The sequence below is a fragment of the Episyrphus balteatus genome, chromosome 3, assembly GCF_945859705.1.
Source record: "Episyrphus balteatus chromosome 3, idEpiBalt1.1, whole genome shotgun sequence".
In the NCBI taxonomy this organism is placed as follows: Eukaryota; Metazoa; Arthropoda; class Insecta; order Diptera; family Syrphidae; genus Episyrphus; species Episyrphus balteatus.
The window spans coordinates 70,174,866-70,425,060 of record NC_079136.1 but is presented as its reverse complement, the minus strand read 5'-3'; the positions used below and the strand labels follow the sequence as shown (position 1 = coordinate 70,425,060).

General features: G+C 31.0%; 10 protein-coding genes across 11 annotated transcripts; 5 read left to right on the top strand and 5 right to left on the bottom strand.

Moving 5' to 3' along the window:
• Positions 1–10,286: 10,286 nt before the first annotated feature.
• LOC129915271 (mitochondrial coenzyme A transporter SLC25A42) lies at positions 10,287–24,300 on the top strand. Its single transcript, XM_055994757.1, has 8 exons — positions 10,287–10,726; positions 18,077–18,260; positions 18,326–18,437; positions 18,534–18,722; positions 18,783–18,902; positions 21,643–21,788; positions 21,851–22,037; positions 24,021–24,300. The coding sequence occupies exons 2-8, from the start codon at positions 18,083–18,085 to the stop codon at positions 24,181–24,183; spliced, it is 1,095 nt and encodes a 364-aa protein (XP_055850732.1). The 5' UTR covers positions 10,287–10,726; positions 18,077–18,082; the 3' UTR covers positions 24,184–24,300.
• A 17,612-nt stretch (positions 24,301–41,912) lies between these two features.
• Positions 41,913–42,838, top strand: LOC129917207 (uncharacterized). The gene is made up of 3 exons (XM_055997604.1): positions 41,913–42,422; positions 42,500–42,661; positions 42,730–42,838. The coding sequence occupies exons 1-3, from the start codon at positions 41,975–41,977 to the stop codon at positions 42,786–42,788; spliced, it is 669 nt and encodes a 222-aa protein (XP_055853579.1). The 5' UTR covers positions 41,913–41,974; the 3' UTR covers positions 42,789–42,838.
• A 5,391-nt stretch (positions 42,839–48,229) lies between these two features.
• On the bottom strand, positions 48,230–69,492 carry LOC129915325 (cadherin-23). The gene is made up of 18 exons (XM_055994815.1): positions 69,475–69,492; positions 68,854–69,382; positions 68,636–68,787; positions 67,855–68,562; positions 67,405–67,772; positions 65,036–65,236; positions 64,188–64,962; positions 63,815–64,126; positions 63,653–63,749; positions 58,921–59,085; positions 58,349–58,838; positions 57,881–58,286; positions 57,634–57,822; positions 57,421–57,553; positions 53,061–53,910; positions 48,909–49,303; positions 48,698–48,845; positions 48,230–48,618 (listed from the first exon to the last, which is right to left on the bottom strand). The coding sequence occupies exons 2-18, from the start codon at positions 69,089–69,091 to the stop codon at positions 48,429–48,431; spliced, it is 5,817 nt and encodes a 1,938-aa protein (XP_055850790.1). The 5' UTR covers positions 69,092–69,382; positions 69,475–69,492; the 3' UTR covers positions 48,230–48,428.
• Positions 69,493–78,270: 8,778 nt separating this feature from the next.
• On the bottom strand, positions 78,271–81,887 carry LOC129915439 (gustatory receptor for bitter taste 93a-like). The gene is made up of 2 exons (XM_055994981.1): positions 80,539–81,887; positions 78,271–80,482 (listed from the first exon to the last, which is right to left on the bottom strand). The coding sequence occupies exons 1-2, from the start codon at positions 81,568–81,570 to the stop codon at positions 80,321–80,323; spliced, it is 1,194 nt and encodes a 397-aa protein (XP_055850956.1). The 5' UTR covers positions 81,571–81,887; the 3' UTR covers positions 78,271–80,320.
• Positions 81,888–99,168: 17,281 nt separating this feature from the next.
• Positions 99,169–122,167, bottom strand: LOC129914110 (uncharacterized). Its single transcript, XM_055993176.1, has 6 exons — positions 121,718–122,167; positions 108,994–109,134; positions 107,281–108,935; positions 103,536–104,278; positions 103,373–103,474; positions 99,169–99,756 (listed from the first exon to the last, which is right to left on the bottom strand). The coding sequence occupies exons 2-6, from the start codon at positions 109,081–109,083 to the stop codon at positions 99,464–99,466; spliced, it is 2,883 nt and encodes a 960-aa protein (XP_055849151.1). The 5' UTR covers positions 109,084–109,134; positions 121,718–122,167; the 3' UTR covers positions 99,169–99,463.
• A 6,882-nt stretch (positions 122,168–129,049) lies between these two features.
• On the top strand, positions 129,050–135,259 carry LOC129914676 (protein HEXIM1). Of its 2 annotated transcripts, XM_055994011.1 has the most exons (3): positions 129,051–129,846; positions 129,913–130,152; positions 134,656–135,259. In XM_055994011.1, the coding sequence occupies exons 1-3, from the start codon at positions 129,291–129,293 to the stop codon at positions 135,012–135,014; spliced, it is 1,155 nt and encodes a 384-aa protein (XP_055849986.1). In that variant the 5' UTR covers positions 129,051–129,290; the 3' UTR covers positions 135,015–135,259. The 2 variants fall into 2 exon arrangements, with proteins under 2 accessions (XP_055849985.1, XP_055849986.1); XM_055994010.1 differs by having other exon boundaries at positions 129,050–130,152.
• A 5,725-nt stretch (positions 135,260–140,984) lies between these two features.
• On the bottom strand, positions 140,985–142,598 carry LOC129914638 (uncharacterized). The gene is made up of 2 exons (XM_055993977.1): positions 142,464–142,598; positions 140,985–142,384 (listed from the first exon to the last, which is right to left on the bottom strand). The coding sequence occupies exon 2, from the start codon at positions 142,349–142,351 to the stop codon at positions 141,044–141,046; it is 1,308 nt and encodes a 435-aa protein (XP_055849952.1). The 5' UTR covers positions 142,352–142,384; positions 142,464–142,598; the 3' UTR covers positions 140,985–141,043.
• Positions 142,599–144,900: 2,302 nt separating this feature from the next.
• LOC129914639 (single-strand selective monofunctional uracil DNA glycosylase) lies at positions 144,901–150,037 on the top strand. Its single transcript, XM_055993978.1, has 3 exons — positions 144,901–145,306; positions 145,416–145,679; positions 149,754–150,037. Exons 1-3 carry the CDS (start codon positions 145,007–145,009, stop codon positions 150,027–150,029), a joined length of 840 nt encoding a protein of 279 aa, XP_055849953.1. The 5' UTR covers positions 144,901–145,006; the 3' UTR covers positions 150,030–150,037.
• LOC129914640 (tRNA-specific adenosine deaminase 2) lies at positions 150,031–150,795 on the top strand. The gene has a single exon (XM_055993979.1). It carries the CDS (start codon positions 150,202–150,204, stop codon positions 150,679–150,681), a length of 480 nt encoding a protein of 159 aa, XP_055849954.1. The 5' UTR covers positions 150,031–150,201; the 3' UTR covers positions 150,682–150,795.
• Positions 150,796–153,118: 2,323 nt separating this feature from the next.
• Positions 153,119–247,190, bottom strand: LOC129917215 (serine-rich adhesin for platelets). Its single transcript, XM_055997611.1, has 8 exons — positions 247,076–247,190; positions 246,706–246,912; positions 213,046–213,063; positions 186,754–186,912; positions 162,132–166,007; positions 159,176–161,833; positions 158,587–159,107; positions 153,119–154,370 (listed from the first exon to the last, which is right to left on the bottom strand). The coding sequence occupies exons 4-8, from the start codon at positions 186,851–186,853 to the stop codon at positions 154,083–154,085; spliced, it is 7,443 nt and encodes a 2,480-aa protein (XP_055853586.1). The 5' UTR covers positions 186,854–186,912; positions 213,046–213,063; positions 246,706–246,912; positions 247,076–247,190; the 3' UTR covers positions 153,119–154,082.
• Between the last annotated feature and the right edge of the window lie 3,005 nt (positions 247,191–250,195).

Sequence of the window (250,195 nt, the reverse complement as noted above, 5' to 3'; positions counted from 1 at the left end):
CAATTATTGTTTTTGTACACAAAAATTGACGCACCAGTATCATTTTTTTGTACTTCGGATTATACCTACTTCAGCATCCCCAAAATGCTTATAAAAAATCTTGTAGACCAGTTTAACAGGATAATGAAAGAAAAACAACATTTTTTTCACATTAAATTAACAATTCTGTTTAGAACTCTTTTTTTTTATTCATTTTTATTCTTTTTGAACTGCACACTTATATAATTACATTTATGTTATATATATTTATAATATAGGGAGAAATAATAGATCAATGTTTATACTTAATTAATAAAATTACATTTTAAAATTGTAATATTTCAATTATTATTATTATTATTTATAGTTAATACTGAATACCTTACTAGTTACGATGCTAAATTAGTCGTTATATGCAATTGATCGAGTTGACCATTAAATAATACATCACTGATCAGTTTTTCAGCAATGATTCGCTGTGTGGGATTCATTACACGCAATTTACTTGCAACATTTATGCCAATTGCATCGAATTCATCATTTTGTCGTGGGTTCTCGTAGGTTGCTGTCGAATTAAATAAAGTTGGTAGATGCTCGCGGGATATTTGTATAGTAGGGACTTGCTGATGATGAATTTGTGTAACTTGAGCTTGCTGAGCTTGAGCATTTTGCATCTGTTGTTGCATTTGTTGTTGATGTTGTTCCAATGAATTAACGGCCTTAAATTAAATAAAGAATATAAACGAATTATGTACATATTAGAGAGTTGAACTTTTAATACTTATTAAATACAAATCTCATTTTTTATTTACTGTTAACCTCTACAAAATTGAAATGGTTTTACTTTAAGATATCTAATGGCTTTTGTTTTGCTGAAAGTTATATAGATGGATATATGCAATAATTAAGTAGTTTGAGTCTACGTTTTGGAAAAAATTTCAAAACAATCTGCGGTTTTTCAATTTCTCGACTGTAGTTTGATCGTGATCTAACATTGTTAAAAATTTATTTTTAATCCCGATTATTTCTGTTCGAAAAAAAAAACATTTGCTCTAAAAGCTCAAATCGATGTTAGGGCTCAGTTAGGGCTCAGTTATAGCTATCAGTAAAATCCATCAGTAAAAATTTAGTTTTGCTATTTTGAATACTTTAATCTTATATTTTGTGGAAAATTTTGATGAAATAAATTGAAAACATATTTCCACTAATTTTTTCAAAAAGAATCAATGCATTTTGTGTTAAATTTCATACACAAATTCATTTTATAAATTTTACTGATGAAATTTCATTTTACTGAACAGCTGACTGCCAAATGCCAAAAAAAATTCCATTTCGTTTTACTGATGGCGTTTCATTTTTTTACTGTTCCGGTGTCATCATTAAAAAAATTACTGATGAAATCAACAGTAAAAAAATTTCTTGAGGCGCGAATGTCAAATAAACATTTAATTTAATGACGTAAATTTACTGATTGCTATAAACGCTCATCAGTAAAAGATTTCAGATTCCTGATGTTTCAATTTTTACTCATGGATTTTACTGATAGCTATAACTGAGGCCTTATAGCTATCAGTAAAATCCATCAGTAAAAATTTTGTTTTGTTATTTTGAATACTTTAATCTTATATTTTGTGGAAAATTTTGATGAAATAAATTGAAAACATATTTCCACAAATTTTTTTCAAAAAGAATCAATGCATTTTGTGTTAAATTTTATACACAAATTCATTTTATTAATTTTACTGATGAAATTTCATTTTACTGAACAGCTGACTGCCAAAAAAAATCCATTTCGTTCCACTTTTTTAGTGTTCCGGTGCCATCATTAAAAAAATTACTGATGAAATCAACAGTAAAAAAATTGCTTGAGGCGCGAATGTCAAATAAACATTTAATTTAATGACGTATATTTACTGATTGCTATAAACGCTCATCAGTAAAAGATTTCAGATTCCTGCTGTTTCAATTTTTACTGATGGATTTTACTGATAGCTATAACTGAGGCCTTAAGAAAAATTCAAACAATTCCATTCGTTCCATCAAATTGGAACAGAAAGCATACAATACATCCAGCAGGATATTATGTAGGCAATAAAGATGGTTCAAACTATGAATAATACAGTAAAATAAGGAGAAAAAAGGGGTAAATCTCGGAATGAATGTTAGTAGAAATTTTTTTTGCTCAATATCTTCCTTTTGCCATTCTATAACATATCTCAAAAGTCTAGAAAAATCTCATGTCCGCTTGTCGCGGTTTCAAGGTCAAATCGCGAAATGGAGATTTTCAAAATTAGCAAAAATAGGCTATGGTATTATATACACATATGATACATGATTTCAAAGTATTTTTTAATGCTGATTCCAAAAAATCTAAAATCAAGACAATCTGACGTCTCTGGAAAAAGTTATACCTGTTTTTCATCTGTGAACTCATATTATTATAACAGTTTCAAACTTACTGCCGAAAAACCTTTAAAAGTTATGGTAGATAAACCAAATTTTGCATTAAGGTTTTAAGATACATTATCATTCAGAATCAAAACAATGCAATGCAAAAAACATTCATATCTATGACAAAATGGTATTTTTTTAGAAAAGGGGAAATTTTGGGATGTGCACTAAAAAACATCCAGGTACAATCTTGGAATTAGTGCTAATAGGCTAATTTTTTGGTTTCTATGTTTGTTTGGATATTCTATAATTTATGTCAAAAATCTAAAAAAATCTCATGTCCGCAAGTTCTAATTTTCCAGGTTAAACTAAGTTAGGTGCAGATTTAAAAAAAATAATAACAAAACTTTAGATTCTTATATGTATACCAACATATCCCATATCATTTCAAGGTATTTTTCAACGCTCATTCCAACAAAACCCACAAACAAATCAATATGACCATCCCTGAAAAGTAATGTACCTTATTCATGTTGATCTGACACAAATATCTAAAGAGTAGGTTTTCAATTTTTTCAAATTTGCACCTTATCTTCAAACCAAGAAAATTAGGACTTGCGGACATGAGATTTTTTTAGATTTTTGAGGGTAGTTAAAGAATATCCAAACAAAGAGTAAAATGAAAAAATTAGCCTATTAGCACTTATTCCTAAGATGAACAAGAATCTTCATTAGTGCATATCCTAAAATTTGCCCCTCCATCAAAAAATACCATTATTTCGTAGGTATATATATTTTTTGTAATGAATTGTTTTGATTTTTAATAATGATGGATTCTTAAATCTTCATGCAAAATTTGGTTCATCTACCATAACTTTTAAGGGTTTTTCGGCAGTAAGTTTGCAACTGTTATAATAATATGAGTTCACAGATGAAAAACAGGTATAACTTTTTCCAGAGACGTCAGATTGTCTTGATTTTAGATTTTTTGGAATCAGCATTAAAAAATACTTTGAAATCATGTATCATATGTGTATATAATACCATAGCCTATTTTTGCTTATTTTGAAAATCTCCATTTCGCGATTTGACCTTGAAATCGCGACAAGCGGACATGAGATTTTTCTAGACTTTTGAGATATGTTATAGAATGGCAAAAGGAAGATATTGAGCAAAAAAAATTTCTACTAACATTCATTCCGAGGTTAAACCCTTATTTGACTGGATTAGAAATCGAAAACTAAGAAAACCATGACCCTTACTTAATATTTAGTAATCATATGTATAATTACAAAAGAAATAATTGATCAAATTGTTTTTCAAACCAATCTTTTAGGTGAGCAATCGGGCAAACGATTTTCCTTTACAAATAAGTCTGAAAGAAAAGCTTTTATTGGATTCAAGCCACAAAGAAAAGTTTTGCCAGTTTGAACTTGCACTGGAAACGATCTTCAAGATTCAATAAGCTATACAAAGTTCAATCATTTTCGGTTTTTTTTTAAATCTATTTTTAATCCTGGCCAAATTCTTGCTGTTGATGATTCAATTTTAAAATTCAAAGGCATGGTACAGTGTTCAAGTAAATGAGCGATATGTTCTAACTTTTTTGATAACTTTCACTTCATGTACCCTGCTGCAAATAAGAATAATAAGAACTATCAAAGCCAACTACTATAAGTTTTACCAACAATTAAGCAATTGAAGAGGAGGGGGAAATATTGGCAGTGGATGGATATAAGGGCTGTAACTGTTCCATTTTACTAATGATCCGATATCATGCGTCAAAGTTCAAAAGTGGAAATTCCGAGAATGTCAGACTATAATATGCACATAAGGGTGCTTCAAAAACAATTTTTTTCTTTCTTTTTCAACTTCAAATTTGAACAAATAGCTTAAAATAAAACCTGCTCAAAATGTTCCTAATTTTAATGTACATAATTTCAGTTTGAATAAAAATACGAAAATTCCTATGTTACAAGCATAGGAAACTAAAAATAAAATACCGACCTACAGTGCCTAGTTTTCAGGTGAGCTCTTTTCATGACAATCATTAACATTTTGGAGGTAGGTAAGAGTTAAAAAAAAACACCTTAATGCGCATGAATAGTGTCGACAAACTTGACAATTTGAAAAAGTATTCTGAGGTCGATCAGAAAAAGAAGAAAAGATGGAACAGAATTTTTTTTTCATTTTCTGGAAGTTGTCATTTTCGACACATGATGAACGAATACTAAGGGATTAAATTGAGGATTTCGTCAGTTCGTTTGATAAACTTAATAAACAGTTTTTGGGAAATATTAATGATTTTGTTGACCGTGTGATTGATTCATTGATATTTGCGGTGTAAGAATCATTGCGACCTATAAGATCTATTACCTGTTTCCATTCAGGAAATTGAGTATTTGGGGTTTTTCCACCTGGTAGCAACCCATGTGTTTGAAACTTTGGTTTGGTGTATTAGTGCATTGCAACTACTCAGAATGTGATCCGGTGTTTCTTCTTTTTCGTTACAGAATCTATATGTTGCACTATTTATTAGGCCCAAAATGTTAAGGTGGCTCCTTAATTTAGTGGGCCGTGAGGAGCCCAGTAATTAATCTGACATTGTTCCTACTTAAACTGATACATGATTTAAAACGCTCTTGGTTGTAGTTCCCGAGAAGCATTTTCGCTTGTTTAAGTTTGGATAGTTCTGCCCTGCCCAGGTTTTTGCTCTCCTGGGCCCTATTGCACCATCCACATTTGACTTTGCATTTTGCACTTTAACTTTGCAAATTCTGTTGCACCAATTTCCAATTTGCAAATAGGAAATTATTTTTTTTTTTGAAAAGTAAAACAAAAATTCCTTCATTGCAAATTTTGTTGCATCAACCACAAATTTGGAAAGCACAAAGTACTTTTCTGAAAAGCGCAGTTGTGCCAATTTGCAAAGAATTCTTTGATTTCATTGGATCAAACAATAAAGCTTTGAACTTTCCATTTCAAGCTCTGAAAAAAATTTCATTTGCGAATGGCCATTCCTCCTGTAAAGTTCGGGTATATTAAATGATAATTTAAAATGAATCGAAGGACTTTTTTAAGATGAAGAGTATAGTAATAGATACGTGAGTGATGTAAAACTAAGAAAAAAATTTTGAAATTAGGAATAACTAACTATTGGGAAGAAGATTTCAAACTTTCAAAAGAAGGTGAAACTATTTACTGCTTTACTTTGCAAAATTTTCAAATTCCGCAAAGTTCCATTTTCAGTTGGTGCAACGCCCGCACTTTTTACTTTGCAAAAAAACTGCAAAAAGCAAAGTGGGGAACTTTTAATTTTCGGTGAAACACTTTGCACTTTTACTTTGCAAAGTTGCAAAATGCAAAGCGCAAAGTGGTTGGTGCAATAGGGCCCTGGTCTCCTCGTCTAGTTTTATTTTATTTTTGATAACATTTTCTACTATTCTGCAATACGGTTCGGTTTTTGCTAAAGAGTCCGCCTCCTCGTTCACCTAAACACCAACCAACGTGCCCAGGTACTCAGTGGAGAGTGAATTTGTTTATTTTGCCAAGTTCGTATATACTCCAATACAAGCTCGGAGTTGATTTGGTAGCATTTAAGTGCTTTTACGGCAGCTTGACTATCAGACTTAATGGCAATGTTTTTGTTTCGGTGATTTAATTCGAGGTTTGTTTGTGCACATTTTACAATGGCATTTACCTCAGCTTGAATGATACTATACTAAGACCGAAAACTTTTCGCTTTGCACGCATACGGGAGTTAACAAAAGTCTCGATTTGGGAAACGTCTATCAATTCCACCCTAAAACTCTTACTCCAGTAATGAGTATGTATAATAACCTACTTAAAAAAGAGTACAGGGATTTTCTCAATTAATCTTTGGATACCTACATGAATGAATGAAGGATATTTTTACATCAAGTTTTTTTCCTTATCAAACTAACCTGCTGTATTTCTCGTTGTGAATTGGAATCAAGAGTTGTTATCTCGAGCACTTTAACTGCAGTAGGTTGCTGTTGGGTTTGCTGATGTTGATGAACCTGCTGCTGTTGTTGTTGCTGTTGATGTTGTTGCTGCTGCTGCTGTTGTTGTTGTTGTTGCTGTTGATGCTGATGTACCGTCTGAATTGGTATCGCATTACTAATATTTGTTTCTGTTTTAATTTGACTTCCCGTAACAACCTCTTGAATCAAATCACTACTATCTAGAATTTGTTGTTCATTCTTGCCAACATCTTCTTCCTGTTCAAATTCCATACTATCATCTTCAAAGTTAATCTTCAACTCTCTCTTCGGAGCTCCTCCGCTATACAATCGTTTCGGATTTTGATCAGCAATAAAAATCAATTTATCAAAATACCACAAACGTGTCTCATAATTATCCTTGGACAAAGTTTTGCGAAATTCCCGCCTGAAGGCCGATCGCAACGAATTGATTTTACGCACAACCATGGCTCGGTCGGGATTCGGTTCGACCTCTTTTAGCTTTTCAACAAGCTTATCGTAGGCATTATTTCGAACAGCATAATTGCTGTAGTCGGGATGTTTGGCCTGCCACAAACATTCTTCCTTGCGATAAATTTCAATGAATTCAGTTAGCCAGTGACGGGAATAGCTTCGCAAGTCGTTTAACACACTTATGCTCATTTTATTTTCAATTTTGTCAGTTTTTTGTTTGGTTTCTTTGATTGAAAGTGGTGGTTATATTTTGGTTAAATTATAACCAATATATTTGCAAGATAATAGAAATTTTCCTTTTTTAGGGTTTGTTATTGTAATTATATTTTGGTATTATTTTGATCGAAGGAAAAACTTCTTTTTTATACGAACTCGACAAATATGTTAGGTCTCGGCATCAACTCGAACGTCGTCAGACTCGACCGACCATTTTGTGGTTCCAACTCTTCTTGTTGTACAGATTTTTTTCCTTGACTAATCTATTACATTTTACTTAGCAAAGTTAAAAAACAAAAATGCCATGAGATTTTTAGCTTGTAGGGTGAAGTTGTTGTAGTTTGTCAATTAAAAAAAAAAGAAATTTAAAACTGAAAATGGATTTATAAAAATTTAAGTTTTTTAAGAAAATGCAAAAAATATTTTTTTTAAATATATCTCAATTTTAAAATTTGGGTTAGTTTATTGTAATAAATTTTCATTTTCATAAAAAAAAACTTCCAACTAACGTTTTTTTTGTATTATCGATCAAAACGCTTTTAGATAAGAAATGAGAAGTTTTACAATGACAGTTTTTCACGAGTTGATTTTTGCCGTTAACGAATCTTTTCGGTGTTAGTGGAATCGAGTGAATGCAATCAGGGAACGGATTTTCCTAACTTTGCCTTTTTTTGCATTAACTTAAGAAAGTATAGAGTTTATACAAACATGATTCATGTCCCCCTGATTCCAAATATATTTTTAATTTTTCTTTTTTACCCGTTAGTGTCTTGTTTTTGCATTTTTTACTCATCAGTGCCTTTTTTGTTAATTTAGTTTGTATGCTTTTTTAAAACTAAAAAAATCTTGAATCAAACTTTTTATAAACCCTAGCTTGAAATTTCGTTTACTTCAGTTGAGATTATTTTGCTTAAAAATATGGCCAAACCATAATTTTAAGAAAACAAATTCGTTGTACTGAACACATTAAAAAAAGATAGTAGGAAAGATTAAGTAGGCGCTTTTCATTTATACATTATATTTCTTATTTTTTTTTCTCTATTTTTTGACACTACTGTTTTCAAATTCAATCAGGGACTTAGTATTATTGATCAAATAAATTCTGTAACTAATGGCAACATATCCACTTCAAACTTCCCAAAAAAAATTTAAGTGAATAACTTCGACAGTTTTAAATCGGATCTACTCGTTTCTGCTCAAGTGGAGAGGTCTTTCAGCTCATTTAAGACGCTTCTTAGAGACAATCGCAGGAGGTTGTATCCTGAAAACTTTAGAAAGCTGTTGGTAGTTCAATACTTTCATAATTAAATATCAAGCTTTTTTTCTTTTTATTTAATAAATGCCTTTTTTTTGCATTTTATTTAATTTTTATTTGCCTTTTTTGAATTTTTTAGGTCATACAAATCCTTTCCCTGATTATGAGCAAGTAAAAGGTTTTACTACATTGCGCCATATTCATTATTCATAGACACTGTCAAAACTTCTTCTAAGAAAACTGATGGAGTTTATCCTATTCAAATAACATTGGATAAACCCCAGTCTGAAATAAACGGGTCTAAAAGCGACTATGAATATACCCGTTGGCTTAAAAATTGAAGCAGCTTAGACAGGTGGCTCTGTTATGCAAAAATAAAGCTTAGCCCAACTAACATTTCAGCTTCGGTTAAGGTATTACAAAAGCTACATTTCAGCTTCTTTTAAACTTTAGTAAGGTTGTTGGGCATGGAAAAAGGAGAACGTTATACAAATTTGACCCTCTAAAAGGATCTTAAACGAAGCTTGAAGCTCTACCGAAACTTTGAGATTTGACAGATAGCTTCGGAAGAACTTGTATAGCTCTTTAATACATGTCTTATCGAAATTAAAAAAAAAAACTACAAAAACAAAAAAGAATTCTTTTTTAACTGGTTTTAAATCATGAATTTTATCTTTTGATCTGATATTATATATAATATTCCATTAGTTTTTAGTATATCTATTAATAATAATTATAAAAGTATATAATTTTATTTACCACACCCAGGAATCGAACTTCGTATCTGCTTGGTGGTAGTCCACCACTCTACCCACTCGGCCATTCTAGTATATTCATTAATGAAATCAAAAACTTAATCAGTTCAAATAGCAAAAAAATGTCCGAGCTTAATTATTCATTGTCAAAACCAAAAAGTTTCCGAGCTATATTATTTAATATCAAAACCAAAAATCAAAACAATACTTGGTAATTTCTGTAAAGCTTCTATAAATTCATTAAACAGGCTAATAAGAAAAACAAGCTTTCTTCGTTTAAGTTTCTTTAATAGTATTTAAACAACTTATTAGAAGTTGTTAAACAAGTCCGAACTTCTATAAGCAGTTAAATTCTGAAGCAAGCTCAATACAAGCTGTATAAAAAGTAGAACCTGTGAGATTTCAATTTATAGAAGCTGTTGTGCTAGTTGGGTAGAGTCTATATAGACTCCATCTCACTTTTTTAGTACATTTTCTAGAGATCTATCTCAAGAAAATGAGATAAATCTCAAGAAAATGTACTGAAAAGTGAGATAAGAGCTAGCTCTTTTTTATTCCATACGACCCATGTGTCTATGAATATGGCCCGATTAGTTCTTCCATTTTAAGAAAATCAAAACAAATGTTATTTGAATTATTGAATGATAACTCTGCCAACTGCTAATATCAGTAATATATTGGCAAATATCAATTATTTTGTATTTTGGTTGTTTCTTGTGGCTATAATGAAACTTGGCATGGAATTTAGAAATAGAGACATGATGCAGCTATGCGCTGCATGCAGATTTCTCTCCCATTGGCGATTGGAGCACATACTACTAGCGCCGTAGTTTCAACTTTTGAACTAATTTAAACAGGACGGATGTTTACGTTTTTTATTTCTAAAAATAGCGTGCATGTCAAAAGTAAAATGTCGGATGCTAGCTCCTTCCGTCCTGTTAATTTTAGTTTTGGTTTTAACCACCGGTAGCGCATTTCAACTTTACCAATCGCCAATAAGAGCCCGTGTTATTTTATTTTGCTACAGGGAAAAAAACTGCATTTCAGTTTTGACCATTATTGCGTACTGTAAAAAAAAACCTCGAAAAATCTCATGCTACATTCACTTACCTGTTCGAATAATTTTAAACTCTGCTGTAATGATAGATTTCTATCTGATAGAATTCTAGTACAATTCTCATAATAAATCTACTACTCTTATATCTGTCACTTTGGTCTGACAGGACAACCACAAGTTGTTCTTGGTTGATCGTTCCTCTTCCATAGTTCTAGTGCGGATTTTAAATGGTTGCTCTCGGTTCTGGCTGGGATTCTTTTGTTTTTCATTTCCCAGTTGTAGTTGAAGTTCATCATCGCTGAAGCAAAAATTTCTATCCGCTCGTCGTTGAATCGTCTCAAACTAAATTTTCAACTTCTCCAGAGTTTACCGAGTTCCGACGAACTCGGTGTCAATTATTATCTTGCCTCTATTCGTCATAGTTCGTTAGAATATTTAATATTCCTTTGGTCTTTTGCGATTTATAAAAAATAAAAAAGATTATACAATTATTGTGTCTGTGTTGTGTCTAAACAATTAAGACTTATTTTAAGCAACAAGGAAGACCATCATCATACCAACAGTCGACAAGTCGAAACCAGGCGGGTTTCAACTTGTGCCATTGCCCTTTTATAATGTAAGTCTATTTACGACTTTTGTATTTGTCCGAATCATATCCTAATCACCTTCGTGGGTTATTCTTATTTAATAATGAAATAAGCATATTAAGCAAATGAATTTCCAATAAATAAGAAATGACCTGTCATCGGCTAGAATCTAGACATGAACGACGTCATTATTGTTTCCGCAACACCAAACCAGATTCAGATTTAGATTTTTTTTTAGAATCGTAACATTTTAGCAGAAATCAAATGTGTTCGTCCGTATTTGTTATATAATTCAGGAAAATTACTAAGGTATTAATCTCTATAAAATACGTCCGGTTATAAAAAGAAAAACAATATAATTATTCTTAATTCTCTTATCAGTTGCGTAATCAGTAATAAGTAATTGGAGACTTTTAAGCTTTAAATAAACATAAAATAATGTGGATGAAGATAGCACCTTTTCTAAGCTTTAAGTTATGTTGACACTCTCACAGTCTCTCTAATTTATTTATTACTTATTTATATTTGTGTACGCAAAATTATTTTTGTTGTTTTTGTTTTTTTTTTTTTGTTGTTGCTTGCTTCATTCGACCCTGCCCCGAACTGGGAGATTTGCTTAAAATAAACCCAAGAACAAACAACTAACAACGTCGCACAGTGGGTCAGATTTTTATTTTTCATTGCAAAATATATAACTTTCGAAAGGGTTGAGATATTAAAATTTTTTTGTTTTTTTTTAATAAGCCTGCTGAAGCGAAACGAATATTTTCATACAAAACCTGCACAAGGAAATCGTAAACGAAAATGTTATTATGCTTTTCATTTCACTTTTCGCAGCTTGACAAACGAAATTCGATGAGAGCAAAAGTGTTATTAAATAAATGCATGACTGGTGCACTGTAGCTCTTATCTTAAAGGTTTTTATGAAAAAAAAAAAAAAAAAAAAAAATAGGAGCAAATTATAATTTCCTTTTAATAAAGCATATTTTTACTGAATTACATATGTAAACAAAATACATAAAATCTGTTTTTATAATTGAATCGGTCATTACAAAAACCACTTAAGTTCAACAATTTGAATTGTTCAGGAACAAATAAAAACTGTTTCATGCTCAAGCAAACGAATCTCTAAAGACTTTTTTTAAGTTTAATTTAGTATTTGAGTTGTAAGAAACTGATGTGTAAAATAACAGTCATATTTTATTAGAAATAATAACGAAAAAACCCTGAAAAACTGTTTTGGACTTAAGTTGTTTTAGCAAGGAATAGCATAGTATATAATTTAACCAATATACCTAATCTCTTTTACGAATTTTGTAATGGCTTTTTATTGAAAATTATTCTTAAACAAATATTTATTTACATAATATTATATTATCCAAATTGAAGACAACATATTGTTGAAACGATCAGGACGATGCAAATTTTAAACTCAGTCAGATATAACTACACCCGCCGTCAAACAGTGCATGCATGGAATAACCGTTTTATTTTGAATTATTATCTTATCTGATTTTTACCCAGCATACGCATTTACCTTTGAGGAACGATTTTCAGCAAAAAAAAAAAAAAACAATTTAAAAAAAAATTGAATTACATAATGTACATAAGTGGTTTTTGCAATGACCGATTCAATTAATAAAACAAGGTTCTTTATGGTTTTAATCACAAAACGAAGTATGCCATCTGGCTTATTTTATGAAAAGGAATTAAACAAAATTGAATAGGGTCATTTCCCCTATAATCGAACACCTAGTAGCTTACAAAAAAGTAATCCTCAACTGTGAGGAAATCGTTCAACTTAAATTCGTTATATTAAGTTAATTAATTGCTGGAACTCAAATTGTTTTTATTAAATTTAAGTTTCTTTTATTTACTTTTATTGTTTTTTTATAAAAAAAATAAAAAATGAAAAAAAGCCAAATTTCCCAGTAGTCGAACACTTGTTTCCTGAAGTCGAACATAGAGTTTCCTAATTTCGAACGTAAGATTTCGGGCACAGGTTAAACATAAAAAAATGTTAAAACTAATTTTTGGAATTTTTATTTCAGTTTTAACGAACAAATTCATAGTATTATGTAGTTTTTATTCAATTTAATTGAAATAGGTACGAAATAATCAATCTTTAACTCAAATGGGCAAGAAATGGCAGCTGATTTTTGTATGTCGTTTTCGATTGGTTTCACTCAAGGATTCACTCATTCTGAAATCACATAAAACACTTTGAATCGCTTCAATTCAATTCTGAAATTTTATATCTGTATTGGTGAATAATCAAATACAATTTTTTTTGATTTTCGACTAGGAAATTTGGTTTGAAGTTTGATTATTTAAATATTAGTGATTCTGAGTGAATTCTGTTTTGAAATCAAGAAGAGAATTTTTATTTTCAGAAGCGTTCTGTCTGTCATATTAGTGCGAATAAAACACTTTCAGAAGGCTTCTGAATGATTCCGGACTCTTCCGGAGAGCCAATCGAAAACGACATAAAACAGAATTCACTCAAAATCACTAATATTTAAATAATCAAACGTCAAACCAAATTTCCTAGTCAAAAAGCAAAAAAAAATTGTATTTGATTATTCACCAATACAGATATTTCATAATTGAGTGGAAGCGATTTAAACTGTTTTATTGGATTTCAGAATGAGTGAATCCTTGAGTTATTCCAATCGAAAACGACATTAAAATCAAGAAGAGAATTTCTTTTCTGAGAAGCGTTCTGCCTGTCATATTCGTGCGAGTAAAACTCTTTCAGAAGGCTTCTGAATGATTCCGGACGCTTCGGGACTGCCAATCGTAAACGACATTTAACTAACCGATTTTAAAATTTCTTTCGGTTTCTTATGCTTACAATTATTCCCTATAACAGTTAATAAATAAGTTTTGTATTTTAAGCACACTTTTAAATAGTTGTCCCACAGTGCGTCGGTCGACAGCGACAAGAATGATAACGTAACTATGCGAGAGACGGAAAAACGAAAGACGACAATTTACACACACGTTTTTGCTATTCTTGTTGTTTTGCTCATTAGACCCCCTTTTGTTGTTGTTATTGTTGATGATATTGTCTAATAAACTCGTGGTGTTTGTTTTTCTGTTTTTTTTTTTTTTTTTATTTGTTGTTTTAACGAATAAAAAGGGGCACGTCATATTTTTAAATCACAATCAAATTCCATTTATGTGGTCACTTACCTTGATGCCGGTTGCACTTTGACTAGATTATTATTTTTATACCTACTGGCCTTATCTTCTTTTTTGAAATACATTATTATTTCATAAGAAAAAAAAACAAATCAATTAAATTCTTTAGCTCTCGATAAAAAAAAAGATCAAAAACAAAGTTAAGTTAGTTCTAGTTTAAGGAAATGAAAAACAAAAAGCTAGTTTATTGTTGTTATTCGTTACTTATTTTATGTTGAATGACCTTGAACTTGTTAAACGAGAATTCAAATTTAATCTTGACATAGTGTTTAGTAAACATTTGAGAAGAAAAAGTTTGTCGAAAGTAAAAATTTAGGTATATCAAACAGCGGGGTTTTGATTGACGATTGGTTTTTAGAGTTCTTGGCAATCCTTTGATAGTAGATGATCACAGAAATAAATTGTATTGAAGTTGAAAGAGTTATTAATAATTGCTTTTTTTATTCGAAGGATTAAAAATAACACAGTCACACAAAAAACTAAAAAAGTTCAGAACTGGGGTGTGACTATTTTAATCAATAATGTTTTTTGGGTCGCTGAAACCAGATTTTGCACTGGGGTGTGACTATTTTAATTAATAATGTTTTTTGGGTCGCTGAAACCAGATTTTGCACTGTCATATAAGGTTTTCGAGATAATTACAAAAGAGATGTTCGTTTTTAAAAGTGTTTGTGAACACTCTTTGAGTTTATCTAGAAAACCTGACGTGATCGAATGAAACGGACTGCAGATACGGTTTCAATTACCAGAAAAACATACCAACAATTAACATAGTTGCATCCCCAAATTACCTATAAAAATTACATATAAACTTTTTTCAAACTAAATAAAAACAAAAGTTAAAAAAACAAAAGAATGTAAAATACAACAAAAAAAACAACATGAAAGTTTTAAAATTAAACCAAATTGTATAAAATAATAAACAAACTAATTTTTTTCATAATGTTAAATTGAAGATCAATAAAAAACCCCTGAAGAAGTTGCGAATAGCTACGAAACGTTGGGTAAAAGATGAAATAAAGTTTGTTTTTCCATGCGTCTCGTCTGTGTGTCTGTGCGTCCATCTGTATACATTTCCACAGCCTAAACGGGTGGACGGATTTTCTTCAAATTTGGTACCGATGATTTTTATACCTCGTCTGGATATTCAATCACTAATTCCAGCTTAATATTTGAGATATTTTTCTTAAAAATGACAAAAAAAATATTTTTCTTCAACTCTGTACTATTTGAAGATTATACCTGTTGCCCATTGTTATATCAATGTCGACTTGAATGTATCTAAATTTTCTATAGACACTAATTGCAATTGAATTGAGAGAAAAATGTTTCCAACTGTTTCGTCATTCTAAATAACCACATGCACATTTAATCTCTCTTCTGTGGATTATTTTCTGCAACATGCGATTCATGACGCCACTTAAAATTTTGCTCTAGTTGTTACCTTTCCTAAGTATTTTGTTTTGAAAAAAAAAAAAAAAAAATTAAAAAAAATGCGCAATTTCTCTCAATCAACTCATTTGTTTCATCAATTTATACAAATTGAACTTTACCCATTTACCTACATACAAATATTATTGCATTGACGTTGAGTGTGAGTAATTTTTTTTATCAATGTTTTTCATTCGCTTTTTTTGTTAGCTAATCGTAATTTTTATTATTTTTAGAACAAAAACAACAAAATTAATATTAAAAAATTAGCATGCGCCACATGTGGTTTAGTATCTATGTGTATAATTAGAATACATTTAAGATAGTGGGTGTACTTTGATGAGCTAAGTTGTTATAGGCTGTTTGTCTCTTGTGTTTATTCATGAAAAATGTGATTTATCTTTAAACTTCCTAGTACGTAGGGCTTATTTTTGAGAACTACATTATTTTCTCTTGCCTTGAGGTAACATTGAATTTTCTGATATCTGAAGGTAGAAGTACCAATTTCTTTAAGTATTTTAGAAGTAACAATTGAAAAAAGTATTGATTTTACAATCCAAAGAGTAATGTTAACAAAATCTTTTGGTGTCTTTTTTCCATCTCCAATTTTGTATTATGATTTTTCCATTGTTGCGTCAAAGCTGGGTACAAACTGACTAAATAAATGGTTTAAAATATTGAAATGCATATTTGAAAAAATATTTTAATAACTAGAACAGAATGTATTTATTCAAGGTCGACTTTTTTGAGGGAAATGCAATGGCAAGCGTTGCGTGAAACGAATCTTTAAATAAGTGTGTAGAAAAGTATGTGGTTGTATGTAAATAACAATTGATATATTAATTGGCAAGGAAATATATTTTATTGTCTTTATGAGGTTAATAGTTTTCAAAAGGTTAAAATCGGTAAATCCTCTTAAGCAAAGCATTTAAAAAATCACGTTAAGCCCTTCAGAGTCTAAAATTGTCACGAAGATAGGAATAATTAATAAATTGGATCGAATTTGTGCCATTACCAATAAGATAAGAAGGTCTGGGTCGGGGTGCTTTCATAATTGCATGGTTGCTTTGTTTACATGCGGTCATTTGTGACTAATAATGTTATTTTGTTTTTGATTGGTCGTCCGGAATGCTTTTGGATGCTTCTGAAAGTGTTTTATTTGAAAAAATTGTAAGAAGTTCGACAAGCATTAAAAACAAAATATTTAATACACACATTTTGCATTGATTTTTTTTTCAATGCAGAAAATTTTTCATTTGTAATAAAATTTTTGTTTTGTTGCAATACAAATTTTATTTTCGATGCAAATATTTTTCAGTTGCAGCTTGCAGTACCTAAGCATTTTTTGAATGCAAAATATTTTTATCTGTAGTACATATTTTTTTAAATGCAAATACCTATTTTTCAGTTGTAATAAAAAATTATTTTTTAATGCAATTTTTTTTCAGTCGTAATAAATATTTTTTTTCTGATGCAATGTTTTTATAAACATTTTTTTTAAATCTATAATGAAAAATAAATGATTTTTTACAACCCTGATCCTGCTGCTTTCAATAGATATGATGTATATTGCTCTAAAATAAAAATAAATTATGGATGCTTAAAAAAGGATACTTTGCGTCCCCCTTTTACATGCTCAGTTATGGGGGACAAATTAGTTCTTGAGATGTTAATGGGGCATAGTCCCCCCAAAAGGGAGACGAATAGTAATCCTAGTTGCAGTAATTTTTTTATTAAGGGAAATTGTGAAAAAACACACATATACAAAGACATGAAACTTCCAACTGAAAAGAACTATGTTTGACTGTTTTTTTTGGGGTTCAGGATCGGAGAGAATACTAATTAAAAACGACATTAGAGAAACTATTTGTGCATGTTTTTTTTTTCTTTGGATTTACGAACACGTTTTCTGATTTCCATCATCTGTCAAAATTTTGAACTTTGGATTGCGATTCATTTTCTCAAAAATGGATTTAACATGGTTACGGAAACGGAAATTGTCCTACAAAGTTTTCTTGTATCATGCAACGTTTAGAAATTTTATCAATGCAAACTCGCATTATGTTTTTCTTGATATTTTTACATTTGTTATTTTAATTAAATTACATGGCATGGGATTGTTTGAAATGCTGTAATGTCTAAATGATAAGTGATACAAAAAAAAACTTTATATGACAATTATTTGTAAAATAACTGCAGCTACAATTTTGTAAAACATAATTCTTGTCTAAAACCTACTGTATTTAAAATAAAAAAATGCTGTGACCTTTGACCCCTTATAAGATTGGAAACCACCCAACACCAAGCTGTATACCAAAAATCAGCCTGTTACAAATTTTTTCCTTTCTTTCACAATTTTTCGGTTATTCTTACTGGGCTAATATCCCAAAACGTATTTTTTTACAAACAATGTAGGGTGAACTTTGAAAGTGAATGTCCATCATTTGTATAATATAATATTAGGAGGTAATAATGGCGATAATACAATTTCTTGTGTAATACAAAATTTTCCATTATGCAGAATACGAATTACACTTCTGGTTTATTGCTTCATATTATTGACTAACCAGACTGATATCGACTATGACTGTAATTAAATGTAATTGAACTTGAAATCATCAGCTACTGTGTAATCACGCATAGAAAATAATGTATTTTCCAATAAAAAAGAATCCATAGAAACTAAATCATTTCGCGTTATAAACTATTTATAGAAACTTTCTGATTTTTTGTTTATATTTCAGATTGCAATGAGCCATTTAATAGAGAAGGGAAATCTTGCAATGTCCATCAAACCTAATAACACACAAAATTCATCAGCGACCGCAAGCACAGACGCTTCTCTTCAACAGTCCGCATCTGTGCAACAGACCTCACACAATTTACAGACTGAACCAACGCCAACCAATAAAACACAACCAGTAAAAGGTATACATTTAACTTTTTTTTTTTTTCTTGATTTTGTACTAAATTTTGTATTTTCTTTCTCGAAGTTAACAAATTTGATGCAGTACTAACGAGCTTAATAGCTGGAGCTGCAGCGGGAGCAATAGCAAAAACTACAATAGCTCCTTTAGATAGAGCGAAAATAAATTTTCAAATTCGGTTAGTATAAGCAAGCTTATTTGATATATGATTTGGTGTAAAACCCTTTTTGAAGATACTCTTTTTCAATAATGAATTCTTTTTTATTTTCTGAAGCAAAGATACCCCATACTCATTTCGAGCTGCTGTGCTATTTTTAAAAAACACCTACGCCACTGAAGGAACACTTGCATTATGGCGTGGAAATTCTGCAACAATGGCTCGGATTGTACCATATGCAGCAATACAATTTACCGCTCACGAACAATGGCGAAAGATTTTGCGAGTTGATGAGAATGGTACAAAGTAAGTGTGTCCTTTTAAAAATTCAAAAATTAATCTAAAAATTTTATTCCATTATCACAGTACAAAGTTGAAGAGATTTATGGCTGGTTCATTGGCTGGCATCACATCACAATCATTGACGTATCCATTGGACTTAGCAAGAGCACGAATGGCTGTGACGGACAAATATTCAGGTTACAAGTAAGTTAACTCAGAAAATATAATATTTATGTATTTTTTGATATGATATTTAAAATCAAGTTTTATCAGATATTTTCAAAACGAAAAGAAGAAAGTCTTTAATAAATTCAAGACCAAAGACAAATATGTATACTTATAAAAACAAAATAAGAGCCACCGCTAATATTCAAATTATTTTGTGTTTTACGAGAAAAAAACGTGTGTGTACTAAAGATTAATAAAACAATAATACACCAGGGTATTTAGATTTTGACTCGGCCAAAATTGTATGCTCACATACTCAAAGTCCCAACGAATTCCATTTGGGGTTTGGCCACCATTATTAAAAATACTGCATCAATAACGCAGTTTTAGGCAAAGCTATATCTGTTAAACTAATTGTTCTTGAGATGTAATTTAAATGCCAAAACAAGCTTGTTAAATGACAAAATTGAAACCACGTTCATACGACACTCCAAAAGTTTTTTTTTAATGTAGTTGCTATTTTCAGTGCGACAGGTACATATACGGGGATAAAATTCGGCATGAACGTTTCATTTGCAATGAGAACCAAGAACCAATAAAGTGCATCGACATATTTATGGGAGAAAGAATTCTGTGCAACAAGTACCAAAACACCCTGTTAAAATAATAGAAGCTTTAAAAAAAAAAATGCTTAAGATACTTCGATGGTCATTGGCATCAAGAATACAAAAAGACCATGCATATCATTGGTGAAAGGGTCTTTTTTTCTATTAAACTGTATTTTTTTAATCTCCAGTCTCCTGATTCCGATTCCAAAGGTTTTTGATAGCGCGTCGTGAATATTCTTTAATGTTAAACCTACTCGTTAAACTTTTAAAAACAACCGAATCAATCTGTAAATTTATATTAGGTAATGCATGCTATTTTGGTTAAAAACATGTAAGTTTTAAAAATAAAGAACTAAACAAATTTTATAATATATTAAACAAAACATTTTTTTTAAGATCAATAAAAACTCCGGAAGAAGTTATGAATACCATCAATGGACCAAAAAAGCCTGTATTATCTAATATAAATCTACAAATAATATTCGTTAAAAAATTGGTGACATAAAACATACATACATATAACCGTATCAAGGTACGGGAAAGGCAAATAACACCTAAAACTTAAATTTAACCGTTAACTTAAACTTATTACTTAATGAGAGTACAAATCTCTTCTTTAGATCTTACTATAAACTTCCAGAAAGTACATTTGAGTCATATTGATTCATATTTACGGTTTCCATACCTGTTTTAAAGACAAAAATTTTGGGCAGTAAAACATTAAGTTTTCTCAATTGCAATGATTTTGACACAAATTTTTGCCTCGAGCGCGTCATAGTCTAATGCTTTCTGGTGAAATATTAAAATCTGGGTAATGGCCGATTAGTATTACCTTTTTTGACAACAAACGTCTATGCTTTAATTTAAATACATTGCTCGATTTCCATGGATGGCGCATCTTGGATGGCAAACATTTTAGAAGAATGAGTGTTATTAACCTCGCAGAGTAAGGGTTTTTCAAAACAAGAACTTTGAATCCCTAACAATTTGAAGCTATTAATTTTGAAATTCTTTAGTTAAGCCAAATCAAAAAGGTATGATTTTACAATTCTAATAAAATCTTAAAACTAAATATTGTGATATTTAAGGATAATCGATTATCTTTCAATTACCTACCTTGAGAGGATTTTTGCTACCATTAACGGTCTCCATTTACTGTGTCCACAATTGAGAAATTCGGCCAACCTTGTTAGCATGTGAAATAAGGAGAAATAATAATAAGGAAAATATATTGCGTACAAAAATCTCTATTTTTTTTTTATTTATTTATTTATTTACGTCTATAAGTATTACAACTCTCTTAGACTATTTACAAAGATATTACTTAATAATAATTAAAAATAATTAATACAAAATTAAAGCAATTAGATTATCATTAACATAATAAGTGATTTGAAATTATTTCTGCTTTGATTAAAATCGAATACATTTGCATATTGGTTGAATTTAACGCAAGCATTTGTTATCGGCTCATTTTGGCCATAATTTGTAGCATGTCGTGAAATATATAAGAAAAAGTTACTTCTACGTCTTAAGGCTCTAGAAGGTGCATTTATACCGAACAAGGCTAAAAGAGGAGGACATTCAATATGGTTCGTTAAAACGTCTCTCGCGAATATTACCGAATACTAGTATGTTATTCTACTAGATAAAGGCTTTAAACCAATTAGTAGGCATCTACTGTCATAAGATGGCATGGAGCAAGACCAATTCAACTTTCGAAGAGCAAATTTAGTAAATCGTTTTTGAATTTTTTCAATGCGATTATAATCTTTTTTGAAAAGTGGGGACCAAACTACACAACAATATTCCAAAATAGGACGAACTAGAGCTACAAAAAGAGTTTTCAATGTATAGGGATCCCGAAATTCATGAGAATTTCTAAACAAAAATCCAGACATAGCATTAGCCCTTGATATAATGTAATCAATATGTACACTAAAAGAGAGAGTTAAATAAAAAATACATGTTTTTTGTTGATTGGGCTACATAGCTCGTTTTGAAGAAGATGAACATTCAAGTAGGATTCTTTAAAATTAAATATATTGATTTTAATGAATTTTTGTTTTTATGTGAATACAAGTATAAAAAAAAAAAAAAACAAGTATTTGTTACCTACTTATTAAAATTATTATTATTATTAATGACTTAAAAAAAATTCTTTGCAGTACACTCCGCCAAGTGTTTGTTAAAATATGGGTTGAAGAAGGACCACGCACCTTATTTAGAGGTTATTGGGCAACTATATTGGGAGTAATTCCATATGCAGGAACATCATTTTTCACCTACGAAACATTAAAGAAAGAATATAATGGTGAGTGGTGATTTATAAATATAATTTCCAAGTATAATTTGTTATTTCCTTTTTTATTGTAGAAGTCACAGGTAACAAGACACCTAATACATTGGTTACACTAGCATTTGGTGCTGCTGCTGGTGCAGCTGGTCAAACGGCTAGTTATCCACTAGACATAGTGAGAAGACGAATGCAAACAATTGGAATAAATCAGAAAAATCTAGGCGAATACACAACAATTTATTCAACACTTAAGAAAATTTATAGGTAAGTCATGGGTTAATAAAATGATAATTTAATTTGGCAATTGGTTTAAAATTTACAAGAATTTTTAAGCAATTTAAATTATTATTGCATAAACAAATTTTTCAATTTTTTCTAACGTGAAATACAGTTATCAAGAACAATTTTGATGTCGTTCTTAGGTCACTTTTTATATGTTTTCAAGAAAATGTAGAATTAATTCTTAGTTGATGAACTTTCTTGTCTACTGGAATTTGGACACAAATATAAGCTTTTATACTTGTCTTATAGGTACTTAAGAGCAAGTTTAGAATAAAAAAAAAAAAAAATTGAAATCGCGAAATCGAGATAACAATCACACATGATATTAGAAAATGCGAAAGAAGTTGGTCCCGCAATTCTGTCTGTCTGTCATTATGAACCTATCTTGAATTACATCCTAAACTACTGATGCGATTTTCATCAAACTTGTTAGTTATAAGTTTTTAAACCAAAATGAACGCTACCTGCAATACATATACAAAAAAAAAATAACTTTTCTCAAAAACGTCTTTACGTGAACTTTAACATATGAGGTAAAAAAAAACATGTTTTGGAAATTTATTCATTCAAAAATAAGTACAATTTTTAAAAAGATTCATATTTTTGAATTTAAATTTTTAAAAAAGGGTTCATGATATTTTTTGAAACTTAATTTTATTACATATGTATGTCTTTTAATTTTTATTTGGAGTGGCATACACATTTTTTGTGGAAAAATGTTTAAACATTTTAATGCACAAAAAAATTTTTTTTTAACATGGTCTAACGTTTTTGAAAATTCGTTTGCTAAAAATTCTTTGTTACACAAAAAATCAAATGGCATAAGTTGTTTATTGGTCAAAACCTTTTAATGTGATGTTTTCGCAATATAAAAAGCAAATAGTCTGTTTTTTCAAGTTTTTTTTTCAAGATGAAATTGAAAATATTAATTTTTGAAAGGTCTTTAGATTCAAAGCAACTGCTACTATAAGAGCAAGTCGTGCATTTTTTTTACCGACTTCCAAAAAGGAGGAGGTATTCAATCGCCTATATTTTTTTTTGTTTGTTTATGTTTGTTTAACTTTGGACTGAGTGAACCAATTTTTATAATTTTTTTTTTTATTGGAAAGCTGGTGCCTGCAGTGTAGTCCCATTTCAATTTCATCCAGTTTGGCTATAGAAACTATGAGAAAAACCATAAAATCCAGTTTTAATCCATGAAAGTCGGTTTTGTTTTTTTGGATAAAAATGAATTATTAATTGGCCCTGATGTGGCTTATGAAATAGCGGTCGTTTTTCCTCACCTGTTTTGTTGAATTTGTGAAGTTTGCGAAAAATCTTGTCATAACTTTCAACACTACACTCTGTTGAAATAATCACATTCCTTTAATCATTTCAAAGGTTTATGGAAGTTTGCGTCTGCTATGGGGAAGCCAAAAAGAGCAAAAATGAGAATAATCATTGTAAAAAAACTAATCCTCCCGATTTTTTTTTTGGGTGCAGAATTTATAGTAGCTGCGATTTTGTTCATGAAAGAAAATTTAATGTTGCATATATAATAGTTTGCATGGTATGTATATGGATTGAGAAAATATGACCAAGTCTCTAACTATGTACGCGAAATTAAGAAATAGTGAATCATTTGAAAAGCTGCTTCAGTTTAGAACATTAATCTTTACAATGATATGCAAAAGCACCAACCGATGTACCTTTATAACAAAATTTGTATGCCGGGCTCTTTTCGATCAGATAATTTGATACCAATTCGGTGCACATAATTTGGTACCTAATTGGCAATTAATGGTTTTTTCTGTTCGCTTGTGGAATTCTCTTCCCCTCTTGCTTCGAATAATAGGTTGTACTAGGCTGTTTAACATCAGGTTGCTATTTTATATAATATTGGAATCTAAAAGCTATTGTCTTGATAAATAAATAATTTGAATTGGAAACCTTTCACTTATACAATATTTTTGTTTGTTATTTCAGAGAGGAGGGTGTTAAAAATGGCTTCTTTAAAGGACTCAGTATGAATTGGATTAAAGGACCTATTGCTGTTGGCATTAGTTTTTCAACATATGATCTTATCAAAGAATTACTTAGAGAACTAGCACATATTAAACGTGGCAGGTCCACACTAAATGAGCAATAAAATTATTTTTTTTTTTAATTTACAATTAGAATAAGAATGCATGGTAGTTAAAAAAAAAAATAAATAAATGTCACTCAGATTTGTTTAGTTAGATAAAATATACTTATGTAAAATGTGCTTATACCGTGTTCTTAATGTCGCTTCTTTTGTTGGTTTTTCATTTTATTTTTTTCAACAATCAATAGGTATCCGTTTTGATGATTTTAAATAGTACTGAGTTATCGGGTTTTATTAAAATATACAAACAACGCTAACATGTTGATAATTCTATAATGAATTTTTAAAATAAAGTTGATTTGCTATATTTTTGTACGAAATATTTAAAACAGCTTACACCCGATTGCATTTAACAACATAAATGTCCTTTAAATTCAAATTACTTAAGTTTAAATGTTAACTGCACAACGAGACAATAATTCGATTTGTAAACTATACTATACATAATATATATACATATTTATATAAAAAATCTTCTACTTTTACTAACTTGTCCTAATTAATATCTTTTATAAAAAAGAAAACTAAAAAATAACAACTAAATATTGAAGTTATTTGCTTTATTTTATTGAAAGAAAAACAAAACAAAAAAAAACGACTCATTTACTTTAAAAATCAATTTAGGAAAATAAAACATAAGAAACCTTGTTGGAAATATTAGAACAAAACAAATTATTGTATATAATAAGATAATAACTAATATAAATACTAGGATTTTGATTAATATTGTTGTTCTGTTATTGAAGCATTGTGATAGATATTAAATTTGTTAATGTAAATATCTTAAATAAGTTTTAATGCTCTTTTAGAGATCAATTAATATTATTATTATCTTCTTTTTGTAATAATAAAATCTTTTTTGCAAAGAAAGAATAAAATAATACATAAAGTGTTTCATTATTTGTCTAGAAGTGCGTCCGGCGAATTCGTCATTTCAAATATGAAAATATTTAATCTAAGAATGTGATTTTTTTTTGCTGAAAAATTTATGGCAGAATTTTGGAAGGTGGAAGACGCTACTGTCCGGCAAGATGCAAATATACAGAATATAATGGTAGGTATTGCGATAGCCAGTAATTGGCGGCTAGGAACTTATGGTTCAGTTGATTCAACTGACATTGTACCGCAATGATTATGAATTTCCAGCGATGCTGTTGCATACTGTTGTTTTTATATTAATCATAGTTAGTAGCGAAATATTATGAATTTGATTATTTATCATAATCTATAGATATTTGTATTAATTTGTTGTGAAACCGTCCAAGTTATGAATACTTAAGATAAACGCGACAAGGATACACCCGTCGAAGAGATGAAGAAACGAAGTACCTATTATAACTCAATCCAACTTTTTTAAAGAATACTCAATATATATTTATTTAATTATGAAAATGATATTTATTATTTGTCTCTGTGTTACCTCGACTACGATATCTTTTACACTACTCTCTGATCGGGATGCAAAACGATACATCCATGTTTTTTTTTAGTCGCACTCCATCTCTTTCTCGCTACAGATTCGACCATCCTGACCATTTTCGTCGCCCTCGTCGAAGTCTAATTCCAGCTCGATCCACGGCTTCATCCGATCTGCTGACCAAATCGCAGAGTAGGGTTTCTGGGTTCTACTAGCATACGGCATATCAGCTACTTGGTATCGATCATGTGGAAGAACTGCAGTTACTTGGTAGGGTCCTCTATATCTCGGTTCGAGTTTTCGTGAAGTTCCTGTAGCCGCAACTCCGTCGTTTACCGACATCACTAGGTCACCTTCTTTGTAAGTTTTTGCTTTACGGTGTTTTTGATCGTGTTTATGTTTCTGTAATTGCTGTTTTTTTTCGGTGGATTCCATTGCTTCCTTCCGAAGATTTTCAATGCTGGGGAGTGTTTGGTTAAGTTCTACAGTTTTAGCTAATGCATCTTTCATTGGATCTCGTGGGATGTACCCCATCAACAACTGATGAGCAGTTTTCCCTGTGGTTTCATTATAGGTATTGTTGACTCCCCACTGGACGAGTTTTATTTTCTGGTCCCATCTGTTTTCTTCTTCCACGGTTGCCAAAAGCGCATTTAAGATGGTTCGGTTGTATCTCTCAACTTGACCGTTTGCCCTAGGTGTTTTGGTGGCATTAAGTACATGTTGAATTGAATGTCCCTTCATGAACTCTTCAAATGCATGTGAGGTAAATGCAGTTCCCCTATCAGATATCATTCGGCGTGGTGTTCCAAAAGTAAAGAACAAATCCGTAAGAAAGTTCAGAACTGGTTTTGTCTGGGTGTTGGGAACTGCTTTTAAGTTTATGAACTTTGTGAATGCGTCTACAACTACTAAAAGATATAAGTTCCCTTTTGTAGACTTCTGGAACGGACCCAGGTGATCTATGTGTAGAGTGTCGTACGGCACATTGCCCTTATGGATTGGAAACAATTCCCCTCTAGGTTGTATTTCCTTCTTGTTGTAAGCGCATTCCACGCATGCTTTAAGATATTTTTTAACGAATTGGGTCATCCTCGGGAACCAGTACCGGGCTTTTAAGTGTATAAGGGTCTTTTTCTCTGCAAAATGACCCATCAAATCATGACTGTAGTGCAAAACTCTATTCCTCACCCCTTTTGGTATAAAGAGTCTAATCTCACCTTCAACTTTTCGATAGAGTCGTCCTGACTGAATGGTGTAATCATGGTGTATTTGTTTACCAGTTTCGTTGGTCGGAGGACTTTTTAGAATTTTGACAATGTCGGACACCTCTTTATCTTGTAGCTGGAGTGAATATATCCAGTCTGGTTCTTCGATGGTCACTTTCAATACGTTCATATCGGCAACTTCAGGGGATTGGGAAGGTTCATATGGATTTCTGGACAGTGAATCTACGTGGAGCATTTGCTTACCCGACCTATGAATTACATCACAGTAATATTCTTGCATTCGCAACCACCAACGGGCTATTCTGGATACCATCTCTTTTTTTTTCATCGTCGTCTTTAAAGCTTGGCAATCAGTAACGATTACAAAATATTTTCCAAGCAAATACTGCCGGAACCGATCTGTTGCTTCCACCACCGCAAGTGTCTCTAACTCATAACTATGGTATATGGTTTCTTCCTTAGTGGTTTTTCTGCTATAATAAGCAACTGGATGGAGGTTTTCACTCTCTTTTTGCAAGAGAACACCAGCGAGGCCCTTGCAGCTAGCATCAGTATGTAGTTCGTGCTCGGCATTTGGGTTGTAAAGTACGAGAACTGGTTGGCTTACTAATAACTCTTTCAATCGATCAAAGGCTGCCTGTTCTTTATCTCCCCACACAAATTGTTGGTTTTTCTTGGTCAAGTTCGTAAGAGGTGAAGCGATTAACGCATATTCTTTGATGAATTTTCTGAAAAAGCTTGTTAATCCTATAAATTGTCTCACCTGGTGCTCATTGGTAGGTTTTTCGAACTCCTCTACAGCGAGAGTTTTGGCTTTCCCAGGTCGCAATTGCCCTTCTTTGACAATGTGGCCTAGAAACTCTATCTCTTTTTTAAAGAATTCGCATTTCTTTAAGTTCAACGTCAAATTTGCTTCGTCCAAAATACTCAGAAATTTTTCTAACTTTCTCATTCCGTCATCAAGGGAATTAACAGGTATGACGAAATCGTCCATGTAGCTTACAATACGATCAGGTAACATTTTTTGTTTGATTACTTTCATTAATTTCTTGAAGTACGCTGGAGCGTTCACGAGTCCGAATGGCATTACTTTAAATTCGAACAGACCATCCGGTGTAATGAATGCAGTGTAGGGTATGTCTTCTTTTCGAATGGGTATTTGATAGTACCCTGATGCCAGATCGAGAACGATGAAATAATCGAACCCTACCAGATTGTTGAGTTCTTCATCAATTAATGGTGCTGGAAAGTTTACCTTTTTTGTGACCTTATTCAGGCGTCGGTAGTCCACGCACATCCTATCATCGCCATTTTTTTTCTTGACGAGGACTACAGGTGCAGCAAAATCGGATTTAGATTCTTGTATGATATCGCTGCTTAACAAAGTATTCACCATCGATGAAAGTACCTCACGTTTAGCATAGGGTACTTTATACGGATGTTGTGAGATAGGATCGCCCTTAGTTAACTCTATATCCATTTCTATTAAACTTGTTCGTCCTAATTCTTTCTGTTCCTTTGCAACGCATTTGCGAAACTTATTGAATAATTTAACCAAATCATCGGAATCGAAATCTTCGTTTACGTGGAGATCAGCTGCAACGATTGCTGGATACTTATTATTGATGTTTCTTTTAATTGTCAAAATATCTCTTTCTTTGAATACAACACATGTAGGATCGCTTAGAACGTCTTTTCCGATCAAAATTGGTGTGGGTATAATTTGATCCGGAACCACAACAGCTTTTATCGGAAAATGCGCATCATCTATACCCAAGGTGCACGAGATACGACCCAATCCTTGACATTTACCACCACCGAATCCATGTAATGTTATACAATACGGTTCAATTCGCATTCCAGTGTCATTTGCCATCGTTTGTGAAACTATAGTTTGCTCGCTGCCTGAATCAAGTACCGCTGAATATTCTCTACCCGCTACTGTAACTACTTTATCATAGCAGTCATTTTTTGCTTGATATTGGATGACGTTTATACGAATATTCTTTTCGTTTTGTTTTTCAATTTTATTTGGAATTTTGTTGCTGCTTTCCTTGCTTGTTGGCCACGATCGTTTCCTACTTTGAGAACAATTTCGAGAAATATGTCCGGCCTGGTTGCAGTTGTAACATATTAGTTGGTTTCTTTGGGGCAAAGCAACTCGGCTGTGCAACCCTGGTCGTTCGTTTTTGGTTGGCGCATGATGCCAATTTGCCAGCCCGCTAGTTGGTGGCCTGTTGATGTTTCCGAATCTTGATGGTCCACTGCCCGAAGATGCGTTGCCTCGCACATTGTCCCGAATATTCTCGCACCATTTTATCTTCGCAATGAGTTCCGCTATGTTATTGAAATCACTTCCTGCCAAAATGGAGCTCAGTTGCGGATTATTTAAACCGGTGAGTATATACTGGATAATCATGTTATCGCTGAGTTGTATTCTTTTCCCCAGCATATTCATTTCGAAGCAGAAACTTTCAATTGACTCGTTCGACCGTCTTGTTTTCTTCGCCATCTGTTGGTGGACTTGGATCTCACTCATTTCCTCAGGGAAGTTCTTCTTGAGTCCCACCGACAATTGTGCCCATGACACAGATATTTCCTGGGTGGTATCCCACCAATACCGTGCGGGTCCTTGCATCTTTGACGATGCTGCCATTAAAAGCGCCCGCTCATCCCAGTCATAGATCTTCCACAGCGTCTCTACACGATTCACCCAGTTAGCAGCTGACACTGACGATATATCTCCTGGTGAAAACATAGGAAGCGCATCAGCAATATCTTTAATGCTGCAGTTGATCTTCGGTCTGACTACCCTTGCAATTGATGGTATTGTTGTTGATGGTGTCTGTCTTTCTAGTCGGTTCAAGCTTTCAGCAATCTCTCGTTCTTTTCTCAACAGTTTTCTCTCGTTTTCCAACAGATTTTTCTCTCGCCTTATGATGTCCCATTCCCTTTCTCTTAAAAGTCGATCATCCACTATGCTCGATTCCGACAGTGAAACGGCTTCGGATTCGTCCACATCGGTACGCCTAACTTCAGATGGGATCTCATTTACTTCGCTCGACTGATTGGATGTTTCTTGATCCCCTTTTTCTCTATCATGTGTCAAGATTCGATTGATTAGGATTCTTTTTGTCCCCTTCAGTGACAACCCCCTATTTGCCAACTCGCTGTGGAGTTGTTTTAGATTGAGTTTTTCCATCTAAATCTGTAAGGAATATTAATAATTCGTTTAACTAAGTGAATTCTTTTATTTATCTTGTTCGTAAATATTGAAAGCAACTTAGCTACATATCAAACAACATAAATATCATAATTTAATGTATACCTCAACAATATTTGTCGAAACAATACTTTAATTTAACAACGTTTAAGTCTAAGACGCCACCTTTAAAAAACAATAACTACGCGGATGCTGTGTTGCTACCAAACTTCCCTTTTTGTTTTTTTTTTTTTTTTTTTTTTTTTCACTCTCAATCTTTATGTACGCATCTCTTTCTATCTTCTTTAGTCAACTCAGGTTACTTTTTCGTGTACCGAAAACGTAACAACTAAATTTCTTCATCCCACTTCTGATCTATAACTCAATCCAACTTTTTTAAAGAATACTCAATATATATTTATTTAATTATGAAAATGATATTTATTATTTGTCTCTGTGTTACCTCGACTACGATATCTTTTACACTACTCTCTGATCGGGATGCAAAACGATACATCCATGTTTTTTTTTAGTCGCACTCCATCTCTTTCTCGCTACACTATGTATTATAAAACAAAGTTATAAAGATTGCGGACACTATATTTTCGTTTGACTTTTGGGCTGGCAACAATAGGCTTTACACCTATTTAGATATTGGCGCCTGCCTGACTTTACAAACCCTAAGGACGGGACAGACGAAAGAGGAGTTAAAATTCTGAGAACCGAAGCTAAGCGGGCCAGGTAAGGTATTTTTTAGTTTAAAAGCTGTTATCTAACTAAATAAGGCCGTGTGTGAATTGCGTTAAATAGTTAACACCGTGTAAAATTTTTGACACTATTGAGGCGAATACAAAATTTTCAGCTGTTAAAAATTTATTGGGCTCTGGGATCTGGTTAAATTTTTTTTTGCAGATGGTTTTGTTTTGTTTTTTTTTTTTATTAAAAAGGAGTATCATGGCAGAAAAAAGGCAGAAAAAATTTAAACAACAATCCATGTACAGCTGAAATTCAATGGTGTCAAAAATTTTACATGGTGTTAAATATTTAACGCAATTCACACACGGCCTAAGAGAAATGGGGGTAGCCCAGTCGGTATATACAAAAAATTAAGCTGAAATGGAAAAAATTAGATCGTGCAATTTTTTTTCATAGGACGGTAGAGGGGATCACTGAGAGCTTAAAACCAGTTTTTCGGGAAAATCGACCTTGAGCCAAAGCCGCCATCTTGGATTAAAGGTAAAATACGTTTTAGTGAATAGCTCAGCCATTTTTGATCCATATTTTTCGAGTTAATTTGAAAAAAAACTATACCCCAGCTCAGCTTAAACTTTATACCCTCTTTGAGTATAGATTTTAAGATCAACGCAATATGGGAGTGTTTTTATATGTTTTTGGGGATGATAAATCTAGCTGCAATTAGTTTTTACAAATTCCTGAAATTTTATAAACAAAAGGAACTATCTCAAAATTGGTAAGAGTCATTTTAAACAAAATGAGTTAATATTATAATTGATGTCTAGCAAGACAATTAAATCTTTGAATTTTTCAAATCGGTTCATTTGCCTGAGATATGACCAATTGTTTATAACTCACTCTCTCTTTTAATCTTTTATTATCAATGGCTTCAAGAGAGTTTGTCCTCGTCAAGTCTAGGGGTTCCTATAGTTCCTAATTCCTAAAAAAATTTAATGAATTTATACTTTTAACTTCGATTTTCACAGTTTTTTTTTATCTATATACTTACTTTTGTAATATCAATTTTGTACTTCTTTTAGTTTTTTTTGGTTAGCGCAATAAATTCACATTTAAATTCTTTTCGAAAATCTGTTAGATTTCTTTTCAAACCGTCTTGGTGAAGCTTAATTAGGGGTGTATACTTACTTTTGTGACTGAGTGTAAGTGCTCCTTCTCCTACGTACAAAATGTAATTTAAATTATATGCTTTGGACAATTTTAATGTTATAAATAATTCTAACGGTTTTTTATTGGACATCATTGAAGATTCAAAAATCGAATCTTATTTTTTTTATAGTAAATCAAAACTAAAATATTCTGTAAGATCAGCTTTGGTGGCAATAGAAACAAAACTTTGACCACTTGTTGAACAACAATAGCCGTGTTTTTTTCTAAAACTTAGTGTTTTTGATTCATTTTAAACGAAAAAGAAGAAAAAGTAATACAATAGTTTTGTTTTTTGTTTTGGGAATATATACTGAGTTTTGAGTTGTACAAGAAAAACAAAATCACTTATATCATTACTGTTTGCTTTTAACAAATTTAGCAATTTTAATATAAAACTCCCGAACTTAATTCAAGTAAAATTGTTGCACCAGATTTAAATTGCATCAACAGTAATTTTTAAAATCATTTTTTAGCATTCCTCAAATAAAGAGATTAAATGGTCAAAAAATGAGGTGTTATTTTGTGAGAAAATGTTTCTGGCTCTGTTTCGCAAATGTATAGCCTATTTTCAGTACAGCCTTTAGTTTTAATTTGGAACAAAAATATAATTTATGATATTTACTGAAAAAAACAAATTAAATACACGACTGCGTCGCACGTACTTGCTCTTATAGTCAAGTCAAAGTTATTTAAATTTTATATAATTTTTATGCAAATAATGTAAAGGACCCCGCACATTTTGTATGGGAAGTGGCCCTCGGTGGAATTGTCTGAAATTTTAGTATGTTGTTCTCTTGAAGCTCTTGATCAAAAGTCAATATGGGCAGAAATTAAAAAAATGGACAGTTTTTAAGATAACGGGTTTTTTTCGATAACTATCTCAAACCTTTAACTAGGGATAGTAACTCTATATATTGTGTTTTGCGTCATTTTTTAGTGGAATTCATAGGTTTTTATTGTCACTGAATCCAAATCCGAAGTCCATTTTGCCTCATCAGGTCAGGTTTTAAAGATAACATCAAAAAATGTCACAGCCTCAAAAAAATTTTTTCTTTGATCTGGGAGTTCGACTATGTTTAACACATGTTTTTTGGGTCGCTGAAACCAGATTCGAAGTCTATTTTATCCTATCACTTCGAGTTTTTGAGTTAACCTCAAAAAAGTAACGAACACCTTTTAAGAGGTTATCTCGAAAACCTGACGTGATAGGACGAAATAGACTTCAAATCTGGTTTCACCTACCCAAAAAACATATATTTAATATAGTCGCACTCGTAGATCAAAACAAAAAAAATTTTTGAGGCTGTGACGTTTTTTGAGGTTATCTTGAAAACCTGACGTGATGAGGCAAAATGGACTTTGGATTTGGATTCAGCGACCCTAAAAACCTATGTATTCCACTAAAAAATGACTCAAAACACAATATATAGAGTTACTACCCCTTATTAAAAATTTGAGATAGTCATCGAAAAAAACCCGTTATCTTAAAAACTGTCCATTTTTTTACTTTCTGCCCATATCGACTTTTGAACAAGAGCTTCAAGAGAACAACATACTAATAGCCCAGTCGGGATGTACAAAAAATTAAGCTGATATGGAAATAATTAGATCGTGCAATTTTTTTTCATAGGACGGTAGAGGGGATCACTGAGAGCTTAAAACCAGTTTTTCGGGAAAATCGACCTTGTGCTTAAGCCGCCATCTTGGATTAAAGGTAAAACACGTTTTAGTGAATAACTCGGCCATTTTTGATTTTTGACAAAAATTATATATGTAAAACTTGTAGAAAATTTTATTTTCTATAACTTTTGTCTTAATAAATTAAACTATACCCTTACTCAGCTTAAACTTTATACCCGCTTTGATTATAGATTTTAAGATCAACGCAATATGGGAGTGTTTTTATATGTTTTTGGGGATGATAAATCTAGCTGCAATGTTAGTTTTTGCAAATTTATGAAATTTTATAAACAAAAGGAACTATCTCAAAATCGGTAAGTGTCGTTTTAAACAAAATTAGTAAATATTATAATTGATGTCTAGCAAGACAAGCAAGTCTTTGAATTTTTCAAATCGCTTCATTAATGCCTGAGATATGACCAATTGTTTATAACTCACTCTCTCTTTTAAGCTTTTATTATAAACAATTGGTCATACCTCAGGCATTAATGAACCGATTTGAAAAATTTAAAAATTTGTTTGTCTTGCTAGACATCAATTATAATATTTACTAATTTTGTTTAAAACGACACTTACCGATTTTGAGATAGTTCCTTTTGTTTATAAAATTTCATAAATTTGCAAAAACTAACATTGCAGCTAGATTTATCATCCCCAAAAACATATAAAAACACTCCCATATTGCGTTGATCTTAAAATCTATAATCAAAGCGGGTATAAAGTTTAAGCTGAGTAAGGGTATAGTTTTTTCAAATTAACTCGAAAAACATGGGTCATATAGAAAAATTTATTAAGACAAAAGTTATAGAAAATAAAATTTTCTACAAGTTTTACATATATAATTTTTGTCAAAAATCAAAATGGCCGAGTTATTCCATAAAACGTGTTTTACCTTTAATCCAAGATGGCGGCTTAAGCACAAGGTCGATTTTCCCGAAAAACTGGTTTTAAGCTCTCAGTGATCCCCTCTATCGTCCTATGAAAAAAAATTGCACGATCTAATTTTTTCCATTTGAAATGTTTAATTCTCCTGGGCTATAAAATTTCAGACAATTTCACCGAGGGCCACTTCCCATACAAAATGTGCGGGGTCCTTTGTATAAGAATTATAGAAAAAAACCAAAACACGTTTCTACACGGAGAAAAAAAGGGCACCTTAAAATAAGATGATGCGCACATTAAATTTCACGACCTTAAAATAAGGTGAATATCACCAAAGGTGATATCCGCTTAAAATAAGGTGATTTCACTTAAACTCAGTTAAATTCAATGTGAACTTCATCTTATTTTAATGTGAATGCTCATCTTAAACAAAACGACTAAAAATAAAAATTTCAAAGTTATAGTCGCACTTTAGCTTAAGTTGCAGTTTATCATGCTTATTTCCAACAGTGAGATAGCACGGTGGTAAGGCACCGCCTAGTGGCCCAACAGTTGCAGGTTCGATACGCAGTGGCTGCCATTTTTTTTTTTTATTTGCGCATTCAAGAAATTAATGTGATTTGTCACCTTAATTTAAGGTGGACGTCATCTGAGCAAAAAACGATGCAGAAATCCGCTCAATTTAAGGTGGGATCCGTTTAATTTTATGTGGTCTGTTTTCTCCGTGTAAAATGACTAAAACAACTTCTTAAATGGTTTTGAGCTCCCAACAAAGAGAAGACAGGACATTTGTGCTTATGTGTGCCTGCCTGTTAGTATCTTTCTTTCATCTAGTAAGGGTCACCAGTGCTGCCATTTCGAAATTTAAAAAAACATGATAAAAAACATGATTTCAGCTCAAAAAACATGATTTATAAAAACATGATTTAAAAAAAAGCAAAATTTGAAAGAAAATGAACAACCACATCGTGACTAGGGGGGAATAAAACAAATTATTTCGAATGCATTTTAGAAAATAGTATAAAGTATCAGAGGTATAACTACACAGGGTACTTTTTGCAATAATTCTTAAAGTGAAAATTATCAAACTCATTTTATGATGGAGAATTCTTAGATCTTGGCTTCAAAACGTTTATAGTTTTTTTTCGGGAAAAATTGCCCTTTGAAGGAAAAAATAATTATTTGCTTTTGTAATCTACCCACTTTTTTTTTCAAAAGGTGGCCATTGTAATTATAACTTAAATTACAAAAATGGCGGGAATAAAACTTGAAAACATAAATCAAGTTATAATTTGTACTCATTTAAGGTTGATTTCATATATACATACTTCATGTAGGTATTGAATGACTTATTGGGCCCTATAGTGAATCTCGAGGGGAATTTTGTTTCCCTCGGAATATTTTTTTCCCTCGGAATTTTTTGTGCGATCCTGAATCTCCCTCGGAATTTATTTCCAGGCAGGGCTACCTACGAAGATTTTCAAAAAGAGGCCCCAACAAAAATATGTGAAAATAGATAAGTTAAGTACGACAGTCACACGTAATACCTCATTTGCGAGCCGCAACACAAACCTTTTAACAAAATTTCTTAAAATTAAAATTGTATGAACATAATAAGAATAATATAAAAACATTACCTGTGCATAATTTCTTCAAGACACAACACAAAATTAATCAAAAATAACCTTATTAAATCAAATCAGCGCTAAACAACAGTAACGTATATTTTTTTTTACAATTGAAAGTGGTATAATTGAAAGTGGTATAAGTCACATTTTCCTTCATTTTCAAAAATTGCCCATTTTTTTAATCAAACGTACATAATTTAAAAAAAGAGGAAAAAGAGGAACTAAAATATCAAAAAGAGGGATTTTTTGATAGTTTTAAAAAAGTGGAGGAAAAGTGGATTGGGCGAAAAAAAAGAGGAAAAAAGCCTCTTTAGAGGCGCAAAGGTAGCCCTGTTTCCAGGGAGCAAAAAATCGTAAGAAATGATGTCTAAATTCCCCTGGAAAATTGATTGCCGACACCAATAAATTCCGAGGGAATCTTTTTATGATCATTTTCGCTCCCATATTTAAAACATGGGAAACATTTCGAGGGAAATTTTTATTCATGAATAACAGTTTATTAAAAATAACAGTTCATCTAGTGAAAAAGATTGTTGGTTTACAAAAAGATTATAAAGATTTTTCTTTTGGATTAAAAAAAAAACATGATTTTGGGCACGAAACATTAAAACATGATTTTAGATAAAAAAAACATGAAAATCATGCTAAATCATGATTTCTGGCAGCCCTGAGGGTCACTGTGGTGTATGCGTAACATTTTTGAAGTTATACTTCTTATGGGAGGGTGGGTATGAAAATTTACTTTTTGACAAGAATGTCAAAGGGATTATGACGCGATCACCCTGGGTAGCAGGGTTGTCGTTTCACCTTTAGAGTAGGCAGTACTTTAGTATTTAAAAATGCAGTACGCCGCAGTACGGCAAACATAAAACACACAACACGTTGCAAGTTACATGTTTCATGTGGCAAGTTGTTTGTGGCAAGTTGTATGTGGCAAGTTGCGTGTGGCAAGTTGCATGTGGCAAGTTGCGTGTGGCAAGTTGCATGTGGCAAGTTGCGTGTGGCAAGTTGCATGTGGCAAGTTGCATGTGATAATTTCCATGTGGCAAGTTGCCAGAGTTGCAAAAAGCTCACATTTGAGCTCAGCTCACAGCTCAGCTCAAATTTGAGCTCATTTGAGCTGAGCTGGAAGTGAGCTGAGCTGAAAGTGAGCGCCCCAACTTCCAACGCCTATATCTCGAAATTTTGAGGAAAATGAAAAAAATTTTTTTGATGCCAAAAGGTAGCGGGGACTCTAACCTACATTTGGGTACAACTCTCATCCCTGTAGGTCCACGCGTTCTCAAACCGGGAGAACTTAAAAGTAAAAAAAAAAAATAGGCACGATTCTGAAAAAATAGGCATGATGTGGCGGTTTAACATGGAAGGTGATTTTTTAAAAATTTGACAATGTGCAAGGCGTAGGCCCATGACACAAGCTACCATTTGGCATCACTCCCGAAAATTGCTCTCAAGCGGTTTAGCTTCCAGGAGCGTTCAAAGATTCGGGGATTTTTCGAAAAAAAATTTTACCCCAACTTTCAAACGCGATTTTCTCGGAATTTTGAAAAAAATCGAAAAACCGGAATATACCACTATCGGGTAGCTGAGAATATAAGCTTTCATATGGCACCACTCCCCTGTCTCTAGATCAAAGCGTTCGAACGCCTATATCGCGGAATTTTGAAGAAAATGAAAACAATTTTTTTGATGCCAAAAGGTAGCGGGGACTCTAACCTACATTTGGGTACAACTCCCATTCCTGTAGGTCCACGCGTTCTCAAACCGGGATAACTTAAAAGTAAAAAAAAATAGGCACGGTTCTGAAAAAATAGGCATGATGTGGCGGTTTAACATGGAAGGCGATTTTTTAAAAATCTGACAATGTGCAAAGCGTAGGCCCATGACACAAGCTATCATTTGGCATCACTCCCAAAAATTTTTCTCAAGCGGTTTAGCTTCCAGGAGCGTTCAAAGATTCGGGGATTTTTCGAACAAAAATTTTACCCAAACTTTCAAACGCGATTTTCTCGGAATTTTGAAAAAAAAATATAAGCTTTCATATGGCACCACTCCCCTGCCTCTAGATCAAAGCGTTCAGCTCCCAGAACTTCCAACGCCTATATTGCGGAATTTTGAAGAAAATAAAAATAAAATTTTTGATGCCAAAAGGTAGCGGGGACTCTAACCTACATTTGGGTACAACTCCCATTCCTGTAGGTCCACGCGTTCTCAAACCGGGAGAACTTAAAAGTAAAAAAAAATAGGCACGGTTCTGAAAAAAAAGGCATGATGTGGCTGTTTAACATTTAAGGCGATTTTTTTAAAATCTGATAATTTGCAAAGCGTAGGCCCATGACCAGGGGCGTACACTCCCTTGGGGCAAGTGGGGCGGCGCCCCGGGGCCCCCAACCGACCCCAGGGCCCCCTTTGGAGAAAATGCAGAGAAGGAAACTGTTAGCAGAAATTGAGTTACGAAGTAAATTATAATGTATTTGAATCACTTCGGATACAAGGGAGACAAATTATGTCATTCAGTATCATTGGTAGCCACTCAATATATATTGATTTAATAAAAAGGTTACCCCAGGGGCCCCAAAAAAATAAGCTGCTTTTTTAAAAGAAAAATTATAATTTTATCTCAGGGCCCCAAAAAATATTACTTGAAAAATCTTTGCAACCACAAATAATACATTAGGTTCCCCAAAAAAGCAAAAAACTATTTCAGGCCAGGGGCCCCAAAAGCCTTTACTTCAGGGCGTCAAACAAAATTAAATTTAAAAAAAATTGTTTTCTTAAAATAAATTACATTTGTTGATGGATTACTAAATATTACTTTAGGAGCCCCAAAAAATATGGATTCGGGGCTCCAAAAATATTATCTGAAGGGTCCCAAATAATAATTTTTCAGGAACCCCGTTAGTTGAGAGGCAATCAAATATTAATTTGTGGGCCCCAAAATCTATAAGTAAGGAGCCCAAAATTATTCATCAAATTTTCTGATGGCATGACAAATATTATTTGAGGATCCTCTAAAGCTATTACTTCAGTGGTTCAAAAAAATCAAATGGAAAATTAAATATCAATTCAGGGGCCCCAACATAAATACATCAGGGCCCAAAATAAAAACATTACGTTATTGGTGGCATTCCGAATATTACTTCAGAACATAGGCCCCAATACCTATTAACTCTTGGCTCCAAAAAAAACTAAATTTTATTTTAGGGGCCTTAGAGGCACTTAATTTTGAGGCCCCAAAAATAATTTTTCAGGGGCCCCAAAAGAAATAAACTATGTTTGATGTTGGAAAATCAATTGTGTACATGTACATATTACTTCAGAACAGAGGGCCCAAGAACTATCAATTCTAAGCTAAACAAATTTTTATTTTAGTGGTCTCTAAATATTTAATTTTGGGGGCCCCTAGTACAAGTATTTACTACTTTTATGATAGAAATTTTAAGTAAGTATAGCAAAGTGCATTACGAACATATTAAAACATTAAAATAAACCTAAAAATAAATAAGTTATACAAAAAAAAAATGTATGGTTTATACGTACTTTTTTTTGTATCTAAGGGGCACCCAAGTATCAAAGGGGTCCCAAAATTTAGTCTTGCCCCGGGGCCCCGGTGACTCAACGTACGCCACTGCCCATGACACAAGCTATCATTTGGCATCACTCCCAAAAATTGCTCTCAAGCGGTTTAGCTACCAGGAGCGTTCAAAGATTCAGGGATTTTTCGAAATTAAAAATTTACCCCAACTTTCAAACGCGATTTTCTCGGAATTTTGAAAAAAGTCGAAAAACCGGATTGTACCGGAATTTTTTTTATGATAAAAAAAGAAATATTTTACTAAAAAAATAGAAATATATTTACTATTGAAAAAACCAAGAGAAAAGATCACGAAAAATTATCTGTTTTATTTATAAAAATATCCATGTGTTAAAATAATTCCATTAATAACTAGAACCAAACATCTTAAGCTATGGTGTTTTATAAAAGTTTAAAATATCTTCAAATTTCATTATACTTTCCAAATAAAAATCAATGTATCCTCTCACCCATCACAGCTCAGCTCACTTTACCTTAGCTCACCCAACAGCTCAGCTCAGCTCACCGATAGCTCAGCTCACCCAACAGCTCAGCTCAACCATCAGCTCAGCTCACTTTCAGCTCAGCTCAAATGAGCTGGAGCTATGGTACATAGCTCAAAAGTGAGCTAGCTCAAAATTTGAGCTGAGCTGTGAGCTGAGCTCAGCTCACTTTTGAGCTTTGTAGCAACCCTGCAAGTTCCATATTGCTACTACTAGTGCTGAAGAAGCGCACACAATTCTCATAAAATTACCATATCGCACATTTTATGCGCAATTCATTTACTTTCGTTAAGCATATACTGTACGTTCTGAACCACACAACATGAGTAAATTTCACAGAATAAATTGAAAACTACATGGACGCAAGGAGGATGAAAGAATTAATTTATTGTTCACTTGATAAAAATGTAAAAAAACTAAGTGTGGATTAATTACTTCATAATAGAAATTAAAAATATCAAATGAAATTCATTTACATATACTGAATGAGAAGTATAACTTCAGTCGCGTGCACATGTGTACACACACTCTTTTTTTTTCTATAGAAAAACTTGAACATTTAATTTTAAAATTTTTATCACCAACCAATTAATTTAACGAATTTATAGGTATTATTTCTTAAAGGTTCAAAGATGCTCATAAACCGTAAGTTCAATTTTTAAATGGTTCTTCTAGTTGATTCACTATGCAACGGACGGTATAACAAAAGATAAATATTTTACTTTTCCATCATTGTTTTGTTCGTTTTAATTAAAACATCGATTTTTTTTACCCGAAACCAATGATTGCCACTTAGAAGAAGTAAAAGTGAATTTTTTTTGTCAGTAATACCTGCCAAATAAATATGGTATTAAGGTTATAAGTTACTGCCTTAGTCTAAAAGACTTCTTCTAAGAACCGTGAGTATAGATTTCTTGTGCGATAGGTAACCGATTTAATATGAATATTATAAAGAGGTCCAAAAAATGCAATTGAAATGTGAAAAATCAGGAGAATTTGTGTTGAATTTGTAGAGATGGAAGATAAAACTTTATTGGAATTATTATAAAATACCAAGCGACCGTCTATCTCCTCAGTTCCTTTGAAAGATAAGTTTATACAAAAATTTTCAAAGTAACGTAGTTTGGCAAAAATAGATTCTTAATTCTTGGAAACTATTGGGTTTTTCATGAGTTCTTTGAAACTAAAATGTATTTATTTCCTTATTTGATGTTTGAAAGAATGATTTTTCAAAATTGTGGTTTTAACACGTTTGCTTTTGAAAGTAAAAAAAAGAAAACAATAAAAAGATCTCAGGAGTTATTATTTTGATAAATAAATACAAATATTTGCCAAACGTGAATTTAAACATTGAACAATAGTTAGTTTCTTTCTACCAAAAGTTTGCCTTGTAACCAAGTGAATAGGCCACAAGCCTACTAAATAAACTTATTATTCAGACATTAAATAAGGAACAAACTAAGAAGCCTTCAAGTATTGGGGAAAAAGGCAAATATGTACCTTAACTTTATGTGCCTTCACTTGAACTAACATTAAACCCTTTTGTTTAATATCATGCATGCGGAAAGTTTTGGCCAAACTAACCTATTTACAAACAAACGTGTGCTAAACACTTGTGCCTACCAGCGTAAACATTCATTCATCACAGTTGTTTTAATATTTATTTTAGAATACAGGTTTGAACAGTATCCATGTTCCAAAACCTTTCCAAATTTCTTTAAAAAGCTAACAGAATGTTTGATTCTTTCAGTACTGTCGTTGCCATTCTACTTTCAACATGAAGTTCTCTGCTTTAGTTCTCACAGTTTTTGTATTAGTAACCGTTTTTGGTATTTCCGAATCGGCAACTACTTTAAAACCAACCACAAAAAAACCTACACCAAAACCTACACCAAAACCTACACCAAAACCAATAATTAAACCTGTTGTACCTGCAGTAACCGTAAAGCCAATTGCTTTACCTACAAAACCAAGTGTTCCCGTTGTTCCAATCACAGTTCCAATCACAGTTTCAAGCACAGCTTCTCCAATCACAGCTCCAATCACAACTCCAATCCCAACCCAAGATCCAGCCCTAAACTTAGGGTTATGTAAATACATTAAAGAATGCAACTCCGATTCCGTTGCAATGGTTTGGGGCTCTGATGGAAAAATTTGTGAATATTTCAATAACGATTGCGAGTTGATGCTTGAAAACTGTAATCGCAAGGACAGAAATGAACCCCGTAAGTTTTAAATAATAAGAAATATTTATTTAAGAATACATATATGTATTATTTAATAAATGTTTTCTTTTTTACAGTCCTAAAGCAAGTTACACATGAAGTTTGTAAACCATTGTGTTTCAATGGTATATTTTGCCCAACCGCTATCGAAAATTATGTTTGCGGAACCATAGATGATTTCTGGATGATTTTCCCCAGCCAGTGCCAAATGCAGTCTTATGTGTGTCAAACTGGAATAAGTAAGTTTATTTTACATAATATTTAAAAAGAAGCAAAAATTGATTAAATATTATTTATAATTTAATAGATTGGCAGTTAAATGATAGCGAGATTTGTGGAATAAGAATGGGCAACTACATAAACTGAAAATAAAAAATAACTTTTTTTTATTCTTTTTTTTTTTTTAATATTTAAATATATGAATGTTTATAGAAAATGTTATTTTATTTTATATTTTGGCTTAAAAATATCAAAAATTTTGATGGACTGAAAATAAAATATAAGATATTTTATAAATTACCAAGAGATTATTTAATTACAAATTTTAATAAAAGAAGAAACTACTAAAACTAGAAACACAAGTTTTATAATTTTTTGTCAATAACACCAGGTTTTTCAATAAGTGTCAGTAAGTCTTCTATTTCTCTGGGAATATGGTACGACACTGTACAAATCTATATTGTCCTTCAACTTCTTTTAAGATCACGTAAGACATTTAGAGCGGAATTCAGAGTCTTTACTCAAGTAAAATTTTTTTTCAAGCACAAGACTGAGATGAATTTTCTCAGTGTTTGCTCAAGCGTTTACTTCTAAATTTCCTCAGTTGGAATTCATAATAAGCTAAAAGTAAAGAAACCCTTAGGTTTTCCTAACGTAACGAGTAGCTGAAGTGGGCCAACGCAAGAGCAAACAAATGTTCACTTGAATAAAATTTTTACTTGAGTGACGACTCTGAATTACGCTCTTAAAGATTCAAACCAAACTTATTTATGGTGGATTGTAAGAAATCAAAGCTCTTTAAGAGATCAAATTAGGCATATCGTTTAAAAAATCGAAGTAAGGCCAATTTAGTTCAATTAAATTTTTCAATTTTCTTATTTCACAAAAAATTTCATAGTTTTATTTTGGCAGTTTTGAAAAATTTTGAAAAAATACTTCAGTTTTTATGTTTTTCAATAATACATAATTTTATTTTTTAAGATAGTATTCCTTTTCTGCCTCAGAGTAGAACAGTGCGGGATAAGGTTTCTGTTCATGAAACACATAAACTTGTACTTTTCGGATCTTTTCTGTTCTTTTCTGTGCGGATTCATTAAACAGACATTTTAATTGTTGGAAAATGGGGGGATACATAAATGTGCACTTAATTATGAAAGTGGACTAAGTCACTCCTAAAAATGGCATCAAATCTAACCTAAATATAATTATTATTTAAAGGGTAAAGTTTATTTGAAAGCTAAATTGCAGTAAATCAACTTCTTTATTGCTCCTCTAGTGATTTCATAAAAGAAATATAATTAAATCGTTATAAGAAAATTATTATGTAAGTTTTTCTTCAAACAATGCAAAAAGTGACTTAGTCCACTTTCATAATCATGGGCACAAATAAGCTTGATGTTTTTGACCTCAAAATAAAGATTTCAGTAGTTTATTTATATATGATAGCAGGTAACGTCTTATAAATCAATTGAACCCCTCATATTAAAGGCCAAGTTACACTTAACTTAAGACTTAAGACAAAATCGACTAAAGCTGATTTAAAAAGTTATATCCTGAAAGTAAACAATAAGAAAGGGTTTCTAAAAATTCAACCACCTAATAGGGTAAATAGGGGTAAAAGGGCATGGTGGAATTTTTAATCGATGGATAAATTTGTTGGAAAAACGGTAGGGAAAAAAAGTTACAGGACTTATAGATGAGATTCACATTTTGTACGAGTGCAAAAACTTGGATTTTCAAAATACTATTTAACCAACTAAATGGAAAAACTGTTGATTTTAGTCCGCAGTATCTACTCTACTTGTGCAAAATTTTATTTATTTTCATAGTCACATTGAAGTTATTTTTTAACTCCTTGTAGCCCCATGTGACATATCTGTTTCAAACCAACAAAGATCCCACAAAAGCTGTACAAACTATATTTTTCTCTTTTTTTGAAGCATATAACATAATTTTTAAATATTGCTTTATCAAAATATGGATAAAAAGGTCACGAAGATAGAAATAAATAATTATGTATTCAAAAATAAATTATCTAAGCTTATTTTTTTACTCCGTAAATTTCGAGATAACTAAGTAAATAATGAAGATATTGAATTTTAAAAATACATGTTTTATTATACACTCCTGCTCAAATTTAACGCATATCCTATTTATTTTAAAGTAAAGTCCTGCTATTACTTTATGCCACAGCATCATGGTTATTTTCTCAAATGAGACAATAGTGATCTTAAATTAAAGGTATGGAATAATATGTTTGTCGGGAAGATTTGGGGAGAGATTTGCTGAAGTCTGTCTGTTAACCCGCGAGCCTTTTAAAGAAGAGTCATAAAATTTCATGGAGTTAAATCTGCTTTACAACACCTACGGAGTTAGCGAGCCTTTCTAGACCTAAGTTAAGTACCCAAAAATACTTGACTGATGCCCTCGAACAGCATCTGGTTCCAATCACCCCTAGATTTGGTCCACAGTTTAGTCTGATGCACGATAATGCATGCTAGAGTAGTTTGAGAATATCTTCAAGATTTTAATATTCCAGCTTCGGATTAACCACACAGAAATCTGGATTTGAATTCAATAGAACAGGTGTAGGAAATATTGAAAAGATGCATTCGCGACCGAAATCCACCTCCAAGCAGTCTTGATCAACTGAAAACTTCAGTGAAAGAAGTGTTAAAACAAAACCTTCAAAAGTTAATTAGTGGAATAGACAAACGACTCCAGGTTGTCATATCGCTAGAGGAGACTATACCAAGTATTGCATACAATTATGGGAAAGAACCGTCACCCGCTTCCATTTTTTTTAAATTTTTCTTCTTAAAAATAAAAATTATTTTATAATCAGTTTTCAGACCTTGAATTGTTAAATTTGGTTTATCTTTTTTTTTGGTTGATAATACTGTTGCAGTTTAGCATTTTTTCGACTTGCTAAACAATAACAAAACACAAAAAAATGCACCAAAGAATTTTAAAGCCTTTTAAAATAAGATGCAGGGGTATAACTTCAGACGAAAAATGTGTGCGTTAATTTTGAGCAGGAGTTTAGTTAAAGGCAAGTCGATTGATATTATTATTTTTAAAATTTTCGATCTTGGGTTACTACAAGGGGTTAATTACGGTTAATTATATGCTTTCTTATAGAAATTGTCATTGTAATTGATAAAAAGATTTAGGCAAAAGTCTTAAAAAAAATGGTTCAAAATTTATTTTGTTTCATTTTAAAAGTACGAACAAGTATTATCCCGCGGCGCAATGGTTATATATAGTGCGATGGGCTATCATAGCCCGGCTATGAAGCCAGAAGAGTGGAGTGAGTTCATATACCAGCCTCCCTAAATACATTTTTTGCACAGGTACCTACTGCCTCTTTCGAGCAATGGACAAAGCCTCCATGAGTATAATTATAATGAAAAATGCATGTCTACTAAGCCAATGTCCGATTGGCAGTAAAATGCCAATAAATTGCACGCACACAAGAATGGTTGAGAGTTGTTAGTCACTTGCAATTTGCTCCTTCATGGAGTGTCGCGTTCTAATTTTGTTTTTAACATTAATCAACTTACTAACAATTTTGCTTCTATAATGCTTTACAACAATTGCATCTGTAAAGCTTTATAGAACCAAAATTGTTTGTCGGGTAGATCTTTGAGCTAAACTATAGAATGTTTCAAACCAAATTAAGACGTAATACCTACGTGAGATTTGAGACACCTTCTGTTTTGTATTTGGTTAAAAATACATAACCTATGTATTTTTGAACGTCAACAACACCTATATTAATAAGTCAATTTAGAATTGTATTAAATATGAATATCAAGCTTTTCTCCAATACTTGCAAAAATATCATTTTTTCACAAATGCAAAATTCTATAATGCTTAAACAATAAACAAGTATCATTTTTTAGATACTTATCATTTGTTCAGTATGACGTATGTTTACTTCTAAAATAAAACTTCTTTGTTTTAGGTCTCACCGTTTTATTAATTGTCTTTTTTTTTCGTAAACATAAAAACAAACAGCAAATAAAGAAAAGCTGTTTAAAAAAAGGTTATTTACCGTTACCTACCTCATTTTGCTGGCACATGTCTTCACATCTTTTATCCTAAATGATTCGACCTAATAAATAATATCTGTTCAATGCTGTATAACTTTGCTGCCGAGAAGCTATTTGCCTTATTTTGCAAATGATTAAATATTTATTATGTGAATAAAAACGTAAAAAAAGAACATAATAAAGGCCAAAATTGTATTTAAATAGAGAATGGTTTTGGGGCTATAATTATAATTGGTATCTAATGAAAGAACTAAAATTTAAAAATAATCAAAATTATTGCATTGTGAAATAAACTAATTTAAGTGGTATTTTTATTTTTGATTAGGTAATTATGCTGAAGACTTTGATTTTGAATACTTTGCTAGTTAAACTTAATATATAAGCTTTTTAAACCATACATTACTAGCCATTTTTCAGTTTTTTGTTAATTTGAATCACTTGAAATTATTGAGGTCCGTTAAGATAGCACCCACACCCCCAAATTTCCAAAATCTGAGTATGGACTAATTTGTTGCTAATTAGTTTCTCTAATCTCGAATTTGTTGCTCCAAGATTTGACCTTGAAATGCACTTCAACAATTTTCTCAAAAAAGCTAAATTGCCCAAAATAAATTGCAACAAAAATGGTAGGTATCAAATTAAAGGGCCTCTCAACACCTTTTCAAAGAGGTCTCATTCAACTTTTAAATCCTTTTCCTACATGTCCAAAATGCATTGTGGAACTTGTGGCACATATCAAAACGTCAAGATAGCACCCACACCAAGAAAACTTAAAAATTAAAAGAAATAATTATGCAATAATTTGTTGCTAATTTCTTGCTAATTAGTTGCTCTAATCTTAAATTTGTTGCTCCACCCCTTCCCCCTTAAAATTGATAGAATTTTGAGTTGGAAGGGGTGGAGCAAGAAATTCGAGATAAGAGAAACTAATTAGCAACAAATTAGCAACAAATTAGTGCATCTTATTAGGGGAATGGCAGCATCTAACTGTTGAGCCCACTGTCATACCAGGACGAAAAGCAGTTGAGGCCATTTGAACTCCGCTTAAAAATAAAAAAAATTTCATTATTTATTTTTTTCCCCCAAAGTGATTTTACAAAGTTAAGAAAGAAAAATCTGATGTGGATCTCTCAAGATTGGTCCTGATAAAGAGGTGGTTTTAGTGGTTAAGAGTCCTACACTACTTGGTGTCGAATACTGCCAAGTGTCTTTTGAAGATTTCCTCCCGTCAAATTATTTTTTTCCTTTGTATACTTAACTACCTATATTTCTTTTTACCATTTTGTCAGGTTTAGGATTATATGTATTCAGGTAACACATAACTACATTAAAATGTGTCATTATAGTTTTTTTTTACCTCAAAATTATTAAAACAAATTTCGTATTGAACGAGCTGTCAAATTGAAATAACCGTTAACAAAGAATAAAGACTTGCAAGCAGTGCTGCAAAATATAATAAATTTATTTACATAGACAAAAATTGGTTTTATTTTTTTTTAAACAATTGTTGTCTTTATTACTTATACTTTATATACTTAAACACTAATCTTATTGTACTCATAACTAAATATTATAAAATATCTTATAATCAAATTCGATGAAATAAATATTTATCTACATTATTCATGGTAATCATTATAAAGAAATAAGTTATATAAACTTAATTATTAAAACTTAAATTACATTTTTTAACCTTATGACTATTTCTTTGTATATCTTTGTATAGATTTCACTACAACTCTGTTGTTTCCAATTTTTTAACTAATATATGAGCATTATTTGTTAACTTATCAATTTGTTGATAAACATTAAAATGTCGATTTAAATCATTAGTCTGTTCAAATATTTTACAATGTTGATTAAAAGAATTTTGTCTTTCGATTGACAAAAAATTATCATCCAGTGAATCATCTCCTCCTTGACTGAAATTAATTTCGAAAAAAAAACAAAAATCTTTATAGAATCTTTATAGGTATATGTATAATTTAGATTTTAACTTACCTTTGATTATCATCATTTTTAAACCATTCATTTTCATACCCTTTAAGCCATATTGGATTTGAACCTTCTACACTATGTTTATTGGTATTTGGAACTGTTGTTGATGGTGGTTCTGGACCATCAGGAATATTTAACAATGATGATCGGTCTTGAAAATAAAACAATATATTTTTTTTACAATTCAAATATTAATCTTGAAGTCATGACTTACGAAAAATGTTAACTTTTGCTGCCCGCAGCTGTCTTTTGTATCCATTTCTCTGGGATGCACACAAAGCCAATGTTACCACCAATAAAGTAGCAAGGAACAAATTAGAGAACACAAACCAGACAAACATTGGAGCTCTAGCTTGTCCGGCAATTAGCAATTGAGCTTCAGCTGGTTGTGTATCGAGAACATTGAATTCTTTGAATAGTCCATCGAGACTCTCAACATGTTGATCGATTAAACGAAGAACTTCAGTAACTTCAAGTATTGAATTGTCATCTCTGTCAACTAAATGCATGTAAAGATCTGTTTTGGTCTTATCAACAGAACCATCCTTATTTTCATGGACTTTGTATTCGTCAATGTTAACAATTGCCTTGGTGACATTACTTATTGTTCTGCGGAAAAAAAAAACGTTTAGGATTTAACAATTATATGAACAGTTTCTGAAAAAAAAAATCTTAAACTCTAATACACAGTGATCCTGAACAAGTTTAAGGTTGACCTGAAATGATGTCAAAAACTAAAAATGAGGCTTTGTTGCTGAAGGTCTCAGCAATAATAAATCCGTTTTTATTAAAATCGCATTAATTTTTTTTTCGAGAAAGACCCCTCCCATAGCCTTGTGTTGATAAGAATTTTTCACGTAAAAAAACACATGTACGGGGATTTTTCGAAAAAAAAAATCTAATGCGATTTTGGTAAAAACGGATTATTATTGCTGAGACCTTAAGGAACGAAGCCTCACTTTTAGTTTTTGTCGTTATTTTAGGTCAACCTTAAACTTCTTTACGATCACTGTGAACATTGATTTTTTAAATTATTATATTTTTAACAATTTTTTTTTTTCGAAATTTTACTTTCATTTTTTAATCAATTTTTAATCAAGTAGGTACTGAAAATGAAGTTTGAAATTTCATATTCTCAGTCAAAAGGGGGTATTTTTTTTCTATGTTAATTTATTTATAAAAACAGATTTTCTTTTTACTTTAATATTCGAAAATTGGAGGTGAACCCAACCCTCCTTAGAACTTTTTTTCTAATATCGAAAAAATTGTTTTATTACTGGTAAAATCTACATTTTTTATTTTTTTTTTTATAAAGCTTGGGAGCGATTTTCTTTAAATATGAAATTATGTATGTTGTTTCTATGAATTTTTCACTTTCGAATTTTGGGGGATCTGGGGATTTTGTTTTGGTAATTTTTGGGTCTTTGAAACAGATAGCTAGATAAGATTTTAATACGTTGTAGAGAAACAGAGGTTAAACCTTTTTTTATTTTCAATTAGGTATCAAAAGGGGGTAAAAATGGAAATAAGAGTTTACTTAAATCGTTTTTTTAGTTCAAATCTTTAGTTTTTTCTTTGTTTTTGGCTTAAGAGATTTACACTTAAAATACGTTTCGAAAGCAATATCTTAAAAAAAAAAAAAAAAAAATTTTACGACCTCAATTTTTTTTAAACAAGGGTAAGAAGTTAGAACACTTTGTAAAAGTTTAAAAGAGTATAAAACCTTAGATGTCTAACAAGGCTCCAAATTGTTATCATATCTATTGAAACCTGGAACCATTTTGAAAAAATCCAATTTTCGAAAAAGGGGGCCTGATTTCAAAAACTTTTTTCATTTTTATCTAATTCAAGAGATTGTTTCTGTTCAAGAGACGCAAAATAAGCAGCTTTTTTTCAAGCAATGCGAGAAAACGCAACTAGATTAACGGTTTTTGTTTTGGGTTTTTGTTTTAGGTTCCTCAACTTTGAAAATGCAAAACTAGAAATCTGCTTACCAAAGTGTCAAATGCATTTTTCTTTAACAAAATTGGTTTTCCTATTCAAGCAGTGTGTGCATGTGTTTTTCTATCTAAAATACAAAAATTCAGGAAAAAAAAATTGTCAACCAAATTTTAGTAAAATAAATGTCCTATTATTTGTGGAATGACACATTTTTCGATATAAGATTTAACAAATAGTGAGGCGGCTTAGCATTAAAAAAGAGTTCAATCGTGCACTTTGTGATAAAAGCATGAAATTAACATCGTTGGTAGTACTCAATATAAGAGTTATTTTGAGATATTGGGCCACCTTGTATTCCATCCGGAAGGGTAGATACAAGACTTTTTCTGTGTTGCACTCGATTTGTTGCATATCATAGTATAGGCAATGAAACCTTTTTTATTAATATGATACATGATTTCGAGGTAATTTTTAACGGCCGATCGAATAAAGTCAATACTAAAATGTCTCGACCATCATGTAAAAAGTTATTGGACTCTTTATGAATTCTCTTTTACTCAAAGAGCAAGAGTCAGAATATTACCAAGTACTCCTTGAAAAAAAGTTGTAGGTTGATAAAATTTTGTGTGGACGTTTCATATACCATAGAAAAAAATAATTAAATATGTTCATAAAAAAATTTCAGGTCAAAGGGTGTTTTTTTTAGCGAGAAACAACACTTTTGAAATGGTACCATTGCACCGCATGGAAAATTTTTGCATTTTTTTTTAACCGCATATATATTTTATACATCGTATGAGAATCAAAAATAATCAAAAAATGAATTACATTTGCCATGGAATATTGAATTTTCATGCAAAACTTAAATTGCTTGCTTTTATTTTTTATTAAATTTTCACACAAATAAATTTTTTGAAGGAGTGAGGTGCAAAAGTTAAAGTATGAAAAATAATTGTGCAGTTTGTGATAAAAGGATCAAATTAATAGGATTGTTAGTACAATATGTAACCCTCATTTTAAGATATTGGGCCACCTAATATTTTACCTATAAGGGTGTTTATAACGATGCACAGAAAGCTATTTACATGCAATTTTGTGAAATTTGGGGTTATTAGATGGCTCATGTACATCCTCATAGATGAAATATTAAGTGGCCCAATATCTTAAAATGAGGGTTACATATTGTACTAACAATCCTATTAATTTGATCCTTTTATCACAAACTGCACAATTATTTTTCATACTTTTACTTTTGCACCTCACTCCTTCAAAACATTTATTTGTGTGAAAATTTAATAAAAAATAAAAGCAAGCAATTTAAGTTTTGCATGAAAATTCAATATTCCATGGTAAATGTAATTCATTTTTTGATTATTTTTGATTCTCATACGATGTATAAAATATATATGCGGTTAAAAAAAATGCAAAAATTTTCCATGCGGTGCAATGGTACCATTTCAAAAGTGTTCTTTCTCGCTAAAAAAAACACCCTTTGACCTGAGTTTTTTGATGGACATATTTTATTATTTTTTTCTATGGTATATGAAACGTCCACACGAAATTTTATCAACCTACAACTTTTTTTCAAGGAGTACTTGGTAATAATCTGACTCTTGATCTTTGAGTAAAAGAGAATTCATAAAGAGTCCAATAACTTTTTACATGATGGTCGAGACATTTTGGTATTGATTTTATTCGATCGGGCGTTAGAAAATACCTCAAAATCATGTATCATATTAACAAAAAGGTTTCATTCCCTATACTATGATATGCAACAAATCGAGTGCAACACAGAAAAAGTCTTGTATCTACCCTTCCGGATGGAATACAAGGTGGCCCAATATCTCAAAATAACTCTTATATTGAGTACTACCAACGATGTTACTTTCATGCTTTTATCACAAAGTGCACGATTTTTTTGCTAAGCCGCCTCACTAAAAGTTAAAAATTATTATTGGTTCAAATACTTTTAAATATTTAGGGTATTTGTTATCAGAATATTAAAAAGTTAGTGCATAGTAAACGTTTGTTAAACTCCAAAACTTTCTCATACAATTTTTTTCCTATCGCAATAAATGCAAAAATTAGGAATATTTTGTTATAAAAATAACACCGTTTTTTTTTAATGACAAAAATCAAATAAAAATAGAACTTGCGTCATTTAAAGGTTTTATGTTTGCCTGTCAGCATTTTTAACTGAGTTTATTTGCTAAGCTTTATTTGTGCTGAAAAAAATATTTAGCTTTAATTTTAAAAGTTTGTATATAAACAGCAGGTGGTACAAACTGCTCGGTTGGATTATAAATGCACTTCACTAACCAAAAATATGTATTTTTTAGGAACTTAACAAATGGTTATTCGAGTAGTTAGAAATGCGTGTAAACTGTATTCATAGTTTTTAATTAATAGTATGATATTTACTTACTCTTTAAACTTATGAATTTTTTCCCTCAGCTCTGATGGCTGCAACCTAAAAACAAATCGAACTTTTTGATCTTCTCTCAGCAGATAAATATAAACACGTGCAGTATCTTGCAAGCCTTCAGTATCATTTGCTACTACCATAAAATCAAAATAACCCTTCATGCCTTTTTGTGGATCAAAATTCAATTGAATGTCTCCAGTTTCACGATCAACTACAAACGGAAATCTCTCAACATTCTCCAATCCCTCTGACAGAGTTTGTTTGACCTCTCCAACTTGATAATACGATATCACAGCATTCTTGCCATCATCAGGATCGTAAGCTTCGATTTTCATAAATTTTGTACCAAAATCAGCTGAAGTTGTAAATCCGCCAGTGAATATTTTCGATCTGAATCGTGGTGGATTGTCATTGATATCCAAGACACGAACCAGTACTCGGACTACAGTGCTGTCAGACATAATATCGTCATCCCCAAGATACAAATCATTTTCATTCGATGTATATTCTGAACTTTGATAGTTTGTGTGTTTACGATTGACCATTGGCATAATGTGTGTGTTATCCATTCGGCGGTTTGAAAACAGTCTGGCATTATTTCTGTTTGAAGATATTTCTGAGCAATGTTCAGTTGCTCGTATGTATAAAGTGTGATTTGCTCTGAGTTCTCGATCTAATTCTTTGTGTACCATGAGAATATGAGACTCAGGATGTAAGGCAAAGTAACCTTCCTCGTTGCCTTGAATAATGAAATAACAAACTGAGCTGGGTGGATCGTCTAAATCATCTACTTCGTCCTTGTCAATTGTATCTGGTAATTTAATTCGTTGACTACCAGGATCCATGTGCTCTGTGAAATATAGATAGACATTTTTTTGTATTTATAGAGTCTTACTCCACAAGCTTCTTAGTAGGGTAGGAGATAAAAGTAGAGCTATAAAAGTTTGGAATTGCACTTTAGCAGTTGTTTGAAAATCAGTAAATGCAATAAAATTCGAATAGCAAATTATAGTTAAGTATTTAACATATTCCTTAGCCTCGACTGAACTTTCAGATGGTTTAAAATGTGTGGTAGATTGTTATTTAAAAACATTCACAATATACTGTGTGAACAAAAAAAAGGTAAATAAAAAAAAAATTTTCATACCTATTATTTTTGGATACTATTCCTTATTTTGAAAGTTTTCGAATTTTCTAGGTTTATCTAATATAAAAACCATAAGAATTTGATTTTGCTCATTAAAAAGTGATTAAAAGTAAGTCATTTAAGGCTCAAAAATGTGGTGTTCTATTTTATCTCAAAAGTTCAATCCTTCAAAACAGAAAAATCACAAACAAAAAATCGTAGGAGTTTGAAACAAAAAAAAAATTTGATAAAATAGCCTTTCTAAAAATATTAATCATTTTATCAGAAAAAGAATTTTACTTTCTTAAGAGAAAAATATAAACAAAACAAAATTTGAAAATTTTGGTTTTTGGATAGTTCCAATGATTTTGCTATTTCACCATTTCAAAAAAAAAAAAAATATTAAATAAAATCCTAAAACTAAAAGAATGTATGTTTCACATTCTTTTTGTTTAGTCATGATACGATCATCGAAAATCACTAAAAAAAAATCACGAATTTTGTTTGTTCCTTTAATTTTTGGACTAGTGTATGATTGCCTTCAAAAAATTATTCTTTTGTTCCACAAAAATTACAGGTATAACAAACGTCTTTATCTTTAGCTTAAAAACCATACTATGAGATGATATTAAAAATGTTAACAAAAAAATTTGAATTTTCAATTACCTCCTTTGAATATAATGATAATTCAGTAATAATAGTTCAATTCAATTCATAAAAGTATGGACGTATCACTTAACACTATAATCATTTTTATCAAAAAAAAAAACAAAACCGACTTCTATATTTTTTCTAATTGTTCCTATGGCCAAAACTGAAAGAAATTAAAATGGGACCACATTGCAGGTCACTGTGGTGTATGCGTAACTTTTTTTTTTATTTGAGACGAGTATTGGAAATTTTTCTAATTTATTCGTTAAAATTTAAAAAAAAAATTGAATATTGTGCTAAAATTCTTTGTTTTGCATGTCAACCGCAAAAACATGGGCATCTGAATTTAAAAGTGGTCTGATGTCCCTGAAACATGGCGCACGTCAAGGGAGGCTGAAAACAGCAGCAAGTAATTGTTCGAAACATCTTGCACATGGAATAACCCATGAAAAAGCTGTACGCAAGGTGGGTTCCGCATATGCTGAAAAACAAGAAAAACTTTGGGAGGAGTGTTTGGACTGTCTAAAGAAGCATCCAATGGATTTTGTGCGGTAATTTGTTGATGGCAACCAATGGTTCCACTCCAAAGTGAGCAAAGCCGATCGACTCTGCCGAAAGTTTTATGGTTACATGTTTTATGGTTAAGTTTTATGCTGTTCGATTAACTTGGGAAGGGTGGAACAATAACAGGACTGTATTATTTCAACATTCTTGATCAGTTTCAGTTGGACGCCAAAATTCATGAGATGCCTGGTTTCAAGAAGAAAAATAAACACTGCACCTGTTCCCAAAAGTTCTTTAGAACAAAGCATAATTATCATACAATACGTATTTGACACACAGTCTGATATATCTTTGTTGCCGGGTATAAAATGGTTTAGTCAGAAAAGTTTATTTTGTGGAAAATGAAGTTTAAGTTTTAATTTTTGTTTGTAAATCTGAATATTATTATTTCGAAAAAGTAATGATGCAGAAACATCATGAAAACATGTAATTTATTACCAAATGTGAGAATTCCTTTTTAGCTATTTTAATACTGTAGAACAATGGCTATTCTTTTTCTTTTAATGAAAATACAAAGATGTTATGTCAACTTTCGCCCTTTGAACCACAAGATTTCTAAAATTTTTGACTTAAACCCTTTATACCAAATCATTTCTAATGGAAGGGGATACGCTAGAGCTATGGCAATAGGACCAAACTATAAAGAAATAAATTGCACGACTGGGGTCGCACGTACTTGCTCTTAGAGTTCAAGTTGCTTAAATTTTAAAGACTTTTTATATAGAAATTTGGAAAATCTAAATACATATATGGGAAAGAAAAAAAAAAGGAAATTCGTTTTTTAAAAAAATAATATAAAATCTGAAATCAAATTGCCCCCCAAAACAAGTATGCAGTTTTGACTGATATACTAACATGCATTTTTAGAAAAAAAAATTTCAAAATCGTTAGAGCCGTTTTTTAAAAAACTAATTTTTTATAAATAATTTCTTGGAAAAAAAGTTTTAAAATAAAATTGGTATGCCATTTTGTAGAAATCACTGATCAACATCTAAACACAAAATTTCAAAAAAATTTAATGTCCCGTTTTCGAAAATTGGATTTTTCAAAAAAAAAAATTTCAAAATTTTTTTAAAAATCCAAAAAGTATTTTTTTCAAAATTTTGCTTTTGGCTTATATTTAAATTATATAAATTCTTCATCACAAAAAGTTTCGTTGAAATAGAATAAGCACTTTCGGAGATAATCGGATTTTAAAAAAACGGTTCTATGGCAGGTACCGTTAATAATGATTTTCAAAAAAAAAATTTTCATTAGAAGATAGACCTTGTCTTAAAACTTACATTTGAATTTTTTAAACAAAATCGTTGGAGCCGTTTTTGAGCAATTTCAACTTTACTAAAATCGGTATATGACAAGTACCTACCGTTATTTTTGGTCCAAAAAAATTAATTCCAAAAACCCCTCTGGAGAGTCGCCAAATAACGCTACACACCAAGTTTGACATTAATCGGTCCATCCGTTTAGGCTGTAGCTCCTTATACAGACAGACAGACAGACTGACAGACTGACAGACTGACAGACTGACAGACTGACAGACTGACAGACTGACAGACTGACAGACTGACAGACTGACAGACTGACAGACTGACAGACTGACAGAGTGACAGACTGACAGACTGACAGACTGACAGACTGACAGACTGACAGACTGACAGACTGACAGACTGACAGACTGACAGACTGACAGACTGACAGACTGACAGACTGACAGACTGACAGACGGACTTCCGGGACCCACTTTTTTGGCATTCTCTACCATCGTAATGTTATGGAAAAATGTTATCTCAACTTTTTTTTTTTGTACGAATACATAACTTGATATATAGTACCTATATCGCAAGTAAAAAAAAGAAACTGACTGAAGTCAAATAAAAATCCGAGAATAAATTTTTTTGACTAAACCCCTTTGTACCCGGCAGCAAGGATATAAGGTAACTGCTCTTTCAATAAAGATAGGCAAACTGGAATTTTCGATACAAAAAGTAGTAAAACAATATTTTCAAAATATCTACTTACCAGTAAAATTCACTACAATTTGATCTACTAAAAATTGTGGTTCATAATCATTGACATTACGAACATAAATGGTTAAATCCAAGTCAGTTGTCAACGAAGTTGGAATACCTTGATCAAAAGCTTCAATTCTAATCTGAAAATTTATATAAAATCAAAATGTATCAAAAAAAACTTAAAAACACTTAAAAAATTAAATCATAATCCCCGACAAACCTCATAAAGTTTTTGTTTTTCCCTATCAAGAGTGTTTCTTAAATAAATCATTCCACTATCGGCGTTAATTTCAAATGTCTTATAACTCCCCATTGGATCGGGTTTCAAACGATATCGAACTAAAGCATTGAAGCCGATATCATCATCGACAGCATGAACTTGTAAAATCATAGTACCAACTGTTGTGTTCTAAAAAAAAAAAAAAAATAATGAGTAAGAATCTTGCACAGCTTGAAAAAAATTGTACCTCTGGAATCCTTAAAGTAGTATTATGCATTGGAGATACAAATATTGGTGCATGATCATTAAAATCCGATATACAAACATCAATAAATTTTTTAACAACATTTGGAGGTACTCCCAAATCTCGAACTTGAATGCCCAAAGTATAGTTTCCATATTGATTTTTAAGAGAAGATTTCGCAAGCAGATGCGACGTCCATGCATCGACTTGACGAAGTTCAAAAAGTCCGTCAGAATTTCCATTTGATATTTTCATTTCCAAACGTCCATTTGGCAAATTGTGATCATCTGCATCCATTGCTCGAATTGTAGTTATAACTTCATTTAGATCATGATACTCAGTGATTGGAACGCATCCTATTGGTACAATTACTTCAGGGGTAGAATCGTTTTCGTCTAAAATATTTATTCTGGAAATTATGTAATGAAGACAATCAGGAGAGTCTTAAAAAATCAAAAACAATAAACCTACGTAATTTGCTTAAAAGCATTTCGACTCTCCCCCGCCAAAAATCCAAACTGATAGTTATCCCAGACTTCAATGACAAGCATATAAATGTCCTTTGTCTCGCGATCTAGTTTATCTACAACTGTCAGAACTCCAGTATCAGCATCAATTGAAAATTTGCCCTGTGAACTTATTCGATCCATTAAAAATGTAACTTTGCCAAAATCTCCAGAATCTGCATCTGTTGCTTGAATAGTTCCTATTCTAGTACCAATCGAAGCATTTTCACTAATCGAATAGTTCTTATTGCCAGGCTTAAAATAAGGATTATTATCATTTTCGTCCAATACATTTACAAAGACATCGATTAGGGAAGATCTGGGAGGAACTCCAGAGTCTGTAGCACGAACCGTAAAATTAAGCCATTGATATAATTCATGATCAATTTTACTAGATACAACAATTTCACCAGTTTGAGCATCTAAATGTACTAAACTTGTAAAAACTGGATTACCTATTGAAGTAAAATTATATTGTAAAAAGTGTTAATTGTTACAAAGTTAAAATGGAAAATAAATCTTATTTAGTATTTATACCTTCCATTGAGTACGTTATTGTTTTATTCTTGTCCACATCATAAGCTAAAATATTCGCAATTAGAACACCATTCATACTATTTTCGGTAATTGTTTTCTTGTAAAATGGTTGTTTGAATTTTGGATTGTTGTCATTTTCATCTTCAATTTGAATATTTAGATAAGCTGTAAATTATTAATCATACTTTTACTTAGAGCTAATATTATACTTTCATATTCATTAAACAATTATTATAACGTAAATATTTTCAAGAGATTTAGAGTGAATTATAATTTCAGCACAAACATAACTCTTAAAAAATGATCGAAGATGTTCTATCTTGAAATTATGACAAAAAGGACAATTTTTACACTGAAAAAAATTGTCATAATTTTTGAACTGAGTGAAAGTGAAAGAAATCACCTCACAAACCATGTTAAGGTGAATAAATAAAACAAATCAATTTAAGCTTCATAAAAAGATTGTTATATGGACTACATTCAATCAAGTAAGAATTCTAAGTCAAATAAATAACATTTGAGGCGCAGTGCTCATACCAGTGGATTTACATTTTCTTAATTATAAAATAAAAAAGGTCTCTGTGGTTTATGCGTACTATTTTTTTTTTTTTTGATGAATAAAAAATAATGCTTCTATAACTTTCAAACTAATGAAAATAAAAGTTAGGCTATCCTGGGCTAACCTTGGGCAAACAAACAAGTAACGATTTTTTCACAGGAAAACAAAATTATAATTTTTTCGGTTTCAAATTATCATTTGGGGGTGTTAACTTTACATGGCCGATGCATGACTGCAGGGTTAACAATGAGTGAACTCATATTTGTAAAACAAAACTTTTTTCGAGTCTTTGGTCAAAAGATATCGGCTTCGGAATGTAAGAAAAAGAAAAAAAAAGCGTTTGGTTGGAAATATCTCAGTGACCAGACCTCCAAGAAAGTTTTAGTTTTCAGTTATGAATAGAGTTTAGAGAAACCTTTCTTTTGATGTTCACTTGAGGCATTCTGAGGAAATTTAAAAAAATGGAATTTTTTTTGTATAGGGGTTAACCTTGATTTTTTCTCAAAAATCTGAAAAAAATAAATTTGTAATTTTCTAATCAGAATGCATAGGCATGTTCACTGTGAGCTCATTTCTGCAAACCAAAACTTGTTTCGAGACTTTGGTCAAAAGATATCGGCTTCGGAATATTAGGAAGAAAAAAAAAAATTGGTTGGAAATATCTCAGGAACCAGACCTCAAAGTTTTCAGTTATGAATAGAGTTTAAAGAGACCATTCTTTTGATGTTTCACTCGACGCATTCCGAGGAAATTTTAAAAAATGGAAATTTTTTTGTCAAGGGGTTAACCTTGATTTTTTCTCAAAAATCTGAAAAAAAATAAATTTTGTAATTTTCTTATCGGAATGCATAGGCATGTTCACTGTGAACTTATGAGTATAATACTTGGTAACAGTATGGTTTTGTTACTGTCGGACAATGGCTCGTATGCAATAAAAATGAGCTAAGGCTCATATCTTACTTTTCAGTACATTTTCTTGAGATCTATCTCATTTTCTTGAGATCTATCTCAAGAAAATGTACTGAAAAGTGAGATAGAGCTTAAGCTCATTCTTTTTGCATATGAGCCAATGTGTTTTCAGAATGATGACATTTTGAATATTTGTGAGTCAGCATAGAATAGAATATATCGTGGGCACAACGCCAAAACCACGAATCTGCAAAATTGTAGTTTTGAGAAAAATGGCTTCAAAGTTTTATAAACACATGGAATCTTATGGAAACTCGAGTAACGAAAATTGATATTTTAGGCTTCTAGGCAACAGATGGAGGATAGGGGTCGACGCAGTGAATAGAGGGACCGATAACAAGGTAAATGACGCTTTAAAGTGAAAATGTCAAAAAATGCAGATTCGCGGTTTTGGCTTTGTACCGACGATATATAGTATTATAAACGTTTACCTACACGTCACCCCTTTTAAAATGTACATTGAAATATCACAGAGGAAAAATTTTACTGTCTAACACTGCTTTAAGGTTTTAAAGAACCATTTTAGAGGTTAAGACAACAAAAATATAAAGAGTAGTGTATAGGTATTTCGTTATCGATCAATAAAATCTTTCCAGGTTCTCGTGACCACATTTGATTTGCGAAGAGCCTAGCTCGATGGTGAATATCTCTCATAAAACTGATGATTTTAAACTCTGACCTCCCTTTTTGAAATTATCGATGTTATGAAGTACCTGGGTTTCAAAAGTCAATAAGATTATACTTTTTTTCAATACACTTGGCTTTTCGCTACAAATACACTTTTATTAAATTCGATACAGTTTTTCCCTTCTCTGCTCTTATATCAATTTAACAGGTATTCTGTATCAATTTTTCTCTTTCGATTTTTCTAAAATTTTGTTAAAACTGCAATATAAGTCAACCATACTTTTGAATTCAAGAACGGATTTAAAGTTTTTATTTAATTTTCTTCGAAGAAACAAAATTGACTTTAAGGACATCCCATACAATTTTTTTTCTCCACCCAATTTACACGCCAGGGGCGTACACACCATTGGGGCAAACGGGGCGGTGCCCCGGGGCCCCCAACCGCCGCCAGGACCCCGACTGGAGACAATACAGAGAAGGAAACTTATTATAAAATAAATAACGAAGTAAAAAGATACAATATTTGATATGAATCACTTCGGACACAAGACAGAAATTATATTCTTCAGTGTAATGCAAAATGCATTGGTAGCCAGTTACATAATATACATGATTACATATATTCATCTAAAAAAAAATATAACCTCAGGGCCCTGAGACACGTTTTTCCCTGCAGGGGCCCCAAAAAAATAAATGACTTTTTTGAAAGAAAAATCAAACATTACCTTAGGGCCCCAAAAAATTAAACTTGCACAATCTTAGCGAACATCAAATAATACATAAAAAGCCTAAAAAAAAACGTATGGCGTATACATGCTTTTTTGTTTTTTTTTTTTTTATAAGTAGGTATATAATGGGGCCCCGACAACTCAACGTACGCCTCTGCTGCACGCTTTAGGTTTTTGGCACATTCCTCGTGAATCACCCCGTTTTTAAAGGTTTTAACATTTTTCAAAAAAAAAAGTGCTATGCTATTCTTAAGGAAATATAAATTAATATATAAAAATGAATGAAATTTGAATTTTTTTTATAATCCAAAAATGTGTTTCTGGTTAATTTTGTAAAATATGTATGTATCTGTATTTCTGTATAAAAAATAACTATAAATTCAGAAATTAAAAAAAATTTCTATGGCATGTACCGTTAATAACGGTCCAAAAAATACTTTTTTCGTTTCAAAAATCGGAACAGGAGGACTACACACAAAAATTTTAATCAAAATCGCTTCTTGCTTCTTTAAAATGAACCAAAACATTTCCGAAAGTGATTTCTCATTATAATATAATAATGATGATATTGTGTATTATCTCTTTTATTTTTTTGTTTCACAAATTATGTGAAGGGAAATCTTATTGCCGATCAAATTTTGTCAGTACTTCATACATTTTACTTCCAAAAAACACAAAGCGCCTTCAAAATAGTGAAAATTCAGAATTTTAATTTTATAAAGGTTACCAAATGCATTTTCTAAACCAAAATAGTTTTATATAGGTACTTTTTCAGGTAGCGATAACCCTAAATCCAGACACAATAAAATGCACGACTGGGGTCGCACGTACTTGCTCTTATGATAAAAGTTACTTCAATGTTAAAGCGTTTAAGTGAAGGAAATTTTGATATTTTTAAGGAATCATAAGTAGTGAAAAAAAAAAAATAAAATCTGTTTTTATAATTGACTAAACACCGTTTTAAATGATCTTTTACACAAAACCGAGTTTGTTATTTGCTTTCTTGTATAAAAAAGAAATTTTATAAAAAAAATTACAAAAATCGTTAAAGCCGTTTTTAAAAAAATAATTTTTTGTAGATAAAAATTTTCTATCATTTTTCAAAAAAAAGTTGGTGTGACATTTTCAAGAAGTAATTAATTTACATATTAAAACGAAATTTTAAAATTTTTCACTAATCCCTTTAAAAAAAAAAGATTTTTCAAAAAAAAATTTGAAATATTTTTTAAAAGTCCAAAAATGTGTTTTTTTTTTGGAAATTTTATATTACCTTTACCTAAAAGCTTTTGCATACAAATTTTCGTTGAAATCTGGTTAATTTTGTACGATATATTCAGAATCAAAAAAAAAAACAAACGTTTTATGGCAGGTACTGTTAATAACGGTACAAAAAATATTTTATTTATTTCAAAAGTCGGCTTTTATGTGTAATACCACACATGAAAATTTTAATAAAAAAAAATAATAACTTTTTTCTTTCCGTTATATGGCAGGAGGTACCGTTTTGGTCATAAAAAAATTTAAATTTCCCCTCTATTGAATCACCCAAAACTCCTAACTACTAAGTTTGAAGAAAATCACTCTACTCGTTTAGGCTGTAGCTCGAGGTTTCCATCATCTTAATCCCGACTAGCAATTTTGCTTCTAAACAGCTTTACAGATGTAACTGTTGCTTCTGTAAAGCTTTATACCACCAACATTGTTAGCTGGGATGTCATGTAAAATTTTTTGTATTTGAAATTAATGAAATTTGTTTTTTAACTGTGTGATCAAATCGCAATATTAAAAACTTATTATTTTTGTATTGAAAAAGGCCTAATTTATTTGAAGCAAGTTTTGTTCTTCTTACCTTCAACGATTTGTGGACCCTTTGCAGCTCCCAAATCTTCTGCAATAATAGACAACTTGATAAACTCTACCTTTTCACGATCGATTAGCTTAGCCACCTGCAAATATTTGTTTCGAATTTTTTTTAACATTGTTAAAACACTATAGTTTTGTATCAATGTACCTTAATTGTGCCTTCAATTGAGTTTAAATCAAAAGCTGATATAAAATCATATTCATTTAATTTAACAAAAGCTCCATCTTCATTTCTAGCTTGTGAATTGATCTTATTGATTTGATATCTTAAAATCGGAGATTCATCTAAATCACTTGCAAAAACCCTATAAATTTCGGTACCAACTGGAGTATTTTCCATTATTTTCAAAGTACGGAGATCATTCAGTACAGGAAATTTGTTGTTAACATCCTTTATTGTTATATTCACTGTTGCCGTATTCATCATTTGAGATGATCCAATACCACCATCTAAAGCCAACTGAAAAAATGTGAAATGTTACAAAATTATTTTTCACTCAAAAACTCTCAAAATATCTTACAACAGTTAAAGTGTAAACGGTTTTCTTGGAATTCGTCAAGTCTGGATCTAAAGAAGCTCCATTCGCCACATATATAACACCTGTATCTGCATTCACAATGAACTTATCTTCAGCTCCAGATTGAATTCTATAAACTACATTATTATTTGGCGAAGATCCATCAAGATCTTGAGCCTTTACTTCTAAAACAAGACTTCCACTTGCAAGATCCTCAGGAATAGTTTTGGCATAAAAAGATTTCTGAAAGATCGGTGGATTATCGTTAACATCTTGAATATAAACAACAACTGGAACAACAGTCGATAACATTGGTATTCCCGAATCACGAGCTCTAACAAGTAATTCAATATTTCGAATATTTGAGTTGCCAACAGCTGGAAGATTTTCAAAATCAAACGGTCGATTTGGTCTCAATATTCCCGACTCTTTGTCAATTGTGAAATTCCTTTGAAACATTCCTTCAACAATTTCATAAGTAATTTGACTGTTTTCTGTTCCATTGAGATCTATATCTCTAGCTTCCAAGATTAAAGGAGTTTCAAAATCTATTTTATTTTCAAGTAAATTTGCTTCGTAGTATCTTTGCAGGAATAAAGGTGAATTATCATTGACATCTTCTATATTTATAATGATTTGTGCAGTATTACGATTTCCAGAACCAATATTATCTTGAGCTTCGACAGTTAAATAGTGTCGAGATATTACTTCGCGATCGAAAGCTTCACCACCGGGAACTTCAATAGATAGAATGCCAGAAATTGGATCAAGATTTAAACTGTTTAAAATTAATCGAAACATGAGCTTTTTTAATGATTAGTTTTATTTAAAAAAAAAAAAGTGGGGCTTACAGATTTGCTATTCCTCCTCGAAGATTCTTGTATCTTATACCCATTGTACCAAAGTCACCAGAGTCTTTGTCATGAGCAGATATTTGTGCAATTATGGTGCCAAGTTCACTATTCTCAAGGACTGTTACATTGTAAATGGCTTGAGTAAACTCGGGAAAATTGTCGTTTTGATCCCGAATGAATATTTGTAGATGTGCTGAACTAAAAGAAAAAACAAAAATTAACCATTAACTCCAAGTCTTTGATTAAATAAAATAATTCTCAATATTCGATTGAAGTTTCAATTTGTTTTCCTGTATTCCAAGTTTCCCATACACGGTTTTCTACTTGCCTGAATTTGAAAGAAGCATTTGAAGGAGCAGTATCAAAATGGTTTGCAATAAGTCATAATGAATTTCATAGCATGCTCTCATGTCCTTTTCTTAATCAGGGTGATGCTTCAAAGATTTTCTATTGGATTACATTCCAGTTAAAGTGTGAGATACTCTAAAAAACTTATATTTTTCGGATTGAAACTATTCCAAGTACTCCAAATACTCCAAGAGCTACTGCCTCATGGCCTGCGTTGTACAGTGTTCACATAGGCCTCACTTCGCCGACTCATTATGACATTTCCTTAAAAGCATGACTACTGTATGTGTCGTAGATAACAAATAATAACCCTATCGGGAGTTTCGCGTGAACAAGATTTCACCATGAAAAATTTGATTTCACTATTCCCCTATTGTGAGTTCCGGGCGAAAAGTTGTTCGAGTTTGGTCCTGAACAAAAATACTAGTTTAGAGAAAAATGTAAATTCCCTTCGGGTGAAACTCACGACACCTCTTGAAAAATTCTGATTATCGTCTTTGAAGACAGTAAGTCTTGAAGCTTGATAAAATTATTAGTGGAGTAACTGAAGCTCAAACAATGGCGCAATATTAAGTAACCCGGCCTAACAGCTCCGGTTTTGATGATCTTTTATTCAAACGTCCGTAAATAAAAATACTTTAACCTCTTTAGGTTAAAAATTGCCGATGTTGTCGTATTGTTTTTAACGAAATGGTAACGGAGTTACGAATAACAGAGTTACGCGCGACAGAGTTACGACCGTCAAAGTTACGCGAAACCGAAGTTACGAAAAACTAGAGTTACGATATCTAAAGTTATGTTAAGCTATGACATGTGATTTTTGGGTTGGCAACAATTGCGAGGAACTATATGGAATTATGGAAACATAAATAAGAGAATATCGATACGTAGGTGCAATATTAGTTGGACAAATAAGAAGTTAATTTCAATGTCCCCCAAACTTACATAAGTATACTTATGTTTTTTTTTCTATTTCAACGTTTTTGCGATCTTCTCACAAAAACAAAACCATATATGTATATCTATACCTATCCAATCAAAATTTTACAAGATTAAATAACACCGATTTTCGCTTTACTCATTTAGTTCTGACCAATGAGAAAAATGTTAATCTCTTGTTTGTATTTCCATAATTCCATATCGTTCCTCGCAATTGTTGCCAACCCAAAAATCACATGTAATAGCTTATCATAACTTTAAAATTCGTAACTCTAGTTTTTTGTAAATTCGGTTTCGCGTAACTTTGACGCTCGTTACTCTGTCGCCCGTAACTCTGGTATTCGTAACTTCGTCGGTTTCCCGTTTTTAACAAATAAAATTAAGTTTTTTTTTTTAACAAAAACAATTTTTTTTTGTCAATATTATTTAAACTCAACAGATATGAATGAACTTCAAGCTTTTTAAAAAGATGCATTTAAATATTGTAGGCTGTCAAAATATTTTGTTCGTGTCTGTAGTTAATGAAACAACTTTAAAAATAGGGAATTCAAATTAAAAATTGTCAGGTTAAACAATCCACAAATTAATTTGCTATCTTCTGTAACTCTTCTGCCGGGTAAAAAAAAAAAAATCCTGCAAACCCCGTCAAAAAGACACACACAGTTCGGATTTTAAAAAATTCAAAATTTTACTCGTACATATGTCGAAATTTCGAGGAAAGGCTAATTACCGTTTGAATGGCTTATAAAGCTGGTAAAAATATTCAATGTAAAAATATTTGGATCCCGATTGATTTACGTAAGAGCCTCATGTCATGATTAAAGTTATAACAGAGGAAAATCGAATGAAATTTTAATCAAATCATTTATTTTTATAATTTTCAAGTTCTAACAACCTTACAAATCATCACTCTCACTAGCAAAAACTCCTTACCTTATACATGCATATGTATACAAAATAAAGAACAAAACCCCTTATTATTCATAATGATGCACATATAAAAGAAGCGAGCCTCCCCTGCTTTAAAGTGCATTTCCGGTATCTATTCAATTCACATCACACACTTGCATTCCATTTACCTCCATTTATCCGGATCCTCCACTTCTCTAGCAAACAGTGTAAAATTCATCTCCCTATTCCTTTCATAATCAACCATTTTTGGATCTTTTATTCGTATCAAAAATGTCGCCTCATTAACTGCCAACTCAGGTACAATCTCAAATATATCATTTGGTGGATCCATAAAAAGTCGAAATGTTCCATTATTCCCTACGTCATGGTCGAATACAAAATTCCGCACATCGTCAATGAAATTCAATGGAGTATTAACTTGAGAATTTTCGTTGATCTCACAGCGGTAAATTGATTCGCTAAATGTTGGTATTTCGTCATCAACATCCGTGACGATAATTGTAACTTCCGTTTTAACAGACGGTGGAGGGTGTTCCTGAAAAAGAAATTATAAAAAAAAAAAATGAAAGGAAATATCAAAGGCATATTAATGGCATTCTATCACGACATTTTCTTACTTGTTGTTCTGATAGTTCAGTAGCAGTTATTTTTAAAATATAAGCTCCATTAACTTGATTACTTGTATCTTCTCTATCCAAAGTTCGAGCTGTATAAACATAACCCGTACTACTATCAATTCCAAATTGTTCATTTGCTTCAACTGTGTACTTGATAGGATTATTAATTCCACGATCTCCATCGATCGCTTTGACCCGAAGAACCCTCGTGCCAACTGGAGCATCTTCCGGTATCCGGGCTACAGCCTGAACCTGTACAAACTCTGGAGGCTGATCCTCAATATCTTTGATTTTGACTAGAATTGCAGCAGTTCCAGTATTCACTGGACCCTGATTAGCTCGATCAATGGCCAACACCCTAAGCTGGTATAAGCTCTTTGTCTCATAGTCAAGCTTCCCCGAAAGCCGAAGAATACCTTTACCCTGATAAGTTGATATCGAAAAGACATCATTATCTCCATCAAGTTCTTGCAGATAGTACACAACTTGACCGTAAGCACCCTCATCGTTGTCAATGGCTTCCAATGTTGTAACAATTCCCGGTCTACTATTTTCGGGAACTTCTATGGCTGATTGATACGGTTTGAACACAGGTTCATTGTCATTTATATCTTCGACCAAAAGCAGAAAGCTCTGTGTTACGTAATTGTATTCACCGAAATGGTGATTATCAGTCAATGTCAGCACAATTGAGTATTCATCCTTTGTCTAAAAATAAAGTCATTTGCATTTAAATTGACGACTTTTGTGTGACAACACAAAAAGCTGTTTAAAAACTAACCTCTCTGTCAAGCTCTTTGGCTAGATAGACATAAGCCTCGTTGGAGCCGGTATTTTCAATTCTAATTACATCACTATCAGGTGAGGGTCGTGTAGCAAAAGTTAGAGGGTCGTTATCAGGGTCATAGCCCTTAAGACGATAAATTAGGGTACCTATAATTTGTTTGGTAATCCAGTGACTTATTGTTTAAAAACCTTGTTTTTAAAAACTTTACTTACCTACAGCAGTTTCCGGACTTTCTTTCAATCTTAAAACTATCTCGGATTGACCTTCGATGACAAAACGTGGCGGTCTATTACATATTACACCATTGATGAGGCAGGCAAAAATCGTTGTAACAATTATTATTAATGAATAAGTTGAACAAAATTGTTTTAAACGCACTTTTTTGTTAAATTTATTTCTTTGGCTGCAAAATAATTGTGGTTCTATCATCCATATGCTTTCGTTGGACATTTTTTTTGTTTGGTTTTTAAAGTGCAGAGTGTGCAGTTTTTTTTTTGAAATATTGTGTGACCTTATGTTGGATCTAGAATTAATCGAGCCATGAAATGGAATTGGTTCATTGAGGTTGTATTTGGTATATTGTTCGATGGGTATGCAAAAAATAGTGAGTTATAGCAGTGTGAGACTGCTATTTCTTTTGTAATTTAAATTCGAGAAATATGTAGTTGAGAATTTTGTTTGCAATTCGATGGAATTTGAGCTGATTCATATATCATGTTGACCAATTTAATGGATTTAGATCTGAAATTTAATGAAAAAGAGTGAATTAGGAACATTTCCGGTTACAAAATAAAAATTTTATTGCAAATAAAATAAAAAATAAAGAAACATACAAAATAGAACGGTGCATTGTGGCTAAATTGGTAACTAATAGAAGAATGTATGACTTTTTTTTTAAACAAAATTATGCAGAAACAATTGCTTCCTAGTAATTTTATCAAATTTGCTGATTTGAATTTAGAACGAGACCTGGAGTAGTTTAAAATAAAAGACGGATATTATGTAATATGCTTAAATTTTTCATAAAACCGCAATGTATAAAATAGTATATTTATTGATTTCGTCTGTAGATATCTTCAAATCGACTTGCAGGAAACAAGAAATTATAACAGCATGGATGATACATTGTTACAAATGTTAGCCCAACAATGATTTTGAACTCTTAAATTTACCACCAGGACTCTGCCTCACCTCACTCATAGAAACACCATGGTTTCTTTTCTTTTCATTCTTTTCAATGAACTTGAAGTTTGTTTATGTAAAAACCAGTATTCGAAGCAAGAGAAGTTAATTGGTGGCCTCATGGCCACCATGGCTCAGGATAGTGTTATAGGAATTTCTTGACAATTCCTTAAAAAGTCATATTTTTAATTTAATTCAAAATAATAGGGGGCGCTTTAAATTGTTAAACTAATTAATTAACTTTAAAAAATAATAAATAATTGTTTCCTTTGAACAAATTGTCATCTATCTTTCTTTTAGCTATAGAAAATATACACAGGCAATTCAGATGTTACAGAAAAAATATAAATATATTGATTTCAAACAAAATCGTCTCAGAAAAGACCATTAGCTAAAACAAATAGGTTAAACATCAGCTTTACCTATGATCTCATCAAGTATAAAAAAAACCAATGCTTCACTTTAAGTGAACTATGAATGAAGCTACAAGTTACAAATCTTGTTTTTTGTTAGATATATACACGGAGAAAACAGACTACATAAAAGTAAGCGGATCCAACCCTAAATTTAGCGGATTTCTGCATGGTTTTTTGCTAAGATGACTTCCACCTTAAATTATGGTATCAAATCACATTAATTTCTTGAATGCGCAAATTAAAAAAAAAAAAAAAAACTGGCAGCCACTGGGGATCGAACCTTCAACTGTTGGGTCACTAGACGAGTGCCTTAATCGTGCTATTTCACTGTTGGAAATAAGCATTATAAACTACAACTAAAACTAAAGTGTGGCTATAATTTAAAAATTTTTATTTTTGGTCGGGTTTTTAAAGATGAACATTCACATTAAAATAAGATGAATTTCACATTAAATTAAACTGAGTTTTAGTGGATTAACCTTATTTTAAGCGGATATCACCTTATTTTAAGGTGCTGAAATTTAATGTGCGCATCATCCTATTTTAAGGTGCCCTTTTTTTTCCGTGTAAGTAATGAAATAACTTAAATTAAAGCAATATTCGTTAAATTATTATTTTTTTTTTATATTTGACTTTGATACATTCATCTATGATTTCTTTATTTATTTAAGTACTAAACTAAAACACTTTTTTTTCTGGTTCTTGTTTTGTGTTGTTTTTGTTGTATTAAGACCGGACCCTAAGGCCCACATTAATGTTGTTTTATGGGAAACAAAAAAAAAACAAAAAAAAACTATTTAACTACATGTACAAAAGTGTTTTATACATTCCAAACCTTTCGAATAGGATGTTAAATGCCCTATAAGGAATAAAGATAGAGTTCGTTTAGCATTCAAATCAGCAAATACATTAAGAACTTCTTTGTTTTCAAATTTAAAAGGTGAATTCTCCAAAAACGAAAAATCAGACATTGTATATAAAATAAAATGCTTAGGTGATGGAACAAACCACTGTCCTTCAGTTTATGTAGGTACCTACTTCAATGCAGAAACTTAAGAATAGAATTGCCGGACATAGATCAGATATACATAGTGGAAGTTCTCAAAAAACAGCTTTAGCTTTACATTGTATAGATGAAGGACATAGGCCAGATTTTAATAACGTAGACATTTTACAAACAGAGAAACACTATAGTAAAAGAATGTTGCTAGAAATGTTACATATTTTAGATACAGATAATACGGTTAATAGGAGATCAGATTGTGAGGGACTTAGCAATATTTATAGTCAGTTTGTCCAAAGAAATATGTTAGATTAGATTTTATCAACATTTTGAACTTGAATTTTTAGATAGAATTTGTTTTTGTTTTCTTATCAAATTTTTGAATTTCTTATCAAATAGAAATTTTTAATTTGATTGTTTTGAAATTTCAATAATGTGAAACGTCTTTTTCAAGATATTCTATTATTGAATTTTAAAATATCATTGAGATACAAAAAGCTAAACAGTTTTTGACAAACCATTTTGTTAAACCTTAAGAGGTTAAAAAGTTTTTAATATTGTAAGTATAGATATTTTAGTTTGGTTTTATATATTTAAGACTTTTTATTTATGTATATTAATTAAATAGAGTCCTGAAGAAGGGTATATCCATACCCGAAACGTCGATTGATTGAAATAAGAACCAACTCAAGAAAAGACCTTTAGCCCACAAATCCTAGTATAATTAATTTTACTAAAAAGGTCACGTAAGAAGGAATATTTTTTATTTTTAGCTGTTCAAAAAATAGTTCAAAAATCAGTTGGGCCTTTATATGGCCTAGCTTATCTGGCATCTTTAATTTGTGACATAAAATGGAGATGATAAAAACGAAAGCTTTCCAATAAATGTAAATAAGCAATTTAATTCGCATAAATAATTAAAATTACATTCAAAAACAAAATTTAATTAAATAATTCTAAAACATTGCTTGTGCATTTTAATTTTTCAATTGGAGTAGACGTATGGTCATTTTAAAATCAGATAGGTGGTGTGTTTCTTGTGCTTTTTGTTTTGTGGGTCAAAAAGTCAAATAACAAAAGATATACAATTTAAGACTTTTAACAGTAACCTAATTCCTTTCTTCAAACGACCAAACACCTACAAAATATGTATGTCATAAAAATTCCATATTCAAACGTCTTTGTCTTTCCACGAAAAAAAACAAAAATACACCCACAAAATTGTATCCACTTCAAACAAATTAAACCAAGAGAAACGAGTGTGAGATATGGTCGACAAATTTCCGAAAAAGTCTACTAAAGGTGCATAGCGGTTGTTTTTGTTTATATGTGGTAGGTACCTTACCTTAATATGTAGGATGTAGGTACATATTTCTACACATGTTTATTTTAATGTGAATTTTTAGAGATAGATTTCATCCCAGTTCAGAAGACAAATAATATGGCGAATAGTATAAACTTCTTCAATGTTGAAGAAGTTGAACTCCATTAATTTTTTCAGAGATATGAAACGCTTTTGCTGTTAAATACCGTCGAGGTGTGACGGTACAATACTCAAACTCAAATAGAATAAGAAGAAGTCACTACAAACAAATTAATATGAAAGGGAATCACAAGTCCGAAACGACGGCGGCGGTGGCGGCAATGACGATGAAGAGAGAAGGTGACGTTGAACTTGACTTGATTGAATTAGATAGCCGGATATGGATGGATGAACGAATCCAAATGAATGAATCTAGACGATACTACAATCTACAAATACTGCAAATGGGGGTTAGATTAATGAAGGGCACCATTTAAGAACAATCATTTAGGGAAGCATATTTCCAATACTACAGGTTATTGAAACGTCTGATTTTTTTAAATCTCTTCCTCATTCAATCCTGTAAACATACATTTTTGTGATGTTTCACATTTTTTTCGTTTCTATTTGGTAAATCAAATCATCGATTTGGGAATCACTGTGGCGTATACGTACTTTTTTTCCTTAAAAAAAAAAACCGGTGATATAAAATTTCACATTCTAACGTCTAACCGGTCTTGGGAATTCTTTTTATTTTAATTATTGTCTTAAAGTCATTTTATTTTATTATTAAATTTTTTGGTGTTTCAACAACAGCAACAAAATTTATTTCGAATAAAATTCGATCAGATAGTCAAAAAAAATTTGGTTCCTCAAAAAAAACGAAACTTTTTTAATAACATTAAACTATTCATATAAAGAAAACTTTCAGGCTCATATTTTACTAACAAAATCGCTGAATAGAGTAATAGAGAGGACAATGTAAAAAGTACATCAAACCCAGATTGTAAGTGTTAGCTTTAGCTCCATTATTTCACAGACTCACAAAGAAATTGCAATGCAAAATTGCATGACTTGAACTAATAAGCATATACAAAATGTAGTTCTGCATCGGATGTTATCACATTGCAGAAAAGATACAAGTCGGATGTTCAGAACCATTTAAGTTAAAAGAAAAGAAAAATCTAAAATTTTTTTTGCGTGTCTTATGATTTTGTTGAGGCCATCTTGTCCAGCCCAATAAGCTTTGTGATCTGGAAACTTTGCAAAAAAATGCAGCTTGCAGATGTTTTTAGTATAGGTTAGGTACTCTTCTCTGCTATAAACATGCTATGTATTTAATTAATTTTCACCTTCACCGCTTTCCCTTTTTTTGATTAATAATTATTATTAAAGACTCTCAAGACGGATCGTTGTTTTGATTTTGTTTTTTTTTTTTTTTATTCACTTAAGGTGTGTAGTGAAGTCAGTAAATCACATCAACCAGAGATTGGTGAGCGCAATTTTTTGTTTGTCTTCGAAGTTAAATAATTCGAGTGAATTGTTTTATATTTCCTTTAGTGTCTCATAACAGCAATCGCATCAGGTGGAGTCAGTTACACTACCTTAGATAAGACAAACCAGGTGCGGATCCGTGATGGATTTATGCGGGTGATAGTTTGTAATGGTGACCCATTTTTGTTGAGTCATTCTAAACTTGACTTTTTTCTTGATTGCAAGTAGTAATGAAATTTAACATGCGCATATTTCTCAAGATTATTGAGGTAGGTGTGCTATTAAAAAGTGTTAAAAAAAATTTGGTCCGTTTTCAAGAAAATGTTTATTATTTTAAGAAAATCCAAAAAAAATTGTTTTAATTTTCTTAATTTTAAGATTTAAAAAAATAATTTAACCACTCAAACTTTTTGCACAAATTATTCTCTTGAAATCCGTTAAGTCATTCACGAAAACCCAGAAATCAAGAGAACGGTTTTTTGGAAGTTGCCGTTTATCGCCTAAGACAAAAACGTAAATAAAATTTGGTATTTTAAAAAGTTCAATTTGGTAGATTTTTTTTTTCAATTTTTAATGTTTGTATAATATTTTCAAAGTCATTCATGGAAAAGTCGTAATATTTGAGGTTGAAGTTGCTGAAAAAAAATATTGGGCTATTGCAAAAGACAAATCCTTCAACAGTTGTAGGATGTAGGTACACTTCGGACTGCTAGCTCTATATACTTAAGTTGGACCTGGCTTCATATGCAATTCGAAAAAAGATAAAATTCCATACATCAAGCGGATGTATTCACTTGTAATCTTAAAAACGTACATACATTAAAAAAATACTGTCTTTAAATTTCACATTGATCCGGCAAGGAAAAATTACCGTACCTATTTATAAAGTCGTCTTATTTTATTTTAAATTGTTCCCAAAACTTAAAACGCGTTGTTGTTTAAAGCCGTTTCTGTTTTCAAAGTCGATTAGACAAGATTTCTCAAACCCCCAAATTTTCACACCCAATTTTCTGACCCAAATTTGCACACGATCTTCTTAGATACTTTTTTCAGGTAATGATCCAATCCAAGGAATACAATAATTTTTTTTGAAAAAAAAAACTATTTGTTTCTGAGGGAATCGAACCCTACCGTCGAGTAGTTTCGATAAATCACCACCATTTTGGTTAGTACAACTTTTAGTGCTTGTAAAATTGAAAAATACACTTGTAAATGATAGCTGTGCCGCTGATTTGAGCAGAGAACAAATTTGTATCAGGAAACAAAGTTGATTTTTACATAATTCAAGCATAGAAATTTTCCATTTCCATTACTTTTACCCTTACACTGAGGGAAAAGCCACCCTTAAACAACATAAAATAAATGAAAACCACATTGATTTAACTATTATTCGGAGTGATTTTGCGTTGAAGATGAACATTTTAAAATCAACGTGGAAAAAAGGTTATTTTTTGATGGTTTCGTATCTTAAAGTCACATAAATCAAACTAGTTCAACGTTGAAACAAAGACGTTTCAACTTCAATTTATTTTTTCCCTCAGTGTAGGTATATACCGCAGTACTCGCATTATAAAAAAATATTTCCTAAAATTCTTATCATTAAAATTTGTTAATTTCCCCTCTAGACATTTTTTTAGTTAGCTACTAACTTTGAAACAAATCACTTCAGTCAATTGGACTCTATTTAGTACTTTTTTTAAAAGAGAGCAATTTGCTCTCATTGTCCCCCATCTAGGTCCGTGGTTGGTTTAGAGTAGATGCTCATTCGTGTCTGTCTATACAAAAAAAAATTAATTACAATTTTCTTCGTATTGCTCAAAAGAAGTTATATAATATTTGTGGTATTATTAATACTAACAATCACACATCCCACAATAATACACACTCTTCAGTATTAGATTACTCATAAGAAAAATCTTATGGATGGGTACGTTTTTTTTCAACTGTTCAAGGTGAACTTTTAGTTGTACCTTTGAATTACTGTATTAATTAAACATCATAAAATGTTGAGTGTGGATGAAAGGGTGCATTTGCCTTTTATGAATTTATTATAAAAAGTGAAACTTTGATTTATTGTACATAATTTTTTATTTCAAACATTTTAATCTAACAACAATTACAACAACAAATAGGGAATATTATTTGTAATGAATGTGTGTATTTATTCGTTTGTATGTATGTATGTATGTATGTATGTATATGTATATAAATAAAATCCCAATTTCGGAAGCAATAAGTAGATTCTTTTTACATTATACTAAGTGACTTTAAGTCCTTAAAGTCTACAATTCCAAAAATGTACTGCTTCTAATTTAGGAGGTTTTTGTGTTCGCGTTAAACGATAAAAAAGCGTAGAGTGACGCAGTGTGGTCACATGGTCACGAAATCGCAACGCATATGGCGCGTCGAAATAAATACAAATATTACAAATACACCATAGTGACCCTTGATTCAAGATGTTAAGGACTATTTATTGATTGATACACTAATGGAAGAGACTTTGTAGAGGTCTTAATTTTTTTATAATAATTGTTTTCTTCATGAGAATACAGTTTATAGACTTCAAAGTAAAAAATTTTCTTGGGCAAGAATAATCGAACAGCCTTGAAAAATGAATATCTGAGCAACTAAAGAAAATGTCAAAATTATTCAAAGGATAATATTTCTCCTAAGAACTAAGACCTTACTAGAATTTCTATTATTGTACCAACAAGAGAAATTGTCGAAGAAGGGGTTTTCTTAAATCATTCAAATCAGCCAAAGATACTATTGATGATTCTACAAAAAATGCATCGAAATTTTAGACAAATATTAAAATGAAATTTTTTTAATTTTATTTCACAGTTAGTTCTTGAACGGATCTTTTATGGATCTTCTGAGATAAATTTTTGATCGAATTTGATTTTACTGAAAAATTTAATTCGTTCGTGAACAGAAATTTTATTTCAAAGTTCGGAGAAATAAAATTTTTAGATCGCGAACGAATTAGATTTTATCATTATTAACACTATGAATCTTTTTATTAAACAAATAATGTGTTTTGTTTCTTCTGTTCGTTTTCAATATATCTGTAGAATATACATATATTCAAACAAAGCTAAGTAAATACAATATTGTTTATTTTACTTTCAGTCGTTTGCATATCAAAGGCTTTTTTTTTTAAAGTAAATCACTTTTATCTTCATTAATTACCTAACCTTTTTTTGTTCGAATATATCAAGATTCTAAAAACGAAAATAAAATCCGAAAATGTCTAAGAAATTTTAATTAATTACCAAATTCACTGGACTGCATAGTCCATGAATAAAATTTTATACAAACATAGATATAATTCTTTATGTAAAGCTTATTTTTCGCAATTGCTTGTGGTCAGTTAAATTTACGTCAAGGTGTTAAGGTAAAATGCACAGTAGGTACATTAATTTTCTGTGTGTAATACTTTAACTGAAGTTATTACGAAAATAAACTGTAATGTTGAAAGAATTTGCATAGGTGGTTGTTTTTAAACAAAATTCAAATGAAGTAATACCTACTGTGGGTTGAATGCTTCAACTTTATAGTTTTGCAAGACTTTCTTTAAAATCAAACTAAAAAGAAAGCAAAATTTATTTGGAAGATTTAATTTTCATTTGAGTTTCGAAAACAAACTTTTTATTGATTAAACAAAAAAGCTGAGGTGCGAACCTTAAACATTTACATAATTTTAAAACTATGTATACCCCTATGAAACTTGGCAAAATGTTCAGTATCGCATTTATCCATAAAACACCGAATTTTTAATAAGAAGATTGTTGACAAGTATGAACTCAAGTAGCACACTGGGAGCCTATTACATAATACGAAACGAACGGCAAAACAACGATAGCCACGACAAACGATAGTCGCGATAAAGAGCGACTATATAAAACGATAACGCATAAAAGAAATTGTACTAAATGAAACAGGAAAAAAAATCCTTTTTCAAACGCAACTAACTTCACTCCTATTTGTGACTGTCAAAATTGGCTCAATAAACAAACAAAAAAAAGTAAATTAAATTTCTAATCTTTGCCAAAAATGTGTTTTCAGAGTGTATTTGTAGATTTTCCACAAGTGGACATCAATAAGAAAATACCTAATATAATTTTACTTGTGTTTAAAAGAACATACGCGTTTTTCAAGCCATCCACTTTCATTGAGAGTGTCTGCGAAAATGTTCCAAGGTATTTTGGATTTAGCCTTGGCTTGGGCTTGGGCTTGGGTTTTTGGTAAGGTCGGGATTGTTTTCCATACATTTGATAAGAAAATCCATTTATTGGCGGCCTATTTAATGTATAAAATATTTGATTATTTTCATTCTTCATTTCCAAATATAATGTATTCACATTTTTTTGCCGAACAGGAATATCACTGGCAGACACGAAATATTGGGGCGACTTTCCATTAAGGTCGCACGCCTAGAGTTGTGATTTTATTTTTTACAGTGAGCTTAGGGTCTCAATAGAATACCTTTAAAATATTAAGGTTAGGAAACACCCCTAAGTATGATTAAAAAATAAATATTTCAATTTTTCATACAAAATGTATGCAAATGACGACCAAGAAGAATTTGAAGTTTGAAGCGTATAAAAGTGAGATGCGTATGGGGGGGCATGCTGCCCCCCTGCAATCCCCCTGCTTGGGCTCACTATAGGATTTGAAGTGGGGACAAGTTTGAGTATATAAAAAGAACTTCAAAAAATTTTTTTTTCTTCGCTGTCGTCATTTCCACGCATTTTGTATGAAAAAATGAACTTTAAAAAATTAATTAAAAATATAAATACACGTTTACTTATTTTTTATTTTTATTGCTTTTAGTCATTAATCTTTCAAATAAAATTATTCGCGTAATAAAATTCGTGCGACCCTAAAGGAAAGTTGAGCCGAAATATTTTTTAAACGACGAATAAAAAATGTATTTATTTACATCTTCTCTTCCAATTATTAGTTTTTTATTTTAATTATTTCAAGACGAATATCACTAGTATACCTACACAAAATATTTTCCACAACAAAACCAAAACGAAAGCCAAACGACAGCAAAATGTCAGTCGTATTGAAAAACGAGTATCGTTCAGCCTTAAACGATTATCGTTTTACGCAGTCGCGTGTCATCGTTTTTATACGATAATCGTTTTACGGAGTCGCTTTTCAACGATAACGAGCCGATTTAAACAATAATCGTTTTACGTAATAGGCCCCCTGGTTTATTAATTGGTGTAAATTCATTAATTTTGGTGTAAAATTGAGGAAATTGAAAAAATACGGTGTATTTCTCAAAATTATTGGTATAAAAATTATACCACTGTCTTTTCTGTAAAAAATTTCAACATTTTCTTAAGATTCCGTGCAAAAAATACACCGATATTTAGTTGTTTTGATAATATACCATTAATGGTATATAAGATTATTCGATTCTGAAATCAACCAAAACGGTATATTTTGTACACTCTCTTTGGTGTAGGAAGTACACCCTGTGGACATAAAATTTACCAGAATGCATTAGTGGGAGACGACATATTTTTCAATGGCCGCCATTTAAAAAAAGAAGACAGCGATTAATTATTTTACTATAATAGTATAGGTATTTATCGACCTAATTATCCCGCATTCTTTGTTTTTTCGATTGGTATATTATATTATAAATGAACTCTTCTAAAAAATTGTAAAAACAACAAAAAAAATAATAATTTTTGAAAAACTGATTTTTAAAGTCGAAAAAAAAATCATTAATCCACTGTTATTTTGGAGGCGTTCGATTTTTAGAGGTTGTAGTATCTAAAATTAGTAGACAGAATGTGTTTCGTTTTTAAATTTGGAAAACAAATTCATATTTAACCATTAGTTTCTTATGGCAGTATTATGAAAGTGAATAAAAATTCATTTTCATTTATTCCATAAGAAATGGTGCGAATTAGAATTCATCAAACTGTTTGAGGTAAAAAATAAACTTTGGTTCAAATTTTAAATCAGAATAATTAAAATGGTGTATTTTATCTATAGATTTATTGTGTATTTTCCAATTTCAAAGGGATAATTTTCACCAAAAACCAGATCATTTAATATACCACTAGCGCCATTTATACACCAAAAATCGGTTTATTTTTTTAACCACCGGAGTTTATTATATACGAGAAAATGGTGTATTTTTTATATTCAAAATGCATATCACGAAAGTGCAAAAAATACACCAAATATTTTGGTGTATTTTAGACTTTTGTGCTACTTGAGAAAGTATTTTATTTTATGTTTCATTTTGTATTTTATTCCTTAAAATAACCCATCATATTGAATTGTATAAGTATTGTCAAATATCCAAAAACAATTGAAAATATACTCAAACAAAGTTCATTATTAAGTTCAAACATTCCATAAACTTCCAATTTCAAATTCTCCAGTTTAAGTTTACTGAGAAATTGTTCCACCTGTTAATAGAAAACAAAATTAATATTAATCTAATACATTTATTTCATTAACATACACTTCGATCCCATCGCACTTCAATATTCGAAAACAAAGTTTCCCATTCGAAATTAAGAGCCATTCGAGATCTTTTTGCTGTCAAATCGGTCAAGAGTAAAAGACATGTAATTTCTACAATTTCTACGAAAACCATCATAGCGAATCCCCAAGTAATATGTCCAAAAGTTAAATAATACATAAAATTGTGATGAATACCGCTAATTATTGTAAAAACATTTCCATATAAAACAAATAAAAGTAAAATTTGAAACATTTCATGAAATTCTCGAGTTATTTTAGAAATTTGGGAATAAATCGCAGAACACTTTTCAAGTTCTTCTGAAAAATCACAAAGAACTTGCATCTGACGATATGTGGTCATCGAATTGAAATCAGTATTTCGAATGCTCTTTACTAAATATCCAATGTGATTGCCAATATTTCTATACATTCCACTACACATCATGTATCCAATGTTCAAGGCATCAATTATAATAAACCAAATAAACGCCATAGCATATCCAAGATAAATTTGAATAATAATTGAAAAATTAAACCGCTTTTTGAACTTAAAAAATCTCGGCATTTCTATAACAAGCAAACATCCGTTAAAAAAAAGCCTACCGAAGCTCACTAGGTAGAATTCTGGACCAAATAACTTTGAATTCTTTGTCAATTTTGTAAGCTTCTTACAAGTTTGAAAGTATTTTTGTATAAGCTTGAAAGTATCCTTGGAGTGTTTAAGTTGAAAAATTAACAAATTTAAACTGAATAACGTTGTATAAACTATTTGAAAGATTAATAACGTCGAACTATATTTATGCACTGCCGTTATTAACAATGGCATGTTATTGAAGGAGCTGTATGCGAATCCCAAGGATGTTACTACTCTGTACACTATTGAAGAAATTTGCCATTTCATTGAATATTCAATTGTCCCATTTGGAGTTACAGAAAAGAATACCATACCGAATAGTTTTGAATAAAAATAAATTATTTTAAAATATAATTTTAGCCAGAAATTAGTTTTTGTTAACCTGTAGCACAACATTGTCGCCGAAGTACTAAAAAACAAACTTGGCTTAATATTATTATTTGTAAAAAATTAAGTTTCAGTTAGGTAAACATTTCACAAAAAAAAAAAGAGGTGGAGATTTTGTCAAGTGTGTTAAGGGATGGATTTAATCAATCGATTTCAATTTTATCGTAAATTTAATTATGAAATGGATGATAAGTAAAATTATCGTAATTGGTATTATAGTTTCTATAAGAATAAAAAAGTTCGACGTTCGAATTAAAGATCAAAGATTATTTTAAAAGTTCAACTCAGGATTTAATTAACTTTACATTTTAAAGTTCATTTATAGAAAGCTAGCTAACCCTGTAGACGTAGTCCTGCTCCACGTGATATGGATAGCGAAATGCTGGGTTAGCTAGTTTTCTAGTCTAAGACCGACCGACGACGCACAGTGGGGCAGCCCCATATAGTGTTATGATATAAAGGTTATTTTTTAAACTAAAGCTATGGGAAAAAAGATCACGTGTTCTGAACTTAACAGTAAAATTGATAAGATGAGCATATATTTACTTTGTTCAAAGTCTTTGATTTATGTTTAGTCATGCGGTTGAAGTTGTGAGTTTAAGAGCAAAAATTCAATTTTTAATAAGTATCTAATAAAAAAGGTGTTCTTTTGTTTTTTTGTTTAAACTCAAAATTATTTGGGAAAAAAAAATAAAATAAAAATGTCTCGCATAGACGAAAGTATGTATGTAAATTAAAATTCTTCTTAAAAAAATGTATTTAAAAATTAAATGAGAAAATATTGAATTCTTTGAAACGCATCTTAAAGTCTTTTCTCAAAATCTTCTGTTTAGGCAAATATTTAGCAAGTCGAAAAATGGAGTAAGCATGATAAGTAATTACTTTATAAGCCCATTAAAACACTTTTGCTAAATATTTGCCCAAAAAAAAAAACGATTTTTTTTTAAAGTGCTTTTTTGTTTTTATTAAAATGAATTACAAAATCATTCTTTTTTGACAATCATGCACTGATTACGTATAAACAATGTTTTTTTTTCCTTTTAAAAGTTTTTTTTTTTTTATTTTATTATAAGAAATTTCGTGAAACAGGGCGATTTGTTTTATAAAGTTAGTGTTCTTTTTTTACTTCTTTTTTTTATTAAAATATTTTTTTTTAATTTAATTTGTTATTAATTTTTTTCCAATTAAAATTGATGCGGCTATAAGGTTTTTCAAAAAAGTCCCACCTTACAAAGCAAATTTGAAAAAAAAAAATAACTTGAAAAAAATTTGAGAATTTTTTTTTTCAAGTTTTGACTTTGAAATTTAATTTCACAAAAAGTATTCCCGAAAACTACTTAAATCGAAAAACATTTGAAAGAATGCAAAATAAGTTTTCAAAAAAGCTATTGCACAGTATTCTAGGTAATTTTCTTGATTTTATGTATTTTTTTTTATTTAAGGTTTAGTTTTCAGAAAATTGCCCCTCTCACCGGAACAAGGGGTGATACAGCCCCCTTCCTATGCAATTTTTTTCTTAGGTTAAACTAAAGAACTATTTCTTAAAATAAAGTTCACTTTTTAAACAAAAACAAAAAACATAATACAAAATTATAGGTTTTTTCAAATGTATTAATATTTTATTTATGGAGAAAATTAAAAATTTTAATGGAAAAAAGTTTATAAAATTCAAGAAGACTGTTTGACTTTAGTTACAAAACCAAATTAAGTGACAAAAAATGTCTTATTGTTAGTAGAAGTAATTAATATAACAAATCGACCTATTCTGCCCCACTGTGCGACGCGACGGTCTTAGACCATGGACTGAGATTTAGTTCCCGTCTGGCTGTCTGAGAAGAATTAAATATCCGTATTGGATATCTGAGATTCTGGAAAACTAACTCGAAAATTGACAGATTAGGAAAAAAATTTTGACAGATGAACTCAAATTTCAATATTTTTTTAAATATCGCGAATCCCCTTAGTGCGGTAAAAAAATGATCAGAGCCAAGATTGTGCTGACCTTTGAACTTTGGTAAGTTTGCTTATCACTTTTTCCACTGCGGCAATATCCAAATCTTCCGCATAGGCAATAACCTTGAGAGCTTCTCCCTCTAGTTGGAGTAGAGGTTCATTGACTAACAATTTCCAAAGGAGAGGTGATAAGACCCCTCCCTGATGAGTCCCTCTGTTGGCAGCTCTACTTGTTTTGAAGTTTTCCAACTCTGAATGCCGCTGCCGAAAGAAGATAGTTGTTACTTATAGCGTTACGATTTGACTTCGTCTGGCTAATATGAGCTGAAAAAATTGTCGACTCAAACGCTTGCGTAGGCTTTTCAACTAACACAGAGCAAGTGGCCAGTGTGTCTTGCTTTTCCCTGTTTAATTTGTTCATTGAAGGCCCCACGAGATCTTTGTATATAAAATCTATAGTACTATCATGAAAAAAAAAACAGCGCCACCAAAATAGTAAGGTAGCGAACGAACTAAAAAATATGTCAAATTTCAAACAGAAATGTATATCTCATCTCCTTACTCCCATTACACCGGCACACAAAAAAAAAAAAGTGTCATGTACCAGGAACCAGACCTATCTTTTCATATGTTTTTGGACCCGCTGAATCCGAATTTCAAGTCCGTTTGGCCCTGTCACCCTCCAGTTTTGAGTAATATGCAAAAAACTCAAAAAAAGGTAGTTTTTGGGGTCTTTTTTACACTTTTCTCAAAACTGGAGGGTGACCGGGCAAAACGGACTTGAAATTCGGATTCAGCGGTCCCAAAAACATATAGAAAGATAGGTCTGGTTTCTGGTTCATACAACTTTTTTTTTTGTGTGCTAGCACTGTCGCGACATGTCGCTGTCATACCCGGCACACAAAAAAAAAAGTTTCATGTACCAGGAAGCAGACCTATCTTTCTATATGTTTTTGGGACCGCTGAATCCGATTTTCAAGTCCGTTTTGCCCGATCACCCTTCAGTTTTGAGAAAAATGCAAAAAACTCCAAAAAAGTCATAAAAATTCAAACAAAATGCACTCACAGCTCAAAACTGGAGGGTGATGGGGCCAAACGGACTTCAAATTCGGATTCAGCATGCCCAAAAACATATAGAAAGATAGGTCTGGTTCCTGGTACATGACACTTTTTTTTTTTTGTGTGCCGGTGTTATTAATTCGATCTAAGCGCCCTCGTGACCACTCAGGTAACGAACAAACTAAAAAATTTCACTTCATGGTAGTACTATAGATTTTATATACAAAGCACGAGATGAAATGGAAGAAAAGATCAGCCGCTGCAAAGCCGTGTACGGCGTAAGGCTTGCCAGTCTTGCAATCTTCGGCACGATTTAAAAAAAAGCAAATACCTCTACTAACATTCAGAATTCCGGATCTGCACGCAAAAAAATAATGGACCTACTGAGAGGTTTTTTCGGTGGGTTAAAAACTATGTAGTCGCCTCGGTTCAGTTAAATTGTTTAAAATTACCATTTTAGAAGGTAAGAAGGAATATTTGGTTATTTTAACCGATCAACTTGTTTATATTGATCAAGAAACTCGGCTAAAAGTGGGTAAGATTAAACAATTTTGAATAAGCGAGTCGACTAGTGAATTTTAACCTGGTTAGTTTGCAGACAATGCATCAAATTGTTGATAATGAACAATTAGAGGTGCATAAAAGCTTTGGGGTTCGCGCGAACCCCAAGTTTGGTTATTGCATTATTTTGCGTGCCGTAAACTAGGGTTAACTTCGGAAAGGGTCCTGGTCTAAAATAGACATTATTTTATTAAATCGTTAAACGAACGCTTTTTAAACTACGTTATCACATTTTGTTTATTTCTCAAATTGAGTTCGTAAATTTGCAATAATCATTAAGCCTTAGTTCTTATAAAAGCGCATTTAAGGCAACTGACAAGCTTTAAAAGAAGTTAAACTAAACAGCTATCCAATTTCATGAAGTTAATTGAATTGCGAATTTGAAGATATTTTCCAGAAGACTTTAGTTAAATCAATCTTAAATAAAATATGAAGGATTTGAAAAAAAAATGTAACGTCTGCAAAATTTGGATGCAGCTTTTAAGAGGGGTTAATTCTAAGTAAAAACCTAAAACTTCCGTCATTTTGAAATAAAGCTTAGTCTCAATATCTTTTCTATGCAAAAAGTGGCACTCGAGATATTAAAGGTATTTCAAAATGGCGAAAGCCTCACAAAACAAATCATGACCCAAACTAAGATTTATGCCAAAATTGAAACCCTTTTCAAAACTGCATCTAACTAGAACTACTGACACAAACACAGGAAAGCGTATTTACACAAGAAATTAAATTAAAGTTTCACTCATTTTAATCGATATCATAAGTTTTTATTATCTTTAGTTATTCTTTAAAGTATCCCATCATATTAAATTGAATCAGTATTGTCAAATATCCAAGGACTATTGAAAAAATTTTCAAACAAAGATTATTGTTCAGCACAAACATTCCATAAACTTCCAATTTCAAATCTTCAAGTCTTAACTTATTAAGAAACTGTTCAACCTGAAATTATAAAAAAATTTAAAATTTTAATTTTTTCTTATTTGATTTTTACTAACACTACGATCCCAACGGCTTTCAATATCCGAAAATAAAGTTTCCCATGATAAATGTACACTTTTTCGAGATCTCCGAACAGTCAAATCAGCCAGTGTTAAAAGAAAAACGATATCAATAGTTCGAGCACATAACATTATGACCAATCCCCAAGTCATGCTTCCAGTTGTCAAGTATTCGAAGAAACTATAATGTACACCACATATTATTGTGAAAAGATTTCCACACATCACCGAAATTAATAGAATCTGAAACATGCTGTGGAATTCTCGAGTTACATTAAAAATTTCCGAATAAATTGCTGAACACTTGTCAAGTTCTTCGGCAAATCCACAAAGAACTTGCATTTGATGGTATTTTGACATTGATTGAAAATTTGTACTTCGAATTCGTTTTTCAAAAGATCCAATATAATTGCCAAGATTTCGATACATTCCACCGGATATCATGTAGCCTAAGTTCAAGACATCAAGAACAATCAACCATCCAAAGACTAGAATATATCCTGCTGCGAATTCCAAAAACAAGTTAATATCGAAATGCGATTTTAGATGAAGTAGCCTTGGAATGTCACTCGTAATTGAAGAAGTATTCATTATAAATCTAATAACGCCCATTACGTAGAATTCTGGCCCAAACAAAGTTGCATTGTTGGTGAATTTTTTTATTTTTCTAAACAGTTCGATGGTTGTTTGAATTAACGTGACAATATTTTTGTTTTGCTTTAATTGAAATAACAATATCATTATACAAAAATAAACATTGTATAATATAGTAAAACCAACTAAAACAAATGTAGTACTATGAATTATATTATGAATATAAAATACGACATTATTTGAATACATTGACGTTATTATTGTGCCGTAGGTGTATGTGGCCAAAAAGAGAATCTTCAAGACAATCGACAAAACGTTTAATTTAAATGAGTATTTTATGTTGCCATCAGAGTTTAATGAAAAAAACACCATACCAAATAATTTGGCATAATGATAAATTATTTTGAAATATGTTTGAATTTTAATTTTAACAATCAACATGGTCGCACCAGTTGTCGCTTTATTGGTCGAAAACTAACTGATACGATATTATATTTTGATATAATATCCTTTCATTGAGGAAAATAAAGAAAAAATATTAACCTCCCTCATCAGGTTTGATTCAATCGCATTTTAATCACCAAAAGGACGTTAATAAATAAAAGTGAAAGTAATACATAAATTACTTAAATTAATTAACGAATCAATAAAAAAAAACATTACAATAACATTATTTGAACAGTTTACGTACATAAAAGTCTAGGAACTAGGATGATAGAGAGAACTTTGACACCAACAGAAAGAATAACATTATTTTATTTTAATCAAATTTGTATTAGCGGGTGTACACTGTACGTTATAGGCACCGCAGCCACTGCAGAAAAGTTTTACTCATCTAGTTAAAAGAATTTTTTTAATTTGAAAAAAGACTATTATTACCTACAGTTACGAAAACCACAGGTCTTCCTAACTTTTCTTAAGGTTTTTCGTTGAATCCGAAGTCTGAAAATATCTGAAAAATCACATCATGTTTTTGAAATATTACTGTTAGAAAATCAAAAATTCCGTTTTTTGAAACTTTTTGAGGCTATGTTGTAGTAAGTTAAGCTTGTTCCAGAAGAATATTTAAATAAAATAAATAATTCGATGTGAACAGTTTGAATAATTTTAAAGAAGTAAGGAAAAAATATTTTTCAATAAACAAGTTTGTTTGATAAGCTACTTAGATATTAAATTGATTATATGAGTACACAGCATAGCCGTATTTAGGGGGGGGGGGGGGGGGGTTTTGGGTGTTTAACCCCCCCCCCGAAATTTTTTTTCAGAAAATCAAAAGATACCTATATAATAAACATATACAAGTCTAATATGTGCAGCACTAAATGATTTGTTTTTGTATTTTAGTGATTTGATTACCTATATGAAAATCTCCCTTAAAATCACTACCAATTTTGCATCGTTGCAGAAGCTGTCGATGAAGTTTGTATAAAGGAAAACAAAAATTGTTTGGTCCATTACAAAGAGTTTTTATCTCTTTGACCATTTCCTTAAGCACTATGTTAACACCTTAAAATTCTCTTTTAAGAACCCTTTAAATACCACAAGTACTTATGTAGGATTTATGGTGCCGAGACTAAAGGGTTTCGGTGGCCGAACTCGAATCCAAAGACGGACTTATTCGATCACATCCCGTTTTTGAAATATTACCCTTAAATCTATTTAAATCTTTCAGACATCTTTTATACTGTCCGAGATATCTTCAGTTGCTTATTACCCACTTTTGTTCTATGTTAACCTTAAATCCAGTATGTAAGCGAAAATAAATGTATCGATTTATTCAGAGACTGTAGTTCTTCTCAATATTCTTGTTTTTTGATCCCCTTTAATAAAAAATAGTAGGGTGTCGCTGCAATACTCGGTTTTATATAAATAGCATTTTTATATGGTGCGATTATACTTTTGCAAAGCACTGTATTTACAACATTTCGTTATTCTTTTGTTTCAAATTATAAAATTAAACAATTTCAGTTTATTGTTAAATTTCAAAGTGAAGTATAACACTGGTCAACAAAATTAAACTTCTTTTTTGTTACAGAAACCAGGGTATACTCTTCTATAGGTGTGCTGAGCTCGAAACCGAAGTCAGAAAAATTCGATCACATCACGTTTTTGAGATATTCCCGTTAGAAAATCGAAAATGCCGCTTTTTACCAGTTTTCAGGGTTATTTTTTAGCGTTTACTTATGTTTCGCTTCTACACAGTTCAAATGACTATTTGATTTAGCGGGATTTAGAATCGACTGCATATAGTTACATATAGTTGATACAAAGTATTGTTATTTCTAAAAAAAAATTTTGTTTGGTTTGAGCTAACCCCCCCCCCCCCCCCCCCCCCCCGAAATGAAATCCTAGCTACGGCTATGGTACACAGTACAGTATTTCAACATATGTTCTCCCGAGTGATAATTTTTTTAAATAAACCTATTGGTTTCTAAAATTACCAGTTGAAATCTGGAATTTTTTTAGCAAATGTTAATCAATATCTAAAAAAAATAAATATCCCATTTTCAAAAATTTCATAGTTCAAAAATTATTTATATTTTTTTTAAAGTAAATGCCTTTATAATAAAAACTTCATTGAAATTGAATTAGTGGCTTGTAGACCAGTGAAAGTAATTTTGAAAAAAAATATTAGCAGCATATGGATGGTTGGAAAATTCGATATCTCAAAAGCTTGGCACGTTAGAGGTATTCTAGTACTGTATTCAAATGTCAAAGGCCATTAAGTATACCTAATTTCGTTTCTGTGGAAAAATTGTACTCGCCAATATTACTGTCATTTATGGAAAAATCGATCTCAAAAATCGTAATTTTGTCTCTTTTAATTATTATTTTTCTGAATATTTTCTGAAATAAAAGTGTAATTTTTCCACATAGCCTAAAAAAATGTTTTAATCTTAATAACCGAGTTCCAAACATTTCAAAAATCTAAAATTTTTCGGTAACTTTTTTGATTGAAAAATAATATTTTGGTAAAACAATAGGTAAAAAACATAAAGTAATTTTAAGCCGCATTTTGTTAAGGAAGTAAGACGTTCACTGGTTTTTATTGCAGGAATCGTTCAATCAATTATAAAAGAAGAAATTTCCTATCAGAATAATGTTTTTAAAAATTGAAAAAAAAAATTCCCTACCAGAACATGCAGTCGAAACAAACAAAAAAAAATCAAAAAAGGCAATTTTTTTTGATTGTATCTTTTCTTTGGGCTGAGATAGCCATAAGCATTGCTCTATAAAAAAAGAATATTAAATTTTCTTCAAAATGCTGGGTTTAAAAACTGAAAAACAACTTTTCAATAGGACTCATCGTTTAGGATGACACATTTTAAAATCACGATATCTTCTCAACGATATCCAACAAAACCTACGAGTCATCCATATACTTTTTTTTGTAGCTTCCTCCGTTTCAAAGTTATTTATGAAAAACCTACTTTTTCGACATTAAAACTTGAATAACTTTTTATGCACACATGGGACTTTTGGGGACTTTTGACATTTTACTTTAATCGACATTATAATGCTCTGTACCAATTTTCAGCTCTATGCGAATTATTTCTGGGTTATAAATTGAAAAGTAACCGAAGTATGGCCATTTGCACCTATCTTTTTTTCGCATTTTAGGTTTTACTTAAGTAATTGAAGCTTTAGCGATATTTTTTGGTAATCTAGGTAGGTATATTCTAAGAAAAAAATTGGCTGGAAATTTGAGATCACTTGTTATTGTAATTAGCGATTTTTTTAGACTCATTTACCTTGACTCATGTTCTTTATGATACAAAATCAAGGAAGACGCATCAAATATTTGTTGTAATGTGTTTTAAATGAAAATTAAATTTAACAACAAAAATATATTTTTTATTCTTAGCCTTTTAAAACTCAATCAAAAAACACACTTTTTAAAGATTTTTCTGATGCATGTTTTAAAAATCAATAGCAACCAAAATAGATATCAAAATTTTTTAGGTACAAAAAAAAGAATAACAATTCTTCTAAAAATAAAGATTTCTATCAATTTTCTCACATTGTTATTAACAGAGAAATTAATATTTACATGAGTAAAGGTATACCAAAGTAAGGGGGTTCTAAAACCATCGCTTGGTGAAATCAACTCTACAGAGCGTTACAGTAGATGATTTTTTTTAGAATAAATCCAAAAATCACCCCTTAAATTTTCCTTATCTTATTTCAAATTGAAAAATAATCCGCTGCTGAAACATATTGGTGTAATTTCTTCGTCAAATAGGACACATTTAGTGGTTACTATAAACATATCACACACATTTTTGTACCCTTTTTTGTGCGAAAGGTACTATAATTGTAAATTTTTATTAATCCTGGGTGTTAACAATTTCATGTACAAGAAGTATAGGGTTCTATAATATTGACCCAATTTTTTAATAAAAACACACTTACCTTCGATGCAAACTAACTCCATAATTTCAGCAATTCCAAGCTTCCATAAAACTATTATTTTGCAGATACTTTCTTCCGGCAAAGACTTTTCAATAACTAACTACTAACAAGAGCAACTTAAGAAAGTAAGTAACAAATTGTAATTATCACACTGAACCACAATTTTTTTGCACACTTGAGTTGTTTACTCATACGAAAGACAGTTTATATTGAAATTCAAAATATTCACAAATTGGCCAGACCAATAAAAAATACCAAGAGGGTCTATAATACCATACGTTCAGATCGGAACAACCTAATTAATTCCACGTTTATCGTGCGAAGATAAAAACATATAAAACGAAATGCGTGAACCGTGACTGCAGTCCACTTTCGTTGTTGATCACTTTATCTTCTTAAAACAAAAAACGTTTTTAGAACTTTGACCGAAAGAACAACATTCAAAAAGACATAAACTTTAACAGTCGTCTTGTTAAGAAAATAACAATTCTAAAATTTAAAATTCGAACGGAAATGCGTTTTGTAGACAAATGCGCCACACTTGATTTCATTAACTTCCTGCGATGGGCACGTAGTCAATTCAGTTGCAGTAATGCAAGACGGTTTTGGGTTTCATTTTTTTTTGTATTTTTATCACTTTACCCCCTTCGAAGTTAAACTGGGAAAACAACACAACTTGCTACTTTGTCCGCGACATGTATTTCCGATTCGGCACTCGAATTATGAATGAGCGACGACGAAGAACACTGTAATGAACATCGCGAGACAGGTAAAGTAAGGTACATTACTCGAGTTTGAATTAGCCATGCATAACTAAAGTGGGGCTGGAACTGTTGGTAAGGTATATCTGCGGGCATAATGAGTATATCACCGTCGCACCATAAAGTAGAGCGGAATCCATCAATGGTTTTGAGAACACAAGTAGTGTAAATACAGTGCAGGTGCGTGTTTTTGGACAACTTTTAATTCTTCTTCACCTTTAATGTACAAGTACAGAATAAAAATAAATTTTTAATAAACATTATTTGTCTAAAATGTTTAAAAATTTTCTGGAGCATATAAAAATATGGAAAAAGTTTGACTTTCTCGAAAACGGCTCCAACAATTTTGTTTAAACAAGTTCAAATGTTTTTAGAAAAGGTCTAGGTATCTTTTAATGAGAAATTTTTTTTCGAAAATCATTATAAACGGTACCTGCCATCTGATTTTCTGCCAAACTGCTAATTCAATTTCAACGATTTGAATCATTTATATAATTTCAATATTAAATAAAAATAAAATTTTGAAAAAAATAAAGATAAAAAATGATAAAAATGAATTTTTTTGAAATTTTGGTTTTAGATGTTGAAAAGTGATTGATGTATTTATAAAAAATAAGTTTTTTTTTTTAAAACCGCGATTTTGAAAATTATCTTTCTAAAAAGGCATCGTACTAAAACAAATCAAATTGCATACTTGTTTTGGAGCTCAATTCGATCTTAGATGCTGTTTTATTCCTATTAAAAACGAATTTTATGTTGTTTTTAATTTTTTTATATATGTAGGTACCTACTTAACAAATTTCTGTATAAAAAGTGTTAAACATTTTAGCAACTTGAACTCTTAGAGCAAGTTCGTGCGACCCAGTCGTTTTGCTTTAATAGAGGGTTCTCGATTGGCAAAAAATCAATTTAGATTTAAGTTTTTAAACTGCCAAAAAATTGATTTTTATTCATTATTAAGATCAAAAAATAAATTGATTTCTTAACCAATCCAAAACCTCATAAATATGAAGATTTATTTGATTCATTAACAAATTGTAGAGTCGTTTGTGTTAAGTTTGTGCATTGCTATTTTCTCAAAAATAGTGATCAAATTCTAGTTTCTGTGAATTCACAATAACATAGATAGATATTTGATGTTCGTTCATAAAGCTAGAACTACATCGCATTGTATATATATTCTTATAGTACTCTCATGAAGTAGAATTTTCTATTTTCCGTCGCCACCGCTGGGATCGCTAGTTTATTTTATGTTTGAACCTTATGCAGAAAATTGAAGTGCAGATCTACCAAAAGATGTCGCTAAAGTATTTTCATGGATTGATAGTACTATAGAAATATATATACAATGTACATCGAATCACAAAGGTAAAAAAAGTATAAAAAGTTAACAAAAGTACAAAACAACAAAAACAAAATTTATTGATGTGACAGTTAAAAATATATGTAAATTGTTTGAAAAGTTAGAAACTTTTTTGTACTTTTTTTACTTTGTGTTTCTATGTAGTTCAGGATTCAAAAAAAAATTGTGAAAGGGTGTTTTTTCGAAGAGACAGTTAAATCTGTATTTGTTGCGACCAATTAGAGGTTATCTGTCTCTTCCAAAAAACACCTTCATTAAGGTGACCCATCAATTTTTTTTTTCCAAAAAAATCAAAAAATACCCTTTTAACCATGATATTCTTATAGACATTATAAATTCTTGCTTTCAATCTCAAATGTAAAACTTGAATTTCAGTACGGTACCAATCTATTATTACTTAGTTTTTCAATAGACCCACATTTTCACTGCACCTCAAAAAAAACACCCTTTCGCATGAAAAAATTTAAAATTCTCTTCAAAAAAATCCTACTTAAATCAATATTATTCATAAAATTTACCGGTAATCAAAAATGATGGGATTAAAATTTATAAAAATGCAAAAATATTTAGCAAACGAATTTGCAAAATTGTAGTTTTGAGGCTTTGGCTTTGTGCCGACGATATAACAAATTATTATCGAGATATACACCAATATTTATTAACAAATGATATATAAATTTTAACTTTTCCGTAGAACCTTACGGACGACTTAAGTTATACCTCTGAAATCGACACCGAATATAAAGTTTGTTTTCTTTGCTTTGCTATTTTCTTTTTTGTTTGCATATTAAATTATAATGTTTTAATATTGTAAGTTCTTTTTTTCATAACTTAAAACAAGAGAAACAAATAATAATAAAAAGAGAATCCTAAGAACAAAGTTCGCTGCTCAACTCTTTTATTTAAATGAAAATGAACTTCCTTGCTAAAACTTTTCCATTTATTTGGTTTTCATGTTTAATTCATAAATTAAGTTGTAAATAATGACTTTAACACAAGATATTAGAAATCCCGATTTTCCCATACATTCGTCCCACGTGCGCGACAGTGGCCGAAGCCCTTAATAGTGAAGAAATATATTTGAAGTCAGCTAAGTCAAATCAGTAATAATAAAAAATATATCTCATAAAACAAAATTCATCTACAAAATCTCATAAGACGAAGTTTGATTTTGTTGACCAGTGTTACCATTTAACTTAAAAAATGTTTAAATCATTCAGACGCTACTGTTAAAACTTTGAGTGTTTTGAACTCAATTTATTTTCCTGTGATCACTATCAATAGAATGAATGAAAAGGTCTCTAAAGTGACTTCAACTCTTAAAGAGACATGAATTTGATTATACTTCTTTGAAACAAAAAATAAACGTTTCGAATGGCAAAGCTCAAACCTCACACTCAATTGAATGTTCCTATAGATTTTGTGTTTCTTTAATTTTTCTCAAATATTATTCAAAATAACTGCAAACCCATCACATCAATGTATGTATGTTTGTATGTTTAATTGTGGTTTCATATTTAACTATTCTTTGTGTAATTAAAATATTCAGAACCCGTTGTCGTTATACTTAGCAGTTTTTTTATTTTTATTTTTATTTTTATTTTTTTCTTGCTACTTCCAGAAATGTGATATGATACCTGATATGTTAAGGTACCTTGCCTTATGACTTCATGGTAAATCACAACGGTGAGTTAATTTTGTGTATAGAACAGCAATATTTCTCACTTAATAAAAATTAAACACATTCAGAACGGGAAAGGTCATTGATGTTGGCAGTTGAATAAGATGTTTGCTGCTAGACTTGACCCTGTTGACGTGACAACAAACTTATGACGGTTGGGATCACAATGATAATACAAATTACTGAGTCTCGCAATTCAAGAATGTTAGTTGTAATATCCATTGCCCATTTTAGGTGTAGTACTCCAAAAAAATGGAACCTGTTCGTTTATGGTTTTTCTTCACTGTCATTAGATTACCCATGGTGATTAATTTGCCTTTATCATTAGGTACTCATATGAGGAGAATCCACATAATTCTTGTTAATCTAGTTGGCAGACTTTTATATTGTAGATGTGGATACATAAATTTACAGTCTTGTATTCGAGGCTTCTATTGCTATTAACGTTTGGTCTATATTAAACAAAAATAAATACATTTGTACTCGTATTGTGAATTTAAAAAGCACATACCTACATATTAAGAAACTTGTTGGACATTGTGGTTCCAAACAATTAAAGTCAAAATAGTTCGTTACACGATAGGTAATTGGTTTAAGAAATCTAATTATCTCCAGGACCGGTATTGGTATTTGTCTTCATCTTCCTTTGTTTGGTGCTATTATAATATATGATCTTGATGTTGATCATAATTCATAAGACTCCTACGTATCTGCATTTAGACTAGTGATCCGTCTGCTGGGGCCTATTTCAGAGCTTACTAAATTGTTTACATCAGCTACATTAATGAATTTGAACATTAATTGCGGTTGGACTTCCCGAAGCATTTTTTGAACATTTGCACTATTTAAGCCATAACAAATATTTCCCGAATTTTAATCGGACTCAACTATAATTATTGGCTTTTGAGGTTGCTGATGTAGTAAATGTAGCTGATGAAGTTGATGTAGTAGCTCTGAAACACGGCCCTGGTGTTTTTGCATTTGTTAATTGCTGAAATTTTAAGTCCTACCTTTCTTCTTAATTCGCTATCATAATAAAACGTTGTATGACATACCTTTTTGACATGGCAATACCAACTGCGTCGGCCGTGCTCTATTTTTTAAGAGATGGTATTAATAACCAACAAGTAAATCGTCAGCAAAACTGAATTATTAACTACTGTTATTATTTACTCTGTGGTTTGATTTTTTTTACCCGGGTCACGGTGGCGTATGTGTAATATTTTTATTGATGATTTGATTATTCATATCGAACGAAATGCAACACATGGGCGTTAAAACCTCATTATGAGAAGCGAAACGAACTATAAATAAACCGATAATTCAGTGTTATAAAAGCTAGGAATTAGCTAAGACCTTAATCTAGTTTAAGGAAAGGAATTAAAAAAAAAAAAAAATGTTTCAACCGCGTTTATTTAAATGCTTCCATTTTGATAATTTTTCTTTTTGCCATTAAATAAAATGAGATCGTCCAGCTCAGAACAAAAAATAACAAAAACAAAAGCCCTTAAATCCAATCTTAGGTCCAATTATTTATTCTTCATATTTATTTTTGCAATTTTGACATATTCGTGATTTTCCTTTGAATTGACCATTTTTGATTTATTTTCAGCGAAAACAGTTTAAGGTTGACCTTTTCCATTTATTTTTTTTGGAAAAATCTTAACCATTGAGAGATATTTTAAAAAATAAAAAACAAATCTCAACCGATAACCTTTATTTTTGATTTTTTTAAATAAATCTCAAACCTTAACCGAAACCTATTTAAAGTAATGTGGTAACTCCCAGAGAGAAACCAATTAAAAATAAAGGTTGACTGTTATTTCTGGTCTCTGGTCTAATCACATACAAATTTTAAAATTTCCCGTTTTTAATGGAGACTTTAAATTTAATGGAGTGTTAATGAATTGGGCGTTATGTTCATTAAAATTTTTATGGCACAAAATAAAAAAAATTAAAATAAATCTTCGTTTTGTACCATGCAAATTTGTATGCATATAAGATAGGATTTTTTCAGTGGAAATTCACTTTAATTATCAACATCAAATGGATTAAATGCTTAATATTCTTTTGTATATAATGCACTTTTTCTCAGTACATCTTTTCAATAATCGCTTCATTTTTCCATAATTAAATCCGATTTCTAAAGCAATTAATTTGGGTTTGTTTAAAGGCTTGACCACACCGAAAGGGTATGGGGTAGCGGTACGGGTAATTGCATGAAAAAAATTTCCAACTAAAACATAAATATTTAGGTGCGGATCGTTACCGCATACCTTTCGGTGTGGTCAAGACTTTATGCGGTCAATGCGGTAATTGATGCAAATTATAACCATTGTATTCTCATTATTTAAGAACGTAATCAGCCCTATTATTTTTTTTCGCCTGGGGTGGAATCGGCTAAGGTGATAGTTAATTGTCACCTTTTTATTTGTCACTTTTGACCATCACCTATTCTTTTGCTCTGAGTAAAGTGATCACCAAAACCCTACAAGTGCAGAGATTTTGATGAGTATTCGACTCACACGCTGGGGACCGAGGTTCGATCCCTACGCTGATATTTCTTAATAAATAATTAAATATTCTATATTTTTTCTTCACAAGAAACCATATTTTACTCAACGAACTAAAATGTTCGTATTAGTTTTTAGTTCGCCGTTGAGGATTTCAATAAAAATAGAATGTGAAAGCTGTCACCCAAAAGCATTATTAAAAAGGTGATCGTCACTTTGATAATCACATAACGTGGAGCAAAAATATTTATTGTGATGATCTACAATCAACAATCATATAAGCCGATTCCAACCCTGGATTATTTAAAGCTATTCGAATTCTATCCGAAGGGAATTTAAATTTCCTGCTACACAGCCAGGATGCAGAAATCCAAAAATTGGTTGCCTATAACTCAAATAATCGTTCCTAGCGAGTTATTTGTCGAAGAGGAAATTTGTCCGGGGAGTTTTTACCTGTCGGATTCACACCTCGAAGCATAATTCGTATGAAACCGGAGAATTTTCCGCTTCGACGGAGATATCGCTACGGCCGAATATAACTCGGTTGTTATAAATTGTATTATCCTTAGTATTTCATTTTATCATGCAAGCACTTTATCACTACACAAATTATCTTACACCAACCCTATTATTTTGAAATTCAAATTATCTGACTGTGAGTACTTCTGAATTTGATTCTGATATTAAATCAAAAAGTGGATTTTATTTCAGACCAAGAAAAATGAAACACATTCAGAAGCGTCCTACATCTTCATGACAAGTAACAGAAATATGATGAAAAACTTACATATCTTTAAAGAGTAGATAGATACAGTGGTAGAAGTACTGTTGCTTTTTTTTCGAAAGAGTGAACTAAATGCAAGGTTTTCCATAAACACAAACAACTATAAACAAGGGTGTTTCGAAAAGTTTGAAATAGAGGAAACATGCGTTTTTAAAGAAGATCAAGAGGATGAAACTGAAAATCGAAGAAGAAAGAAAATAAATCTCTGAATATATATACATATATATTTTTGTTTTTTTTGTAATCTTAATATTATTGTATTCTGTTATTTCTGTTTTTTAAATATTTAAAAAAATAAATCACAAATGCACATATAATTGAAATTTTTCCAACATAAAAAAGAACTTTCATTTTATAAAATATTTTAATTAACTGCTATTTCTTTTAATTTTTTTTTCTTTACAAAAATACGCATTATTTTAATTAAAAAATTATATAATATAATAAAATAAAAAAAAAAGAAAAAAAGAAACAAAAAAAAATACCTTAAAAACTAAAACCTTAACAAAAATAAGTATAAAATAAAGTTAATTAAAGTTCGTACAGTAATAATAATAATATTTTAATATAAAAGCTACAGGAAATCAAATCTGATAATAATGTAATTTTTTTTAAGATTATATAGGTACATTACTTAAAAAGAATATAATACGATTCGTGGTTGCTATCCCTTGTACACTTAAGCGCAAGGCAAAATAATAAAAAATATTTTGCCAAAACTAACAACTAAATAACGTTTAAAACTTTTCATCTCTTTACCACTGTTTTTTTTATGTTTATGAGACACACGCTCTCCTCCACAAATTATTACGGTTAATTATTTCAACATATAAAAATTCACCTGCTTCGTTGATTCACACAACAAAAATTATTATTTATTTTAATTATTTAATTTATATATATTTTTTTTTTGTATTGTTTTTTTTTTTGTTTCATTTTTTTTAAATTACGCTATGTTAATTTTTGCTTATTTGGTTTTACTATACACAAAATAATACACTGAACTTGAACAATATTATGTAATAATTATGTATGATAAAAATTTTGTTTTTTTTTCTGTTTTTTTGTTTTATAATGAAGAACGATTTTAATGGGCTTTTTTGGGAGAAAAATCGATACATGTTTTTTATATAATTATATGAGAATACCAATTTGAATGTATTAATTTTTTTCTTTTTTGTATCGGCTAGGATTCTACTAATTATTTATTCTTCTTCATTTAGGTTTGTACCAGTCCTCGAATGTCTGTTGGAGTTGGACCAGTACAACTACCAGCCGTACTATTACTTCCTCCATCGACAAATAGTGTTGTTGTGTCGATGCCACTTGTATCGGGTGAATGTGAAGAAACTATTTCTGTACAGATGTCTGTATCGTCTAAGATTTGATCACTGCCATCTAGAAGATCTCTCAAAAAGTCCGTATCATTGCCAGTCATTTGTTGTAGAGATTTGATTTGTTTGTCAGCAAGTTCTAGAGCTCTTTCAACTTCTTCTCGTTCGTCTTGACGCACTGAAAGTAGAAAAATAATAACAGTGACTACTTTGTAATACTAATTATTGTCAAAGTTAAGAATATAATTAAAGTTGTGCTTTTATTTTCGAGACCATTCATGTAGGTAAAAAAAACAAAATATTTGACCCATTGTATTTATGTTCCACACTATGTAAATTTCAGGTAATTGCAATAAAACGCGCGATTGGGTGTAATGCAAATTATGAATCTAAAGTTCAATGAAACTCTCATAAAATATAGAGGCCCTAGAAAAATTTTGTAACGTCAGCAAAATTTGGATGCAGTATTGAAGAGGGATTTATTGTGTTTTAAGCTTTTAAAATATTTTTAAAAAAATTGTTTTGTAAGAACTGTTTTTTTTAATTTTTGCTTTATAAAAGATGTCCAAAAAGTAATGAAAAAACCCTATAGTCTTAGAGCCCAAAGCAAAGGGAGTGAAAGTATAGCCAAAATGTGAGTATACAAAATTCAAAAGCTCGGCAGCTTTAATTTACGGCAGTTTTCTAGTTAATGTGAGTGGGCTAAATTCACACTATTTTACATTCTAAATATACTCGTAACAACTGATGCTCTGTCAGTTTCCTTAAGCCTGGAAACCTTAGTTTTAATGATGCCAATAATAGAACTAAAATTCAGCTTCCTCTGCCCATAACAGGTTTTGTGTTTTCTTTTTTTTACAGTTCTTATAACTTCTAACTTTAATTTTAAGGCAGCGTCCTAAAAAAATTATATTGTTTGATACTAGTTCATTATTAAAAAAAAAACTTGCCCTTTTTGTTGAAGTTTTCAAAAAGGTATACAAAATTTTCAAAGCTTAACTTAGAACGAAATATATAACATACTAGCTTATCTATAGTCGCATGAGTAATCTGCGGTGTCACTTCTATTTGAAATTATTCAATGCTAGTAGGTACCGCTTTGTGCTTTTAGGTCGGGTGATATCAATGTGAAGAAATGTTCAGGTTTTAACTTTTCGTTAGGACCGAGTACTAGTGCTAATACCTATTCTAGCTAAACCGAATAGTAGGACTTGTGCAAAAAAATTGGTCGTAAATCTCATTTTACTATTTTGCATGCAAACACTCTGAAATTATATGCACGACTGGGGTCGCACGTACTTGCTCTTATGGTAAAAGAAACTCTAATACTAAAGCTTTTTACTGAACAATATTAGTTTTTATAATAAATTATAAATGAACTTTTGCACAAAAACAAGTATGACATTTGATTTCTTGTATAAAAGAGTTTTTAGAAAAAAAATCGAAAATCGTTAGAGCCGTTTTTTTTTAAATAATTTTTTATACAGGGTGTCCCAAAAGTAATGGTTCAAACGAAATATGCTGATAGGCCAACCTTAGGGCTCTCAGAATTTGGTAACTTGTTCATCCCAAATCCTTACGGTTTTCGAATTAATGCAGTTTTTGTGAAATTTCGAAAAATCCCTACTTTGCAACAGTATCTTGCTTCCCCCGCTCATAATTAATTTTTGTTTTTTACAATTCTTTCACTAAAACATTGCCAAATAATAAGAAATAATTTTTTAATCAAAATATTTTTTATTTCATACGCCATTTTGCTACAAATTAATTAACAGTTCCATGTTTTATAAAAACTCAAATTGATTGAAATATTTTTTAAAAAACCAAAAATGCGTTTTTTGAAAATTTTCTAAAATTTTAATATTATCTTTACTTACACACTTTTGTATAAAAATTTTCATTTAAATCGGGTTAATTTTGTACGAGATATTCAGAAACGAAAAAAACCGTTCTATGACAAGTACCGTTAATAACGGTACAAAAAATATTTTTTTTATTTAAAAAGTTGGCCCTTATGTGTAGTATTACACACAAAAATTTTAATCAAAATCGTTAGAGCCGTTTTTGAAAAAAATTAACTTTTCTATTTCCGTTATATGGCAGGTACCGTTAGTTTTGGTCATAAAAAAAAAATTTCAATTTCCCCTCTAGGGAATCACCAAAAACTGCTAACTACCAAGTTTGAAGAAAATCACTTCACTCGTTTAGGCTGCAGCTCCAGATAGAGACAGACGGACAGACGGACAGACAGACAGACAGACAGACAGACAGACAGGCAGACAGACAGAATTGCCGGACCCGCTTCTTTGGCATTCTCCATCATCGTAATGTCATGTAAAATTGTTATCTCGAGTTCGATTTTTTTTACGAATCCTAAACTTGCCCTATAGTACCTATATCGCAAGTAAAAAAAACCTTCTAATGGCAGGTAGGTACCGTTAATAACGGTACAAAAAATATTTTTTTTATTCCAAAAGAAGGCTCTTGTGTAGCACTTAACAGAAAAAAATTAATTAAAATCGCAAGAGCCTTTTTTGAAATAAATTAACTTTTCTATTTCCGTTATATGACAGGTGCAGTAAGTTTTGGTCCTAAAAAAAAAAATTTCAATTTTTCCTCTAGGGAGTAGTTTAGGCTGTAGCTCGAGATACTTACAGAAAGACAGACAGACAGAACTGCCGGACCCACTTTTTTGGCATTCTCAGCCATCGTAATGTCATGTAAAATTTTTATCTCGAGTTCGATTTTTTTTACGAATCCTAAACTTGCCCTTGTACCTACATATCGTCCCGTTTCTGCCTGAACCACGTATCTACACAGCAAATTTTGTTCAGTTCTTAAAATAAATATACATGTTATGTTAAGGAATATTGATTGAGATGTTTCTACACTTAAACCTTTGTATTTATTCTATCTGTTAGTTTTAGAGCAATGTTTAACAGACAAAAAAATCTTTTAAAAAAATGTACTTACGAGGTTCAAGTAGAAACAGGACGATATATCGCAATTAAAAAGGGCATTATTTTGGTTCATTTGAATAGAGCTTCTCTTATTTATCAGTTTTTGTGTGCAAGTCGTCAAAGCAGTAGTAATGCAGAATTCTCGGCAGTGTGACCTGTCTGCTAACCAAATATGTAAAAAAAAAAACGCAACGAAGCTGAAGAGTTATACTAGCGGTTCTACTGCTCACGTCAAAGTCATGACTCTGCCGCCAAAATAAAAGAAAAAAGTTGTGTAAAAGCAACTTTGTCTACTAGCTTAAGAAAAAGTACACTGTAACAAATTGATGGTCCTCTTTGTGAGGACCGTTGAGACGCCGCGATTCTTTCAACAGAAATTCCTATGTGCCTGTCATTTGCAAACAAGGATATCTGTGAAATTCTATCCTTAATAGTCTCTCTGCCTTGTGTTTTTGGTTTTTAAGTTTGGTTGGAAAAAATAATAAATATTTGATTCGATTCGATAATAAAAATTTAGTTCGAGATGGTACTAAGATCTCCCAGAAGCGTAATACTAAAGCTTATCCTTAAAACTCGACTAGAAAAAACAGAAGAGTTAGTGCACTACGATTTGTTCTTCCTTTTTAGATTTGTAACTTTGGCAGTGGACGTTATGTCATGAACAAAAAGATTTGTTCAAGCGGGTATTTCATTGCGATCGAGGCTTAACCCTGCCTAACGTGTTTATCGACGTATCCTTTGTCGTGAATATTACCCACACTAAGTTTATATTAATGCTAATGCGTTCATCGACTCTCTTTTTCAAATACATATATGTATTTGACCTCGACTTACCTACTGTAAACAGTTCATTAAAAGCATCTACTGGTAAGTTATTCAAAACATTGGTCAAATCATGCTCTTCCAATAGACGAGTATCGGCCAAAGGTATTTCTTCTAAAATAATAAAATGTATTTATTAGCATATACAAATATTTTTAAAAAAATAACAACTTACCAGCATCTTGTGTTCCCACCATCAACTCGCTCTCACTCAAACCACCTACCCCAGTGTCTTCCGAACTAGCATACACCGAACTATTCTCACAAATACTCAGCATATCCTGTGTCAGCAAATCTTGCTGATGCGAATTTTTCATTATGTTCATAATTTCCAGTCCCGGCGAAAGAGTATTCATCGCTGGAAGCATATTCGACTGGGACACAGGTTGTGATGAAATCTCATTCAATTTGATGGTATATCCACCACCAATTGTTGCGCCAGAAGAATTTCCATCATAAACAATCGTCGCACCAATACGATTCGACGATGTAATATTCGGTGGAGCCAATGCTATAGCTGAAGAACGATTGGGCGTCGAAATAAATGTTGTAGTATTACTACTTCCAATTGATTCCAACGACGATGTACTTCCTTTTCGTTTATTCTTGCTGCGTTTAGGTGGTCGGCCACACATACCATTTGATTTTGTACGCTTTTGTATAACTTTTATTTTTGGCCTTTGCTCCTGAACTATTCGATTGTAGTTGTCACGTTTCCAACCATGCTCACGACACAACGGAAGCTCATGTGATATATCAAACACTGGAATGCGGCATTGGGTATTGTCGGCGAATTTCGCCGTACAAGGTAGGAACAAATGTTGGTCTACATTGCCCGTTATGTGTATGTAACATTGGGCGGTTAATGCGAGAGCTCGATTTGAACAAGATGGAACACAGCATTTCTTCTCAAGTTCACTACAAAGAAAAAAAATTAAAATATTTATAATCTTTTCAAGGAAATAGTAGAGTAACGAAAGCAAACTATTACGGAACCCGGCAAAACAGCTCCGATTTTGATGATCTTTTTTTTCAAACGTCGGTAAATAAAAATACTTTAACTTCTAGAGGTTGAAAATTGCGGCTGTTGTCGTATTGTTTTTTTTTTTTAACTAAAATTAAGATTTTTGTGAGCAAAAACAATTTTTTTTATTAATTTTATGATACCAAAAGACTGTCTAGATGATTAAAAAAAAAAATATATGGGAGTGAGGGACAATCTTCCATAATTTAGGAGATAGATGCAATTTTCTCACAAACTGACTTCAAACTTAAAGAAAATATTTTGAACTCAACGGCAACACCTGCAATATTTTATTATGTATACATTTTTAAAAAGCTAGAAATTCATTCTTAAATTAAATCAAATAAATCTAATGAAGAGTTTTGGTCCCCAAACTCAGAATTTTGAAAAAAAAAAAATTATTACAAATATTTTGAAGGACTATTTTTTCAAACTTTTTCGTAATAAAATATAAATTAATCTTTAAAAGTTTATGGTTATATGTAAATGTTGTTAGTTCAATTCAGAAGAGGGATAGTTTTGAAAAAAATACTATTAAAAATTACTTCAATTTCATTGATTTTCTCTGAGACTTTGACAAACAAGACCTTCAAACTTTCTCTATTTAACTACTTCTTAGTTTTTTCCGTTTTTGAAATATTACCGTTATCTTAATTTGAAGAAATTTTTTAAATACACTCCTGTTCAAAACTAACGCACACTTTTCTCTTCTTTAGTTTTACCCCTGTATCTTATTTTAAATGGCTTTGAAATTCGTTGGTGTATTTTTTTTGTGTTTGCTTATTGTTTAGGAAGTCGAAAAAATGCTTAACTGCACCAGCATTATCAAGGGAGCGGTACGATTGATCGCAAACTAAAATCTCTTATAACGAAATCTCGCATTTTTTAAAGTTTCACGCAAAACAAAATTTCGCATTTTTAAAATCTTACATAAGAAAATCTCGCATTTTCAAAATCCCGCAAACCAAAATTTCGCATTTTTAGAAAAAATCTCGCTTCTGCATAAAATTCTCGCTATAACAAAATCTCGCACCACAAAAATCTCGCATTGTAAAAGTCGACAAATTCGATTGAATTAAGTCCTTTTAATCCTTAATCCAGTTGATCTTGACGCTATGAACAACTGAAATTGAAATCTAATATGCATTTAACAAACTTTTACCTTTTCTTTCTTTTTCTCATAAATAAACAACAAAAAATAACAAAAACAAAACACAATAAATTCCCAGGAAAGTCATTGAATTGAAAAATAAATTACTTCAATAGTTAACAAACAAAAAGTAAAGAAAATACACATAATTCCATACAAAAACAATAATTTTAAGATAGCGAGAGGTTTTGAGCTACACTTCGCTTGTAATCAATTTTTGACAGTTGAAGTCGTTTTTTATATATATTTTTTAAAGATGTATTGCGAATAACGGTTTTATTCCTTCGTTCAGCATTTCTATTACATCTCGATTGCTGCATCTTAAATTTTCCCATAACAATTTCCCTAGAAAGATGGCCGACCAAACTGTAGACACCAATATGCCTTTTATTTACGATGGCATTTAAGCTCATATGCCAGGATTCCACATTATTTTGGGTTCGTTGAAAGTTTGTTGCAAACGTGTCAACAATATTCCAGAAACTTGGATAGTAAAGAAGTAGGTTATGCATAGGTAATATCAGACAGACTTATAACCTCGCATTGAAATAAAATATTTATTAATTCGCGCGCGCGAATTAATAAATATTTTATTTCAATGCGAGATTTTAAATTGCGAGATTTTAGTTAGCGAGATTTTAATGTTGCGAGCTTTCGCTAAGCGAGATTTTGTAATTGCGAGATTTCGATATAAGAGATTTCATAATGCGAGATTTTAAGATGCGAGATTTTAAAAACGAGATTTTAAAATGCGGTCAATCGTACCCAACCCCATTATCAACCAAAAAAAAAGATCGACCAAATTTAACAATTCAAGGTCTGAAAACTGGTATTAAATAATTTTAATGGAAGCAAGTGACACTTCTTTCCAATAATTTTATTCAATACTTGGTATTGTCTCTAATAGCGCACATGACAACCTGGAGTCGTCTGTTCTAACACTTCTTGCACTGCAGTTTTTAGTTGGTCAAGACTGCTCGAGGTCGCGAATGCATCTTTTCAATATTTCCTGGACATGTTCTATTGAATTCAAATCCGGATTTTTGTGTTTTCAATCCAAAATCGGTTTAGTGAAATCATGTTTTTAATTGGCAGTTAATGTTGAAAGTTCGGTTTTTTTTTTAAAACAAGCAAATTTGGGTAAAAACTACGAAATTCACAAAAAATATTTTTCCTGCATAAACTAAAGGTGATTTATTTTTTTATAAAATAAATATTACATAGTTTTTTGTTTGAATTTTTGCATTTATAAACAAAAATAAATTATTCAAACTTATTTTTTTGCTCCGTAAATTTCGAAATAACTGAGTAAATAATGAAGATATTGAATTGTAAACAAATACGTGTTTTATTATACTTAAAGGCAAGTCGATTGACATTATCAATTTCAAAATTTGCAATCTTGGGTTACATGGGTTTAAAGAAACGGTTATAATTTATATTGAAAAAAAGTGTCTTCATATAAAAGCTAACCTCAAAAGTAGTAGTTTTTTCTTGCATTCTAACCATAATATTTCAAAAACGGGAGCTGATGTGATTTCCTGACTCAGATTCAAGTTCAGCACATCAAAAACCTATATAAAAGTATATCTTAATCTCGGCACAAAAAAAAACCTTGTAGACTTAATTTATCGACGTGTGAAAAAAAATATCATCAAAAACGGAACTGTTTGACCGGGTTCCTAATATTGCCATTTTTTGAGCTTTAGTTACTATACTGAAAGAAAACCAAAATTCAAAACTTACACATCTTCCTGGTTTTTAAGTTTTTGCAAGAATTTCGAAACAAAAACCAGTCGACTTCTAGCCGCTGTTGGTTTCAAAAACGCATGCGATGAAATCAACTGCACAGCTTGTCGACGCAACAATGCCTTATGCCGTTCAATACGCTCTTCTCTGCCAATATTCGGGGCCCTCGCTGATATGTTATCGCTATCCGGATCTTTCAAATCATAAACGCCCAACCAATGTTTTTGCACGCAAGAAGCTTTGGCTGACGTTATTGTTATATCACATTTCTCTGCTGTACGTTGCCGACGTTCAATATGTGAAGTTAGCGGCGATACACTATCAAAAATATACGTATCAGGGGCATGCCATTCGCCACTGTTTCGACGATTTTTTTGTCTTCGTCGTATTGATGAAGACGAAGTAGACGACACTGGTGTTGCTGATGGCAATGAAGTTGATGACGAATGATGTTGGTTGATCGATGGTATTCTTGGTAAAGCTTCATGGTGGGTTGTTTGACTCTGTGAGCGTTTCGCTTTGCCAGGTGGCCCATTAGTTGAGCTTTTAAGCGATTTTTTAGCGGAAGACGATAAGACCCGAGAGTCTCTTTTGGCAGGTGTGGCGAACACAACATTCTTGTCACTTAAATCATTTACAGATGATTTGCGATTTGGTGACGGCGACGGTGCAGTTGGTGTACTCGTCGCCGCCGCTTCTCGAACAACTCTGGGACTTGTTCCTGGTTCAGTTTTAATGGGAGTTGTTCGGTAGATAACACTAACTGGAATTTCATTTATATCGGAATGATTTGGTTGCACTGATGACGATGATGAATCTGATGGAAATGAAGGTTGTGCAGTGGAGGATGAAGATGACGTCGCATGACACGTCACAACATTTTCTACTACCCTGTTAGGTAGTGGCGCATTTTGAGGATAAACTGAGACTTTTGAGTATTGTTGTTGTTGTTGTTGCTGGTGTCTTTGCCATTGCGCAGGTTTTGTTGAATTTGTATTTGTCAATGTCGATCCAACTTTCTGAAGCTGTTGTGCCAAAGTGTTTTGATGGAAATTTGACGGTGGTAGTAGAGTTGACGGGGAAGACAAATTCTGTACATTACCACCACCACTACAATTACTTGTTAATGTAAAGAAAGATTGTTGCGGCTGTTGTTGCTGCTGTTGTTGTTGTTGATGAAGATGGTTGATTTGTTGCTGATGATGATGTTGGGCGGGTGGGGACGCTGATGACGTTGATGTCGGCGTTTGATTCCATGAGATTACTTGTGTTGGCAACGAACAACAAGATGACGCCGCTGTTGTTGGCGTTACTGTCACAGCAGCTGTTGTCACGATTTTAGGATGTGAATGATGGTGCTGTTGTTGCTGTTGCTGTTGCTGTAATTTATTATTAGATGCAACATTTGAATGGCTATTGCCATTACTAATCGTTGTTATCGATATGACATTCTTTTGCATGCCATTGATAATTTGCTGCTGTTGGGTAATGGATGCTGACGGTGTTTCAATTGCTGTTGTTGTGCCGTTAAAACGGCCGCAAAAGAATTGTTGGGTTACGTTGTTGGCATTGCCTGAATCGCGTGTTGTTTGTTGTGAATGAAGAAGAGGTTGGTTGTTAACAGGTTTGGGATTGTGTGGATGCCTTGATTTCTGTAATGTGAAATATATTATTTTGATTTGTTATTAAAAAGCTAGTAAAAACTTTTACCTGAGGATTGAATAAAACTGGTGTTGATGAAACTGCTTCCGTAAAAACATACGGATCTTCAGTAAGTCTAGGTGCTTGCTGACATGACATATCCAAATTACGACTTGAGTTTTTTTTCACCCCTTACTCACTCACTCTATCCTGCAAAATAGGAAAACAAAAATTAGTATATTGTAATTATTGGAGGTTTATCTTAGCTGATTAGGATGATTGTTTATTATTAGAAAAAGATAATGAAGCTCTGATAGTGTCAACAAATTGGCAACAAGTCCAATGAAATCGATAATTTCGATTACTTTTGATGCAAATTGCATTATTAGCTGCGTTCCTTTGGAAATATGTATCTACTTTTTAGTACTTAAAACTACTTTGATCTACTTTGCTATACTGAAAAAGTAGTTCAAAGCAGCTTTGAGTACTAAACAGTAGATAAATATTTCCAAAGGAACGCAGCTATTGTGTTTTTCTCTTAAAGTAAAACAAAATAAATCTAGAGAAAAATCATGCAGCATGATAGAATTTTTTATCAAATCTACCAAAAATTGCGGACTGGTTACTGTTTATATTTTCAAATCATTTTCTTTTAAAGTGGTTGAGCAGTTATTTGCGTGATCGTACACAGTTTGTGAAAATTGGGTCTACATTATCTTTTAAAATTTATAACCACTCGGGTGTGCCACAGGGCAGTCATCTTGGGCCCCTTTTTTAATTTTCGTTAACGACCTTCCTACAATAATTAATTTTTCAAAATGCTTAATGTTCGCGGACGATGTTAAAATTTTTATGTCAATCAAGTCAGTTGCTGACAGTTTAAATTTTCAAAAAGACATTGAAAAATTGAAAGATTGGTGTTCTACGAACTCTTCGAGCTTAAATTTCAACAAATATTCAGTAATGTCCTTTTCGAAGTCCACCATGCCTATTTTATTTAACTATATGATGGGTGGAGTGAGGTTGCAAAGAGTTGTAACTCAAAAGGATTTGGGGGTTATTTTTGATCTACATCTCTCTTTTAGTGTACATATTGATTACATTATATCAAGGGCTAATGCTATGTCTGGATTTTTGTTTAGAAATTCTCATGAATTTCGGGATCCCTATACATTGAAAACTCTTTTTGTAGCTCTAGTTCGTCCTATTTTGGAATATTGTTGTGTAGTTTGGTCCTTACTTTTCAAAAAAGATTATAATCGCATTGAAAAAATTCAAAAACGATTTACTAAATTTGCTCTTCGAGAGTTGAATTGGTCTTGCTCCATGCCATCTTATGACAGTAGATGCCTACTAAAAAGCCTTTATCTAGTAGAATAACATACTATTCGGTAATATTCGCGAGAGACGTTTTAACGAACCATATTGAATGTCCTCCTCTTTTAGCCTTGTTCGGTATAAATGCACCTTCTAGAGCCTTAAGACATAGAAGTAACTTTTTCTTATATATTTCACGACATGCTACAAATTATGGTCAAAATGAGCCGATAACAAATGCTTGCGTTAAATTCAACCAATATGCAAATGTATTCGATTTTAATCAAAGCAGAAATAATTTCAAATCACTTATTATGTTAATGATAATCTAATTGCTGTAATTTTTTATTAATTATTTTTAATTATTATTAAGTAATATCTTTGTAAATAGTCTAAGAGAGTTGTAATACTTATAGACGTAAATAAATAAATAAATAAAAAAAAAATCTATTGATATCCACTATCCGACAGTCAACATCAACAGAACAAAACCATTCTTCGGTACTGAAAACTATCCAGTGTGAAAATTGACAAATCTCCTCTTATAAAGACTGATCACACATTCAACAGCCTTCTAGACTCTATTAAAACTTCAACAAAAAATTTTGAATTTCTAAGAAAAAACCTTTATGTTATATCTGATTATACTCGACAGTGGGTGAAGGACTTCACAACCCAAAAATCCCCCAACTAGAGCAGGAATTTATGAGCTATATGATGAACACCTTAGGGCTAAATTAAGAACGATATTTGCAGGCAAACACAAATCCATAGACAGTACAAGATAGACCGAGAGCTGCCAGCAAATTTCTTCTGCTAGATAACCGATGCATATTAGTTATAACTATTATAAGGAGGTCCAGCAATAACAAGCATGGAAATTTTTTATCACGCCTTTAATATTTGTCGAAAATCTTATAGCTCTTAAACCGTCAATGTTACTGCCCTAGTGTGAAGGAGATAAATCTTTTTGTATCGTCTTCTAACTCATTGAATTTTGAAGAGTCAGACGTCAACGTGACCGTGCGATCCTGACTTACTGAAAATATTATGATAAATAGTTTGTATACGAGGGCAATTTGAAAACTTCTCGGCCTGATAATAATCGCCAGTGATTTTCAAGTCCAGGGTTTATACAATTGTAGAATTCCTATCTGGAAGGATCCGAATCGCTTCCGAGATTTATTTTTATGTTCGGGAACCGATGAAAATCTTATGATACCAAATCAGGAAAATACGCGGGATGAGCGAGTAAGTCATACCCAAAATCCCGAAGTTTTCCATAGCCAAAAAACTTTTGGGAATAGTTTTTGAAATTCTTTTGCGAGCTTGTTTTTGATCATCATTTAATCATTTTGTGACGGTTGACATCGTTATTTGTCTACACTAGAGTGACCGCAACTCCCATAGAAAAAATTTTTTGTCGAATTTTTTTCGGGGGAACCCCATAAAATGTTCCGCCTTTGCAGATTTTTAGATAGCCAAAATTTCAGCTCGATTGAATAACTCTAAATGGTGCCGACACTCGCTCAAAGTATCAAAAATCTCTGTTTTTTCACTGTTTTTCGAAGAAAATTAGCTCTAGCTCCCAAACAGATCGGGTTATTTTCACTTTTTATATATTTAATTAAAGGTAGTGTTGTTACACATAATTCAGATGCTTAATTTGTTTAGTTTTACTAAAAAAGAAAAATATTGTCATCAATTTAAATTTTCAGTACTTACCACAAAAAGAGCTGAAGTGCAAACTCGATTTAAAATTAAACTTTTTTTTAACTGTTTTATTCTGCGGATAGGGATAGAATGGATGTTTCTCTATCTCTGGGCCCTCGGGTAGCAAAAGTATGAGGTATAGTCGTGGGGTGAAAGAGCTATTAACAATGAAACTTTCTTTGTTATTGGATCGATGTAAGGCATCTGATAGAAATGCTTCTCGCATAATTATAGCTACAATAGAAGCACTAGGGCAAAATCCAATTGACTTTGTAGTTTCAAAATCAAACTTACATTCAACAAGAATAAACTTTTGCTTGGTTTAATGCCCCAAGAGCTTATCTGGCTCCTAAACAAGATCTTGATCTTTTGCGTAATTGCATTGAATACCGCAAGATAGACAAAGATATTTCAGAGAAGGCTCTTGCTAAATTCTCAAACCATTTATGGTATTTGAGTTCAGAGCAGGCAGGTCTGGCGTTCTTTGACCTAACTTTACCAGATGGCGAACAAAATTAGAAACGGCCAACATAATTTTGAAAACCAGTGAAACGGAAACCAACAGAATAGTAAATCCAAAGCTACAGACACATGAAGATGAACAATTTGTCACAGCAGGGTTAAAAAATATTGTGAACAAAGAAACATTGAACTTTTTCAGCCGATTGAAAATAGACACAAGTTTTCTCAAAGAACCTCCAAATCTTTGGCCCGAAAACCCGCATTTTAAAGAAGGCTTTAAAAAAGTGCAATCACTTAGAGTCGTAAATGACATGACAGAAAGAGGAGTCAAATTAATAACGGATTTTAATAACCTTTTAACTAAAGATGAGGAACAAAAACAATATGTACTTCAAGTAGTCAGTGAGTGCCGAAAATTGTATCCTGATGCTTCCAAAACTACTTTGTAAATCTGTTGATTAAATTTTTTTAGTATTTACTTCTTTAATTATGTATAAGAAATGTAACACGATGTTATTTTTTTTTGTTTTTTAGGCCGTGTGTGAATTGCGTAAAATAGTTCACATAGTGTAAAATATTTGACACTGTTGAGGTGAATAAAAAATTTTCAGCTGTTAAAAATTTATTGGGCTCTGGGACCTGGTTAAATTTGAGTTAAATTTTTTTTGCAGATGGTTTTGTTTTGTTTTTTTTTTTTTTATTAAAAAGGAGTTTCATAGCAGAAAAGAGGCAGAGAAAAATATTAAACAATAAGCCATACAGCTGAAATTTTTTTGTTCACCTCAATAGTGTCAAAAATTTTACACAGTGTTAACTATTTAACGCAATTCACACACAGCCTTAGAATTCTGTTAAATGTTTCGTTTTTTTAAATAAAACAGTTTAAAAAAAAGGTTTAATTTTAAATCGAGTTTGCACTTCAGCTCTTTTTGAGGTAAGTACTGAAAATTTAAATTGATGACAAAATTTTTCTTTTTTGGTAAAACTAAACAAATTTAGCATCTGAATTATGTGTAGCAACACTACCTTTAATTAAATATATAAAAAAGTGAAAATAACCCGATCTGTTTGGGAGCTAGAGCTAATTTTCTTCGAAAAACAGTGAAAAAACAGAGATTTTTGATACTTTGAGCGAGTGTCGGCACCATTTAGAGTTATCCAATCGAGCTGAAATTTTGGATATCTAAAAATCTGCAAAGGCGGAACATTTTATGGGGTTCCCCCGACCAAATTTCGAAAATCGATTTCTTGCGGTCACTCTAGTCTACACCCAAGAAAGACACTTTTTTTTGCATGTTTTGAGTTTTGAGAGTGAGGGTTTCTATATTCATCAAGGACTGCGACTGCTCTGCGTTGCTTATGAGCATATTCCAGTCCTTCTCTCTAAGCTTACTTATGTCGAATTTCTTTGAACAAAAAAAATCGAATTAAAACCGATCTCAATGCGTTTTAATTAAATAGATTTTTTTTTAAAGGAATTCGAAATTAGTAGGACATTTTGTGAGTTACGTACATATCTCCAATATATTAGGTGAAAATGTAAAAGGCATTGACACTTGCGAAAGTAGCACCATCCATTCATAAGCCCAGTAGATATTCTTTGGAATTATAATTTCTGATAGGATTTTGGGACATCTATTGCTGGATATAAATAAAAATGCAGCTTAAGGGTGTTCAGAATGGATTTTGGAAGTCCTGTTTCTATATTATGTAGCACATAGTTTGGCGTGTTGTTAGGAATAAGGAAACACCTTTTCAAAAAGAAACGACTTGAATTTAGATTAACATCCATTTTTTTTTAATTTTCTAAGGTAATTTCTACTTACTGAAACCAATTGTTGATTTCTAATTCTTCATTAAAACAATCTCACTCGACTTCTGCTTTCCTCCTGGGTTTCCCTTTTTGATCATATAATTTTTTATGTTAAAGGAGTGGAGGAGCGTCCTTATTTTTTATTTAATTCCCATGTTACAGGTGTTCATTTTGGAAGAAGAATTTTTGTTAAATCTTATCCTAGAATCTCTTATGCTTCCTTATGGCAATTTGACAGTTTTTCGGCATATAATTCACACAAATATATCATACAAGAAATCCAGTTTTGCAAAAGATTCAATTAAAGAATTTATTCATACGTCACTGGGGTATAAAGTGAACCAAGTGGAACCCATTGATATAGCAATATAGAAGCCATACAATTTGTTTTTACATTATTCAAAGTAACTTGTTGAATGCTTTTACTCCTCGATAATCGATAATTTAAAATTAATTACTTTCACTAATAGGGTATAACACTTAATTTCCATTATAAACACAAGTAAAAGTGATCTAGTCACGTAGGTATTACTAAAGTATAGGTTATAACTTTTGAATACAACTTTTAAAATTTCATTTGAAAGAACCAATATTTGTTTATTAATGGCATGTTTTTTTTTATTTAACTCGTGCAAACACGTGTTGGAGAGCAAAGTTAATCTTCAATGACATCACCAGATTAATAATTACAATGATTTTTAAGACAAAATAAAAAAAAGCCGGCTGTTAATTTAAATTTTAAACTACCTTTCGATTGGTTTTAATTTCCATATTTCCCTATAGAATAGGTAACAAGTAAATTGTAATTATCATTTAAATGATTTAAGGGTTTAAATAGAGAAAATATACATAATTATAATATATATGTCTCATCGCAAACAAAAGAACTCTCTATAAACAAAATAGCTTCCAAAAACAACCGCACAGTAAAATAAATAAAATGATACAATAATTCCCACCAAACAAAGAAACAACAATTTCATTAGATATAACGATTAGATAGCTATGGTACCTACATCAATTGCTTAAATAAGTAAACTCTTCTCTTGAATTGATGATAGCAGTGTTTATTATAAAACAAGCAAAACAAGAAAATAAAGAAAAAATAAATTAAATATACAAAACAAATCGAAAAATGCGAATAATATATCAGAACTTGAGAATAAATAATCAGAGAATCAGAATCCACACATTCGCGCACGAAGAAAGCCAAAAACCAAAAGCCAACGCAGATTCTATAAAGAAAAAGTGCTGAATCTTTTTTGTATGTCTTCCTTCATTCTGCATATTGCTAGCTATCTTTTCTAGCTGTCTAGCTGGGCTCTAGTAGCAAATTACAAATTAAGTAAAGACAAAATTGTGTGGGGGCCAGTCACCCACCAATAATGGTTTCCTCCTTCTCCTCCACCTACATCAGTTACTTGCTTGTTACTACTTTTTCTAAGCTTTCCCAAACTACACTATCCCCATGCCCACTTAAAAGGTATTCAGAAACAAAACAATAATAGTGTGTAATCATATAATATTAAAGCCTTTGAACTTTGTTGGGGTTTTTCGGTCTTCTTTCGCTATCTCTCCAATGTATACGAGTATGAAGTGAAGCCGCTGTTTTTTTTTTGCAGGCCAACTTGGCTTTTTTTTTGTTTGTGCAAATAATTTGTATCTCTTTTAATAGTCAACTATACTTCTTTAGATATTTACATAGTTTAAGTAAGTTTCTGGAAATTGCGGTCTAATGTGAATATATTCGCACAAAGAACAAAATAACTCAAACTAGTTTATGCGTAATAGGTAGTCTCTTTAAACAATGGAAAAGATATAAAAAACAATAATTAGAGAAACAAAACTAGATTTTTCGTTTTTGCAGTTTTACATGAGTTGTCATTTGGTAGAGAATTCATTTTTGTCATTTTAATCTTGTCACTCCTATTTGACGTTTAGGAAAATGAACCAAACAATGGGAAATACAGTAGATTCCCTGTAAGTGAATAATCTGTAATGGAGAATGCCGAATGGGCCATAGTGTACAGGAACAAGTTTGGTATCAAATAGCGTTGAGCTTGTCATGTTTGTGAAATATTTCACAATTCAGTGTGTGATACTGCTTTTTGAGCATGCTCCTTCAAGTCTTTTACAGATGGTTTTATTAGAAATGTTTAATAATGTATTCTCTACTACTTTGAGACTAGTAATCAACGCCTTTTTCTTAACTTCTTTGATAATTGGACAAATGGATTTGTTTTTCGTTTTCTCCCACGACCGAGCTTTTAACCAGTTGTACTAAATTTTTTAAACTTTTAATGAATTTATTTTAATGCTGTTTAATTTATAAAATGCTTTTTAATGATTTTTCGTTTCGATAAACCATAATTTTTATTTTTAAGTTCAAGTTTTCTTACTTAGAACGAAATTTTTGTCACTGCGTGTTTTTTTGGACTAGTCTTTTAGTAAAATATAATAATTGGAAAAAAACTATCTGCCACATTAATAAAGGTTATGGCTAACTTCTTAGGTCAATTGAATTGAAACTTTGTCATTCAAATAAATTTGTAAATATTGCAGTGCGTACTCTTGTTTGTCCAGCCTAAAATGGACTCTATTTAACTTAATTTTTTTTCTTCCTCGTTCAAGCATTTTTTTTTTAATTTTAACAGTAGTAGTAAGGATAGTAATAGACTTTCTTATTCACTACTAAAGAATAGTTTAGTGAGGACTTGGGGAGCGAGAATGGCATAAATGTGAAAACTTGTCCAGTACTGTATAAATGGTTTCGGAGAAGTTGCAAGTGGACGACTAGCCTTACAGAGGAAACTGAATGTTTTGTATGATCAATAATAACGGTTCTTCCACATGACTAAAATGAAAAAAGTTGTACGGTCACTGCCATAGAACCGATTTCTTGATTTCTGACTTTCTGGTATACCTACGACTGAACCGATTCCAACGAAAATATTTGTACGAAAGCATTTAGTCTGATTTCACTAGGGCTCTAGTGTGCGCAAATTATCTCATTTCGAATGTCAAATCTGATAGGAAATAAGTTTAATTTGAAATTCAAAAAAATCAGGTATTTGCGATTTTATCTCATAAAACGCTGTAGTGAAAACAGGCTATTAATTTAAAAACTAAGAAAAATTTTTTAAAAATATTAATTTTTGAAATTTTACACACAAAAAAATTATTTAAAAAAAAAACGACTCCTTAAAGTTTCAAAAAAACAAAAATATTTTTGTTGCAAAAAAATAATCTAATTTTATTTTTGTGTAAAAAACATTTTAAGATTGTTTTCATAAGTTTTAAGGTACTAGTGCGATAACTTTGGTAAAATTTGACACCGTTTTTTTTTTTTTTTAAGGGGGTTTAATACAATCATTTATATAAAAAATCATTTATAAAAAAATGATTTGAAAATATTTAAAAACAACAAATGATTTGTTTTCTGCAAGGGTTAGAGGGTAAAAAATACTTTACCCATTTTCGATTGCGATAAACTGGTGTAATTATTGAGTCACCTATAAATTTGTTTTTAATTATTTTGTTTGCGTCCTAACCTGGAGGTCACTGTGGCGTATGTGTAACTTTTTTATATTGAAATATCATATTGATTAATACAAATTGTAAAATATGGTAAATAATTTTTGTATTTATTAATTACACTTTTAAAGAACCTTTTCCATTTACAAATACCAACAAATAATTTTGATTACTTTTTTGGGTCAAATCCCTATGTGCGACAGTAATTCAATGGAAATAAAGCCACATTTGAAATTTGAATCTACATCGTAGAGCCTTATTATAATGGTGTCGTGCCATTGGATAGTCCTTGTCCTTAGGCGCTGCATCAACAACAACATCATTATTGAAATACATCGTGGATAGTTTTCAAAACATAAAATTCACCCAAATTCAAAAAAAAAGTTTTTTTTTTTTTTTTTCAATTTGCTTACAAACTAGAAGACATTGAGTAAAAAAAAATTTTATATTCAGATGTTATTTTTTATATTACTGTATTTTTAAATTATTTTTTGAAATTGCTCTGATTTAAAAATAAGTTTTGTATTTTATATTCGGTTCAAATCCTTAAAGAAATTAACATTCTAGTGGTCAATTTCATAAACATTTAACAGGCTTTTAAATTTGTACATGACGTTTTTTGTATGGAACAAATGTCATTTTAGGACGTAAAAGGCCTGATAAATATTTAAAAGGGCCTTATGAAATTGGCCAAAGGTACATATATTTGTTTTTTACTTAGACTAAGGATTTTCAATATATAGGAACCAATATGGTTTTCAGTGTTCTATAAGGAATCAATTGAGACAGTTTTCTTTATCAGTCAATTTTGTATTAAAATCCAATCTTGACAAAAATGGTTTTTTTTTTTTTTTTGTTCCCAAATTTTTACTCTGAAATCGATTATCTACATCGAAAACAGTTGATTAAAATAGATAACTTGATAGTTTGAATGTAAATTGAATGTTACGAAAACAGCAGACACAACTAAAATTTAGAACTGTCATATTTTTCGTTTTCGGGTTTTTCTTGTGTTTTTCACGGATGTTTTACAAAGTACCGGGCAACACGGTGATTTTTCAATCACCTAACCAGTCAGGTTGTAGGCAAGAGGGGGAGGATTTTCCTCTTTTTGACTTTTGGTCCTAGAAAATGTAAATTGGAACGTGATTGGACACAACACTGTGTAGTTTTGCATGAGATACAAAAATGTATATGCTGACAAAACTATTTAAGGCTTAATTTAATCACATTCCATTTAAAATTAGAAAACTGTCAAATCGCATACAAATTTTAAAATTTCCCCTTTTTAATATCTGCCTTAAATTTAATGGAGCTAATAAATTGGGCCTAAATACATTTTTTAATTCCAAACGTCAGTTTTCACGTTTATAAACAAATTCTACGATATATATATAGAAACTAGTTTGGTAGCACAGATTTAAAACTGTTCAAAAAATTATGCCCAGAGAAATCTCCGAACTAAACAACTAAGCCCAAGTGGCTAAGGTGTTGTTGCATTTAACATGTAAATTGCTTAACCCCGACTGCGTTTTTTTTATTTTGTCCAGTTAAAACCGGTTGTAGTAAAAATCCCAACTGTTATACTTTTTGCATATTAGTCAATTTGTGATGTATTTTGAAAAGAATTTTCACTTGCTCATATTATACTTAGAGAGAATCGACTGTAAACCCATTCATTCATTCTTTCAAGAGCCAACACAAAAATTAATGGATGAATAATTTCAGATTCTTCACTTCACTTGCCGTCTGTTTGTGTATATACACTTCGCGTCACTTGAATAGAAACAACAATTTTTCTTTAGAAAATACCGATTGGCGCTTCGGTGAGGTAACTTAGTAGGATTTTGGTTTTGCATTTTCAAAGAGGAATTTTTAATAAACAATGTTGTAAAAACAAAAAACCCAAAACAGAAACCGTATGGCTACTAGTTGCGTTTTTTCGCATTACTTCACAAAAAACAGTGTTTTTTTTGCGTCACTTGAATAGAAACAAGCTCTTAAATTAGATAAAAATGATGAAAAATCATGGACAACACTAATTTTTGTAAAGCAGTCTTAAACTTTGACATTATTTGCACATTATAACCAATTATGGGCTACGAGCTACCATTAGGCATCACAGAAAATGCATAAATAGCAGCTAACATTGGAAATGCACTTGCACTATGCAAAATCGCGAAAGATATTGGAAAATTTGTATGAGAATATTTTTGAAATATCGTAAACTAGTGATTGAATAAAAAAATAAGACAGGTGAGACCCAAATCAAGAGCAGAGAAAAAAATAATTTAAAAACTAGCAGAAATTTCCTTCACTTTGCCGCTAAAATCGGTCAAAAACGTGGTGTTAGTGCGATGGTAATGTGTTGGTTTGTTCCATCATGGAAGTTATAAAAGGTGCACAACATTTAAAAAGCCTCAAAATGCAAAATAACAACATTTTAACTTCTACTTAGATTACAAAAAAGTTAACTATTTTATAGTTGCATTTGAACTGAAAAGAAGTTAGGTAAAGAGTGGTTTTTTAAAGGAAAACATACCAACTCAGATGGACCACGTTAATATTAGTCCTATTTCATTGGTTTATGAAAGAATAACTTTTATCGCATCGCCAATAAATGGCAATAAAATGTGTTATAGTAATACGCTTTGTTTTTATGATGTGCAATAGGAAAATTGAAGCTTCACGCTTCGAAAAAAGATGCAAACTTTTACAAAGAAATAATGGAAGAAGCTCTTGGGAAGTTTAGGAACGTGGAAAAACAACCCTCTTAGAGATTGCACAAGGAGAGTTCCAGAAAAAAACAACGCAATAGAAACAAAACAGATCCATTCCGGATGAAAACGAAAGTTTATTTCACTTATTCAAACCTTAAATTGTAGAAAATGTCATTTTCTTAATTTGTAAGAAGTTACCAAACACTATAGTCACTTTCTACAATTAGGTCCACGATTGTGTACAGTACAAGTGCATTTTCAATGTTTAATTCTATTTATGCATTTTCTGTGATGCCTAATGGTAGCTCGTAGCCCATAATTGGTTATAATGTGCAAATAATGTCAAAGTTTAAGACTGCTTTACAAAAATTAGTGTTGTCCATGATTTTTTATCATTTTTATCTAATTTAAGAGCTTGTTTCTATTCAAGTGACGCAAAAAAAACACTGTTTTTTGTGAAGTAATGCGAAAAAACGCAACTAGTAGCCATACGGTTTCTGTTTTGGGTTTTTTGTTTTTACAACATTGTTTATTAAAAATTCCTCTTTGAAAATGCAAAACCAAAATCCTACTAAGTTACCTCACCGAAGCGCCAATCGGTATTTTCTAAAGAAAAATTGTTGTTTCTATTCAAGTGACGCGAAGTGTACCTCCTTTTCATTTGATATACGTAGGAAGGTATATTAATTTGCAATTTTGCTCTAATGTTTTCTCAGAGTGTACATTTAGGTGATTGCGGGCTTGGCAAAATGCAGGTGGGAGGTAAGGTGGGGGAAATGACAAATGAGTCTTATCAAAAACATCAAAACATAAACAATACATAAACTTATAAAAAAAGACTCCTATGAATTTATTAGCACTGGCGCTTAACAAATAAATGGGTACATATTTATTATTACTGTTCACTGTCATTGAGAAAGGTCATTCAGGGGTAAAAGTCCTAGGGAAAGGTGTATACTAATTTATAAAAAAAAATCCTAAATCGTCGCACTTCGAAGCGCACCTGTCGGTTTTTTTTTGTTCATAACTTATGTATATTGCCTTGCCACATGAACAAAAAAAAAATAAATGAGAACCTGTTCGGCATTTCTACATTAAAATTCTTCTTTAAAAATTTCCTCACGTATTCTTTACTTTACAGCAGAAAAAAAAATATGCATAAATAAAAAAAAAAAACTGTTTTTGTTTGCAAAAAAAAAAAAGTAAAGCAAAGCAAATAAGCAACCAAACTAACCTATACGCGCTCAGTTTATGTTTTTGTATTATTTTGATTTTGTATCCCTTTTTCACTGCGGCGTTTTTGTTGTTGTTTTTGTTATTTTGTTTAGAGCTGGCGGATGAACATAACGCTGAATTCACTGGTAGGGGTTTTTTTTGTTGGAACAAATTTTCTTGCAAAAAAATTTTCTAGAGTTCACTTTTCCTGTTTCTGTCGACGAGAATTTTTGGATGCAATTTTAACACATTTACGGCCAATTTGATGATGATATTTAATTGAAAATCATTAAAATAAAGTCTTATTTGTATTTTGGATATATTTTTATGTTTTAAATGCAATGATTAATACGGTAAATTAGTTGAAATACGCGTCACGAATTATAAATGACAGCACGCAATTAAAATGGCCGCGGTATCTGTGTTCATTTTTGTATTGTTGCTGAAAGGCGCGATTGTTTTGAGATGGTGTTTGTGTGTGTGTGTGTGAATCTCTGTTTATACCTGTAGGGGAAGAAGAATATTTTTTTTATATATGGGAAAAGAATTGAATTGAATTGAATTGAATTTTATTGAGTCTTCAATGTTAGGTTACATTTTATATCTTATTCTAACAATAGCTTTTATTGTACTAAAGTGGCTATAAAGTATTGCCTTCTTTTTCGAGTATTTTTTTTGTAAAGCCTCGTGGCTGTCAGTATTTATATAAAACTAAATATATGGTTGGACTGCTTTTGCTCATAAGCATTTAGTTGAATTTGTTTGTGACGGTAGTCACGAATACATATATACAATAAACTTAACCTATCTTAAAACTACATATATACGAAAACTGGCCAGTGCAGTGATATGCTTAATATCTAACATATTGCTTGAGATTTTTATTTTTTTTTCGTTTCTTTTCTTTTTTGTTTCTTTTGAGTTTATGAAGCGAGAGCGCCATATATACATTAAACATACAAGTAAAATCACAGTATACGAGAGTGTATGAGCAACATTTTAACATTGAGATATACATTTAGGGTGACTGAGTGAAAGATTCGATTAATGGTGTAGAGAGGAAGATACATTTTGGTATACATTGATGTTGTTTCTCTATCTTTACGAGCGATAGCTCTTCTTAATTTATAAAATAGTATAGATACATTTGGTAGGAGGTACAAAATGAAATAGTCAGTAAAGTAGTATGAATGTGCTCAACACTAATACAAAATAGATCACAGAATTTTAATTACATAGATACTAGGATGAGAACAATAACATTGTAGCAAACAATAAAACATTCAATTTAGATGAAATTAAATCAATTAACTGGCGAATATGTTTTAAAGTATTTTTGATGTACTAGGGAATAGCTTAACCTAAGGGTTAAGTACTGCCCTCCTGTATATGGAAATGTAGAGTATTTTGATGTGAATGTTTTTTTTTTTTTTCTTTTGCTGTTTGATTTGTTTTGTTTTTTTTTTTTTTTGGTTTTTTTTTTTTTTTTTTTTTTTTTTTAACGATTTGTTAAGATTTGTTTTAAAATTCTAAAATTTCATACGAGATCATGTGGTGGCAGTTAAAGTAGAATGTTAAAAATTCAAATTTTGAATTTGGAATAGCCACGAATTTGGTTTGGCGTGGCAGTTAAGTAATATTATGGAGGGGAGATCTCGGTGGGATCAAAATCCGTTGAGAAAATACCGAGTGGCGATAGATAGTTCACGTTGTCCCAAGAGAACCCAGTCTGAAATGAACTGTTTCGTAAATGATGTCTTTTTTTTGACAAGAGAGGCGAGCCCCTGAAGCTCATCAATTCTGAGAACATTATAATTGTCGATGTAAACTTTATGCCTGTTATTTAAGTGGGTTTCCTGGATAAACGCCACTGAACATTTGCTTGCTAAGAGAATTTTCGATAATTCCATTCTCCTAGTTTGACTTCTTAGAAACGAAATGTTGATAGTTATAGGTATAATAACATTATTTTGAGCTAATAAGGAGCTGGTTTACCAGCTCAAGGTAAGCTAAACGTTTGCTGACTATTGAGTCGAAATTCGCAAGATTAGACATAAAGTGCTCGATTTTTGCTATGAGTTTGCTCATTTCAATACCAAAGAGGTCTTTGGAAAGGTTCATAAAATCGCTTATCAGACCAGCTCCCGATGAGTTGTGATTAGCTTTCGGTGGTTTGGAGCCGCTAGAGAGGTTGAAACCAGGAATCTGCGATTCCTGAAGGTGACTGGCGAAAGAGACACCAGGGGCAACAAGGTTACCATTGGCAATTGCTTTTGTAAAGGCTTTGGCATTATTAATTTTTTCATTAGCTGTTCTAACTTTTAGTTTTCTAAGGTTTTCGTATTGCTTGTAAGCCGAGCAGCCTTTGAAATTAGCTGGGTGGTTTTCTTTACAGTTAATGCATACTGCCTTGCTCCCCTCCTGTTTGGAGACGGTGCAGTGACCTGGCTCGTGGTTGTTTGTGCATTTCACACAATTGTATTTATTGGCGCAGTTTTTAGCCAAATGTCCGAATTGCTGACACCGTCTGCACTGAAGGGAGCCCTTGTTGCCCCTGGGCCTCTCCCAATACACTCGCGTGTTAAAAAGATAGCGAATTTTAATCAATTCGTCGGGGCTAGTACCGGGTTTTAATCGAACGAGAAAAAGATTATAACGCGTTTTGGCCGCCTTAGACCTTAAGGTTTCAAAAATAGAAACGTTTTCTACGTTAGGGATTTTAATTTTTAATTCGGCTAAAATTTCCGATTCAGCGAAGTCAGAGGTGAGACCTCTAAGGACAATGTTTGAAGTACGATCTTCCTTCAGAGTGAAGGAGTGCGCCTCAACATTTTCGGTTTTTCTCAACAGATCCATCAATTCCCGATGAACTCCGTTGTTATCTACGTAGAGTCTACTAGAACTACCACGGTTAATGATTTTGTATGAAAAATGAACCGAATTTACTCTAAAATCGTCTACTAATTTTTTAATATTAACATTTCGCATAAAAATAGGAGGGCAGTACTTACCCCTCGAGCTCATAGGCTCGCCTACAGTATTTCTGCTGTTGCCATCCGCTGCTGCTGCTGCTGAGGTTGATGTTGCTGACGTTGTTGCGGTTGAAGATGGTCCCTCGCTGCTGTCCATTTGTCTTATAAGGTTTTGAGGCTCTTGAGCGTCAATTTCAATATCCTCGTCGTTGAAGGTTGACTGATTTGCTTGGAGTGCCAAGTTGGGGCACATGGTGGCACTCTTCGAAGGGTGAATTTTTAGCCCAAGGTTCAAAATGGAGAACTTGTTTTCACTCTGCTCAGCACCCTGAACAGTGTTGCGTTGCGAATTGTTCTTAGCAGAGAACAAAAGTTTGTTACGAGGGGTGAGCCACGAGTAGTCATGTTGCTGTGATTCGGGCACGTCCCTGGTGCATGGACGCTTCGGAGATACAATGCCTGAGTCGGAGTTTCTCAGTGCGAGCAACTGTAATGCAGCATCAAGTTTTTTCCTGCCAGGCTTTTTGCCTTTCAGCTTTTCATCGACTTGCCTCATTGGGCAGCTGGTGTCAAATTGGATTTACAGTAAAATAGCGGGATGCAGGCAGAGCACGCTTCTTTTTAATTCCAAAATGGCGGGTGATTTTGGTTCTTTTTTTTCGATTTTAAGTGAAATTTTAGTAAAACTTTTGCAATTAATTACTTTAAAACTTTTTAGTTAATTAATCCAGTTAAATTTTAATAACTTTCGTTTGAAATTTCAATTTGAATAAAAAATTTTAATTATTTTAATTTTCTTTGCAGAGAGGAAGAACCATCACGTGTCGCCGCCAAAATTGCTCTCTATATGGGAAAAGATGAAAGCATCAATCGGGTTGCAGGGGAAGTTTAATTGGTTGTTGTATTCGTGGGGAAATTAAGAAAAGTTAAAATTTTCTTTGGGAAATGGTTGTCGACTTTGATATTTTGAAAGGAAATTTTTGTATGACGACAACGGACAGGGTTGCTATTTTATCGAAATTGGAAAAAAAATTCTTTTTAATTTATGGGTTTGAAAATTATTTTTTTCATAGTAAAAGAAAGGGTTTCTGTTGAGGAATGATTCTAAGTTAATCAAACGATACAACTGTTGTTATCTAATTTTTTTTCCAATTTATACATATAAGTATTAAAAAATAAGAAATTCAAATAAACTAACAAATTTTGAAATAATAGTTGTTGCATTTAAAATGTAAATTGCTCTTAGCAAATGTAGTGAAAGCGTTGTTAAATTAAGCCATATTAATCCTTCTTATATTTTTTAACTTAGAATAGAACCCGTGTGTGTAGGGTGATTTTGATAAATTTTAAAAATTGGTTCGGAAACGTGCGGACAACAGATTCTTCATTTTTTTTTCACCATCTTTTTTTTTTAAATCACAGTTTTCGAATAAGTGCCCAACGTAAAACGTTGTCAGAATAATCAAACTGAAAACACTGAAACTTATTCAAAGTTGTATTGTGTTTTTTTGCCGACCAAATGCAGTTAAAAACTAAACATTTGTTGTTCGAGCTTAGATGCAACTCCCATACAAAATTCGACCAAAATAGGAAATGAGTTGCTTTGACGATTTTGTTTAAAAAAAAATACATGTACTCTTTTAATTACGGTCCATCTTTTGATATAAAAAAATATTTTTTGGACCGTTATTAACAGTACAATAGAACCGAATTCTTTCACATTTCCATCGTTTAAGCGATGGATGCAATTTTCTCACAAATTGACTTCAAACACAAAAAATTGGCGGCAATACCTACAATATTAAAGTTCATTCCTATCTGTTAAATTTAATAAATATTTTTGTTTTTTTTTAAATTTTCCTCAAACTAAGAATTTTTCGCAATAAAAAATATGAATTTATCTTTAAAAAAAAATTAGTTATTTTTTTTTCCAAAAACTTCTCTTAAAAAAGTTCTTTTTACAAAAAAAAAAAAAATAAATCCAAAAAAAAATAAATCAAAAAGTGAAAATTTTTCAATTCATTTTGCGACAGTTTTTTCGACCACAAAATTAAAATTAATGCCGCAGAAAGCTAATTTTTTGGTCTAAAAAATAATTTTTGTAGCTCTAAAAAGAAATGAAAAATGTTAACTCTTGTAAATTTCCCACTTTTTCACTTTTTAGTAGTTAAGGCTTTAATACGATAAATTTTCAAATAAAGGAGAATGCCCAAAAAACCTGTATCGATACAAATGAGATCTAGATGGCTTGAAAAGGGCATCAATAGTAGATAACAAATATGATTTTTTTTTCAATTCGTAAAGATGCTGTGGTTTTGTTCCATATATTTTTATGCATTTTATTATTAATGCATTTGCTCTTCAAATTTCTAAAAAAATATTTATTGAAAATAAAAAAAAATTCCATTGAAAAAAAATATTTATAGTAACTGAAAAATATTTGTATTGAAAAAAAAATGGGTTGGGGTCGAAATTCTGTATGTTGCAAAATTCTGTATTCAAAATTCTGTATGCCAAAATACTGTATGTCAAAATTCTGTATGTGCAAAATGCTGTACGAGCAAAATTCTGAAAGTCAAAATTCTGTACAGCAAAATTCTGGTTGGTCAAAATACTGTATTTCAAAATTCTGTACATCAAAATTCTGTATATCAAAATTCTGTAAAAATGCTGTAAAAAACTATCGTTTTGATAATGTGCGCACTTTTTTACATTATCAAAACGATAGTTTTTTACAGCATTTTTACAGAATTTTGATATACAGTATTTTGCCGTACAGAATTTTACAAAACAGAATTTTGCATGTCAGTATTTTGTTCATACAGTATTTTGACGTACAGAATTTTGTATTTACAGTACAATGACATACAGAATTATGGTCTTACAATATTTTGACCCCACAGAATTTTGTCGCACAGAATTTTGACAAGCAGAATTATGACCCGCTCCCAAAAAAAATATTTACTGCAGCTAAAAATATTTTGAATTAAAAACAAAATTATTACAATTAAAAAAAATTTGCATTGAAAATAAAATTTTTATTGCAAATAAAAATATTTTGCATTGAAAAAAAATTTTATTGCAAATAAAAAATTTTCTGAATTGAAAAAAAAAAATTCAATTCAAATGTGTGCATTAAATATTTTTTTTATTAATATTCGACATATTTTTCACAATTTTGCACACATTTTGCTTTGCATTTTTTTTTTCAACGCAGAAAATTTTTTATTTGCAATAAATTTTTTTTTTTCAATGCAAAATATTTTTATTTGCAGTAAAAATTTTATTTTCAATGCAAATTTTTTTCAGTTGCAATAAAAAAAAGGTTTTTTCAATGCAAATATTTTGCAGTTGCAATAAATATTTTTTGTTTAGTGGAAATTTTTTTTTATTTGCAATAAATATATTTTTTTTATTTCAAATGCTTTTTTTAATTAATATTTTTACAACCCTGCTCCCATAGTTTTTTTCTTCCTTGAATACCTATACAATCTTAAATTCAATCAATGAACATGTGGCAGTAATGTGAAAAAAAAAATTAGATAATGCAATGAAATTAATTAATTAAATTAATACTATTTACTATACCTATATATTTATATTTATAATATTTTATAAATTAAAATATAATATTTATTAAATTAATATTTTAAAAGAAAAGATGCAACAGCTATGAACATTTTAAACAACTCATGTAGAGTCAACTATTGTAGAAAATTATTTAAAAAAAAATTATAAAATTCATGCATTCCTGATTGTGGTGCACGAAAACGTAAGATACACTGAACGAAAAAAAGACTATCCATTTCTTTTCTTACCCGACACCTTGTTAAAAATATCGATTAAATGCAAAATTACTTGTTCGCACAAAAATCTCTATTATAAACATAATGCATTGCATCACCCTAATAAATATAATAGAATTTCTACGAAAAATGTTAAAACCCCTTCTATTTTCATAAAAAAAAACCAACGGACGCCACTGTCATCTATGATTTAAATTTATCTCCCATCAAGTTAAAAAAAAAATATTGATAACCGTGCTTCGGTAAAGCTCCCATAAGTGCGAATGAATAAAAACTACATTTCATGAAGTCATCATATTCATTCACTTCATCAACAAAAAATTATATGACTTCCCCGTTTTATCTTGCAGCCAAGTTTACAAAATCCTATTGCACATCTTTAAAAACTTATCAGCGAAAACGGTAGAGAAAATGAGAAGGAATGAAAATAAAACTACACCACATAGAACAGAATCCAGAGACAACAACAAAAAAATACAAAAACCCAACCAAAATGCATGACCAAGAGACACGAGCAAAAAAGAAACACAAAATAGAAACAACAAAAAAAAAAAAGTTGAAAAAAAAAACACACATCAAAGAACGAACGACGAAGACGACCAACCTGGTTGTGTTGGACGAACGACTGAAACAATATTCACTTATTGGAAAATGGTGATAGAAGTTGTTGTATCGTTTACATTTTGTGCTATAAATTTTCATCAAAAACTACGATTAAATTTCCAAAATTAATTTGAAAATTACATCAAAGTGGATTAAAAAGAGTGTTAAAAATTGATTTAACAATAATTTGTTGCAAAATATTAACGCTAAAATGAATGAAATGGACATTTTGTGTGGCGAGAAAATAATTCCCCCTCATACGCAGCAATCGCAAATGGCGACTGAATTCACGTCGCCCGCTACCAAAGAAAATACAGGTTCTAAACTCACGTCAGAGTCGGCCATTGTTGATGTGACACTCCCAACAGATGGCGCCACAAATACTTCCGTCGACCATGTTGGCAGTTTATGCCCAAATAATTCAAATAATTTAATTGGTCAAAATACTGCTAATATTGGTGGTGGTAATAATCCATCATCGAAAAATAAGCGAAAACATCGCAGAGGCAAACCAAAGACCAAAAATACCAATAAACCCTATAAAAAGACTAATTGGAAATTCCAAGTTCCGCCATATGGTCGAAGTCAAAGTGGTAGTGGTTATGGTCGTGGGGGTACTTTAGCTGGTGGTAGTTCATCATCAGTGTCCATAGGTGGACGACGTCTTAAATTGAATCGTAGTCGTTCATTGGTGCCATACAATACCAATAAGTTTTTGATGGAGGAACATTTAGCAGAGGTGCCATCTGCATTATTAACACCATCTGGTAGGACTAGAGATTCTAGTTTTTCTGTTGATTCCGAAGATAACTACTTCTATTCTTTACCCGAAGATGAGGAAGAATTTCTTACCAAGGAATTTGCAAATGTATACGAAAAGGCTAGAGTGGAACGTTTGGAAACCTTATCCAAGCAACAGCTGATTGAAGAGTGTCTATCGATTGAGGATAGATATTCGGAACAAGGTGCACAAAGACAACAGCAGATAAATGCACAGAGATTATCGGCAGAGTATTCGATGAGAATAAGATCGTTAGAGGAGAAAGTTCGTGATTTAACTAAAGAGAACGCTGGTATGTTTTTGATATTTTTTCATAACTTTCTAAAAACTAACGATGTTGTTTTTGAGATTGATGGATTTTCAGCTAAATGTGTATATTTTCGTTTAGTTGGATTTTCTTTAGCATTGTCATCGGGTAGATTTGGTGTTGATTTAACTTTTCATTTATTCTCTTTCGGGAGAGCGGGTCAAAATTTTGGTTTCAAAATTCTGCTTTTCAAAATTCTGCTTTTTTTGTTGTCTGCTTTGCAAAATACTGCTTTTCATTTTTCTGGAAATTTACATTTAAAGCCTAGTACGCAGCTGAAACGAAATTTTTCATACAAAAATTCGACTGCGAAATCTTGAACGAAATTAAATTGTTTTTGCTTTAAAACTTATTTTCTGATGTTTTTTCTTGAATTTTTTTATTTATATTTTTTACTTTGCTATAATACCCGAACCTATTTTTTCGTTAACATGTTCGCCGTTGAATTTGGAGATTTCAAAATTTTTCGTTTCGCTTCAGCTGCGTACCAGGCTTAAAGAAAAAAATTTGGCTAATTATTATTGTTTTACGGGCTTGAAAAAATTGGAACAATTTTAAACTTGATCGGTCACTGTGGTGAATGTGGAACATTTTTTTTCTACAAAATTGTATTGCTTTGTTGACCGATCCGTTTATCATAATACAAAAATGTTCGAGATGCATTTGAAAGATTTGTTAAATATATGTATCACATAATCACATAAGATTAGGTCTAGTCTTGCTCTTAACATAGGTGAAGCATGCTAGCTAGCTCAAATGACTAGTAATGAGATAAATTCAAGAAAAGTGAGTTAAAATTTTTGATTAAAAAATTTCTAACATTTAAAAAAACAGTTAGTATGGTATACTACCTTTTTTTAAAATGTTAGAAAAATTTTTAATCAAAAATTAAAGAAAGAATTAATTAATACTGAAAAACAAAATTTCGAAATATTTCACAATTGATTTTGATTAATTTTAAAATTCAATTTTGAAATATTTTTTAAAAATCCAAAAATGTGTTTTTTGAAAATTTTCTTAAAATTTAATATGACGGTAACTTAAACGTATAAAGATTTTCGTTGAAATCGAGTTAGTTCTGTACGAGATATTCAGACAACAAAAAAAATTGTTTTATTGCAGGTACCGTTAATAACGGTTTAGAAATTTTTCACTGGCGATTCCTGGTTTTTTAGCTTAGCTTTTAGCTACACACCCAAAATAAACCATATTTAAAAGTTCAATTCTATTACCAAAACGAAGTACGAACAAATAAATCAACATTTTAATTGGTTATTTCTAATGTTAAAAATAAATATGTATATCGCTCATTTGCTGCAACAATGATATATCTCAAAAAAAACAGGATTTTAGAGTTACATTTAGTAATACCATTCAATAATACTGTCTATTTTTTTCTGTGAAATCGGCACCTTTTTTTTGCATAGGGATTACGTATATCGTTGATATTTCAGAAACGGAGGCTAAAACCTCGAATTCGAATGATACAAAGAAAGTTTGATTTTGTTGGCCAGTTATATCATAAAAATAAAAAATTATTATGAAAATCGAATTTTTGCACAAACACAATTGTCTCTACTACACTACTTTATTTATCTGCACATACTTTTTAATGTTATTTTTGTGTTAATTTTGTTCATTAATTTGGTAACATTAATAACAAATATCAATATCAATCAATCAAAAACAATAATAAATAAACAAATCCAATCCCACAGCATTACGAAAAAAAAAACAGACAAATTAAGTTTATTACATTATGTAATAAACTTTTCATTTAAGGGCCCAACCCATAGAATCCGTTGCGTCCGTTCCGTCAATCCATCCGTTGAAGTTGAAGGATGGGACAGAAAGGGGTGACCCATAGAATACGTCGTACGACGGATTGCTTTTTAACAGCTCACTTCAAATTCCGAGGTGTGTTCGATATTTTATCGCTGAATGTGCACTAAGGAAGTTCTGATGTATGAAATTTTTAACTATTATTGTTGTTCTTTTTTTTAATAAAATAAAATGCGCGACTAGATTTCATGTAGGTACTTGCTCTTCAGTTAAAAACAATTTTTAATAACAGATTATCATTTGTAGATATGACTTTGGCAAAGTAAAATTGAACTCTACAACAGAATTTTAGTATTTAATTGATATAATTTATTAGATATATCATTAAATTTTACTTTTATTACATTTTCTTCACAAATAAACAATTAAAGTTCACAATTCATAAAATCGGAGAAGAAAAGAACACAGTTCTTAGTTCTGAAATTCCCCGGCGTGCACTCAGAAACCAGTGTCAAAGGATACGACGGATGAAAAAGTAGAAAGTTGGGCTACTTCTTCCGTCGAATCCGTCCGTCTCCTTCCGATCAGTCGCTTATGGGTCGCTTCCCATAAGAACGTGTGTATTTTATCGAGCTGTCAGTTGAAAACTTCGACGGAACGGACGCAACGGATTCTATGGGTTGGGCCTTTATTCCTTGTGTTTTTTTCTATTAGCGACTCACCAGCCAGAACACAAACAAGTTTGTGGATGCTCTACGCTGGCTTGGTTATGGTGTTTCATTTTTTTTTCTTTGATTTTGTGTATCATAGTTGGCGATTTTTTCACTGCCAACCTTATATACTTTTTTGTCGTAAGGTTTTTGAAGGTGAAAAGAGATAGCATATCTCCGAGAAAATAGAATTTATATGGAATTGGTTGGCTGAAATTTTACCGCCAACCAGAGAAATACGTAAATTGCATGGGAAAAAACAAAACAAGAAGCGTTTGCTGGAAATGACTGATTGTTTGAAAACTTGATAAACTTGTTGATTTATTATTTAAACGAAAAAGAATAAAACAAGATTTTTTAAAAACTGAATGTTGTTCATCAATTAAATGATTTATTTTAGGGTTGGTGCCGCCAACCTCGCAAACTAATAACTAAGAGGAATCACCACTAGCATTTTTTTTTAATTTAAAAAATGGGTCTTATTTGTAGTATTACACACAAAATTTTTATTCAAAATGTTTAAGATAACTGAAAATAGAGCAAAAAAATAACAACAACAACAATAGCTGCGTTCCTTTGGAAATATTAATCTACTTTTTAGTACTTAAAACTTTGAACTACTTTTTCAGTATAGCAAAGTAGATCAAAGTAGTTTTAAGTACTAAAAAGTAGATAAATATTTCCAAAGGAACGCAGCTAATATGTTAACAAAAAATAATAAGAACTACAAAAAAAAACTAAAAGCAAATTATTTTAGACTGGAGATATTCATGTTAAGCAATTCACTTGTGATAACCTACATGATTTATACAAGATTGAAAAAAAAAAAAATGGATAGAGTTGTACTAAAATGGTTGATCTCTTTTTAATGATTCTCTTTATTTGTTTGTTTTTAAAATACATTTTATCTTCTTTTTTATTCTGTCCCTATTTTTTGCACGCTCAGCTTTAGTTTCAGCGATAATAAGCTCTTTCTTTAAGTCGGTTATTATTTTATACAGCCCAGGATGACATGGGAATGCTTCGCTTGTAATGTTGGAGTCATATACTACCCAAAACTCTGGAGGATACCTTGAATTCACTCTCAAATAGGTTTTTTTTTTCATACCAATCAGCCAATTTTAATACGTCTGAGTGATAAATAATACTACGCAAACTTTCGTAGTATTGTGAGGCTTCAGGTACAGGCACAAAAACTAGACTCTTTATCACTAGCACTTGAAGGGCGAAGGGTTCAGAGTTCCCATATTTTCTTACTAAAATCAAATAGAAATAATCATTTAGTTCAAGTTTATGAATGTTGAGATTTAAACTTACTGTTCTTCTTGGCCCCTTCTCCAAATAATTTGTCCGAAATGGAACAGACATCCTTTGAGGCAAGCTGGAACGATTTGTCGTTTTACTCTTCCATGAGTTGAAAATAATTGTCGCATTATTGTTGGCAAAACATCAAATGTGCCGTCAATCATCCAACAATCACTCTCTCCCAGTAATTTCAGCGAAGATCTTGTCCCTAATATAATGATATGCTCCCCTTTCAGCCATTTCTCAGATAAGATAAATAATTCGCCTTCCAAAACATATAAATTTAGTGGAATATCTATAATTATCTTCTAATGTATCTGGCTCCTTTTTTAAATTAATTGTTGTTCTTTCCCTTTTTATTTTCAATTTGTGTGGTAGAGCATATCGGCTATCATCAGATGTCTGAACCACAGACTCCTGCACTATGATGCTAACTGAATCCTGGAAATGATAAAAATAATAAAAAGCGCGCGCTTCTTAACATTTTCCAAACCTTATTTCTTTTATTTCCAGAATTTTGTAAAACAGATTTAAAAAAAAAACTGAATTTTGAAAGCAGAATTTTGAAAAGCTTAACTTTGGAAGCAGAATTTTAACAGAAGAATTTTGAACCCGGCAGAATTTTGACCCCAACCCTTCTTTTCCTTATTCAAGTTTAACTTTTAGTGAATTTCTTATATTTGTCCTCTAGATTTACGCCGACAGTTGGCTACAACTCAACGCCCAACACCAATGGATTCATCCAGTGAAGATAGTGAAAGTGATAGCTCGAGCAGCAGCAGCAAAAGCTCATCGTCATCAAAGAGCTCACTGAGTACATACAGTTCACCGGGTGAATTAAAAAATGATGTTCAAATGGCTGATGCATCACTCAGTGCCGAAGAACAGCAAGAAGTTGCAAATGGAATTTCCAATTGCAATGGCTATCATTCAGCAAGCAGTAATACTCCACCATCTTCACCCTCAAGGCCATCATCGCCGATTTCCCCGCAACAATTAAGAAGACAAAATGAAGCGTCAGCTCCACAATCGTCAAATGCTAATCCATAAAGTCGTTTTTAAGATTTCCAAAACACACAAAAAAGCATTTGAAAAACAAAAAACAAAAAGAAAAGAATTCTGAAGTATATAAATATTGCATATTGCTAAAAAAAAAATGTTTTAGATTAAAAAAAAATTGTTTTTAAAATTAATGTTTATTTTTTTCTTTTTATTAATTCTACCATAAGCATATTATTGTATTTATAAATAATTTTAACAAAAAATAAATATAATTAAAAAAGATGTACATTTAACTTGATAGTATTTAACATTTTTTTAGTTTTTTGTTGTTTTTGTATTTATTTTTTGTTGTATTTTCCTCATTAGCACAAAATTTTATTTTTCTGCGTATTTTTTTGTATCTAGTCGCAGTGTCGTTTCAAACATAATATCTGATTTGGTTTTTTGTTTTTAATCAAAATTAATTTTTTTAATTTGTTTGCTAAACAAATGTGATATTTCGATTTTAAAATTGTTTTAATTTTCAAGTCCTCAAAAAAAAAGATCATTATTTCATCTAATCTTTGGCTCTTCGTATTAAAAAAAAAAATAATATTAATTTATTGTTATTGAAAACTCGAAAATAACATAAAAAATACTTTATTTTAGATTTAGTTTTAAATTGCAAAATAATAATTATCTATTGTTTTTTTATATATAGGGTTTTATAGCAAGTTGTATCACATTAGCATTATACTAAAATTAAATATGAATATTAAAAAAAAAATAATAAGAAATAATTAAGAAAAGCCCAAAATTATTTAAGTTCTTTCATAAGAATTTTTTAAGAAAGTTTTTGTTTTGTGCGGAGTTTTGGATAAAGTTGTTGAGTTTTTGAATTGATAAATAGGCCAACTAAATGATTTTTGTTGCATTTGTTTTCAAGGGAGGCTTGAACCTTGTACTACATCCTATATGCTACTAGGTAGATAGAGATGGTGGTCATAAGAAGCCTCGCTTGATGACAGAATTAGTGCAGAATGCACCGTTTTTATACCAAAACTCATGAAACCCATGACTAGACAAATTTATTTGTAAAATGAATATAGTTTTGAAAATAAATGGCATGGCCTAGTCTCCGTGTATTTTTTTCGCTCACCGTATTTGAAAGCCTGCTGCCTAGCAGAACTAGCGCATAGGGAGAGCAACCAAGTACTCGGAGGCTGCCCGTTATCCACTTTGTTGCATGGAGGAATGAGATCAATTCTTTGAAATTAGATTTTGATTTTGACGAAATTTTGTAAAAAAGTAATTTTTTGGTCTTAATCAAAAACTATATACCGTCGGTGAAACTAGAAAAGTGTGTATCTAACTCCAAATTTTCTGAAAATTAGATTTGAATTTGAAACCTGATATCTACCGTTTCTTAAATTGTGAATCCCCTTAAAGTTCATAGTTTTTATTTTATTAGCAAATTAGAAAATAAAAACTCATACAAATGCCTTCAAAACGATTTTGTTTTTTTGCTCTCCTATAAAATTTGCTAAAATGGAGTTACACACTTTTCTGGTTTCACCGACGAATGTACATAATTTTGTGGTCAATAAAGGACTTTCCAAAAACACAAAAATATTTTAGATCTAGACCACAAATTTGGTACAAACTTTTGAGTGTTGAATTTAATAGCATTTTCGTTTGGTAATTCTTAGAACGGTCCGGAACTGCCAGATCCGGAATTGTGTAAAAAAAATTATTATTTTTTCTTCTTTTCAGAATTAGAACTGTCAGTTTCTGAATTGTTCGAATGAATTCCGGGGAGTCCCGGACGACCAAACGAAAACGCTATAAAAGTAATTTTATAAGGATTCAGTGTTTGCTTAAAGTATTTCCATTCATTTTTACTTGCGATATAGAAAAAAAAATCGAGCTCGAGATAACAATCAGACATGACATTACGATGATTGAGAATGACAACAAAGTGGGACCGGCAATTCTGTCTGTCTTTCATTATGTGCCTCCAGCTACAGCTTGAACTACTGGAGTGATTTTCTTCGAACTTGGTAGTTAACAGTTTTGGGTGATTCTCTAGAGAAATTAAATTTTTTTTAGAACCAAAACTAAGGGTAACTGCCATATTTTTTTTTTTTTCAAAAACGATTTTGATTAAAATTTGTGTGTGTAATGAATGTAACAAATAGAACCTAACTTTTGAAATAAAAAATATTTTTTGTGTCGTTATTACCGTTTTATTGGTTTCTGAAATCTAGTACAGGACGAAATTAACAAAAAAAAACTTTGGATTTTTAAAAAATATTTCAAATTTATTTGGAAAAATCAATTTTTTGAAAGCGTTGGTGAAAAATTTTGAAATTTCGTTTTTAACTGTAAATTAATTATTTCTATTAAGATGATCAACTTTTTTTTGATGAAAATGTTAGAAAATTTTTATACATATATAAAAAATTATTTTATAAAACAACAATTTTTTCAAAATTATAATTTTCCCCGTTTTTTTTATAAAAAGCTTTAACAACTATGTTTGCACTTTTATTATGAGAGCAAGTACGGGCGATCGAGTCATGCATTTTATTTGTGTAGATACTATTCACTAAAAAAAAGGTATGTCAATCTCTTGAAATTTGGTAACAACGTTAGAAATTTGATTCTGTCCGTTTTGTTGACAAGGCAAGTTCACAATTTTTTAAAATCTATTTGAGGTTTTTGTTTTTTTTTTTTTTCTAATAAAAATAAAATCTTGAAAACATGTTGCAATTTTTCACGAAAGAAAGATTATTTTTTTAAAAGCATGAATATTCGTAAAAAGCCTCATGATCATCATGATCGTTTCTATTGTTCATAATCTACATTACGATACGACTTTTGTACATTCAGAAAACAGAGACACGTTCGCATTATCATTTATATTTATAAAGACTAAACAAATAATGAATACCTAGTTTTTGAAATAATGAACATTATTATGTTTTTTAATACAAAATAATTCATAATGAACATTTAGTTCAAATGAACATTTTATTATGATAATGAAGAGATGGCCACCGTAGTAAACCCAGATTTGCTGCATGTTCTCCTATTGACCAATGTCCTGTGCACCTATCAACGATCCTTTTTGTCTTTTCTGGGTGCAGAGCAACTCATTTGTTTCGAATGTATTATAAACACGGTTGCCGTTTTGGCAGAATCCTACCACACTTGGTAGGTTTTTTTCGACTTTGGTAGGTTTGAACTCGATTTTGTAGGTTTTTTTTGGTCACCTTAAAAAAGACAATTTTCTTAAACTGAAATTATTTACTATTGCACAAAATTATTTTGTATTTTTTTGAAAACGCGTTATTCTCTAGTCAGTCAATTACATTTCTTTATTTCTTTTATCTATTTATTTTCTTTCTTATAGATTACAAAATGAGAAAATTGCATTAGTGATAAAAAAAATATAACTTAAAAACTTCTAGTGTCCTCTACTTCAAAATGCATTTCATCCAGATAACGTCGGAAATCGTCGGTCAATACAAATGTTCACTCACTTTATAACTGATAAACTCCCTGTGGTACTTAGACAAAACTCATTTTGGAGGATAGCTCACTACAACATTTAGGGCCAGTTGTACAAATATTTAATTCGTGGATCAGCAACTTTTATCTTCTGAAATCGGTAGCAAGACACAAGTTTAGCACTAGTTCAAGGTTCATATATGGACAAAATAGCCACATTCTTGCTTGAACCGAAGTTGACCTGCAGCTAATCCGCCGAAATCGATGGATTAAATTCCTGAACCAAGGCTGATCCACGTTTGTACGACTGGCACTTAATATAATTTCATTCAATCAGATCATTGAAATCCTTATTTTTAGTTTTGTTGAAAGCAACGAAATTTTCTGAAGAGCATCAGAAAATCTTCGTTAAGTTTTTTTTTTTATCAAAAACTAGAATTACCTTTTTGTTTTTCTTCGTTTTGCTTTATTTTTATAATCTGCGATAAATAATTATAGGTGCATACAAAATGTGCAGTTGGAAATCATAATGTTATTCTTTAATAAATTTCAACCCGCTTAAATTTTTGGAGAGAATTTTGTATGGAAGCCAAATTTAATCCAGTCCAGTTTTAGTATATATGTACATATATAGTTTTAGTATATATATAGAATTATAGTACTTTTAACTATCTATAAAATAAGCCTACAATCGTTATTGTAACCATCATATTGTAGAGGTAATCTAACTTCGATACTAGTCAAAAGTGAGAAAAAAGCTAGTTTTTTGCTACTAGGCCTAGCAAATTTTGGGAGTAGAGGTATAACCAAAATATAAGAAAGTAGTTTTGTACCCATGCTCGGAGTTAAATAACGTAAGTTTTCCAGTTAATGTGAATGAGCTAAATTTACATTATTTTTATAAGCCGCGTTCCTTTGGAAATATTTATCTACTTTTTAGTACTTAAAGCTGCTTTGAACTACTTTTTTAGTATAGCAAAGTAGATCAAAGTAGTTTTAAGTACTAAAAAGTAGATAAATATTTCCAAAGGAACGCAGCTATAGATAATTATAAGTACTATAATTCATTCTTGAAGAATTACCTAGACATATCGTCAGATATATGAAAAAATGTCATTTTGCCCCAACCTTGCGACACAAACCCGCACTTTCACCAACTATAAAATTTTATTTAATCAACTCATGGAATTGTTTCTTATATCATTTTTAGATAATTTTATCGTTAATAAGTCTTAACTTTGTCATTTTTTGTTAAAATGAATAACAATGGAGCTATTCAATAAAAACGATACCAATCTCTTTTCCAAGATGGCGGCTGTTCCCAACCTCCAATCATCCCAACAAATTGACTTTTATGATAAGGACAACCGCCGCACACATTTTATGAAAAAAATTTTGTCCCGTGAAAAATGCGATTTCATGCCCATATTTTGATATTTTGACTAATTTCCCTGAGCTATTTAGTACTCAGCTGAAGCGAAACGAAATTTTCCATACAAAATTTCGTTAGCGAAATCTTGAATGAAATTAAATTGTTTATTTTTTTTTTTTTGCTTTAAAACTTATTTTGTGATGTTTTTTCTTGAATTTTTTGATTACTTTTATTATTTTTACTTTTCTATAATACCCCACGGTATTTTGTTCGTTAACATGTTCGCTGTTTACTTTGGAGACTTCAAATTAGAGATTTGGTAGGTTATTGTATAATTTGGTTGGATTTTTAGAGAATTTTGAAAGGAATTTTTACACCAGTGACAACCGTAATTATAAGTGGGCCATATTTTCCTAAATATGTACACTAGGGTGGTCCTTAGGTAAAAAAAAATTGGGGACGCCCCTAGATTGGTTCCAAATCAGGAAAAAAATGCCCTAATTTTTAAGAAATTTTTTTCCTAACCCTTCTTGACCCTATTTCATTAAGAAGTTTATGCGTATGAATGATTAAACATACGCCATTTACCCAACACTGGACAAAGAATATCGCCCCTGCTCTAGTAACTTCTCAAAATAGGGCCAGGAAGGGTTAGAGATAAAAATATGAAAAAGTAGGGTATTTTTTTTTTCCTGATTTGGAACCAATCCAAAAGAGGCATCGAACTTAATTTTCCCAAAAGAGTAAAATAAGGACCAACCTTATGTATGTATACTTAATATTATAATGCACATATTTCAAATGGACTTGAATCATTATTAATCTGAACGTCTTATATATGGATCTTTGGCCATAATAAACATAATAAAAAGTAGGTAGTATAGATACTATACTACGCTAGTATCTACACCATGGTACTCACCTTATACTAGTACAAGTATGGTAGGTTTCCTTTTTTTCGCTTTTCAAATTCTAAGCAAAAACCGCAAATCGTTTTTTTTTTTGAAAAACCGATTTTTTAAATCCCGGTTTAAAATCTGCTATAAAAAAGAAGTACAAGTACCGTTTTGTTGAGATACACAGATATAAAATAAAAATTACAGAAATTAGTTTTTGAAATCAACTTGAAGATTTTATATTAAGGAATAATAAAAAAAAAAAAAAAACACAATACAAACAGTAAAAAAATGAAATATGAATATTAGGAATGGTTTTAGGCTTCCTCGAAGGATAACTGTGAAAGGAAGTTTGTTTTGACCCAAGCTCCAATCGTATTTGGTCTTGGTTCCGGAATTGTAGCAATTGCATTTTCAAAATATCTTTTTTCAGCAAGAGAAAACTTGAACGATCTACCTTTAAATTCTTCGATACACTGCTTTGGTGTTAACTTTTTAATCTCATCCAATCCTCCTCCAGTCATATTTTTCTCATCCAACTTTAAGAGATTTTTATGTGCCAAGAAAATGATACCCGCATTTAGTGAATGCTGCCCGACGATGATATTATTACCAATATTTACCATCATTGCATTTATGGACCTTGGAATGTTGAGCAAAGATCCAACAATATGGACCACCAAATGTACACCGGGATTTCTAGAAGCAGAATAGGGACTGCGACTACGACTTGACAACCCCAAAGCCATCATGTATGGGAAATATGAATGTTTTATTTCGATTTCTTCTGCAGGTTCGGTCATTACCATTGCTTTAACTTCTCTTTGAATAGTCGCAGTAAAGAACCATTCGATTGCATTGAATATTCCTTCCACTCCCATAATTTCAGCAAAGTAGATAAGATCTTTAATAGCTGCACATTCTTGATACTTAAAAAAGCTAGTCACAATTCTGACTTTTTCAAATTCATTTTCAGGGAACTTTTCTAAGAACATGTCCAATGCAGCGGCAAGTTTTTTAAAGTTTAAATTATATGAAAGTTCGTGAACATGATTTGTATTTGGAGACCGTATACAATCAAAAGATGGCAAGTAAGGGGACGCTGACCTTTTAATCTGCTCTAAAATGTGAGGCTTGCCTTTCTCATGGGTCTCGGCATACTTGTATAAGCCCACAAGCATGATGAGAAGGTAAATATCGTTTTTCTGAGTGTTAAATATCTTGGGTCGATCGACCTCAATCGTATCACCTGTATTCTCAGTTATTGATACATTCAGCAAGTCTAAAGGGGTTATCAACCCGATAGGGATTGTAATACCATATGACTTCCAAGGATCTTTTAATTCATCTTTAATTGTACCCAAAACATGATACATGTAGTCGACTACGACAGCTGATGGAATTGTAGCTCCACTAATGAAAGCGTAAACCCATGAGCGTGAACTAGCTAGAGTGCTATCTTTACAAAGAGTTATCTCAATTTTGGGTTTTGAATTTTCATTGGTGGTAAACCATTTACTGGGGCATAATGGACCACCGTTAAGTCCTAAAAAAAAAGTGTCTAGGCTGTTTCCAAGACGACTCAACAATTCGTTGATATCTTCGTTGATATCTTGTTGGAGCATAATTATTTTCAATGTTACGTTTCGGATAAGATTCTTTTCAATATGCAAATATATACAAAATAATGTTGACTTTAGTTAATAAGTAATTATATAATTTTAACAAAATACCTACCTCTGTTTTAAAAACCTAAATGGAACCTGAAATGCGATATACGATTCAATTTGCGCTTTACGGTCGGTTATCGGTTTATGGGGGGATGTACCGGCAAAGCAAAATTTTAGTGCTGAATAGTAAAGAAAAAAAAGCTTGACTATATATAAATTATTAAAAGATCTCAAACATAGGGATGATCATGTGGGAAGAAAAAGGTCAGAGTTTTCCAGTGGAATGAAACTCCACGCTTTTTCAAACAAAAGCCTCTGCTGGAAAAATCCACAAAGTTAAGGGTTTACATTAGACGATTTTACTTTTTTTTTTTTTTATTTTGGAGGAATGCGTAGGGTTAGGTTAGGTTAGGTTAGGTTAGGTTAGGTTAGGTTAAGTTAGGTTAGGTTAGGTTAGGTTAGGTTAGGTTAGGTTAGGTTAGGTTAGGTTAGGTTAGGTTAGGTTAGGTTAGGTTAGGTTAGGTTAGGTTAGGTTAGGTTAGGTTAGGTTAGGTTAGGTTAGGTTAGGTTAGGTTAGGTTAGGTTAGGTTAGGTTAGGTTAGGTTAGGTTAGGTTAGGTTAGGTTAGGTTAGGTTAGGTTAGGTTAGGTTAGGTTAGGTTAGGTTAGGTTAGGTTAGGTTAGGTTAGGTTAGGTTAGGTTAGGTTAGGTTAGGTTAGGTTAGGTTAGGTTAGGTTACCATTGTTAGGAACGCGGAATAGTTATTCCAAAGTAGTGAAGCATTTTTCTATTAGTTATACCGATATGCACATGTATTGATCATGATACAATAAAATAATGTGTATTGATAAAGGAAGAGATTCAACTTTGCACTAACGAAATTCAGCCATATTTTTGCAGAATGTTCATGGGAAATTTCCATATAAACGAGTGAGTTTATGTAAATCCAAAACCTTGGAGGACATTTAAGGACTTTGCACATGAGCTACGAACTACGAACTGCGAACTGTGGATGGTCGCATATTTTGACATATCTTTCACACGACAATTCGCAGACAGCGACGAATTGTCGCCATGACCAGAATAGAAAACAAAAACAAGAGTAATTTTGAGGTTAAGTCGCGCGCGAACAATTTATTCGTTGTAGTGTGGATGGTATGTGGAACGCGAATAGAGTTTGACAATTCGTAGCAACCAAACTGCAATTCGTAACTACCAAATTGTTTTTACAAATTTTTCTTATTCTAGCAAACAAAATGCAAATTTTAGTATTCTAACATTAGCCGTTTTTTATTATCACTTGATCCATATAGATCATTAACTAAAATGTATTATAACAACTACATGAGATCTTGCTTTTTATCAGGATCACGAATCGTGATCTTGCTTTTCATCAGGATCACGAATCGTGATCTTGCAAGATCTCATGTAGTTGTTGTAATACATTTTAATTAATGATCTATATGGATCAAGTGATAATAAAAAACGGCTATTAGTATCAATTGGTTTCTTATAATTTGAATCATTTTTTGTTTGAAATTGAGTCGTAGAAATGTGTTAAATCTCGTTTGTTCGTCCATTCATTCATTCGTTGGTCGCTCTGATGTGCAAAGTCCTTTATTGTGCACGATGCGTTTTCAAAAACCGACTTTTCACGAGTCGATTTTTGCCATGCGGCGAAGCTTTTCGACTCGTGTGAAAGTAAGACGCAGCTGATTAAAGTGACAATCCCCATACAAAAATCCTAGTCGACTTTAAGGTTAACTACAACGGCCGATTTTTGCAAAAAGTGAAAAGTGAAAATTTTCAAACTCATTTTGTGACAGTTTTTCCTACCACTAACTTAAAAATATTGATGCAGAAAGCTTATTTTTTTGTTTAAAAAACTTGTTTAAAAAACAATTTTTGTAGTGTTTCTTTTTTCAAAAACAAATAGCGCTAGAAAGAAATAAATTTTTTTTACTTTTGTAAATTTCCCACTTTTTTTCTTTTTAGGTCATTGTAGTTAAGCCTTTAAGCCGTGCGACATATCGTTCGGCTAAAATCGACTCGTGAAAAGTCGGCATAATGAATAATTATCCTATGTACTTTCAATACAAATATAATCAACCCTTTAAGCAAACGAGTTCGACCTCGGTCCGAATCCGCCGTGGGACCCGTTTCGTAGTCGAGGTCGGACTCGACTATAGTAGAGCTGTATGACAGACCGAAATTCATGCCATAGAAATGTTCATTGGAAATCCGTCTAAAGACATGTTGTTACACCTCAGCAATGCAAAATATGAGTACCAGATGGCGCTTTAATCACATAAAAGAAATTTATCTGTCAAATAAACTCGTGTTTTTTTTTATTTTTGCATGAAAGAAAACGTAAATAAAAATAATTAACAAAACAGAAAAACCAACCGATAAACACTCCTCACCGGGTAATTAAATGCATTTTTTATTGAACTTGAATTTAATTGCATCTTGCATCTTCATGTATTCATTAAACAAACATTGTAACAATCATTCTAATCAGTAATAGTACTTCAATAGTTTAGTTAAGTCGTAGATTCTTTTTCTAGAAGTTTCATTTTTTTGTTCTGGCAAAGTTATTTTATTTAATTAAAATGGAACAGAAAGAATTAAAAAATATTGAACCCATCTCAGATTTAGGGTTATTTGCTACAGAAGATTCATTAACATCAAAATATTTTCCTACTCCGCTCTGGAAACAATTCATTGATATTGAATGCAATCTAAATAAAGAATTGGCAAATCTTAAATTTCCAAACATTACTCACGTTTATAATCCAATTGAATATGCATTTGATTTGCATTGTCAGTACTTAAAAAAGTACCTAAACGGTCCAAAGAAAATGCTACTAATTGGAATGAATCCTGGTCCAAATGGTATGGCACAAAATGGGGTACGAATGGTTTTAAGATTTATGTGTTTTCATTAATTTTTCATTCATTCAAACATAATTAAACTGGAAGGACAAAAAGGGTAATCTTATCTAATCTATTTTACTAAAGGTTCCTTTTGGAAACACAAACACAGTTAAAAATTTGATGAAAATTGAAGGTCAAGTCGAGCAACCACCTTCTTTGCATCCGAAACGACCAGTAACAGGTTTGGCATGTAAAACTGAGGAACCAAGTGGTGTTCGAATTTGGACTCTGATTGGAAAATTAGCTGGAAGTTTGGAAATTTTCAGTCAGCAATGCTTTATGCATAATTTTTGTCCTCTAGCGTTTTTTGATGTTCAAGGAAAGAATATTACTCCGGGAGAATTAAAGGTAAACTAAATAGTTACATATTATATTAATTTAGTAAATTTCATAATTTTATATCACCTAGTTTGTCTTAACATGATTCATTAGAAGAAAATCTTAAATTTTGAATTTGGTTCTTTAGATTCAGAAATAGAAATTTCTTTGAGATCTGTTAGGGTGGCTTACAATCTGTGAAAAGTTCTGGGGTCGAATTAAAGCATACGTTCGTTAACGTATGGTTGCTGTGTGTCCCTATCTTTTTCTACTACATAATTAAATAGAGACACACGTTAACGTATGATCGTAAACGTATTCTGTAATTCGACCCCTGCAGTTTCCGTTAGTCCCATTATAAGGGGTCATAGGTCACAAAATTTTTTTTATTTTAAAAACGTAGGTTTTAGACAAAAATTATGTTCTACAAAATTGTAGCTGAGGTTATTTTACAAAAAATTGTTATATACAGATTTTTTGTATCACTCACCGTTTAGACATTACAATATTTCAAACTATTCCATCTAATTTGATTAAAATAACAAATTATATACAAATATCAAGAAAAACATTATGCGAGTTTGAAGTGATATAATTTTTTAACGTTGCGGTGCGACAAAAAACTTTGTAAAACAATTTTTTGTAAAATAACCCTCAGCTACAATTTTGTAGAACATAATTTTTTCCTAAAACCTACGTTTTTAAAATAAAAAAAAGTGTGACCTATTACCCCTTATAATAGGACTAGCGGACAGAGGAAGTCTTTTCATGGATTGTAAACCACCCTTACAACAAGCTGTATACCAAAAATCACCATGTTACAAGTTTTTTTCCTTGAAAAAATCTATTTTTCCCTGGGGCTATTAATAGACCGAGAGCCCAAAGCAGATTTTGGGAGTTTTTGGATAACCGAAAATGGGTCATATGTATGTGTAGGTAATAGCGTCCTGATGAAGAATTCGAAAGTCTGGCAGGTTTATTTCACGGCATTCTATGGTTTATGGGGAGTTGAAAAATGCATTTTTTCCGATTTTTGTGTCGAGTATATAACCACTTTAATTCATATAGAGCGGATAGAGGGCGATACCTTGATTGCAAAAAGTTCGGTCCCAGACGTTTTAACCACGGCATTACCCCCGCCAGACGTCCTTGAAGAGTCGCGAAATGGTGATTTTCATACAAAAGTCAGAATATTATTTTTTGCAAGATATATAACCGTCTGGTGGTACCTATTAAAAAATCACCACTACCCCTTGATAGAAAATAAATTAGTGCTAGACGTTTTAACCACGGCATTACCCCCGCCAGACGTCCTTGAAAAGTCCCGAAATAACGACTTTTGTATGAAAATCGCCATTTCGCGACTCTTCAAGGACGTCTGGCGGGGGTAATGCCGTGGTTAAAACGTCTAGCACTAATTTATTTTCTATCAAGGGGTAGTGGTGATTTTTTAATAGGTACCACCAGACGGTTATATATCTTGCAAAAAATAATATTCTGACTTTTGTATGAAAATCGCCATTTCGCGACTCTTCAAGGACGTCTGGCGGGGGTAATGCCGTGGTTAAAACGTCTGGGACCGAACTTTTTGCAATCAAGGTATCGCCCTCTATCCGCTCTATATGAATTAAAGTGGTTATATACTCGACACAAAAATCGGAAAAAATGCATTTTTCAACTCCCCATAAACCATAGAATGCCGTGAAATAAACCTGCCAGACTTTCGAATTCTTCATCAGGACGCTATTACCTACACATACATATGACCCATTTTCGGTTATCCAAAAACTCCCAAAATCTGCTCTGGGCTCTTAGACTATAAGATATGAATTAAAATAATAAATGAAAAAGATTGATTTTATAATAAAAACTCTACAAACATTCTAAACATATCAGCCAATTAAAAGAGTCAGCACTATCTTTAATGAACTTGTTAAATTATTGATTTAATATAGCTTTTTACGCCATTTAGTCCGTACAAAATTTGGCGTTTTGTCCCGGTGGAGCTCACTTGGACTCATCAGTTGACACCACCCAGCCCTGCTTTTTAATGACTTGCCGAATTATCCGTTAAAAAAAGACCTCTTGCAAACATATACGTAGGGTATAGAGAAATTCAAAATTAGAATATATGTATACGCAAAGAGCATCCTTGTTGACTTTATTTTCACTTTCAAAAGATCGAACAAAGTCGAAATATTTCTTTAGTACTTTTAAATCAAGAAGTTTACATTTGTACATTTCTTCCCGTTCCGGCATTTGTCATTTTTGGTGGTTTGGTAAATATTAAACAAAAATTCTAATTAATAAAACCAACAAAAAATGCACTTATTGAGCGAAACAACACCCTAGTAATTAAATAATCCGCAATATGTCTTTAAAAAAATGCAAGATTTAGATTGCCGATTTTAAGGTCCTAACTAATATCGAGGACCAACGAATACTCGGTACCAATTTGACAGTCCTTTCGCTTAATACTTTGTAAATAAATCACTTGGTAGCGATTTGAGCAACGATTGGTATAATAATAAGGTCCAAGCTGATTTTAAAGAGCTTAAAAGGACCGAGTTCTAGTTAGTATTCGTTGCCAAATTGGCAATACTAACTACAAAGATTTTGTTCTTGGATGAAAAAATGAGTTTATACCAATAAAGTAGAAAGTAATAAGTCAGAACAATATTTGTTCGAATTTTTTTTATGGCGTATATGTAGTTGATTATTTTTTATAAATTTTCGAGTCTATAGTTCAGAGGGCCGTTTCTCAATCTGTGAAGGTGTGAGGTGATTCAGTTTTCACAGCCATTTATCATTTTATAGCTCCAATGATTTCAAATGCGAATCCTGATTTCATTATGATAAATACTCATAATAGAAAGTACTAAATGATATGCCATTTTTGTGTCATTTTTCTGTTAATTGTTTGCGACTCTATAATTTTTTGTATTGCTGTCTTTAAATTATAATTTAATAATTATTATTAATGATACACGTCGTTCTTGTATAAAATGATGTATAATGATGATGATAAACTAATTTTTTAGTTGGTTTGTTTTCAAGGCCTACATTGAACCAAAGCAAATGAGGACGATGTGGATACAATTTTAGAATCAAGACGCATTAAAAAGAGGAGTGGAGGCCATAAATTTAATGAGTGAACATTTTATGGAGACAAATTTGTTTGTTACCCTTTGTTGTCCAAAGTTATATATACCATATTTTATGGTATATCGGTTTTTTTTTGAGAAAAAGTACGAACGCAGTTTTGTTAGAATTACTGACAGCATTACATTACTAAATTCAAATTCATAATCAAAGTCGCTGTTTTAGAGAAAATAGCAATTACTCGAAAAATATTCTATATTCTTATATATTTTACCTCAGCTTGAAACAGCGATACCCATTTAGCTTGGGTAGGTCTGGAAAATGTTTTTGATTTAATAGAACATAAAGTCCGCTTCCGGTAGTCAAGGCCTTGTTCTCTTGTTTTCTCAAACTTTGACCATATTTTTTGGCCAAGTGATAGTTTTGAGTTTAAATTCTTCAAATGATTCATATAATACTGATAGAAAAAATTGAGGTTTTTCTATAAAAGGCGAACCTAGCACCTGGAAATTCAGTATAACTGTAAGCAGTTAAAAATATTTAAAAGAAACAAGGAATTTGCGTATCGTTAGTTAGTTAGTTTTTAGTCCGCAGGAAGAGGAATTAAATGTATAATTGTATTTCTCTTAAAAGTTTGGTAAAATTTGATAAAATAATCGTAAAAAATTGCGCTTTAAGATAAATCCATAATATAGCCCTTAATTATGAAAGTGGACTAAGTCACTTTTTGCATTGTTTAAAGAAAAACTTACATAATAATTTTCTTATTACGATTTAATTATATTTCTTTTATGAAATCAGTAGATGAGCAATAAAGAAGTTTATTTACTGCAATTTCGCGTTCAAATAAACTTTACCCCTTAAATAATAATTAGAAAAACATGTTTTTTTTTTTAATAAATTCAATTATTTCAACAAAATTTATTAAATAAACCTTATTGAATCCTACTTACGACGCTTTTTGAAAAGCTCATGGTTAACAACTGTTCTTATTTTTTATAGGGAGATGTAAAAGCAGAAGTTCGTAATATTTGCCTAAAATATCTTGAACAAGAAATTCAACTTATTCAGCCAGAGATTATTATCGCTATTGGTTCTTATGTTGGTGATTGTATGAAGAGATTGGCTAAGCAATCAATTTATATTGGGTCTAATATCAAAATATTGCAGCTGGCTCATCCAAGTCCACGAAGTGTAAATAACAACAATTGGCCAGAGAAGGCTACAGAATTTTTTGAAAGTAACGATCTTCTTAAAGTTCTTCGAAACGATAACTAAAAGACCACGGCATCAATAATAATTACTATCCATTCACCCCCTTACCTTGTATCCTGGGAAACGCAATTATTTTATGACATTCAAATGAAATGTTATATTATGTATATATTTTTGTATAACTAAGCCTTTAAAACTAATTTGAGTCCTTAAACAAACAAAAACAAAAAAAAATATGGAAATATTTATGGAAGAAGCTTTCATAGAGGCCCGAAAAGCTATATCAGCCGGTGAAGTTCCTGTGGGTTGTGTATTCATTTACAATAAAGAAATTATAGCCAGAGGCAGTAACGATGTAAATGCTACCAAAAATGCAACTCGTCACGCTGAATTTGTATGCATTGATCAAACATTAGAGTTTTGTAAAGAAAAAAAACTAAATTGGAAAAATGTTTTCCCTGAAGTCAGTGTCGTTGTAACTGTAGAACCTTGTATTATGTGCGCATCGGCATTATATGAACTTGGTGTGAAGGAAATTATATTCGGCTGTGCTAATGATCGATTTGGTGGCAAAACAGTTGTGGATGTAGAGAGCTTTTATGGGAAAAAAATAACAGTTACTGCTGGAATACGAGCCAACGAAGCAATGGAACTACTTAAAGAATTTTATAAAGGAGAAAATCCATCAGCACCTGTTCCAAAAACTAAAAGATAATTATTTATATATACATTTATTTTTTTTTACATAATGAAAATAAATTTAAAATTTTTATTAATTTTTGTTTACTGGAATAAAAAATATGTACATTTATTTTTTTTATAAAAATAACTAATGCATTTTTTTTCGACAAAGAATCAACTAAATTTTTGGTAATTTTCAATTGGAACCTGTCTTCTTATCAAAAAACCATTATTTATAAATTCTGCTACACAATTGTTGCTAAGCTTACATTATTTTTTTCTCCGTATTTCTCCGTATTTCTTCTTTTCCGTTTCGGAAAGAAACGGATGATTTTTTATCTAAAATTCCGCACAACTCGATTGATATTCTTAATAAATTTTAGCTCGGCAAAATTTTGTAGAGAATTTTGTATGGGAGCTAAAATTTAGCTCGGTCTGCTTCTGCGTATACTATGCTTAAATAGAAAAAAAAAAAAACATTATACCAGCTAGTGGAGAAATTTAATGAAGAGTGTAGAAAAAACATGATGCAAACTAAATCCGCATGAATTTCACTAGATATTAACCCTATTACGAATGTCTGTCGTTTGTACTAAAAGGACAAGAAAACGACTTTAACTTCACAGTTTTCTCCGTTATTTGCCTTTCTTCACGTTTTAGTACAAAGTATTTACGTAATAGGGGTTAAAAATCCACAACTTAGGTCCCCGTGTGAAATATCGACGGCTTAAGTGTAGGACCTCGTAAGTAAAAATTTTTTTTTTTTAATTTTTCTAAGCCTAGTACTGTGCGGGTAAGAAACAAAAAATCCCATACAAAATTAAGGCAACGAATGGACAAAAAATTCGATTTGCACAGCGAAATTTTTCGTTTAAGATTTCGTTGTTCCAATTTTGTATGAGAATTATTATTTTGCTTCGGCAAAATTCTTTGGAAGCTATACTTTCCTAAACAGAAGTCGAAGTAGAATTAAAAAAGTAGTACAGTAAGAGAAAACGAACCCCGTTTAACTGAAAAAAATATTTGGAGATCAGAAAAGTGTTTCAGATAAGCGGGATTTTCTCTTAAGGGGGTTTTACTGTACCAGCAATGATGTAAACATTTTTAAATTTTAATAATGTCACAGAAAGTTCTATTTTAGAAGCACAAAAAATAAAAGGCCTGGGGTCGAACTACGGCATAATTTCGTTAAAGTATGGTTGCTATGCGTCCTTGTTTTTTCTACTAACTAAAGAGAGAGCAATAGTCAAAACGTTAACGTATGATCGTAATCGTGTGCCGTAATTCGACCCCTGTTATCCTCTGTTTAGCCGTTTGATAAAAAATGTATTTAATGGAAACAAATTAATAAAAATCAACGGTTATACCAACAACGACGTTATGCACCTTTTTATAAGGCCAACAATTTCATCTTTTTATTATTTTCAAATAATGGACTAGTTTTTGAAAAATTTATTTTCAAAATGAAAATTTTGAATAAAATGAAATTAAAACTACATATTTGAAATATTTTGTTTTCAACTTATTACAAGTTACCCCGGAAAAATGTTACAAAATCTACCAAAGCATGAAATTTTACACAAAAAAATAAATTTACGAAGAACCAAAATTCAAACGTGTTTCACATGAACACATGTAACCAAAACACAAATGCGTGGCAAAACAAGACAATCAAAAAAATTATATCTTCTTTTTTACGAGAAAGATAAAAAATACAAAAAAAACAAAAATGTTACAAAATTGTACTTTTTTTGGCACCAATCTAAGAACTTCCTTTACTATTGTCTAATTAAGATTATAAACTGTTTTAAAATGGTCTTTTCGGGTCTTATTCCATTCAGCATTATATAACTTTTAAAGTGTTTGCGGTTTAAAGTTAAAAAAAAAAATATAGCACGTATACGCCACAGTGTACTTGGACAACGTGCAAATAATTTGAATCAAAACTATGGCCTACATGCTAACACACCCTAATTGGAATTAAATAAACACTTGCAATCAATAAATTAACAAAATATTCACCTTCTTGTGGTCAGTGTTGAAAGAATAAACAGAAAATATAAATCCTTTAAAATTAGAATTATAAATTATAAAATATTTGTTTAGCCTCGTTAATTCTTCTTATTTTTTAAATATTACAAAAAAATAAATATTATGTATAAAAACTTAACACAAAATAAAACTAATAAAAATGAGCAAAATATGAATAGCATTAACCAAAATTAACCTTTTCAGAAACTAAGCGCGTCTTATTTTAATCTTAATTAAGTATCATTTTTTGCGACCGACTCCTTGGAACTTACCAAAGTAAAATCTTCTTGTATTCTCCTTCATTATTGACCAGGTGACCATATTGATAAAAATGTAAAAAATGTATATCAAATGCATTGCTTGAATGATCAACAATTTTCGAAAATCTAAAACAAGATAATGTAACTCGTAACTCCTTAGTAACAAATAAAACAAAATCATTTTACATATATTTAAATAAACTTTATTTGCAACTTATAATTGGGCATATTGCATTCATACGTACATATGGCATTTTTGTTTTTTTAATAAACTTAAAATAAATATTATATAATCTTAAAAAGCTAATTATATGTTTTGAAACATATTTTAATTAAAAAAGTCTTATACTTTCCTCACGCATATTTTATTATTAGATTTCCAAAATTAAATAAATGGACTCTCTCTCTAATCAATAAAAGTTCCTATCTACACACATACGTATACATACTCCTTTCTCCATTTTTAATAAATCCCCTTTTGATTAACATACTATAATTTAATTAATTAAACTTAAACCTCCTAAACCATTACACATATTAATTATTTGTGTAAGAAAATTTGCCTAATTTTTATTAAAAGAACACTTTATTTTGTCTACTTATATTTGCAAATCTGAATAATGTATTTAAATAAATGACAATGTCTCCTTATAATGCAGACAAAATGATAATAATCCTTCACCATGATGTTACCCCCAAAAAATTCCTATATGCTTACAGTCTACATATTTTGAATACAATACAAAAAGGAGGATATAAATATTGTGTCTGTCCACAAGGACTACATCAGGTCCTTTGGGTCACAATAAATTCAAATTACATATATACGTGAATAGCACAAGAGAGCTGCTATTCGAGTATTTATCTCTAAAATCTAAGTGGGAGTTAAATGCGTTTCTATCTACATATCTAAAGCTTAATCGTAATACACGGAGATGCAAGCACAAATTGCGAATTAGTTGCTGCCATCGCAAATTCCACCTAATTAAGAATTGTATTGGCTGGGTGAATCTCTCCTCTCGTTCACGACAGCAGCAACTAAAATACCAGAGCGCACACATTCCGTGAGGAGATTTGTAGCAGATATGTTTTGTTGTTGTTGTATACCTAAGCTTAATTATTATCAAACTATAAACGATAAGTCTTATATCCGAAGGCTTCGTCGACGGTTACCAATATTTATCCATTCGACAGGAATTGCACTGTTGACGTCATAGCGTGGCGGATTGCAATTAATTAATTTTTGCGTGCGTTCGCATCGACGACTGACGGACCAATATGCGAATCCTTCGGGACAGCGATAAATCTGTCCTTCCATTCTGTTTGTTTCTAAAGAGCGGGCACATTTGATGAACATCGATCCGCAGTTGTCATCATTGAGGGCGTAGTGTCCTTCGCCGGGACAAAGGGGTATTGATGATTTCACTTCGACCTGTTGGGTATAGATAGATAGAGTAAACGGTTATTTAGAGCATTAGTTAACAGGAGAGCGGTGGTATTTATGGTAGCTGTTAGATGTCGATTTGGGAATGTGCGATTGTGACAAAGTGAGATATGTAGTAAAGACTGTTGTGGTGAAATATTATATGGTAATTTTAATCGGCAAGTTTTATGCAATGATAAGGTTAAATTTTTGCACTTTGAAGAAATATGCTTAAAATAATCAAAACAATAATACAATATTTCAGCTGATGAATATTTCTCCAAGCAGGCACGGGTAAGAATTTCCTGTAGCCCCTTGACGTAAAAGGCTTTTTCAGATTAAGTTCGCCCCTCTGCGAATTGAATTAATCGTTTTGCAAATTGAATTCACCATTTTACAAATTCAATTCATTCATTTGCAAACCAAATTCATCTTTTTGCAAACCAAATTCACCTTTAGTATTAAAATACAAGCTTTTTTTATTTTTAGCCATGAAATTGACTTTAGTTTATGTGTTTTGTATTCGTTGTACCTAAATAATATAAAAAATGTTTGAATTACACGCAGAAGGTGAATTTGATATGTAAATGATCGATTTTGTCTTGCAAAATGAATGGGAGATTACAGCACAAGACAACTACGTAGGATGTTGTACACTCCCTCCATTAAGGCTTCGGGCGCCTTTCTTCTCCGACTGAGCAAGTCAGAGAGGATATTGTCCTGATCCAGGAACCTTGAATTGCATAATCCTTCGTGGAAGGCCTCGGGACGAAAATGGTGCTTCATGCGTCAGACAGAGGTGAACCAATATTAAAAATGATAAAAATTTAGAAAAACGGATTTTTTTATATGAAAACTTTAAAATTAAAGATGATATTCAGTTTGATTTAAGTGTTCTGAAAATTGGGCTAGTACTTTGAATGATTTGAAAGAAAAAGTGAGACTTTTTGACAAAAATTTAGAACGTAGGTGGAATGCGTGTACATATTCTTCCAAAAAACATTCCCAAATATCAAAATATTTTGTGTCCTTGTAGTCTCCTATTATTTTGCTTTGCAAGAGTAAAAACTTTCATTTCTACTTTCATAATTTTCAACTTTTTGGAGGGTAAGCTTAAAACTTTAAAAAGCATCAAATTTATAAAAAATTGATTTCTTTTGATAAAAATCATGAAATAATGATAAAATGCATGACTGGGTCGCACGAACTTGCTCTTAGAGTTAAAGTTGCTTAAATTTTTAAGACTTATTATATAGAAATTTGGAGAAAAAAATAAAATTCGTTTTTTAAAAAAATAAAATAAATACTGAAATCCAATTGCCCTCCAAAACAAGTATGCAGTTTTGATTGATATACTAAGATGCATTTTTAGAAAAAAAATTTTAAAAATCGTTAGAGCCGCTTTTTAAAAAACTAATTTTTTATAAATAATTTTTTGGAAAAAAAGTTTTAAAATAAAATTGGTATGCCATTTTGTAGAAATCACTAATCAACATCCAGAAACAAAATTTCAAAAAAATTCAATGCCCCGTTTTCGAAAATTTGATTTTTCAAAAAAAAAAATTTCAAAATTTTTTTAAAAATCCAAAAATTATTTTTTTGGAAATTTTATTTCTGGCTTATATTTGAATTATGTAATTGCTTCTTTACAAAAAGTTTCGTTGAAATCGAATAAGCAGTTTCGGAGATAATCGGATTTGAAAGAAAACGTTCTATGGCAGGTACCGTTAATAATGATTTTCAAAAAAAATTTTTTCCATTAAAAAATAGACCTAATCTCAAAACTTATATATGAATTTTTTAAACAAAATCGTTAGAGCCGTTTTTGAGCAATTTGAACTTTACTTTAATCGGTATATGACAAGTATCGTTATTTTTGGTCCAAAAAAATTAATTCCAAAAACCCCTCTGGAGAGTCTCCAAAAAATGCTACATACCAAGTTTGAATTTAATCGGTCCATCCGTTTAGGCTGTAGCTCCTTATACAGACAGACAGACAGACAGACAGACGGACTTCCGGGACCTACTTTTTTAGCATTCTCTACCATCGTAATGTCATGGAAAAATGTTATCTCAACTTTTTTTTTTTGTACGAATGCATAACTTGATATATAGTACCTATATCGCAAGTAATAAATGTTTTTTGTATAAATGTTCCTCACAAATTAAATAATGATTAAAAGTTAAAATTGAGCTTTTTGACTGAAATGTTGAACGACGATGGAAGCAATGTTTTAGGAGTCCGGCTCTCTTCAAGAAACTTCTTTGATCTTAGCTTAATCAGTTTTACACTTCCTGGTAGCATTTAAACTATCTTCCTCTCTTGATGGACCAGGAAATAGTCGGGGAAGAACCCAAACACTATTTTTTAGAATCGTCAATATCTAAAGACGGACAAACGAAGATTTGTAAATCTTTTAGCCTTTAGCCACTAAATTGGGAATGGCAGGAAGCGAATTGGATCGACACTATCAAGTGTTTTTGAACACATCTTGATTATTATAATATTCTTAAGTTTTATTGAAATGGTGCACGCGGATTTAAAGATATAATTAATCAGATGCAGAAGTGGGCGTGGCAAGGGGCGTGAAAATTTCGCTAAATTTTGTTGAGCCTGTTCTTATTACATTTACGACAAATTTTTTTTTTGGAAAGTCAACTAAGTTTTGGAAAATTGATATTTGCCCATCATCTTCATACAACCGCACCTTGCGACACGGTGTTCAAGTGAAGAAACTGATTCCACGATGGTTCTACCTCCAATCATTTTTAATGCTCTTTTTTGTATCAAATTCAAAAGACTCAAGTAAGTTGAAGAATACCGAGAATAGCGAGTTGTTCAGTTTCCTCGATGCAAGTGCCATTTATTGATACTTGCAAGAGGGCAAGTTAGGTTTTAACGATAAGAGGCAGCATTAAGTTTTTGAAGCATTACATTCTACCAACACGATTTCTTAATATGCAATGTATTCAAGATCAAGACTAAATGCATGTATCATACGTTGCCGATGTTGATCCACATCCGAACCGCAGGGTTGTAAATCTAAAAACGAATATAAAAAGCTGAGAGTGCTGTCAACAGCGAAACAGTTCAGAGGATTATACAGAAAAGCATTAATAAAAATTACACTTGAAACAATTCAATAACCTTTATAGTAATCAGAGATTCAACGAAACCAAAAGCAAGCATTTTCGATAAGAAAACTTGATGCCAAACTCTATCAAATGCTTTTGAGTTATTAAGCGCAATAACCTCAAAAACGATGTAAAATTTGATCCACTGTTCGGTAAGATATATATCTTTAGATTACCAGTGGAATTCTTACGAAAGCCGTAGGTACTGCTGGAAGCTTTTAAGATCTTTTAGGACTCTTGGTAACGGTGCGAGTGCGAAAGAAGATTGGTTCAATGCAATCATTTACACTTTCAAGTATGGGCGGAGTCACGACAATTTCAGAAAGAATGGAATTTAAAACAAATTAATTTGCGAGAAGGTTAGCTGGTTAGCTTTCGCAACAGAGCTAAAAAATGGAGTTTCATTGTTAACTAGCGTCTACAAAGATTTTGGAGGCATGCAAAATTTGCAGATGTGATACAACTGTCTATGGACCTATTCTGGTTCTGTGAATCGAATAACTTGCCCGAATTCTTTAACGCATACAAAATTTGCCTCAAAATGTCTCTGGTGTTGCAAACGTGATGTTTTGTAAGTAAGAAAGTATGATTTCTTTCCATTTCCATACAAAAAGTTTTGATGCAAAAGCAGTGATGCGTTTTTGAATTCAGCCTTTGTTTTCACAATCGCTCGTAAACATTGCTTTCACATTTTCGAAAAAAAATTTAAACAATTTTAGATCGAGTAAGCTTCACAAACACACATCACTATAATGGTGTTTTCGTTTGGTAAAAAAATCAATTTATTTTTTGATCTAAAATAGGTCAAAAAAAACAATTTTTGATCTGTTCAACAACAACAACAGTTTTTTGACAGATTTAGATCAAAAAATAAAATGATTTTTTTACCAAACGAAAACACCATAAGTGTAAGGTCCTTAAAGTTTCTGAACATATGTTTCCTGAACGTGTCTAATTTTTTTTCGTTACAACCATACATGGGGACGTCGACGTATGATTTCCTCCACAAAAAGAATGGAAGAAAAAAAAGAAAACACTTGATAAATGACAAATCTATCACATTTCCAGACCTGGTTTCTTTTGTACTCACCATATTTCGTCGTTTGATTTCATCCTCATAGAATGAAGATCTAGTTGACGAACTTTGACACTGTTCTTCCATTTTCGACGGCGTATCGCAAAGATTTCTTCCTTCATCATAAACAGTTCCATTTGGACATTTGAAAACTACTACACCAAAATCGTAGCTGTCTGGTTTGTTCGTACATTGATAGAACATATCACAGCTTTTCGGATGTCTCCTAAATCCAGTTGGACAAACAAACAAATTTTGATCGCTGCTTGTTGTTGGACATGGAGAACTTCCATTGTTAGCGGGGGCAGGTGGTTTAGTTGTTGTTGGAACTTCTTCAGTGGAACCAGTTATTGGTGGTTCATTAGTCGTTGGAACTTGGGTAGTTTCAGTTGTTGGTGGGTTAGTAGCAGTCGTTTCTGGTTGGTTAGTAGTGGTTGTGATTTCAGTTGATGGTGCATTGGTAGTGCTTGTTTCAGTTGTTGGAATTTCTGTTGTAGTGTCTGGTTTCTTTGTAGTGCTAGTTGGTTCTTCTTTTCCTGGATTGAAATAGGGATAGGGATTGTATTGAAGCTTAAAGGAAATGCAAAATGACTTCGGAACTTACCTATTGTTGTACTTTCTTGTGCTTCAGTTGTTTGTGTTGGCGGCATAGTAGATGGGTATAAAGTCGTACTCTCTGTAGTTTGTTCACTACTGACTGTGGTAGTCGTAGTTCCTGGCTGATCAGTTGTTACTGATGTACCAGGTTCTGAGGTACTTCCAGATGAACACTGTCCAGATACTTGATTGGCATAATTGCATGTGTCAACTGATGTATCCCAGACAGTTCCATTTGGACAGCGGAAACTATATATCGTGTACTTTCCATTTTGTGCAGAATCAACACATCTGTAATATCTGGAACAATCTTCCGGATCAGGGAAGAAACCTTCTTTTGTGCAGTTGATATTAGGCGGTGAAGTTGTGGTCATTTCAGAAGACGGATAAGTCGTGGTTTCCATGGCAGTGGTCGTTGTTGTTTCTGAGCTGGGAGATGTTGGATAAGTTGTTGATTCCGAACCGGGAGATGTTGGATAAGTTGTTGTTTCCGAACCGGGAGATGTTGTTTCTGATCCAGAAGATGTTGGATAAGTTGTCGTTGATGTTTCATTGGGTTCGGTTGTTGTTGTTGTCGGATAAGTTGTTGTTGTGGTAGGATAATTTTGTGTCGTAGTGTATTCCGTCGTGGTTGTAGGTGTATTAGTTGTTTGTGTAGTTTGTTCTTCTGTCGTGGTAGTAGGATTCAAAGTAGTCGTCGGTGTTGTTCCCAACTCAGTTGTCGTAGACTCAGAACTGCCAGTTGATGGGTATTCTGTTGTACTCATTTGTCCAGCACATCTTTCAATATTTTCCATAAAGTCACAAGTTTGTTTGTCTTCACTCCAACCTGTTCCCTTTCCGCACATAAATTCATGTCGAACAAGTCCCTTATCACCTTCCTTCACACATCGGTAGAACTTTTTACAGTCATTAGGATCGGCCATGAAGCCTTCACCTGTACATTCAGTGCCAGGAGGTAGATTTGGAACTTTTTCTTCAGTTCCAGGAGTTGGTGACATTGTTGTGTCTGTTGTGGAAATTTCTGTGGTCGTTGAGTAACCTGAGGTCGTAGTTTCTTGAGCTTGTGTTGTTGTTGTAGGGTATGAAGTTGTTGTTTCTTGAGACGAAGTTGTAGTTTGATCTGTTGTTGTAGTTTGTGTTGGCATAGTTGTTGTTGTATATTCAGTTGTTGCAGTTGATTGTTCAGTTGTTGTAGTAGGATTTTGTGGTGTTGTAGTTGTTTGTTCTGTCGAAACAGTTGTTTGATACCCACTAGTTGTACTGTCTTGTGGTTTGGAAGAAGTTGACATCGATTTACAGGTTGGATTTTCTACAGTTTCTGGATAGTTGCATGTTTGAACACCTTCATCCCAAACTGTTCCATTGCCACAGATAAATTCGTATTTGTGGAAGCCACCTTTGCCATTATCAACACATCTGTAGAATTTTTGACAGTTCTCTGTATCACCCATGTAGCCTTCTTTTTGGCAACGTCCACTGGATGTGGGTTTTGATGTTGTTTGAGGTTGTGTAGTAGAATCTGTTGAACTTGGTGGATCTGTACTTGAACCTTCTGGATTTTTTTCTGATTCAGTTGTTGGTAGATTTGTGGTTGTTGTTGGTGAGGTTATTGTGGTGGTTTCGGTTTGAGTAGTTGAGGGTTGCTGTGTTGTTGGTTGTTGTGTTGTAGGTTGTTCTGTTGTTGCTTGTTGTGTAGAAGGTGGTTGTGAAGTTGGTTGTTGTGTAGATGGTTGTTGTGTAGATGGTTGTTGTGTTGTAGGTTGCTTTGTTGTTGGTTGCTGTGTTGTAGGTTGTTCTGTTGTAGGTTGTTCTGTTGTTGGTTGTTGTGTAGATGGTTGTTGTGTTGATGGTTGTTGTGTAGATGGTTGTTGTGTTGTCGTCTGTTGTGTTGAAGGTCCGTCTGTAGTCATGGTTGGTGACGTAGTCGTTGTCGTTGATTGTTGTGAAGGGCCAGAACTTCCCGATCCGCATGTAGTGCTTTGGTGGTTACACGTCTGTAGATCATTATCCCAAACTGTTCCATCACCGCATTTAAATTCATATTGGCTATATCCACCTTTTCCATTATCTACACATCTATAAAATTTGGAACAATCATTTGGATCGCCTGTAAAGCCTTCTTTTTGACAGATTGCAGTTGATGATGGCTTTTGAGTTGTCGATTGATTGGTTCCACTATTACCTTCACTAGGTTTCTTAGTGGTTGTGGTTTGTTGATTTGGTGGATTTGTTGTAGGTTTGGGTGTGGTAGAAGATGGCGATGATGGATCTTTTGATTCTTCTTCGGCTGTCGTGGGCTTCTGAGAAGTTGTTGTTTGTTGTGTTTGAGTTGGACGTGATGTTGTAGGTTTGACTGTTGTCGATTGTTCAGAAACTTGATTTCCTGATTCCGGCTTTGATGGAGCAGCCTGACCGCATTTCTCATCATTTACTGCCCAAGGATAGTTACAACTTTCAATCGAAGCATCCCATACAGTTCCTTTGCCACAATCGAACTCATACCGTTGATAACCTCCTTTGTCGTTGTTGACGCATCGGTAGAATTTAGCACAATTGGATTCATGTCCCATAAAACCTTCTCGTTTACATACACCATTTTGACCAGCTGGTGGTCCAACTGTGCTGCTTGTTGGTGGGGCTTCAATTGGTGCTGAAGTTGTTTCTGAAATTGAATGTTATACATTATTTTTTTATTGTTATAAAAGTTTTATAAAAGTGTTCTAAAAATGTTATAAAAAAGTTATAAAACTGTTTTAAGTGTTATAAAAGTTTTATGAAAGTGTTATAAAAGTGTAATTAAAAGTGTTATTAACGTTTTATGAAAGTGTTATAAAAGTGTTTTAAAAGTGTCATAAAAGTGTTATAATACTGTTATACAACTGTTATACAAGTGTTATAAAAGTGTTATACAAGTTAAAAAAAAAAAGCGTTATAAAAATTTTATAAAGGTGTGAATTTACCAGATCCAGATCCTTGGCTGCTGCTAGATCCCTGAGTGCTATTGGATGCATTAGAGTTTGAAGAAGAGGATCCTTGATTGTTGTTTGATGATTGGTTATTGCTTGATCCTTGATTGTTACTTGAAGACTGGCTAGTACTCGACGATGACTGATTGCTCGATGATCCTGTGTTGCTAGAACCTTGATTGTTATTTGAGCCTTGATTGTTGGATGAAGAATTATTGTTTGATGATTGATTGTTTGATGATTGATTGCTGGAACCTTGATTGCTTGAACCTTGATTGCTGGAACTTTGATTATTGTTATTCGATGAAGAAGATTGATTGTTATTAGAGCTTTGACCACTGCTCGATGATTGAGTATTATTTGAACTTTGATTGTTATTTGATGATTGATTACTGTTTGAATTTTGGTTGTTATTTGATGATTGATTTCCACTTGTTGATTGACTGGTACCTGAACCACATTTACCCGTTACGGCCCATTTGTGATTGCAAGCATTTGCTGCTTCATCCCATACTGTGCCTCCACCGCAAGTAAATGAATATTTTTCAAAACCATCTTTGCCATTGCTAACGCATCGATAGAATTTTGAACAATCAGATTCATCGCCGACAAATCCTTCTTGAGTGCACTTTCCACCAGATCCCAATGATCCTGGCTGTTGTTGTTGACTGCTACTACTTGATTGATTGTTTTGGTTGTCAGTATTTGAAGAGGATTGATTATTACTACTTCCCGAAGATTGATTGCTTGATGAACTTGATGATTGATTGCTTCCAGATCCTTGGTTGTTACTGGAACTTTGAGATTGATTGTTGGATGATTGATTATTCGAACTGGATGATTGATTACTATTTGATCCTTGAGTGTTCGAACTTGAGCTGGATGATTGATTGCTGCTTGATGATTGATTGCTGCTGGATGATTGATTGGATCCTTGATTATTGTTATTTGATCCGCCAGACTGATTGTTGGAAGAGCTAGATCCTGAAGATTGATTGTTATTAGATCCTTGAGAGCTGCTTGATGATTGACTGTTGTTTGATCCTTGATTGTTAGAACTAGATCCTCCAGATTGATTATTTGATGAGCTCGATCCGGATGACTGGTTGTTATTGGATCCTTGTGAGCTGTTTGAACCTTGAGTGCTGCTTGATCCTTGATTGTTAGAACTTGATCCTCCAGATTGATTATTTGATGAGCTCGATCCGGATGACTGATTGTTATTGGATCCTTGAGAGCTGTTTGAACCTTGACTGTTGCTTGATCCTTGATTGTTAGAACTTGAGCTAGATGATTGATTGCTACTTGAAGATTGGTTACTGCTGCTTGATGACTGATTATTGTTGGATCCCTGGTTATTGTTCGATCCTCCAGATTGATTATTTGATGAACTCGAGCCTGATGATTGATTGTTATTGGAATTGTTTGAACCTTGGTTATTGTTTGAACCCTGAGATTGATTGTTGGAGGAACTTGACGATTGATTATTACTTGATCCTTGGTTACTGCTGGAACTTTGGCTATTGTTCGATCCCTGAGACTGATTACTGGAAGAATTTGAACTGGATTGGTTGTTGCTTGAACTTTGGTTGTTATTGGATGAGTTTGATGATTGATTGCTATTTGAGTTACCAGAAGATTGGTTGGAAGAAGATGAAGAACTGCCCTGGTTATTTGAAGATGATGACATAGCAGCACATTTCTTCGATTGATCTTCAGATGGATGGTTGCATGCCTGCGTTTCTGGATCCCAAACTGTACCCGGACCACAAGTAAATGGAACTTTGTCATATCCACCACTACCGTTATCAACACATCTATAGAACTTTGTGCAATCATTTTGGTCAGCTAGATAATTAGTTTCATTTTCACACTCTCCAGCTGGGTTTCCGGCAGTTTGATTAGAATTTTGAGAGTTGGAAGTTCCCTGGGATGTTTGATTATTGCTAGACGATTGGTTTGAGTTTTGATTGTTGTTCGACGATTGTTGATTGTTTCCTTGGTTATTCGATGAAGTTGATGATCCTTGTTGATTGTTATTGCTTGATGAATTTTGGCTACTTCCTGAAGATTGCTGATTGTTCGAACTCTGATTGCTTCCAGACTGGTTGTTGTTTGAACCTTGGTTGTTTGATTGATTGCTTGAAGATTGACTAGAATTCGATTGTTGATTGCCTTGGTTGCTTTGGGAACCTTGATTTCCTGATTGATTGGAAGAGCTTTGATTGTTAGAGTTTGATTGATTGCTTGATGATTGATTAGCCGAAGATTGATTGTTGGATGATCCCGACTGGTTGTTTGAGGATTGATTGTTGGATGAACCAGATTGATTGTTTGATGATTGATTGCTTGATGATTGATTGTTTGATGATTGATTGCTTGAAGATTGACCTGTTGACTCACTACCAGCTCCAGCAGTTCTACATTTTTCAGCTTGTTCCGAATTTGGATGGTTACATCCATTTGAACTAGGATCCCAAACAGTTCCAGGACCACAACTGAATGGAACTTTATCATAACCACCACTTCCATTATCTACACATCTGTAAAATTTGGCACAATCGTTTGCATCTGCTAAATAAGTACTTTCCGATTCACAATTTCCGACTGGTGTTCCTGTAGAGTTAGACGATTGATTGTTTGACGAATCTAAATTCGTGGTGTTTGATGCAGTATTTTGATTGTTTGATGAACCAGATTGATTGTTTGAGGAAGTTTGATTGGAATCAGTGTTGTTTGATGAATTTGACTGATTAGAACCATGATTCGATGAACTGGATTGACTGTTCGAGTTCTGGTTTGTTCCAGAGTTGTTATTACTGGCTGATGAACCCGATTGGTTGTTAGATGCATTTTGGTTCTGATTGTTTGAGTTCGATTGATTGTTTGAAGAGGTTTGATTGTTTGATGAGTTTTGATTGCCTGATGAACTGGATTGATTTGAACTTTGATTGGCAGCATTATTGTTGCTTGATGAACCCGATTGATTGTTTGAGTTTGATGAACTCTGTTGGTTAGAAGAACCGGATTGATTGTTTGATGCATTTTGGTTGCTACTTCCGGTATTTGATGAGGTTTGATTGTTTGCTGAAGATTGATTGGAACCTGTTTGGTTGTTGTTGTTGTTATTTGTTGAAGATGATGATGAAGATTGATGACTACTCGATGAACTCTCTGTTGAAGACGATGACGATTGATTACTTTGACTAGAGCTGTTCTGTGAAGATGACGAAGACGACGATGAAGTTGAAGATGACGAGGAATTGCTACTTGTTGAATTCGACCAAGAGCTTGATGATTGATCTTTGGTAATTTTATCACTGTCCATTCTTGCACATCCACCACCTGCACGAACTTCTTCAATGTGATTGCACGACTGTAATGTTTCATCCCAAGCTGTTCCATCAGCACAACGGAATCCAATTTTATTGTAACTTCGACCATTCGAAATGCATCTATAAAATACGGTACAATCTTCTGGATCGGTCATGAATCCATCATCTTCACATGGCAAAGGGTCGACAGATCCATCTGCCAATGCCCTTGATGATGATGTTGACATTGATATAATAGAAACACCACTTAGACCAATACCAAAGTTTCGCAGTGGAGAAGCTGCTGTCATAATGTCATTCTCATTGTCGATTTCATTCATGTAATTTAAACATTCTGTACGTCCAGATATCATCGGGGGAACACATATTTTTAGTACTTTCGAGAATACCGATCCATCTTTGCATTTGAAAGCGTACGGTTTAATGTAACTTTGTTCTTGATTCGGAAATATTTTTTCTTCACATCTGTAGTATAAGCGACAGTCGGTTTCATTGGCAAATAGTCCTTCAGTTGGACAATTGAATTGAACTTCATCTGAAAATAAACAAAAAAAATTGTGAGTGATAAAGAAAATTTGCATCGTGATTTTTTGCGAATGAGTTAGAAAGAATTATAAAATTTGTCAAATATGTTAATATACTTGACGCTTTTAACAAATATAAGAAAACAAAATTCAGAGAACTTTTTTAAGATTTTTAAACTTGCAGATTTTATGATTTTGCAAAATGGTATACTTTAACCTGTACATCAATATTCTTAATAGCCCTTCCTCCGAAAAGTGCATAAATAGTCCATTGAAATGTTACAAAAATTTTACCGAACCTTGCATTTTGGGTAGGACAAGATTTTTTTATTTTGATGTTTAGGGGAGGTTAATGTGAGTATACAATCTAGTTTTCGGCGTTAAAAGCCCCCCCATTTGGCCGCCATCTTGGAAAAAGGGGTGTAAACTGTTTTTAATCGATATCTTGCCAACGGTAAGTCCCACAAAAAAAATGTCAAGAGCGATTTTGTAGATAATTTATTTCTCTAAAATTTTGATGAAGGTACTTTTTTCTGTGAAATTGAAAATAAGAAAGTTAAGGTACTTTTTTCTGTGAAATTGAAAATAAGAAAGTTATACTTGAAAATAGATGTACATTTTCAACAAACAATAATGGGGGTTCTTAGAAAAAAGTAGTTTTATTTTTTTTTTAATTTTCCCGAAAACGACAAGACTTTTTTGCATCCGGTTTTCAGCATTGAATTTTTAAAACTAAATTAGTACTTAATTATATAAAATTTTGAAAAAAATTAATTCGAAATATTTTTTTCGTATTTTTTTTCAAAGTTTTTATTTTGAAAATTATTTTTTCAAAAGCTATTTTATAAAACAGGTTTAATTAAAAATAGTATTAAAGAAAGGGTTTTTGGCTTCACAAAAAAATATAACACGTTAAAATAGGTGTAAACGTTGATTTTTAGTAAATTTTTTTCAAAAGTAAGACAATTTTTTTAGAAAATTGATCTCCTAACTAAACGGTAGGGAATGGACTCTCCTATACCTCATGACTTTTTTCTTGTTTCAACCCAACCTACATATCCTTCTGAATCAGCCTGTATTGAAGTAAAAAAAAATAAAATGAACATATAAAAGTACGAAAATAAATTGTTACCTTTTTTTGTAAAACCATTGCAGCAGCTTTATATAAACGAAATCTGCAAAATGAGCACATCAAATTGTTGGAAGTTAAATGATCTTTAAAAACTGTCATCAGTATTTTTTCAATAAAAATTGTAGAAAAAAAGCTATGGCCCTTCAAAGATTTTTTTCTCGAAAATGTACATCTATTTTCAAGTATAACTTTCTTATTTTCAATTTCACAGAAAAAAGTACCTTAATCAAAATTGTAGAGAAATAAATTATCTACAAAATCGCTTTAGACATTTTTTTTGTGGAACTTACCGTTGGCAAGATATCGATTAAAAACAGTTTACACCCTTTTTTCCAAGATGGCGGCCAAATGGGGGGGCTTTCAACCCCGAAAACTAGATTGAATACTCAAATTAACCTCCCCTACACATCAAAATAAAAAAATCTTGTCCTACCCAAAATGCAAGATTAATGTAACATTTCAATGGACTAAAAGGCTAGTATTCTATTTCGAAGTTTCGATTGACCGCTACAATTGAAATGATCGAAAATGGTTGAGAAAAGTCAATATATTTCATTATTTTTAACAAAACAAAAAGTTACACATACGCCAAAGTGACACAGTGATTACATTTAAACTTTGAATTGATGCAAAATTTGCTACCATGTGGGCTTCGTTGAGTAATTTTGGCTCACTCAAATGATTAAATGACTTTTTTCCCATGACAAAGGCCCGTATGCATAGAAAATAGTAAATACTAGCAAGAGGAAATTAATAAGTATAAACTAAAAAAATATTTTATTATTTTTTTTGTAGTTCTGACACAGAAAAATAAATTGTTCGGCATCTCTAAAACGTACTCGTATATAAATGAGAAGATTGTCCGCCCCATTGTTTTTATTCAGTTTTGTATACACAAAAAACAGGTGTGAGATTCTGTATGGCGAAAATGAACAAACGTTTTCGTGTATGCGAAAGGTTTGATTCATAAAACTTGAAAAACCAAAGAATTTGTTCTGTGTCTGTCGCAAATTTTCTTTCGTTTTTCAAAAACGAACGATCGTTTTCGTTTCGTTTTTTATAGAATGTACCCCCAGGTTTGGAACAAGATAATTTCAATTCGATGGCTGTCGAAAAATTCAACCGAACATTTAATTTTTTTTTCGGAACCTTCAAAACAAATTTGTGTTTAAACCTACATAGTACTATAGGTAGTATGCTGCTGAAGCGAAACGCAACATTTGTATACAAAATAGCAGAATTAAATTGTTAACGAACGAAAGATTCTTTTTCGTTTTAGAATCCTAATACGCAGGTGAAACGAAATTGTCTTTAAGAAAACAACACAGTGAAATCTTGAACGAAAAATTGGCGTTTTCCAGATTATGTGGAGAGTTTTCATTCATTATTTTATTGTCCTTTTTATTTTCCAATGCCCCTGTTCTGTAACTTTTATCACTGGCGATAAAATATTTGGATGACTAAAATCCATTTCATCTCATCCAAATAAAAGAAAAATCGTTCAAAATTATACTTTCTTAGGTCATAAATTTTGAATTTTATTAAAAAATTCTTAGTTACAGAAGAAAATGGATTTTAGAGACGTTAAAAAATGATAAAGTTACAGAACAAGCTCACTGGACATTTTTCTGATATAAAGAGCTGTATTGAAGGTTTTTTCATTTTTAATTAATTTATTTCTTGCTTAAAAACTGATGTTTTTTTCTTGATTTGAAATTAATTTGGAATTTTTTAATTTGACTTTAACAGAAAACCCGATGATAATTTTTCGTTAGCATTTTAGTACAGGAAAGTTAGTAAAAAAACAAGCATATTGTGGAACGAAATATAGGACGGCTGAATTTTTCAAATCTGAAAGAGGGACACTAGAAAAGCTTAAGTCCTGGTTTTCGGGACGCCACCCCTCTGGCGAAATCCGCCATTTTGGAAAACGCGAATCGCTCTATATATCCAAAACTATTTATCCTAGAGAAATGATTTTTGGACCAAAGTTCTTGGAAATTTAACTATCTTTTTCTTTGTAATACATTATTTTTCTGAGCGGCCAATAGTTTTAAGGTTATGTTGTTTTAATTTATTTATTTTTCGGTTTTTTTAAGATTTTATCATTCCCGGTATTAGTTACATAAATTTTAAAAAAGTTAAAGTTATAGACCATCAAATTTCCAATAATTTGGTATATTTTTGAAAGTCATGCGATTTATGAGTCGAAAGTTATTGATCTGAAAACTGTAGTCTAAGTACAGGAAAGTTAGTAAAAAAACAGACATTTTGTAGAACGAAATATAGGGAGGCTGATTTTTTTAAATCTGAAAGAGGAGTATTAGTAAAGCTTAAGTCCTGGTACTCGGGACGCCAAGCACCTGGCGAAATCCGCCATTTTGAAAAACGTGAATTGGTCTATATCTACTAAACTATTGGCTTGACCGAATAAGTAACTGAACCAAAGTTGTAGGTAATATAAATGGTGCAGGGAAATAATTCCACGGGAATCTGCTCCACATGGGAATTTATTCCACCTCATGTGGGAATCTGCTCCACTTTTTGAAGTGGAATAAATTCCCGCCTCGAGTGAGAATTTATTACACTTTTTATTGGGAAATAACTTCACCTTCAAATTTGATGATTTATTCCTTGTCACTTTGGGGAATGATTTTACTTTATGTTTGTATTGTATGTGCAATCTGGAGAAAAGCTGGATTTTGTTTTTGCGGAAAAAGATAGTATCTTCAGTTTACAAGGTACAAATATCGTATGTAATTTTGAATGAAAATTATAAGCTTAGTTTTTTTTTCACCTTAGAAAATTGTTTCAAATAGTCAGAAATTTATAAACCATTTTCATGCCTAGAAAAGTAGAGCTCTTTCCAATTCGATCTGGGAAAATATTAAATATTTCATAGCAAAACAATAGTTTACTGAAAAGAGGAAGAAGATTTCTTTCAAGTCTCATAGATTTCAGTTCGCGTTATTTGAATAAATATCTTACAAACAAAGCGGACAAATAATGAGAACTTAATGATCAAAAACATATCAATTCTTCTTGTAATAATTGGTTGAAAGCGAAGCGGAAAAAAATTTGCTGACCTGAGAATCTACTCAATTTTCACAACCGAAACGCGAAGCGGAAAAAATTTTGACCACGGGAGAATCAATTTTGAGATGTGAAAATAAAAATTCGCGCGAATTTTTATTTTCAAAATTTTTTCCGCTTCGCGTTTCGGTTGTGAAATTTGAGTAGATTCTCATGTCAGCAAATTTTTTTCCGATTCGCGTTTGCCGGATTATATGACATATACAATATACATAAATGTACATTTGTGTTTCTATTAAATATCAGTAGGTATGTTATTAGACACATACACACTCAAATGTCGCGGCAAATTTATGTCCAAATGTCAAACTTAAATAAGACCAACTTGAAAGAAAACGTATTTTTTGAAGAATTGGAATTATATAAACATTTGTGAATATTTCAGTTGAAGGAAAAACTATTTAATCGTTTGTTTTGAAAAAGAATACAACGTCGTTTTTTAAAAATAAAATATTTTGGTAAAACTAAACCTTCTATTTCCGTATACATAAAGTATTGATTAACATGAATTCAAATATGGCTCTCAAAATATTCAGAAATTTATTTTTTTTCAGATTTTTGGTGGGTAATAATTCCACAAAAAAATAGGTGTAATAAATTCCCTTATACGGTGAGAATTTATTCCACTTCAAAAAGTGTATTAGATTCCCACTTGAAGTGGAATAAATTCCCATGTGGAGCAGATTCCCGTGGAATTATTTCCCTGCACCAATATAAATATCTTTTCTTGTGCATTCACTGTTTTTCTGCGAGGACAACACTTTTAAGGTTATGTTGTTTTATTTTTTCGGTTTTTAACATTTTTCCAGTCTTTATGATAGAAACATAATTTTTTCGCATGATTAAAGTTGAAGAACATCAAATTTCCATTAATTTGGTATACTTTTGAAGATTATATAAGTTTTCAAACCAAAGATACGGAATTTTAAGAGCAATCCCTTTCAATATTTACAAAAAATATACTAATATGTTTTTGCATAAGGCTAAATGGTGTACGTTAGACTGGGCCAAAAAAATTAAATATTTTTTTTTTTGAAAGTTACTTCGAAAATCTTGTTCAGGATGATGAAAAAAAAATTTGGTGAAAATTTGAGCCGTTAAAAAAAATTTTAAGAGGTCTATCATCGGTGTTTTTTATTTTTATACATGATATGATGTTTTACAACAGAACTGCTAGACGATCAAAGTAAAAAAAATTTCTGTTCATTTTTTCTTATATAAAATTAAATTTCCTACAAAAAAGATCTAATTGAAAATTTTCGTCAGACGAGCCGTATTCGAGTAATTAAGCTTTTTAAATCGAAGTGTTTTTTCAATTTGACTGTTTCACTTTGGAATTTTGTGATGAGCAAATAAGTGAATAGAAACATAAAACCACGACAGATTCTTATAGGAAATTTAATTCTCTACAAAAAAGGTCTTGTAGTAATTTTCCCTAAATTGAGTTCTGAAGAAGTTATTCACGATTTAAATCGAGAAAAAAATTAAAAAATCAATTTTCAATTTCAAAATTTTCTAATTCACTGAAAATTCAATATTTTCAAATTAGCAAGATGTTTTCTTGTAGGGACTTAAACGTTCTATAAAAAGTTCCTTGGCAGCAAATTAATTGCTTTAACCGTTTAGAAGATAATCGTATTCAAATCGCATTGCATACTTGTCATAAGAAAACTATTGAAATCAGTGGGCATTGGTTTTGATACGAATATCTTCTTAACGGTTAAAGCAATTAATTTGCTGCCAAGGAACTTTTTATAGAACGTTTAAGTCCCTACAAGAAAACATCTTGCTAATTTGAAAATATTGAATTTTCAGTGAATTAGAAAATTTTGAAATTGAAAATTGATTTTTTAATTTTTTTCTCGATTTAAATCGTGAATAACTTCTTCAGAACTCAATTTAGGGAAAATTACTTCAAGACCTTTTTTGTAGAGAATTAAATTTCCTATAAGAATCTTTCGTGGTTTTATTTTTCTATTCACTTATTTGATCATCACAAAATTCCAAAGTGAAACAGTCAAATTGAAAAAACACTTCGATATAAAAAGCTTAATTACTCGAATACGGCTCGTCTGACGAAAATTTTCAATTAGATCTTTTTTGTAGGAAATTTAATTTTATATAAGAAAAAATGAACAGAAATTTTTTTTACTTTGATCGTCTAGCAGTTCTGTTGTAAAACATCATATCATGTATAAAAATAAAAAACACCGATGATAGACCTCTTAAAATTTTTTTTAACGGCTCAAATTTTCACCAAATTTTTTTTTCATCATCCTGAACAAGATTTTCGAAGTAACTTTCAAAAAAAAAAATATTTTATTTTTTTGGCCCAGTCTAGTGTACGTAATATAAAAACAAGAAACATATGATATGAGAGGGAGTTATTAAGGTGGGTTATGGTAAAACTTAGAATATTGTGCTACACATATTTTGTTTTAAGTCAAACATCCAACTTTTATGATGCTAAAAAATTATGTTTCTATCATAGGGACTGAGAAAAATTAAAAAAATCGAAAAAATAAAAAATAAAACAACATAACCTCAAAAGTGTTGTCCTCGCTGAAAGACAGTGCATGTACAAGAAAAGATATTTATATTACCTCCAACTTTGGTTAAGTAACTTATTCGGTCAAGTCAATAATGTAGCAGATATAGACCAATTCACGTTTTTCAAAATGGCGGATTTAGCCACGTGGTTGGCGTCCCGAGAACCAGGACTTAAGCTTTTCTAATACCTTTCTTTCATATTTGAAAAAGTCAGCCTCCCTATATTTCGTTCCACAAAATGCCTGTTTTTTTACTAACTTTCCTGTACTTAGACTATAGTTTTCAGGTCAATAACTTTCGACTTCTACATCGCATGACTTTCAAAAATATGCCAAATTATTGGAAATTTGATGGTCTATAACTTTAACTTTTTTAAAATTTATGTAACTAATACCGGGAATGATAAAATCTTAAAAAAACCGAAAAAAAATAAATTAAAACAACATAACCTCAAAACTATTGGCCGCTCAGAAAAATAATGTATTACAAAGAAAAAGATAATTAAATTTCCAAGAACTTTGGTCTAAAAAACATTTCTCTAGGATAAATAGTTTTGGAGATATAGAGCGATTCGCGTTTTCCAAAATGGCGGATTTCGCCAGGGGGGTGGCGTCCCGAAAACCAGGACTTAAGCTTTTCTAGTGTCCCTCTTTCAGATTTGAAAAATTCAGCCGTGCTATATTTCGTTCCACGAAAAAGTCTATCTTTCCTGTACTATTTGTGTGAATTTTGGAGACTTACAACATTTTTCGTTTCGCTAGGGTACGAACTTCAAGTGAAAAATTGTCAAATGAATTGATTAATAGAAGATGTTTCCACACATTTTAAATACAAAATTTACAATACCGAATTCTTGACCAACGAAATTCTTGCCTGTGGAAGAAAATTTGGATAATTTTAAATCATTTGTCACTCATAGTAAATTGTGCAGGTCACTTTTTTTTGCTCCAAAAGAGTTTTTTGACCTTGACTGGAGACAAAGAAACATTTTCGTTTCGCTTCAGCAGCGTACTAGGCTTTTCAATGTTTCAATAAAACCGATGTTCAGTTTAATCATAACTATAGTTAAATATTATATATGTATATTTTTCTTTTCATAGTTTGTTCCTATATTTTAATATAAGAAAGAGCCAGTTCCCAGTTCCTCAGAAACTTAAGTTGAGGGTACTGCACGAACTTTCTGTCTGTGCTAATATATTTCTAAGAGGGCTTTTTTCCTCCTGAAAATTTTTCAGTGCATTGTTGGACTCTTTCCATAACGAACTCCTGCATTTGAAAGGGCAACAAATTTACTTCCCGAGATCGTCGGTTTCTTATCTAAATCTGCAACATTAAATCTGAAACCATGCATTTTTATAAAATGCCTTTTAATTTTTCCATTAATTTGTCCTTTTTCACACTCGTTTTTCACACTTCTTTATGAAAACATATTTTCGTAACTCGAGTTTTTGTTCCATTATAGAACAATTGAAATAAGTAAAATAGGATAAAAATCAACGAAATACATTAAAATTGATGCTCAGTTATAGTTACTAGAAATTTAGTTTTGAAAGATGAGCATAAATTATTTCTAACCAATTTTTTTATTTTGTAATAAAAAACTGATCTCCATATGATGGAAAATACATTAGAAAATTTTTCTATACATTGTTGCCAATTGAAAAAAAAAATAAGTTTTCGCGCTTTTAAATTTTGTCAGCACTAACAAAAGCTACTTTATGGATATTATTCCATGCAGCTTCAAATTAATGACCAAATCATCTTCATCTCACAGTGTCACACGCATCTTGAAATTTAATATTTTGACAACAAGACAACAACATTGACTACACAGTACACTCAATCAATAATAAATAATGCAATCTTGACCACGACAATTGTTGCTGATGGCGCTCGGCTTGTATCACGATGACTATTATTAAACACTTGTTCATTTTTGTCCATCCCAAGTTGATACATATACGACCAAACGATGACGACGCAGCACGTTTGCCAGCAGGAGACTATTTTGTAAAATGATTTATGCCATGTTATTATAAATCGTGTTCGATGAAGTTAAGGGCGGTAATAGTGCGAAGTCAAGCCAGCATAGCCACCACGCAACACCAAACATAACCAAGTAACAAGTTTCTCTCCTCAGATTCTACAGCCAGCGCCAGCAGCAGCCGTCACCCAGCCCGACAGTAAAAAAAGATAGCTTGAACATGAACATGAATTGATGGATTATATGTTTGCATTCGAGACATCAAATTCCAGAATATGCACAATCGGCATAAGTTATCTTTTGAAATGCAGTTTAAGATGAAGCTCGTTTAGTCTAAAAAAAATTAAGATTCATGTGGAATTACAATTTATGTGCCAATTTTTTGAGCCATCTCTAAATGGGAATATCATTATGGTATTATTTTTCATGTCGATTTTGGTTCATGGTCTCTTCGATTTTTTTAACTCTGCAAGAGAACCAAAACAAAGCAGATGTGAATTGAAAAATTGTCTGCACAGCAAAATGAAAGATTAAGACAATTGGGCGTCAAAGAAAAAAAAAAAAAAATAAATAACTTAACTTGCTACGAGAGTCGGCTTTTCTACATTTTTGTAGGTAACGTAGGTACATTTGGTTTTTAATAAAGTACTGCATTTGCAAAAAAAAAAAAACGTCAAGAGAATTTTGAATAAAATCTTATTGGGGTGGTATTTATTTCCAGTTTCTGAGAGTGGTCCAAATCAGGTGCATATAGTTTGCTTAGCAGTGGTGCCATTAATGTTTAAGTTTAATGGCACCACAAATTAGTATGTTGACTGCGAAAAGTTGTGGAAAATTCTTTGCCGTCGGGTACAAAGGAGTTAAGTCCTAAATTATAGTTTGCCAGAAAATGCGATTCGAATTTGAGTAATGAATGAAAATCCAGGAATTTTTGAGCATTGATTTATTTGTTTATTTTTATAGGAAAAATTTGCTCTAATAGTCTATTTAATAGACCCGAGCTCCAGAGCAAAAATAGAACAAATTCGTTCAAGACTTTTTATTGGCGATTATGATTCCTTATCATACAAGAATACTCCAGCCAAAAGTGCTACTAAATCCATTGGTGCATTTCTGAGAAAACGGCAACACTGGTCGGTTTTCAGTTTTTTTGATTTAACTCGAAAACCAAGCCTGACTTTGAAATGGTTCAAAGACACTTTTCATAGCAAATTAAATTGTCTGTCAAGTTAAGATGGTTAAAAAATTTTAAAAATTATTTTTGACTAAAATTCTAACCTAAAATCAAAGAAAAAAAAGTTAAAAAATTGACAATTTTATTTTTTTTTACTAAATCAAGGGGCATTTTGTGTATGTAGCCGGGACGTCCAAACTTTGTACTAATGAAATAAAGTAGAGGTAAAATCCTTTAATAATATGCAATTTTTAATTTTTTTTGTCAAGAAACAACTTAAATGTACCTATTCAAAAATTAGCACTTTTTCTAAATTTTTGACTTTTTTAATTAAAAGCAAGTTTTTAAAACTCGATAAAATCGTATTAATTGGTTACTTTTAGACTTTTAAAGTAAACATACTTCGAGGGATTGATTTAATATAAACTAAATATGACAAACAAAAAAATTTATTTGCATCCTTATGGCTTTTTGTGGAATTTTGTGTATGTGCATTTTTATAAATTCGGGTCGAATGGATGGACGGAGAGCCTTTAGCTTTGGTCTATTGCATAGAAGAACATTTAATACCAACTCTTTTACTGTTTTCAATGGCCTGAAAAACAATTCTTGTAAAATCCACGACCAACGAAAAGTTTCTCTTGAAAAACGAAAAAAATACTCTTATGAGTTTGAAACAAAATAGCTCAGGCAAATTATTAAATCAAATTGCACTTTTCGCGGGACAAATTTTTTTCATGGAACGTGTTTAGGTGAATGTCCTTAAATCATAAAAGTGAATTTTTTGGGATGATAAGATATCGGGAACAGCCGCCATCTTGGAAAAGAGGTCGGTGCCGTTTTTATTTTATAACTCCATTTTTACTCATTTAAACCAAAAATGTCCGAGGATAGACTTATTATCAATTAAATTATCTAAAAAATGATATACAAATGAATTCCGTGAGTTAGTTAAATTCAATTTTATAGTCGGTCAAAGTCCGGGTTCTTCTCGCAAGGTTAAGACAATATGACATTTTTTCAAATATCTGAAGAACTTTTTATTTGTTTGGGATTTTCTTAAAGAATGAATTATAGCACTTTTAATTATCTATGAAATGAACCCTTTATTGTTTTTGTAACCATCACATTGTAGAAGCAACCAAACGTCGAAGTCATGTTATACGATTTTTTAACTGAACATATTTGGGATTTCAATAGTTCAAATAAACAATCAAAAATTAAACACAATAGTCTCGAAAACATAACGGCTTACACACCTCATATCTTGAGTTATACTTATCGTAATGCTGAGATTGAGGTGTTCATGTTTAGAAAAAATGACAGGGCATCAGTTCTTATATTTAGAATTTTAAATAGTGTCACTTTAGCTTATTCACATTAATTGGAAAATTCACTTCATTGAAAACCTCGAAAACTATATAAAGGTTAACATTAAAGATTTCAAACTTTGAATTCAATATTTAGACGAATATAGTTAAAAAACTGTTAACTTATATTTTAGTTATACCTCCACTTCAAAAATTTGCTCGGTCTAATAGAAGAAAACTTGTTATTTTCTCACTTTTGACTAGTAGATTGTGAACTTCGACGTTAGATGGCTTATACATTATGTTGGTTACAGTTACGATAAAGGGCTCATTTTATAGATAAATTAAAAGTGCTATAATTCATTCTTTAAGAAAATCCCAAACAAATAAAAAGTTCTTCAGATATTTGAAAAAATGTCATATTGTCTTAACCTTGCGAGAAGAACCCGGACTTTGACCGACTATAAAATTGAATTTAACTAACTCACGGAATTCATTTGTATATCATTTTTTAGATAATTTAATTGATAATAAGTCTATCCTCGGACATTTTTGGTTTAAATGAGTAAAAATGGAGTTATAAAATAAAAACGGCACCGACCTCTTTTCCAAGATGGCGGCTGTTCCCGATATCTTATCATCCCAAAAAATTCACTTTTATGATTTAAGGACATTCACCTAAACACGTTCCATGAAAAAAATTTGTCCCGCGAAAAGTGCAATTTGATTTAATAATTTGCCTGAGCTATTTTGTTTCAAACTCATAAGAGTATTTTTTTCGTTTTTCAAGAGAAACTTTTCGTTGGTCGTGGATTTTACAAGAATTGTTTTTCAGGCCATTGAAAACAGTAAAAGAGTTGGTATTAAATGTTCTTCTATGCAATAGACCAAAGCTAAAGGCTCTCCGTCCATCCATTCGACCCGAATTTATAAAAATGCACATACACAAAATTCCACAAAAAGCCATAAGGATGCAAATAAATTTTTTTGTTTGTCATATTTAGTTTATATTAAATCAATCCCTCGAAGTATGTTTACTTTAAAAGTCTAAAAGTAACCAATTAATACGATTTTATCGAGTTTTAAAAACTTGCTTTTAACTAAAAAAGTCAAAAATTTGGAAAAAGTGCTAATTTTTGAATAGGTACATTTAAGTTGTTTCTTGACAAAAAAAATTAAAAATTGCATATTATCAAAGGATTTTACCTCTTCTTTATTTCATTAGCACAAAGTTTGGACGTCCCGGCTACATACACAAAATGCCCCTTGATTTAGTAAAAAAAAATAAAATTGTCAATTTTTTAACTTTTTTTTCTTTGATTTTAGGTTAGAATTTTAGTCAAAAATAATTTTTAAAATTTTTTAACCATCTTAACTTGACAGAAAATTTAATTTGCTATGAAAAGTGTCTTTGAACCATTTCAAAGTCAGGCTTGGTTTTCGAGTTAACTCAAAAAAACTGAAAACCGACCAGTGTTGCCGTTTTCTCAGAAATGCACCAATGGATTTAGTAGCACTTTTGGCTGGAGTATTCTTGTATGCCAAGGAATCATAATCGCCAATAAAAAGTCTTGAACGAATTTGTTCCATCCAAAAGGGTCTATTCAATAGACTATAAATTTATGTTTTTGATATCAAAATCCGAAAATGCAATTTTGTGACTTAACCCCTTTGTACCCAGCACGAAGAGACAGCAAAATCTGTAATTGGTCCCAAAAAACCAATGATTCATTTTATCTTTGGTTTTGATGACAAATTAAACGTTTATACTTAAGTTCTTAAACGAATCATTGGCTTTTTGGGACCAATTACAGATTTTACTGTCTCTTCGAAAAAAAAACACCCTTTGACCTAAATTTTTTTATTCTTGCTTTCTATCCCAAAATCAATGTTTTTACCAAATTTCATTAGGGTGACCCATCATTTTTGTTTTCACTCAAAAAAACACCCTTTTAACCATGATATTTTTATAGACACTATAGATTCTTGTTTCTCATCTCAAAAGTAACATAATTCCTGAATTTCACTAGGGTACCACTAGTATTACTCTAGTACTGCACACTTTTCCAAATATACCCATATTTTCTCTACACCTAAAAAAAACACCCTTTCACATGAAACAAATTTATAGTTTTACTTTATTCGTAATTCCCATGGGAAAGACAACATTTTTAATAAATTTCGTAAGAGTAACTTTTATACCATTGTTTTTATCCGGACTTATCGCGGATTTTCCTTATTTCCCCAAAAAAAAAAACACCCTTTCACCTAAAATATTTTTATAGACTACTTAGATTCTTGGTTTCTGTTATAAATCAAACATTTGTACCAATTTTCATTGGTGTAACAATTTTTTTTCAGTTTTTGTGGTACTATTTCCGAATTTCATCATATCTTTAAAAAAAAAACACCCTTTAACTCAAGAAATGTTTGTACACTTTAAGGATTCTTAATTCTTATACCAAACAAAACTTTTTCACCAAGTTTTAAAAATTAATAAAATATAATTCAGCTGTTATGATACCTTTCTCACACACAACTCAACCTACCAAAAAAACACCCTTTCACCAAAAATATTTTTAAAAACTTTATGAATCCTTTGTCTTTGCTTTATCTAAAACCTTCATCCCGAATTTTGTCAGTGTAGCATGTTTTTCATATAGGTTTCTGTTATATTTTACCTGTTGAAGTAAAAAAACAAGCACCTTTGTTTTTAATCGGCAATAACTTTTCTTAGAGCAATTGTATTGACTTTATTTTTATGTCATTACATTCAGCATCAAAAAATGTCATATGATGATTTTCGACAATAATTTTTTTTTCAGTATATTTTTGACCTTCACCCCCTCCCTCTTGCGAAAAAACACCCTTACACCTAACTTTTTTGTATAGACATTTTTGTCCTTGGGTTCTTATCCCAAAAGCAAACTTTTTGCCAAGTTTCATGAGTGTAACAATTTTTTTTTAAATGCCTATTTTACCTGTATTATATTTGCTTCAATTAAATGTGTAAAGGTTTCTAAAATAACAAATTTTTTTCTTTTAAAATTCTTTTAAATCTTTTCTTAAGTTGAAATCTACGTGTTTGGTATATCTTTGGTACATATCTCATGTTCATTTGCGTTGAATAGCAAATTTCGAAAAATTCTTTACCGATCGCTTTCAAATTTTGACACAACGTTCCATGTAATATATTAATATTAAAAAAAAAATGCGCACATTGAGCATTGAATTTTTGTTTCAATGCAGAAAATTTTGTACTTGAAAATAATACCTATTTTTTTTAATGCAAAATATTTTTATTTGCAATATAGATTTTATTTTCAATGCAAATATTTTTCAGTTACAATTAATTTTTGTTTTTTTTTGCAAAATATTTTTAGTTGTAATAAATATTTTTTTTAATGCAAATATTTTTAAGTTGCAATGAAAACAGTTTTTCAATGCAAATATTTTTCAGTTGCAATAAATATTTTGTTTAAATTTTCAAATGCATTTTTTTTAATTGATATATTTTACAGCCCTGCAATGGTTTTGTACCAATAAGCAGCAGGTAAAGGCCTAATAAACAGCAAGTAAATGCGACCTATCAGTGGAATAATTTTCGTCGGCATATGGGTATTACAAACCAGCGCACAAGTAAGACAAAAAAAGAGTAAAATTAACATTTAATGTTATGGAAGGTATACTAAATCTATCTGACTTCAAGGAATAAACAGGTTGCAGTTCTTGTGTCTCTTTGGATGACACTCAAAGTTTCCACAACTATGCTATAAGGATACAACAAACAACAACAAAAAACTACTGACTTCACTAAGAAGATCTAGACAAGTTAACCATCAAATCGGGAATGAATGTTACATTGATTGCATGGTTCTGTCCTGAAGCTGTTTTGTTGGCTGAAGACATCTTTGCTGTGCTGTGGCACTATCTTTCTTCAATGTGCCCAAGGTGAAGGTCATAATCAAGTGCAATTTGTTATCGCTCAGTGGCTGCCGCTGGACTGTGCATCTAACTATAATGCCCCCCAGAGTGCGTGAAGTCGCATCAGCGAAAAAACTTAATTATGGAATACCTTACGATTTACAAATGGAGATGCCAACTGAAGAAAAAAAAAAACTAAATAGTAAGACGCAGTCTTTGAGTTTAATTAAGAAGTAGCATCTATCCATCAGAAACTATGAACGCAACCAGAGTGATGAGAATACGATGGAACTTTTTTTTTGTTCCATCGCGAGAGTGACGCTAGATAAATTAAAAGGAACGGTAGCAGACACAGAAGCAGCAATATTGATGCCTTATAAAATTATAACCTTTGTTTTTAGCAATTATGATGGTTGGTTATTTTTAGATCGTCCTGTCAAGATAGATGAGCAAATGCGAGGATTTATTTCATTTCATTAAATGGGTAGGTAGGTTTTTTGTTTGGTAAGAGATAAGCCAAGAAAAGGAAGAATAAAAAATTATTTTTATTAAGCTATTTATTTTTTGTATACCTAAACACAAAAATTAATCAAAAGTAGATTAGCTAGTAAAGAAGGGATAATTTCAAAGATTAGAAATTAAAATTTTTAAATATATAAAAAAGTTACACATACACCGCGTTGACCCACAAATGGGCCAAAATACTATTTAGTGCCTAAAAAGTTGTCCCTTTGGACAGTGAATTTTGAAAAAAAAAATATGGACATTTTTCAATATATTTTCATATATTTAAGTTGACATAGAATGGTTAAGGTTAAACTTTAATCTATTATTAAATAACATTTACACCGATATGTTTGGAATGATATTTCTATATTTAAGACAGTTTAAACAGAAAGTGATCAAAACCAAACAACTGCGTTACTTTACTGCAAATTTCAGTTTTATTTGTAAATTCATATAATTAAGCTCTCTGATATTCCTATTTGAAACTATAGGAACAACGTAAGTCTCCTATGAAGTTAAATACCAGAAAAATTAATTTCAATTAAATATTCTTAATAGTTTATTACCAAAAATCAGCTTTAAAACTTTAAATACCACTGCGTTACCAAGATAGACCTCAATGTTACCGTTATTTGTAAACAATTCGATCCGAATTTGGGTTTAAAAACTTGTAAAAGTAAATAACGTTAATTTTATAACTCAATATAGTTTTTCTACTAATTTGAACTTTTTCTTCAAGAAAAATGAAATTAAAAAAAGGGACATTTTTTAGGCACTAAATAGTATTTTGGCTCAAATATCAAATTATATACATAGCTAAATTTATGTAGAGATGAAAACTCTAACGATCAGTTTGGTAAAATTATGCACTGGACTATTTAATTTTTGTTTGAGGCCTATTTTATAAGTCGACTCAGGGGCGTACACACCATTGGGGCAAGCGGGGCGATGCCCGGGGCCCCCGACACGCCAGGGCCCCGTCTAGAGACAATGCAGAGAAGGCAAATTATTATAAAAGAAACGAAGCAAAAAGATAAGATATTTGACATGAATCAGTTCGGACACAAGAGAGACAATTTATATTCTTCAGTGTAATGCATAATGAATTGGTAGCTAGTCACATGCTATTTCATCTAAAAAAAAAAGTACCTACCGCAGGGGCCCCAAAAACATAGGGTGCTTTCATAAATGCATGGTTGCGCAAGTCTGACGAATGCAAAGCTTTCATTAATGCAAATGACAAATGTCAGGTGTTCATAAATGTAAAACGCAAATATTTGCAGCGCAAATGTGCAAATGAAAAAATTCCCATGCGCAATGAATTTAAACTTTAAGAAAAAAGGAACATGAAGTAAAAGATGATAAAGCTTTTCTTTATTTCTCGATTTTGTCAAAATATTGATTGGAAATTCAAAGTTCAAGTCAAAATAACAAAAATAGCCGTGAATTTCTTGGATATAATTAATTTGTAAATATTTAGAGAAATGGTAAAAAAAGGTGTTTTTTCTTCTTAAAGGATGGAATTAAGATTTATGTTTGTTTTGGAGAAGACGCTGAATTGAAACTTAAAAATTTTGCCAAATGACGCAAATCAGAAAAAGTGTTCATAAATTCAAAGTAAAATACATGCGCAAATAGTTTTCCTGACATTAGTCTGATCGCAAATGACCGCATGTAAACAAAGCAACCATGCAATTATGAAAGCACCCATAAATCGATTTTTTGAAAGAATTATACCTACCTATATTATTTTAGAGCAACAAAAAATGTTACTTGAAAAATCTTAGCGACCAATAAATGGTATCAAAGAATCCCCAAAATTTAGTCTTGCCCCGGGGCCCCGGCAACTCAACGTACGCCTCTGAGTCGACTGTTCAAATATCGATTGTAAGAAATCGATGTACCTACAATAAATTTTAAATTCTATATTAAAGAAAAAAGTTAAAGAAACTAAAAAAATCCTTTTGAATTTGACTGTTGATTTTAATATCGAAAAGAAGATAAAGAAATTTTTCAAATAGAATAACACAACTTCAAAGTTTAAATAGAAGGTTTTGTTAGAAAAAAGTATAATCCAAAGCAAATGAACTGTGAATATAAAAAAAATAAGATTCAAAGCCACCTTATTCAACACAATTTGTCGAAAAGTTGATTCTTTGGTTTGACTTTTGTTTCAAAGCAGTTTACTTTTCGCAAGGTTGAGATTCCAAACCCGTCTTGACGGACGTTTTGTCGACTGTTAGATAGAAGCTACCATTTCACGTCTAATACAATCACGTCTAAGGTTAAGCGTTTTTGGTGATTTTCTGTGAAATTAAATTTTTAAGAACACAAATTAACGGTGCTAGCCATATGACCAAAAAGGAAAGGCCCATGTTTCACGAAAACAGCTCTACCTATAAAATTTGATAGTATGTGTACTGTTGGAAATAAGTTCCTGGCTTTTTAATTAAAAAAATATATTTTTTTGGTATTTCTTTTTATTTTATTTTTTTTTCTTAAAAACGACTTTTATTTTATTATAAAAAAACCCTTCGTGTTGGATTTTGAAAACATTTTAATTATTTGAAAAATCAATTTTACTACAATTTTTAAAAAATTTTGTTTAAATGTGTCGAATAAAATTACCTTCAAAAATGCATTCCATTTTTTTTTAAACTTTTGAAATTTTTTTTAATTTAAAGAACTATGTAATTAAAATTAAAAATAATTAAAAATCCAGTTAATATAATATTTGAAAAAAAAAAAAAAAATGCTTTGTAATACAAGAAATTAAATGACATACTCAGTCTGGAGTATTTTTTCAAGCTTGATTTTTAATAAATTCTTTAAGAAAGGACCAATGAATTTATATGAAACCTCGTTTTTATGCGATGAATAATACTTCCTTTTTAGTGATTTTTTTTTAAATTTTCTTTAAAAAAATAATAATTAAAAGAAAAACGGCTCTAATGATTTTTGACAAAAGTTCTGATTTTATACAAAAATTAAACAGCATAAATGGTTTAGAGATCAAACCCATATTATAAGATGTTTTTGACAATTAAAAAAAAATCGTACACAATCTCCTAGAAAGAACAGTTCCAAACACAAACCCACGACTTGAACACAAGTCCTTAATAAATTTGAACTCATCACCGATGAAACGGGAGCCTTGTAAGTTAAGACTCAAGACAACAGCTCCTCTAAGTAGTACCCTTTTATTTATAAAAAGTAAAAACTTTACCCATACTGTCCTCTGGGGCTGGAACATTAATAAAATAGCAGTCAGTCTTCTTTAACGTGCATACGTTAATTTAATGTAGCCTCATTTGCATTCACTTGTTTTACATATTCTATAAGTATTAATTAAATTTATTTATTAATTTTACAAATGGTTGAGATAATCTAGTAAATAAATTCCTTTTAAAATAAATTCAATAAATCGTCTTTTCCACTTGATCATTTTAAGATTGTTTTAATTCTGTATATCCTTTACATATACATATAATGGAATGGTACAAGGATAAAAACACGATAATTTTTTCTTTGCTATGATTAACATAGCATTCAAAACAAGTTAACATTCTTTTGACCCATTAACCAAGTTTATGTTTATTTTTCGAGATAATAATACTTAATTTAAAATAACTCGCGGATAAAAAAGATCAACTAAGTAAGAAAAATTCCTTGGAAACCAACCTTTATGTGGGTTGATCTTATTCACGATGAAATCAGTGAAGAATGAGATAAATGGTAAAACATCTTGGACTCCTATTTATTTTTACAAAATGGAGTGTTTATGTTAATTTAGTGGATATTTTTGTCCTGGTGGCTTCAAAAAGAATTACTTTTGTAGAAGAACATGAAATGAAAAATTTTTGTAACACCTTTCTGGTTTATTATGTCAATATTAATTTTAAAACTATTTTATAGAGTCTAATAAAGGTAAAGAAATAACTGGTTCATATACTTTGAAGTATACTTTCAGGTATTAAAATCAGAAAATGGTAATATGTCTCTTGTTATGCATTGTGAGCATAAAATACTATATGTTTTTTTTCTGTATAACATTTATCGACTTTCATTTACAGTTTTTTGGAAGAAGAATAAAAAAAAATGTATAAAAATAAACAAAATAAAGTTCGCAGCTTAGCTCTTTTGTTTGCATGAGGTTTTTAAAAATCAAAATTTTGTATGATTGTCTTAAATTTTTCTACATAAACCGATACTAATGATGTTAGATTTATATAAATTCATATTAATATTGAAAATTAATTCACTAAAACATCACACTTTCAATGAAATAGGACGGAAGAACTGAAGCTTCCACATAAATAATAAATAATTTTAAACTGTCCACTGTAACTAAAACTGTTTTTATTTAGTTTAATTTTAAAACTTGGTATGTCTGACTTTTTTTTACAATTGTATTTATCTGAAGGATTTCACCAACAAAATAAGATATATCAGGATGTTCTCAGCATGGGTAGGTACAAGCTGCATGGTCATAAATTATTACCTTGAACTTATCATGAACTCAAAACATATACAAGGCTCATACTGTCATAGTTCAGAGGAAGAGTAAGGTTATTCTTTTTAGATCATAACCAAAGATGTTTTTGTCTGCAGACGTTTACCTTCATTTATGTATTTTTTATTTTGCTGCTGTTAATGCTGATGGAACTGACATATGATCGAACCAACAGATTCTGTTTTAATAAGATTACGAATCAATGAATCAGAAAACTTGATGTATGGACATGATGTGAGTTCTTGTTTAATGGTCTATGGAATGTTTTAAGGGATACTTTAAATTATTGTTGTTGGAAATATATTTTTAATTTCAGTCTCATTAAAAATACTATCAGTCAGAGTAAATTAAAGTACAAACTGAGGTATATGTTCTTGGTTTTCAACTTGTTGTTGCATTGAAACAAAGTCTGATAAGTTTTCTATTGTTTATTTTTTAGCTTGATGTTTAGGATGTTAAAGTAAAATATTCTTTTTTTTCCTGCTCAAGAAATTAATTATAAAATAATTAAATTCCCGTGTAGCATAAAAAACTTCTATAAAATCTTATATGTAATGTGATCAATCTTACCTCGTTTGAGACCGTCAATTGTAGCAATCAATTGGAGTAATGGTACAAGAAATATGATTCTCCGAACCCATCTAAGGTCTTGTGCTGCCGCCATTGTCATGAATGGCTATAGGCACAACTACTTTAAATCAATTACTCCAAATCTTTTGATGATTGTACCTGAAAGCAATAATTAAAATATTTTATAAGAAATTATGTTACTGGTGATAAATATTTTTTTTATTCATTCATAAATCATTTTTTATATCATTTTATATTTTTGTTATCATTTTTTATAATAAAACTATTTTGCTCTTGGTATGTAGTATTAAGGAGAAGATTTTATTTCTTAATTCCCAGCTAATAATACTGGAATTTGTTTTATACACTTAAGTATAGTTTAAATTACCAATGTTAAAAAGAATCATCAAAATTTGAGATGTTTGTCAGATTTAAACTCAAGCTTTGTTCCTTACGAAATACTAAGACCTAGTGACTTACAAGTCTCAACCATTCACGGAGAAAACATACCGCAAGGGATAACCTCACCTCTGGTATATAATCAGAATAAAGTTAAATACAACAGAAATAAAGTTAAATATACAAAAAGAATAGTTATCCCTGCGTTATTTTTTCTCTGTTTTCCTTTGTGCGTGTAATTAGTTTGAGGTGGAGTACCTATAATTTACATTCGAGTGCGCATGGATAAGATGAGATGCATTTACTTGTGAAAATGAAAATATGGGACGCTTTATGGTACCGTTACAGTCAAATGTACCAAACATAACGCTACGGGTACTGAGTAAATGAAAAATTTCGAACAAAATTCTTTGAACGGGTTTCAGTATTATTATCCTAATCTAGTTGCCTCGGAAATCGTCAAAAATCTTTGAACTGTATAAAAGGGTTGGGTAGTAAGATATGAGTCGGTATATTTGAAAGTGTAAATGTAATGTAAAATCTGACTCATACTACTTTCGAATAAAACAACGCATATGTTTTATCAACCTTCATCAAAAAAGAGGCAGCAGTTTAGCATCAATTAATATACTCATTGAAATCCAAAAAACTGGCTCTACCATGCGTTCAAGACCAACGAGGAGAATAATTGTTATAACTGCACTTTTTTTTAAATTCTTTTTATGACGTATTTTTCGAAGAAAACTAACCTCAAAGTCAAAAATTATCACGTCCAAGAAAAATGGAACAGCCTTGAAAAAATAATATGTGACCAATAAAATTATATCAACATTATTTAAACGCAGTTACAAAGGATAATATTTCTTCTTAACAAAGTTTCTTGCATTAGTATTCACAGAAAAATTAGCGTTAACGTCATAATAAGCGTTTTCGTTTATCATCGAAAAATGAGACCTACATTTTTGAGGCGCACAGCGCCAAAACGGCCTAACCCGTTTTGAGAAAAACGGGTTTAAAGAAAATCATATTTTCAGAACAGAGTTTCTTTTTTAATGGCTTTTAATAGTTATAAAAAATATAATTTAATTCTTAAATTGTAATTTTTTTTAGTTAGGAGTATTGGCTATACTATTGGGCTAAGGTCTGATATTTTTTATATTCTAAAAATACATTATTTGTTATACCTAGTTTAGGCAATTTTGTCTGTGAAGCCAAAATGGCTTCCACTAGAGTGACAAGAGTTTTTGGCTCTAATTTTAACCCTAATTATTATAATTTAATGGGAATGTATTTTTATATTATAAACTGTTTTATTGCGGTTCGATCTGTGTGAAAATGTGGGTTTGGCCGTTTTGGAGCTGAGCGCCTCATTTGTAGATAGAGACTTACTGTAGAACATTTTATTTCTTAGAAAAAAAATCATCTCTTTTTTCCTTATCTTATTACAGGACACCCTCTTTTGTTGTTTTTTTCTGTAAACTTTTTGTTCTGTAAAACCCTATTTCTAAGAATATCTTTCTACGGTCAATGATTTTAAAACACGTTGTAAAACAATTTTCTTCGAATTCGTTGTTTTAACAGTCCAAGAAGTTTCCTTTCAATAAAAAAAATTGTACCGTTATCTTCATGCATTGTAAACTATTTGGCCTTACATTAGGTTCAATGTTATAGTTGACACAGCTTATGTATGGCCGAACAGTCAAAATCGTAAGAAATTAGACGAATATTAAAAAAAAAAATATCTAATGCACACATTTTGCATTGAATTTTTTTTTCGTTCAGAAAATTTTTATTTGCAGTATTTTTTTTTCAATGCAAAATATTTTTATCTGAAATAAAATTTTTAATTTCAATGCAAATATTTTTAGTTGCAATAAGATTGTTTTTTTATTGCAAAATATTTTTATTTTTTTTAATGCATTTTTTTTATTTGCAATAAATATATTTTTTTTAATTTGTAATGGAAAACAAATGCATTGAAAAAAAAAGGATTTTTTACAACCCTGCTTTAAATTAATGTTGAAACAACGTACAAATATTTAAATTTTTATTTCAGCCATCAGACTAAGTTACAGATTATCACACTAAATAGTGTGATAGCCTGATGATAGGATCGACCCCCAGTGGCTCCTAGTTTTTTTTTTCTTTTCTTTAAATTTAATTTTTAATTTGGTGTTTTATTTTTCAAAGTTGAAAAAAACTTTAATTTTAAGATTTTGTTGATTTATATATATGATACATAGATAATAGAAAGAATGTTCGTGTGTTGTTTTTGTTTTACTTTTTAAATTGATCCAGACATGAATAGATAAAGCACGGCTAAAAACACATCCACACTCAACTGAGAGCGTGCAAGAGCAGGGTGCTGGTAAACAATTAAAAAAAGTGTCGATCAACATAATGTGGATGCAGCTTTTTATGATCGTCTTCAACGTAAAATCATTCCGAAAAATATTTTAATGATAAATGGTTTTCGTTGATATTAAGTATTTTTTTTTCTCAGTGTATAAATGATTTCTCTACAACGGGTTGGGGTCAAAATTCTGCCGGGGTCAAAATTCTTTTGTCAAAATTCTGCTTTCAAAATTCTGCTTTACAAAATTCTGCTTTCAAAATTCTGCTTTTCAAAATTCTGTTTTTGAAAATTCTGTTTTTCAGAATTCTGCTTTTCATAATTCTGCTTTTCAAAATTCTGCAAAAAATTAAAAAAGGGTTTGGAAAATGTTAAAAAGCGCGTGCTTTTTTACATTTTCCAAACCCTTTTTTAATTTTTTGCAGAATTCTGTAAAATCATCTTTTTGAAAAATTATCTGCTTATTTGATTACTTACCTACATAATTTGTCATTTTTTAAATGCGAATTAATTTTTGTTTTATAAATGAATAAATTTGAAAATATTAAGAAAAGGTTTTTAATATTAAACATTTCCGAAAATAACTAAAAATTTATTAATTTATCAAAAGATGAATATTCAAAAATTTGAATAAGAAAAGGAATATACAACATCGGTTCCAATTAGTATACATATTTTATTTGAAAGAAAGTCAGTATATGCATTTCAAAAAATATTTGCGACACTTAAATAAAAAAATTTAGGAAAGTACCAATGTTGAATTACATTAATGAGGTGTATTTTTCTTTAGCCAGCGCATATGCTATAAAAAAAAAAACAGAATTAGCAGAATTTTTTTGTTCAAATATAATGCTGGCAGAATTTTGAAAAGCAGAATTTTAAAAAGCAGAATTTTGAAAAACAGAATAGAAAAAAAGCAGAATTTTGAAAAACAGAATTTTCGCTGAAAAAGCAGAATTTTGAAAAGCAGAATTTTGAAGCCAGAATTTTGACCCGATCCCCTCTACAACATTGTGCCAATTTAAACAAAATGCCAAATTATCAATCTAATTATCGTAGATTTAAACTTTTTTCTATTATAAACATTAATATGCATGGAACGCCAAAGATATTGTGTACACAACTCTGATTTGTCGAAGGTGTCATAAATAGCAATAGGTACTCTCCATCCAATTTTCACTATCACTTTTAATGAATACCTATTCCCAAATGCCATCCATCGTTCACCGACCAGTCATGTTTTCAACATGGGAACATGTGAAACGCCAGCTTGACCATCATACCTAAGTTAATGTCAATCATCCATCGCAGATATTCGCTACTGTCAATCGGAAGCTATAATAAAAACGCACGCCATTAGGCAAGCTACATTCAACTACGATGAGTCGAAAAAACATGTAACTACGTCTACTCTATCGGCTTCTACAAGCTGAAAAGACTGAATACTTGTGATGCTTGTTTAGCATGCAAATCGGGTTTGTTTCTGAACAAAATACTGTTCGTCTTGCCCACGCAGAAGTGCACACCGGCCAAGCACACACTCATGCCAAAGGTAATCATCAACAATGCTGCCAACAGTTACATGTGCATTAACAATTTCATTCAGCAATTGTTGGTTTTGTTGCATGTGGGTTGAGAGATTATATCGCCGCTGGTAGTCCACCGCACCGGCCGGCCGGTCAGGCCAGTTAATGTTGAAGGTTTCACTTTGTTGGAGACGACAACCTTGACATTGACATCTTCAGCGTATGCATACACTGTATATAGATATTTTCGTGTGATGTAATAATTTTTTGGAGTTCAGTTGAGTTTGTGTTTCTCATATCTACACGTCAGTAGTGACAAGGTAAGTACAAAGGTTTAAACGTGTTTTGTTAAATCAGGTGGCAAGAAAAAAAGAGCGACGACCGGAAAGGTTGTGTTTAAATATCAATAAAGATTAGTCACGAACAAAACGTGACGTGAGAATGAGAAGTTATTTCATACATCATATTTGTACATACAATTATTATGAACTCTTTTTTATATTTTGGAACTCTGCGGAAAGAGAGTTCAGATTTCTTTAAAAAATACATGATTATTCTACTCAAAATGAATATGATGTAGATTAGTCAGAAGTTGTTTTAAAGTAATTTTTCTTTGGAATAAAGAGTTTTGTGACAAGATAAAATTATTTTTTGGCACCATAATTCAGAAATCACTTCAGTAATCGTAGGAAGCTTAATCAGTTTGGTTAAAAAATAGTTCTCCAAAAGCCCACAATATCGAACTTCTTCTTTAACATCTCTAGAGGAAAACAGAAAAGTTCAAACAACCTAGCAATGAATTTTCTTTCGAACTCGTACAGTAGTAAGAGTTCTCAAATATCTTTACATTCACAAAACTCCCTATCGTTCTACAGTATTTTCTTTAAAATGGCATACCTATAAACTTTTTTTTTGAAAAAATATTAGAAATTTTGTATACAAAAAATTATAAAAAAAACCGCTCTAACGATTTTCATTTCAAAAAATTTCCAAAAATTCCTAACTAACTTTGTTTTGTGTAAAAGATCATTTAAAACGGTGTTTAATTAACATTGGAGTTATTTTCACCATAAGAGCAAGCACGTGCGACCCAGTCGTGCATTTAATTTTTAAAAACAATGCTCTGAAAAAAATAGCTACTTGCATTACTCCCCTTAAACAATTAAACCGTAATACTTGCGTTTCAAGGAATGCTAATCAGTTTACCCGCCAGTTCAAATGGACTTACCATCAAATACAGAAATTTTTTCTACAGCCGCACTACACGAATGTAGAGCAAAAATTTTTATGAAAACTGCAATTTTGCAGCTAGTTAATTGGAGTTGGCATCAAAATTTTTAATTACTAACAAAAGAAAAAACTTAAAAAAGTTATTTTTAAAAATGTCTCCACTGGCCTCATCAAACCGGAATTGCACTTCTTAAACTTTGAGTTGAATGGGTTGAGCTACAATATTAATTTTTGCGCAACAAATCATCATTTAACTATGTAGCTACAATTTTGGACATACACAAAAAAAAACAATTACTATTTTCGTCCGCTAACTTCAATCTTATATTAGCGGAATTATAAATAACAAAAAAACTGTTGAGGCTATATAAACCAAATTTGTGGAATTGAAAAAATAAAATTAAAAAGCTACAAATTTGGAAGCCAGCCAAACCTATTGTTTTTAATCATTTCAGATTGTGTGCAAAAAACTCAAAAAAAGGAAGTTTTTTGCCTTTTTTGGGGTCTTTTTTACATTTTTCTCAAAACTGGAGGGTGACCGGGCAAAACGGACTTGAAATTCGTATTCAGAGGGTCCAAAAACATATAGAACGATAGGTCTTGTTCCTGGTACATACAACTTTTTTTTTGGTTTGCTTTCACTGTCGCGAAATGTCGCTTTCATCCCCGGCACACAAAAAAAAAAAGTTCCATGTACCAGGAACCAGACCTATCTTTCTATATGTTTTTGGACCCGCTGAATTCGAATTTCAAGTCTGTTTTGCCCGAACACCCTTCAGTTTTGAGAAAAATGCAAAAACTCCAAAAATGTCATAAAAATCCAAACAAAATGCAGTCACAGCTCAAAACTGGAGGGTGACAGGGCCAAACGGACTTGAAATTCGGATTCAGCGTGCCTAAAAACATATAGAATGATAGGTCTGGTTCCTGGTACATGACACTTTTTTTATTTTGTGTGCCGGTAGGGTTGCCATGCGTCCGGGTTTTCCCGGACATGTACTCTTTTTTGGCTGTGTGGGGGACGTCCGGGATAGTTTCTATCAATTGTCCGGGATTGTACTCTTTTGAAGCCTGAGTTTTATTTAAATTTTATTATCTATTACAGTAGGTACCTTATTGTAAGACTCAAGTAGCAAAATTTTAAACGTTTAAGAAAAATATAAGGCCGCGTAAGTAAGTTGCTAAGTCAAAAAGACCATTTCAAAACTTAAATAGTAACTTACTAAAAATTCTATTAGCATTTAACTAAGGGCCAATTTTTCAATAGTCAGTTAAACAGTCATTTAGAAAAAATAGAGAAAAAATCAATTTTTCAACAAGCAGATATAGCTTATTCCTTAGAATAAAACTATCTGCTTCTTTCAGAGACGAATAAAAATTATTCTAAGGAATAAACTCAACAAAAATATTGTGTCAGTTGTCAAAGCTGTTTTGAAAGAATTTTGAAAAAAATACAGTGGAACACAAGAAAACAAAAACAATCATGAATAAAAATGACGTTTTATTTTAAATATTTTTAAATTTGACAATTTTTTTTTTGTTAAGCCTGAACTACATAGAAACACAAAGTGAAAAAAGTTTCTTAGTCAGCTATTACATGAAGCCTCAAGAGGCTTGACTCTTTTTTCGAATTTTCTTTTGATAATCATTCTGTGAGGCGCGTACTATTACACGATGCCTCTTGAGTCAAAGACTCAAATTTGACATTTCTCTTTTGATTTAAGTATTGTTGTTGTTGTATTCCACCAAGAAGCAAACAGAAATGAAAGGGAATGTTAAAAAAAGAAAGAGTGGAAAAAGAAACGTCAAAAAAGAGTCTCAGAATTTTGGCCCACGACTCTCCGGTCGGATAATTTTTTGTTTTATCTTCTTTCTCTTTTGCACTCATTAGTTTTGAAAAGAGGCGCGCCTCTTGAGGCTTCATGTAATAGCTGACTTAGTTTTCAAATAATTTAAATTTTTAAATGTCACATCAATGTTTTTGTTTTTTTGTACTTTTGTTTACTTTTTAAACTTTTTTTCACTTTGTGTTTCGATGTAATTCTAGCTTTATTCTGTAGAATATATTATTCTTGATTGTAAAAATTCAATGTTTTTATCCGATTGTTTATGAGCCTAATAACTTTATTCGTCGAACAGTTAACTGACCTTTTATCAGAAGATTGAAAAATTGGCTCTAAATCGTTTAAAATTTTGAGCAATTGGATTTTAATGGAATTTTAAATTTTTTACTGTAACTACATTCCAACTTTTGTAATATTAGCTAAAATTTTTACTTTTATTTTTTTTTTTTTTGTGAAAAAAATAAGAAAAAAATGCTACGGGAACAAGGGTTAAAGATGTGATTTTTAGTTAAATTTTGAAAAGATTGTTCCGCTTTTTTTTGTTTTTATAAAACTATGCATTCCTTTTGTCCTAGTTTTGTACTCTTTTTTGTGTCCTTATTTGTCCGGGAAAGTCCGGGATTTTACATCTCGATTACTAGTTTCGTCAAAATATATCTGGCAACTATGTGCCGGTGTTTTTAAACCAATAGATATGACCACAAATCTTGTTCCGATTGAAAGTAAGTTCTTGTTCCTGGCCAAAGACATTTTTAAAAATTTTCGCAAAATCATCGGAACTTCAAGTCATTTTAAATATATTTGAATTTCAGCTCTGATACCATCATGGTGGTACTTGCACTAGTCAGAGACTTTGTATGTGGTGAATTCACATGCAAGAGGCAAGTCTCTGTCTGATATAGGTATCGTTCATTGTCTATACTTCTACAAATATTGCAATTGCAACACACAAAATGTTTTGCGCGTTTTCCACCAATAAAATGGTTAGATTGGCCTTCAGGGCAACACCATGATAACACTTTCCACAATCGGATTCGTTTTCGATGTCCAAAGAGTAGCATATTTGCATATAGATGCATTTATTCGTTTATTTCGCTTTTTTGAATATTATTTCAGAGGTAAATTGCACACCAACAGTTGCTGTTAGGAATTGAAAAATCTTTCATTAAATTGCTGTTATTGTTACCACAAAAGTGGTTTTAGTTATGAATTTTAGTTGAATGAGATTGAATGACCAAATTATAATTTTTGAATTATGGAGATTAATTATATTTTGAATTTAGTTTTGCGCACTTTGAGTTTTTGGTTGGACTGTTTATAATAATATAATAGTATTTTGACTTATATATTGTACATATGTAGGTATGAAGGTATGAGAAGTAAGATTTTTTAAAAACTATACATAAATGTATAGGATCTTGGATCTGTTAACCTGATCGGTTTATGGTTTACAGGCATCTGATCTTGGAGGCTACCTCATCAGCTTTCTCAATATGTAACTCAAAAGTTTCCGCAAATGAACAATTATACAAAGCCACCTGTGGGGGGGAGGGTTCTTTAACACCCCAAGGAATATTTAATCTATCCTCTAACATCCGAATTTAACTGAATTTTAAAAAGTTCGCCAATCCCTGAATCAGCGCTAAGCTTTTTTCTGGACTCATTCATAAAATAAATAGACTATCAAAGTAGTTAGCGGACAACGAAAATTCTATCGTTGTTGGTAAAAAATTTCGACGATGAACATGAAGCAATCAAGGGAATAGGTAGAAAATTAAAATAGTTCTATATACTCTTAGGGCCCTACCAATAATCAAATTTAAAGCCGACTTTAATTTTTACCTTAATTCTACATTTTTCGCAATTCCAAAAACCAATTTAATTGTCAAGTTAAAGGCTAATGCTCGATTAGAATTTATAGTTGGGAAACTCAACTATAAAATTTAACCAAGAGTTAGCCTTTAACCTGCCTATTTAATTGGTTTTTGGTACTGTGAAATATTTAGAATTAAGGTAAAAATTAAAGCGAGCTTTAAATTTGATTATTAGTAAGGCCCTTAAAGATTTCACTGCTTTTATACTGAAAAACTGCTCTCTTTTCTTTGAAACTTCACTTTTTGTGAGCATTGTATTATTCATATCTAATTTCATTAACACAAGTTAAAGTAAAAATTTTCAAAATAATGTGTATTCCGCCGTTTCCTTTTTACTTGTGTTTTATTGATGAATTAAATCTTACAAAAGAATAATTTATGAAATAGTAACGGAGTTATAAATAGGTATCAGAGTTATGCGCTACAAAATTATGAAAAACCGGAGTTATGAAAACCTCAAGTTATGAAAAACAGAAGCTATGAAAAAACCATAGCTATGAACACCAAAGCTATAAAACTTGGTTTCTGGGTCGGGAGGGGCTATTTTCTAAAAAATCGACTTACTTTGGAAAAAAAGTTATTAAAAATCAACGGTTATGCGAACAATAACGTGCTGTACTTTTTGCAAAGCCAAAAACTATCTTTAATTATGTTTTAAATAGAGCTGTTTAATAGAATAGCTTTTGAAAAATTACACTGGCCAACAATTTTCAACTTTTTAAAAGGAGAATGGGCATTTTGTACGTTGAGCGGCCATTAATGAAATTGGTATCAAATGAAAGAGCTATAGCTTAGGAAAAACTTTTACATTGGAAGTTTCGCTGTATTGCTTTAAGAATGCAAGATATTGCAATATTAGTATTGTTGCTGCATCGTTTAATGTGTGAAGGGAAAATTGAATTATATTTTTATTTTAAATATATAATATGAAGCTCTGTCATTTTCCCTGGCCCTGAAGACATTGATCTTGAAAATCCGACCAATAGAACTCATAATACATAATTTTAAAGCCAACCACTTTTGTTTTTGTTCGACAATTTTTCAAACAAAAAATTGAACAACAAAACTTTCAAAATAGTTTTGAAACTGTTGTTTAAAAAAGCTTATGGTTATGGTTCTACTGGTTGGATATTCAAGATTAAGGTCTCCAGAATCAGGGAAAATGACAGAGTATCATATTTTGCACTTAAAATACATATTAAAGTTACTACAAATATACAATCTGCATAAAGTGTTAAATGCAAAAATGCATTTTATCCGTTTCTGAAGTACGTCACAAGGATAAAACTTCTGCAAAACATATGTAAGACTTAATAACATCATAAAATAACAATTTCATTGATGGCCGCGAAACGTCCATGTTCCATACAAATTTGCCCATTCTCCTTTCCAGAAAGATTTATATCAAATTTTGCAGATTTGGGTTCAGTAAGCTCAAAAATAATATTAGTTTCTTTCTAGTTTTTGAAATATTTAATTATTCATATTTAGGGAAATATTCATACTAATTTTAAAGTTTTTCTTATTTTGAGCGTTTATTAAAATTTTCAAAATAAATTTATATTAAACTTTATGTAGGTATATGGGGTCAGTTTGTAAACTAAAAGTCACATTCATTTTTTTCTAGGAGCTCTATTTTAAATATTTTAGTTTTCCACATTTTTTATTGTAATTTCGTACTTATTTTAGAGTTATGCTTATTTTAACTGTTTGTAACATTTTCCTCAATTTTTTTTATATATTTTAATTTTTCATATTTTTGGGGTAATTTCAAAATAGATTTTATTATTACGAGCGTTTTTAAAGTTTTGTAAAAAACATTTGTTTCAAATGTGATGTAATTCGGTTCAGTGAGTAAAATAAAATAAAAAAAAATTAAAAAAAAAACTTAATTAAAAAAAAAAACCAAAACTACTTTTTTTAAGAAAACCCTATATTTTTTTTTTGAAAGTTAATTTTTCAAATACCAGTCAGTTAAAAAAGCTTTATTTAAAAACAAGATACAAGAACAAGTTTTTGGTTGATTTTTAATATTTTTGTTTCAAATAAAGACAATTTTTTAGAAAATTGGCGCTCCCGGGTAAACCGGTAGAAATAGACACCCCCGTTCCATACAATTTTTTTTATGTCGCGTCCCAATCTACACGCTCTCACTTTTTGCTACATTCCTCATTCATAAATCTGTGGCGCATAACTCTGGTATTAATAACTTCGTCGGTTTCCAATTTTACAATTCTACCGTCACGTACAGCCATATTGTTCATAATTAAGGTTGTCTTGTTTGAAGTAATTTCTAGATTCTCAAAACCATAATTTTCGAAAAAATATTAAACTCTTTACCTTCTTAAGAAAGAGAATAAAATTTAAGCAAAATAAGGTCAAGTACAGACAGGAAAATACTCCCGCAGTCAGATTTAAAATACAATTTATCTGCAACAAATTAAATGGATTTGACCCATATTTATATTATTACTAGATACCTACGGTGACCATATTTCTGGAAGCGAAACCCGGGACAGATAAAAAATTCGTTGGATCGTTTTGAAAATATTGATTTTTCAAAAAAAAAACTTAAATTTTTTTAAATGAGTTTTCATAATTTGTCCTTATTTTGATATCAAGATTTCCTAAACCATGTTATAGGAGCGTTTTTGTTGAAATCATTTGAGTTGTTTACGAAATCGGAAATCAAGAAAATGGTTTTATAATAATGTCTGTTGAAAACTTCTAAGAAAATATTTTTTTAATCAAAATCGGGAGAGCTGTTTTTTAACATTTTAATTTTATTTTAAATGATTTGGAAATTGTATGATTTTTAACACTGCTTTTAATATGTCCTTAAAAGTTTTGAAACTTATATGGGTTCTTTACTCTTCCATATAAGTTGTTCTTTATTCGAAAACATTTTACCTGGTGTAGCAACCTGACAAACAGAAGCTGGAACTTTATAATTGACGAAAATTAAAAAAAAACTAAAGCCTACTCTAGATGCGAAACGAAAATTCTCATACGAATCCAGCACAAAATTTTGCTTTTCGTTGCACAGTACGCAGCGAAATTCTTATCTATGCCAGAATATATGGAGATTTTTCAATTGTTTGTCACTCCCATTTATTTGTCCAGGCAATTTTTCTTGCAGCTAAAGTTTGTTCCCTTTGGAGACTTAGAAAAATGTTCGTTTTGCTTTAGCAGCGTACTAGGCTTGATGCTTTATCCGAAAAATTAGAAAAATTTTAATTTCCAGCCACTCTTTTCTTGTTTTCCGTAAAAAGTATTTAAAATATTGAATAAAAAAATCAGAGATTGTCCAAATACGGGACAGTCACGGGACAAATTACAAAATACGGGATACTTATACGTCCCGGGTTTCTTAAATAAAAACCCGGGACAAGCTGTAGAAATACGGGACAGTCTCTGGTAAACCGGGACGGATGGTCACCGTATAGATACCTCATATATTAGGAACCTTCAAATATTTGTCATTATTTTTAATTATATGTATGTATAGTCTAAGAGCCAGGAGCAGATTTCTTGCGTGAGAGGTAACCGATTCATATGAATGTCAGAGGTAGCGTGGGTCATGGTGATGACGAATACCTTAGTCTGCCTGCATTTATTTGGGCCGTTGTCGAGAAAAAGCGCATCAAAAGTACCATTTTTCTGAAAATCGATTTAGTGAGGGTAACCACTTAAAATTTATTGATAACCAACGCCACATACTCACTGATAACAAATATACCAATGGCAGACATTTTAAGTGTGGCCAAAGCCCCGGCAGACTGTCCCGAAAATGCGTTTTTTTTGGCGTTTTTAGACTTTGGGGTAACCACCTAAAATTAATCGCATCCTGTAGCGGTGGACTCTCTGATAACAAAAATACCCATGGCAGACATTTTGAGTGTGGCCAAACCCTCGGCAGACGGTTTTGAAAATGCAGTTTTTCTGAAAATTGATTTATTTAGGGTAACCACTTGAAATTAGTCGCATCCTGTAGCGGTGGACTCCCTGATAACAAAAATACCCATGGCAGACATTTTGAGTGTGGCCAAACCCTCGGCAGACGGTTTTGAAAATGCAGTTTTTCTGAAAATTGATTTATTTAGGGTAACCACTTAAAACTAGTCGCATCCTGTAGCGGTGGACTCCCTGATGACAAAAATACCCATGGCAGACATTTTAAGTGCGGCCAAACCCCCGGCAGACGCTCCCGAAAATGCAGTTTTTCTGAAAATTTATTTATTTTACTTTTTCACATAACTCGCGTATTATTGGACCTAGCAGAAAAAATTGAATAGCAATCTTAAAGATAATTGAATTTCCTACAGAATATGTTAAATAAGTTTTTTCGATTAAACCTTCGGTTTAAGAGTTAGGGTGGTTTTTTTGAAGCAAGTCAAAGGGTGATTTTCTTATTTTTGTCATATCTCTTTTATTTGAGCTTTTTTAAAAATTAATTTGAAGTAAAAGTTGTAGATCTTTTTATTACCTTCATTTATTACATTAACGGTTTTTCGATTTGACAGATCGTTTTCGATCTGTAGGAAAAAAACTTCAAAAAGTTTGCAATTTTTTATATAGCTTTTTCCTTGCTATCTTTTTACCCCTCCCCGCCTAAAACTATACAATTTTTTTCTTGCCTGAGTGCAACCTACACGCCTAGGTTTTTTGTTACATTTATTGCAAATTACCCTGTACTATGCAGAACCTTTTTCCTATATAAAAAATTGCAAACTTTTTGAAGTTTTTTTCCTACAGATCGAAAACGATCTGTCAAATCGAAAAACCGTTAATGTAATAAATGAAGGTAATAAAAAGATCTACAACTTTTACTTCAAATTAATTTTTAAAAAAGCTCAAATAAAAGAGATATGACAAAAATAAGAAAATCACCCTTTGACTTGCTTCAAAAAAACCACCCTAACTCTTAAACCGAAGGTTTAATCGAAAAAACTTATTTAACATATTCTGTAGGAAATTCAATTATCTTTAAGATTGCTATTCAATTTTTTCTGCTAGGTCCAATAATACGCGAGTTATGTGAAAAAGTAAAATAAATAAATTTTCAGAAAAACTGCATTTTCGGGAGCGTCTGCCGGGGGTTTGGCCGCACTTAAAATGTCTGCCATGGGTATTTTTGTCATCAGGGAGTCCACCGCTACAGGATGCGACTAGTTTTAAGTGGTTACCCTAAATAAATCAATTTTCAGAAAAACTGCATTTTCAAAACCGTCTGCCGAGGGTTTGGCCACACTCAAAATGTCTGCCATGGGTATTTTTGTTATCAGGGAGTCCACCGCTACAGGATGCGACTAATTTCAAGTGGTTACCCTAAATAAATCAATTTTCAGAAAAACTGCATTTTCAAAACCGTCTGCCGAGGGTTTGGCCACACTCAAAATGTCTGCCATGGGTATTTTTGTTATCAGAGAGTCCACCGCTACAGGATGCGATTAATTTTAGGTGGTTACCCCAAAGTCTAAAAACGCCAAAAAAAACGCATTTTCGGGACAGTCTGCCGGGGCTTTGGCCACACTTAAAATGTCTGCCATTGGTATATTTGTTATCAGTGAGTATGTGGCGTTGGTTATCAATAAATTTTAAGTGGTTACCCTCACTAAATCGATTTTCAGAAAAATGGTACTTTTGATGCGCTTTTTCTCGACAACGGCCCAAATAAATGCAGGCAGACTAAGGTATTCGTCATCACCATGACCCACGCTACCTCTGACATTCATATGAATCGGTTACCTCTCACGCAAGAAATCTGCTCCCGGCTCTCGGTCTAGTAGTATCTCATTAGTCATTTCATTCAGAAAGACATTTTATTTCATCTTAAGTTTATGTATGTTTTATGTCTTGCGCCAATCAAAGGTTGTTCCTTTTTTTCATTACAACAAGGTATGTAATGAGAAATTGTTCTTCTACCCACTTTATGACCATTATGGACAAAATACTTTGGTCGTATATGTCCAAATATGTCTAAAGTCTAAAACATACTCGATGAATCTTGTGTCCCAGATACAAGAGAAGAGAGCCCCCCAATGTATATGTAGATCTCGGTCGATATGTTTCATATGTCCCGTCAATCTAATCTCCAATAGCACTACTTGACTGGCATCGATCTGACTGGCTGTGGGTAAACAATGCACACACTTGATGCACTACTGGCTGCTTCTGCTGCTGATGATGGTGGTATTAGGTTGAGCGGATGTACTACAACGCTGCTGTGCTGTGGTCCAACAAACATATCGACTTCGATATCTAAAAACATCAGTTTTCATTTCTGGCCAAGATTCACCTACAGAAAACTAACTCCTATAGCATCGTCTGTATATATGCTTCCCAAATATAGGAAGAGCCCGGACACAACTCTCGCCGTCTGATTTTCATCTATTGTAGATATATACGTTGCATTTCCTCTTGTCCACATATGAGTACAAGTATACGTAGACTCTTTACAATTCTTGGCAGTTACTGGAGGCTGGAGCAGGCGATGTTGTTGTGAAGCACACTTGACCAAATGCCCTTCCAAATTGGATGGAAACGAACAGCCATGTAATCGAACGTACATAAATTTAATGATGGTTCCATCATCCTTCCGATAGATTTTGAGAGGGTAAAATACCAATGACGACGATGACGACAACAACGATGACGATTGAGGGCTGTATTTCTACTACTGGCTGGTAAGTTCAATGCTAATGTAGAATGAGATTGATATGATGGCGATGGGTTTTGGAAAGAAGAAATTCTTTTTTCCAGTTTCGTTTGGTCGATTCAAGTCAAGCACATAGGTTTGACTTTTTTATGAACACCTGATGTATTCACGTATTTTGGCTTAAAGCTTCCGCTTTCCGGGACTTTCGAAATATGGTATTTCTCTAGAACGAATGTGGGAGAAAAAATAATATGGAATTTTGCAAGAAATATTTATGAATATTTATTGTACACCCTTGGGCTTTATTATGAGAACGGTTGCCACTTTGATAAAATTAATATTATGAATCGTTCTGTATCTTTCTTGGATAGCCAAGACTGAGTTCTTCAAGTTTATGAAAAATGAGAAAGCATACTACTTTCTATATTTATAATGTAAATTATTAGAACTATTAATCATTTGACTTTTAGGAGGTGAATTTGATCTGCAAAAGGGTCAATTTGTGTTGTTAATGCTCAGTATACCACTTTTGTGGTCATTGAAATAGCAAAACGTTTTTGCTGATTCCTCTTGGTTTTGAGAGTCAAATTTTTATGACAATTCAAAATTTGTATTAGTTTGTTTTCCTTTGTTTTTCAAAATATTACTTGAGTGGCAATCGTGGTAGGTGATTAATATGTAGGTGAACGTTCGTCCTTATTTTGGATTTTGAATATTTCCGGCATTTTTTTGCTAAGATGATGATGCCAACGATTCAAAGACTAAAAAAAAAAATATATGGTTCGTGCATTTGGACTTTTGATGAATTGTAATTATGGAGCGAAATGCTGATATTAAAGGGACTCGTAAATCAACGTGATTTCAAGACAAAGAAATATTTAAAAGCCATTTCACAAATGTTCTGTTTAGAAGTTAGAAATGTTTTAGAAACATTGTTGTTGTAGAAGGGGAAGGTTCCTGTAAATTTTTACGAAAGTCAGAGGACAAAAGACCTTCTACCTTCCCCAACCTCACACATTATATAAGCTAAGATTATACAACTTATAGTGCATATACCGTTATGTGTGATATATCAAATGAAAGGTTATGTTATCAGTGATTTAAACAAAAAGATATCAAGTGTAAAAAAAAAGATCATCTTTAAAAAGTTATCTCTGAATTCTGAATACGAAAATGATTGAAATCTTGTACAAATATAGTCCCGTCGATTATCCTATAAAATGGTAAAAAAATTGTCGAAAATTCGTCAAATATCATTTCAAATTCTTGCACATGCTTGCTCATAAAAGATGCCTATAAGTATTGCAAGTTTGAATTTGAAAAAAAGTAAAATTCTTAAGAAATAAAAAACACTAAAAAAACGCTTAAAAAATAGGTATTTTTCAAAAAAATCATATTTCGAAATCAAGGACCCTAAAAAAAAACCTGTATGAGATAGGTAACTATTTTTGTTTTTTTACTAACTTTCTATTGTTATAAAGCCAAATTGTCCAAAAAAATTTCGACTGTCAATAATAACCTTTTAGTCGAAGGTCTTTTTCAATTTTTGTTCTAAAAAACTATTAATAACTTGGTTTTGAAATTATATAAAATGCTTGCAACGATTTTGTTTAAAATTCTTGTGTCATCTATGGAAATTAACGCATACATTTGAAATAATTGTTTTTTTTGAACAGTTATCAACAGCACCTGCGATAGAACCGTATTCTTTATTTCTTACTTAGGGGCCAGTTATAGTTATCAGTGAAATGCATCTTTGAATAATTTTATTTCCGTATATAATTAACGGAAGGTGGTGAACGCTAACGTTTTCCAGGTTGCAAATATACTGAATGTAATGGAATAAATTGCAAATAGGCGGATAGAAGCTAATAGTTCAATTTTTTTCAGCTGAACGAAACGGAGGAGAACAGCGCCCGCAAACGCACTTCATTGAAGAAAACTTTTTAAAATGTTAAGGTAGAATATTTTACAGGTTATATGCTTTTTTTTTAATTCCATCATTTAATAGGGTAAATAGGAATAAAATGACATGTTAAGTAAAAAATTATTTTCCAAATGGTTGGTCGTTGACAGTTGAATTTGTTTAAATCGATAGATAAACTTGTTAAAAGAATGGCAGAAGTGTGGAAAAAAAAATAATAAAGCGTTTACAAACTTAACTTTATTTCGCAAGTAGATTAATTACTTTTCAATTTAATATAGCAAACAGTACAAGCTGCACAATCTTAAATTAAAAAATGCAAAATTTCCACAAAATTTGTTTTCTAAATGTAAGGAATAAGGATGCCATCACATGGTGTTCAGTAAATACTACAAGACTTCATCATTAGTTTTTTTTCTTTTTTACTGAAAGTGGACTTGTACCGTTTTTACTCTGGACCCTTAAAATCATTACTTTATTTTATTCTTATACTTTTTTATGGAACATACATATTAACATGGATATACTTCATAGCTCGGTAGGGGAAAGATACGAACAACGAACAGTAACACACTTTTCATTTAAATTGCTGGATTTAAGAATGTTTCAAAGCTATCTTAACCAAACTTTGAAGTCAATTTAAGACATTTTTTATCTTAATGTTTCAGAAAAAGTTATAGTTAAAGAATGAACTTAAATGTAGAAAAGGTCAAAACTTCTCACTGTTTGCTTGAGGTGCGATCAGTAAGACAGTTTAAGGTGAACAGTGAGACGGGCGTATAAAACACAAACAAATTAACGAAAACGTAGAATAATTAAGTAACTATTGTATAATTTGTTTAACTGATATTTTCTGATAAATTCAATCGGAGCAAAATTAAAACACGCAGAAGGGGAAATAAACGTTTTGACCCAAACTAGCGTTAATGTGCTTGCTTTCAGAAAAGAGAAAAATTGATTTTCTCACTGTTTGCACTCTCTCACTATTCGCACCTTTCCCCTACTTAAATTTATCTTTCAAATAAACTTAGGTAGATTTTTGTATTTATAAAAGCTAAATTTTAATATTTATTTACAATCTATAACACACTGCTAAAAGGCTTAGTCGGAACAGAAGAAAATGAGTCACGATTTTTCGTGAATGCAGCCGGAGTTCATCGAGACATTTTGATACAAGACGTTTGATAACTTTATTATTTTAATATAAGGCCAGTATTAAGTTTTCAGTGTCACTTTTCCTGTCTTTTCTAGACTAATAAAACCAGTTTCACACTAAAGAATTTACGATTTTTACTTGCGATATAGGTACTATATATCAAGTTATGCATTCGTATAAAAAAAAAAGTTGAGATAGCATTTTTTCATGGCATTACGATGGTAGAGAATGCCAAAAAAGTGGGTCCCGGAAGTCCGTCTGTCAGTCTCAGTCTGTCAGTCTGTCAGTCTGTCAGTCTGTCAGTCTGTCAGTCTGTCAGTCTGTCAGTCTGTCAGTCTGTCAGTCTGTCAGTCTGTCAGTCTGTCAGTCTGTCAGTCTGTCAGTCTGTTAGTCTGTCAGTCTGTCAGTCTGTCAGTCTGTCAGTCTGTCAGTCTGTCAGTCTGTCAGTCTGTCAGTCTGTCAGTCTGTCAGTCTGTCAGTCTGTCAGTCTGTCAGTCTGTCAGTCTGTCAGTCTGTTAGTCTGTCAGTCTGTCAGTCTGTCAGTCTGTCAGTCTGTAAACGAAGCTACAGCCTAAACGGATGGACCGATTGATGTCAAACTTGGTATGTAGCATTATTTGGCAACTCTACAGAGGGGTTTTTGGAATTAATTTTTTTGGACCAAAAATAACGGTACTTGTCATATACCGATTTTAGTAAAATTGAAATTTCTCAAAAACGGCTCCAACGATTTTGTTTAAAAAATTCAAATATAAGTTTAAAGACAAGGTCTATCTTTTAATAACATTTGTTTTTTGAAAATCATTATTAACGGTACCTGCCATACAACCGTTTTTTTTTTCAAATCCGATTATCTCCGAAAGTGCTTATTCGATTTCAACGAAAGAAGCATTTACATGATTCAAGTATAAGCCAAAAATAAAATATCGAAAAAAATAATTTTTGGATTTAAAAAAAAATTTGAAAATTTTTTTTTGAAAAATCAAATTTTCAAAAACCGGACATTGAATTTTTTTTAAATTTTGGTTTTAGATGTTGATTAGTGATTTCTACAAAATGGCATACCAATTTTATTTTAAAACTTTTTTCAAAAAAATTATTTATAAAAAATTAGTTTTTTAAAAAACGGCTCTAACGATTTTGAAAATTTTTTTTCTAAAAATGCATCTTATTATAATCAAAACTGCATACTTGTTTTGAAGGGCAATCTGATTTCAGATTTTATTTTATTTTTTTTAAAGAACGAATTTTACTTCGATAGGCGTTCAATGTTCCAATCCCTACAATTCTTTGTTTTTATTTTTATTTGATATTATTGACATAACCTGGAGAACATTTATTTATTCTTTTACATTTTATTATTTATACTTAAAATGTAATAAAATACCAATTTTATTTTTTATCGCTTAACTATACATAAAAATACATAAATACAAATAAAAAATTTTAAATTGGCAACATCCAAACAAACTGATATTTTTATTCTTTGTTAAATTCTTATTATTATTTTTTTTCATCCTATTTTGTACTGTATTTATGTACGTGAGAAAAATATAAACAAAAAATCAAAAAAAAAAAAAAAAAAAAAAAATTTAAGAACTGCAACTTTTATCGGATCATTGATGTGGTTGGTCACATCAGTGTACAAAGCTTGGAATGATTTTTTTTTTCTTATACTTATTGGATAGTGAGTATATTTAGGGGTGATTGTATTGATTCGTAAAAAATTAAATCAGTATTAGTGGTATTTTTAAATATTTAATTTTATTTTAAGTTAGATTTTGGTTTCTATCCCAGAAAAGAATCGATCCCATAAAACACGATTAGTCCTTAAATTATTTCATAAATACTTTAAAAACTAATCATAATTTATTTTATTAATTTAATTATATTTAAATTTCCAAACTTTTGCTATAAAAGCAAGTACTTGCAACACATTCGTGTATATAACTTATTTTATTCAGATTAAAAAAAAAAAAATGATGAGACAAAATGCCAATTCAAACAAAGCGAAAGTTCACAGATATACACTTTGAATAAAAATTGTATCGGATGCCAGAATGAAAACACTAAAATTGAGATACGAAAATATTTCTCTTTTTATTTTATTTATTTTTTTTTTTTTTGAGAACATTTTGACGTTGTGTCGTTTCGTTTCATATCAAATAATATAAAAAAATAAAATGTAAATATACATACAAGGAGACAGATGCGGGAGATTTGAACTGACTTCCATAGAGGTAATCACGTGGACAGCAAAAGTGCATATTTGCACGTTTCATTTTGTATAGTAGACGTATTGCAATTTGTGTGACAATCGAATGAAAAAAATACTTTTCAATTTTTTCTGAGACGTGTCCTTTTTGCAGTGGCCTAAATGCAAGTTTGCAAGAAAAAGAATATATAGTTGACTATTTTATAACGACCTTGGGTTATTACTCAGGATTTAGGTCACGTGTTTTAGGTCAAGTGGAAGTACAATAATTGTGACTTATTTTCTGTTTTGACTGCTGACTGTTATCAAATATTTTCTGTAAAAATTACCAAAATATTATAATTCTACTTCAGATTAAGTTAAACTGCAGTTTCAACGGAGTAAAAAGGCCACCTAAAAACAAGCGGATTCCGCATTAAATTCCAAATTAAATTAAGCTGACAAATTTTCTTTATTTCTTATTTAAAAGAAATCCATTGAATTTAAGTGGGAAATCATCTTATTTTTACGTGGAAACATTTAAATTAAAAAAAAAAAACTGGCAGCCACTGGAGATCGAACCTACAACTGTTGGGTCACTATGCAAGTGCATTACCAACAGCTTATCTGACTGTTTGAAATAAGTTTATGATAAACGTCAACTAAATCTAAAGTCTGACTATACCTAAGTTCACCTTAAATTTAAGCGGATCCCACTTATTTTAAGCGGACGTGCGTCGGTATTTTAAGTCTTCTTTTGGCGGAATACAATACACAAAACCCAATAAAATTATTGTGAAAAAATCTGATAAAACGAAAAAAACAAGAGTTACAAAAAAAGAATAAAGTTACAAGAAAATCGAAAAAAAAAAATAGGTATAAAAAACATTTTTTAATTGAAAATTTTGAATTTGATTTTATTAAAAAACCATTTTCCGACCAGAATCAACAAGCATTTTAAAAATAGGTTTATGATTTACCTCGACAGAAAAAAAATTTAAAAAAGTTACAAATTTAGGGATATGGGAAAAGTAACGCAGTAGAGTCTAAAGGCACGGGTTAGTGACCTTCGACTTTTTTGTTGCTCAATTCGCCTTAATTAGTGCCTAAACCTTTGATATAGGGGTGTTTAATCCGAAAACATAAATTTGGGAAAAAAAGGACATCCTGCTGTCCAATCTTATATATGAAGAACAAAATATCTGAAAGAATAATATAAACTAAAATTGATTGATCTTCTTTTTACCAATGATCAGTATACCTACTTAACTCTACTAAACGATTAAGCCCACACAATTCCTCCATAAGGTATTCATTCGTGAGCTCTAAATTAGAGTTCATTTGATGATGCACAAAATGACTAAGTTCAATGGCATTTCTTCAAAAGCACTTCATTTCATGATATAATCTCAAGACGTTGAACAAACCAACACCTACTTGACAGCATGTCGATTGCTATAATGGACAAAAGTAAAGACAAAGGTAGTATCCATATACGTTTGTAATGTGAACAAACTTCAACTCATGTAAAATACATTTTATTAACTTAAGATATCTATTTGATCAATTTTAATAAAATACAATAGTTACATGGGATATGGGGGGAAAGAATTTTTGTAGACTAATATTTTTTTTTCTTAGTTGCAAAATTAATACTCGCTGTGTTTTGGATTGGATAGTCTAAGGGCCAGTTTGTTGAGAGTGGGTTAAATCGTCGATTTGATTATTATGGATTGCCCTTAATTGAGAATTAAGAATCCGTGATAATCAAAGAGCGTTTGTTCACTTTTTTTTCATCTTGATTAACAAATCATGGTCAAAACTTTATCAAGAATTAAGTTATTTTTTTTATTATATTGACGTTTTTGACATTTTGTTTGTTAATATTAATTTGAAAAGAGCGTTTACAGCGAGGAAGGTAAGAAAATTGTTATTTACAACCATTAATAGCATTTTTTTAATTTATTATTTATGAACATTTAGTCAAACACTTTCTGTATTATATACAGAAAGTGTTTGACTAAGAGTTTATAACTCTTCTGTTTTCAGAAATATTTCAAAGCGGCCAAAATCTAAAACAACATGGATTTTGTCCAAGGCCGAAAAAAAAACAATTTCAATGAAAAAGAAGAAATACATATCGACGGTTAAACTTCATAACCTCGTAAGTCGAAAAATTCGAAAAAAATATTATTAATGCAAACAATTAAGAAAATTCAGAGCTATCTTTTGGTATATTCAGTTCAACAATGTTGCTTTGAACATTTTTCAGGAATGACGAAATTCAAAAACTCGTATTGATATATCCCATACAAAAACAAGAAACACAACATATTGTTTTTTGATTTCTGAAAAACTTGCAAAAAACGACTTACGAGGTTATGAAGTTTAACCGTCGATATGGAGAAAGGATGCAGCTTGGAAGGCATTTTTATACATACTAATACTGCCCTCTGCCCATGATGACTCATAAAGTGAATTGGTACACTGTGGTGTGTGTGGAACCTTTTTGTTTGATTATTGAATTTTTTTTTATTTTGAATTTTTAGAAACTTATTCATTTGATTAAGATAAGAAAAAATATATTGTTTTCAACTTGTTATTAATAACAATGACATGAATGGCACCTTCAAATACACAAATAATAATTTTGCATTATTTTGTATGGCATCAGCCAAAGAATTGAAAAGATAAAAATCTATTCCCCACTTTTTATAACTTTTGATTGATCAATAAATTATCTCTAAGGCCAAGGAATTGTTTATATATTTTTTAAAGGGAAACTTCATGCTAATGTCAAATTTCGTTTGTTTTTGTTTTGAAAATCAAGTATGAACAAACTGAATTTCAGTAAATCCTTGATTAAATGGTGCTAATCGAGCAAAATTGGTTGATTAACGAAATCTCAAATTAACTACTCAAATCATAGATTCCTTGATTAAATGCAACAATACCTTAGCTCATCGGTCTAACTAAGCCCTGCACTTGACCTGGTTTCACGTAGAAAATAAGAACTGGCGGACATGAGATTTATTTGACTTTTGAGCTTAGTTAAAGAATATCAAAACGAAGATACCTATTGAGCAAAAACAATAATTTTTATTAGCATTAATTCCAAGGTTTACCCATTTTTTCGCCTTAATTATACTGTACTATTTGTTCTTTTGTTTATCGACGACAAGAAGATGAAAATTTTGTTCAGGCAGGCTTTTATTTAATTTCGATTAGCGTGTGCAAACATTTAGGCCAAAGTTGTTATTCACATTATTTGCACGTTGTCTATATACACTGTGGCGTATACGTGCTTTTTTTATATGCAAGAGTAAGGGAGGAGAAGAGAAGACGGTTCATCAAGCAAGAAAATTTATCTGGCCATATGACATATTATTTTTAAGTACTTTATAATGCTGAATGGAATAATGAAACCCGAAAAGACCACTTTAAAAAATTTTATTAACTTTTATATGAAAAGAGGAATATTTTCTGATTAGGGTTGAGTGAGATTGGAAGTAACAGGGGTAAGAAGTATTAGTAAAACAAAAAACCGTTCTTATCAGAATTAAGAATTTCGTGAAAGAGACAAATTTCTGTAGTTTTTCGTTATTTCCTTCAGTTAAAAAAAAAAAACACTTTTGTAACTTTTTTTTGTTTTTGAATTTTTGGTATTGATATTAATTAGGAGACCTACATTTCTGTGTGTTATATTTTGTCACACATTTGTGTTTTGGCTAATTTGGCATCAGATAATAAAAAAAATTCATTTTTCCAGATTATCGTCACTATTTCCTTAAGAGAAAACCTTAGAAGTCTAAGTTTTTTTTTTTTGATTTTCTACATATCTAAGCAAACATGCGTTCAATAAATTAAAAATATCTAAAGAAAGAATCCCAATATATGAAAAAATTAAGGATTGCTTTTTTAATGTTTTGGAGCCTAAATCAAGACCCATAAAAACATAATTTACAACCACTCTTTAATTCTTTTAAGGTAAGAATAAAAAGATATGTCACTGAACCAAATCCTTACGTAAATACAACGAAAAAATTCGTTGAGCCAACGAAAATTTAATTAATTTTCAGCCGATGAAAAATTTAATTGGCTCAACGAAATGGCTTTCATACGTTAATGAAGAACTTCATCAACTAACGAAAACTGTCGTATTTTAATGAAATTTTTCATAAACATTTCTGATCGCGAATTAATGAATTTTTACATCACTTTACGAAACTTTTTCATTGATTAACGTAAAATTTAATTAACCACGGTCATATTTTTCGTTAGTCAATGTATTTTTTGATTAATTTATGAAAGAACTTTCGTTAGCTAACGAATTTTTTCGTAAATTTAATGAATATTTTAATTAAATTACGAAAAAAATTTTCGTTAGCTAACGAAACTTTTCGTTGTATTAATTTTGTTTTTTTAGTAGATTATAGTATAAATATTTATTGGACTTATTAAATTATTAATAATTTAATACAGTCTAAACAAAAAAATGGCGTTTCGACCCGGTGGAGCTCACTTGGACTCATCAGTTGACTTATCCGTGAGACACCTTGTCAATACGCAAATATTTTTTATATTGAGCTCAACTTACATAGATTTTTAAACAAAAACCTAATGTGAACTATATCCAGCAAGATTCAATTTTTAATCCATAAAACAGAAATGCACCCAAGTCTACGTTTACGTCTACGTCAAGGCAACGATTTTTTTTCGTTAACTGATGTATTTTCATAAGCCAATGTAATATTTCATTAGTATATGAAGAATTTTCATAAGCTTATGAAGATTTTCGTTAGTTAATGTTGAATTTCATAAGTTAATGAATTTTTTCGTTACTTAATTAAAACTTTGATTAAGTAAGGAAAAAATTGGATGTTTGTTCTTTAAAATGAGTATGAAATTTTTCATTAATTGATGAATCTTTTCATTGAATTGGATTTTTTGGCACTAAAAAGGGAGAAAAAGTGTATGAAACGTTTTCATTAATTGATGAAGGTTTTCATATTACGAAAAATTACATATTTTCGTTGAGCCAACGAAAGTTTCGTTGGGCCAACGAAAATGTAGTGTATGAAACTATTTTCGTAATTTTACGAAATTTATTATTTTCAGTGATGTAGGTACTTACCAGATTTTAAAGAAATATCTGTAAAAAGAAAACAAAAATTAAAATTAGATCATTTATTTTATGTTATACCTAAATTTATTCAAAATTAAGTTCAAAATTTGTCAGATATACCACGTTATTTAAGTTTAAATGCAATAACGAGTTAATTTTATTAGACCTTGCTCTGCACTTCAGCTAATAAAACGAAGCTTTCCAAACCAAATTGTATGAATTATGCAAAACAACAAGAAGTATAAACTGAACACGATTATTTAAAATACTTTTGTCTACAAGAGGATAATCCACTCAAAAACATGGAATTACTCACCACAAAGGACTTTGTAACTTATGTAAGTACATAAAAAAAAAACAAAAACATTGAACTTAAGTCACAGTGCCGCGACAGTCATTATTCCAATTCCCTGCCTGGTTAAGCGGAACGATAACAAGTAGGTACCTAGTATGTAGAATATTCCCATTTCCTTTGCCACATAGCTCCCCAAACTATCATGAGAAGCTAACTATCATCACCACTATTATAAACTTATGGTAGCTAGTAGCACCCCATGATGCCATAAATACAGCCGCTGCCATACGATGCACAAAAGCCACCATCAACATCCCATCCATGCGCCGCCCGCAGTCGGCAAGCCAACTTCATAGTCATTCACCCATGATGTATCTATACATCGAACAACAAGCAAAAGATCGAGTACTTCCGTTTTTGTTTTCCAAAGTGACTTACTCGTCGATGGAGCTCACCACTATACGAGTTTGGGGGAAAATTTAAACGTTTTGCTTGGAAAAAAAAAATTAAATCGAACAAAGAGAGAATTTCACCAACATAAACAGATAAAACCACACAAAAGGTTTTAGAATTAAAGTTATTTTTCATTGAATTTTCAAAGCTCTTCAATCAGTTCTCAATTGCAGGATCCAATCTTATGCAAACTTTCTAAAGGGAATTCGAAAATACCAATAATCTTACCTTAAACACACTATACTACTTAAAGTACGATATGCACACTCTTGTTGAACGTAAAGTAAGACATGATTAGCGACTTAAGTCGAGGATGATTTCAAGCACCGTAATTCATAGTGAATTTTTGTAGTCGTATCGGAAATCGCAAAACGAAAACAGCAAGGGACCTAGAACCGAACCTGGAGGAATTCCAACATTGGTAATCAAGAAATTCAAAGTATCAACATCAGTTTTAGTTTTCTAGAGTTAAACCTTGATTTGAGTTTGGAGACAAGAATGAAATGGTCAATACAATAAATAAGCCATGATTTCAAATTTGCCGGAGTCAAGTGAAAAGCGAATATCGGTTGTAACTTTATAATAGCGGCAAACTCACAAGTGTGTAAGCTGCGAAAACAGGATTTCCGAAAGTAAGTTGTGTTCGCTTAGATACAACTGCAACTGATCATGCATAACTTTTTCTAGTTAAAATTATTAAAAAGCTAAAATGACCTCAACTCCATATTCGTGTCGCCCAGGTATGACAGTGGCCTCATCAGTTAGCTGCTGTCATAGGTACCCTTACTAAGACGCAAAATTTTGGTCCATTAACACAGGCACTTATAAAAATCACAACCTGAATTGACTGTGAATTTTAATTCAATTATATTCAATCGCTCCGATCTGCTTAAAAATACAATTAATTTTCATTATTTTTTTCCTTTGTTTTTTTCTAGTTACTTTCATAGAAAAATTATGTTAATAGGCCTGAACTCAGTGAATTTAGGGGGTTTACTTTTTTTTTGGAGCAGGGATAATGTATGAATTTTTCCACTCTTTCGTAAATTTACAACTATACATCAAAAGTTGAAGACATTGGGGCAAGTGGGGCGGTGCGGTGCCCCGGGGCCCCCAACACGACAGGGCCCCGTAAGGAGACAATGCATTGCAATGAAGAGAAGGCAACTCTTTATAAAAGTATCGAAGCAAAAAGAAAAGATACTTGAAATGAATCACTTCGAACACAATAGAGACAAATTATATTTTTCAGTGAATTGTTACCCAGCCACATAATATTTCAAAAAAAAAAGTATTACCATAGAGGTCCCAAAAAAATAAATTGCTTTTTTGAAAGAAAAATTACATATTATCTTGGGGCCCCAAAAAATATTTCTTACATAATTTTAGCGACCAACAAATGATAGGTACATCAGGGGTCCCAAAAAAAAAAAAATAAGATATAGAAAAAAGAACAAATAAAAAAGTACGTATACGCCACTTTTTTATTTGTTCTTTTTTCTATATCAAAGGGGGACCAAAAATTTGGTCTTGCTCTAGGGCCCCGACAACTCAACGTACGCCCCTGGTTGAAGATGTGAATCAAGTATTAGTTCTAAGTGGAAAAATAAACCATACAAATTTTGGTTAAAGACAATCAGGATCGATCGCATGAATTACTTCGAAATAACCTTGAAATCAGATGACGCTTTTTGACATTTTATAACGGTGCTACTTCTAAAATGGAGGCCAATCAAATTTTTCTGACATCAGATTCGAGTTCAGCACCCCAAAATCCTTCAGTAATGTAAAGTACCTATATTTTGGTTCTTGTGGCGAAAAAAAGTTCAATTTTGTTGACCATTGTTATTGGCCATTGAAATATTGAAAGACTCATTTGCATCACAAAAATCCCTGAAAAGTCGTGAAAAACTTTAATTTCTCAGGCAACTTACATTGAAATCATCTACTATCAATTTATTAATTGCACTTTGCATTAAGTTTCTTCAAGTTCTAATAGATTTTTCATTATAAAAATATTGGATGGGCAATAAATGGTGACAAGTACCTAATAATTTCTCAACCGGAATGATCATGTCGCGATTGTCCCCAGTAATTCCTGCAATAGCATCAATAGGCTAATGTTCCAAAGAACCAAAATTTGTTCGGATCACTACTAGATACGGAATAAAATAATGACGTCAGAAAACTTTATACACCACAATTTTTGCTAATCATTCTCTCAGAGAACTGCAAGAGTTACTTCTTAAGGCAGAACAATTAAATATTCTTAGAATATCGATGAGGTAAAAATACTCGTCAACCCGAATTACAAGATGACGTGACTTCAACTTGGCTAGAATACCTACCAAAAAAACAACTATTGGGCAATTCCATTATCGCGGGTGCAACATTTATACGCATTCGAAGCTTATTTACAAACAAATAAAAAGATATTTTAATTAAACTTGAAAGGGTACATTACATTTAAAGCTGTTTATTTTTGATTTAGCTATAAAATTTTATTTAAATAAGTAAATCGTGTCGCTAGGAAAGGTTCAAAGTGCTATCGCGGGTGCAACAAAATCGGCCCTTCCTTTTTAGACCTAAGTACAAAAACATAAAAGTCTGTTAATTTTCAAACACTTTTGATTTTTACTTGCGATATAGGTACTATATATATCAAGTTATGCATTCGTACAAAAAAAAAAAGTTGAGATAACATTTTTCCATGACATTACGATGGTAGAGAATGCCAAAAAAGTGGGTCCCGGAAGTTCGTCTGTCCGTCTGTCTGTCAGTCTGTCTGTCTGTATAAGGAGCTACAGCCTAAACGGATGGACCGATTGACTTCTAACTTGTTATGTAGCATTTTTTGGAGGCTCTCCAGAGGGGTTTTTGGAATTAATTTTGTTGGTCCAAAAATAAGGGTACCTTTTTTTAATTTAACGAAAACGGCTCCAACGATTTTGTTAAAAAAAATTCAAATGTTAGTTTTTAAATGAGGTCTATCTTTTGAAGAAAAAAAAATTTTTGAAAATCAATATTAACGGTAGGTCCACTTTTTTTAAACCGGATATTCTGCAAAACTGCTTATTGTATTTCAACGAAATTTTTTATACAAAAGCATTTATATATACTTTAAATATAAGGAAAAAATAAAATTTTGGAAAAAATAATTCTTGGATTTTTAAAAAAATTTTGAAAATTTTTTTTTGAAAAATCAAATTTTTGAAAACGGGACATTGAATTTTTTTGAAGTTTTGTTTTTAGATGTTGATTAGTGATTTCTACAAAATGGCATACCATTTTTATTTTAAAACTTTTTTTTTCAAAAAATTATTTATAAAAAATTAGTTTTTAAAAAAACGGCTCTAACGATTTTGAAAATTTTTTTTCTAAAAATGCACCTTAATATATCTTGAAAAATGAATTTTATTTTTTTTTTTATTTGTTTTTTTTTTTTTTTTTATATACCTACATTTCCTAAGTTTCTATATAAAAGGTCTTAAAAACTTAAGCAACTTGAACGCTAAGAGCAAGTTCGTGCGACCCAGTCGTACATATATCGAATGACGTTAAATCAATAATCTTAAAACATAAAAAATAAATAAGAAAAAGAATACAATGAAAAAAATACAAAGAGGAATTTGAATTCGAAGCTATCTCGGGTGCAACCCGTTTACAAAGCAACCGAAAGTAAGTAAGTAACGGTAAGGAATACACCAACAAAATATTATTTTCTTGTATACAAATAAATACCTTACATGTGTCACCACATGTATAACAAGTTACTTTAACCACAAGCTGTCGGTAATGGAAATTTTGAGCCTGTATCACCTGCCACCATATTAGCAGTTTTTAACGACTCTTTTGTATTAAAGCCTTCCCAAGCGCAAAGAAACAAATTTTTCTGTTAAATTTGGACTCATTTTTGCTTGTTTTTATTAAATACAGTTATTTTACTTGTTATTATTACAAAAAAAATAACACATATTGAAATTAAGAAATTTTGCCGAAGATTGTCTCTAGCGGAATGGCCCTATTGATAAAATTGAATTCCTGTGATGCAATTCTTGATCACTGTTAAAATTAACCAAACTGTCAAAAGCTTTCCAAGCCGCCAATGAGCTGCCAGTTACCAATTTTCTATCAAGTGAATATTGTCTTTTTATACCGTTGGATGATTTAATCTAAAAATTAAACAAATCATTGGTAGAAAATCTGCTAAAAATTGCCGACAATTTTTTGTATTCCTTACTAATAACTGTCTGTTTACATGAAAAGGCAAAAAAATGGTAAAAATTTTCTTGATACAGAATAAAATTTTGTTATGGAAAATACATAAATCATGATATAGTCATTATCGACCGTTCTCTAGCCTGATTTGCTTGTATCTTTACATAGCTTATACTCTGCACAGCCAACATTTTTGCATGCGTCCAATTATTTAAAATAAATAAATAAATAAATAAATTTTGCGTTGACTTTTAAGCAACTCTTTATAACTCTAATAAATCTATTTCTGCAGGGTACCTAATTCTCGTTGTAAAAAAAAAACTATTTCAGGTTTTTCGCAACAACAATAAGAAATTATCTGCCAGTAAAAATTAGACGATTTTGTTGGCAAGAAATTTCAATAAGTTCACAATCATCCAATTATTTGAAAATGAGAAAAATTGAGACGATTCCATATGATTGCAAAAAGTCGGCCAAAATTTTGATCAGAAATTTTTGGCAAAAGATTGGCTGCCAATTTTTTTCTGTCACTTTTGACAGATAAATTTGGACCCTGTACCTATGTAGTTGATAGTTAATTGGTGAAAATTTTTTGTGAAAAATTGGCCAATATTGGAAGATTTTCCAATAGCGTATACTTAACTTATAGCTAAACTAACATATTGTTCTTCTAAAATGCTTTACAAATGCTACAAATGCTTGTTTAAAGCTTTATAGAGCCCAAATTGTTAAGTATGATAGTCACGGAACATAAATGCGCGAGCTCGTAATCGAGCTAAATTTTAGCTAGGATATAAATTATCGAAAAAAATTAGCCGAGCTAAAATGTATCCCATACAAATTATCGATAACTTGTATGGGAGCTTTAGCTAGGCTAAAATTTAGCTCGATCTGCATACCAGACTTAAACAAATTAAAATCGAAAACCACAACAAAAATCTAAAAAGAGGCAAGTATATTTAATTTAATTTTGTGATTCCACAAATTGGATAACTTAAGTTTCGTATGAGGAGATGTCATCAAAAAGCTCTTTAGTTAATCAAGATAATAATAATATGGGAGTGTTTATTTCTATACATTTCTTCATTAAGTTCATTAGCATCTTTAATAGTAAATCAGAGTTAAACTGGTGAAATTCACTTCCATTTAAGAGTTTGCAAAGATGCAATATCCCAAATAACTACATACGTTTGGCGACGCGACGTCAGTCGTCGCGCCATCATCATATAACTACATCTAGTATACATTATGCACGTCCTAAGACACAAGAATATATCCCAAGAGTCAACTCTACTCAATTTTCACATAATGAATGAAAATAAGGAAAAAATTTGCATTTTTATCGCATTCCATAAGAATGGGCTATTTTCGACTTCCCCGAGATACGTTCCACCCTCTGCCCATATGTACATTGTCTCACGAGACGAGACTTTATACCTACATACTTCAACAAAGATAGTGTTCTTCTAGAAGAAAACATTCCACAATGCTGCAGTATCATGTGGTTCAATGAAGCAGCTGTAATTGATGTGCGGCGCGTCGGTCGTTGTGGTTGGTCGATCGGAACTACCAAAGCTATCCAAGAATACCTAACATAGAAGAAACTCTTCAGTTTTGAAAACCGGGAAGCCAAAACTGTCAACATGAAGAAGCCTCCACACACACATGATGGATGGCCGAGTCCTTGATGGATCAATATGCGTTTTAAATTGCGAATTTGAAGGAAATCGAATTTATGCTTCTTGTGTGCGTACAAAATGTACAAGATATCTATACCAGAAGAACGAAGAAGAACTATGTCCGATGATATGGCGAAGCCTTGAGAATTTTGCTGTAATGTTACGTTGTTTGGAGTTGGTTTTGTGCTCCATCCATCCGAAGTTGGTTGTTCGGTGGTGGTTCTGTTCTCTATACCGCACACACAATGGCTCATAATTCAGCTCAGGTGGAACTTGGTTGGTCTTTAATAACACTTTATTGTGGCACGGAAAACACTTTGATGGACAAACCCCTCTTTCTTCTATAGAGAACATGCAAGCAGTTTGTGTAAACCGGATTTCGGATTATACCATGAATTTCAATTGTGTGTGCATCAGTTTCTGTTATTTGGACGAGCGCAACGAGCACAGAATTATATTGACGGAGGAGCAGCAGAGCAAAGTATTCCTTTGCGGTAGTTATTTATGGCTTATTGGTATGGAAGCGACCAAGAGAGTGATATTGCCTTGAAGAATGTGAATTTAGTTCGTGGCTTGTCTCAAGGTTATCGATTTGGCTGACTGAATGGATGGTAATGGAAGAGGGCTTGCACTTGCACATGTTGTGTGCGTATGATATGCACCTGTTAGAGTGCGATCGCGCAGCTAGAATAAATTTGTTTTAGTGGCTAAGATTTTTTCTCAGGATATTATTATCATACAAAGTGGATGAAAGGAGTTAAAGTGTTGACATTTTCTTCTTTTTTTATTTTGGAATAAAGATGGTGCTAATTGGTGTTCATTCAAGGGTACCTACATACATGACATGCAATTTTCTTTTACTCTAATTGGATGTGTTAACAGAATGGTTAAGGTTCTTTAGGAAGAAGAGGCTTCAAAATTTGCTTGCTTTGAAAAGATTCCCGTAAGAGGTGCTGAATTTCTAGACTTTTGAGGTTAATTATAGACTTTTCAAAGAGATATATTACGAGAACTTTAAATCTATTAGCAATTATTTTATGTCCCTTCTTTTTGAAACATTTGCAATTATTAAACAAACCACGAGTTTTATTATTAAATATAAGAAACAATAGTGGTCCTAAATGGCTGCTTTGCGGAACGTCAGAAGTTATATTAACAGAATCTGAAAGAATATTGTGGATTTGAACACGTTGTGTTCTACCTGTGAGGCATGATTTAATCCATTTTAAAATTGAGGAGAAAAAAATGCGAAATTTGTATAGCAGTATTGAACGCTATGAAAAGCCTTTGAAAAATCTGTATGCTTTACATCATATTGAAATCCACGTTCAAATTAAATCCACTTTCAGTGAGTCTGTAGCTATCTTAATGTACATGTACCACCTAAACTACTAGAGTGATTTTCTTTAAACTTGGTAGTTATGTCTTTTATAAGATTCTCTAGAGGTGAAATTTAAATTTTATTTTTTAGGATCAAAATTAACGGTACTTTCCATATGACCAAAATGGAAAAGGTTGTTTTGAACAAAAAACAAAAAGGCTCTAACGACTTTTTTTTGCTCAATATCTTCGTTTAGGCATTCCATAACTTACCTCAAAAGTCTAGATAAATCTCATGTCCGCAAGTTACGATTTTCAAGGTCAAGCCGCGAAATGGAGATTTTCAGAATTAGCAAAAATAGACAATGGTTGGTATACATTTTGTTGAAACATTCACATATGATACATGATTAGTATTTTTAATGCTGATTCCTGAAAATCGCGACTTGCGGACATGAGATTTTTTTAGACTTTTGGGAAAAGTTATAGAATGCCAAAATGAAGATATTGAGCGAAAAAAATTCTATTAGCATTCATTCCGAGGTTTACCCTTTCTTTTACCTTTTGACTGTATTATAAAAAAATTTTCAGTTTTAGATCTTTTTAAAATTATGTTTTTTTTTTTTTTAATCAGTTTTTTTCAAAAAACCGGTCGATGAATTTATTTGAATTTTTATTGGAATATGTATGGAAAATTAAATTATTCAATTAATTAATCATTTTATAAAATGGCATTGAAAACTATTCGAAAATTTGTATACACAAAAATTATTTTTGAAAAAAAGGCTCGAACAATTTTCAAATGAAAAATTTCAAAAAATTCTTTCAAATGGCAGACTTGATTTGAAGACTAAAACCATTGAATAAGTTGTTTCGGAGTTTTAAAACCAACTTTTAATACTTTTCACATTTCTAATAAAATTGATAGTAAAATTAAATTAAAATTATTCTTTTACGAAGTTTAAAATAAGCTTCAACATTCTAAGCATCTTTAACCATAAGAGCAAAAAGATAAAGTATTTCAGGAATTTCACAAGTCGGGCGGTAGTTACAAATTTCATTCTTGCAGCTTGATTTAAAGACTTGATTTGTTTAAAAAAAAACCTGATTGTGTTCTTCTTATTCTTTCTTCTTTGGAATTGTTAATTTTTTTTTTCAATTTTTCACTTTTAAGCGGTTGTTTAACCTATTCTCGTTGATAAATCTGTATTGAACAAAATCGTTTTAACTTTGGTAGTTTTCTACAAATAATGAAGTTTTGAAATAAATCTAAATCTTCTTAAGGGCTAGTGCTTTTGTTGTTTGTTTTGTGATTATTCAACTCTAAATTTTGATAGGAAAATTATACTGTTGGACAGGGAATCGAATATAAAATTTTCAATTTTTTCGCTTGAGGTCAAGCAAGTTCAGTAAGTGAGGGACCCTGGCCACCCTCGAAAAAAAGGCCGGCTACAGGCTACACCAATGATTGAAGTTGAGGTTACTTCAGAGTTGAAATAGTGTTTTGTATAACTATTGTAGATATCGATAAATTTTATTCTATAAATGCACTATAAAAGAAGCAATGAAAAACAATGAACAATGAAAAATATTTTAAAAATCCAACTATACTATAAAAGAGTTTTGGATAATTATACTTGCATGTGCTTAGATTTGCTTAATACTTCAAACCAGTCTATATAATTATGTTTGTTTATATAATTTTTAAAAGTTAATCATTGATGGCATTTATAGAGGCAGATATGTAATCTTTTTCTTTAAAAAATCCTTTCATTACTCCGTCTGTCTTTATATTAAAGCAATCAGTCAATCGTTTACAATGGATGTCAGAAACCGGTAAGAAAAGACAACAAAATTGTTCGTCTACTGCGACATAGCAATCACTTTGTTATTTCTGATTGCATGTCCAAGCAATAGCCAATTGCCATTGACCAAGTCAAAACAGAATGTGATGTTGATTCTAGGAAGCATCATCTAACCAAACGGAAATTCAATGAAATAAATGTCCACACGGCACGAAGATCTATACAAAGATATGAGCATACATTCTTTGATATTGAGAAATAACGTGAATAGTGTCTTTTTCTTGATATATAGCTATGTGGTCACAAGTGGAATAAAAGTACATATCACAGGACAACCACCTTGCTTTTACCACCCAGAAACAAATTTCTTTTGTTTACAAACGTATCACCTGTGAACTGTAGAAATTTTACACTTTGAAAGTCATAACATTGGCATTGGGTAATAAATAAGGAAGCTTCCTATAATATGAGTATGCTGGGTGTTGAATTTGAATAATTGAAGTCATTGTTATCTGAATCAAGATAAGACAGGATAGCTACATGAAAATGAAAAAAAAAAAAAATTAAACAAGTTACCTATCTCTTATTTTTTCCAAAACCTAATTATTGTCACTCTCACACGCTTCTTTCAAATTAAAAAAAGTTATAAAATTGCCAAAAATGTCATTGGTATGAAAAAGATTATAGTAAAAGAGTTTCTTGAACTTTTGTTAATTCCAAGAAAATTAAACTTAATCGGATCTTAATTTATGTTGGGTTCAAAAAATACTAGGTGTTCATAAAATATTATAAAATACCTAACGGGATAAAGATATTTTTATCTTTGTGTTGCCATTAAAATAATTAAACAATTTTGTTCTGAGAATGATGACATTTTTAATCTTTGTGTGATCTTTAAAGGTTTTGTCGTAAGATGATAAATTATATTTTGTTAGATAAAATTGATAAGTCTGAGCATTTTAATTTAATGTTGTAAAAAAAACCTCACGCACTATCAACATTTAGCTTAATCCGAATGATTTTGCGTTCAAGTTGTTTCAACTTTGAAAAATATCTTCAATTTAAAGGAGAATTGGCAAATTGGTCCACCTAGCGTCCACGAATGAGATATACATACATCGTTGGAAAGCTTAGTTTTAGTAAATCATTTTTATATATGTGCAGAAATCTGTAAACCATGGGGTTCAAGCAGTACCTACATGGAAACGAAGTTTGCAATTAATGAAAAAATTAATTTCAATATTTTTCCGTTAAAATTGATACTACTACCTACTCCTTTTAAATTAAAAAAAATTGAAAGTCTGACAAACATTTTATATTTTGTTAACATTGTTTCAACTTCAATTTAAAGAAGTTTCATGTAATTTTTTTTGAATATTACATTTAACGTTATTTTTTTTCCTCTAATTATTTATATTTTGGGGAAGTATGCAATTTGATTTTTTGTAGGTAGGTATAACAATAAATTTGAATTTTCTCGCTTTATTAAAAAATAAGATTTCTCTGGCATTCTTGCAAAAGTTATAAACCTACCATTAAATTATTGTTTCCAAAATAACTCATCAACACTTTTTCAAAAAAAAAAAAAAATAATATTTCGAAAAAAAAGAAAACAAAAACGATTTTTCATGAAATTTGTTGAGTCGTTTTCGAGAAAGTTTTATTCTATATAGGCTGTTATTGGTCGTTTTATTACAATCTTATGCTTGATTTGAGAAATTCTAATAGACAACTTTTGATTCGGGTTTGAAAACTCCACAAAAAACATAAAGTTAGTCATTAAGAATAATAACACAAGAGATTCCCACTTTAAATGCCTATTAGACTGGACTAGAAACATTAACTTGTCCTATTATTATATTTTGTATAATATTTAATGCGGTTTAATTTTGAGGGTCACTGTGGTGTATGCGTAATTTTTTTCTAATAAAAAATTTTTAGTAGAAAAAAAGTCTGATGCAATTTTTTCTGTTCTTGGGCAACAATTCGTACAAGTTGGATTTGATAAAGACCAGTTAAGACTTTGAAAAAAAGTTATCTCAGCTAAGGAATAGCAATAACTGCCATAGATCTAAGTTTTTAACTTCCGACTTTTTCATTAGCTCCAGAGATCTTACTTTGTTCTTTTTTTACAGAAGAAGATTTTTTTTTGCTTTTATCTTTTTTTTTAATAAGTATCTGATTAAAAATGGGTACCTGCTATAATACGACATCAATGTTTAACAATTTTATAGAAATAGAAATATATAAATAGTGATTCAAGAAAAACTACGTTGAAGTATTTGTTTTAGAAAAATTAATATATATTTTTAAACCCACACATAAAAACACAATTAAGAAATTTTATAAGACTGTTTAAAAAAAAAAATATTTTTTCTACTATGTTTTTTTTTTTTTAATCATTTCATCCGTTTATGAGAACTCTGAACTCAAGAATATGGTTCTATGATAGGTACTGTTACTAACGGTACACACAATTATTTTTTTTATTTTAAAAGTTCGACTCTGTATGCTATGTATCAAAATCAGTAGCGCTGTTTTTGGGAAAAGTAACTTTTTCCAAATTTGTTATATGACAGGTTTTAGTTTGGGTCGCGGCTTAAGACAGATATAGATAGACAAACAGAATTGCATGGCAATTTTTTTCCGAAGTTGTTATTATTGTAATTTCATGTGCGATTGTTATCTTGAGTTCGATTTTTTTTATCGTCATTTAAAATTTTTTCAGCTTTCTTAACTAAGTCATATTTTCAAAAAAACAAAATTCTATTGATAAATAAACTTTACGTTTTACAAACATTACTTTCCAAGCAAAACTCAATAGAAAATAAAATCACACCCAGTGTTTATTGACCTGACAAACTTAAAAAAATAAATTGCACGACTGGGGTCGCACGTACTTGCTCTTATGCTTAAAGTAACTATAATGTTAAAGCTTTTTATTCAAGAAATTAAAAATTTGATATTTTGAAGAAATTTCACAAGTAGTATAAAAAAATTAAATCTGTTTTTATAATTACTTAAACTCCGTTTTAAATTATCTTAAGAAAAAAAACAAATATGCCATTTTATTTCTTGTATAAAAAGGTATTTTTAGAAAAAATTTTTCGAAAACTGTAGGAGCCGTTTTTTAAAAAAATAGTTTTTTATATATAAAAATTTTTTAACATTTTTCAAAAAAAAAGTTGGGATGCCATTTTGAAGAAATAATTAATTTACACATTAAAACTAAATTTCAAAAAAATTGATTTTTCAAAAAAAAAATTTGAAATATTTTTTAAAAAACCAAAAATGCGTTTTTTGAAAATTTTCTAAAATTTTAATATTATCTTTACTTACACACTTTTGTATAAAAATTTTCATTTGAATCGGGTTAATGTTGTACGAGATATTCAGAAACGAAAAAAACCGTTCTATGACAGGTACCGTTAATAACGGTACAAAAAATATTTTTTTTATTTAAAAAGTTGGCTCTTATGTGTTGTACTACACACAAAAATTTTAATCAAAATCGTTAGAGCCGTTTTTGAAAAAAATTAACTTTTCTATTTCCGTTATATGGCAGGTACCGTTAGTTTTGGTCATAAAAAAAAAATTCAATTTCCCCTCTAGGGAATCACCAAAAACTGCTAACTACCAAGTTTGAAGAAAATCACTTCACTCGTTTAGGCTGCAGCTCCAGATAGAGACAGACAGACAGACAGACAGACAGACAGACAGACAGACAGACAGACAGACAGACAGACAGACAGACAGACAGACAGACAGAATTGCCGGACCCACTTTTTTGGCATTCTCCATCATCGTAATGTCATGTAAAATTGTTATCTCGAGTTCGATTTTTTTTACGAATCCTAAACTTGCCCTATAGTACCTATATCGCAAGTAAAAATATTGCGTTCAATGCCTTGGGCAAATTTAACCTGAAATTTTTTTTACACTCATCTAAATTGAGTACTTACATAAAAGTACTCCTGATCTTCTGATATCGAAGGTGTATAATCCACTATTAACTCTAACAGTTTTGTGTACATCTTATTAAGAAAAGATATCAATCAATTCAATTAACTTAATCCAAATAACCCATAAAAATAATCAATTTACTGCCATACCGCCTTCTTCTCTGTCAAATTAGACATCGTTTGTGTAGTGATGTCTTCTATGAATATGAATGGGTATTTGATGTTTATTTCAAAATAAGTTCAAGAAGAAAAACAACAACAAAAACAACTTACAAAACCGTTGTTAGCCAGTTAACATACAAATAACAAAGACAAATACCTTATTCGATACCAATCTATCTCTACATTCAACAAGTAATTAGCCCAAAAAAAAAAATATTTGTCGATTTTTTTGTACACCATGCTGTCTTTATTCAGGGGCGTATACAGGTTTGCTTCTTGGGGGGGGTCATGCCAATTTTTTTTTTTTTTTTCAAAAGTTTTGATAGCAGGCATAAACCTGAAAATGGGCTTTTTGAACTATTAAACATTAAAATTTGTGCGTCTTGCATTTCGAATCGAAAAGTTCCGAATGTAGTTCTAAAAATAACCAAACAAAAACGGTATGAGAAAGTTTAGCGTTAAGCCTTAAAGCCTAGAACGCTGCTGATGTCAAACGAAAATTTTCGTCGGTCTCCACGAGGACAACGAAATGCTTGCGAAATCTGGGCCGAAAAATACTCAAAAATTGCAAAACATAAATAAAAAAAAAGCAAACACGCATCGCAGAAAGACATGCAATGACAAAATGAACAACAAAAACAAACAAAAAAACTCAAATGTCATTTTTCCACACACAATGAATGTCCCCGGCAATTGTTTGTGTGCGAAAAAGAAGTTTAGACTTTCAATTTCGTTGTGCCGAACAGCGTACTACAGAACGAAAAGTTGAACGAAATTTTTGCCATTTCGTTGTTTCATTTTTGTATGGGATTTTTCGTTTCTTATCAGCAGCGTACTAGGCTTTAATTTTGACCAATTGAGGATATCCTCTCCTAAAAATAAAATGTACTGTACGAGTACTTCGATTGAATAATTTGCCTTAAAACAACTGTTCATTGTTTTCCGCTAGCCCAGAAAGTTAATATAAAAATCGTTTTTACTTAATAACAGTTTTAACTTTTGAATTAAAAGTCTTCCTAACCTCAGGCAAACGAATCGCAAAGTTTTGTAAAAAAAATTGCATTGAAAATATAATTTTTTTTAAATTTTGTTTTAAAATTGTATGGGAATTTAAAATACCTCTATTAAAATAGTAAAGACAAAAAAAATAATTTTGGCGATATTTTGGAATTCGTCCGTTTTCAGGTATTAATCAGCGGTTTACAATATTAAAAACATTCAGTTGTATTTATTAGATTAATCCCTGCTTTTTCAATCATCAGATAGACTATCAGAAGAATAAAAAAAAACTTTTATTCCTAGGAATAAGCTCTAACTTAGGTTTATCTAACTATTCAAAAAATTTGCCCTAAGTGATATTTAATAATAATAGGTGTGTTTTTTTGTTTATCTATATAGATTTTGTGCAAAAAAACGACATCGGGATTTTTGAAATCCATGCAAACATTTGGCACCACTGTACATATACTTTGGCAGCTGTCTGTCAAAAATGTTGCTTTTGTTTTTTTTTTTATTTTAACTCCGAACTGGGAAGGCCATTACATCCATGTTGGATGCAAACAAAAATTTTCATATGGCCATGGCATCCATGTTGGATTCAAAAAAATTGTTTTTTCACAAAAAACCAAAAATGATCTGTATATTCTTAGCTACATTTTAAGACCATGACCATTAACATTAGTTGCGTCGTTCTTGTGTTATAAGCGTTTGAAGGTAGCCATATTGAATTTTTTTCCGATTTTTTAAAGATCAAATGTGAAAACTTTTTTATTTTTATTTCTAATTTTTCGAAAAAACTTTGGTAATTTTTTATACATATCTGTTCAACAATCTTATAAGGATCCATTTAAGACTTTTATCTGAAAAGTGCATTGCGTATATCTCGAGATATTAACATTTCAATGCAACCATGTCAAATTATTTTTAATTATTTTTTTCTATGAGAGTTTTTTTCAAACCTCTTTTTCTCCGCTTTTTTTTTTGTTAATATTTTCAGATATTTTTGTATGAACACAACAAATAAAGTACCTTGGCACTACTGTTTTTATCGAGAGAAAGTAAAATCTGGATAATTATCTGGATTTTTCAAAAATCTATACAGATAAAGTTTTTGTTGTTTTTAACACGTAAATTGTTTTGATTTCAAAAATCTCGATGTCGTTTTTTTGCACAAAATCTATATAGATAAACAAAAAAACACACCTAATATTTAAATTGCCTTAGATAAGGTTGCTTACATTGCTTCTATAATTGGCTGGCCATTGATGATTAACAAATCGATAGTTGTTTCAAAAAATGCAACAGATCTAGCAAATTTAGTATGTACAAAATACTGTTATATTCTGTAGGCAAACAAAATTCACCAAATTTTATCAGATGAATGTATTGAACTGGAACATTGCAAAAAACTAAAAAGATTTGAGAAATGATATCCTTCTTTCATTTTGCCGATGACGAATTTTATCAACAGAATTGACCTCCACACAGCAAGGCCACAGAAAGCTTCCCTATTTAAAATATATTTTATTCACTTCATCATATAAAAAAATAGAAGATATGGCTGCTTCTGTTATTTGCTGGTAAGCAGTGTCTTGCCCTTAAGATATTATTTTTGTGTACCTACTAGATTCAATTTCTTTTAAAAAGCTTTGAATATAATACTTATCCGGATTTTGTTTCCATACAAAACTCTACAGCTCAACTAATATTATCGAACGAATCAAAATAATCCTAATCCAGCATAGCGTTCGCTAAAAATATGACCACATCCCCAAAATATGGTAAAATAGTTTGTTTGAATACCAAAATTTTGTTTACTTTTAATTTTCGTTCATGTTCTAAAACTTCAACATTTTGAAAATAATCTTACTCAAGAGATTTCAGTATCACATAACAAATTCTTTTTTAAGTTCTGAGTTCTTGGGGGGGGTCATGACCCCGTGACCCCCCCCCTTGTATACGCCGTTGTCTTTATTTATCTTTGATTCTTTCTTCGTAGAGGAAATAAATTCACACGAATTGCGAAATGAGGTGTTTAATTGGACAAACAAATTTTAATGACCAAGTGTGACCAACTGTTCAGTTTAAAAAAAAACTTGCCTTTATCATTCGAATAATTTAAAGATCTTAAAAGGTATTCAAAAACATGTTTGACTTAAAGTCAAAACCAAAGTTCAATGGATTTTAATTACATGGAAGTTTCCCACTATAATTTCTTAGAACAGTTAGAACCTTAATTTGGTAAAAAAAAATCATCTTAAATTAGTGTTTCATATGGCAACACTAATTTACCAAAAATGTCACCACAAGTCATTAAATATAATAAAAATAAATATAATTTGCATTTTTAAATTTATTCAGCAGACAAAATAAAATTATGGTGATGACTTTTACTTCCAAGTAAAATTTATATAGGTTATGTTTTCATTAAAAAAAACAACAACTCCTTTTCCATAAATGAAGGGTTATAAAAATGTATTTCTTTTTTTTTAAATATTTTCAAATACCTAATATTGTATTTTTGTTTTTTTTTTTTTTTTTTTGAAGAATTGGGTCAAATTTATTCCAAAAAATCGAGAAGAGATTGTAAGTTGTTGTGAATATTTTGATCAGATTTAATCAGTCAGATGGCAAATTGAATATATTTTTGTTTGGTATTGTTTTTTATTAAAATTATAATTTGAGTCATCGATGTTTTTGAGGAAATGAAAAAATATAAGTTGGGTTAATGAACTTAGCGGCCAGCCGGAATGAATTTGTTTTAAATTTAAATTTTTTACCGGTAAAGTTATGTTATGGGAATAAGGTGACTTATGTTAGTTCTTAATAATAGAAAGTGGTGGAGATAGTTGATTTAGGTACATTTTTTTGCATTTTTAATACTAAGACTAAATATTCTTCTTTATTTGCATTTTTATTAATTTTCGCGACATTTATTATGAGGCTTTTGAATACATTTATATTGAGATTACTTGCGTTATAGCATAGGGCATCTTTAGGATTCGCTTTCAAGCTTTCCCGTTGACGACTCAACCCATTTCAATTAAATTTTTTATACAAAAGCGTTTTAGGAACAGTAATATTTAAGCCAACTATTTGACAAACTTTCTTCTTTCCACAAAATTCTGAAGTATTGTAGTTAATTTTAAAAAATTGGTTTTTAGAGCTATTTCGAAAACTAGATCATATGTACGTTCGTCGAGACTCTCAAAATACTGAGAATTTCGAAAACTGTCTGATTTACAATATTTGGTAATGTTAAGGTTTTTTTGGATAATTGTCTATTTTTGACAGAAAATAGAAGAATGTGTGTAAAAAGAACGAAAGTTATACGAAATTTTCAGTAAATTGCACGTCTCGCCCTAAGATCTTATTTTTGAAATACTTCGGTATTCTGACCCAAGTTTTTTTTTTTAAGGGTTGATACCACTAGATTCAGCAGACATCGGACATGAGATTTTTCTAAATTTTTGAGGCACCTAAATTTAACAAAAGCCAAATCAAAGATTTTGAACGAAAAATGTTTCTCTAAGTAAACATTCCGAGGTTGAATTCTTATATGACTGAACGACTACTCGAAGGACTATTAGTTTTTGGTTATAAGATTTTTATAAAGTTTGCTCAACTACATTTAGAATAAATAAAATGCACGACTGGGTCGTACGAACTTGCTCTTAGAGTTAAAATTGCTAAAATGTTTAAGAGTTTGTAAATAGAAATTTATATAAAAAAAAAAACAAAAAAATAGTTTTTCAAAGGAAAAAAACAAAATTTGAATCAAATTGAGCTCCAAAAAATTTGGATGCCATTTTGAAGCAATTAACGATCAACATCTTTAACCAAAATTTCAACAAAAAATTCAATGTCCGATTTTCGAAAATTTGATTTTTCAAAAACAAAAAAAAAAATTTTTTTTAGATCTAAAAATTATTTTTTTTTCAAAATTTTATTTTTGACTTATAATAAAATTATATAAATGCTATTCTGCAAAAAATTTCGTTGTAATCGAATAAGTAGTTTCGGAGAAAATCGGAATAAAAAAAAGGTTCTATGGCAGGTACCGAAAATAATGATTTTCATAAAAATGTTTTTCATTAAAAGTTAGACCTTGTCTTAGAACTTACATTTTAATTTTTTTTAACAAATTTCAACTTTACCTACTAAAATTGATATATGACAAGTACCGTTATTTTTGGTCCAAACAAATTAATTCCAAAAACCCCTTTTTTGAAAAGTCTTAGGGCCAATTTATTGAGCCTCCATTAAATTTTGAAATTTATCGCTTTAGTTAACGGCCTCGTTAAACTATTGTCGCCTTTAAGTATACATCATTAAAAATTCATTTAATTCACTCTTCTTTAGTTAAAGTCCTTACTTTTAATGGAAACTTTAAATTTAAAACTCTGTTAAAAATATCCTAGGGATTTTTTATTTTGTTTGAAAAATAATCTGTCAAAAGCTACAATTTTGTCAAATCAAATAGATTTGAATTGGAAGAAAAACCAAAAAACTATGACCCGTAAGTATTTTGCAGCTGAAAACGCCAGAAAATGCAAGAGATTAACGATATACCAGGGGTAACCAAAGATTGCTACAACCTACAATTGAAACCATCAGAAGAAGAAGGAGTTAAGTGAAATTTTTAATTTTTTACATCGGTGTCAAATAACAACTTAAATTTAAGTGTTATCGGCATTCATCTCGTGTCATTGGTTTAGAAGTAAGCTTTATATCTCTTCTTCTCATGGCTTCAATTGCAATGTTATGTATGTTATGTATGTATTATGCAGCATCTCAAAAATGATTAGTTTTGAAGTGGAGAATATAATCTAGTAGATCTAGTATTATCTGTGCGAAGTAGACAAGAAATGCATTGATTTCTTTGAATTTTGTTCTTTTTTATGGTACAAATGCATGTGGTTATACCTACAAAAAATTCTAGTCTGGACTTTTTTCATAATTGTGATGTTTTTTTAATAATTCTTTAGCTCATTTGACATTTTTCAAATAAAATAATAATTCAAATAAAAAAAATAAATGAAATGACATTTGACACTAATGGAGAGTGAATAAATAGAAATTCTGTTTAAAACCTCCATTAGCTCTAAAAATCCCTCTTAAAAGGTCGAATTTGGTGTTTTAACTAAAACTACTTTTAAATTTAATGCTCAATTAGTTAATGATGCCAAACTTCAAAAAAATCCTTAAAAGAGACTGAATTAAACGAAATTGGTTTTTAATTTTAAAATTCCCTTTTTTTAATGGCGATTTAAGTTTAATGGAGAGTCAATAAATTGGGCCTTAGAGCAAGTTTTTAAAGTAATAAACTAAACTATCAAACCATACGAATTTTTTTGAAGGTGCTGTTCAAACATACAAATTCGAAGATGAGCTTTATTAAAACTTCAATCTGTTCATTAATTTGTCGCAAAATGGCGTACAAGATAAAATATGTTTTGATATAAATAAATTATTCATTAATCTTAACCAATGATTAAAAGAAAGAATTGTAAGAGACACAAAACAATTATACACACTTTTAAGTAGTCATTTCTACAAATTACACAAAAAATGCCATAAATCGAAAATCTGTAACGATTTTGGATGAACAAGTTACCAAATTTTAAGAGCCCTAACGTTGGTCTTCACAATATTTTGTTTGCAACATAACTTTTGGCACACCCTGTATAGTGATACCAGTAGTACAAATTATCCTAAATTTCAATCAAGAATTTTTTCATATAAAAAAATTATTTGCGGATATAATTCTGATCTCAAATGCAAAATAACTATTTTTATCAAGAATTTAAATATAATCTTTATTATAAAAAATTGAGTGCAAACACGAAACCAGACTTAAATATAATGCCTTCTGGCATACTTACAATTTAGCTTCTTTAATGGTATAGGTAATGCATACCTTAAAATAACTTTTAAGTACCAGATACCAAACATAAAATTACTGTGATGAGTATCAGGAGGATCACAGGGTATAGGATAAAATAGAAGATGCATCATTTCAAGAAAACCAGTATGTGCTTACTAAGTCTCAATAAAGCATTTAAAGCTGATTATATATGATAGACGTATCTTTATATGGTAATCAGGATCGGTCGGTCCTTTTTGCGAGTTAATGACTTGTTTATTTTATGTGGCATCATTTTGAATAGAGTATTTTTATATCATTATTGTGGAAAATATATAAAAATTCAATTGAAATTTTATGATCAAAAATAAATTTAACTCGATTTATTAAAACTTGCTTATGGAATTATGTCCACTAGCAGAAACCAAATCTTCTTTTTTAACCTGTTCATAAAATCTAATTTCTGTGAATGAAACCATTGTTTGCCTTACAACTTCTCAACGTTAACTTGAAAAAAAAAGAAATATCTCAAATAGATAAAAACAATTTACTTCTTAATACAAAATTTAAACTTCTAATTTGAATACAAAATGTTAAACAGATTGCGAAAGGGCTATAAATCCCCATGAATCTTAGGCACTTCTTGGCTCTATCTAAGAATTTATGCCAGAAAACGAAAATGAAACTTTTGCAACCCAACAAGAGATACAAATGGACTTAATACAACGTCGTCGTCGCACATGCAAAACGTAAACAACAACAAAACACAAATAAATTACCTTCAAACACCTTGAGAATAAAAAAATACAAAAAAAGAATTTGGCAATAAATGATAGAATCTATTAACTTTCTAATAAAAAAAAAAAAATACCCAAAAACAGTTTATAAGTGTTTTACCTGCTATACGATTGTGGGTGTGACACTGCAACGAGTTATTTGAAATTAGGTCAAAATAAATTCGCGGTTCCATTTCTATCATTCGCCAATAAAAAGTTTGTAAGCCATCAGAAAGTGTATTATGCTGATTATCTTTCAATCAACGATTGAGGATTAAAATATAATATACATCCCAGACAACGCACAAAATTGAAACATTCATTGTCACGAGCTGATAAACCAACCAAAGCGACAGATTAATATTTAATGCCAAACACGTATTAGCAGGTGCTCCCCGAACAACCAACCACAGCACCCACTTGCTTTACAATTATTAAGTAGGTATCTTTTTTTTTTTAAAACAGGTGAATTCGACCTACAGAACGTTCCATTTGGTATGAAATGCAGGGACTATTATTATAAATTAAACAAAAATAAAAATCCTGTGTGCTTATTCATTTTCACAAAGGAAAAAAAAAAAAAGAGTTGAGAGAATCTTGGGTACTTGCTGTTATAATTGATGACCACAAAAGCAAGTATTTTCACTTAGAATTTTTAATAATAAACTGAAAAGAGCATTATAAAAATGGTTTTAGTTTAACGAACCCAATTTAAACATGTTAAAGTCTAGATAAATAGTAAAGGGAATTTAGGAGCTAGGTCTTGAAAAACTCATTCATTAATTTTTGTGATTGGTATCAACGTAGAATTTCACTTTATTTTAGGTTAAATGTCCCCGTAATTCCCTTATTGGCTTTTTTTTAATATCGCATTTAAAATGCAGGGTGTTCCAAAAGTAATGGTTCAAACGAAATATGCTTTTCTTTCGGTCTAACCGTAAATTTGGAAACTTTTATACTTTTTTAGAAACTGCAATAAAAAGGAATGTTTTTAAATTAATAAAACAGTGTCACACCATACAAATTATTTTTGTTGTGTTGCTCTCAAATAAAAGTAAGAAATTAATTTTTTTATAAAACTTTTGACTATTAATTAATTTGTAGCGAAATGGCAATGTTTTAGTAAAAGAATTAAAAAAAAAAGAACAAAAATCAATTATGGGTATAGGAAGCAAAATACTGTTGCAAAGTATTGATTTTTTGAAATTTCACAAGAACTGTATTTAATTGAATAGATACCTCAAGGATTTGGGATTAATAAGTTACCAAATTCTGAGAGCTATTACTTTTGGGACACACTGTATTAATGTTCAAACACGATCAATTTTTCAAGCGATTTTTAATATTCCGTTTTCAAAAATTTGTCTAATTGTAAGATAAAAGATACACGGAGAAAAAAAAGCCACCTTAAAATAAGATGATACCTACTAAGTCCCGTCTTCTTAAAACAATAAGATTTCAGTAAACATTTCTTAACGTTTTTTTATAAAAAATGCTCATAATGTTTAATTCGAAATACCTAATGCAGTTATCTTGTGAGTGTATAAAAGATTAATTTTGAACGAAATAAAATAAAACTAGCGACCATGAACGCAGAAAATTCAAGCACAGCAAGAGAACTAAAGGCATTTTACAATTCGAAGGTTTTTACGGAGAAAAACTAATAACAAAATCTACCATACAGAATTTTTTGAAGTTTTTTAATAAGTACATACCTACTTTTTTTTAACAAAACAAAAATTACACAAATCCTGTGTACTGAGTCTTCCTATTTCCAACATCGTGTCGGAGAATTTTGTTCGCTTTTTTCTCCTGAATTTTCTCTAAGGAAAAAACTCCTCAGTCAGTGTAATCATCTTCAATATTCGAAAAGTTTGATGTTTAGCCAATTTTCCAAAAAAATATTTTAAGAAATTCCTTCTTTTTCTTAAAAATATTAAAAACAAACAAACCTGACACAAAAATTAAAATTAGTAAAAATGACATTTTGAAATAAATTGAAATAAAATGCTCTGCAAACTTCGAATATTTCCGAGAGTTTAGAAAATCTAAAGTGGATAAGCCCTAGATTTGAAAACTTCAACTTTCAGTGAACAAAACCAAATTCTCAAGTTGAAATTAAAAATCCTTAAGATCTAATTAACTTTTTTTGGAGGAGCCGTAAACAAATTTTTTGAACTTTTTTGGATTTTAACATTTAATTTTGTTCAAACTTTTTAGGCTAAGAAAATTTGGAATTTTTTTTTTTTCAATTTGGAACAACTTCTTAAAATTCATTTAATTGTTAATTTTGATTGCCTTTAAATTATAAAGTAAGCTGCAATTTTTGGTTAATTTTTAGACTTCCGAACTCTGTTTTAGAATACCGTTATTTTTATTTTAACGATAATCATATTGAAAGTTTTTTTAATCACAAAAAATCTACTTAAAAATGTTTTCTTTAGACGAATATTTCTTAAACGATTAGAAAGACTCTCTATCATGGAAGCAATTTCAAAAAGAAATAAAAATAAAAAAAGAATTGCTTAAATTTAGTAAAACAAAAATTTCAAATTTTTGTCTTGAAAAAAAAAAAACATTTCATTTTTTCAAAAACAGATCTTTCGATTTAAAATTTTTTTAAATATTTTAAATCATTTATTTAAAAAAAAAAATAAAAAATATTTTTTTTTCACAGAAAACTCTAACCATTGAATTGAAACATTTAAAAAAATATTTTAACTATAGTTGATTCTGTTTTTTTTTATAACTTAATTTTTCAGAATTTAAATACAATTTTTTTTTTGTTGAAAATCCTCCTGGATTTTGAAAGATACAGGGAAACTATCAACTTTTATTGGTAATATTTAATATTCTTTAAACAAGTGCATCATAAAAGTTCAAATATAATGATGCATAACATATGTATTTAGGGGCACTATATTGCAAAAACGAAAGTCATTTGAATAGGACCTTTTGGCTAAGTATAAAAAATTCGTATTGAAACAACCGAAGATTATTTTATTTTATTTTAATTTTATTTGTTGACGCTTTAAGATTTTCAGAATTAATTTATGTTCGTTTTTCAACATTAAATTGATTTTTTTTCCACAAAACAATTACGTTCCCTCTGCACATATTAATCCATATAAAGTATAAACAATATGAAATACTTATTTACAAAGACATGACCAACAAAAGCTCCATGAAATGTCCATTGATGCTTGTAGACTAGTGGCTAACCCACCCCAGTCTTAAATTGATTGATTTATTATCTTGATGTGAAAATTTATGTTAAGGTTTTTTTCTTCAGTTTTCCCCGGTCCGAAAGGACTAAAGGAGTCGAAATAATTTTTTTTTTTTTCGGTTTCTTGTACGAATACTTGCCTTGTGTGAGTTATGTGAAATCGTTTTCCGTCGGTTGTCAACCGTGATGTTGTGTCCTGTGGGTTTGTTCGATTGAAAATCCTTGAAATTCGTTTAAAAAGATGTCCTTGTAATTTCTTTTTGTATTATTTCCTTATTTTTTGATTGTTTAACGAAAATATATTTTTTTTTTTGATTTTTTTTTGAAAAAGTTAAATGGCACTGAAATCCTTGAATATCCTTGAATCGTTTGAAAAAAAAAAAATTATATCAACACATCACTTCACTATGAGATTTATTTTTATTGAATTTTGTTTTAAAGAAATCGTTAAAAAAAACAGGGAATAAAACTTTAAAGCCTTTTAAGGGTTGATTCACTTTTTTTTTATAATTTTTTTTTGCACTACAAAAAATGAGAACAAACGAATTTCATCCAAGTTACAGGTAATTTTGTTCTCTAGAACTTCATCGCGATCCCACAGTCCCGTCGTAAGTATTGCTCAATTGATGATTGCGGCAGGTTCTTATATACCTTTTGTATCTGTAGCTCATCCGTAGTAAGTACTACTGACTATAAAGGCGCGTTTTCATTGCTGGCTGCTGTTGCTGGAACCACGCAAAAGAATTAGAAGTTTTACTGTCTTTTTTGTTTTTGTTTTGTGTTGCTTTAAAGGTTTTTTTGGTTTGATCTTCTTCTTGAGGTCTTCTTTCTCTTTGGGTTTGCTGCATTCGCGGCTTTTGAATGGGGCTTTTTTTCGGAGGGTTTTGGCGAATTCGCCAACAACTTACAACAAGATGATATGATTACCAAATATATCGTCAACTTATTTTGCCGCACACCAATATTCTTCTTGGAGAGCTTCTTGCTTCTTTGTTAACTTATTTTCGTTTTAAAGTCATCTTCACATTTGGTATGAGCTCTTGTTTTGTGATGGCTAGCTTTAAGTAGGTAGAGAGGTTTCTTGGGATTTTTTAGTACAAGAAGTGATTTTTAATTTGTTTTGTATTTTTCTTTTATTGCGATGTTGTTGAGTCTGCCACACCAATTTTTACATATTGGGATCATTTTAAGTGCTGTGGTTTGTTTCTTGTTGTGGTTTGTGTTGTGGTGGCAGGGTGATTGGTATATTCTTAAAATAAATTTTCTGATTGGTTGTTTTCAATTCGCCGCATTCTTGTTATGGTTGTCATTATGAATACATGATTTTGGTCTTGTTATTATTTTTATTGTAAAAGGACATTAAGTTTTAAGAAGATAAACAAAATTGATTAAATTCCTTTTTAAGATTTGTAAGTGTATTTTGATAAAATTTATGTATCGGGTCTTTCCCGCTATTTTATCATTAGTTATATTGATTCTTAATTGAGACAAAATTCTGCGAAGAGGATTTTGTTTTTTCTGGAGATTTCTGAGATAAAAAAGTTATGGATTAATTTTTAAATATTTCTGCTCAGACAAAAATCTGTCCGTTTAAGATGTAAATTGGTGGAATGCCCAAATTTAAGTGACAAGAAAAGTAAAAATAACACACTGGTCTACAAAATTAAACTTTTTTTTGGTATTCAGAACCAAAATTATACTTTTATGAAGGTTTAAAGGGTGCATAACTCGCAACCAAAGTCAAAATTTTTTTATTGTTTTCCGTTTTTGAATTACTACCGTTAGAAATTGCAAAAAAACGTTATTTTGACTGTTTTTGAGGTTATGTTTAAATATGTTTTGATTTATTTCATATACCGTTAATATATCAAAAACGGAGGCTAGTAGAATATTTTGGTTCTTGGTGCAAAAATCTTGTTGACCAGTAATTTAAACTTTAGATTAAGTTATGTTAGTCTCTGGCTGATTACATTTAATTTAAGATATTTTTGGCAATAAAAGAGAAATCGCTCAAAAGTTGATAATATTTTTATGATGAAAGGAAAAGTTTTTTTTTTATTTTTTTTTCCTTGACTTTTGGTTTTAAAAACTAGGAATTGATTCCAAACAGTTTGCGTTTTTTATGTCTTAATATGCATTGTAATTATTTAGATCGAAAATTAAAAATAAAAAAAAATATTAAAAATAATTTAATGGTTTAATTTAATGTTTTTTGAAATACATTAGTCATTTTTTTTCTTCCTTTTCTCATGTGTAAAAATAAAATCATGGAAAATACGAGTTCTTTGGTGTGGAGGATTCAAATAACATGATTTTGTGATTCTTAAAACAAATTGTTAAACAATAGCGTAATGTCTGCAAAGTTAATACCACTAAGCGATGATTTAAGAAAACTTTTACTTTTGCATGTCTGGGCTCATTTTAAATATGATTTCTCTCTTAATATAAATAGAAAAAAAAAAATTTTTTTTAACAATTTTAGTCCAATGCAGAGATAAATTTTCGAATTTCTTTTCTTTGGTAACATAAATCAAGGGAATAAAAATATGCCGCTAAATATTTTTTTGGTGTTTCAAGATCTGCTCATATTAATGCTAAGACTCTTACTTTACAAGAAGTCTTGTTATCATACTCCAATTTAGGTCAATCTAAAAGAAAATATAGTTTTCTATGCTGTCAGCAGATTTCTTGCGCGAGAGGTCACCGATTTGTAGAATAGGAAAACAATAAAAAAAAAGTTCGCTGCTCAGCTCTTTTGTTTCAACGAAGTCAATAAATAATGCTTGATTTTAAACTGTTATGTATTTATTTATTTATTCGATTTTAATAAAAGTACGTTTAAGTGCAATTAACAGTGGTTTTGAACGTTGAACTACTGTCCTAGGAGCGAGTAATATTATCGGCTTTTAATATGAGAAATAATTTTTAAGAGTGGTATGAGCTCAAATGCGGCTTAAATGAATTATAAGTTTTGTTGTAGTTTGATTCAAAATTTTGCGTGTTGCACTTTTTTACCCCAGTCGTGGGCTAACCTTCGACTTTTGTGGTTTTAATTTACTTTTTAAATACAATACCAACACAATTGTAGAAAGAAGACAACCATGCAAGATAAGGCTAGTTTGTCACTACAGGTTCGTTCGGTATGAATTTATGTTTTAATTGTATAATGGACTTGACTGAATATATTTACCTTAAGGGCCCTACCAATAATTAAATTTAATGCTAACTTCAATATTTGACTAAATTCTACATACCTATTTCATCATACCAAAAACCAATTAAATAGTCAGTTTAAAGGCTAACTGTAAAATTAAACCGAGCATTAGCCTTTAAACTGACTATTTAATTGGTTTTTGTATGGTGAAATATGTAGAATTTAGTTGAATATTAAAGTGAGCTTTAAATTTGATTATAAGTAGGGCCCAAAATTTGTTTGTAATTAAACACAACAATCTTCAGGTATATTTTCTTTGACGTCAAATATATGTTGAATTTGTTTGTACATATATGATTTCAATTACATTACAACACATTTACTTTGTAATTGCTTATAATCTATCCGCTTTACTATTTGAAAAAGTATAAAAAAAACTAAATCCCTGTTAATCCAACTAGAAATTTATTTTTTTTCACGTAAGTAGACCACAAAAACTATAAATATTATTGTATTATTTTCTTGTGGTGCAACTATTTAGGTATTGCGAGGTGTCACTTAAATAATACCACAAAATTAGATTATTACTTGTACCTATAACATCGATTTACGTAAATCAAATCTATGGATTGTGATTATAACTTATCAGTTACAGCTTATATGGTTTATCGCCTGAGCCCATTTTACATGAGCTCTAGCGGGTGAATGAATCTAAACCTGATGTTGGTGGAGTGTTTCACTCTTATTTTTGTAATTTAAATAATACTGGATGAGGTTAAAAAATGTCATTGTAGTTTCATTGTGTGGTTGGAGATGAATTAGATAATTGTTTCATTTTTTTTTTTTATAAATTCGGGTAGCACAGTTTTGCTTGCAGTCAAAGAAATAGAGTGATTTGAAGAATTTGAAGCTTGACAAGCTACTACAGCTGTCTCTCATTTTTCACATTTGAGCTACTATATTTCATGCAATTCTATTGTAAAAATAATAAAATTTTATAATGAAATAAAATAAGAGAAGTTTTATGAGTAATAGAAAAAATTGGAATAATATAACATGATTACAAAAAAAAGTTAGCAAAAAAAAAAAAAAAAAAAATTCGCAAAAAATTATTTTTTCTTAGATCCATACCATTGAATAATTATATATAGAAGTGACACCGGAAAAAACGTCCGCTATGTTTGAGGGGTGGAGCCACAATCGTTTGAGGGGTGGCGCCACAATCGTTTTAGGATTGTGTATTCGATGGCCGAAAAATCCCTGAAAAGGACTTTTGGTTACTAAGTAACCACATTTACAATATTATTTATATTTGGTGTATTTGTATTAGTTTTGTTTTGTGCTAGTAGTGTGTTTGTTTATTTTTGTTTCTGTAATATTGAAATTGAATTTATTTAAAATTTTTGTATTATTTTGAATTGAATATTTATTTTTGAATGTTTGATTCTTATGTATGTTTGGAAGGATTTTGTTTTTTGTTTTTATTAACGAAAAGAAGAAGATTTTCTTCAGTTATAGAAGTGTTTATTTAATTTTGATTAGGGTGCTTTTTGTAATAATATCTAGGCCAAAGTTGTAGTTCACATTGTTTGAATGTTTTCCACATGCACTGTGGCATATACTTACTATTTTCTTAAACCGCATAATGCAAGAGTAGGTAGGGATCAAGTTCATACAATATGGCCATATTTCACATTATTTTAAAGTATTTTAATACAATACGAAACAACCTCGTTTATTTGCTTAAACTGATTTATGTTTGCGAACAAGGACTCTGGATATACGGCTTTGTTCAAATTTGCAACTGCAAATAAAAATTAAAAGTTTTTATAAAATATTAAATTTTGAAAAAAAAATCTTTTCGTACCATTTTTGTATACTTTTCTTTATTTTTAATTAAAACATTTTTGTTATCTAAAATTTAAACGATATTTATAAATAAAATGTTAAAATAAACTCAAAAGGTAAAAGGGCATATTTTGATCGCAAATGCAAGAAAATGTGGTTTTGGGATAGTTCCAATGATTTTTCTATTTCACCATTTGAAATAAAATACATATTTGGTTCTAAGATTCTAAAACTAGAAGAATGTAGCTTTTACATGCTTTTTATTTTGTCATGATATAGTCAAGCTATGCATTCGTACAAAAAAAAAGTTGAGATAACAATCAGACATGGGATTACTATAGCCCTGTTCCACTGGAGGTGGTAGTCTGCTAATAGTAGATTTTTTGTTTAATCTAGTACTATCATCTACCTACTCATGCTCTTCTTCCCGAGTGGATACGATTTGTATTGAATTCGTTGAAAGTGCGTTCCATTGAAAATCGCTAGTTAACTATTAGTAGTACTTTGCCACCTCCCAAAGGAACAGCTAAATGGATCTACCGAGTAACATCAAACTTGGTAAGTAGCATTTTTTTGCAGAATCTCCATAGGGGTTTTTAGAACTAATTTTTTTTTATCAAAAATAACGATACCTGTCATAAACCAATTTAGGAAATGTTTAATTTTCTCGAAAACGGTACCAGTGATTTTGTTTAAAAAAATTATATAATAGTTTTTGGGCAATCATGGACATTTCTTAAAATTATTATTAACCTACCGTAGAACCGTGCCAAACTACCAATTTAATTTCAACGAATTTTTTATACAAAAGCATTTATATAGTTTAGATATAAAACAGAAAGAAAATTTGGGAAAATAATAGTTTTTGGATTAGTAATTTCTACAAAATTGCATACCAATTTTATTTTTGAGTTTTTTTTTTTTAATTTATAAGGTTCCAACGATTTTGAATTTTTTTTTTTCTAAAAATCTATCTTAGTAGAAAAAATCAAATCGAATTGGTACTTGTTTTGGAGCTATCACGAATTTTCCTTTGTTCCTTAAACTTTTTGGGCTAGTGTATAAAAACAACTCAGGTTAAAAGCTAATGCTCGGTTAAATTTTATGGTTATGAAACTCAAGTATTAAATTTAGCCGAGCTTTAGCCTTTAATCTGAGTATTAAATTGTTTATATTGGTTGAGAGAAATATGTATAATTCAGTTAAATATTTAAGTGAACCTTTAATTTGATTACACTGGTCTGCAAAATTTAACTATTTTTTTCTCCTTCAAATAACTTTTTGATATTATGAAAGATTAGATTTTCTTAAATCTAAATCTGGTTTCAGAAAAATTCTATCAGGTACCATTTTTGTAAAAATGATTTTTGAAAAATGTTTGTAGTTTCTAAAAAATCATCCTTTTAGATTCATTTGAACTTGTATAAAATTAAAACTACTTGTCGCATTGAGCTCAAATTTGAAGTACTTATTCCTCATAATATGGCAGGACAAAAATTAAAAAATTACAATTTTTCAAAAAAGTAGTCACAAAAAAGTTTCTTTATAAGGGTGAAAATATTTTTTTTTTCGGAAATGTGAATACAATATTCGAATTCCTCGGAATATTCTACATTAATTTCATGCTTGATTCTCTATAAAATATTGTGACCGAAAAAAGTTCTAGCGACATGAAAAAGCATAAACCAAATTCGCACCCGTGTGCCTATCACGTCAAAAAAAAAGAGGTGTGCCTACAGAGGGATATGTAAAGAAAACCATAATAAAATACATTAAACAAAATTTTTACGTGTTTTGTAATTTTATATACTATTTTTCTAATTATAAATATCTTATTCACTAAACCGCCTTGTAATGCTTTTTTTTCTCCTAGAAACAAAAGTATACTTGTCTTATAGTATTTGATGTGATGAGTTAGAATCCGAAGTCAAAAAAAATTCTATCACGTCAGGATTCTGAGATATTCGCATTAAAGTATTTTGAAAATCTAAAAAAAAACTACTATATCTTAAAAATCAGTTGTATAGATCTCGCCAAACTAACTAATTTAAGGTGTGCGTCTAATCATGTGAACCGAAAAAAGCTGCCCTTTTTCTTACATCAAGGACAAGAAGGACTAAAAAGTACCGTTAACTTCCACTCACCCACTAATTCTTTTTGTTTTTCTATTAAGAACTAAATAACCATTCTAATAAATACAATTTTTTTGGTTATTCTTGCACACACACAAAAAAAAAAATGAAATTTATGTAAACGAAAATTGGTGCGTCTAACCAAGTGAACCGCACTGTACATATAAGCGTGGTCGAATGTTCGGTATTCGACCGAATCATTATTTGCAGCATCTCTAGTTGGTGCCGTTAAAAAATTTCAAATTTCCCTCCTTGGAATCAAAAATAAACAAAAAGTTTGAGCCAAAACGACTTATTGGTTTGAGCTCTTACCTCATTTAAATTATTACATTGAGTTTTTCTTAACGTTTTTATTTTTTTCTTTAAGGGCCATTAGCTGAAACGAACCTTAAATAATTCATGTTGAACATAAATTTTAAGGCTCTATTTTGACTTCGGCGTAAACTGTCACATAAGGATTTATGTTGTAATTAAATGCTTAAGTTTCGATTCAGCAAAAAAAGACTCTAATTGTTACGCATTTCATAATATTCCAAAACAAAATATAATATAAAAAAAATAGCAATCTCTGTGGGGATACGAACTCAGAAAGCAGAATTAAACAGCAATCACCTTGTCACCTACGCTAATAGGACTATTGAAACAAGGGTAACTTTCATGCCCTATAAGCTATAACGTGCCTAGGATATACAACAATAATATTTAATTTTGTTCAAATTCTCGTCGTTAATACAAAATTTCTTGTTTTTAGTTTCGAGTTACTATGGATACATTTATAATGTCAACTAACTTTTCAATATTTTTGTTTGATATTTGTGTAATTTTGTATGTATGAGTAAAATTTCCTTATTTTATTTTTTCATTTATAGGATGTCGATGTGTCGATACGATTTATTTTTGTTTGATATTTGTTTTATGTTTTATGTGTGAGTAAAATTTCCTTATTTTTTTTTCTACTATAGGATGTCGACGTGTTGATACAATTTATTTTTATTTGATATTTGTTTTGTTACGTTTGTATTTGTGAAATTTCCTTTTTTAAAAACAAATTTTTGGAAAAATAATTTTCTAAGACAAGCCCCATTCTCTCTGGGGATTTTTTAGTACATCTGATTGCCGAAAAAAATAAAATTCTGTAGCGCTAGAAACTATCGGTGTCACTTCTATATATAATTATTCAATGTCCATACATTTTATAAATTTTAATATGAAGTACTCTATTATGACTTGCGAACTAACGTACTTTGAAAACGTAATATCGTGAGCACAAAACCAAAACCACGAATCTGCAAAATTGTAGTTCGTAATTTTGGGTTTGCAGATTTGGTAATTTTTAAAATTCATGCAACGGACATTGATATTTTAGGCTGCTAGGAAACAGATAGAGGTTAGGATTGACGCAATGAATAAAGGGACCGATATCAAATCACGCATTAAAGTGAAAATGTTCAAAAAGCTAATTCGGGTTTTTGCTTTGTGCCGATGATATGTATGTTCAAAAATATACTGAAATATTATATATACATATGTATATTGAAATATATTGACAGAAATCGGCCGTTACCGCGATATACGTTACATTCCTTTATGAATAGTTTCGTAAAAAACTAGCGTTATCGTGGTATATTGGACCTGTTATTTCCATTGTTCAATTTTGTAAGGACTATTTTTTCTCTGACTGGTTTTTAGCCAAGTCTATTTTGTATTTGATCAAGAAATTAGTTAAATTGCCGTATTTTGAAAATACTTTGATATCCCTAAAATAAAAACTTACCTTGAATTACATTTTTTGTGGAGGGAGTGGCAAGACTGCTGAGAGGATGAGACCTTCATTCTATTGTAGAACTTCAACAGGATATACAATTTTGAACTTGGAGTTTCTTCGTTACTTGAACATACATACATATTTCTTATATGAGGTTTCACAGAAGTGCAATTATTGTATGCATAGGAAGAATTTAATTGTGTGTATGTGTAGGTTCTAGAAAAATAGGAATTACAAAAAGTAATAAAATATAAATTATTCAAATTCATATACATAAATCAATATTTTTCAATAAAAATAATAATATACATAATTATAGGTAGATATGCATTATACTACATTATACAATCAATATTATAAAGAAATTCAAGAAACTTACTCGCAGTAGTTTCAGGATTACCTATTTATGAAACGTTACGGTCCAAAAATATTTTTTTCCGAAAAAGAATTGTTTTCTTTTTGTTTTGAATATTTTATATTTCTGATGTTTGATTTATTGATCTTGATTAATTTTCTACTGTGAACTGTAGTGAATATTTTGTAAGGTTGAAATCAAAACTATAGAGAATGCAAAAAGAGTGGGTTCCATAATCATATCTGTTTATCAGAGCAATGTATTTCTTTTAAACAGTTTATTTATTTAAATTTTTTATTTACAAATCACAAAGTAAATTCAAATATTTATTACATATTATTATGGTATTATGTAAACATCTCCTTTCCTAGCTAAGAACTGACATTTCCAATCTTATGCCATATTATTCCTTATGGATTTAGTTTGGATTAAAGTTAATTTTAAATCCAAACACTTAAATCTGAATTTCATAAATCCAAGGATTTAATTTTGTGTTCATATTATTCACTCAAAAATGTGATTTATGTAATTATTCAATAAATTTTTGTATAATTTGCATTTAGGGTAAATTAGGGCATTATGGCATACCTAAGCACAAACTCAAATAACTTTACTACGGACTACAATTTTTACTTCAATCATTTTTTTTAATTAAATTTCATAAAAACGTAACATAAATAAATTATTTAAGAATAAAAATTCAAGCTTTTTAACAAAAAATAAATTAAATTAAAAATAGTCCAAAAAAAACCATATTGCCCTATGTACGGGCAATATGGCGAACCCCATTTACTTCGGAACCCTTTACTTTTTTTACGTATATTCAGCATTTCTGAAATATAATTGTAAATAAGTTTCATAAAATTAACGTTAAATTGAGGTTATTTTCAAATTAAAAAAAATGCAGAGTTACTTTTGAAATTAGTTTTACATGAGGGCATTATGGCGCAGTCGGATATAATATAGCGCCATAATGCCCTTATTGCATCTGCGCCATATTGCAAAATATACACATATTCACAAAACTCCAAAAACTAAACAAAATTCTTACTTCAGTTAAAATATAACAAGTGATATAACCAAACCAAAACTGTACTCTGCGTTTCACTCTTTACAACAAACACGTGCACTGTATAGTTACCGAGATACACACAAACAAAACAAAGCGATATTATATTGGAACCCAGAACCGGTATATTTTTTTTGTTTTCTTTTTTGTTTGGCACAAAAATAATAGCACTGACCTGCGATCGTCAAAAGAGTAGTGTTCGACGAAGGCCAAAGTTTCTGCATTGGTTTTATTTAAATGCGAGTATTGGAAGTATGGTAGTTGAGAGGTGCGCCATAATGCCCGGTGCGCCATAATGCCCGAAGTTACCCTATCTTTATTTTTCATTTTCAATATGCTTGATGAAACAACTGAACACTGTGAAAATTAATTTTACATCTGGATTTATAAAGTTAAACAGATCTCCTTTGGATTTTACGAGATTGGATTTAAAAAAATGGATTTAAGATAGGATTTAAGTAGTGAATATTATAGATTTGGATTTATTTTTGATATTTGACATACATCCAGATGTATTTTTAAATTAGTGAATAATACAATTGAAACAATTTTTTAACAACCTTATTGCACAGATTTCTCCAATGACTTGGACAATGACAAACGAAAACTTCCCTCAACAAGAACTTAAATCATTTTTAACAACAAAATACTTCTAAGACGTTGCTGTTTTCATGATTAGAATACATCGAACTACATATATGTACATTGGTCTATGTATCGTCGCTTTTAAGTCGGAAAACCTTTAAATTATGCATTGCCAAAATAGTGTAGTTGTCAATTTGCACTAAAAAATTTGAAAGGTTTTCCTGAAAATCGTCGAGTTTCAACTTGAGCCACTTTGCCGTAAAAGCGAGGCAAAGTGGCTCAGATTTTTGAAAAAAAAAAAAAAAAATTATTGAAAAAATTTTAACATGTCGTTTTTTAAACTTGGTCGTAATATAAAATGCATTTATTTTCAAATTTTTTTGGCCGCATTTATTATGATTTCAATTTATAAAAGGAAATGTCAATATGTATTACGGTTTATGAAAAAAATTAAAAAGTATTTCATTTTCGAAGAACTTTGTTTAATAAAAGTTTTGAAAAAAAATGTAACTTATTTTTTTTTTAAGTTCAACATCTAAATATAAAATTATTTTTTATTCATTTAATAACCCTTACTGTTGAAAGTTAAATAGCAAAAATTTAAAGTTCCTATTTACCACAGTCTTTGAGAAAATTAATTATTTCAATGCAAAAATTCAGTTTTAATACAAAAAAAAAACCATTGAAATTGAAGTAATTTTTCATTTTTTTTTTTTTTCAAAAGTGTGATATATTTTACCTTTTTTGCTTCGAAATTCAACTGATAATATTGATGGCCAAAATTTTTTTTTAAATAGATTCATATTTTATTAGAAAAAGTTTGGAAAAAAGTCATTTTAAATTTTTCTAATAACATTTTTTTTTTAATTCTGAGTTTGAGGACCATTTTTTCAAAAAGTCTTGATTAAATTTAGTGGATTTAAATTTTAGAGATAAGAATGAGCTTCTGGCTTTTTAAAAATGTATTTTAAAATATTGTAGGTGTTGCCGTTGTTTTCAAAATATTTTTTTTGTGCTTGAGGTCAGAATGTTAGAAAATTGCATTTATCGCTTAAACGATGGAAGATTGTCCCTTACTGACTTTGTTGTCGGGTGTTTAACCCCCCCGAAATTTTTTTTCAGAAAATCGAAAGATACCTATATTATAAACATATACAAGTCTAATATGTGCAGCACTAAATGATTTGTTTTTGTATTTTAGTGATTTGATTACCTATATGAAAATCTCCCTTAAAATCACTACCAATTTTGCATCGTTGCAGAAGCTGTCGATGAAGTTTGTATAAAGGAAAACAAAAATTGTTTGGTCCATTACAAAGAGTTTTTATCTCTTTAACCATTTCCTTAAGCACTATGTTAACACCTTAAAATGCTCTTTTAAGAACCCTTTAAATACCACAAGTACTTATGCAGGGTTTTTGGTGCCGAGACTAAACTATGCTTTTTCAAAGGGTTTCGGTGGCCGAACTCGAGTCCAAAGACGGACTTAT

Excerpts from the sequence above, each read along its gene's own strand:
- LOC129915271 (XM_055994757.1), top strand. The coding sequence starts at position 18,083 with ATGAGCCATTTAATAGAGAAGGGAAATCTTGCAATGTCCATCAAACCT. Across the intron at positions 18,261-18,325 it reads TAAAACACAACCAGTAAAAG|TTAACAAATTTGATGCAGTA; the intron begins GTATACATTTAA and ends TCTTTCTCGAAG. Across the intron at positions 18,438-18,533 it reads AAAATAAATTTTCAAATTCG|CAAAGATACCCCATACTCAT; the intron begins GTTAGTATAAGC and ends TATTTTCTGAAG.
- LOC129917207 (XM_055997604.1), top strand. The coding sequence starts at position 41,975 with ATGAAGTTCTCTGCTTTAGTTCTCACAGTTTTTGTATTAGTAACCGTT. Across the intron at positions 42,423-42,499 it reads CAAGGACAGAAATGAACCCC|TCCTAAAGCAAGTTACACAT; the intron begins GTAAGTTTTAAA and ends TCTTTTTTACAG. Across the intron at positions 42,662-42,729 it reads TGTGTGTCAAACTGGAATAA|ATTGGCAGTTAAATGATAGC; the intron begins GTAAGTTTATTT and ends ATAATTTAATAG.
- LOC129915325 (XM_055994815.1), bottom strand. The coding sequence starts at position 69,091 with ATGTCCAACGAAAGCATATGGATGATAGAACCACAATTATTTTGCAGC. Across the intron at positions 68,788-68,853 it reads AAGTCCGGAAACTGCTGTAG|GTACCCTAATTTATCGTCTT; the intron begins GTAAGTAAAGTT and ends AACAAATTATAG. Across the intron at positions 57,823-57,880 it reads CTACTTTAAGGATTCCAGAG|AACACAACAGTTGGTACTAT; the intron begins GTACAATTTTTT and ends TTTTTTTTTTAG.
- LOC129915439 (XM_055994981.1), bottom strand. The coding sequence starts at position 81,570 with ATGTTGTGCTACAGGTTAACAAAAACTAATTTCTGGCTAAAATTATAT. Across the intron at positions 80,483-80,538 it reads AAGTGCGATGGGATCGAAGT|GTGGAACAATTTCTCAGTAA; the intron begins GTATGTTAATGA and ends TTCTATTAACAG.
- LOC129914110 (XM_055993176.1), bottom strand. The coding sequence starts at position 109,083 with ATGTCATGTCAGCAAGCACCTAGACTTACTGAAGATCCGTATGTTTTT. Across the intron at positions 108,936-108,993 it reads CAGTTTTATTCAATCCTCAG|AAATCAAGGCATCCACACAA; the intron begins GTAAAAGTTTTT and ends TTCACATTACAG. Across the intron at positions 104,279-107,280 it reads CTTAAAAACCAGGAAGATGT|TGAACTTGAGAAGAAATGCT; the intron begins GTAAGTTTTGAA and ends TTTTCTTTGTAG.
- LOC129914676 (XM_055994010.1), top strand. The coding sequence starts at position 129,291 with ATGAATGAAATGGACATTTTGTGTGGCGAGAAAATAATTCCCCCTCAT. Across the intron at positions 130,153-134,655 it reads TTTAACTAAAGAGAACGCTG|ATTTACGCCGACAGTTGGCT; the intron begins GTATGTTTTTGA and ends TTTGTCCTCTAG.
- LOC129914638 (XM_055993977.1), bottom strand. The coding sequence starts at position 142,351 with ATGCTCCAACAAGATATCAACGAAGATATCAACGAATTGTTGAGTCGT.
- LOC129914639 (XM_055993978.1), top strand. The coding sequence starts at position 145,007 with ATGGAACAGAAAGAATTAAAAAATATTGAACCCATCTCAGATTTAGGG. Across the intron at positions 145,307-145,415 it reads ATGGTATGGCACAAAATGGG|GTTCCTTTTGGAAACACAAA; the intron begins GTACGAATGGTT and ends ATTTTACTAAAG. Across the intron at positions 145,680-149,753 it reads TTACTCCGGGAGAATTAAAG|GGAGATGTAAAAGCAGAAGT; the intron begins GTAAACTAAATA and ends TATTTTTTATAG.
- LOC129914640 (XM_055993979.1), top strand. The coding sequence starts at position 150,202 with ATGGAAATATTTATGGAAGAAGCTTTCATAGAGGCCCGAAAAGCTATA.
- LOC129917215 (XM_055997611.1), bottom strand. The coding sequence starts at position 186,853 with ATGACAATGGCGGCAGCACAAGACCTTAGATGGGTTCGGAGAATCATA. Across the intron at positions 159,108-159,175 it reads ACAAGAAAGTACAACAATAG|GAAAAGAAGAACCAACTAGC; the intron begins GTAAGTTCCGAA and ends ATTTCAATCCAG. Across the intron at positions 154,371-158,586 it reads AAATCAAACGACGAAATATG|GTCGAAGTGAAATCATCAAT; the intron begins GTGAGTACAAAA and ends TATACCCAACAG.